At 45.6% G+C, this 288,358-nt stretch overlaps 1 protein-coding gene across 1 annotated transcript; it reads right to left on the bottom strand.

The window, feature by feature from the left end:
- Positions 1-89,458: 89,458 nt before the first annotated feature.
- Positions 89,459-284,538, bottom strand: ASAH1 (N-acylsphingosine amidohydrolase 1). Its single transcript, XM_085641989.1, has 14 exons — positions 284,160-284,538; positions 256,971-257,017; positions 256,694-256,784; positions 253,573-253,659; positions 250,950-251,028; positions 248,730-248,804; positions 236,021-236,066; positions 208,620-208,764; positions 186,692-186,746; positions 186,435-186,516; positions 166,588-166,719; positions 142,158-142,281; positions 123,295-123,351; positions 89,459-90,413 (listed from the first exon to the last, which is right to left on the bottom strand). Exons 1-14 carry the CDS (start codon positions 284,229-284,231, stop codon positions 90,324-90,326), a joined length of 1,182 nt encoding a protein of 393 aa, XP_085498115.1. The 5' UTR covers positions 284,232-284,538; the 3' UTR covers positions 89,459-90,323.
- Between the last annotated feature and the right edge of the window lie 3,820 nt (positions 284,539-288,358).

The raw sequence follows: 288,358 nt of genomic DNA, 5'->3' as shown, positions 1-288,358 counted from the left end.
TAGGCCTGCAAGCTTGCCTGGCCTTGTCTGCCAACAGGCCTGCTTTCATCCACTGCTACCAGAGCAGGTAGCCACAGCTTTAGTAATCTACTGTTTTCTGTGTGCTCTGTTGAATTTAGACATCATTTAGGGCATGGATGGCATTGGATTGAGTTGGGGAAGAGTGTATTTTGGGGTGGCCTTGCTGATGTTGTTGGGGCTCGCCATGTGGCTGGTGGCCATTTTGAGGCCTAGGCCTGCAAGCTTGCCTGGCCTTGTCTGCCAGCAGGCCTGCTTTCATCCACTGCTACCAGAGCAGGTAGCCACAGCTTTAGTAATCTACTGTTTTCTGTGTGCTCTGTTGAATTTAGACATCATTTAGGGCATGGATGGCATTGGATTGAGTTGGGGAAGTGTGTTTTTTGGGGTGGCCTTGCTGATGTTGTTGGGCCTGGCCATGTGGCTGGTGGCCATTTTGAGGCCTAGGCCTGCAAGCTTGCCTGGCCTTGTCTGCCAGCAGGCCTGCTTTCATCCACTGCTACCAGAGCAGGTAGCCACAGCTTTAGTAATCTACTGTTTTCTGTGTGCTCTGTTGAATTTAGACATCATTTAGGGCATGGATGGCATTGGATTGAGTTGGGGAAGAGTGTATTTTGGGGTGGCCTTGCTGATGTTGGGGCTCGCCATGTGGCTGGTGGCCATTTTGAGGCCTAGGCCTGCAAGCTTGCCTGGCCTTGTCTGCCAGCAGGCCTGCTTTCATCCACTGCTACCAGAGCAGGTAGCCACAGCTTTAGTAATCTACTGTTTTCTGTGTGCTCTGTTGAATTTAGACATCATTTAGGGCATGGATGGCATTGGATTGAGTTGGGGAAGTGTGTTTTTTGGGGTGGCCTTGCTGATGTTGTTGGGGCTCGCCATGTGGCTGGTGGCCATTTTGAGGCCTAGGCCTGCAAGCTTGCCTGGCCTTGTCTGCCAACAGGCCTGCTTTCATCCACTGCTACCAGAGCAGGTAGCCACAGCTTTATTGATCAAGTGTTTTCTATGTGATCAGTTGAATTTTTAGACATCACCTTCCTGAGAGTGTAGTGTGGCTGTACACAGTACTAGTAGTATAACATAGCTCTAGTTAAAAAAAATTCATAAATGGCTAGACTATCTTTTGTTTGCACTAGTACAGTACTAAGTAACTGAACCACAAAAACAAATGCAACATTTCACTGATGTTCTTCTCCTGTCTTCTTTGCTTTTAGGTGCACAAAAGACAGAGTAGGAGGTGTCATCGGCATCACCTGGCTACCCGTTGTACTGCCAGCCAGACAGAAGTCCTGCTGCGCATCACGCCCACGTGTGACCAGAACTTGTTGTGCATCTGCCTCCTGCCAGACGTCGGAATAAGATGGCCCCAAAGAAAGGTACCAGGTCCAGTACCAAGAAAGTTGCTGGTGAGAAGAAGGAACAGAAAAAGGAAGTGCCATTAACCACGACTGGTGGTGTGCCGGCCAAGGTTTTTTTTGGCACCAAAGCGTTGTCCGGGAACCAAGCTGGGAGCAGCACAGCGGTCCAGCAACCCCACCAACCTAGGCCCAAGGGCTTTACTGTCGCAGAGGTAGCCAGTCTACTAACGGGCAGCGATGTTGAAGAAATGTCATTACCGCAAAGTAGTACACAATCAAGTTCAACGCAGGCGCAAACTCAGCAGATCAGTGTGCAGCCGCCGCAACAAGAACAGCAGCAGCAGCCGCCGCAACAAGAACAGCAGCAGCAGCCGCCGCAACCAGAACAGCAGCAGCAGCCGCCGCAACCAGAACAGCAGCAGCAGCCGCCGCAACCAGAACAGCAGCAGCAGCCGCCGCAACCAGAACAGCAGCAGCAGCCGCCGCAACCAGAACAGCAGCAGCAGCCGCCGCAACCAGAACAGCAGCCGCCGCAACCAGAACAGCAGCTGCCGCAACCAGAACAGCAGCCGCCGCAACCAGAACAGCAGCAGCAGCCGCCGCAACCAGAACAGCAGCAGCAGCCGCCGCAACCAGAACAGCAGCAGCAGCCGCCGCAACCAGAACAGCAGCAGCCGCCACAACAGCCCACCATAGTAGTTGTTGCTCCTGACGTAGGGGCATTTCAGGAAATCGAGCTTCCTGCAGACAAAGCGGAGCGAAGTCAAACCACTGTTTCAGAACATCTATTGTCTTCCAGACCACCAGCAAGGAAAAGGAGGCTTAGTCCATCATCTTCTTCTTCAAGCCCCGCTTCTGATGATCGTGATGACACTTGGGTCCCACCAGCTCGGTCTGAGAGTGAAGTACGCCACAAGACATTGCTTCTGAAAAGGAAGGTCCCAGAAAAACTTAGAGTTATGGAGGTAGATGTAGAAGAGGGGGGTGATGATGTTGATGAAGACGAGCCAGTCATCACGCACATTACTCCCGCCCCAAAGGGATTGGAGACCGACATTCTAACCCTATCCAGAAAGGCTGCTACTGAGCGGGATGTAGCACGGATCTCACCAACACAGGTTACACCACCACTACCTCCAGCTGCCATATTTTCCAAGGCCCGGCAGGGACCTACATCCAGCTCAACCACCTCAGTAGGAAGTGGTAGTAAAAGTCACAGTGTAGGTGGACAGGGTCACATATTTTCAAGCACCCCCTCAAGTTCATCTGGTGTTGAAAGTGGCACATCCAGCAGTGCCAGAAAGTTCTCCTCCCCAGTTTGGGACTTCTTTTCTGTTAGCGCCAAGGAGGAGAACGTTGCTATATGCGCAATTTGTCGGCAAGGTGTTCGGCGTGGTAAGCTTGGTACAAACTATGGTACCGGAGGACAAGCAAGTCATCTCAGAATACACCACACTATTGTGTGGGAGGATCACCTACTTAAGTTAAAAGAAAGTAGGAAAACTAAACCCTTTGAAGTTGGTCAGGAATCAGGGAGCGATATTATTGTGGTGGCAGGTGAAGAACAGGGAGGCATTTCTAGCCTTGTCTCCAGTAGTGCAGTCACTGCAGTGGTAACGCCCACATCCTCCTCAGTAACATCAGAGTGGCACCGCAGTAAGAGCCATACTCAGAGTGTGGGTGAGACACCAAGGCGACCGGCGAGTACCTCAATGAGACAATCTGTGTCGTTGAGCCTTAGTGGGTTAATGGCACCACTAAGGAAAGTAAGCCAGCCTACCATTGATAGCATGTTTAGGTTGGAGGGGCAGTTACAACACAACCACCCAACGGCACGATTGTACAATGCGAAGCTGGCTAAAATGTTAGCGCTGGACCTTCTTCCTTTTTCATTTGTGGAAGGGGTGGGTTTCCTTGAATTTGTGTCTGCCATCTGCCCGAAATGGAAAGTTCCAAGCCGGTCCTATTTCGCAAGAATTGCTGTTCCGGCACTACATCATGATGTGCTGGAATTGGTTGGACAAGCTTTGCAGAAGAGTGCTGTGCACAATATCCACCTGACAACAGACATGTGGACCAGTTGCCAAGCCACAGATTACATGTGTATCACTGCACACTGGATCTCTTTTGTGGGGGTTAAAGATCAACTATCTGCACGAGGTGTTGTTGACACAGCTGCGATTTTTGAAGGTACTCGGAAACATGCAACTGTAGCCATGTTCGCCATGGAGAAATCTCATACGGCTGAAAACATTTTAGAAGAGTTTCGCACCAAGGTTTTGGAATGGCTGCAGCCCAGAGGGCTTGGTATTGGTTTTGTTGCCACAGACAATGGCAGTAATGTACTTAAGGCCATGGAACTTGGTTCCTATTTCAGGGTTCCGTGTTTGGCACACTGCATAAACATTATAGTGCAAGACTTTCTGAAAAAAGAACCCATAGTAAGCAATTTACTGTCCATCTGCCGAAGAATATGCACTCATTTCAGCCATTCTTTTAAAGCTCGGAAGCAGCTGAGGATCCTCCAACGTGAGCGTAGGGTGCCAGTCAAGGCACTCATCCAGGAGGTGGCAACACGTTGGAACTCAACGTATTACATGCTTGATCGTCTGTACGAACAGCACAGGTCACTCAATGATTATGTCTGGTACAGAAGCAGTGATGCTAGTGTTAAAGGCATGACCCTTCAGAGGGAGCAATGGACCCTAATTCAATGCCTCACTGAGATGCTGTCTCCTTTTGAGGTCTTCACACGTGAAGTCAGCAAGGAGGACTGTACAATGGGCCAAGCTATCCCATTGTTGCAAATGCTAGAGCATGAGCTGAATAATGTGTCTGAATCCTACAAAGGTGTAGAGGACAGAAGGCAAGCCCATGACTTGGTGGAGAGCTTATCCAGGCGCTTATCAGAAAATGTAAGGATACAAAATAAAATTTTGTCACAAGAACATTACATTTGTGCCACAATTCTGGATCCACGTGCAAAATTAGGACTATTCCGTTCTTTTTCCGACACTGATGTTGCCCGCTACAAAAGTTGTATAGCTGAAGCAGCCATCAAGTTTGAAAACGAAGGGCTGCTAATTAAAAGCCCGCCACATCAACCCACAACAAGTACTGATACTGAAGCAGGCCATGCAGAATCAAGTGCAACTTCGTCGGCTGAGGGCAGTGCGGTTGGCTCACAATCGCAACACTCACCATCACCATCGACTACAAAAACAATAACTGGATCATTCTGCCGAGTACAATCATTATCAGATTGGTATGTAAAGATGGGCCTTAAGCACAGTGCTGATGCACAGAAAAAACAGCACAAAAGCTTACCAGCAGCAACCCTGAACATTGAGCGGATGGTCCAGGCCTATCTGGACGACCCAACAGAGGTGTACGTTGATCAAAACCCAGTGCAGTATTGGCATAGGAAAAGGTCTGAATGGCCACAGCTCAGCAGGCTGGCGATAAGCTATCTGGCTTGCCCTGTCGCAAGTGTCTCTTCCGAACGTGTTTTCAGTGCTGCAGGTTCCATTGTAACCTTGAGAAGGACCAGTCTATCTCCCAAAAACGTGGAGAGGTTAACAATGATCAAAATGAATCAGCACTTCATACCACCGAATTACACAATGCATGAATCAACAGAGGAAGATGAGGACAGCGGCTCAGGTGACGGAAGTATTGTGTCAGATGATTACCTACTACTGGAAGATCCCCCAGAGTTTGAGGACGAGCTATACTTCCCTGACAATTAGGCTCGCACTTACTGTCTTCCTCCCTTTTTTCCCCCTTTGTTTGTGTCTGTTGTTCCGGTTATAAACTTGTGAATCGCAACCAATGCATTATCACCGTCTTCTAATCTTCTAATTTAAGATACAAGTTTCAGGTGTCTGCCATTTGACACTACAGTCCTCAGAATCCAGCTCCTCCGCTCGATCATACTGCATCTCCTGGTCAATTCCATTTCCCTCATGAATGATGATTGGATGATGGTAACAACAAATTCAAACTTTCCTCGTCCTTCCAAAACAAGTGGACCATGAATCTGATGACTTCTATAGCTATCCTCCTTCAGAGCCGAGAGAGACTGGCCATTAACTGAAAATAAGATGCAACAGGTAATGATTGATGCCATGCATTGTCCGCAGAAAAGCAGACTGAGTGATGTAGATTTTGTTGTGTGTGTTGCGCATGAATGAATTGATGTAATTGTGCACTGCCACTAATCAACATTCTACAGAACACACTAATTTTCCTCTTCTGGCAAACAAGAAATGTGTACTTCTCCTGCATCTTGGTGATACATTGCTTTTAATTCAATACAGGAAGGGGACTCACTACATCTGCGCAATGCAAATGACTGTGACTTAACAGCACCGTCCATCATGATGATGGCGAAAGAGACGGCCTGCAGCGTTAACGAGATGAGATGCAACAGGTAATGATTGATGCCATGCATTGGCCGCAGAATAGCAGACTGAATGATGTAGATTTTGTGGTGTGTTGCGCATGAATTGATGTAATTGTGCACTGCCACTAATCAACTTTCTACAGAACACACTAGTAATTACTAATTTTCCCCTTCTGGCAAACAAGAAATGTGTACTTCTCTCCTGCATCTTGGTGATACATTGCTTTTAATTCAATACAGGAAGGGGACTCACTCAATCTGCGCAATGCAAATGACTGTGACTTAACAGCACCGTCCATCATGATGATGGCGAAAGAGACGGCCTGCAGCGTTAACGAGATGAGATGCAACAGGTAATGATTGATGCCATGCATTGGCCGCAGAATAGCAGACTGAATGATGTAGATTTTGTGGTGTTGCGCATGAATTGATGTAATTGTGCACTGCCACTAATCAACTTTCTACAGAACACACTAGTAATTACTAGTTTTCCTCTTCTGGCAAACAAGAAATGTGTACTTCTCCTGCATCTTGGTGATACATTGCTTTTAATTCAATACAGGAAGGGGACTCACTCAATCTGCGCAATGCAAATGACTGTGACTTAACAGCACCGTCCGTCATGATGATGGCGAAAGAGACGGCCCGTTAACTTAAGATGAGAAGTAACAGGTAATAAATGATGATAATTAATGGCATGCATTGGACACCTGACTCTGAGCTATTGGTCTTTGTGTTTGCGTTGTTTGTTGTGCACAAAGTGATGTCAAAGTGTACTAGTGTTAATCTATCTTTCTGTACACAATAAAGAATGACTCAAGTCAGTAATATTTATATTTCTACTCTTGTTGTGTTATAAAAATTATACTTGTACTGCAGGCCGATCTTCAGTCAGTAGAAGTATCAGAGCTGATGATGAAGTCAGGAGGATGTTTCATGAGTGGCATAAAACGGAAAAGCCTAAAGGTAAACACGTGAACCACAACCACAGCACACCCAAATGTCTGTGTAGAAGTTGAATAGAGTGTAGCGGTGGGATGACTGCAGTGCATTGATTTTACTAACTTTAACTGTAAAATGCTATGTCTGGAATGGATAATGTGCTTTGCGTTTGTCCAACTCTTTGAGAGAAAAAAAAAAAGGACTCTAAAGTGTTAACGTAGGATGTGCTAATGGTAAGCACTGTGGGCCTGATCTCTCCTGTTACTGTTGAAGGTCTATGCTGGAAACAGACTAAAGTAGAGATGATGCATATGCATACATGCCACCTCGGAAAGTGTTCTTGTTGCACTACACCATCACTTGTGCATTTGTTTTCACTTTCTTTCTGAATATCCCCTTTGGTTTTCAATCTAAAATTACAGGCCGGGCCTTGTCCAAAACTTTGTAAAACATTACAATGCATATTAATTACCTTACCAATCAATCACCTTTTTATTCCAGCCGGGCAGTGGCGAGTGGTGAGGCGACACACCCAAGATTGATGGACGAGAGGAGCAAGAGGAATGCCGAGATGCAAAAAACCAGTCCACATTTTTGACCAGGATAAGACAGTAACAGTATCCACTTTTCACTTCTTTTAAATAATTTGATTAATATCTTGTATACATTCTTTACAACAGTGTGTTCTTGGAGTTGTTGTTATCAATCATCATTACGTTTGCTCTGTGTTTACGATTCTTCACTACCAATATTTTAAATTTCTATTTGCTATCTGTTAAAGTATTAAGGCCGGAACAGAACAAGAAATAGAAGTGTATGTAATCCGGGTCTCATCATGCATGCATTTCCTTTTTTATACCTTAACATATGGAATGGATATGGTATGGTAGTCTTCAATGATTGTCGTTTGTTTGTCTATGTATGCATACTGTTTTTCTATGTCAAACCTTTCCCAAAATCCCCCTTCCCATCCAATCAACGGACCCTAACCCTCTTCCCCCGGGCTGTGTGACTTATTGTCGAGGTGTAACTAAATTAAATGTACACCAATACTTAATCACACACTTGCTGGGGCGGATGTGGTGAAAGCAACACTACTTCAATTTCAATGCAGAGCGATGAACTTCTTCTGCTTGCCCACCCATGAGTAGGATATTTCACAGGTTATTTTATTTAACAAAGGAACATATACCTCAGCATGAATTGCCGGCATTGATTGGATTTGTTTGTTGTCATTCCTCATATACAGCACTAACTGTTAGACTGTAGGTATAGCCAAGTCGACAAAACTATAGTTTGTAACTCTGTCTAGTAGGCTATCCTCATAATAACCAGCATTCAGTTTTTTTGTCAAATATTTGAGCATATAATTGTTGCTCGGTAAATTCTGTGATGTACTTCATTCAACTACTCCTCTAACAGTCTCTCAAAGGCGATTGCTGTCTCCTTTTCTTTTTTGGGAAATGCTGCCACCCTGCCAGTGTATACTACTACTACTATACTACCACCACCACCACCCCAATCATGGCATGTATGAAAAGGGAAACCATCTTCACCATGCAGCCAGTGCTGTGCCACAGTTGGACATAAACATCAAGCACCGGTAAGAGAGAAGTTTGGGGGAGGCAGAATCAATAATGGACATGTTGTCAATGATGTCAGTTTCAAACACCACTCCAAAGAATGCATAGTAGGACCAGTCAATGAGTGAGGTGTGTCGCATCTATCTGTTTGTGTCTTATACAGTCAGCAAATTATTGAAATCAAACACACGCTATGGGCGGCCATGCACCAGCAAAGAAACAGTGTGATGTAAAACAGTTACCCCACCTACAAAACATTAACAACATTGCATGTAACATAGAAAAATATATTTAATTGACCCTAACAAATAAACTAAACCCACAAAAGCTAACCCACCCACCTCCCTAACCCCAACGACTGTCCATAGAAATAGAGAACGCCCAAACGAGTCAAGAACGAACAGGAATTAAAAAAGGGGCAGTGACAGGGACTAACTGGTGGGGCGGGACTGGAGGAGGACACGAATCTGGTCCTCTAAATGGGCGACGCGGCGTCTAAGGCCGCGGCAGTTGCAGCCACAGTGGGGGGGGGGCACCGGAGATGGCACGGTGGCGGCGGGCAGCCGCCAGACGGTGGCGCCGTACCGCTGGAGGGCGGTGGCTGGGGCCCGGGGCACTGGAGGAGGCTTGAATTGCTGCTGCAGTCTCCTCCTCCTCCTCGGCTAGGACCACCAGCCGCCGGTATTCATGCTGGATTGCCTCCAGCTTCCGGCGCCGTGCCTTGGCGGCCAACTCCTTCCGGTTGATTTTTGGAGTAGCTGTGTATCAAAAAGAAAAAGCAAGACAATTGTAAAATATAGTCTTAATAAAACAGTAGGACAAGGTAATTATTTACACACATAGTGGCATGGTAGAGTAGCACTATAAAATAAAGCACAGTAGTACATAACATTTTAAATGTCGCCCGTCCTTCTTCCTTCCACCTGTCTTACACTTTTTAGTTGAACAGTGCACCAGGTGCTCTTCTCCATAAAACTTTCAAAGCGGAGTTGAAATCAGATAGATGAGGCCATTGGTTACTCAATACTCTGGCTCCTAGTCCTATACCAATTAAAGGGAATTCTAGTCTTCTAGTTCACTCTTCAAACGTCCCCAAGAACTCATACTTACTTACGACATCGGATAGCGGGCGGACTTTGTCCGCCCGCCATCCGACTGCTAAAAAAGGGTGGGGGTCCCGTGGGGACAATTAATTAGGATGATGCGCCCGGCACTGTGGCGGGCGCACCCTGTTATTTTAAATTTAAATTCTGGTTGGCTTTGCTGAAAGCAATGCTAAAATGTTGTGCTGCTTTTCCAAGCACAACATGACGGGCCTCGCACGGAGCCTGTCACGTTTTGCTTTGAAAGTCGGGGGGGTACCATAGCATCGGTAGGTACCCTCCATGGGGGCCCCCAAGCATACTCTGCAATGTGTGCATGCCTTTCCGTGGCGGATGGTAATGCCGCCACGCAAAGGCATTCCAAAATGCAGATTATATGGCTGCCGGTGTGGTGAGAGAGACACCACCGCCATATTGAACCCTTTTCCGCCTAGACATGTCTGAATATTTTCTACAGGGATGGCGGGAGGTTTGCCCCTGCTGTGACGGCAGTGAATTCCAGCCAGCCCGGCGGGGGCAATACGCCCACCATCCTAATGGGGCCCTAATTCACAACTTTACAGTATACATATACATACAGTACACCTTTGCAGTGAGTGTGCTGTCAAGTTCAACAATAGTTAAAGATTATGAATCTAACTTACCACCGCCTGCCACTGGTGCTGCCACTCCCCCTCCGTTGCTATCTGCAACTGCCGCATCCTCGCCCTCTGCGTCGCCTTCGCTGGCCCCAGCAATGGTGGTCGGTAGTGCGCCTAGAAAACATTACACATTTATTAGGCAACATATACACCTCCCCCCTATTGATCAGTAGCAAGGTTGAAAAATGAGTTAATACTAACATAAATCACTAGTACAAATCAGGTAGTAGTAGAGTAGACACTAAGTTATATGATCATTGTAGCATTTGCTTGATTAGCCCTAGCCATGCACATGTGACGTTACCTTTACCTTGCAGCTTCTTAAGACACCTTTGAGCCCACATGACCTGCCTCACACTGCTACTGTCTAGTCTACGCGCTGCGTACAGGCGGTCAACAAACATTAACAAGCCACTTTTTTAGGAAGAACTGGTGTACTACTGTTACTGTTAGTCCATATTGCTTATCCATAGATGCTACACTTTTTGGCACGGCTGAGAAATGCTTGCAAGTTGCAATATACTAACGCACACCATTTCTTTTTTCGCATTACAGACGCAAGATTCGCTTCTACGAACCAGAGCTTCTGAACGATGCACCAACTACCAGTACTAGGTTCTTCTGAGGTGAGGGGTCCCTTCACTCACATCTTCATTTATAAATGTATATAAACTAAATTGCTATGGGATGGTGGTGCTGCCTTCCACCACTTCAGTTATCATGATTTAATTCCCAACTGTATAAGTGTAACAATGTATATTGTTTTAATGTTATTGATTTGCCGGTTGGTGCTGCTAAGAAAACAGTGTACAGACCTTCTCAAATCGAAATAAAAATTTGAAACTTACATAGACTTTGTGGTATTTGGTGTGGAGTGGACTAACTTACACGATTGAGCAAATTAAAGTAAGGGTGTGCATGTGAATAGCTTCCACGACAGAGGTTGCGTGTGTTAATGTTCTGGGTTGTCTACTTGTTGGTTATCTTGGGGGGAGGGTTCCGAGACCTAATAGGTATGACAAGACAGTACTATAGTCAAGCAGTGGAATTGTGGTGGGTGCGGAATTTCTGATTGAGGTGTGCAAGGAAGGTCCAACCTACCATCACCAACATCCTATTTTCTGGTGCAAATGTATGTGCAAGATCCCTACAACAGTTGTATGTCCTATAGGGTATCATATCAAAATATGAAGAAATCTGGTAGGGCTGTTGCTGTGAATTTTCAAAGCCTAAACATCAACAAGAGTAAAAAGTAGTACAAGACAACAAGACAACAACCCAACGGATTGTATGAGCTACTGGTGAATATGAGTTTTATATTACAACCTTTCACAAAGAGTGGCACTGGCCAACTGGGCAAGACTAGCTACTACAGTACAGACAGACAGACTGATAGTATGTAGTGGTACTCAGTCATCATAGCGGAGGCAGGGATAAGCTTTTTGAAACCGTACAGATCGAAGGATAATTGGTGGTAAAAGAATAGCATTTGGAAACACACTATAGTTCGGGAGAAATGGGGCAGTAAAAGTTATGGAATAAGAAATATTATTAAAAACAAGAAGACTTACTGGGGCCAGCAGAGGAGCCCTCAGCGGTGTCCTCCTCGTGGTGTTCCTGTCCCGCCGACTGCCCAGTCCCTGCCCGTCTGCCCCTGGGTGCTGATGAACAGGAAAGATATAAGAAAGAGACAAACATTGATGGATGGTGTCAACTTAAGCAAATACAATATTTTTCAACAACGGTCAAAAAACACTTATGTAAACAATTGCAATAACTACATTGACCGATCTCATCTGGTCAACATGTAATATCGGGGGATTCGCAGTTCGACTACTTAAGTTACTATTTATCAACAGTAATCCATTCTTCCATTCTGATTCCAGAAAACTAAGTTACAAGTAAGCCTAAGAATTAGTACAACGTACCACCCAACCTAGCCCACCTATTCCAGGCATGCCAATTGTATATTAAGTATGCATTTCGACTGTATTCCTCAACAATGTGTATGATCCAATCATGGAGGACACATGAACATGACTACATTTTTTGTATACACCAAATTTTGGTTTGATTGATGCTGATCTGCTACTGCTAAGTAACTGCAAAGCCTACCTCCACTCATTGAACAAACTAGAAAGGTTCTAAAGACTGGCGTACTAGCAGCACGTCACGTAACTGAGTGAGGGGGGCATCACGCATACCACTAACCAATTAGAAGCTCATACAAAGTACCTAAACCTATGTATCAATCCGCCCCTATCTATTAGTGACAGGACAAAGTAAGGAGTGGACGTGAGTCACTGTAGCATTACGTAACTTAATTTCTCTAAAATAAACTCGTAAAGAATCACGCTAAGCAAGCGCAAACGGAAAGCTGCAAACAAGTAAGATTAGTAGTAGCGCAGAAGAGCACCTGTGTCATAATCACAGAAGACTTTTAAACGTTATTAACCTGGAATGTATTGCAAGCAGCAACATTCTAGCTGGTTGGAAGGAAAAAAAGATATTCGCAATATATAACATAGAGCAGAAGAACAGACACAAAGTTGTAATAATTAAATAGGTACTCACCAAGCCCCGGGACCTCCACTCCTAGCAGGTCCTGCTCACGGTCCAGGATGTCAGACCACCGGTGCGTCAGCTGTGCCTGGGTGCGCCGGACCCCAGAGATGCGCGACACTGCCCGGCGCACCTTCCCCCACCGCTGCCGACGCTCCCGGAGGCCGTACCCGGACCCAGGCCTGCCACCTGCTGCCAGGGTTGAGGGGAGGTGGCGCTGCACAAAGAAAATTAGTGCAGCCAACTCCGCCTCCCCAAATAAGGCCCGTGCATGCACCCCTTGTGGGCGCCGCCTTCCGCAAGGAAGGCGGTCGCGGCTCTGGCTGCGCCGGCGAACAGCCCTGCCCTTGGACATGGTTCTGGGGACGGGGCGGGAAAGAAAAGGTAAAATAAATAAAGGAGTAAAGGAAATAAATAGCGGGCAATACAAAGAGAAAAAGTAGCTAAAAAACAAAAAAAAAGTACACAAAAACCAAAAATATAGAGGCAGGAAAATAGTTAGAGAAATAATAAGTAATAAAGATCCAAAAAAAGTGGCTAGAAACAAAGGATTGAAAAGATTTAGGGAGGATTGAAAATCAGGCCCCAGAACCATGCAATAGAGTGGAAAACAAGATGGCCGCGCCCGTTGCGACCACGTGCGCAAGTTCGCGCGATATTTTCTCCCTGAGCAAGCAAAAAGCAACGCGATCAAGTAAAAGCGATCGCGAACAGGAAATATCGACCGCGAACATGCATTGCGCGACCCGGAACAGGAAGTAAACAACGCCAGAGGGCGGGACAAGTGAAAACAAGATGGCCGCGCCCGTGAGCGACCGCATGGGTAAGTTGGCGACCCGCGAACACGCAAAAAATACCGCGAACAGGCGGCAAAAAAACTTCTGCATCTTCGCGATATTTCCGGCGTGTTTGCGGAGATTTTCTGCATTCTCGCGATAATTTGCGGAGGTTAATTCCGCAAATTCCGCCCACCCCTACTTTTAGCCAGTCTGTGCAATGGACTACAAGTCCCACAATGCATAAAAACACAAACCCTTCAGTGAACGAGCTACTCATTCTGGAAATGAGAAACCAGCGAGCTCTGTCACTAAAAGACACTTAGCCCGTATTTAACACCCAGACCAGCATTTTTATGTTCATGATCATTGTAAACACTTACCGAAAGTAAATTCTACGAGGAAGCAAGGAAACAGACGGGCATCCTCGTGCAGTCGCCTGCTTTGTAAACATGTAATATCGGCCGAGGTCTTATTCCAGATAACTAACCCAGCACTGGTGTGTAATCACAGGCCCCGCCCCCCACACACGCTCGTCGCGCGTCCTAAACACCTCGGCCCAAGCACAGGTGTGTAAAGTCAGCCTTGTCGAAGTACAAGTGTCTCACGGCAAAGCGTCACGCAGACAGAACTTTCTCGATAAACAGTGGTTGAACGGGCCTATATGCAAGAGCTCGAACAAAGCGGCCATGCAAATTAACATATTGCTCATTAAAGGGCAAAATGTTGGCCTCGTGGTCATAACCACATCTGGTAGAGAAGTTTTAGAGTTTCTGGTTTGGTTGCCTCTTTCGTCTCAATGCATAACTCTCATCTGACCCCATCATGTCACGCGGGTAACCGTCGGCAAATGCCGTTTTTTTCAGTCAGCAGCAGCAGGTTGGTCTGACATGACACATTACGTTTTCACACTACAGTGCTTCTGGCTGAAATCCCAGAATTAATGGGGCCATAGACAGCTTGGCAAATGTGTCCAGAAGTGTGGCCATGGAGTTCAGGAAATGGACAGGGCCCTACCTGCAGTTGCGAGAGACACTACCGTCGCTACCTCTGTACCTGCGCGATGAAAGGTCTGCAAAACACACACATATTGAAGCAACAAGACATTTTGTACCAGCCACTTTGGTGAGAACGAGGTTCACAATCACGGTCTTCGATTATTATCTGCGAAGCTGATGGTTTGCAACACGAAGCAGGACAATTTATGCCACTTGGGTTGTAAAGTTCTGCAGAGTGGAAAAAAATATAGACCTCACCTACCAGAAAGCTTATTGCTGTCTGTAGATGAAAGCCTCTTGCAGACCACACCAGAAACTAATAGTGGACTTAAAGCCCACTCATTGCTTTTGATTGGTTGGCTTCATTGTCACTACCATTTGATTGATGCCTTGTCATTGGATGTATTTTTTTTTTTTAATATCCAAATTTTATTAGTTTGAAAAGTTAATAGCAGCATCCACCAATGATCAAGTACCAACATCACAGCTCGTGTCGGATCATGGAACAGAGTATCAACGGCAGTAAAAAAACAGCAGCATTACATCAGCAGTCCATGGTATGCCCACACCCATCTCATATCTTACTGTGCTTTTGAGGGCAGCCCCTTGCTTCGTAGATCGGCTTCTCCAGGCGCACACACCAGTCTACTCCATCTCTCCAGACTGCCAATGAAGGAGGTCTACCAGCTTCCTCCAGGAGACACAGTAAGGCCATCCGACCCAGAGCAATCTGGCGACCCAGTACCTTTCCTTCCACTTCTTGTGATTGTCCCTTTCCTGGAGTACATATTTCTCACCACCATTTTGATTGGTAGACTTGTATCCTTCCACTGCTCACATTTAGGAAACTACTTTATAACAATTTCATTCAGCACGCCATCAGAGTGCATGTGTTTTTTCTTGCTCTCTCCTTTGTCTAATGCTTCCCCCCTCTCAAATACCCATCTCTCCTAACTTGTCTGTAAAAGAACACCAAAAAGTAATGTTTTAGTGAGGTTATGATTAAAGAGCGGACTTTAAGGGTTGTTTTTGTGTTACCTTCTGCATTCCACATATTGCATAAAAAAACAGGTCTTACCTAATGAAGACTTTTATGGCCAAGTGAAGGGCTGGCTGCGGCACGCACTCAACTAGCATTTGAGGCAGAAGGTGCAATTAACATGGCAGAACAGAAGATTTTGCTTCTCATGTAGCAACATTACTCTGTTCCTGGGCTACTTCAGAGGACTAAATTCTTGGAGCATGTTTAATTTCTGAGTCCTTTGGAAAGTAAACTATGCCTTGACAAGATTTTCCTTTAAACTTTCTTATTCTTTTTAAATTCTGTTCAGAGTTTGCAAAGTGAAAATGATTTGAAAAAGAAATCATGCCATTTATCAAGATTAAAATTGGTGTTCAGTTTTGATGTACCTTATAGTATGTTTATTTTTTCTCTGAGTATTTTGAAATGTTTATCCTTTTAAACAATGGTTCACAAACAACTGGCAAGGCCAATAGCTTGGTACGCTCATCATAAAGAGAAGGCCCATTAGCTTTTCTGATGAGTGTTAACATTCTGCCAACAAGCATTGTCAAAGTCATTAGGTCTGGTTTGTCGTAAATAAAATTACGCACTCATAATTTCTTTATCAATATGATCATGCATAAAGCAAGAGGCTGAGTCTGTGGTATCAGGTTCAAAAAGGGCTTTATTCAAATAACTCGAGTTATAGGGAGAATAGTTCCATCACCACAAGGGATCAGGACCAGGATTCTCAAAATATATTCTCAAACTTTATTCACAGAGTACAGTATATATATGTTTGTAATAATATACGTAAGCAGGAATGCTTCAGGCGGAGCAAGAGAGAATGAGATAGGAGCATGTGGGTGTGTAAGTAGGCGTGAAGGTGGGCGTCCACTTGATGATAATAGGTAAGTGTCATAGGTGGGTGGATGCCTGGAGGGGGTTGCGTGATCAGCTGGAACTTTACTGGAACTTTGCCTTACTTGTGCTCAACTTGAGCATGACGTGTAACTGACGTGTGAAAGGGTTGCTATGCAACCGGGGAGTCTGGAGTCTGGAAATGAGGCCTTCAGTGTCAGGGCGACCAGCACATCTTGTATTATCTGATATCTTAGGTCTGGAGCAGGGACTGATTCGTGACATAGGTTGCCCATCACCAAGGGCCAATGTGGCATTTATTTCTTCATTTACTGCTGAAGCTTTACATGGAGGCTATGGGCTTTTCACTGACGTGAGCTTTGTAATCGCACAAAAAGAGACAGAAAGGCTAGGCTTTCTCCTTTGCAGATGGGTCATGTTTATCCCTCCTTCTCCAGGCAGGAATGTGGTTTCGGTAGGAGTAAGCAGATAACCGTGCTCAATACTGTCTCGGCACCTCGGTCGGGGCCCTTTTGGCTGAGGCCCAAGTGTGCAAGGCCAAGGATACGCAGCTACAGCTTTCAGAGCGTTCTGAGGCCTGAAACCTCTTTTCGGCTCTGGCTGAGCCACAATAATGGAAATGCGGGAAAACATGATGCAAAACGTGTAGGCCTCAGAGCAGATTTGTTGTTTCTCTCATGGGAGACTGGATTATGGCAGGCCACGTTATAGCATAAGCATCATGATAGACAGACCATGGAGGGGAAATACATAGGTTACATGTATGTGCACATGAGTGGTGGGGAACACACGGGGACACATAGGCCTCATGATATTTTATTTTCCTCATTCCCTCCTTGTCCCCTAGTGGACCCTCATGTCATATCTATTCTCATGAGACAGTCAATCTGTTCTTGCAGCATTATTTTACCATTTTCAATGCTCTGTAAATGGGGATGTGGAACACATGCAGCAGCACACAGGCCGCAAATGGCCGGGCCACACTGCAGACATAGGCAACAACTGAATATCATCAGTAGTATTAGTCCACAGACTGTCAACACTTTCCATCCCCATGCTGATATTATTTCCCAGAGCCAACTGGACCAAGTCCACGTGCCTGGGTCTTGGTGTATGCTTTGGGCACTCTTGTGGAGTCTTGTTATTGCTTTGTATACAGACGGTGCGTTATTAGGTATGAAAACGCAACAGCTGGAACCGATGACCCTACAGGCCCCGCCCCTATCCGCTAGGATGACGTCAAGAACAAGACGATTCTGAAGAACGACCATTCTCATAGCAGACTGTTCCTGGGTCAAGTTCCCCAGGGCTGATGCAGTCTCATTAGCAACTGTTTCTAGAATCCTTGTTAGTCTGCGGATAAGTTTACTATTCTGGACGGGACCTATGAAGAAAAAGAATCCTTTGTTGAAATCTGTATATTGCTCCCAAGCTGTTTCAGTCTGGTCAATGCCAGAGGCATCGAGCCCTCGTCTGTGTCTGATAAGTGCTAGTTGGAGATTTTGATGATAGTTCGATGGGGCCAAGAAAACGGGTGGTAAAAGGAATGATATATAGCACGTCCCACCCCAGTCTAAGGGCAGTTGTACATAGGCTGTCTGGCCACAAATAAAATAGGTGTGTCGTGATGCTCTGAAGTAAGACTTTCCTTTGTCTTTAAACACCAGTATAGTGTTACACTCACTATGCCCCAAATGTACAGAGCCTTCTTTTCTGACACACAAGTTCCCTTTTACTGGCAGGACTGTGATTGAGGATGGACCTAAATTGTGTATGGGCTTGACATTCAACACTATAAAGTCGAGGGTCGCATTTCCTTGCAGATACTCTTCATTTTCTAGATCTGTACCTTTCCTTTGGGGAAGACCTTCTTCATCTGGGAAACATGCTTTATTCATGACTTTATTCAAGTTACCCCATACCCAGTCGCCCCTACACTCCTTGTCTTGACATTCTTTGGCATCACCGTTGATGGATGTCATTAAGGCAAACCATGCTCCGCAAGAACCATTATGGGAGAATGGAAATGGGAAAAGAGGCAACACTCCCTTCACCTTCTGATACGGGGGAAGTCGGCCACAGACCCAGCAGTCTGTAGCATTGCTAGTCTGATGTGAATGGTGCAGCATCTGAATAAAGGTATTGTTGCGTAAGGCAAGTCGATATGATAGCTCATGGGATGGCAGATCACTAAATGTGTGCTTTATGGTATCGTTAGTAGAAGAGTGTAAGAGTGAGGCAATAGGAGGAAAAATAGCATGTAGTATTAAGCTGATACATATCATCGTGATGCACAGAAGAAATAAAACAATCAAAGTCACTATACATCTACCACGTAATATTTTACAGTATTTGCTTTTCATCTTGCTCTTTCTCTCATCCGTAGTATCCAAGATCTTATACAAGCCAGAATACATGTTCAACCGCTTCACCACCTAGTGGACTTAATTGATCAAACGGGTTCTGATTTTTTAGATCTAAGTTTAGCTTTGTTCTCCTGCTGGGGAGTCTCCTCTAGTAAAGGAGGCTCAAAGTCTGAAAAGTGTATGTCCTTTTTAAACGAATCGTTATTTCCAAAGTAGCGTTTACAATGATGAAGATGAACCCATCCTTTCCGTCCTTCGACTTTAACAGCGGTCCTCGTGGTCAATAATACCAACTTGGGCGTCTTCCACCTTGGCTCAAGAGGACTCGTTCTATCAAAGTTCCGTATGACTACATAATCCCCAGGAACGAGGGAATGTTCCTTGACCTGGGTGTTGTCAGGGAAGGCGGCAGCAACCTGCGAACGACAAGAGAGTAGTGCAGACATCAAGGAAGCCAGGTAATCTGTCAGCATGTTACTGTCAACATCAGTGATCTTTTTAGGCATTGGAGTGCCCCACATATTCGGTGGTCTACCAAAGATCACTTCATAGGGAGATAAGCCTGTTCTAGAATGGGCTACCATTCGCATGTAAAAGAGGGCAACCGGCAGGGCTACCATCCAATCTACACCTTTGTCTGCACAAATCTTTGCTAGTTTTATCTTTAAGGTCTGATTATGTCTTTCTACAAGGCCTGCTGCCTCAGGATGTCGTAAACAATGGAACTTCCAGGTATACCCTAACAGAAGGGACACCTGTTTCATGAGTTCAGAGGAGAAATCTGACCGTTGTCGGAATATACGACACGCGGTAATCCATAACGTGGGAAAAACTCTCGTACCAATTGTCTGGCGGTAGTTACAGCAGTATAATCAGGGACTGGATAGGCCTCTGTCCATCTTGATAGGGAACATACTACTACTAGGACATATTTGTAACCTCTGCATCTGTCCATTTGGATATAATCCATTTGGAGGACTTCAAAAGGATGGTCAGGTGGATGGAATCCACCTTGTTCCATTGGAATGCCTTTACCTGGATTGAATTGGCAGCAGATCATACATGTTCTGACCTTTTGTTTCGCTGCTGCACGCAGGTGCTTGTTGAACCATATATTCTGTAAGCTGTCTAGCATTGCTTTCTCTCCTAAGTGTGCAGGACTATGTGCGGTATTTATGATCACTTGTAACATCGAATCAGGAAGAAACCATGTTTCTTTGCCCTTAGTCATCCAACCCTGATCAGTCAGTACCCCTCCTTGTTCCGACCATTTCTTTAATTCGTCTAGAGTAGCATGTGTCTGAATGTCTTGTACATCCTTGGAAGGATCCCTGACTGTCATGGCTTTGGTCATTGATGGTACCTGTGATTTTGTCATGTCTAGTGGGGTCTGAGCTGTCTGTTTAGCTGTTCGGTCTGCCAGATCATTGCCTTGAGAAATGGTATCTATGGCTTTAGTATGTGCTTTGCATTTCAGAACCGCTATGGCTGTTGGTAAATGTATAGCATCTAGAAGGGCTTGAATAAGGGGGCCATGCTGTATCTTGGCCCCGTGAGAAGTCAAGAAACCTCTTTCCTTCCATAGTACGCCGAAGTCATGAACTACCCCATATGCGTATTGTGAGTCAGTGTAAATGTTTACTCTCAGGTGCTTAGCTCTTATGCACGCTTGTGTCAGAGCGATGAGCTCTGCTGCTTGTGCTGACAGTATGTCTATTCTTTTAGTCTCTATGATTTCAGTAGCAGTGGTCACTGCATATGCTGCCACTAATTCTCCCGCCCCCGTCCTCATACATGAACCGTCAACATAGAGTGTTAGGTCAGGGTCTGGGAGTGCAACATCTGTCAAGTCTTGTCTTGGTTTAGTCACGGTATGTATTACTTCAACACAGTCATGTGGGGAAACGTTTTCTGTACTGGAGGGCAAAAGAGTAGCAGGATTCAGTATGTTGCATCGTCTGATCTCTATGTGTGGTTGAAATAACGTCAGCTCATAACCTGTCAGTCTCGCTACAGTCAGGTGTTGTGTTTGTGTTCGTTTCAAGAGAACCTCTACTGCGTGTGGTACTTGTACTGTCAGGGGGTGGCCCAGCACTATCGAGTCACTTTGTCTTATGGCTAAGGCTGTTGCTGCAACAGATTTTAGGCACGCAGGCAAAGCCTGTGCTACTGGGTCCAATGTACTAGAAAAATAAGCACAGGGCTTGTGTTTTCCTGCATGTTCTTGTGTTAGGACAGATAGTGCTGTTCCATCCCGCTCTGTCACAAAAAGCATAAAAGATTGTTTGTAATCAGGGATCGCTAAAACTGGTGCTTGACATAGAGCTCTTTTTAATTCTTCAAATGCCACAGTGTGTTCTTGTGTCCAAGGGAGGACTTTAGTAGAAGCTGCCTCCTGTGTCGTCAACTGTATTAGGGGCTTGGCTATGTAAGCATACTGGGGAATCCACTGCCTGCAATATGAAGTGAGGCCAATGAATGCACGTACCTCCTTTTGTGTCTTGGGCCGTGAAAGACCAGAAATCAATTGAATACGTTCTGGTGTCAGTCGCCTACCCTCCTTGGATAGCAAGTGCCCAAGGTACGCCACTTGCTGTTCACAGAATTGCAACTTCGAAGGGGACACTTTGTGCCCCTTGTCAGCCAGTCAATGTAAAACAGTGAGTGATGCATTTTCACAGTCAGTTTCCGATCGTGCAGTAATGAGAATGTCATCTACATACTGTATCAGTGCTGTAGTGGTAGGCATATGAATACTGTCTAGTTGTCTTTTGAGTGCCTGACTGTAGATGCTAGGACTTTCCGTGAAGCCCTGTGGTGCTCTTGTGAATCTGAAGCTGCGGCCTTTTAAACTGAAACCAAAAAGATATTGGCTGTCCGGATGTATTGGGATACTGAAAAGGGCGTTCTTCAGATCGATAACTGTAAAGAACGTAGCCTTCGCATCAATGGCAGTCAATAATGAAGAAATGTCCGGGACCACAGGGTACTGTGGCACCACACATTTGTTTAATTCTCGCAGGTCCACAACTAATCTATAGACAGGTGATGCATTTGGATCAGTTCTTTTAAGAATAGGAAGAACAGGTGAATTGCATATGTTTGAATCTGTCTCTATCACCACCCCTTGTGCGATGAGTTCATCGATAATTTTCAGCAACCCTACTTCAGCTTCAGGTGGAATTTTATATTGTCTAATCCGTGGCAGCACCACTCCTTCCTTGAGGGTGACCTGGTATGGTGTAATGTTCATGAAACCTACGTCAGTCGGGCCTTGTGCCCATAGGTGCTGTGGTACATTTTGAAGCCTGATGTCAATATCTTTCATAACGAAATGTCCCTTGAAATCACGTAAATACAGTCACACTCCTTCTGGCGAGCAACAAATAATTGCCCCCAGTTCCTTTAACGTTTTTATGCCTAGTAAGTTTTCTGGACATGATTTAGTAAGCAGTAAGTCTGTTGTATGTATTAGTGGACCAACTCCTAAAGAGACTGGTTCTGAAACCTCATTGATAATAGGCTTTCCTGAAAAGCCCAGGGATATACTCTTTGAGCCTGAGAGGGGTGCCCCTGGAACCTCGGAATGACTGATGGTAGTTCTACTCGCCCCAGTGTCAATCAAAAACTTTTTATTCTTTCCTAGTAAACGTGCATGCACATAGGGACCCGCTTGGTCCACAGGAACTGGAATAAGGGGCAAGTCGAATTCCCTCTCTGGGCTTCTTCACGAATATGCTTGGTATTCTGGATAGTTAGTCTGAGCGTGCTCATACATTTGTGTTGTGGCGTGTGCTGGTGCAGGTGCATGGACAGGCGGCGGCGGCGGTGGAAATGTATCTGATGTCTGATGTGTGTTATTTTCTTTGGGAGGATAAGGACGTGGCTTTGTTTTACCTATCGCTATATTGTGTTTCAGGACCGCACATTCATTTACGAAGTGGCCTGGCTTCTTGCAATAATTACAGGTCCCATTATTTTGTTTCGTGCTATTCTTGTTCGTGTTTGTGTTTGCCGGGGTCGATTGTGCCACCAGCATCTTCATCTTTGTGTCTCTCATGCGTCTCTTGTCCTGTTCGTGTTCTTCTCTAATTCTGTTCTGGTGGTATTGTAACATCTGTAACATTTGTGAAGGGCTATTTGCTTGCCAAGTACTCTCAACCTTCAGTACCCTATACTTCACTTCTGGTAGGGAATTTTCTACTAGTTTGCTCACGAAAAGATGGGGATATGAATCACTACCGGGCTTAAGACCACTATTGATAGTGAAACATTTCTCAAACCTAGAGTAAAAATCGCTAGTATCCTCGTCTGGTTTCTGTTTACAGGCTGAAATAGCATCCCAGTCTTCTTTCTTGGTAATTAATAATCTGGGCAAAACTTGTACAAGGAGTTCAGGTAGGTCTTTAGCTCGGGGACCCAGACCAACCCCCGGGCCTCTTCCCACTTCCTCTCTTTCCAACAGATCCCAGCTGAGCCTTTTCTCTCCCACCTCCCAGTCCTGTCCTTTCAGCTTCTCGTAAATACCAGCAGGCAAGAGTACTTTTAATAACTTTAGAATGTCAGCATATGTATATTCTCCTAAGCGAAGAATGTCCTTTAGTTCTCGGTGAAAACCCCCCGGGTCTTTATCATGGGATGGTAACATTTTTTTCATTTCCAGTATCTCTAATTTCGACAAGGGGGTGTAGACATACACCCGTTGCAGTTCATTATTTGCATCCTTTACAGGATGAACCTCTCGTAGGGGGTTCAGCTTGTCGTATGACTGTCCCTTAACCTGGGGTGGAGCGGGAAGCAGGGATCTAGTCACGTATACTATATACTTGTGTCGCTGATCCAGAACGACATTAATCAGTTCAGTACCCATGTTCATCCACCTGTCTAGTATTATGTCTTCCAGCAACTTATACAATAGACCAGGACCAGAATATTGACTCTCATATAACGTGATCAAATGTTGGACCATGTAAACACCAGCTATGCGCTGTTCGTTTGGTGGGAGGCTCAAGACCGTTTGGGCTACGATATCATTATTATATATATCATATTGGGATATCCACAGGGTGGCTGATCGTGCTAATTCATTTTCGGTCGGGGTGAGGGGCTGATCGTTACCTAGCCATTTATTCACCGCTTTTTCGGTGATCTGGAACAAACTTTCAAGGGAGTATCTTTCTTTTATGGCAGTTCCCTGTTTACGGTGATTGAGGCCCTTGGGCCTTTCGAATCGCCGGGCACGGCCCACATAATGTATTCTGTCTTTGTCCCCTGCTTCGTCATCAGATGATAACTCAGCTGTTTCGTTCGGGCCTCCTTCGTGTGACGCTATTATTGCCTTTCGGATTTTGGTCAACATGTTGTCTGTCTGGCCTGATTTATCATGCTGACCGGCATCTATGCGATCACTCCAACCAATATAACAACGGTCTACGTCCCCGTCGCCTTCGTCTTTTTCCCTGATCAGACAATTAATTAGGAAGCGAAGGATATAGTTCTTAATAATTACCTTTCTATTTTGTACAGCTTCTGCTATACACTCAGGACCTTCCCCTGTTCTTATGAATGTGTACATTTTCTTTAGATGTTTATCCATATCTGGTAATTTTTCCAAATCTGCGACTGCTCGTCTAAGCCGTAGTGAAAACACGAGCATTCTGCCCTTTCCTGGATCTGGGTCATATATACATTCGGAGATGTCTACTTTTACTGTCGGCCCCCCTCCTGATGTTGCCCCGGATCCTCCCTCCCCGCCGTCCTCGAGCTCCTGGAGTTGTTCTTGCGTTGGGGGTGCAGGGAAAAATCCGTCCACGTATGCTGGTGGGGATTCCTCTAGGTAGGTGTTGATGAACGTTTCGGATGCTGTTTGTTTTATTTTTCGGGGTACTTGCGGTGGCACTCTAACTGGTCTTTCTACTGGGGCCACTTTTGCTAGTTCCTCTGAAAGGACGGGATAAATACCAGCAACGACAGTATTTCTTTCTCTTTCAGCCTGCTCTGTTTTTACCCGCTCCCCTTCCTCCTGTAATTTCTCTTCTTTGGCTTTTTCGGACTCCTGTCTACTTCTCTCTGCTCTGTGGAACTCTTTCTCTGTTCTTCTATGTGACTCCTTACGCCATAACTCAATGGCATCCTTCTGAGCAGGTCTAGATTTTCTCTTCCATATCTCTTCCTCTATCTTCATAATGCATTCCGCATCCCACGTTCCCGTAATGGGCCATTTATACTTTGTCTCTAAATCCTTCGTGTAATCCACCCATAGTTCTAAAAACAACACGGCATCTAAACCATGCTTACAGTACATAAAATGTCCAGGTGTGTCTCTAGGCGGAATGTTAACTGGTTCCTCTAGTACACCTTTCCTGGTACATATCTTACGCAGTTTTGAAAATAACGGCATGTTGGAATGTAACCGAAAACAAAAATCACAATGAACAAAAACCCAAAAATCACAATGAAACAAACTTACACAAAAACCTGACACATTCAAACCTAACTGAACCTTACTAAGACAATAACATTCATACAGTTATATCGGTGCACCTGAAAACTTGGACTTTAATTCTTGAAACATTAATCCTTGAATGCATGCTCTTGAACATACCGGTCTCACAAGTGAGACACGTCTTTACCGTGTTCATTAAATGAACCCGTCATTATTGCAACCCCCATGAGAAACTCACCGGGAAGCAGAACTTGAACTTGAACTTGAAGGCCTCGGACACTTGACGCTGCGCAGGGAATGGCGTATCTTAGGTGGATCTCTAGAAACCTCGGACACAGCTCTCTCGCAGGGTGGGCTCTGGGTCGGGACGATCCGCAATCCTCACCGCCTCGTATGGATGCCTGGTCGCAGTCCGTCTCCTTCGTTGGCCTGAGGGAGTTGGCGGGAAAACCCGCGACGTGTACACTGGAAGTCCGTCACGGCTGTGGAAGGGGGCAAAACTGGACCTTCATCTCCGGCGCATGGGGAAGGAGATTTGTCCCTGTTCGGGCGCCATTAATGTCGTAAATAAAATTACGCACTCATAATTTCTTTATCAATATGATCATGCATAAAGCAAGAGGCTGAGTCTGTGGTATCAGGTTCAAAAAGGGCTTTATTCAAATAACTCGAGTTATAGGGAGAATAGTTCCATCACCACAAGGGATCAGGACCAGGATTCTCAAAATATATTCTCAAACTTTATTCACAGAGTACAGTATATATATGTTTGTAATAATATACGTAAGCAGGAATGCTTCAGGCGGAGCAAGAGAGAATGAGATAAGAGCATGTGGGTGTGTAAGTAGGCGTGAAGGTGGGCGTCCACTTGATGATAATAGGTAAGTGTCATAGGTGGGTGGATGCCTGGAGGGGGTTGCGTGATCAGCTGGAACTTTACTGGAACTTTGCCTTACTTGTGCTCAACTTGAGCATGACGTGTAACTGACGTGTGAAAGGGTTGCTATGCAACCGGGGAGTCTGGAGTCTGGAAATGAGGCCTTCAGTGTCAGGGCGACCAGCACATCTTGTATTATCTGATATCTTAGGTCTGGAGCAGGGACTGATTCGTGACATAGGTTGCCCATCACCAAGGGCCAATGTGGCATTTATTTCTTCATTTACTGCTGAAGCTTTACATGGGGGCTATGGGCTTTTCACTGACGTGAGCTTTGTAATCGCACAAAAAGAGACAGAAAGGCTAGGCTTTCTCCTTTGCAGATGGGTCATGTTTATCCCTCCTTCTCCAGGCAGGAATGTGGTTTCGGTAGGAGTAAGCAGATAACCGTGCTCAATACTGTCTCAGCAACTCGGTCGGGGCCCCTTTGGCTGAGGCCCAAGTGTGCAAGGCCAAGGATACGCAGCTACAGCTTTCAGAGCGTTCTGAGGCCTGAAACCTCTTTTCGGCTCTGGCTGAGCCACAATAATGGAAATGCGGGAAAACATGATGCAAAACGTGTAGGCCTCAGAGCAGATTTGTCGTTTCTCTCATGGGAGACTGGATTATGGCAGGCCACGTTATAGCATAAGCATCATGATAGACAGACCATGGAGGGGAAATACATAGGTTACATGTATGTGCACATGAGTGGTGGGGAACACACGGGGACACATAGGCCTCATGATATTTTATTTTCCTCAGGTTGATAACAAAGTATCTCTTCATTGACTGGTGAGTTTTGCCAATTATCACATGTGCACTCTTCCATTCATCCTTGCAGTCATGTATGCATTCATCCTCCCATAAGCTTATTTTTGTATTCACCACTCAGCCTACCACACACCCAAAAACGAACCTTCCAATGAAATCCCCTATCACAATAAGTTAGATATACAGGCTCTGGAAATGCTTGCTGTAATTACTTTGTTTACAAGCAGAGCAAAGAAGTCATTAAAGCCAAGATTCACACCTACATCTTGGAACTCAGTGAAAAGTAACAAATCAACAAATAAACAATGTCAAAGTTCCAAGAAAACTCCGTTCCCTACTTGCACGCAAGTATGTCATGCTTGAGTGAATTCTTCCCTTTCTTAGATTAACCTTAATCAGCATAAGTGCAGCATATATATGGGCCACCTTTACATATGGTGGAACCTTCTGGTTGAATTTTCTTTTCCTCCCGCTTTGTACCCACAAAGCCCCTTGGAAAGTCTGAAAATAGGCATATGGCTTAACAAAAAACATAATTAGGTCTCGGTATTGACATAAAGTCAATAAGGCCAGACTCCATTTTTTGGCAGGTCTATCTTTAAAGTGGTTGCTGTCAGTCCTTATCTTTCTAAAAACCTGTGAGAGTGTCAAGTCATCCAGACACTGACCGATAAGAACACATGATGCAACACCGGTCTGGGATAAGCTTCTTGTTATTTGTATTACAAGGCAAGCTGACTATAATGAATCCGCGTGCCAGGATGACTCAATTTCGAGTGTTAGAATGCAGAAAAACCCATTGGTTTTTAAGAAGAACCCTCACACACCAACCTAGTTGGTGGCATGCTTCATCATTGGGTTCCCAGCTGGGCTGCCGAATGCAACCCAGCTGTGCTTCAACGCCTGTGTTACACTGGAACGGGGTTTTGATGTTTTCATATGTGAAGTGTGTTCAGAGTGGTGATATTAAAAATGTCTCTGGGACATTTTGTATATAGACATCCAAAAAAAACATTTACTTTCTTCTGATGGTCTTCTGATAGCGAGCATATACTAATACTCATTACTTATTAGCCATTGGACTGATCAGCACTAGTGATCAGCTAGTAAATCGAGGGACGAATAAGTTATGCGGGCCACACTTATTCAAAGACCCTATGATACGTACAAACAGGAATCAATACCCTTTCCCTGTTTGCAACACCATGGCATGTCACATATCTATAGTTATGGTTATGCCCAAATACAAATTACCATCTCTTCAGTGTAATATATTTTTAAACAAGCCGCATATCCAGTGTGACGTTCCGCTCGTTATACTCAGTATATATGCCCTTCTGGTGCGCAGTACCACTGTATGCAGCACACCAAGTGAGACGGTCTAGTGGTCCTGCACATTTCACGTACCCGTAATCACGTGGTTACGTCTTTACATGCGGCCACGCCCCCCAGTTACTGCCGGGAAGCATTTAAAGGACTGCAACCGCCGTTCACGGTCACCCACAGGATCCCGTAGTAGGTAGGATCGGCGAGCGGTCAACCTTGATGAAGTACGTTTTTACAACCAAAACCTAGGCCGTCTATGGCATCACCCGGCCATAATTCCTCCATTATATTCAGGGTTCGTTAAATCGCAAATGCCAAATTTGTTTTACCAGTGTTTGACTACAGGAGTCCGCCCCCTTCCGGGACCCATTAAAGCTACCCAAACCACGTAGCTAATGTAAGATACTGTGGGCAGTTCTCACCCACTTTCTACTTTTTCTTCTGTGACAAAATGATTTTTTTTTTATTTGCATGCCTTTTACAACACGCATGAATTCATGTTAAAATGTAATTAGCTTATGACCTAATACACTGGGCACTTTTAAAGGTAATAGTTACCTAGAATACCATTTACACCACAAATGGAAACCCCAACAATATTTTGCTCAAAACCGTGATCACATAGATATGTGACTACACACTTTTAATTACAAATGTTCACTACAAGACATGCATGCCAGCACCATCCACAAATGCACAAATTTGTATACACTAGGTGTATGTCGCATGTCTAGGTGTGAATGAATGTATATAATGAATCCTTTAAACTGACTCACGGAGTGCACTTGAATACGAAAGTCAGCAGAGGCAAAAGGATAATGAAGCTAGACATGTGTCACAATCAAGCTTCTCTACATGTTGTGTCCGTCCTTAATGTTGTGTTTTTTCAGGTTTTACCGGCCATTGGGTCCGTAAGTACGGCTACACCACAGCATGCACAGCACACCTTAGAGCGTGTGCTGCAAACAATTCACGTGGCTTCCTTGTTGCCACATCACAATTCACTGCACATGATCCTTAAGAAAGCCTCATAATAAGTTTTGGGAAGGCTGAAATATGTTGATCAACACCTAAAGGGATAACAAAGACCACATTTTACCTTCATATTATTCCACACTGTTTTTATTGTGTCCCAGGATCCCAGGAATAAAACTTTTTCAGCAGAGCATCCCAGAGACATTTTTAATATCACCACTCTCAACACACTTCACATGCAAAAACTACAAAAACCCGCTACGCTGTAACACAGGTGTCGAAGCACAGCTGGGTTGCATTCGGCAGCCCAGCTGGTAACCCAATGATGAAGCATGCCACAAACTAGGTTGGTGTGTGAGGGTTCTTCTTAAAAACAATTTTTTTTTGCATTCCATCACTCGGAATTAAGTCATCCTGACACGAGGATTCATTAGTGGGTTCGTCCACGTTGTTCAACTTTTAATTAGGGGAAAAGGACGTCCCCCATTGTCCTTCCTTGCTCGCTTTTTGCTACTTCCAAACTGACTATAATAACATAAACTATGTATTCTGAATTGATGTGTGTTTATCATATTAGTTTATTCTAACAGGTTGTCACAACTGTCTTAGAAATATGCCATATCAGATAAGATCAGTGATCCAAAGTATAAATGGTTCACCAAGCGGCCATTAGAGGGTAAAGGTCCTTTGCACCAAACTATTCCACAAGATACTGCCAGAAGATCCTGACAGAGACTGCGCAGACTGCCTTAGCATTCTGATTTGTGGGGAGAGCTGATACTGAGCCAAGTCTGAGAGGACAGGAGCTGACCTCAGCTGAGGATTGTTTTACCTTTAATTAACACACTCTTTGATACTGATAACTAGAGCTTCTTGCTGCACACAGGTATGAAGTGCACCGATTCCTTCTAGGAAACTCTAGATGCAAGTTCAGCACTCAATGCTCTCATAGTATAGTGCATAGAAGTAGGTTTTAGGGTGTTAAGTTGCCAGATATATTTCCACTACGGTTTATAATATTCAGTGTGGTTATTTTACATGTGCTAAGCAACAGGACACGAATGTTGAAAATAAACACTTTTAACTGTAAAGTGTCTTTTCCCTTAGTGCATAGCTTGTGTGTGAAATTAAAAAGAAAAAAATGGGGTTTGAATTACCTCTGCATCCCTTAACCCTTTGTATGGCACTGTTAGTAACCCAGAAAGCATGGATCCCACCAAATACGCATCGAGTGGAGTTGTGTGTAACACAATAACCTGCTGTGAGGATTGTGGTGTTTTATATGGTATTGTTGTGTGACCTTTCAGTGTAATACACTGATGAGACTGTCTTGTGTCCAGTCAGGTTCATTTGTAAAACCTTTAGATCAACCCTGGGTAGCTGTGACTTCGAGCAGTAAGGCTTAAATAAAGGAATTGGGGTAAAGCATTTAGAAGCAAAAAACAACAAAATAAGAAAGTTATGCAACACAAAAGAAATCATATACCAAATCATATTTTTATTACTTTTAGACACCAAGATGAGCTAAATCCACTAAGGGTTCTGGAGATATAGATTTTCAAAGTAAACATAAATCTCAGCTTTTTAGACCAAATCGCAAATAAGCATTGGTAACCGTAAAGTTTGAAAACTTTGAAAGAGTGTTTGTCTACTCCGGCCTGATTTGGATGACCAATTCCAACAGGGAGCGGGTCACGGGGGACAATGAGGAGTATTTGGACAGCTACCTAGTCACCAAAGTCCTTTTCCACACTTTACATCAAGACCGTCATAGACTTCAATGGAATGGCCCTGATTGTGGGGATACAGGATGCTGAAGGATGCTCGGATGCTGAAGGATGCTCTGGTGCTGTGCGGTTGATGGTGGTGTCTTTGCGGTTATTTCTTGGTCCACAGGTAAGGTGGGGTGAGTTTGGCCACATGAATTGGTGTCCTTCGAAGGCCTCTCTGAGCCAGTAAAAGGCCAGCTGTAGTTGGTCTTTTGATCTCCGTACACAGTGGGTCCAGCGCTTTCTTCTGGTGAAGGCTTGTGTCCATCTTTGGTGACCAATCTGGACTCAGACAACACTCCTGGGACCAGCAGATTCAGGTTCAACTTTAGGCTGTCTAGCATCGGTCGCTTGGGTTTCCCGTAGATGGTCAGCGACAATTCAATGAATGAGGCTACTGACTAGCCAGAATGGACTACTTCAACTTTGATGGCCCTGGTGCTGGTTCCAGCTGGTCAGCTGACTGACTCTTAAAGTCACTTCTTTGGTGTGGGGCTCAAGAATGACTTTTCCATGAGCAGGAGCCAGGAGCCACAGGCACAGTCCTCTCTTAGCTAGCCCAAGGTGTGGCAGGTGCAGTCCAACATTTGTGCAGCCTCTGTTGCCAAGTCCAGGGGTCATCAGGGCAGACAATCTTCGGTCCTCTCTCTAGTTCTGTTGTCATCTGAGGTTCAAGGTGCCATGTTTATGCCCAGAAAGTACCCTGGGGGGATGATGTGATCACTTGCCAATGGGTTACCAGGATGCCTCCCACCCTGTGATGACTTTCCGCTATGTGTGGCATTTTAGCAATTCCAGGGTGCACTAATCTGCCCACTTCCAAGATGTCTGAAATCTTCCTTGGATGTTAGGAGCTTGGTAGCCAAGCCTAGATGTGTGGCACCTGCCCACAGGAAAACCAGTTTGACAGCTGGTGTCCCCTCTCTGTTCCCCTGTCTTCCTGAACAAAGGGGCAACCCTCCACAAGTGTGATCGCCATTTGCCCACCAAAGTCGGCCTCCCTTTTGTAGCTCACCTTTTGGGATACCACCCTGTTTGGCTTCCTGCAAGGATTAGGTGACACCTCCCTCTGTGGCAGGCCTCTATTGTTCCTGAGCCTAAAAGTCATTTACACTATACCCTAGGAGGGCAGAAGTTGTATTGTGGCCAGCAACTGTGCAAGGCCACAGGACGAACTGGGCAACAGAGCGTCAACTTTTTAAAAGTTGCCGTTCTTTAAAAGTGACATTGAATTTGACTTGGGCATCAAGTCTGGTTTAATGTCATGATTAATTTGGCATTTTGAAGTACCCATTTTAGTAGTCCCATGCATTAGTTAGCTCGATTGGGAGGCTAGCTGGGAACTCTGTAGCCAATTAGCCTTAGGGCTCAATAGGTCTTCCTTAGGGGAGACATATATTTTCCAGGAAAGTGATGACTTTGTCATTGGTTTAAATGTCAGAGTTGAACTAGCAGTTTTAAAACTGCTCTTCCAGGCTGAATTGGCAGGTTGCAACCCATTTTGTAGTTTAGGTTTATCACACACAGGGTGATACAATGAGTGCTGTATGTCCTTGGTATCATTAGTACCATATCCTAGGGACTGATAAGCAAGCCTGTTATGTCAATTGGGGGTAGCCAATTCAGCATATATCTTGGGATGGGTTAGAACACTGGCACTAAGGTCTGGTTAGCAGGCGTCAGGGCACTCTTAAAGAGTCGAAAAACCATCAGCTAGTAGTCCAAATGGGGGCAAAAAGTGATGGGGGAACTTGCAAAAAACACGTTTTCCCCACACCTGTATTTTCACATTCAAGTGTTGGTGCACTGAACTAATTTCAGACATCTGTGGGTGTGAAAGCAAGCCTTATAGAAGCTAAGCCAGAGTCTTAGTTTACGCAATACTATGATTACGTGAAAAATTGTGTAAAGGGTCACCAAGCAGAAAAAAACCACATTCATTGCACAATTTCTGCAAGGCACTGCTGCCCATAGCATATCTAGTGGCAGAGTTCAGCTTGACAACAATAGACCTATTTGTTATCCTATGCGATGTGTATTTTTATAGCACATTATCACCCATCCTGGCACTTTGGCAAGTGAGTGAGGCTAGCCTTGGGGTACCTACTCAAATATCCAGGTCTACAGCTTCTTGGAGAATACAAGAAGGGAGGAGGGGGTTCTAACATTGAGTGGAAGGTTGTAGCACGCAGCAAGAGCGATATACAAGAATGCACAACTGCCTGATCTGCTTTTGCATATGGGTGGGACATGTGCTAGTTAGAGTCTGGCTGCGCAGAGGTGCCTGGAGAGTTGGTTGAACTGCATGCAACTGTTCAAGTAGGCCTGGCCTTTGTTGTATAATGCTTTGTATATGTGGGTGAGGCACTTGAATTTTGCACACTTATGTATTGGGAGCCAGCGCAGTTTCCTCCGGTGTGGTGTGACGTTAGACTGGCATGGAAATTTGAAGGCCAGTCTAGCTGCTGCGTTATTGTGAGTTGGTTGGTTGCACCCGCATAAATGGCATTCCCGTAGTTTAGTCTGCTGGTAATTAGGTCTTGGGTGACAGTTTTACTGATATTGTTGGTTAGCCACTTTAATATCTCATTTAGCATCCTCGAGATGTGGAAGCAGGATGTGGCAACTGCACTGACTTCTACAGACATGTCCAACTTGTTGTCAGTAAGGATTCAGAGTTTTTTTGCTTGTGTGCTGGTGGCGGGAGTGGGTTCAGGATCTGTAGCCCACCAGGGGGAATCCCATGGTAAGGGATCTTTTCCAGAGATCACCACTTTGGTCTTGTCCATGTTCAGCTTGAAGCAGTTGGACTTTATTCAGGTGGCCACTTCAATCATGCATGCATTGAAGGTGATCCTGTTGATGGATGTTTTGTCAGAGAGGGACAATATCAGTGTATGTTGTCTGCGTAGGTCATTTTGTCGATGTTGTGTGCACGGATGCCAGTCTCATGGAGTCATCTGTTCAGGATGGGGTGGGAGACTGTGTCAAAGACTGCAGAGAGGTCAAGTAAGATGAGGGCTGCAATTTCCCCTATGTCGAGTATCATCTGCTTATCACCTGTAGATGCGATGAGGGCGGTCTCTGTAGTGTGGTGTGGTCTAAATCCTGATTTTGTGCCGTTGAGGATCTGGTGGTCAGCGAGGCATCTTTTGATGACTTTTTATAAGGCCTTTGCTTGGCATGTGTTACCTTGCACCATTGGCATGGGTCTCCCCTGCATTTTTTGCCTTTGCCTCCTGTGTTTTTGCTGTGTGTTGGACTCCGTTTTGCTGGTCTAGATGCTTTGGGGCCCAAATTTACAAAGGGAGCACTTGCACTTTGGCACTGAACAGCAGTGACAAAGTGCCCAACGTTTGGGCACGTTGTCACTGCTTTTCAGTGCCAAAGTGCAAGTGCTCCCTTTGTAAATTGTTGTTATGGATTAGTGATTCCATGACTGGCATATTTGATTTACTTGTCAGACCCTAGTATAGTGCACTGTGTGTGCCCAGGGCCTGTAAATCAAATGCTGCTAGTGGGCTGCGGCACTGATTGTACCGCACATAGAAGCAGCCTGTAAAATGTAATTCTGGCCTGCCATTGCAGAGCCTGTGTGCAGTCTGGGACTGCCATGTCGACTAGGCAAGTGCACCCACTTGCCAGTCCCTAAACCTTCCCTTTTCTACATATTAGTCACCAATAAGGTAGGTCCAAGGTACCCCTGTGGGCAGGATGCATTGATGAAAGGTAGGACATGCCCTAATGTGTGTGGCATGTCCTGATAGTGAATTACTGCCAATTTCGTTTTTCACTATTGCAGGGCTACCTGTTTCCACAAGATAGAATGGGGAGTTTGTTTATAACATCTTATAAACATAACTACCCCTGGGAACAAGGTAGAAAAATAAAGTTTAGTATGCCTGAACTCAGAAAGTTAAACTGCATCTTTTAGTGAGGGTGATTTTTACATTCTGAGTTTGAAAATACCACTTTTAGAAAGTAGGTATTTTCTTGCTTAGCCATCCAGTAAGGATCTGCCTGGGTTGTATATTGCATGTCTGGCTTTTGGATGACAGGGGCTGGGGAGGTGCAGTGGCTCCAGAAAGCCTGATGATGGGCTGAATAGACCTGGGCTGCATTAGAGTAGGGGGAGGAGATTTCCTTTCACTTGAATGGGCCTGGTCTGCCAAGGACAATGCTGCCTCCACCTCCTGCCAGGCAGCTGCGCCAGAGAGGGCAGAACCGGTATTGACCAAGCACAGGGCTTCTCTGCCACCAGAGAACAAAGGATTTTGTAGTTTAAATATTGGGGCCCAGACCCCAGAATCTTAGATCACTTCTGGGAATCAAGAGGAACCTTTGCCAAGGGGACGAGCCAGAGAAGCTGAGAAGGAATACTGCCCCTGTGCTGTTTGCTGTTTAGAGTTGGCCTGCAGTGGCTACTTGCTGCCAAGGAAAGGAGAAGGGACTTTGCTGTGTCCCCTGCTTGAGGAAGATCTTAAAGGGCTTGAACTGAGCTTGCCCCCTGTTCACAAGGTCTCAGGAACATCAAAGACCTCACCAAACCTCTGGGCACTGCCTCTAGAACCACTGGTTTCAGTTCCCTGGAAAAGAAAAGGGTGACCGACTCCGTCATCGAGTCTGTCGCAGGATTCCGTGTCCTGAAAGCACTGTAGAGAGCACTGCCTCGTTTCGCAACTCAACCCTGGTCTCACCAACTCCGTCAACGAGCCGCTGCTTGCACCATGTCCTGTGGGCATCGCATTCCGCAACGTTTCCCTACACGCTGCCTGGACGTCATCGACTCCATAGCCGCCCGACTCAAAAATCAACCGGCTCCATCGCCGCATCGTGACCTGCGAGCACCGCACGAGCACCGAATTGTTAGACTCTGTCCTATTCAGTATCGTGGTAGCCCTGGATGGAGCTACTGAGTTGGAGGAACTGTATTTTCACGTTTTTCCTGCAATTTAAAGGTTATTTTGCACAGTAACTATTTTTAAGAGTATTGTATGTTGGATTTTTGTCATTTTTGGTCTTGTTGGTTTAGATAAAGTTTACTTATTTTTCTAAACTGGTGTGATGTCCATTTGTAGTGTTTTCACTGTATTACTGTATGTGTTCACAAATGCTTTACACACTGCCACTGAGATAAGCCTGTCTGCTCATGCCAAGCTACCAAGGGGTTGAGCAGGGGTTATTTTAGAAGTGTAGCCCCCTTACCCTGACTAGGAAGATGGGTCTCTGCTTGGACAAAGGTACCTACCTCTGCCAACTAGAAACCCCCATTTCATACAGTGTTTAGTTAGAGAGGTATAGGTTGTCCCTGTGTGTAGGGTCAGTAGAGTATGATTACATACCCTGTGAGAGTTGCCGCCTCTTTTTTTTGATCAATAAAATCCCCCACCTCCAATAAAGCTCCCTGGCGAGTGAGTCTCAAAAGCCACCAGAAATAGCCCTTATAGCGAGAGTACTTTGTAGAGACCAGGCATTGCAGCCAAATGCTAGGGAGTATGATGGAGCCTCCAAGCTGGCTCTGCTGAGCGGGTAGGGAGTAGTAATTTGAGAGTACATGTAGTATTTGTTGAATGGGGATGATAATAAAGGGCATCCGGTGGAAGACACACTATGTGCTGCAGCAGTAGAATTGAACAATAAAGAGCACTCATTTATCCAACTATTCATCTATCCATGAACTCCTTCAACTGTTCATGAATCCATTAAGTCACCCACTCAATCAGCCATTCATGAACACACTTATCCGTCACTCATTAACCTAGTGACCCTTTTTCACAATCACCCATCCACACAATCGTAAACACAAACTTGATAATTAATAGAGAAGCAGTTCACCAAGATAAAAGCAAGCCCAATTGGCTTTGTTAGTGCTTGTTCTGGATATGTTTAATACAGTTCAGAGGTTTCCATATGATCTTTAGCTTTGGCTTGACAGCACAACTGTCTGCTAGACATATTCAGTGGCGGCTGGTGACATTTGAAAGTGGTGAGGGGTAAACGTTGGGCATGACTTATATATAGTGAGCGATGCGAACAAGTTCAATAGACAAACCTGGGGTCCAGGGGTGAGTCCCTCTCCCGAGAAAGAAATGAAAAAAAGATTGGCAAACGGTGCATTTAAAAGCAAATTAATGTAGCGATAAAGCAAGGCTTATAAAGCAGTGGGAATGTATAGTCTTGAAATATTAAACACATAAAAAACTGCCCCATATCTTCCTGCATTATGTTCAACTGTTACTGTAATGTGTAAATTGTAGAGCATGACAACTTTAGCCCTTTTAAAATGTATGCTTGCCCAGTGTCTTGCACTGTATGTAGCATTAACCTTAGAAAAATATGCTCTAACCAGACTTCAAGAAGCACCCCCAGCTGCTGGCTGCAACTAGTCATATAGAAATATGTGTAGACAGGTCTTTAAGTGTGATGACAAAAGTGTGGACTCTATAAAGGAGCATGTCAAATAAATTTAGGTGATTCCCATAGTGTGCCACCTGACCGGTATTTTGGTTTCTCTCTGAGATGTAATTGTATCCAGATAAATGACACAACAACTGACATACACCTACAGCCTGCAAGTATGATTGGCTTTGTCAATGGGTGTTAGCTGTTTAAGACAAATGAGTAACAACAATAATTATTTATAAATAATGAACATTGAAAAGGTTTAAATTCTGAAATAGTGAGTCTGTGAATTAAATAGCATTGAGGCCTGTGGAAGGAGTTTTAGCCTTTAGTTATGTGTGCTTTATGTTAGATATGTATCCTCTTTTTCTCTGCATATCTTGTCCATCTGCACATCTTCAACCACCTCTCTTTTCTCTTCAACGTCCTCTTTTCACTCTTCCCCGAATGCACTTCCTCACATCCCCCAAATGTAAGCACTTTAATTTCTCTTACTTTTGCCTTGCAAATATTTTGACATCTGTGTACCCCCGTGTACCCCCTTTACACCCATATGAAAATAAGTTACTTACGTGTAACTATGGTTGTCCAGTATTGGTATCTATCAAAGATTCACATGCTTGAATCATTCCCGGTCGTCGAAGTGGGAGTCCCACAGTATATTAAAAGCAGTAAGTAATGACCTTAACATTGAAGGTAATGGAGAAAAACATTCACTTTAATATCTCGTCCTAGTCATTAGAAATGGTCCAAAGTCCAGCCAATCAGGCAACAGCACCCTCTAGAACCCTCTCCACAGAGGCTCCAGGCTCTTAGATTTTCGAGCACAAGTGAAATTTAACCGTATTTAGATAGCAATGGGAGCCTCTATGGGCAGGAGGGTGGGTCGCATGTGAATCTATGAAAGATACCAATACTGGAGAACCACAGTTACAGGTAAGTATTGGATCTTGCATAGATACACATGCTTGAATCTGAATAGATATCAGTAATACTGTAGGAATATATACTTATATGAGACATCAAAAACATGCTTAACCATGTAGGTTGTGTGTGTGTATATGTGTGTATATATATATATATATATATCTACTGGCGGTCGCCAGTAGATAGTTATAGTTAGGATCGTGTTTCCATAGGAAATCTCAAAATTCTATTTTGAATAACTTTAGCGCCGGTTGACGAATCCTCGCGAAATTTTCAAAACAAATGGGGCGCTCCGCTCAGCTCCTACCCTGAAAGTCTCGGGGTGATTCGTCAAGCGGGGGCCGAGAAAAAAGGGGGGTCCCAAAACGCGTTTTCCCCATGCATTTTTCCATAGGACCTTTAGTCGAAGGTACAGCCCGAACGGCTGAACAGAATTACTTGAAATTTGGCAGAGAGGTAGTCCTCAGGTCAGGGAAGTGCCTTTTGCAGGTCTGGTGTCAATCTGTTCAGTATTTCCTGAGAAAATAGCATTTAAAAGCATATAAATATCTATACGCGCGCACCGTGCGCGCACCGTGCCGTGCGCGAGCGAAATTCTGATTGGTTGTTAGATGTCGGTAAACATTCGAATTGGTCGAAATCAGGAAGTGTCGTCCGCCATTTTGTCTCTCGCACTGAAAAGGAAAGGGGGGAAAAAAGGTGGAAAACGTGAAAAGGGGGCAGGGAAGAGAGTTCCTGACCCCCTAGCCTTTGTCAAGGGGTCACAGAAGGACCCCCAAGGGGAAATTTTTTTTTTTTTTTTTTTTAAATCGCGAGGTGCGCGCACGGTGAAAAACCTTGAAAAAGAAAAAAAAATTAGAAATACAAAACTTAGCGTTTAAAAAACCATACAAATTCACTTAAAAAACCATAGGTTTCACACACGTTATAGTTAGGAATTAGCATTTAAAAAACCTTGCAAATTCACTTAAAAAACCATAGGTTTCACACAGGTTATAGTTAGGTGGATATTTCACTCGTAAAAAACCAATGAAATTCCCCCGTTATAGTTAGTTCAGATAACTCGCGCGACCGCCACTCTATCACAAGGATGATGTCATCAGTGATGTCATGAGTGATGCCACTGACCATGTCATGAGTGATGTAATATGTGACGTCATCAGCAGTGGATTGCGGTCGCGCGAGTTATAGTTAGCTGAACTAACTATAACGGGGGAATTTCATTGGTTTTTTACGAGTGAAATATCCACCTAACTATAACCTGTGTGAAACCTGTGTGAAACCTATGGTTTTTTAAGTGAATATATATATATATATATATATATATATATATATATATATATATATATATCCCCTACTGGCGGTCGCCAGTAGGTAGTTATAGTTACCTATTTTCCATAGGAAAAGCATTGTTTGTTTTTCTAATAACTTTAGCGCCAGTTGACGATTCTTTGCAAAATTTTCAAAACTAGTGGGGCGCTCCGGTCAGCTCCTGTCTTGAAAGTTTCAGGGTGATTCGCCAAGCCGGGGCTGAGAAAAAAGGGGGGTCCCAAAACGTGTTTTCCCCATGTTATTTGCTACAGCCCGGACTGCTGAACGGAATTACACCAAATTTGGCAAAAAGGTAGCCCTTGGCTCGGAAAGAGTCCTTTTTAGGTCTCGCCTTGCTATCGCATAAGCGATCGCAAAGCGAGACTATTGAAAGGGGGTTTTAAAAGTGCTCCCAAACGCGCACAATCACGCGCATCGTGCCGCCATGCAATCCGTTTGGCATCGCACTTCAAAGGGTCCGCTCCCCCGCCTGGAATGCGCTCCTCCACCCCCAAGCGCGCGCGCGCCACGCTCCGCCGGGCTTGTTTTTCTGGTTTCATTTTCTGCGTGGTTTGTGCTTTGCATTAACTGCAAGAGTGTGTAGTGCGCTGGAACCCGCCTTACAGGCACCAATCATGCTCCAGGAGATAGGGTGCTTGACTACGTAAAAATGCATCAGTTTAAAGGGAGAGGCGAAATGTTTTGTGGGAGGGGCTAGGAGCACACTTAGGCTGCATGGCTTTCTTTTGTATGCATGCGCCCGAATGTAATATTTTGTTTAAGATTAGCGCGGTGCCTGCCTCATGGACACCGTGCTTATTTAAATCATGGCAGCTGCTTCCGGAGACTGCAAAATCCTCACTTCTACATGCGACCCCAGTCTGCCTTGAAGAACAGACACCCACTGGCTCCAGTCTGGCTACATTACCTCACCGTAACGTTTTTTCGGTGCTCCTCAGTCAGGGAACCCCCTCTCTTGCATGTCTCACCACACCACCTCACACCCTCTTCTCAGTCTAACTCTCTCGCCTTAGGACCCCCCACACTTCAGTTCACATTATCATGCAACCTCTGGTGCTGGCCACCCCCTCCTCCCCATCTATGCAGACACCCCCATGCTCCAGTCTGGCCTCCCACCGCAGACGTCTCCTCCCTCACAGTCCACACCACCTCCACTTCACACACTAACATTCGGAGCCTGGTATTGCGTTCACCCCTCTCTGTACTGCACGGTGCCTGCCTTACAGCCACCGCGCTAATTTAAATCATGGCAGCGGTTTCCTTTGCAGTCCCCGGATGTCCTCCTTACGACGCAGGATCCCAAAGTCTCGTGGTTTACGGATACCGGATGTCCTCCATACGACACCGGCTATTAATTGATCATTATCAGCCTTCATTTAAACTACCGGACGCCTTAAATTGTTCTCTTGCTCCACGTGGTCTAATCTCACCAGTGAGTCTTGTTACCCACCAGTGCTCGGCTGCTGCTTATTGCTTGCTGACAATCATTATGATAGGTTCCCTTGTTTGTCTGTGCACTATAATCTGCTGAATTGTGCATGCCTCCCCCACACCCCACTTGTTCCATGACTCACGGACCGCTTTGGAGGCTTCCCGGTTTTGTCTCATTATTACGGCTCCACCATTGGCGTTTTTATATACCCACGTGTATCCCTGTAAATTAGATCACCTCCCTTGCCTAACACCGTCCCTTGCCTCCCACAGATTCGACCCTGGGCACCCTTGCTGGCAGTGCTTCCCCCCTGCCTCTACACACCAATTCCTGGGTGCATTGGTATTACCCTATATTGGAATTCACGTCCATTCGGGTACCTACCTTCTCCTTCAACTAATTTGACCCTGCCGGCTTTCCTACATTATCCTTATTCCATCCTTTCTTATTGGCCCGTGTATAGCTTGTATAAAATTGTAACCTGGTCCCGAAACTAGACCGGAACTGACTACAGCTCAAAACGTCATTGACCATCCAGAGCAACTCTATGGTTCATCAAATGGTCAACCTCCTTCAATCTTTGTAATAAATTACTCTGTATCGAGAAAGCTTTTGGGTAAATATTGCCATTATTGTTTTTCCTGCGCTGTTTTCCACTGTCTCACTTGTGCCGTTTCAAAGGCCGTGGCTTACAAAGACAAGCATTTACAATGCAATAGGTCTCGCATTTACGCGAGTTTGAGCTATTCACATTGCAAATAACAATGCCTTTTATTTGCGTTTTCGTTTTTCAAACATAAATAAAAGGCATCGTCATTTACAATGCCAATAGCTTAAACTCGCGTAAATGCGAGACCTTTTGCATTGCAAATGCTTGTTGTTAAATGGTGTAAATCCGTTCAGTAGTTCCTGAGAAATAAAAAAAAATAGAGGTCGGAAAATCAATTTCCCTTTGAAAGCTTTAGCCAAGGCTACAGTCTGGACTGCTGAACGGAATTATACCAAAAAGGTGGTGCTTGGTTCAGAAAGTGACCTTTTGTTTAATGGTGTAAATCTGTTAAGTAGTTGCTCAGAAAATAAAAGTTTTGATATCTAGGGCAGCGGTGGATTCGCGACCCCTACTAATCACGAGCTTCACTTTGATTGGCTGCCAACTCTGCAAACCAGGAAGTGTTCTTTTACTAATATCCAGTGTCCAAAGAACAACTGCGGTTACGTAAGAAAATGTACATAAAATATTTATCATTACCATTCAACAGATGCCAAAGAACTGCGGCTTTTCTTAGAAAATCGCGTTCACATACATTTCTAGAATATGTCAGACTGACATCGCTTTCTTACACCACATCCACTGATAGATATTGCCCCGGAACAAAAGCTAAAAGTAAACTCGATTGAGTTCCATAAAAGTCTTGGAATATTTGTGGAGGCAGCAAAGTTTCAATGTTTGAATTTGTCCGGCACGTGTAGCACGGGCGAGAATATAAGGGAGCCGGGGAGGGCAGATGGGAGATCCAAGCCACGCTTCCCTGTACATAAATCCCCGGCACTTAAACACGTTGTAATGCACATAATTTATACTTGATGAAATTCAGGAATCGCGGCACAACCCCTGTTGTTACTTCCTTGGCGTGTGACATGTGCTAGAGCATGGGTACTCACAAACTTTCTCTCGGGGGCCAAATTTACAGTGTGGTTTGTGGCCGAGGGCTGCACCGGTGGGGGCAGGGTCAGAGGGGGAGGGGCGTGGCTAAAGCAAAAAAAAAAGTGACCATGAGGTTGAACACAGGTCGCTGCAGCAGACGCCTTCGTCCACTGAGCCACCAGACCGGGCATACACACATCTCTTTCTCTCCCTCGCTCTCTCTCTCCCTCTCCCTCTCCCCCTCCCTCCCTCCCTCTCCCCCTCCTCGCTCCCTCCCCATCTCCCTCCCTCTCCCTCCCTCCCTCTCTCCCCCTGTCTCTCTCTCCCTGTCTCTCGCCCCGTCTCTCTTCCTCCGTTGCCCTCCCTCCGTCGCCCTCCCTCTGCCGCCCTCCTCCCTCTGTCTCCCTCCCTCTGTCTCCCTCCCTCTGTCTCCCTCCCTCTGTCGCCCTCCCTCTGTCGCCCTCCCTCTGTCGCCCTCCCTCTGTCGCCCTCCTCCCTCTGTTGCCCTCTCTCCCTCCCTGTCTGTCTCCCTCCCTCTCCCTCCCTCTTTCTCCCTCCCTCTCCCTCCCTCTCCCTCCCTCTTTCTCCCTCTCCCTCCCTCTTTCTCCCTCCCTCTCCCTCTTTCTCCCTCCCTCTCCCTCCGTCTCTCTCCCTCCCTGTCTCAGTCTCCCTCCCGTGACCATGTCATGAATGAGATAATATGTGACATCATCAGCAGTGCATTGCGGGGGCGCGAGTTATAGTTAGCTGAACTAACTATAACGGCCGAATTTCTCTGGTTTTTTACGAGTGAAATGTCCAACTAACTATAACGTCCCTGAAACCTGTGTTTTTTCAGTGAATCTCTAAGGTTTTTTAAATGCTCATTTCTAACTATAACGTCCCTGAAACCTATGTTTTTTTCCAGTGTGTGTATATATATATATATATATATATATATAAATAAACTGCAAAAAATAAAGGTTACACAGACGTTATAGTTAGGCTGACATTTCACTCTTACAAAACCAGAGAAATTCAGCAGCTATCACACCCCTGCAATGCACTGCTTATGACCTCACATATTACATTGCTCAAGACATGGTCAGTGACATCACTGATGACATCATCCAGTGACTTTGATTGTTTTAAAATGGTTAAGCGTGTTAAATATATATATATATATATATATATATATATATATATATATACATACATACCAAGGTGTATTGATGAATCAGTAAGGGTCTGAGTTAATGGATGATTCAGTAGATGCGGGATTGACACTATAAGTGAGTGATTAGGTGTCTCAGTGAATGTATGGGTTAGTGACTTGTGTGAATGTCTGTATCTGTCTGTTAGTTGGTGTATGAGTGGTTGTTTAGGTGTGTGTGATCTGTTACTGAGTTTCTGTATTGGTGAGTGACTGGTTGGCTATGTATGTGTATGGGTGTCTCAACGTCTGTGTGGGTGGGTGAGGGTGGGTGTAACTGCCTATATGGATGAGTGCGTGGACGAGTCAGTGGCTGTATGGATTAGTGAGTGTGTGTGTGTGTGTGTGTGTGTGTGTGTGTGTGTGTGTGTGTGTGTGTGTGTGTGTGGCTGCATGGGTGAGTGAGTGTGTATGGCTGTGTCAGTGGTATATGAGTGACTACCTGCATATGTGAAAGGCAGTATAGGTGAGTGTTGGAGTATATGAGTGACTATGTGTGACTAAGTGATTGTGAGAGTGGCCGTATGGGTATGTGCTTGTGTCAGCAACTGTACAGGTGAGTATGTGTTAATATCTGTATGAGTGAGTGTGTGTATAAGTGTATAGGTGAGTAAATGGGTGTGTGATTAGATGTGTGAGAAGCTCTGAGTAACTGACTGTGTGTGAGTGTGTGAGTGTTATAAGCATTAATGAGTGGATATATCAGTGGCTGTATTAGCGAGTGAGTTGGTGTATGTGTGACTGTATGGGTGAGTGATTAGATGTGTGTGTAGAACCTATAAATGAGTGAGTGGGTATGTAAGTACTGGTATGGGTGAGGGGGGCTGGGAGCGCCACACATACCGCTGCACGCATATTGTGCACAAGCACAGTTTTGTACATTTTTGGTTACATCCTGTTTCGTTCCAGCCTCATGTAGCAGTTGAAGCAGACATGGCAGCCCCCACTCCCCTTCAGGTAGCAGTATATAAAAAATACATCCGACCTAGGCACTGTTGAGACCCTGAGGTGGGCCTGGGAACGTTTACGTATCAGAGCTGGACTGGAGATACTCTATGCCCATCTGTCCCCCTGCCATATAATCCACAGATCCCGGCCATGTGTGACGGCGGAAATGTGGCACTGGATCATCATTGGGGCTCGAAACATTTCAGATTTGTACCCCGGAGATGAGTTCTGCCCTCCACCAAATGCTGGCACTGAGAACTCAAAGACTTTTTCGTCACTCTTCCTCTATTTTAAAATCAGAGCCCCGTGTAGGCAAATGCATTCCTCATTCCCCAAAACCCCCTGCACAGCTGCCAGCTCTTGACCAATTGATAAACACAGCCAGTTCCCGCAGACTCATAACACAGCTCTATTGTTCTGTACAAACTGCATCACCTGTAATTGCGCCCAAAGCTCATCAAGATTGGAATACAGAACTAGATGGGCAGGTAACAGATGAGAAGTGGGTCTTCTGCTGCAGCCAACTCCAGGTACTCTCACCCAATTATAAATTGCGATTAATACACTTCAAATATTTACATAGATTCTACGGAACCCCTAGTCAGCTTTCCCGCATGGGATTACGAGCAGACTCTAAATGCTGGCGGTGTGGCTACAATCCTGCCACCTTTTTACATATGTCCTGGAACTGTCCGCCCATTGCTGTCTTCTGGACTATCATCTTTAAGAAGATTCACGATATTCTAGGGGCACCCCACGAGCCGTATCCGATAATAGGCCTTCTTGGCTATGTTAAGGACACTAAGGCCGAGCACCGCAAATTGCATGCTTTATTACTCCTGATGGCTAAATGCAGGGTATCTATACACTTGGGGGAACAGAGGGCTTCTACAATAAAAGCTTGGATCACAGACCTCACATTCAGCCACACCAGCCGTCTACCTTCTGGGAGTTGATGCCTGTGGCCTCCAGGCCGAGAGATATATGTGAGCCATAGATACAGTGCCACCAAGGTCGCATTCCGTAGATCATTCAGACTAGTTTGTCTTTAACAGTTTGGCAGGTATGTCTTTACACATGCATATTTTGTAAGTGGTGGGTGGCGAAGCGCAGCCAGCTGCAACTCCTGCTGTTGAATGCTCTGAGGGGGACCTAGCCCGATATTCCTTATATATGGTATGTTGATAGATGTTGTATAGTAAGCCTAGTATCCGTTTATCAATATTGTAGATTGCTGGTTCATTTTTGTGTTTCTTTTTATTTCATGTTTGATTACTCACGTGCTCAGACTTATGGGATATTCATGCCATCCTATTTCAATAACGTGAGCTGTATGTATTTTTGTAAAATGCTAATAAACAAATTTTAAAAAAGTACTGGTATGGGTGTGTCAATGGTTTCGAGAATGGTAGTGTGAAAGTGGGAGTAGGTGTATGAATGGTTACATGGGAGTGTGAGTCACTGTGTCAGAGACTCTGAGGATGATGTCATCAGTGATTTAATTTGAGATGTCATCAGTGATGTCATTTGAGATGTCATCAGTGATGTAACTGACCATGTCATGAGTGATGTAATATGTGAAGTCATAAGCAGTGCACAGCGGGGGTGCGAGTTATAGTTAGATCAGCTAACTACAACTGCTGAATTTCTCTGGTTTTGTATGAGTGAAATGTCAGCCTAACTATAACGTCCCTGTAACTTTGTTTTTCCAGTGAATATCTACGTTTAAAAAAATAAAATCTATTTCCTAACTATAATGTCCCTGTAAGCTTTGTTTTTTTTCAGGGAATTTCTAAGGTTTTTTGAATGCTAATTGTTAACTATGACTAACCTGTGACTTTGTTTTTTTCAGTGAATTTCCATGGCTTTTTAAGTAGCAATGGTCTTTGCAGAATTGTGTGGAAAAGGGGAGGGGCCTCTGCCCAGCTCTCAGAAATCCCACTGAGTAGGACTTATATAAAGTACCAGGAGGGCTTCTTGGTCCCCAAGGTCTTTTAGCATCCAAGACAACTGACTGTGTACAACTTGCTGGAGGTAACAAGAGGGATACTTGGCCCCCAAATACCCTCAATAGCCATGGGGACTTCATCCCCCAACTAGTACTATGACAGGAGGTACGTTTGCAGAGTGAGGCAGAAAGGACTTCCTTGATGATTGCACAGGTAGTCCCTGTATGATGATGGGACTAACATTTGCTTGTACTCACCGGACACACCTTCCTGCTACTATTCCTCGCTGGACCCGCTTCGCGGGTCCCGCTTCGCCGCCTCTGACCCCTGGTTATCTGCTGGACCTCCGTGACTGCGGCTGGGCTTGTCTGCCTCCTGTGCCTCCTACGGATTCGCGGCGGTGCAGCTGGTGACTGCGCACGTACACACAGGATTGCAGGGCTGCGAGCTGACCCGCAGGGACTCAGTGTACCAGGAGTCCCTGCGCGAGGTCCTGACCCGCAACACCTGGGTCGCTCTCCCTGCCTGCCCCGCCCACGCTTCAGACATTAAAAGAGGGCGCTTTGGTGATAACCCCTGGGACTAACATTTGCTTGTACTCACCGGACACACCTTCCTGCTACTATTCCTCGCCGGACCCGCTTCGCGGGTCCCGCTTCGCCGCCTCTGACCCCTGGTTATCTGCTGGACCTCCGTGACTGCGGCTGGGCTTGTCTGCCTCCTGTGCCTCCTACGGATTCGCGGCGGTGCAGCTGGTGACTGCGCACGTACACACAGGATTGCAGGGCTGCGAGCTGACCCGCAGGGACTCAGTGTACCAGGAGTCCCTGCGCGAGGTCCTGACCCGCAACACCTGGGTCGCTCTCCCTGCCTGCCCCGCCCACGCTACAGCCTATAGCCAGTCACTCTCCCCGCTGCGCGGGAGCGCGCGGGAGCGCCCGGGGCTAAGCCCGGGCAAAGGGCGGGCCGTCTGTGGCCATCAGAGGCCAAAGGAGGCCGGGCAGGGCCACCCTCCGAACATTTTTCTTTTACTGATAGACACTCTTTGAGGAATTAATTCGGTTATTAGTCTATTCGAAGATGACCCTAAGATCTGGAAAAAAGAGGCAAGTCCAGGTCTCTACTTCTAATGGCACTTTTACGGGTACAATTGACCAGTTTTTTAAACGCTCTACTGCAATACTGGAGAAAGAAATTGCTATAGTAGAAAAACGCTTATCATTAGATATAATCACAGGTAAACGATCTTCTCTTGGGAAAATTAATGAGGCAGTTTCCCCTATATCGCTTTCCCTTGTAGATACTGTTAGCAATGCTGATAATACTGATCTAGTGCTTGTAACTGTCCCCGAGACCCAAACAGTGGAGTTGTTGGGGGCGGGCCAAGATAGCTCATTCATTACTGCTCATGATAACATGCTAAACAGCGGGACTACCATCCTGTTAGATCAGTCTAGAGAGAAATCAGGTCTCTCGGACTCACCTAATTTAAATCTCAGTAAAGAGCAAGTGATCTCCCCCCCCATTTTACATCTTTCACCTTCACAGAACCCTGGGAAACGTAAAAGGCTAGATTTTCCCGACCTAGATGAATACAACGAGGGGGTGGGAAGCACTATTGACCCTTCTATTCGGTTGCCTAATATTGACACGGCGGGTCAATTTGAAGATCATAATACCACCGTTAGTATTGTAGAAGGCATATTCCTGGCCAAGATAGAGTTATTAATGAAATCCCTGCTCTTACCACTATTAGAAAGGACAAGACTATTAAATGTAAAAATGGATTCCTTGGAAAGGTTGCTTAAAGAGAATATAGCATCTATAAATAGAACGCTAGCTAGTTTAACCCCTAAAGGCGTGCCCCCCACTGCCCTACCACCATTGAAATCCAATCTGGTGAATAAAAAAGTAGGGGTGTCAAGCTTAAAAGCGGGACCCATTATGTTAAAAGCCCCGCAGCCAACATCTGTATCGGCCCCCAAGAAAACAGTTAGCTCTGGGGTCACACCTAGACAGAAGGCCGAAAAACAACTCCAGGCCAAGAAAACACCTAGCAGGCATGAACAAAGCCCCCGACCATACTTCAAACCAATCCCGAGGAAACACTGTGTTAATCTTCCCCCGGAGTCACAGCCTTATACCATCATCTTAACTGGCGTGGCCCCTTTAGTTGAAGGTATAAGAGAAACACATAAGGACCTCCACAATAAGGTAACATTCTGGCTTAACAAAAATCGCCCGCTCCCACCCAATACGTACTCTGAAATTCTTAATGTAAGAAGGGTGGACTGGATAGGTTATGGTAAAAAAGATCTTGAGGGAGACTGTGTGGTGATAAATTTTAGAGAATCTTGGGTGGCCAATTTTATCAGTAGGGAACCTAGATTTGGAAGAGTTGGGGATGTGCAAACTTTATTGTTGAATTACTTCTATCCTGCTTTATGTACAAGAGGTCCTCACACGCCATCCCTACACTCTAGAAGTGACAGGTCAAGAGGGAGATTCCACATTGATACTCCAGCCTATCCTTTGTTTTATCCGCAACTCACAAACCGGTTTGCCCCGCTATCCGGCTTGGAAGGTGTGGATTGACTTGATAATTCAATGTCGACTCCAGGGCTGAGTGAAGTCGTACTGAGTTCTCCTAACCGTACTCCACCTCCCAGGGCTGAGTTTGTAACAGGGGTGAGTGATAATTTACAAGGGGAGGTAGATGGGGTAACTCTTCCTAATCCCATATATAGTCCTCTGGTTCCAGTGGAGACTATGAATCCATCTAACAACTTGCAGAAAGATGCAAGTAATATTCTCACAGTCCTGTCATGGAATATAGCGGGATTAACAGGGAAAATGTCTGAAGACGACTGGGGCTCTTATGTGGATTCTTTTGATGTTATTATGTTTCAGGAAAGCTGGTCAACTGCTGCCACCTTTCGGGTTGGTTATCTTAACTATTACAAACCAGCCTGTAAAGGACCAAAAGGCCGTCCTTCAGGTGGTCTGGTTATTTGGATCAGGCAATCTCTAGCTTTTACAATTAAAGATATTCCTACCTTAAGTAGTGATATTCCTGCTTTGAAACTGTCTGGCAAAAATAAAGAGGTTTTCTCTCTGATTAATATATATGCAAGAGGGCAACCTGGTGGGAAGCCTATGAGAGCAGTCAGTGATTTAGACTGCTTATTAAACAATATTTCCAGCGATATTTGTACAATGGTGGCAGGTGATTTTAACTGTTCTTTTGAACCCTTTCCCAATCTTGACAACGAAGGATATGGGGAAACTGACCAAATCTGGAATATTCCACCATTATCCATCCCTCCTATTAAAAAGGTTACCGAGGCCGCAATGCAGTGGTTAGGCCTCTGTCTTGAATGGGATCTGCGTGCAGCTAACGGTAGAACCAAATCAGATTCGATGGGAAAGGTCACTTTTGACAATTCCAAGTACTCGAGTCGTATTGACTACTTCCTAATAAAGATAGAGTTTTGGAAACTCCTAAAGGATATGGAAGTAGTCCAAAGATCTGAAAGCGACCATAACCCTCTGGCAATTAAATTATTACTGAATGAGGGTTACAGAATGGATTTTGTATCCACCACCGTTACAGCTGAGGCCGTTCTATCGAATGATTGCAGAAGGGTACGCTGGACTAGGCTTATAGACAACCCTACCGTGTTAGAAAGGATTGCGGTGGAGGTCTCAGTAGCCACCAATTTGATGGTAACGATACTCAATGAAGACACCTCCCCGGAAGAAATAGGGTTGATCCACGAGTCCTTGTTCAACAAGATAAAAACTTTTTTTAATGAACCCACAAAAGGTAGGAATAATGGCCCAGAACCCACCAGGACTAAATGGTACGATAAATCTTGTCGTTTTGCCCATAGCACCTTAATAGCTGCTATTAAATCTAAGTCGGCCAATGATATTAGGTTAGCTAGGGTTCACTACAAGAAAATACTCAAAGAGGCAAAATCCAACTGGGATGAACAGCGCTGGTTAGATTTATATCAAGCAAGCATTTCATCTAACCAACAAAAATTCTGGGAGGCTGTGAAATGGGGCGGGACTGGGGACTCGAAAGTACCTGTAAACCACGTGTCTGCAGAACAATGGGTCAAACATTACGCTACGCAGTTTAGTAACACGGTACGGATCTCCCACTTTTGGGAAGATGCCAGTGTTCAGACTGCGGTGCCTTTACTTGACCATATTGTTTTTACAGAATTAGAAACCGTAGCTGCTCTTAAACAAGTCCAGAACGGTAAGGCCCCCGGCATGGACTGTGTCCCTGCGGACCTTTTTAAGTATGATCAGGTGCATTGGGTTCCGTATATAACCACCCTAGCAAATGCGATAGCTAGAGGGATGCGGATCCCATATTCATGGAAAGGGGCAGAGATCCTGCCCGTGTTTAAAAAAGGGGACAAAACTAATGCAGGAAACTACCGTCCAATTAGTCTTATCGATGCCCTTCAAAAGGTAGTGGCTAGAATGCTCTTAGGAAAAATCGACACCTGGATGACCGATGTTGACATTATCTCCCCATTACAAGCTGGTTTTAGGGCTTACATTAGCACTGTAGACCAGATCCTAAGATTTGTTATGATCTATTGGAAAACTGTGTTCCTGAGAGGTGGCATGATATACGCTGCATTTGTGGACCTCAAATCAGCGTTTGATTTGGTCCCCAGAGGAAAGATGTGGGCTGCATTGAGAAAGATGGGTGTTCCTTCTGCGCTCCTAGAACTTACCATCAGGATGCATGAGGGAAACTTTGCTAGAGTTAGGTGGGGCCGCCAGGGCCAGGTCACAGAAACCTTCCCTGTGACTCGTGGGGTGAGACAGGGCTGCGTCCTGGCCCCTACCCTTTTTATACTTTTTATTAATCAAGTGGTTAAGTTTCTCTCAGAAATACCTACTGATGCCCCATCACTGGGTGGGAGAAAATTCCCCCTTTTAATATTTGCGGATGATACGCTCATATTGGCCAAAACACAGAAGGGTTTGCAGGTAGCTATGGATAAATTTGTGGATTTCTGCAAAGAGAACGATCTAGAAATTAACATTACCAAAACCAAGTTTATGGTCTTTACGAAGAAAAAGCCACAGAGGGGCAATGTCATGATGAATGGGTCACGCGTGGAACAGGTTGAAGTTATGACCTATCTTGGTGTTACAATGGACTATAGATTACGCTGGAAAGAGCAAATAGCAGCGCTTAGCTTGAAACTAATGCGCCTGTCCGGCTGTCTGGTGAAGGAGCAGCGGAGCTCTTTGACCAAAAGGGTTTTGCCCGCCCTTAAAATATACAGCGCAAAAATTAGTTCTGCTATATTATATGGGGCGGATATATGGGGTTGTGTGGACCTGGCTGTCCTTGATAGGATACAAAACAAATTCCTCCGAAATTTAGTTAGTCTTCCGCCATCTACACCAGCTCTACCGCTTTTGATGGACATGGGGCTCCACTCATTTAAACACCAAGCCCAGTATAGGTTGGTGGCGTTATGGCGACGAATATGGTCTACACCGGAACTTGCCATGTTCGCCCAAGAGCTTCAGGATGTTAGATCACAACAGGGGGCAGGCGAAATCCCTTGGTTTAAGTCAATTAGAAACACTCTTTTTGGAATGGGCCTCCCCCAGTTGTGGTCTGAGCCGGGCTCTCATATCTTTCCTTCTAAGAAAGATTTTAAATCTCTCTTTTGGTCTATGGTCAAGGATGAACACGTTGCTCTCTCGGAGAAATCGAACCTGACTGGTTTGTTTCTGCAACATAAAATAGTCCCCCATACCGAGTGCTTTTGGGATATAATTGTGAAAACCATAGATAGGAAACTCTACTTTCAGTTCCGTCTAGGTACATTGCCATTACGGGCTTTCACCAGTGGCTGGCAGAAGCCGGTGACCCCATTTTGTCCATGTTGCATTAATCATAAAGAAACAGTAGGTCATTTCTTGTTTGTTTGCAATGCTTATCATGAACCTCGACATAAGTGGCTAAAACCCATATGCCATAGATTAAAGACCAGGTCAAGCAGGGAAGCCCTACTCATCTTAAGAACTAATACCTCTGAATGTCTTTCAATCGGAATGGCCAAATTCCTAGGATGGGCTTGGTTGTTAAGGTCTAAGATAGTTTATAACACACCGTCATGAACAACCTATTTGGTATGTTATCTTCCTAGATTGTGTCTTTGACCAGTATCGTTGCTGTATCTTTTTAACTGAATTTGTATAATAATAATCTTCCTTCATCGTCTTTATGAATACACTGAATTTAATTGAGGTTTTAATTAGGTTTTAATTAATAATTAATTTTTTAAATTGTATATAATGTTATTGACTATGTAATACTGCTATTAATTGTATGTTTGTAAATACTCTGTCTTTTATGAAGAATATTCGAAATAAAGACGTTAAAAACTGAAACTAAACTGATTCTATGAGTGCCACTGCCAAAGCCAGACTGTGACTACCGGGTGTTTTTGAAAAAGTTTAAACACATGTATAGACATATTTGACAAAGTTTCAGTGTAGCTATTTAGTGAGATACTAATATAACTTTCCCCTTTGTAGTCATTTGTTGAAATAACTACATCAAAAATGCATATTTTTTCTTCACAGCAACACCGGAGGTCACAGTGACATTAGTAGTTACGAATACAAATGAAAAAGTGTAAAACAACTATATAGACATATCTTACACAAAGTTTGAGTCCATCTGTTTAGTAACATATTGGTTTAACTTTATTTTAACAACATATTTGTAAAAAAAAACAACAGTCTCAAAAAATAACTTTCAATATCTAAACACATGAACATAACATAATTTCCAAACAAACATCAAACTATCCATTGTTACTCAAGCTTGTTGGGAATCACAGCCTGCTGCAAAATGAGTGCAATGCACAGTGTCAATGCACAATGTCTGTCTCTCTAGAGCATGGTTACTCACAAACTTTCTCTCGGGGGCCAAATTTACAGTGTGGTTTATGGCAGAGGGCCGCACCGGTGGGGGCAGGGGCAGTAGGGTGAGGGGGCGGGGCTAGAGCAAAAAAAAAAACTATGCCCATGAGGTTGAACACAGGCCCCTGCAGCGGACACCTTCGTCCACTGAGCCACCAGACCCGGCATACACACATCTCTCTCTCTATTTATCTCTCTCTCTCGCTCTGTCTCCCTCCCTCTCTCTATCTCTCCCTCCTTCTTTCTATCTCTCCCTCCTTCTCTCTCCGTCTCCCTCCCTCTCTCTATCACTCTCTCTCTCTCTCTCTCCCTCTCTCCCTCCCTCTCTCTCTTTGTCTCTCTCGGTCTCACTCACTCTGCTTGTCTCCCTCTCCCTCCCTCCCTCGGTCTCCCTCCCTCTTTCTCCCTCTTTCTCCCTCTGTCTCCCTCCCTCTGTCTCCCTCAGTCTGTCTCTGTCTCCCTCCCTGTGTCTGTTTCCCTCCCTCTGTCTGTCTGTCACCCTCCCTCTGTCCGTCACCCTCCTCCCTCTGTCTCCCGCTGCCTGTCTCCCTCCCTCTGACTGTCTCCCTCTCTCTGTCTCCCTCCCTCTCCCTCTGTCTCCCTCCCTCTGTCTGTTGCCCTCCTCCCTCTATCTATCTCTCCCTCCCTCTCTCTGTCTCCCTCCCTCTCTCTATCACTTTCTCCCTTCCTCTCTCTCCCTGTGTCTCACTCACTCTGCTTGTCTCCCTCTCTCTCTCTCTGTCTCCCTCTCTCTGTCTCCCTCCTCTCCCTCTCCCTCCCTCCGTCTCGCTCCCTCCGCCTGTCTCCCTCCGTCTGTCTCTGTCTCCGTCTCCCTCTATCTGTCTCCCTCCCTCTGTCTGTCGCCCTCCTCCCTCTGTCTCCCTCCCTCTGTCAGTCTCCCTCTGTACGCCCCCTGTTATCCTCTCTCTGTCTCCCTCCCTCTGTCTGTCTCCCTCCCTCTGTCTGTCGCCCTCCTCCCTCTCTCTACTCCCTCTCTCTATCTCTCCCTCCCTCTCTCTCTCCCTCCCTCTCTCTCTCCGTCTCCCTCCCTCTATCTCCCTCCCTCTCTCTGTCTCCCTCTGGTCTCCCTCTCTCGGTCACCCTCCCTCTCTCTTTCTGTCTCCCTCTCTCCGTCTCCCCCTCTTTCTCCCTCTGTCTCCCTCCGTCTCCCTCCGTCTATTTATCTCCCTCCGTCTGTCTCCCTCCGTCTCCCTCGATCTGTCTCCCTCCCTCTGTCGGTCTCCCTCTCTCTCTGTCTCCCTCTCTCTCTGTCTCCCTCCCTCTCTGTCCCCCTCTCTCTCTGTCTCCCTCCGTCTGTCTCTGTCTCCCCCCCTCTCTCCCTCTGTCTCCCTCCCTCTATTTATCTCCCTCCGTCTGTCTCCCTCCGTCTGTCTCCCTCCGTCTCCCTCGATCTGTCTCCCTCCCTCTGTCTGTCTCTCTCTGTCTCCCTCTCCTTCTGTCTCCCTCCCTCTGTCTCCCTCCCTCTCTCTCTGTCTCCCTCCGTCTGTCTCGGTCTCCCTCCGTCTGTCTCGGTCTCCCTCCGTCTGTCTCGGTCTCCCTCCCTCTGTCTCCCTCCCTCCATCTCCCTCTCTCTGTCCCCATCTGTCTCCCTCCGTCTGTCGCCCTCTGTCACCTCACCCCACGTGTGTCACCCTGGGCTGAGGCTCCTTCCCAGGCACACACACAGCCGCACCCGAGTACTTCACAGGTCTTTAAAAGACCATTCACTTGTTAATGAGGCTTTGTTGTATTTCACCTCTTCTTCGTGCCCCTGCATCTCCACTCAATCAGAGGGGAGATGCAGGGGCGCTAAGAAGAGGTGAAATACAACAAAGCCTCACTAACGAGTAAATGGTCTTTAAAAGAATCGCCCGGCCCCCATAGCTCCGTGCTGCTGCAACCGGCGATGTTTGCTGACAAGCACAGGTACGATGTCTGCAAGGTCCGCGGGCCACCAAGGAAGGCTTGTCGGGCCGCTGGCGGCCTGCGGGCCGTACTATGAGTACCCGTGCTCTAGAGGGACGAACGAAAAATATTCATGTGGGACTACGTCCATGTTATACCATTTAAAAACCTATCATAAAAACCTCTCCAAACGGCGATCAAGCAGAGTGAAGCTGGAGGACCATCTACTGTAGTGTTGTTATAAGTGCTGGTGAGCAGTAGGTTACAGGTATTCACAATGCTGCCAAAAATCATACATGGTATTTCTTTCACCCCTTTATCTTTTTTGCACATTTCATAAGAGGAGTTCAAGTGAGCAGCAAGAAGGCAATGCAAAGCTAAAGGACCCTCGACCTCAATAGCAGCACAACACCAAAGTAGAAAGTCCATTCAAAAGTAAACACTCAAGTTCAAAATTAAGCTCCACAGTTTTCTCCGATGGCATCATACTGCATGGATTGTGGAGTTATAGTCAGTGCTGGAGAGCAGTCCATAACGGCCCTTCGCAATGCTGGAAAGAATAATATATGTTGATTTAATTTTTATTTTTGACCTTTATAGTTGTTCTACATTAGCAGGCATTTTACTATCTTACAAAATGGTCATCTAATATCTATCTGTTGTTCATTTTATTATCTTCTAATTAATTGTAACACTACTTACATATAACTCACCATATACACAGGTCAAACCATCCCTCTACAAATAAATACAAAGCTAACTTTTGCAAGTTATCATAATTTACTTTTTCACTTTTTAAATACAAGTCAACAGTCTGTGTTTAAATCTTCTAGTAAGCGCATCAACATTTACAAACATACTCTGCTTTTTACAGAACACTCTATTAAATGTTGTAATCTCTTTTAAAACTATCAACTGTAATATGTGTCTTGTTCTGCAACTCCTCCTCTTAACAACGCTTCATTTTCCCCAGAATCCTGCTCAGGACCAAAGAAACGAAACTGCACATCATCAGAAATCTTTTCTATGTCTGCCATATTATGATGCAAAGGTGCTCTGCTTATTTCTTCTAAACATAAAGCAGGAGTTTTCACATTATACAGCCTCCTACTTAAAGTTCGCATTGTTGAGTTGTATAACGCTTTTTGTGTTTTAAACTTCGCCTTGGAAAGATATGCATGACTTTTCTTATTGTATCAATGGATTCCTGTCTAATACTAGAAACACTACTACAATTCCATTTGTATACAGTACCCGGACTACACCTTCCTCGTACCTCTTCTGCAATAACTTCTACATTTCTAGGTACCATCACCTCTTTTGCGATAAGACTACCATTCTTCATTTGATAACATCGTCCTCTTTAATCAATAGCATGAAGTAATTTGTTATACTGGATATAGCTTTCTTCATTAAGGAAAGGCTCCGTACAAGAAGTATGTATGTATTATCCACTAAAAACTGTACAACAGTTACTTCTATTCACTAAACTTTTCTTCTGGTTTTATCTCCTCATGCATAAGACTATTTTGTCAAGAGTCTTCATTCTATTTAGAATCTCAATGAAAAGCTTCCTCTTCCAAGCAAAGGCCTTAGCAACTACTCTCACAACTAGTTCTTCCTGTTTTACTACATCTCTGCTTTTTCTACACTTTTTAAAAAATTTAACACTAAATTTACAATGCTGTGACTATGCAATCACTATAACGTTTGTGCGGAACCTATGCAGCCATCTAAAAACCAACTTACAACCCATGCACGCATTGAAATACTGAGGCATACGCATGTACTGATGAAACACTCATGACTTATGTAATTATGTAGACACTACCACTGAAGTAAACCTATCACCCATATTGTCTAAAGACTACATATTCCTCAGTAAAACCTGTAAATACATGGGTTTGTGGTTGAATACATCAATACTCCATGGATGATTGAATGAGTGCACAGATAATGTCTAGGTGATTCCATGAGGAGACAATTAGTGCCTAGATGATTACTTGACTATGTCATCACTCCATGGGTCATTCCATATCTGCAAACTTGCTGTCTGCATGAGTATACCACTAGTATCTGTGTGTTTGTATGACTGCAGGAGTAGAGCCTGAATGATTCAACACGCATGTGACTGATGCTTCAATAAATTAATGCACTCATAGATACTGGTAGGATGATTAAATGAGTGCAACTCTAGTACCTGGATGATTGCAAGAGTGAATAGATAGTATATAGGTCATTTTTGCAATGAATGGATAGTTCATATATGATTGTCTTTTTGGTTGACTGAAAAGGTAGTGCCTGGATGCTTATATAACTACATGGGTAGTTCCTGGAGAATTGAATATGTGCATCAGTAGTGCCTACCTATTAGATGAGTGCATGTCTAGTGTCTGAGTGACTGCATGATTACATTGTTAAAGCTTGAGAGATTAGATGAAAGTAAGTATACTGTTGGGGTGATTGTATTAGTGCAGTGTTTCCCAAACTGGGGTCCGTGGCACATTCCCAGGGGGTCCGCAGGCAGCAGTTTTAAAACCACTGCAAAGTTCCTTGTAAAATGAGCAGTTTTTGATCAACTATAAAAGTGTCAAGAAAATGCCAGTGATTAATGTACCTACTGGAGAGACATGAGAGTTTTGTCCAGTGGCAGCTTTGACTTATCTAATGTGACACAGAGGGTTAATATGCCTACTGCAAAGAACGTGTAGAATGCACTCTAAAAAACAGTATTTTATGTGCATAGGTCAGTGGGTTACTGATTTTGTCACAGAGATTGTTTTGTCACTGTGCAATTCGTAAGGGACAATCGTAATCTAGCACAGTGTCCTATAAACTGTCATCAAAGAGCTGCTTGCAAACTGCATGGTAAAAGTTAGCAACATATGTTTATTTCCAGCCTATCATTATCCTGATGCTGCTAAAAAAGGTTTATTCGGATGGAAATACTTTTTTCTTATTAAAGTCAATGCTAACCACTGTGTTATGTTCCGAATCTTGTCCTGCGAAATAAAACTAATCATTCAAAAGTTAGTCACGGAGATGCAGCACCAACCTTCCCATTGAAAGTTTCAGTTTCTTTGCAAATTCTTTCAATTTAAAATATGAAGGGGTCATTTACAACAGAATTGGCGGAGCGTGTCATTAGCCTCCTTGGTTTAACAACACACTCCGCCACTTCAGAAATGCAGGGCTGAACCATATTTACAAGAATATGGTACAACCATGCATTTCCCCCTGCGCTGGCACTACACTTAGCAGTGTAGTGCCAACACAGGCACCCTTGCACCATAGTGCAGGGGTGTCTGTGTGCAGGGGAAGATTGTTTATGTGCAGGAAGTTCCCACTTCCTGCACATGAACAATTTTGTAATGCCGTTTTGTCACTCCTATGTGTGCTGCCTAATGCAGCTCACATGGAAATTACAAAACGTCATTTTTATTAAAGATTGTTTATGTGAAGGAAGAGTCACCTTCCTGAACATAAACAATCAAAGGTGTTTTGCTTTTTCCGTTGGAAAAAGCAAAAACGAGGAGAAATAAGGCATTTCTCCTCATTCGCAAAGTTAAGACCAGGTTTTTCATGGTCTTAAATTTGGTGCTGTCTCCTATTTAAGCTGCCCTTGTAAATAGAGGGCAGCGTCAAAATCAATGGGTGTTAGGGTGAAACGCCCACTGCCCACCTTTTTCACGCTAAGCATTGCGTGAAAGGGGGCCTTATTTACAAGGCAGCGTTAAACCTCAATAAGTGGCTTAGCGCTGCTTTGTAAATATGGCGCAGCCCCTATTGCCACAGGAACATCGCAAAAAGTGATGTTCCATGGCGATAGGGACTTGTAAATATGCCATATAAATCCTTAGTAATTCAAGTATTTGTTTTGTGTGCACACATGTTTCTTTTTTTCGACTTATTGTTTTAATGTTTGAAATTTAATCCTACAAACGGCTTCCAGTGGTGACTCAATGGGGGTCCTCAGGAGTCAAAAGTTTGGGAACCACTGTATTAGTGCAAAACTATTGACTCAGTAATTAAATGACTGCATAAGATGGGTGATAGGTTTGCTACAATGGTACTCTACATAATTACATGAGTGCATGAGTAGAGCCTTAGTGTTTCATCAGTGCACACATGTGCCTCAGTATTTCAATGACTGCATGGGTTGTAAGTGGATGTTTAGAAGGCTGCATAGGTTCTGCACACGTTATAATGATTGTACAGTTACAGACTTGTTAATTGCATAACTCAATAGATAGTACCTAGGTGATTAGATGAATGTATATGTAGTACCGGCATATTTAAATGACTACATAATTTTTGCCTGCCTGATTGCAAGAGTACATGTAAAGTTTCTAGATAATTGAATAACTCCATGGGTACTGAATCACTGATTTGATGGCTGCCTGCGTAATGGCTGGGTGATTGATTCCATGAGTGCCTGAATACTGCCTGACTGACTGAGAAAGTACCTTCATTGCTGTTAGATACATAACAGTTGTCACTATATCTCTGAATCATTGGTTATCTCCTTCTGTCAGTATCAAATTACCTATTTTACTGTATATAGGCTCTTCTTCTGAGCTATGTGTGAGTGAAATCTAGGTATCACACTTGATATATAACTGCATACGTGGCCCTCTAGAAACATACAGTGCTTTGTTACTGAGTGTGCACATGCATCAGTACGTTTCTAAAACGGAAAACAACATTTTGGAATTTTTCAAAGCACAAAACGTTTTGCAAATTGCATACTTACTTCATTTTTCAAATAAGTCTTCTGATTCTAAAACATATATTCAGCATATCTCAAATAAAAGTTACACTCAAAATGAAGCTAGCACAAGAACTCTCGAGGCATTCTGCACTATTAATCCTTCTCAATTTAAAACAAACCATGTTTAAAGAAAAACACTACTCACACCATATACATGACATTTTCATCAGCCTTACTGAATATAGATCTCCATGTAAACATATATGCATTTTCTTACTAGATGTACACCTTCAAGCAATCTTTCCCAAAATATATACCTCTCTGCATCTTTAAGCAAACTTAAAATTCCCACCGTATATATAGCTATGTGCAAGCACAAAAACAATATCTCACCATTTAGGCATATGCAAATTGGTCATATAAGTTAAAAACCACATTGACAACCACTTCCCAATATATCCCTAACAAGTGTTACTTCTTTCTAATTCATATACACGCAGACAACATGCTCTCATCTTTTATTTCTCACTACACTATTCCTGTTTAATAATGTTACTAAAAGTACTACAATTCCAAGAATGCAAAGGGCAGAAATTTAAAACATTCTTAGTTCCTCATTGCAACTGTCCGCAAAACTATACTGTTACTTTTCAATAAAATATACAAAGTAATAAATAGGCACTAATTCATTTTTCTCTTACTTCCCAAAACATTCACCACTAACCACTTAAACACGTATATTTTTTCGTATCACTGTGATACTCCTTTTAATTAAACTCCCATTTACAACTTCATTTCTAATGTAAATTTTTAAAATAATTACATAGTTATATACATACCACTGAATTCAGTTTGTAGATTATGTTGTTGTTTTATTTCTTTCTGCATAGTTTGGACACTGTTATGATTTGTAAAAACTAATCACAAAAATGGTACACCACTCTCATACAAAGCAAGTCTAAAATGGCAAGCTCTTCAACTTTCCACTCTATCATCATGAGAAAGGCAGCAAATGAAAACACGTCTTTCATTTCAGACTACTGCATCTCCACTTGTGAATGGTTAGCATCGGTTAACCCTTTCCCTATCTTTCAAAACGAGGGAAAAAACAGGAGTTCAAACCGATATCTAGCTTAATTTTTCTGCAATTTAAATACTACATAACAGTTTATTACATAGTCCTGAGTTGGAAATTAAAACTTGCTTTACTTACATTGTCATCACTCCTCAATCCCCCCCCCCAAAATCTGTTTCTTTATCACCCTTCCCTCTAGTACCATCTTAGCTCAGTGTACCTAGCAACCCAGTGGAATCAGTACATCACAAGTTCACTATGGGTTGGGGTACCCCTGTGATTGGCATGACCTCCCCAGTAAGGCCCTAGTACATAATAGGGCAGGGGGAATTAAAATATATATGGCAGTTTAGAGGCCAGCAGCCCTTTTCTGCACTTGCATGTGTGCACTGCTGAGCCTGAGGTCAGTTTAAAAGTAGCCCTGTCTGTGCAGGAAGAGGCAAGAGAGATACAGAAAAAGGCAAGAGATGTGCAGAAAGAGGGAAGGATGCAGAAAGAGGCAAGAGAGGTGCAGAAAGAAGCAAGAGAGGTGCAGAAAGAAGCACAAAAAGTACAGAAAGAAGCAACAGAGGTGCAGAATGAAGGAAGAGGGGTGCAGAAAGAGGCAAGGGAAGTGCAGAAAGAAGCAAGAGAAGTTCAGAAAGAAGCAGCAGAGGTGCAGAAACAGGGAGAAGAGGTGCAGAAAGAGGGAACAGGGGTGCAGAAAGAGGGAACAGGGGTGCAGAAAGAGGGAAGAAGGGTGCAGAAAGAGGCAAGAGGGGTACAGAAATTGGCAAGAGGTGCAGAAAGAATCAAGAGCATTGCAGTAAGAAACAACAGAGGTGCAGAAGGAGGCAAGAGGGTACAGGAAGAAGCAAGAGCAGTGCAGAAAGAAGCAAGAGCAGTGCAGAAAGAACCAACAGAGGTGCAGAAAGCAAGCATAAACTGCGAGTAGAAGACAACTTAGGCTGCGAACATTGCCACTTCTCCTATGACCTTGGTAGGTACACGAATAGTACGGACTACACCATGCACTGCGGACTGCTTAATGTGCGCTCATTAAGGAAACACAAGTTAGATCTACATGATTTACTCACTGAGAGGAATTGGGACCTTGTGTTCCTTACAGAAACGTGGTTAGATAATGAGTCTACATCTGATGCCCTTGAGGCACTTCCAGTAGGTTACACAATACACAGACAGGACAGACCCATAGGCAGAGGAGGGGGCATTGCAATTGTAATCCGAGAAAGCTTGCAATGCCAATTCGACAGCTCTCCCAACCTGGATATTGAGGCAGGGAGTTTCACTATTAAAGTGACTAATAGCTATACGATAAAGGGCATGCTAATCTACAGATCCCCAGGCCCTATAGCCAAGTTTGAGGAAAGTCTGGTTGAAGGCATTATGGAGACTGCTTTATGCAACGATAAATTCTTGGTACTCGGAGACCTTAATTTACATCTCAATAACCCCTTAGACAGCGTCAGTAAGAATTTCAGTCAGGCATTAGGAGCCCTCCAATTGAATCAAATTGTTATCGGTCCAACACATCAGTTGGGTCACCTGCTGGATCCCATATTTGTAAATTGGGGGGAAATAGAAGCCAAAACCCCTATTCCCATCCCTTGGTCGGATCACTATCTAGTCCCTTTCATTATTCGTATTCCTGGAAGTAGACCCCCGCAGCCAACATTATTGTATCACCTTAGGCGGAATTGGGCTACTTTCTCCCAGCCTAAATTCTGCGAGGCACTGACTAAGGGGGGGAGCCCGGGGGGGGATGACACTGACACGGCTAATACTAATCTTTGCAATCGCATCACTGAGGCATTGGACTTTACAGCTCCTCTTCAAAAAGCAAAATCCGGGGGCCGTGTTCAAAAAACCGCCCCATGGTTCAACGAGTAATTAAGAGCCTTGAAAACCGCACCGAAAAGAACCGAAAGAGATTGGCGCAGGACTTTCTCCAAAGAATCTAGAGCCACCTACTTGACAAAGAGGCGACTTTACCATGGCCAAATCAGAAAATCCAAAACAGCATACTATGCGTCTAGAATCAGTGAAGCTGGTAATTCAACGAAAGAGCTGTTTTCGCTCTACAAAACTCTTTCGAGCAGAAAATCAGCCAATGTCCCAGTTGATTGTTCCCCCGAATCGTGCAATAGAATTGCAGACTTCTTTTCAGAAAAAATAGCCAAAATCTACGCAGCGTTTCCAATGCAGCCTATAACTGGGACAGAATTTGTCGAAAGCCCTAGGGAATGGGGAGATAGACACAGACTGACCCACTTTTTCGTCCCGCCCCCAGAAGATCTCCTAAAAATTTGTAGATCCGTGAGGTCGGGTTCTCCACGGGACCCTACCACACCTAAACGTCTAGCGGATAGTATGGTGGTACTAGAACCCTTCATCAGACATCTACTAGACGTGTCTTTTAGTACCATGACAGTACCTAAAGACTGGAAAAAGGCAGTGGTCCTACCTCTAAGGAAGAAACCTACCATTAGTTTTGAGAAACTCGAGAACCTGCGACCAATCTCACTCCTACCATACCTAGCCAAAGTAGCCGAAAAAACGGTCAATCTTCAACTGATGGATTTCGTTGATAAAGCCGCACTATTACATGATTCTCAATTCGGCTTTCGTCCCCGTCACTCTACAGAATCTGCACTACTGACAGCGGTGGAATCCCTACGTCAGGGGGCGGATGAGGGTCACACCATGGCCCTCATCCTATTGGACCTGAGTGCAGCATTCGACACTGTAGCTCATGCCAACTTGCTACAGTGTTTGAATAACGGAGGAATATCTGAAGCTGCACTCCAATGGACCCAATCCTTCCTGACTGGGAGAAGCTTTCAAGTCCGCCTGGGTGATCACTACTCTAGAGACATAGGTCTGGGGCAGGGCGTCCCCCAGGGATCGTCCCTGAGCCCAACTTTATTTAATCTCTATGTCTCTCCAGTGGCCTCAATTGCCGTGACTCATGGATTGAAAATCGTGTCATACGCCGATGACACACAGTTGGTTATATCCCTCTCACGAGTGCCCGGACTTGCTATGGACAGTTTCAGAGCTTGCATGCAAGATCTTGCAACCTGGATGTCCACCAATTGCCTGAAATTAAATGGCAACAAGACCGAGGTACTCGTGGTGGGGGGGGGGGGGGGGGGGGAGTCCTTCCGCTTGGTCGTCGGCATGGTGGCCCCCAGGCCTAGGGCAGGCACCTATGCCTCGTCACGAAGTTAAGAACCTGGGTGTATGGCTTGATGCTGACCTGTCTTTTGGACCCCAAATAAACCGAGTGGCGGGTGTCTGTTTCAGCGTTTTAAAAATCTTACGCAAGGTCCTGGCTCTCCTTCCTATGTCCGCCCGAAGAACGCTGGTACATGCCCTCGTGACATCGCGCCTAGACTATGGCAACCTATTGTACTTGGGAGCCACCTGTAAGGCACTAAACCGCCTCCAGGTATTGCAGAATGCAGCAGCCCGCCTCATCCTTAAAACTCCTAAAAGATCGGATTCGAAAGCTGCCCTTCACACTCTCCACTGGTTGCCAGTTAGAAGCAGAGTGGAATTTAAAGCCCTCTGTACCTGCCATCGCATTCTTGCTCGGAAAGCGCCCACACCACTCCTGAACCTAGTCATCAAGCATGTACCTTCTCGCGCTCTGCGCTCTTCTCACGGAGGTCTACTTGTGGTCCCTAGGGTCAGAAAGGCTCGCATGGGTGGACGCTCTTTTCGCCATTTGGCAGCGAAGCGCTGGAACGCCCTGCCTCTTAATCTCCGCCTAGACCCCTCGGAATCCAGCTTCCGGAAGAACTTAAAAACACACCTTTTTTTAAGATAGTCGAGCCTACTCCTCACTGCTGCTCTGAGTCTTTCAGCTGTAGCGCGGGGACACGCTTCCTAGCGTAACCAAGCGCTTTATAAACCTCCCTAATAATAATAATAAGAAAGAGGCAAGAGGGGTGCAGAAAGAAGCAAGAGTGGTGCAGAAAGAACCAAGAGATGTGCAGGAAAAGGGAAGAAGGATGCAGAAAGTGGCAAGTAAGTTGTAAAAACAGGCAAAAGAGGTGCACAAAGAGGGAATAGGGGTGCACACAGAGGCAAGAGAGGTACAGAAAGGACCAACAGAGATACAGAAAGAGGCAAGAGGGGTGCAGAAATGTGCACGAGAGTAGCAGATAGAAGCAAAAGCAGTGCAGAAAGAACCAACAGAGGTGCAGAAAGAGGCAAGAGAGGAGCAGAAATTTGCAAGAGAGGTGCAAACAGAGGCACAATGGGTGCAGAAAGAAGCAAGATAGCTGCAGAAAGAGGCAAGAGGGATGCAGAAAGAATGAACAGAGGTGCAGAAAGAGGCAAAAGTGGTACAGACAGAGGGAACATAGGTGCATAAAGAGGGAAGAGGGGTGCAGAAAGAGGCAAGAGGGGTGCTGAAAGAGGCAAGACAGGTGCAGAAAGAAACAAGAGCAGTACAGAAACAACCAAGAAGAGGTGCAGAAAGAGGCAAGAGAAGTGCAGAAAGAAGCAACAGAGGTGCAGGAAGAGACAAGAAAACTGTAGAAAGAGGCAAGAGAGTTGCAGAAACAGGCTAGAGATGTGCAGAAAGAGGGAACAGGGGTGCAGAAAGAGGCAAGAGAGGTGCAGAATGAGGGAAGATAGGTGTAGAAAGAGAGAAGAAGGGTGCAGAAGAGGCAAGAGGGGTGCAGGAAGGAGCAACATAAGTGCAGAAAGAAGCAAGAGAGTTGCAGAAACAGACAAAAGAGGTGCAGAAAGAAGCAAGAGCGAACTGGTAGTTTCTCATCGCGAGCGGTCGCGAGCATACACGACCACTCGCAATGAGAAACCAGCATACGCGACCACTCGCAATGAGAAACCTGACCTCCCCGCTTTGAGAATCTCGCCGGGAGGTTTATTTTCCACGCTCGTGATCGGCAACTTGATGTTGCTGATCGCAAACGAGAAAAAAGTCTCGGCGGGATGTTATTTTGCTCACTCGCGGTCACCAACTTGACGTTGAGGGCCATACGCAAGCAAAATTACCGCTACGCATTTTTGCACTGTGCTACGTGCAATTCGCGTAGCGCGTAGTTGCACAAACTATGCGAGCGTAGCGTAGTCCTGTGCCCAGGGTTAGACAACAGAGGTACAGAACGAGGCAAGAGCAGTGCAGAAATAACCAAAAGACGTGCAGGAAAAGGAAAAAAGGGCGCAGAAAGAGGCACCAGAGGTGCAGAAAGAAGGAAGAGGAGTGCAGAAAGAAGCAACAGAGGTGCTGAAAGAGGCATGAAGGGTGCAGAAAGAGGCAAGAGGAGTGCAGAAAGAAGCACGAGAAGTGCAGAAAGAGACACGTGAGATTTAGAAAGAGGCAAGAGAGGTACTGAAAGTGGCAAGACAGGTGCAGAAACTGGAAGAGATGAGCACAAAGAGGCAAAAGAAGTGCATATAAAGAAAGAAAGGTGCAGAAAGAAGCAACAGAAATACAGAAAGAAGCACGAGAGGCGCAGAAAGAAGCAAGAGTGGTTGCACACCATTAGTACCAATTTAATACTCACATTTAGCAATAAGTAACAGGTGATCATTCTAGGTTTGCAAAGGGCCTTCCACCACGCTGTAACCCTTGTCACTGCATTTTTGGTAACGTTAGAGCCGTTTGAGCATGAAACAAGGTTTTTGTGTTCAAATCCGCAGATAATGCAGCAGATAATGGATTATGTGGCAAATGTGGAAAGTGTATAGTTGTGCATAAGTCGGTGCAGCCAAGCAGTCGCTTAATTCCAGTGGCCCGGCTCATAACTCTGACTTGGTCCAGAAGTGCTCCTCAGTGGTTCCTTCTTTTTTTGTCTCATTGAATTTATAGCTTAGCTTCTATGAAAATGAGGAAGGCTAAACCGGAGGTTACCACTCCACAACACAGACTATCATACCACACAATTATTCTCCATAACACATAATCCCACTCTACATAATTCCTATACACTAAATGCCACATACTTTCTATCCACATAATTTTACTGCACAACATACCACATAATTCCACTACAATGCCAATAGCTCTAACTCTCGCAAATGCGAAACCTATTACATTGCAAATGCTTCTTTAACTAGTAGTCGCATTTGAGGCGAGGTGGAGAAAGGGGGCTGGGCCTCCAACCACCGCTCAGGAATTCTGCTGCATAGGACTTACAGGAGGTACCAGGAGGTCTTCTTGGCCCCCTAAGTCCCCCAGGAGAAAAGTGGACTTCATCCCTGTTAGACTTGGCACCATTGGCGTGGGTCTCCCTTCCATTTTTTGCTGTTGCCTCATCTGTTTTTTGCTGGTCTAGATGCTTTGGGCACTTTGCCACTGCTGTTCAGTGCCAAAGTGCAAGTGCTCCCTTTTATAAATTGTTGTATGGATTAGTGATTCCATGATTGGTTATTTGATTTACTTGTCAGACCCTAGTACAGTGCACCATGTGTGCCCAAGGCCTGCAAGTCAAATGCTACTGGTGGGCTTGCAGCACTGATTGTGCCACCCACAGAAGCAGCCTGTAAAATGTGACTCAGGCCTGCCATTGCAGTGCCTGTGTGCAGTCTGGGACTGCCATGTCGACTTGGCAAGTGCACACACTTGCCAGTCCCTAAACCTTCCCTTTTCTGCATGTCAGTCACCCCTAAGGAAGGCCCAAGGTACCCCTGTGGGCAGGGTGCATTGTATGTGAAAGGTAGGACATACCCTGATGTGTGTGGCATGTCCAGTTAGTGAAATACTGCCAATTTCGTTCTTCACTATTGCACGGCTATCTGTTCCCATAGGCCAGAATGGGCAGTTTGCCTATAATATCTTATAAACACAACTGACCCTGGGAACCAGATAGGAAAATAAAGTTTAGTATGCCTAAACTCAGAATGTTAAAGTGCATCTTTTAGTGTGGGTGATATTTACATTCTGTGTTTGAAAATACCACCTTTAGAAAGTAGGTATTTTCTTGCCTAACCATCCAGTGTGCCTCTGCTAGGTTTGTGTATTGTATGTCTGGCTTGTGAGTGACAGGGGCTGGAGGAGGGCAGCGGCTCTGGCAGCCTGTTGAGTCAGGGCAGGGCTGAATGGACCTGGGTTGAATTTAGAGTAGGGAGGAGATTTCCTTTCACCTGCCAGGGCCAGGTCTGCTTTCAACAATGCTGTCTCCACCTCCTGCCAGGAAGCTGCACCAGTGAGGACATAACTGGTTTTGGCGGGGTACAGACACTCTGCCTTCAGAGAACGAAGGATTTGTGTGTATAAAAAGTGGGGCCCAGACCCCAGACTTTTAGATCACTTCTGAGAATCAAGAGGAACCTTGAGAAAGAGAAGAGCCGGAGAAGCTGAGGAGGAATACTGCCCCAGAGCTGTTTGCTGTCTGGGGTTGGCCGGCAGTGGCTGCTTGCTGCCAAGGAAAGCTGTTTGCTTTGTCACCTGCTTGAAGAAAAGATCTCCAAGGGCTTGAAACTGAGCTTGCCTCCTGTTCTGAAGTCTCAGGGACACAAAGACTTCACCACCAACTCCCCCGAATTTCTTTGCTGGGAATTCTAACCTGCCAAGAGGTGCCTGCTGCTGTTTAGGACCTCTAGAGACTGTTTGTCGCTGGGAGCTGGAAGATCGACGCAACGAGTAAGAAGCGTGTCACATCCTCACCGATTCCCGACGCATCACTGAGCCACGGGGAAGAAGCATGCCGCATCCGCACTTAGTTCCGACGCCTCGCCGAGCAACCAGGAAGAAGCGTGCCGCATCCACACCAGGTCCCGAAGCATCGCCGAAAAAACGGCGCAGCACCTGCCGTGCGGCTGCAAAAGATAATGCATCGTACCGGACCGTCGCATCGCATCAAGCCGCCATTTTGTAGCATCGCACCGGATTGTCGCCACGCATCGAGGTGCCATCTTGTCGTATCGTAACCGGAACGCAGTAAGAAACAGACACATCCCCTCCTCTCCGGTACGGAAGAGACGCATCGCCTCCACTGCACGGAAGTAAGGAACAGACGCATCGAAGCAAGGAACTGATGCATCAGCTTCCCTGCGACCCTTTTGTTTGTTTTGCATGACGCATCTAAGGTACTTTGTGAGAAAAGTGTCGCATTTACAACTTGCATTGACCTGAACTATTTCTACCATGTAAGAGCCTTATTTTTGATACTGTGTTGTGGATTTTTGTTGTTTGGTCTTGTGTTAGTTTAGATAAAGATTACTTATTTTTCTAAACTGGGTGGTGTCCATTTGTAGTATTGTCACTGTGTTACGCATGTGTTCACAAATGCTTTACACACTACCTCTGAAATAAGCCTGTCTGCTCGTGCCAAGCTACCAAGGGGGTGAGCAGGGGTTCCCCCTTAACCTGACTAGAAGCAAGGGTCCCTATTTGGACAAAGGTACCTACCTCTGCCAATTGGAGACCCCCATTTCTAACAATCCCCCAGCCCGTAGCGTTCCAGGAGGCGCATTTGCAGAGTTGTGGAGAAAGGCGGGCATGGCCTCCGAAGACCTCTTAGCAATCCCACTGTGTGGGACTTACTGGAGGAATAGTTGGCCCCCAAGGACAACCTTGGGGGCCAACTACCCCTCCTATTACCTCCAGTAAGTCCCACACAGCAGAATTGGTAAGTTCTCATAGCAGGCCACACCCCCTTTGCACACCAGTCTTCAAACGTGCTACCCGGCGCACTCTTGGATGGACAGTGAAGTACCTTTTGCTGCTGGCGGTGGTTAGGGGCCAACTAGCCTACCTGTTACCTCCAGTAAGCCCCACACAGTGGGATTGCTGAGAGGTGGCCACAGGCCACGCCCCCTTTATCCACCACTCTGCAAATGCACCTCCTGGTCCGCTCTTGGTTGAAGAAGGAAGTCCCCCTTAATGCCTGAGGGTCCCTGGGGGCCAACTAGCCCTCCTGTGAGTGGTCCGAGGCCACGGCTCCTTTTTACACCACTCTGCAAATGCGCCGACTGGCCCATTGCTGCTCGGGGGTTAAAGTTCACTTTAGTCCTGAGGTCCTCAGGACACAAGAGGACCTCATCACCCCACCAGCAGTGCCCCAAGAGGCACGTTTGCAGAGTGGTAACATGCAGCTCCCCTTGTCCAAAAGCAATTCTGCTTTGCTTCTTAGAAGCGAGAGCAGATTTCCTGCTCTCGCTTCCAAGAAGCAAAGCAGTGTTTGGTATGACAGGGCGGGAGCCGTGCTCCCTACCTGCCATAGCAAACGGCAATGTCCCGCTGGTGGGCACCCTGTGACATTGCAGGAGCCGGCCCTGGGGGGTGGCGGTCCCCAGGGCCATGTAAGGCTCCACAAGGGGGCCGCACGGCCCCCCTACAACATATTTTTAAATCCCTGGGAGGTGGTGGTCCCCAGGGCTGTGTGGGGGGAGCAGGAGCCACCCCCCCCACACTTTCTTTTTTTACTAAGCCCCGGGGAGGTGGCAGTCCCTGAGGCAGCAGGGGGGAGGCGCATGGCCCCCCCCTGCAATTAAAGTCAAAAGCCCCAGGGCAGCATGGGAGGGAGGAGCCCCCCAGGCATTTCATACACACACAGCCCGGGGAGGTGGCGGTCCCTGGGGCTGCAGGGGGAGCGCATGCCCCCACACATTATAAATAAAGCCCCAGGGGGGTGGCAGGGACCCTGCACCTTTATTACATATTGATCCCGGGACCGGGCCCACCCAGCAGCTTTATGAACACGAAGTGCCACACTTCGTTTAAAAAAAAAAAGATCTTCCAGATTCGCGAACCCAGTGCGACTCCGGCCGAATATGTTAAAAAAATGCTTTTTGGGGATTTTGAACAGGCCAGGGGTTCAGGGTGTTTCTACCCTGCCCCCTTTTCTTTATTTTTAACTTTTTGTCCCTTTTTCTTGTGACTCGGTTGTACCGAGTCACAAGATGGCTGCCAACACTTCCTGGTTTGGAGTGTTGCCAGCCAATCAGTTTGAAGCTCGTGCTCGGGAGGGTTCGCGAATCCTCCCCGATGCTCAGATATTTTTATTTTAAAATGTATCAGGAACTACTGAACGGATTTTCACTATTTAAAGCAAAGAGTGCACTCTGGACCAAGAGCTACCTCTCTGCCAAATTTGGTGTAATTCTGTTCAGCAATCCGGGTTAGAGCAGCGACAAAAGTTCCTATGGAAATGAACATGGAGAAAACACGTTTTGGGACCCCCCCTTTTTTCTTGGCCCCCCGCTTGACGAATCACCCTGAAACTTTCAGGACAGGAGCTGACCGGAGCGCCCCATTAGTTTTGAAAATTTGGGAAAGATTCGTCAAACGGCGCCAAAAATATTTGCAAATTAAAAAACGCTTTTCCTATGGAAACTAGGTCCTAACTATAACTACCTACTGGCGACTTCGGTTATATATAACCATCAACACACAAAATCTTAACTCTGTTGTAACCAACATAGTAAGTATAATAAAAGCATGGGAAGGTGGGAAGTAAAAGAGGCTCACCTTATTGAAAAAGATTATGGAGAAACGCTTGTCCTACAGTTGCATCAGCGTTGCTTGCGTCTTCCAAACAGTAATGATGTGTAAACATGTGTCTGCTGGACCAGGTTGCCGCTCACCAATCTGTTGTATGGTCACACTGGCAAAGAGGGCTGTCGCAGACGAAACAGCTCTCGTTGAGTGGGCTTTCCCTGTAGAAGACAGTGGTTTGCCTGCTTGCTGATGGCATAACTGTATGGCTGCTGATATCCATCGTGCTATAGTCTGCTTAGTAACAGGATATCCTTTCCTGACATTTCCATATGGCTGGTCTGCTTTGCAGATGCTGGCGGTCTTCTGCAAATGGAATTTAATACATCTCTTGAGATCCAAGGAGTGTAATTATCAGTGTTTGTAGATTTGGGACATTTTTTTTAAGATGACTGGTTCATTTAAATGAAAATCCGATGGGACCTTGGGATGAAAGTTGGATTGCTGCAAAGCATTCCAGAGTCCCTTGTAGATTTAAGGAAAGGGTGATGAATAGTGAAAGTTTGTATGTCGCTTACTTGTCTAGCTGATGTAAGAGCCAGCAAGCAGAAGGGATGTTTTTCAAGTGATATATTTTAGCTCCGCTCTATGAATGGGCTCAAACGATCCTTTCATAAGTTAAGCAAGCACAATGTTGGAATGCCAAGGCAGAGGTGGCCGCTTTATTGGTGGGAACATCCCAAACAATCCCTTTAGAAATTGTTTCATGATTCTTGAAGAGCGAAGCGATTGTGAACCATTATGCCGTCGAAATAAGGATATTGCGGCAAGGTAGACTTTTATGGATGAATGAGAAAGACTGGATTTTGCCAACTGTAGGAAAAAAGGAAGTAACTGCTCTGGCTAAACCGGCAAATTCATAGTGTTCAGGAGCCAAGCCGACAATCGAAGAGATGTCGGATCTGGATGACGGACCTGGCTGTTATTCGTCATCAATAGGTTTTGGTATTGGTCGTAACTGAATGGGATTGCACTCTAGGAGAAAAAGTAGCTCCAAGAAACAGAACTGGTGAGGCCACCTGGGTTCTATAAGCAGTTTTCGACAAGGTTCTTTCTTCATTTTCTGGAGTACCCTTGTAATTACCGAATTGAATGAAAAGTGTATGCATATATCTTTGACCAATTGAACAAAAACTCATTTACCCATGATCCTAGTTGGGGTAGCCAGCTGGTGCAGAACTGGCATTTTCTGTTCTGGCTGGTCGTAAATAAATCCAAACTTGGTGTGCCCCACAACTGAAAGAGGCAGTACAATGTTGGGTGGCGCAGTTCCCACTTGTGGCTGACAGAGCTTGCCCTGCTTAGGGACTCTTCAAGAATACTGGCCACTCCTGTAACATGTTCCACTGTTAAGTTTATCTGGTGTTGAATTGCCCATTCTCATATTTGTTGAGCTTGTAGAGACAGCGCCGATCTTGTTCGCTCTGTTTGTTTAGATAGTGCATACTTGCAGTATTGTCCAGCCGGATTAAAACTGATGCTCCGGAGATTTTTTTAAAGAAAGACTTCAGTGCCAGGAAAACAGCCTTGAGTTTGAATAGATTGATATGTAGGGACCGTTGTTGGCTGTCCCATTTGCCCTTAACTGTTAAACCCTGCAGATGTGCTCCCCAACCTTTGAAGGAAGCGTCTGTCGTAATTACATATAGCGGTGACTCTATCAAGAAAGAGCGGCCTGTGGCTATGTTTGGGACGTGAGTCCACAACTGAAGAGCATCCTTCATCTGATGTGTTATCCGAATGATATCCTTGAAGGACCCTGAGATATGTAACCACTGACTATCTAGTTCTTCGTGCAGGGGCCTCATGAACAAGCAGCAGTTGGAAATGAGGGGAATGCAGGACAGCATTCCCAGTAGCGAATTGTTCTTTCGCACTGAAATTGAGTTTTCTACGAGGAGTAGAGCTGCCAGTCTGCGTATCCATTCTTGCCTTTCCTGGGATGCGAAGGCCTTTGCTTGTAGAGTGTCTATAGTTGCTCCTATAAACGTTCTTACTTTTGAGAGAATTAGTTGAGCTTTTGGAACATTGATGGACAGCCCTAGAGACTGGAAAAGAGATAAGCACTCCTGTGTATGTCTGCTTACCACTGTAGAGGAGTTTGCCTTTTAAGGCAATCGACCAGGTAAGGGAAAATCTGAATCCCTGCTTGCTGAAGATGAGCCACAAGTGCTACAACCTTGGCGAACACTTGAGGTGCCGAACGAAGGCCAAAGGGCAAAACCCGGAATTGATAGTCGGTGACGGCCACTCTGAAGCATAAGAGTTTCCTGTGTTTGGAGTGAATGGAGATGTGAAAATAGGCACCTTTAAGGTCCAAGGTAGTGATGTGATCTCCTTGATTCACGAATTAAACCACCTCCTGAAGAGACAAAATATGAAAGGTTTGTTTTTTCAGGAATTTGTTGAGGTGACGGAGGTCCAAGATGGGGCGCCATTTGTAGGCAGGTGGATATCTGACTATGGTTACCCCCAACTTTTTGCCTAGTGTCTAGCTGGTTTTTCAAATTAGTTGGCCTGAGATCCTGCCATGCAGGGTCTCAGGCTGTCTGCTCTCTCTTTAAAATGGACTCCATGTACCCTAGGTACATTCCCAATTGGTAAGAATCACCTTATTGGACCCTGTACAGTGTACCCTAGGTACCCAGGGCATAGGTGTACCCTAGGCCTCCCAGGGGCTGCAGCATGTATTATGCCACCCCTGGTCTGGCCTTCCAATCAGACACAACTGGCTGATCACTCAGCTGGGGCAAGGTCGTGTAATCACCCCTTGCTTAGATATAGTATACCTATATCTACCCTTAAAATAGACACATGTGTACCAATCAGCCACTCCTATGGCAGGCCTTAACAATCCTGGGGGCAGAGTGCTTGGTAACATGTGAGATGGTGCTCTAGCATGAGCTGAGCCGGTCTGCAGCTTTCGGAACCATGTCCTTATAGCTGTTCTATGATATAGCCTACCATATACTCTTAAAGTGCCTTATAATCTTAATCGGTTATGGTAACTATGGTTTGGCTTTATCAAAACATGTCGTGTAAGGTGTCTAATACTTTGAAATAACACCCCCATACCATTTCTGGTGATGAGGATATTATTCCTTCCTTCTAGAGCGAGAGACATGTTAAAATCCTACTTTGCTGTTTAACTCTAACCAAAGCCTCAGCATCACAAAATGGATGCTGCTGCCACAGACACGAGTCTGACCTCCTGCTGCTGGGAGTGATCCCGGCAAGGGAGGCTTGGACAATAGGTTTCCTGCTTGGGGAGGTGCTAGCACCTCCCCAGACAGACTTTAGTGTATTGGGGCAGGGAGGGCTGAAAGGAATGAGACATGCCTGGGGCACACAAGGTGTCCCATGCATAGTCCAGCTCAAACCGGTGCTGGGGCACTCCAGCCCCAGTCCTGGCGCGAAACTGGACAAAGGGAAGGGGGTGTAACCACCCCCCTCTCAGGTCCCACCCATAAGGCGTGACCTAGCAGGTAACCCAGCCCCCCAGATTTGGATAAGAGTGGTAGCTGGGGCCCAGGAGATTAGATTATCCTGAACCTGCAACTTGAACAGAAACTCTGGACCTTCGACATTCGACGAAAGAAGAAGACTGAAGAATCTCCTTTGTGGCCAAGGAGTCGCTACCCTGTGCAAACAGGCACCATCAAGAGACTACCCTTTGCTTTGCTGAAGTTCTACGAGGGACCGACTGCAGAGCCCGACCAGAGCCTTGACTTCCAGACTTCTCGACCCTGATCCATATCCACAGCCGAGCTGAGATCCGTGGAGGCGACGAGAGACGCGGGACCGGCTACCTGGGAAAAGTGGCGAGTACCTTCCAGCGCAGCTTCTGAGGCACCCTCGAAGTTGTGCACCGGGGATTGAGAAGCCCCAACCCCAAGCACCATCTGCACCGAAGATCAGCCCCCCACACTCCACGAGTCCTGCGTGGGGCCCTTCTGCATTTTCCTGCTTGCCGCGTCTGTCCGGTTGCTTGCCCGTTGGCTAGCGGCCTTTGTGACGACACACCTTGAAATCTTCACCGCTGGTTTGGCTCCTCCAGACTGGCTCCCGCTTCTTTGCAAAAGAGAAGCACCCCAGACCTTCCTGGTCTGCACCAGAAGCAAGTCCTCCGTTCTTCGTGGGTTCCGCTTGCCAAGGCTTGGTGAGTCCTAGTTCGACTTCGACACCGCCGACAGCAAGAGCCTTCGTGGGACAGCTCGCCTCCTGGTCGTCCTCGACGTCTCCTGGTACCAGTGGCTGCAGCGACAAGCTTCACCCTTCACCTGCAATCTTCACGACATCGCCTGGTTCCTTCCTGGTTCCACGTGGTCACTGGCTAGTGACCTTGACTCTGTCCCTTCTGCTTGCAGGTACCCTTCCTTCTTGATCCCGGCCTTGGGATCCACCGGACACTCTGCACTGACTGCCTGTCAGCAACTTTCCTTCAGGCATCCATAGAAGTCCACGACGAAACCCGACGCAAGTTCACACCTATGCACCCGCAGCCCGTGGGCTAGGTAACTTGGGTACTTCGGTGCTCACAAAGGTAGTGACTATCCTAGGGTCTAGTTTCCGAGTCTCGACTCTCTAGCTGCTTCAGAAGTGTCCTTAAACTGCTTATTTCAAAACTGTACTATTTCTATCGACTATACGCATTACGCGTGAGTGTTTCCACTCTGCACCTGAATCCCGTGGGCCTCCTACTTCCTAACTGTTGGTAGTGTAGTGTAGCCCCAGCGATTCCCTAGGACTAGGCCTATCCTATTTCCGTGACAGTGGTCCTTATACCACTTCTTTAGTATATGGTTTGCGTGTCCCCTAGGGCCTAACTGTATTACTTACCTGTGTGACTTAATGTATGCTTAAATAAGACTGTGTTGTACTTACCTCTAATCTCATAAAGAGTGCTGAGGGTTTGACTAGAATAAATACACTTTATTTTATATATATATATCTGTTGTGGTGTCCTTTCATTTGGTATTCAAGGGATTATATATGGTATCACAGTTGGCTTCACATGCCATTCAGAGTTTAGCCTAAGACTGCTCTTGTCCATGCTACCACTAGGATAGCTGGTCTATAAGGTTGACTTTACAACCAATCACCATAAGGGTTGTTTGGACTGATATAGGGTGTACACTAGAACTAGTGACATCATACATCAGGCCAACTTCTCACATTGGAGATCAGCGGTTGGGATCTGAGCTTGCTGTTGTAATACCATTGTAATCTTGAGATACTAAATTGAAAGATCACACAGATATTGTTTAGGTACATATAACATAGATTATAATACTTAAGTCCTACTGGACTTAGTTGTTGTAGGTTGAAGGGACTAGCACACCCTGACTGCAACTACTAGAGAGGTTTAGTAGATACAACTAGTGTAGGTAGGTGCACACACCACACCCGCACTAGAATCATGTCCCTGAATGGAGATCACACTGATACTCCCTCAGGAGAGGAGAATCCTAGACAGATTCCCTCTAGATATGATGCATTCACTTTCCAGGAGATGAGACAACTGTGTACCTCCAGGAGATTAAAACAGGGTTCCAACCCTACCCTTAGACAGCTAGTGGAGCTTCTGGAGGCCTATGATGCTGAAAGAGCTGCCAAGTATGGTGCCATAGCTGTAGATAAGGGCCTCCCCTCCACAGAAGAGACCCCTGACTTAACTGATACAGATGAGTTAGAAGAGACCTCAGAGGAAGAGGGAGGTAGCAAGACCCCAGTCAGAAGACTTAGTCAGGCTAATTTAAGCTTGCATGGGAGCTTCCCTTACAGGCCCCCAAGTAATCTTAAAAAGAGAGATAGGAGGGGTAGATCTCCCTCAGGGGACTCTCTCCACTCCTATCACTCAAGAAGCTACAATGCTTCATCCCACAGGGGGATGACTTTCCACCAAAAGAGAGAGCATGAGGCCAGAATGAAGGAAGCCAAACTGAGGATTGAAAGGGAAGAACTTGCCCTTGCCAAAGAGAAGCTTGCTCTGGCCAGAGAGCAAACATTGTGTGGGTCAGAACCCACTGGTGGCAGCAACATTCCTAGAGATAGGGATAGGTCTTATGACCATAGAAACCTAAGCAAGATAGTCCCCCCCCATATCAGAATGGGGATGACATCCACAAGTGGATGACTGCTTTGGAGAGGGCCTGCAAAGTACAGCAGGTACCCCAGAGTCAGTGGGCAGCTATCTTGTGGCTCTCCTTTTCTGACAAAGGTAACAAGCTCCTCACAGTCAGTGATGAGGATGCTAACAATTACAAAGTCCTGAAGAGTGCTTTGATAGATGGGTTTGGCTTAACCACTGAGCAATATAGGTTGTTGTTCAGAGACACCCAGAAGACACAGACACAGGACTGGTCTGATTTTGTGGATTGTGCCACTAAGGCTTTGGAAGGATGGTTAACTGGCAGCAAGGTGCAGGACTATACAGGATTGTACAACTTGATTATGAGGGAGCAGATCCTTAGTAATTGTCAGAACCAGCTTCTCCATCAACACCTGGTAGACTCAGATTTGACCTCTCCCCAAGAATTGGGAAAGAGGGCAGATAAATGGGTCAGGACCAGGATTAGGCCTAACAATCAGGGTGGTGACCAAAAGAAAGATTCCACCAAGCCTCAAGAGAAGGGTGGGGATAAAACAAAAGAGAAATCTTCCTCAGGGCCCCAAAACTCCACACAGGGTGGTGGGTCCCAAGCTCCCTCCTCTACCACAGTTAAAAAGCCTTACTGCCATGAGTGTAAAAGTCCTGGGCATTGGAAAACTGACAGCAGTTGCCCAAAGGCTAAAAACAAAACTGTTCCTCCAACTACTCCTGTCACACCGCCTATTACTGTCAGCAGTAATCCCCCAGGTGGTGGGAGTGCCCCCAAAAATTTGGTTGGGTTTTCTTGGGGAACATAGGGGGATCCTGGCTTAGCCAATTCCCCTACAGCAGCTACTCTTGTCTGTGATGGTGGCATGGGAATTGCCAACTTCACTGCCTGTCCCAACACTTTGGGTAGGTACAGACAGGAACCCTACATCAATGGTAGGAAAGCTGAGGCCTACAGAGACACTGGAGCTAGCATCACTATGGTGGCCCATAGGCTAGTTCCCTCTGAGCAGCTTTTGCCTGGTTTCTCATACCAGGTAACTAACATTGATGGCAAACAGAACAGTCATCCCATGGCAGAGGTATGTCTCAGCTGGGGAGGTGTCACTGGCCCTAAAAGGGTGGCAGTGTCTCCAACCTTGCCTGTGGACTGCTTACTGGGGAATGACTTAGAACTCTCAGCTTGGGCTGGAGTTGAACAAGACACCCATTCTAAAATGGTAGGCCTTTCACAAAAGGGTAGTGGGGTTGTGCCAGTCACAACCACAAGTAGATTTCCTCCCTGAAAAGGTTGGAAGGGCAGTGGTAGCCACAGCCCAGGCAAAGACAGACTTCCCTGTAGAGATTGGCAGAGCTTTGACAGTCACAGCTCAAACCCAAACTGAGTGCCTCCCTGGAAAGGTTGGCAAGGCTGTAATGGTCTCAGCCTATACTCAGACTGACATAGGTGTAGTGAAGCCTGAAACTATGGATCACTCCACACAAACAGAGAGTAGTGGGGAGGAAGAAAAGTCTCCCTCTCCCCAGACATTAGGAAAAGGTCAGCCTCCTCAGGGATCTGACCTCACCCCTTGTGAAGGAACTGCCCCAGAGGTAGCCAGGCCTGGCCTGGCAGAGCCTCTGATGTCAGTGGCCCCTTCCAAGGTGGGACCCAGTCTGGTGCAGGTAGCCTGCCTCTCTCTACCCTGCCTCAGTCAGCCCAGGGCTGCAGAGGTCAGGGAGGCCAGTGGACCCCAAGACGGCCCCTGTCCACAAGAACCCCCCCATCAAAAGAATGAGGATTGCCTGGCTAGTAGCCCTAGCCAGGTGATGGTTAAAAACATTCCTGAGGGATCTCCTTTACAGGTAGTTAGGGACCTCCCCCAGAGGGATGCTGTTGGGCACAGGCAAACATGGGACCTTAGGGCCCCAAACCTGACCTGTCCCTCCAGTAAGCCCACAAAAGGGACCCAGCCTCCAGCTTTAGGGAGCCAGAGGCTGACCCTGAGAGCACAGCGCAACTCAGTGAAAGAAAGAAAGGCATCCATGGTGGAGGATGATTGGAGGAAGCTGAGGCCTCACTTTGAGGACACTCACTTCAGTACTCCATCTCAACACCAGCCTTTTACTTTGCAAAGACACACCAAAGGTAGAGATTCCCTATGGTGGAGACCCTATGATACCTTTAGGGTGAGGGATTGCTTAGTGGACCATGAGACAGGGGGTAACCATGCCAGTGCTGGTTCTTCCTTATATGGCCACTTAGGCAATAGAGGCTTACCTTGTCAAGGCCAGCCTTATCTCCTTTCGTTTGGGGGGGGGGGGGGGTTGTGTAGGAAGGTGGATATCTGACTATGGTTACCCCCAACTTTTGCCTAGTGTCTAGCTGGTTTTTCGACTTAGTTGGCCTGAGATCCTGCCATTCAGGGTCTCAGGCTGTCTGCTCTCTTTAAAATGGACTCCATGTACCCTAGGTACATTCCCAATTGGTAAGGATCACCTTATTGGACCCTGTACAGTGTACCCTAGGTACCCAGGGCATAGGTGTACCCTAGGCCTCCCAGGGGCTGCAGCATGTATTATGCCACCCCTGGTCTGGCCTTCCAATCAGACAACTGGCTGATCACTCAGCTGGGGCAAGGTCGTGTAATCACCCCTTGCTTAGATATAGTATACCTATATCTACCCTTAAAATAGACACATGTGTAACTATCAGCCACTCCTATGGCAGGCCTTAACAATCCTGGGGGCAGAGTGCTTGGTAACATGTGAGATGGTGCTCTAGCATGAGCTGAGCCTGTCTGCAGCTTTCGGAACCATGTCCTTATAGCTGTTCTATGATATAGCCTACCATATACTCTTAAAGTGCCTTATAATCTTAAACGGTTATGGTAACTATGGTTTGGCTTTATCAAAACATGTCGTGTAAGGTGTCTAATACTTTGGAATAATACCCCCATACCATTTCTGGTGATGAGGATATTATTCCTCCCTTCTAGAGGGAGAGACATGTTAAAATCCTACTTTGCTGTTTAACTCTAACCAAAGCCTCAGCATCACAAAATGGATGCTGCTGCCAGACACGAGTCTGACCTCCTGCTGCTGGGAGTGATCCCGGCAAGGGAGGCTTGGACAATAGGTTTCCTGCTTGGGGAGGTGCTAGCACCACCCCAGACAGACTTTAGTGTATTGGGGCAGGGAGGGCTGAAAGGAATGAGACATGCCTGGGGCACACAAGGTGTCCCATGCATAGTCCAGCTCAAACCGGTGCTGGGGCACTCCAGCCCCAGTCCTGGCGCGAAACTGGACTAAGGGAAGTGGGTGTAACCACCCCCCTCCCAGGTCCCACCCATAAGGCATGACCTAGCAGGTAACCCAGCCCCCCAGTTTTGGATAAGAGTGGTAGCTGAGCCCCAGGAGATTAGATTATCCTGAACCTGCAACTTGAACAGAAACTCTGGACCTTCGAAATTCGACGAAAGAAGAAGACTGAAGAATCTCCCTTGTGGCCAAGGAGTGGCTACCCTGTGCAAACAGGCACCATCAAGAGTCTACCCTTTGCTTTGCTGAAGTTCTACGAGGGACCGACTGCAGAGCCCGACCAGAGCCTTGACTTCCAGACTTCTCCGACCCTGATCCACATCCACAGCCGAGCTGAGATCCGTGGAGGTGACGAGAGACGTGGGACCGGCTACCTGGGAAAAGTGGCGAGTATCTTCCAGCGCAGCTTCTGAGGCACCCTCGAAGTTGTGCACCGGGGATTGAGAAGCCCCAACCCCAAGCACCATCTGCACCGAAGATCAGCCCCCCACACTCCACGAGTCCTGCGTGGGGCCCTTCTGCATTTTCCTGCATGCCGCGTCTGTCCGGTTGCTTGCCCGTTGGCTAGCGGCCTTTGTAACGACACACCTTGAAATCTTCACCGCTGGTTTGGCTCCTCCAGACTGGCTCCCGCTTCTTTGCAAAAGAGAAGCACCCCAGACCTTCCTGGTCTGCACCAGAAGCAAGCCCTCCATTCTTCGTGGGTTCCGCTTGCCAAGGCTTGGCGAGTCCTAGTTCGACTTCGACACCGCCGACAGCAAGAGCCTTCGTGGGACAGCTCGCCTCCTGGTCCTGGTCGTCCTCGACGTCTCCTGGTACCCGGGGCTGCAGTGACAAGCTTCACCCTTCACCTGCAATCTTCACGACATCGCCTGGTTCCTTCCTGGTTCCACGTGGTCACTGGCTAGTGACCTTGACTCTGTCCCTTCTGCTTGCAGGTACCCTTCCTTCTTGATCCCGGCCTTGGGATCCACCGGACACTCTGCACTGACTGCCTGTCAGCAACTTTCCTTCAGGCATCCATAGAAGTCCACGACGAAGCCCGACGCAAGTTCACACCTATGCACCCGCAGCCCGTGGGCTAGGTAACTTGGGTACTTCGGTGCTCACAAGGGTAGTGACTATCCTAGGGTCTAGTTTCCGAGTCTCGACTCTCTAGCTGCTTCAGAAGTGTCCTTAAACTGCTTATTTCAAAACTGTACTATTTCTATCGACTATACGCATTACGCGTGAGTGTTTCCACTCTGCACCTGAATCCCGTGGGCCTCCTACTTCCTAACTGTTGGTAGTGTAGTGTAGCCCCAGCGATTCCCTAGGCCTAGGCCTATCCTATTTCCGTGACAGTGGTCTTTATACCACTTCTTTAGTATATGGTTTGAGTGGCCCCTAGGGCCTAACTGTATTACTTACCTGTGTGACTTAATGTATGCTTAAATAAGACTGTGTTGTACTTACCTTTAATCTCATAAAGAGTGCTGAGGGTTTGACTAGAATAAATACACTTTATTTTATATATATATATATCTGTTGTGGTGTCCTTTCATTTGGTATTCAAGGGATTATATAGGGTATCACAGCTGGCTTCACATGCCATTCAGAGTTTAGCCTAAGACTGCTCTTGTCCATGCTACCACTAGGATAGCTGGTCTATAAGGTTGACTTTACAACCAATCACCATAAGGGTTGTTTGGACTGATATAGGGTGTACACTAGAACTAGTGACATCATACATCTGGCCAACTTCTCACACCATTCTCCTGACTTCTTTCCTACGAGGCAGAATCTTGAATAAAAGCCTGTCCCCCATTGTGCACTTGGTACCACTTCGATCACTCCCTTGCGCAACATGATGTTTACCTGATACAGTAGTTCTGTTAGATGCGAAGGCGAAGGTCCCCGAGGTGGACAATTTGGAGGAATCTGTTGAAATTCCAATGTGTGACCATTGGAAACTATATCTAGGACCCATCTGTCCGTTGTTATCATAGACCTTTTGGAGAGGAAACAGGAAATCTTCCCAACAACTTCTAGGGAAGTGGTGTGATTTGCAGTCGACACCAGGGGTTCCTCACTGCTTCTTGAAGGTGTCTCTGCCTCTGAAGGCTGTCTGTCCTCTATAGTGTTTGTAGGAGGCTGCAGGGGTTTGCTTGTATCACTGCTGATGCTGTTGTGCTGATGAGTATTGGGATTGTCCCGGATACGGCTGAAATTGTATTGGTTGTAACCTCCCCGAAAGGAAGAAGAGCCGCAGCCTTGAGCTCCATGAAAAGTCTGTCTTTTGAATTGCAGGGTGCCTAAGGCCTTTGCTGTGTACATATCCTTTTTTATCGCTTGCAGAGCCTCATCAATGTGTTGGCCGCAGGATTCGCCATCAAAACAGCATATGGATGACCTTAGTTTGTACTTTCTGGCAAAAAGAAGTAGCTCTCAGCCATCCCTGTTGTCTTAATACTGCCGCCCCAGCCAACTGACGGAAACCTGTCGACTAAACGTCTACAGCACAATCAATTATCTCCGCTGAGATCCTTTCTCCTTCCTTAAGAATTGTCCTTGCTTCGCCCTCGAGTCCTCAGGCAGCCGATCAATAAATGGACAAATGTCTGACCACATTTGGCAGTCCTATCTACCTAAAATTGCAAGCGAGTTTGCTGCCATAGTGGAGAATTTCTTGCCTATGGTGTCAAGACGTCTCCCGTCCCTGACAGGAGGGGCGGACAGGGGTGAAGTAGGATTCCTGGCACGACGTTGAGCTGCCTGGGAAATCACAGAATCCAGCTTTGGCTGCCCGATGAGGCAGGCAGGCGAGTTGTCAGGTGCCTTCTATTTCTTCTCCAGCTTAGGTAAGACTGCTGGAATGGAAGCCGGTGTCTGCATTACCTTCAGGCCTTCCTTCCATATGAACTCTACTATGGGGATTGAACAAACCTGCCTCTTAGCCTGTTCCTTAAAATCGTATAGGAAACAATCAGACTGTTTGGTGATCATGGAGAGCTGAAATCTCTTCGCCGCCCTTTCTATATGGGTATGAAAAGCCACCTATGTCTTCCGGTGGTGAATCTACCCGAGGCGGTGTTGATGGAGATGGCATCTGTATCTGGCAGTTGTCCCATTCATTGTGAGGGATACTTCCTCCAGTTCTCCTTCCTCTCTTTCGTCGTCAGTAGTGTGATGCTCCTGCACCTGCAATTGCAGTATTGTAGGTGGTGGAGATAGAGGAAGCGACCCTGCAATCAAACATGGTCTTGCAATCGGAGTTTGGGGGACTGATGCCACCGGCTCTGATGGTGGGAATCTGCGGTAGTAATCTTCCACCATGTGTTGCAGATTTGACACTAGGGAAACAGGCATATGAATAGTTTGTTCCCTCTGTCGATCTTGTTTGAGGTCATGAGAATGGTAATAATATTCATCATTATCCTCTTGACATTTTATCTGGATGTCTGAAGTGCTTTGTGCCACACCAAACACGCACTCATCATCAGAGTCACACTCCTCTTTATCCCCATAGTCAAAAAGTTCTTCTGGAGGACTGGGGGATACCTTACTAGGAGAAGTGTGAATAGGCAAAATTATTTCTTGTGAAGCTCTTCGTTTAGACTGGGAAACTGTAGATGAAAAAAAAGTGTCCTTGGCTGCTTGTACCTTCGTCGACTTAGAATCAGACCCATTACCCTGTGCTGCAGGCAAGATCGTCAGCAAAGGGACAGTCGATGGAGTAAACTACAATGGAATAGTCAATGCCAAGCAAACCATTGATGATTGTCGAAGACGGTGCCTTAGTCGACGATTCTTCCGTCGGCGTCTTAGACGTCGATGATGTTTGTCGACGCAAGTCTGTGGACGTAGGCCTTGGGTCCATCGACGGAGCCACCGTCGAAAAAGTTGCAGTTGATGAGAAATTCTTGTTCTTCAGGGCCGCCGACAACCGCAGTGGCGATGATGTAGCCAACAACAAATCTTTCAACAACAGACCTTTTTTCGTCAGTGTCTTCGTAGACTATTTTGTCGTCAACGTAGAAGGCCTAACCTTTACGGAAACTATGGTCGACGTAGACTAAAACATTCGAAGTTTAGTCTGAGGAGATGAGAAGGTCGACGTTGTAGTAGTGGTAGACGTTGTAGTAGTGGTAGTGACGGAACCTTTCGCCGACGAAGGCATCACCGACATCTTCGTCGACAGTGCATCTTTCTGAGGTGATTTGTTTCCAGTAAAGACTTGGAAGCTGTTTTTACCTTAGAGGAGGTAGTAGAAGGCGTAGAGGGCACAGAATGACCCTTGTGAGAGGCAGACTCCCTTCTGGAGGATGAGGGCTCATCATAAGTTTTCAAAGAATGGTGCTTCCTCTTTAGCACTTTTGCAGCCTTTAGGGAGACCATTTCCACATCACTTATCCTCTTTTTTGAGGCAATAGTCTTGAGGGGGAATCACTGTCATGGTCAGACAAAGGATTGTACTTGTTTTTTAACTAAGTAGCCACAGAAGAAGCTGTCCCTCTCTATCTCTCAAAGTTTTTTGAGAGAAAGTCCTGCAAATTTTAGTCTCTGGTGGTACACTTTTTTGTGGGGGTCATCCAAGGGCAGTCTGAGCTTTCACAGGTGTCACAGTGCCTAAATAGACCTTTCAGTCAAAGACATTCTGTTCTGAAGAAAAAACTTGGAGAGGGTTCTAGAGGGTGCTGTTGCCTGATTGGCTGGACTTTAACCCATTCCTTATGATGAGGACGAGATATTAAAGTGAATGTTTTTCTCCATTAACTTCAATGTTAAAGTCATTACTTACTACTTTTATGTACAGTGGGACTGCCGCTTCGACGACAGGGAATAATTTAAGCATGTGAATCTATGAAAGATCTAATGCTGGAGAACCACCGAATTTCAGTTGCAAATGCAATACATAAAGATTGTTCTATGTGCTCTGCAGAGAGGCCAACCCAATGACATGCACTTTGTATGGATTCAACCTTAGCACCTGCGCGCTCAATCAAAGCCCCTCAAAAACACCTGGCATGGCTCAAGCCTCAAAGTATGCACAGAATAAAATACAGATAAATAAACAACATTATAAAATAGCTAACTCTTGGGGAATGCAAGATTAAGTAAATCATGTGGAAGAAGAGAGGAACTAAATCACTGAAATGCATTCCCTTAACGTTTTTACCATTCATTGTTTGTAAGTCAAATCAATCAATGTTTTTGGCATCAATGTTAACTTAGAGGCATGAAGACAGGGCCCGTTTTAATGTCATACATCAGAGCAATGTCCACTGTAGCACATATTCCACAGTAAGCACATACCTCTTGCTTTGGACTTGACTCGGATATTTGGATCAACTTCGCAAGGGATCAAGAACCCAGCTCGTAATTTGGATCCATTTCACGGGGGAACAAATACAGCAGCTCCACTTCTAAAGAAGCGAGCGATCTGCAGCGAGGGGCTGGGCGGTCACAGTGGGGAAGGTTAGAGTGATGAGGGGTCTCAGCACAATATACATAACACAACATTAGCCTACAAACACTTACCATTACCGAGAACTAGGCACCAGATCAGACGTGCTTGCATCCAGTCTCATGTATGACGAAAGGGTGGGATCTAGGACATTGAATGACGGACGTCTGAAACCACACAAGGCTGAAGTCTCTGACGCCAGAAACCGTGACGCTGATTGCACCACTGGCCTACAGAGTGCATACAAACATAGACCACAATGGCAATGAAGGGCTTTAAAACAGAAAGCCCTATGCCGTGCAAACACAGTTTAGAAAGTTTTAATTTTTTTTATTGAAAGCTTGCGTTACAATACAAACACTTCACATGCGAGCCATCAGCGTCGCACTATTGGAATCAATGCAAGCGATTTAGAGTTCACAATGTGCCAACGAAGCACAGTTTAGAAAGTTGATTTACTGCCTGGCTTCCGTCTCCTGCTTCAGAGTGAGGTGGGACAGGCAGCCTGAAACAGACAGCCCAAACTGAAATACATCGATTTATTTAGAGATATGAATAAGATCGTATTTCTTAATAAATCAATCTATTTAATATGTTTTTATGTAAATGTGTAGGAATTTCAGAAATCGCCCTGAACATATTGTTACCAAATATTGAAATATATATATATATATATATATATATATATTACCTATATATAGTTATAGTTAGGACCACGTTTCCATAGGAAATCCGCAACATTCTATTTTGAATAACTTTTGCGCCGGTCGACGAATCCTCGTGAATTTTTCAAAATAGGTGGGGCGCTACGCTCCGCTCCTACCCTGAAAGTCTCGGGGGGATTCGTCAAGCGGGGGCTGAGATAAAAGGGGGGTCCCAAAACGCGTTTTTCCCATGCATTTTTCCATAGGACCTTTAGACACAGCTACAGCCCGAACGGCTGAACAGAATTACTTGAAATTTGGCAGAGAGGTAGTCCTCAGGTCAAGGAAGTGCCTTTTGTAGGTTTGGTGTAAATCTGTTCAGTAGATTCTGAGAAAATAGCCTTTAAATCAATATATATATCTGAGCCAGCTTACGGTGCGCTTACGGTGCGCTTACCGTACGCGTACGGTGGCGTGCGCGAGCGCGATTCTGATTGGCTCTTAGATCTTAGTAAACATTCGAATCGGCCGAAACCAGGAAGCGGCGGCCGCCATTTTCTCTCTCGCACTCAGAGTGGGGCAGCATAAATGAAGCCCAAAAATGTGTAAAGGGGCAGTATATTGAGATAATAATCACCCAGCAGTGATAAACGGGCCCCCAAACAACCCCCAAAGGCAAAAAAAAAAAATGTTTTTTTTTTCGAAAAATCGCCGATTACGCTTACCGTACGCATACGGTAAAAAAAAATTTTTTAAAAAAAAATTATCCACACTTTCCACACCCCATGTGCAAATGGTGCCCTAAGGGCTCCATTTGTGCATGGCATATCAAATAAATGAAAATAATAAACAAAACATTTCACAACGATGCGCATAATATGTCCCCCATGTGCGCACGGTGCGCGAAGCGCATCGTGCGTACATGGCCCATCCCGCATAATGTGGGCACGCGGTACGCGCAGCGCACCGCGTGACCACTGTGCGTGCATGGCACTAACTGCGTAAAGTGGGCGCGCGGTGCGCGAAGCGCACCGCGTGCTCACTGTGCGCGCACGGTGCGCTAAGCGCACCGTGCGCGCACGGAACGAACTGCGTTAACTGGGCGCGCATGCCACGAATGGCGTAAAGTAAGTTAGCATTTAAAAAACCGTACAAATTCACTGAAAAAACCATAGGTTTCACACACTTTATAGTTAGGAATTAGCATTTAAAAAACCTTGCAAATTCACTGAAAAAACCATAGGTTTCACACATGTTATAGTTAGCTGTACATTTTACTGATAAAAAACCAATGAAATTCCCCCGTTATAGTTACTGTAGGCAACTATAACTCACGCGACCGTAATCCTCTGCTGATAACATATGTGTCTTTATGAAAAAAAAATATTTGTAATATATGTATAGCTTAAATTTAATGGAAGAAGACATGGGCAAATAAGTGTCTAAATACAGTATTAGCATCAGCTGAGGATTGCGGTCGCGTGAGTTATAGTTGCCTACAGTAACTATAACGGGGGAATTTCATTGGTTTTTTATCAGTAAAATGTACAGCTAACTATAACATGTGTGAAACCTATGGTTTTTTCAGTGAATATATATATATATATATATAGCTCCACCTAAAGAAGCATTATTCTCTCGCCTCTTGCTATTGGTTAGTTGGTGTATCATACCGCCTTCAATGAAGTGCTTCTGTTGGAATGCATGACCAACTATTTTAAATTTGAAAAGTGCACTCAGTTATCCATTTGTTTTGTCCCATTCAATTCTAGATCTTCTACATACATTCTATACACCAAACAATTATTTATGCTACACTTTACCGCTATTGGCAAAGACAAAAGGACAGACTTTAACAAAATCAAAATAAAACAATTTTGTTTTCCATAAACACAAGTCATGAATGTCTGTGTTTACAAGCTTTACACATTAAAGGCAGACTTATCTGCTTTTGCTAATGCTTTTTCAGGGTTTATGCCGCTAGGTGTGCCCAAGCTGATACAGACAATCACACATTTGAGCTAGATCACTGTAGACAGAGGGAGCTCAATGTTTACAGTTTAAGACAACATTTTTTCTATTATTTTCAAATCGAATATGAATGAGGAAGCTAATATTTTATTCTTTATACATACTACAAAAATAAGCAACATCTGAACTTGGTATAGGTAATATTTTATTTCCCATCCGCTCTCCTGGGAGGAGCAAGAAAAAACATAAAACGTACACGTAATTAAAGGGCAATAATCAATGGAATGCTTTTAATGCATTAAGACTCATTCAAAAACAATCTAGCAACGATTTTCTACATTGGTCTTGCTTTATACATTCATTTTACGATAGTTCTCTTACAGTATTATAGTCAAACTGTGCTACCAACCTAAAGCAACCTCATGACATTTCTGGGCTTGAGAAGGATACCGAATGAGTTCCCTGTCCATGGAAACTATTGACTATAGCAGATCAAAACCATGGTGCTGGGCAGAGGCCTGGACTAGTCTTGCTGATCCTGCTACCTACTAAGGGACTAATGAGATGCATTTGTTAGGGGCACCCCTCACATTTTGCTGCAGACTCAAGCAATTGCCTTAAAAAAGAAAACTGATTCCCAGTAGTTAGGTAGAGGATACCGATTCAACAATATAGTTAATTGTTTACTCATCTTACAAAATAACACCACTTCTTAAATAATGTTTGAAAATCTTACAATAATATATTGCTTTTCAAAACCCTGTAAACGCCCTTGAACTGCATGATTGGCTTAAAGTGATTAGTTATAAAAGAAAAACAACTATGTGGAATTAGATCAGTGATTTAACGAAAAAAAAGCAGCTTTCTTTCGGTCAGTCCAGTAATTCAGTACAAGAAGGTTGTGGGAATTATATTGCCTCGGTTTGCATATCAGAAACCGCAAACAAAGGCATAATTTTAACCCCACAAGAGTACCCTGAGATTTGTGAACGTGTGTTCCTGCAGGTTAGTTGGGGGAAGCAGCCAGCCAGTCTTCCAAACGGGAACTTCTTTTCACCAAGGCATGCAAGGGTCAGGACAGTTCCGCAGATATGCTTCCAGTTTGCCTTCAGAAACTGACATCATTGTCGTATACGTAGTCAGCTAAGAAAGGAAAAAAATATACTTGGTATAACGTGTCAAGGTATTCAGGTACCAAAAGCCAAGTGACTGGCCAAGATCACCAAATACAAACGAAAGGACACTCAAAGACACACAAAGACCGGTATTCATCACTTTATGCTGCAATTCATTTCTAAGTTGGAAAACAAAGCTGCTTAGGCCAGTGGCGTAACGAAACTTGAGGGGCCCCCCATGCAAAGCACATGGAGGGCCCCCACCGGCAGCTCGGCCCCCCACCGGCAGCTCGGCCCACCACCGGCAGCTCGGCCCACCACCGGCAGCTCGGCCCACCACCGGCGGCTCGGCCCACCACCTACCACATTGCCCTACCACCCAGAAATCTAGGCAAGGAGGCAGGTGCTAAAGGACAGAGCCAGGAAAACAGGGGATGGAGCAGTCTTGAATGTATTGTATTGTTATATTTATAGAGGGCCTACTACCTCTATCTGGAGACCTGAAGCGCTTGTGTACATGAGTAGCAAGCTACAATATGTGTAGGGTGTGTGGTTGGAAGGGTGTTGTATTTGTTTTGATGCTATGTTGGAAGTGCCCCCATTCCATGTTGTGCATGAGGACCACTGACTGGGGTGCATGCAGCTTATTGTGCAATAGGATGCAGCTCTTAGCAATGGCTTACAAGGTGAGAGCGATGCACACTATTTTGTTTTTAATCTCTCTGCAGGTCCCTTCATGGTATTTATTTTGTTCGAATCCCACCTTGGTGGTTACTGCACAGAGTCGTCCATTCTGAAAATACTGTGCCTACTGTTTAAAGTTAATGGTCCTGACTAGGCATAGATTAAAGAGTGCAACAGTGAGGGATGCAACTGTGTGAGAGTAGGGTAAGAGGTGTGACTGCAGGGTGAGTGAGGTGACCATATGTAAGTGCAGAGTTGGACGAAAGAATGCATTGTTAGTGATGGGCTTTAGTGAGATTGTAGATTGAGCAGTGAGGGGGGCAGGTGAGTGAAGTGCGACATGAGTGCAGGGTGAGTAATGTGCTCGTGTGACTGCAGGGTGAGGTGCAGGGTGAACAGCAAAAGTCACAAGGGCACTGCGAGTGCAGAGTGATGACTGAATGCAGGGTGAGTGGGTGAATAGATGAGAGCATGGTGGTAGGTGTGAGTGCATTGTGATTGCTGTGAGTGCACGCAGGGTGAGCGTAAAAGTGAAGGGCGAGAATGAGGAGTGAGTTGTCTGAATGCAGGGTGCATTCCCGGACACTTGAAGTAACTCAGCATTTATTTATTTATTTAAGTAGCTTATACAGCGCTCAGCTACCCCCGAAGGGGTGTCCCGGCGCTAAAACAGAAACTCAGAGCAGAAGAGGAGAGTCAAGCCGACAGCCAGACAGGAATTATGATCAGGAGAACAGCCATGTTTTTAATTTACTACGGAAGATAGATTCAGACGGGCAGAACCTGAGGTCGAGTGGGAGACAGTTCCATAGTTTAGCAGTGATTACGCTGAACCCTCTGCCGCCCATTCTGGAGCGTCGAAAGCGAGGTGGAGTCAAGAGGCGTAAGTTGTTAGATCTCAGTGATCTGACAGATTGAGATATTGCCACTCGCCTTTTGAGGTAACCAGGCCCAAGGCCGTTGATAGCACGAAAGGCGAGGGTGAGGATCTTAAATTGAATGCGGCTTGCAATGGGGAGCCAGTGGAGCTCTTTGCAGTAGGAGGCAACCGACTGACGGTAGGGGATATTTCCGATCAGTCTGGCCGCCGCATTCTGCACAGTCTGAAGACGAACGATCAGATATTGAGGGGCACCGGCGTATAGGCTGTTGGCGTAGTCTAGATGAGATGTGATAAGGGCCTGAGTGATCGTTCTGCGGGCGTCTAAGGGAAGGTAGGGAAAGATCTTTTTGATCATGCGAAGGCAGAGGTGACCTTGTTAATTTGCGCTTTGCAAGAGAGTGAGTCATCAAATTGAAAGCCTTGGTTACGTGCTGATTGGACAGGGGTGGGCGCAGGGTTAAGTACTGTAGGCCACCACAGGCTGGGGGATATTGGAGTTTTCTGGTTAAAGAACAGGACTTCTGTCTTGTCAGCATTAAGTCTAAGGTGGTTGATGGTCATCCAGGCACAGATGTTGTCCAGGCATTGGCGGAAGTTGGCAAAGGTGGAGTCCGAGTGGTCTCTAAAAGAGAATATCAGCTGAGTATCATCAGCGTAAGAGACCACTCTGACTCCACAAGACTCCACCACTGCGGCCAAGGGTGCGAGATAAACGTTAAAAAACAGAGGGCTCAGGGCAGAGCCCTGCGGGACACCACACAACAGGGGTTTACCCTCTGATTTGAAAGGCTTGAGCACCACCTTCTGAGTTCTGCCAGTAAGGAAGGACTCAATCCAGGCGAAGGCGGAGCCACCGATTCCGACCTGCTTTAGACGGTTTAATAGGATTTTATGTGAAACCGTATCAAAAGCATGTTATTGACGGCAGCGTAGGGTTTCAGGTATCAGTTAAACTATTGGTATTCTGGCATTGATAGAGGGTGTAGGAAATAATGTGCTGTTCGTGCAACAAACTTCCAGTCTTATGATTAGGGTTGCCAGCTCATTATTTGGATGCCCCTACAGGACAAAAAAAAGCATCACCTAAAGCCGTATTTTCAGCACTTATCTGTGCGTACTTCGAACAGCAAATATAAATAGAAAACACTTTTAACTGTGTTCTAGGGCTACCTGAATGATCCATGACTGATAATTAAAGGGAACAAAGACAGAAAAGTCACATTACAAATGAATACATACATTTTTATTTATAACCCTATTTAGTGTGAAGACGAGGTCTTTCAGTGTCTTTAAACAACACATGGCTGGCATTTTTCTTTTGGCAAACCCTAATTTATATTCCTTTTCATCAAATGCATTCTCACACCACAGCAGTAAATGTCAATTTCAAATGTAAGGAATAGGCAGAGTGGGGGCCCAGCGGGTACTGGAACCAGAAAAAAAACAATGCCTAGGTAGCCAGTTTACAAAGGTATGTAAATATGCAAATGGTCTCTGGCCTTGAGGCATTTGCCTTCAGCCCCCTTGCTTCTGGGCCTGGTACCTTTACACTAATCAACAGCCTTTGATACGGTCTATCATCATACACTACTAATGTGACTAGAGAAGGTGGATCTATAAATAAATGACCACCTTCCACCTCAGCGACAGATGAAGCTTTGTATCTAAATCAATATTTACCTCTGCTGCTCACATCCTGCTTTGCGGCATCCCACAAGCGTCACTCGTTTCACCAGTTTTGTTCAACCTCTATTTTACCTGATCAGATCAATCAACCTCACTTGCTACAACTATGCAGATGACTTGTAGATTATTCTAAAACTAGGAGACCCTACAAAAGTCAATAGTCAGATGTTCTGTTTTTAAGGCACTTTACAGTTCCATAGAGACCTTCAAAGGGAAGGCACACAGTAGCTTCTAGTGAAATTCCAATGATACAGAAAAGGACACTACTGTTGAAACGAGCACCTCAAATCATCGCATCTGCCAATTAAAAAAAGACCACTGGTGGAGCTACATTCTCAGTACAGGTGGAAAACACTCAACCTCCTTGCCAGCAACACGAAATCTACAAGTCCACCTTAATTTCAGGAAGGAAGTAAAAACCTGTTTCTTCCAAAGATGAAAAGCACAATAAATGGGTCCCCTGACTTCAAAACTAATTAACAGAACAGAACACTTCAGTCAAGCATTCCGAAAGTCACAGAAACACCACCATTAGATTGCACGAGGGATGGCTGTACAGGGTACATGAGAATATTGCTCAGGTAGCACTGGAGTCAACACAATTTGATTCTATCACTGCTGAGTGTAATGATAGCAGGCTGGATGCTAATTATACCCTCTCAGTGATGCCAAAATGTCACAGGACTATAACCGTTGCACTGCCAGTTGAAGGCTGAATGGCAACATGGCAAGTATACGGATTGCACATGGTGATAAATCACTTGTAGTCCAGCTAAGTATTACCATAACACATCGGAAGTGCAATTGGACACTGTCTGGAAACCACCACCAATCCACCGGAACCAAACCACTCAATACCAAAGAGGACATGTGCTGACTCAAAGGACATGAATATAATGCAAACCAACCAGGCAGATCTCTTTCTTTGTTGCCTTTTCTTTCTCTTTACTAGACATACATGATTAAACTAGGTTACTGAATTGCAATTAGGCTTTTGTACATTTAAAAATGCCTTTATGCGTGCACAAACGGTTTAAGAGTGCAGAAGACTTAATTGGTGTGCTCAACAGAGGAGGTTGAATGAAAATTGTTTGTAATCACTATATTCTACACATTGGACTTGTAGAGTAAATTGTAGCTGTCAGCTATTTATAACCACAGTTCTGTGACTCACTTATCCTTTCTCTCATCACACTGCAAAGAGCTATGGCTTAAGACACAATAAGGGCATTATTCTGGTCACACACACACAAACAACAAACATGCTGCCCACATAGGCTCACAGAAAGCACATCCTTCCAGCCAAGCACTCCCCTATGGTGTAGTGTGCTACCCATCCGACAATGCAATGTGGCATCCTGAAGAAGGGCACGAAGCACCATATAAATGCAGCTTTGATACAATGCAATACAACACAATGTCTATCCATGTGGCTCAAAGTCCATGCTACATTCATTTATCTTTATCTTTATCTCTCTCTCTCTCTCTCTCTCTCTCTCTCTGTCTCCCTCCCTCTCTCCATGCCAACATTTTGGAACAGGAAAGTGAAGATTTTGAAAATAAAATCATGGTAGCCGATTTTCTCCTCTGACTACTACTGAAGCAGTAGCAATTTTAGGAGGGAGATAGGTGAAATAAAGCCTTTATGGCTTTAAAATCTAGAGTCTCCCGCCTGAATCGGGTCTATTCTGAAGCATGCGTTTAGCAGTTAATTCCATAAATATCTCTTCAGTCGATCGTAACTACCTCTATCGCCCTCCGGCCATGTTCACGCTAGACAAACCACATTAATAAATCACAGAATTCCCCTGTGTATTATCTTAAATTCGTGTAATCTCGAGAGTGTTTTGCTAGTTGCGATTTGCTTTAGAACTTGATGATAAAAACATTTTCGTAAGGATGAAAGGCTGGCTTCTGAGGATGCCGCTCTGCTAATGCAGACTCATACAAACAGGAGGTAGCACTCCTCATTATGTGCTTTGCCAAACACAAAACAAATATCACCTTACTGGTGCAAGTCCAGGGTAACGCATTGCTCAGCCTGTAGAAACTTTGCTCCTCAGACTATAAAAATGGGCCAGATGGATGTCTTCTAATTATGAGTGACCCAGGGCCCTTATCCTCCACTGGCTCCGAATTTTCCCCTATGTGATTGGTCGCGAGTACTCAAACTTTTGGACAGGCCTTATTTGTTGATGTTCCTGGTTTCCACATTGGTCCAGACTCTCTTGGGGCAGGACAGCAGCATTCAGCAGGGCCATCATAGGTAGCGCTCTCACGAAATGGATGATTGACAGCCCTGCTCTGCTGAGTTCGGGAGCTACACAATCATTTGATTGGCGGCGCCGCCGCAGTCTGAATTTTGCGCTCACAAGGCAAAATCAAGCCCAAGTTTCTGCACTCCGCCAGGAGAGGTATTTCCCCGCACAAATGTGAAAAGTATCGCCCATTTGTGCGGGAAATACCCAATCTGGCAACACTGCCAGAGGCCCGGCTGACTGCCGACGCGGCGATGTCCGGGCCTGCGCATCAATGATTAATTAAGAGGCCGGGGCCCGGGCGTGCGCACCAGCACCTTAATTAATGAAGAAATGCCGTGGCTGCTGTGCACGCGGCGCACTGTAATTTCATTAATGAGGAGGCCGCACCATTTAGGCTAGCTGGCTCCGCTGAGAGCGAGGGGGCCACTGGAGCACGGGGGCTGCAGGGGCCTGTGTTACGCCCCTGGCTTAGGCGATCTCAAAAGTCTTGTAAAAAACAGCTTTCTTTCATTACACCTACTATAAAAAAAAGGTGCAGGAAAAGTGTAACATACGAAAACGTCACTCACCTCTAACACCGATCTCCAACATGGATGTTTTCCAAAGATTCAGACTACAAGCTCCTGCCACCCAGCAGTGGTTCTCGGAAAGCAAGAAAACTCGTCTCACGCTTTGTTTTACAGAATACTGAGGGCCAGATGTACGTAGGTAATTGTTTGCGGTGACTAAATAGCGAATTTTTGTGATTCACTCTTTGGTAATCGCAAAAACCTATGTGCAAATGAGTGCATTACATATTGAGCGATTCCCAGTGGGTCGTAAATTGACTGACCTCAAAAATATTAATGAGGTAGGACTCGGTTTACGACCCATTGGGAATCGTGAAAATCACAGGGATGGTGGCCTGCAGGGGTCAGAAGACCACCATGTCTTCGATTGCGTTTCAATAAAGCAGTTTTTTTTAAAAAGCAGCCCATTTTCCTTAAAGGAAAACGGGATGTGTTTCAAAAAGAAAAATTAAACGTTTTATTTTCATTTTAAAGAGTAGGCAGTGGTCTGTGGGACCACTACCTGCTCTCAAAAATGTTTGTTCAAACATTCACAAAGGGTAAGGGTCCATTAGGGACCCCTTACCTTTTGTGAATGGGTTACCACCTTCTTGAAGTTGGTGGCAAAATGCTAATGTTTTCAGACCATATTTCGGTTGCAAAACATTCACACATACCACAGCGATTCGGTATTAGGAAGGGACGCCCTAAACACGACCCTTCCTAACACCAAATTACAAACCCAAATAGTGATTCAGTAATAGGTTACTGAATCGCAAATAGGGATTTGTACATTTCAAATAGCCTTTTGGCATTCGCAAACGGGGAACACAAAAACACTTTGTACATTTGGCCGAGTTTTTAAATTGTTATACATAATAACTGCATATCGGCTAAAAGCAGAGGCAAGCCTCTGAGATGATCATACATACAGTAATTTAAGTAAACTCAAACTACCCTCTGCCTAGACAAGACAGGGATAGATCCAGCGTTGTGCAGAGAAAGAGTTATAAGTAAACTGGGAGTCCTCTAACCATTGCATCAAATCCCCTTTGTATTATTGTACTGTGGTGGATTGGAGTACGGTACTGTACCCCAAAATCCAAAGATCACAGTTCCAGCACTTAAAGAGCTATCGAGATACAAGGCAAAAATCATATGCATTCTGTTTGGGGGAGTATTATATTAACAGAGTGCCACCTGTGGTGAATTTGCGTTCAGGCATACTTGTGTTGTGCATTAGTTACGTCATTGCTATCGCGTGCCACAGTCTATTAAACAACAGGTCAATGGGGGGGGGCCTCTTTCTACTGCTAAAATCAAGCGATAAATTGTTGCGTTGCTCCATGCAGGTATGAAAACAAGACTCTATTATCAGAGTTGCTCCCTCCAGAGCTTCTGGGCATAAGCCCAGAATGGTAATGGCCGGAACAGGGAAAGCCAAAATCTATTTGATATGGCTTATGTTAGACTTGGCGTCTTTGGTGTGGTTCCCCTGACTTTTTTTGCCTCTACCTCCTGTATCTTTGATGCTGTCTTGGATTTCATTTTTGCTGTCTTAGATGCTTTGGGCACTTTGCCACTGCTGATCAGTGCCAAAGTGCAAGTGCTCCCTGTGTAATTTGTGATAACCATCGGTTCCTCCTGATTGGCATATTTGATTTAATGGTAAGCCCCTAGTAAAGTGCACTAAGTTTGCCAGGGTCTGTAAATGAAATGCTATTAGTGGGCCTGCAGCACTGCTTGTGCCATCCACATGAGTAGACTTGAAAAGGTATATCAGACCTGCCATTGCAGTGTCTGTGCGCAGTTTGTTAACTGCCAGGTCGACTTGACAAGTGCACCCACTTGCCAGGCCCTACCCTTCCCTTTTCTTACATGTAAGGCACCCCTATAGTAGGCCCAAGGTACCCCCATGGGCAGGGTGAAGTGTATGTGAAAGGTAGGAAATGTACTGGTGTGTGTGACATGTCCTAATATTGAAATACTGCCAATTTTGTTTTTCACTATTGAAAGGCTATCTTGCCCCATAGGATAGAATGAGAAATGCTTTGTAAAATCTTACAAGTATAACTTCCCATTGGGACAAGGTAGGGAAGGATAACGTTACTTACCTAGCTAAGTGTTTCGAACAGGAAATCCTCCTCAAGGGATTCTTTGTGCAGCTGCACACCATGGTAGTTTGCAGGTCTACCTAACAGCTTTATGTAGCCTACGCTGTCGTCCGGTGGAAAGGGTTTTTTAGGGTAAAGGTCAGGATCGTTTACTATGGGAGAGTTGGTATTGTAATTTCTCCATGGGTCTGGAACTAATGGTACATGGAGGAGATGGAAGAGGAGGAGGAGAAGGAGAAGGATTAGTCCCAACATTCTTCCTCTTCAAAGGAATTTGGTAGGCCTTTTCAGATTCAGGTTTTCCTTTCAGTGACACTTTTGTATAGATATGTCCAGTACTCGGATAGATGTACAACTCTTGTTGTTTCGGATCCGGCTTGCTAAACAGAGCATTGAAAAGTTGCTCCCTAGATGGAACGGGCACATCCAGTTGGTTTGGTGCAGAAATCTTTGGTGCCGGTGGTTTTGGAGCCGGAGTCTTGGATCCTGAGGATTTCTGATCCGAAAGAGTTTTGGGTGTCGAAGGTGGTTGGCTGGAGCCGGTCTTCGATTTTGATCCAGAAGATTTCGGATTGGAGCCCGTTTTCTGTTGGCTCGGGTTGGAGCCGGAAGGCTTGTGGGTGTGTTTCGGTGCTGAGCCAGAAGGCCGGGCGTCAGAAACGTGTTCTCGGTGCCGACTGGTGCCCGGAGGTGGGGGTTTGACCAGAGCCTCCATCTTGGGCTGAGGCGGACTTTGAGGCATGGGGAGTATCTGTACTCACAGTACGCTGCCCTTGCAGGATCTCGTTGTCCCCCTCGGAGCCGTACTCGGAGATGGTGATGGGATCTTGTTCTACCTAGACTCCCATGGCGTCTCTGGCCTCTTGTTCCGAATCTTCTCCGAAGAGGTCCGGAATGAAGCTTGCATGTTGGCTCTGCATGTTGCGACATCGAGCCCGAAGAGACGCGAAGCGTCTCCTTGGAGCGGAAAGCCTTGCACGCGTCGCAGTCCTGTTCTCTGGAGACAAGCACAGGTTGCACACTTTGTGTGAGACGGTGCCCATAAACTTCGCATGGCACTTAGAATTTGAATGTAGTCCATTCCATCGACTGCGAGGCGGACCGATGGACTTCCACAAGCTTCCCGATCGAAAGATGTTTTTTAAAAGAAAATACGATATGGGGAGAAAGGGATACGCGATCGAAAACAATACCGTCGTGGGGGAGTGTATTGCGCACCGAGGGAAAACGAAGAAACGGTGTCGAACCGGAGCACAGCAATTCACGTCCGAACCTGGTGGCGGAAAAACAACTAACAATGGAGTTGATGCCCATGTGCACTATCACCGAAAGGAGGCGTCACCTACCTCATGACTAGAAAAGACTTCTTTGAAGAAAAACAAACTGCAAACATCCGGACCCAACACTAGATGGCAGGAGAAAGCAAAGCATGTGATCTAAAGCTCACATGCCTCGAACATAAACTTTAGGCTCTCTGAACTCAGAATTTGATAACACATGTTTAGTAAAGATGGTTTTTAAATTGTGCGTTTGAAAATGTCACTTTTAGAAAGAAGGCATTTCCTTGTTTACCCATTCTGTGTGCCTCTGCCTGTTTGTGTATTGACTGTCTGGTTTTGGAGTGGCTGGGGCTGTGCATTTACTGTAGACAGCCTCTGGGAGGGAGGAGGGGTTGAGGCGTGCCTGGCTCTTCCTGGATGACTCAGAGCTGAGCTGAGTAGACCTTGGCTAAATTTAGAGTAGTGGGAGGAGATTTCCTTGCACCTGAATAGGACCTGTCTCCCTTGCACAATGCTGCCTCCACCACTTGTGGTCATACTGCACTGGTGAGGACAGAACTGGTTTGGAATGGGCTCAGAGACACTTAGACAAAGAGAACAACAACATTTTGAGGTTTAAGTATTACACCTGAAACCCCAGAGATTTAGATCTCTTCTGGACTCAAGAAGAACCTTTGCCAAGGAGAAGAGCTGGAGAGCTGTGAGGAGGAGTACTGCCTCTTCGCCGTGTGCTGTGTTGGGTTGGCCTGCAGTTGCTGTTTCTGCCAAGGGAAGGACAAAGACTGGAACTTTGCTTTGAACCTGCTTGAAGAAGATCTCCAAGGGCCTGTGTGTGCTGGCCTCTCGCTCTGAAGTCTCAGGGACACAAAGACTTCACCCCCACCTCCCCTGAACTCTGCTGCTGAGAGTTCTGACCTGCAAGGAGGTGCCTGTTCCAGTTCGGAGCCACTAGAGGTTGTTCTTGCTGCTGGGAGCTGGAAAAAACCTGAACTAAGAGAATCGATGCATCGCTCTCCTGGCAGCTGTTTTTCCGACGCAGCACCGCTGTGCGAGAAGAAATCTCCACGTATCGCTGCACCACTGCTGAACCGACGCAGCGCCTGTCACTGCTGCAAAAACCAATGCACCGAGGGATCACAGTTGAAGAAACCAACGCAGCCCCGCTCAAAGCCGCCACATCTTTCACTGACGCATCCCGGATTCCAATGTATTGTAACTGTGTGGCAAATTTCCCGACCCATAACCCGCAGACCAGAACTGTCTTGGATTCGACGCATCACTTCCCCTACAGACGGGATTCGACATATCACTTCCCCTGCGTGCAGCAGAACAGTCGCATCGCCTCCCCATGGTCTCAGGAACTGACGCATCTCTTTGATTCTTGACACTTCCCATCTCTGCAGCCGTTTGGCCTTGTGAATTGTGATGCATCTACAGGTACTTTGTGAGAAAACACGCATCCATAGTTTTCTATGGACCAAGTAGTTAAAACCATTCTAAAGTCATATTCTTATTACATGGTGTTGGATTTTTGTTGTTTTGGTCTTGTTGAGTTTAGATAAAGACACTTTATTTTCTAAACTGGTGTGGTGTCCCTTTTTGGTGTTATTACTGTATTACTGTGTGTTTTGAGTGCAAATACTTTACACTTTGCCTTTGGGATAAGTCTGTCTGCTTGTGCCAAGCTACACAGGGGGTGAGCATGGGTTATCTTAAGTGTGTATTCCCCTTACTCTGACTAGAAGCAAGGGGCCCTATTTGGACAAAGGTACCTACATCTGTCAACTAGAGACCCCCATTTCTAACAGCTTACAACTACATTCCAAAATATCTGGACAGCTGAGCAGGACCATCGCATATGGAGGGAGGGACCCCTGTCCACCAGGATATTGTCTGTGCGATTGGGAAAGATGCAAAAAAAGACATACCGGTCTTTGGATCCAGAGCAGGCATGGAATAGCTTTACAAAGTGGGTCAGGTTCTTAGTGGCTGCTTTTGGCATTTAGGGGAGTAAGGTTCCATATCTCAGTTGGCAGTACTGGAGTCTGTAAGACTGTTGGGTGGCAAATTCCGTTTTGCACAGCGGGAAAGCTTTTACCTTACATTGATGGAATAGGTTGGCTAGCGTTCTAAAATCCACTTTTTTCCCCAATCGCAGAAAGGGGTCATTCTTTGTGGTTGGGACAAAGCCGTGGTTACGGTTGTAGTATATGGAAGGAGGGGCGTCAGATAGGACCGAAACCTTTCTCAGCTATCTGGTCACACACTTCATTCTTACTGGCCTTGTCAGAAATGTTTCTCACTGGCACTGCACCCTTTTCTCTCAAGCCAACTCCAAAATGAGCATTTCACTATTGCCTCGAATATAAAATGTAATTAACTGGGCGTAATTGGAATAGGTGCAGGACCATTGGTATTATGTTAATCTGGAGGAAATTAATATACCCCAACCAATATATGTAAAAGGGGTGCCCACGCCTGAGATAGTCCTATAACTGGTTATGGAGGTCAAGCCAATTAGCTGCTCTTTAGCCTTCTGATCTATTAGTTTATTTTAACTGAGTGTCGATCCCATCTCTAAAGGAAGCGTGTAAGCGGCTCAGTCACAGTTTAATCTAACTGAGTGTGGATTCCAACTCAAAGGGAAGAGCATCAGCAGCTTGGTCATGGAATCCAGTGGGTCTGTTAAACTTTGGATCACTTACTTGCTTCTTACTTTTGAAGCTGGAAACTCTCTAAAAGCAGTCGTTGTTCTGTGGGTAGGGAACTCTGTCTCTCAGAGAAAGCAAGACGTCTTCACAGAAGAGACAACTTGTACTCCTCACTAGTAAATAGGATCTCTTTAATCTCAACTCGGGCCCTAACCTTTATGGTCAATAGCCCCACTACCAAGGCAAATAGGAGGGGCAAGCGGGCAGTCGTGCCTGGCACCTCTCTGGAGGATGAAAGTGGGAGACATGCCTATTTACTCTAATAGGTGCTGTCTGGTCTTTACAAGCTCTGAGAATCTACTCTTTCATCCTGTCCCCAGCCCATTTTTGTCGAGGTAAGCTGCAAGAAACATCCAGCTCACTTAGTCAAATGCTTTCTCCTCATCCAAAGAGAGTAATATTGCTAGATGGCTCTTCCTGACAACATTCTCTGGCAGATGTGGCAGCTTTCTGATGTTATCACTCACCTGCCTGTGCTCTATAGAGGCAACTTGATCTGGATCTATCTAGCATCACATCACCCTGTCGAGCCTGGTTGTCAGACTTTCAGCAAAAACGTTTGTGTTTAGGAGGGCAATAAGTCCTTGGGAGCCACAATCCATGGGGAAATTCCACAGGTTTCAGTAAGAGGGTCATTGCTGCCTCACATGATAGCGGTAAGGCCCCAAGGTGTGTGTAAAACTATTTAAAGAGATCTGCCACTGGTAGGCCAAGATGAAGGAACAAAGCTTTGTAGAGGATACTGGGAAGGCATCTGGTCATGAAGCCTTATTGGGGTGCACAGGTTTCAAGGCTTCCCTTAGTTCTGCCATGGTAAGGGGCTCTTCTAGGGAGTTGTTAACTTCTCCCGTGAGCCAGGTGCATTCTTCCAAGTATGCCTAAATATCTTCCTGGGGTTCCATGTCTCGGATGCAGGTGCTATTTAAAGAAATTTCAGTAGACCTCCTGCTTAACTTATTTCCGAGTCACACAAAAGCCAATGGGTCTCTTAATTGTGGTGATGCACATTCTTGCTTATTGGAAGCACAGTCTTCAAGCAGGATGAGCCCCAACCTTGTCTTCTACATCAGAGGATGTCTGGCCTGACCCCAGGAGGGCAGTCTGATCTCTGCTCAGCCTGTGAAGTCTTAACTGGGCTCTTATCGTAGCTAGGCGTTGCCTGGCCTTTCTTGTTATAACCTCTAGTTCTATGAGCTCCGTTGTGAGCTTCTCCCAAACTAACCTTTGCCTAGTGTCGCCTACTGCCATACTTATAGCTACCCCAGCATACTGTTGCCTTGAATGCGTCCCAGGTAATAGCCAGAGCGACATCTAAAGGCAAATTAGTCTTATAGAATTCTCCTCTCTCTAACCGCTTCAGCCTTGTGGACTGTGTCTCTAAAGCTATTTGCTTGCAACCTTAATTGCTTTTGTCCAGGGGACCTCCCCTCCCCAAAGGGAACCTCTACAGGCCACAATTCTTTAAAAAAAAATATTGGTAGACCTGGAGGTCTAGTAACTACAATTATCATCATGACCATCATGAAATACTCCTGACCCATGTTCTGGACAATATATATTTTTTAACTTATGAAAGCAGGAGAGCCTTATGTATTTTTTTCAAATGTCTGGAGGTCAAATACATTTCACAATGTAGTCGGTCCACAAGACACACAGATCAAAGACTCATTAACCTTTTTTTGAGGAAAGAGCAAAATCTTGGTGATTGTGGCCCTCCAAATCACAGCAGACAGAGCATTTTAGTGGAATGTTTTGTACAAATGACTTAGACTTACACAATGAAAATGATTTCATTAGGATTATACATAGTTTATGACTGGAGATGAAATGCTGGCTTACCTTTCCATAGTCACTTGCCACTGATATACAAATTTAGTCACAAGATGGATGTGTCACAAAAGATATATAAATGGGTGACCCAAGTATTTATTCATTTGAATCTGTGCATAGGGAAACCGTTTCCACCACTAACCAACTTCTCCGCTCCTACCTTCACTCTGACTTTTCCAAGGGCCAGATGCATCAACAATCCATTTTGCGATTTCCTAATTGTGAATTCTTGCGATTTACAATTAGAAAATCACAAAATGGAATGCATGAAAGTGTGTTTAACACTTTCTGCGATTCCTAGGGGATAGCAAATGACCTACCTCATGAATATTAATGAGTTAGGTCGCAATTTGTGACCCCGTAGGAATCGCACAAATCATGGGGATGGTAACTTGCTGGGGTCAGCAGACCACCATGTTTGAGATTGTTTTTAAATAAAGCATTTTTTTTTTTGTAAAGCAGCCCGTTTTCCTTAGCAGAAAACGGGATGCTTTACAAAAGAGAAAATAAAAACTTTTCCTTTCATTTTCTAGGAGCAGGCAGTGGTCTGTGGGACCACTGCCTGCACTTAGAAAATGCATTCACAGACATTCACAAAGGGGAAGGGGTACCTTGGGGACCCCTGCGATTGCAAATTGGTTACCACCTACTTGAACTAGGTGGTAAAATGTGAATGTTTTGTGACCCCATTTCGTTCGCAAAACATTCATGCATACCGATGTGAATCGGTATTAGGAAGGGACGCCCAAACATGCCGCTTTCTAATAGGGAATCGCAAACCTATTTAGCGATTCGGTAACAGGTTACCGAATCGCAAAATAGGGTTTGCTGCATCAGAAAGGCATGTTTGTGCGTTCACGAAGAGCCGTTTACGAAGGCAAACAAAATGCTTGATGCATATGGCCCCAAGTATCCTCAGAGCTCAAACCTCTAGGTGATGGAGAAAGCTAAACTGCTGTGCAGTAGATAAGAGCAGAGGTGCAGACACACGTAGCAGTGACATGAAGAGCTGTTCCCCCTGACAAAACTGAAGGAGCTGATCTGTGAGTCCATGGGGTCACTCGTTAGATAACAATTTTATATAACAGTGCTTTGGATAAAAGTACTATGTGAATAGCAAGTGGCTTATCTCATTGTTGATTCATTTTACCCCTAGATCACGACTGGTTTGTTCCCATTTTAAAAAAAATAATATTATTTTTAAGTGAGTTTTCCTATCACATCGCAATCAATCTGGCAGATCATTGATGTAGGGGACATTAGGCGGATTCTCCCCTTTCCAACAATAGATAACAATTAAAATGTGAATGGTGGGGAGAAAGCCACTCACAGCACACCCCTCCTGTGTGGTTTAGAAACAAAAATAGTGAACCCAGTCAGGGATCGGAGCCGTACAGTGAAAACCTGGGCTAAATGGAAGTAGGAAAGCACCCCTTCACCTTTCCCCAGGCTGTACAGTGTGTTTTAAAAGTGAAAACTTGAAGAATTAGGGATCTCAACAAGGTCGGGACCCCCTACTGCACAAACTAAAGTTCAGTCTCAGCCAGACCCGCCTGAAACTGAGGTTTATCTGGCAGTGGTTGTTACAATGTACACTTTTCACAAGAGGAGCAGCAGCAGGATGGGCAGAGGAATACAGTTCGATCTCCTCACTTATTCACAGTGCCTCACTCAGCCGAGACGCTGTGAGGGAGATCAGCAGAATCCGTGGACTCATCTGCTTGAACTGCACAACAAATGGGCGACAAGATGAAGAATTACCAGGAGGTCAGATGTGTCTGCCGTTGAAGGGTCTGCAGGTGACATCTCATGCAAACCTGGTGGGCATATGCTGTTTTTTTTTTTTCTTTCTTTTAATCGTTGCTGAATGACAGCATGACAATGAATAAGGAAGCGGTAGCCTGTCATCTTTTCACATGGAAGCGGGTTGTGGAAATCGACTGTGAAGTATCACAGTGATTTGCTTAACAGTCTTAGCAGACAGGTGTTGGCGGACCCAGTAAAAGCACTTACAGCACTCGTCTAACGAGACAAGAAAACTGTAACAAAACAAATAAATAGATTTGACATGGACACCTAAGTAAGGAATCAAGAAGTGAAAGTGATATGAATATGTAATTCATACATACATGTAGCATGGGAAGAAACAAAAAGAGTAATGTGGTCTTCAGGGTAGACATATCTCCACTTTCCTAGTAGCCACATGTCCATTAACCCTTCTTCAGTCTCTAAACATAATTCGTGAGGGAGGTTTATAGCTCCTATCTAGTTCAGGACTCCAAGCCAAGTTAAATATCCTTCCACCACCAGATGACCGCCACATTTACAAGTTGCCCCAACATGAGGTCCAGTAGGAAGCGGAGTTGAGGGTATATAGATTCAGGAACATATAAGGCCTGTAGTTCAGCACGAGTTAAACCATGATATAACACCCTCCTTGTTTCTTTTAATCTTAGTCCCCTTTCTTCCTCTGTCCTGTTTACAGAGGACTGACACCCCTGCAATTTTGTGTTGGCGGATGCCTAGAATTAATTTATGTGCTGCAGCAACAAATAATGGATGGAATGCTCAATTAATCGAACATTCACGGCCAGTCAAGAGATCTGGGTTAAATTCATCATTCTTTTGCTCACTACGCCACCCCAGTTTGGACCCAGCCATATGGAAATCAGTCTTGACCTTGTTCCTCTTTACTGGGGGCGAATGTTTGATTCATTCAGCATTCCGTCCATCATTTGTTGCCGCAGCACTAGAATTCATTTAAGACACGTGTAAATGGCCCTGCAGGTGGACCACATCAAGAATGTGTTGTGAATACCAATATAACTTGCGAATTGTTGTCTTTTACTAAGGGGGTTTGATCCCTTCATGTTAAAAGAGAAAGTCTTGAATGATATCCGGTCATGAAAGCCAGGTCTACTTGCTATATAGACTTCTACTCCTGAACCCATACTTATATGACTAATTAGGACCCTCTAAACTAAGGGATAACTTTGCCCAATCCGTATGTCTTTTTAAAGTGTCATAGCCCGTCATTTGAGGATAGGAAGGGAGAATTTTAGGGCAAGGCAGGAGGCTAGCATTATGCATTAACACTTCAAAGTTCCATTAGAAGACCACTGTGTAAACCCAAAGTAAATTAGAACACATGCCATAAAAGTTCCCTGCACTGCATTTTCTTCTGCTTTTGTTTGCTACTTCTGAGCAGAACACACTTTTTATTTTTCATCATTTGTATGTGATATGATTGATGGTGAATGGAAGATTTGAGGCGATAATCCATTTTTTGAGTTGAGATATGAGAACGAGTGTTTTTTAATTGGGTTTATATTTCTAACTATTACAGGAGGTTAATAATTTCGAATATTATTATTTATTTCATTTGAAACAGTTTCAGAATTAAATTTGGTGAAGAGAGACCTAAAGGATCCTTACTTCACACTTCCGATAGATGTGGAGGGTCAGGGTTAGCTTCAGTTGAGATGGGAACAGCAATTATAGCTATAAAGGATGCTAGTTCCACAATTCCAATAGATGTGGAGAGTCGGGGTTATCTTCTGTTCAGATGGGAAGAGCAATTATATGAATTTCAGTGCCTCCAGTTTGGACTTTGGCCCCAGGTGTTTTAAAAAAGTTTTGAAAACTTCATTCAGGTTTTTAAGGGACCGAGGTGTAAGAATGATAATTAATGGACAAGAAATTTGGATCCCGTGGATGATGATGAGATAAAAGTTGCACATTTCTTGACAGAATTTTGGGGGGAAAGGCTTGAGTATAGGACATTAGTTTTTAGAGGTCCGCTATAGCAACAGGACATTTCCTGCTGCAAAGTACATCAATAGGTAAAAGGCCATTGGTATGCAAAGTATGAAAGGAGTTTGGTTGACAAGACCTCCAAAGTCTTCCTTGAGAGTTTTTGGGATGTCAATTTAGCTTTCAAATTATTTGAAGATTGGCCAGTGGCCATAGGAATATACATTAAAAGAGTTAACATGGAATTTAGTTACTATATTTTGATTTCATTTAGAAGGGTATCGGATGTGAAAGTGTTGGACATGAGTGATAGGTTTTATCAAACAGATGGCACGTTTTTTTTAATTTTGGAGAAGGACTAAGAGTAGGTCAGAATCGGAATTTTATCTGAAATTTGAAGTGCTCCCAAAACTCTTGGTGGTAAGATGCATTAAAGAATATGAATTAAGAGTGGAGGAAATTAGTGCAGGTGTAGATTAATTGTTGATTTTGTACATAAAGCTACATGGGGCAGTGTCTGTTGCAACTAATGCAAGATGTGTTAAGTTAGAAAAAAAGGAGACAGGAGTGGATATTAATATGTTTACAGTACATTCTATGAAAATGGCAATGACCTCTAAGTTTGTTTTTGTGCAACGGGTAGATTTGAAGAGCTATTGAAGGCAGCAGATTGGTCGAATGCAGATGTTTCAGAAAATTCGACTTCAAACCAAATAAGCATGTATCGGGGTTTGCATCGAAAGGCTTTGAACATGCATAATCATAGCCTCTTCTTTTGTCAGCCGCAAAATGCAGATTCTCAAAGATATTGTGCATGGAGAATTACGATTTTATTAAAAGAAGGCTAGCATTATAGGTGGGGTAAATAAAAACAAAGGAGGGGGAACAGATTAAATGTTTTTTAGAATATCTCTGAATATAAGTGAAGAAATATTTAAGTTATGGTGATCAGATTGGTATATTACAGAGTGATCCTATTTTAGGGAGAATCAATAGACAACATTAGATGATATGGAATAGGGAAGAAAGCTGGATGAAGAAAAAAGTAGAGCCAAAAATAGGGAGAAAATGGAGTGAAGGGAGCGTTTATGGACTGAGTGTTCTATTTTACTAATGTGTACATAGAGTATTCTTCTTATGAAACTAAGAAGTGTTGCTGTTTGGAGGTGGTGAATAAAAGTTAATGTACAATGCTAGCTACAAATTGTGATTCTCCTATACACAGTAGCTTTGAGAATCAGCATTATCTCCCTGTCAATATGTGGCAAACATAAAGTGCCCAATGTAAAGAGGGCTTTAAGTATATGTAACTTCTACTGATCCTTTTAACCCCACCCCACACATCTGCCAAAACCATCAATCCCTAAGGCACAATTGCACTTGTCGTCATGAGTCTGCACTGCTGGGAGTTCAGGCATTCCATTCTGTTCCATCGCTTCTCCGTTGGCTTCCCCACCTTTTGACTATTTAGTGGTGACCTCCATGTTCTTCAGTATATCAGCACATCTTCCTTTGCTTCAGCCCTGGAGATCTGCTATGGCCACTGTTTGGCAGACAGGATTAATGTCCTTTTCACGAGTGGAGTCATTACCCTACCCCTCTTTACATTATCCTCTTCTTTTAGGCCCAGGAGTTCTCTTGCTTCTGTCTCAGACAGGACCACCTTCAGTTTCCCTTTCCAATGAAACAGTATGCTGAATGGATGGACACAATAATAGGGGAATTTGCTGATTTCTAGAAAAAAAAACAGGTGCAAGTCCCTGCGCTTTTGCAGCGTAACTGTCAAAAGGTTCTGGAATAGCTGTAGTTTTTGTCTTAACCATCAACAATGTCCTTTCACCAACATGTTGCATATTCTGGCCTATAACGTCTTAAAAGTACACTTGCATCATCCAGCACCATGTTTTTGTGGGGGCCCTAGAGTTGTACTCCATGTGGGGCAAAGCCTGGTAAGTGGGGCATCAGGAGGTTTTAGAATGGAGCGCAGAAAATCTTTCAAAATGTCCTGGATATTGACCCCGTCTGCTTCCCTGAAGAGGTCTCTGATCCTTAAACTGTTCTGTCTAAAACAGTCCTTGATGTCCTCTTGCTTGTTCTGCAACAAAATACAGTGTTCTTCCCGAGCTGGGCTTTTGCTTCCGACCTATCACCATCCATTCTTGCTAAGTTGTCAATTCTGCCCTCCCAGTTTCTGGAAGCATGACAAAGTTCATTTGGATCGACACCCACTTCTGATCTAAAATATTAAGAAGTAATCTAGATATTGCCGAGTGATGCTGGATAATATGAAGTTGTGCCTTGGTTCGTCTGGGGAAATCGTCCAGCATTTTCTAGCCTCTGTACTTGGAATCTTTCTTCAAACCAGACTGAGCCTACCTTTATTTGACTGAGGGAGCCCTCATGCATCTGTCTCCTGGTATGCCCCTCAGTGAGGGAGATGTCACTTCTACGTTCTTGAGCACTTCGAAGAATTTCTGAGTTGTGGGAAAGGTGTGAGGGGAGGGCTCTTCAAGTGCCTCTCAATAAAGTGTCTCCTATGAGATTCAGCACACAAGTTCGATTTCTTTCAAAAGTGTGATGAATCCAGTTTCCTTGCTACGACGGCAATACTTTTCCTGGGACAACTAATCCACTCTGGCACTCCTCTGGAGGACCAAGGTACCCAGGTACTGTTAATTACTGTCGGAAACCATCCCCCTCAAAATCGCTGTCCCTCGTCTTGGAAATGTGGTCTTTAGTCCCTAACTGTTCTGTATTGGTTCTCACCCTGCCCTTCTTCTGTCTCAGTGGGCTCCAATAGGGGTTCCACCCTCTGGCATTCTGGCACTCTCTCCATGTAAAGCATGAGTTACCCTCTTGAGCTAACCATTCGCCCCCAGCTCTTGGCCTTCCTCCAGTCACTGCCTCCACCACAAGGGCAGCAGAAACAGCTTCTCTAAAAGTTTGTGGTTTGGGGATCCAGTCCCTGGCTCCTCTGGTACTGGTCTATACGTTTCGGCAGACAGCCACCACTTCAGACACTTTCCCTCTCAGTCGTATCAATCACTCAACTGTTGGTCTCTGTAAGCCCTTCCCCTCCCGGTTTCTGCTTCATTAGGCCCAGTCAAGAGATAGCCTGTAGTTCAAGTGCTCACTTGGCTTCCTCCTATTTCTGTGTGCCACAATCCTCTTCCTTCGCTACTGCCCACCTGAGGCCCTATTCCCACTGCCAGCTACTAGTCCTCTTCTGTAGCCCTGGGGCTCTGAATCCTCTCAAGCCCTTCTTCCCAAAAGATGCACTTGATGGCTCTATCCCACCGGGGGAATACCCACAGTATGTCAACCTCTTTTGTCAGCTAGACCGGCCTCGTCAGCCAGTGCATGACCCTACACACTACCTACAAGGTTCTCACCTCGGTCTGCTGGCCAAAGGACTGGACATTAGCCCCGGGGACCTCTCCTTCATAAGCCCCTTGATGGGGGCTGTCCCACTCTTCAAGCTTGCCATGGTCCCCTCTGTGTTTTCCCATCACTGCCACCAGGCCCAGGATCATCAATGGACCAGAGCCAGGTTGCTTTACTCACTTGGATTTTGGCAATGCCCAGCTCCACTCTCACCGGTTGGCCACAGAAATCCTTCTGGCACCTCCGTGCTCCGCACCGCCAGTGATCTTCTCCAAGAGTGCACACCCGGGAAGACCACTGTGTTGCTGGACCTCGCTAGGGTGCCCAGCTTAGCGTGCCATCCCAACGCTGCACTTGCACCAGCAAAAATGGCACCTGCTCTCTTCTTTAGGCCGTGCCTCCTTCCCACGTTGGCGTCTCACTGCATGGGCCCCTAATACCACTGCCTCCGGGATTCTCAGATGCCTATGCAGTCTTCAGAATTCCCCACGGTTAGAGTTTGCTTGCAGTGCCCGAGAGCTGCTGCAAATGCTTTTTCACAGCCAGACGAGAGTGTAACAACAAGTTTTCACATTCTACTCCGTGCCCCGCCAAGTTATTGCTCTCCTTAAAGTTCGATTATTTTTAATCGGCCATACAATTTATCCATAGCAGGAAAAATAGCACCTAATCCTCCAATTAACACACTATGTGCCCTGCAATGTGGTTAACAAAATAAATGCACTCCTTTGTCTCATTTTCTCCTTTACATTCTATAGCAAAACACCAACTCGAAGAACGCTTCCTACTCGAATCATAGATATGAATGAACTAGGGGAGGGGGGGTAAGAGAAGAGATGAGAAGAAGTGAGAACTTTTAACTCCAAATCAACATGATTTCCATTAGTGATAAGTGATACAACCTCTCTTTATTCTAATTTCAAAACTGGGTCACTGTTCCTCCTGACCTGTGCATAAGGAAAAACTACAGACTGGACCGGATAGATTTCACATTCCATCCAGCAGTGTTTCTTAACGGTGGGTCGAAAAAGTACAGGCAATAATTAAAGGAGCTTTTAAAAATTCTGTATTTACCTTGTCGCATCATTTTCTACACTTCAAATCAGGGGTCAAATGTCAGACTATATCTTCTGACAAATTGTTTCTTATTATTTTAACATTAGGATTGGTGTTTACAAACTCCTCCCACTTTGCAGTCACAGAAAGAAAAGCAATGTGATTTATTTGAAAATCTTGCTCGGGTACAGGAAGAGTGAAAGGAAAGGGTCTAGGATATATTATCTTTAAAATGTGAACTGTACACATTCAGCAGCTAGGAAAGAGAAAATAAAACACATTTTTTGGTAATCCTGAAGAGTGATGGAAACAGATTTTAAATGGATAAAAACAAAGCAAGACTATTTACATGGTGATACACAAATGATAAATATTCACCGAAAGCGCTTTCCCACATTAATATTAGTTTTCCTCCAGATTTTTGTTTTTTGATAATCAAATATATTAGCATTTTGGAAAAACAAAACATTTAAAGAGAGCACAAGCGTGCACAATGCACCTAAGTCCATCACCAGTAGACGACAGGATATTAGGCCTGAGTACAAGGCCTTCGGACAGGCCATCACATGGAGAGGGGCAATGGAGCAAGACAAAAGGGAAAGATGCACGGCAGTCAAAACAACAAGTTTAGCCAGTTGCCCCAAACCTTTTCGAATTTTTCAGGACATCCCAGGCCTCAAAGAGAGGTTCTTCTTGGGCAGCACACGAGTCCACCTCTTGTCGCCACTTGTAGGGGGTTTGGCCTGAGAACAGGCAGCTGCAATATCTCGTTTGGCCACCGCAACCGCAGTGCCCAAGAAGCAGTAGTCGGCTCTAGATCCGTCCAGGCCATCGAATATTCCGAGAAGATGTAAGGGGTCATGGGGGAACAGCCATCCCAAAGTCTGCGTGAGTTCTGTTTCCACACCTGCCCAGAAGGAATCAAGAACACAGCACTGCCAGACCATATGGTAAAAGTCAGACGGGGAGTGGCCGCACCGTGTATAGTCCGGGGAGGAGCGTAGTCTTGTCTTACACAGACGCGCAGGGGTAAGGTATGCCGTGTGAAGATAGAGTTGGATGAGACGCAGTTTGGAGGAGGTCGTCAGAGTTTTGGGAGCCATGAGAACGTCACGCCAGTCTGCTTCTTCTAGAGGACCCAGCCATCCCTCCCAGCGGGAGCGCAGCGAGTCTAGGGTCGCAGGGCCATTGTTCACAAGGGAGCGGTAGATTCGTGACACCCCCCCTCTACCCAAGTTCCCCATCATGACCTGGGCCTCTCGCGGACTGAATTCAGGAAGTGAGGTGACTGGTGGGATGTGGGTAGTGATGGCATGTTGGAGCTGCAAATACTTATAAAATTGGGTGGTATGAAGGGAGTGGCGTTGCTGCAGGTCGGAGAAGGCTCTGATGTGGTCCCCTACCCAAATGTCTCAGAGGGAGTGAAATCCCGATCCGATTCCACTGCCGAAAGCCCTGAAGGGTCGATGTCTCACGTAACCAAGTGCCGTACCACAGTGGTGTGTGTTGAGTAAGCTTCTTATCCCATTTCGTGTAGCGCAGAGCAGAGCGCCAGGCCGTTAGGACTGCTCTAGTGATAGGTGGGATGTTGTGTGGTATGGGGGCACCATACAAGTAGGCTTGGAGATGTGGAAAGTCCATAGTCCCGAGCTCAGTCCGGTAAGCCGAGTCGGACCAGCCGACAGCGAACCAGTCGTGGACGGCAATGAGTCACACCCATGCCACTGTCAAAGGGAGGTATCCAGCAGTGAGCCAAGGCCATACGAGGCATCCCACCCCCCACAAGAACCTAGTGAGTATTCCATCAAACTCGTGGAATCAACCACCCGGGAGATGAAAGGTGCTGTTTTGGAGAATGTATAAAAAACTTGGAGAATCATAATTTTAAAAAGTGCTCCTCTTCCGAGGGGGTTAAGTGGGAGAGATTGCCAATGTTTGAGGTCGGCCTTAGCTTTCGTGACCAGGGGTGTGAGGTTGAGAGCCCATTCCAGCTCCGGGAGCACGGTCACCCAGATCCCCAAGTATTTGAACAATTGTCTTCATAGGGGGGTGGTTGACTGCCAAATGAAGCAGGCCCTCGATGGATGGAGGGGAACCAGAGTGGACTTCGCCGGATTGAGCCGTAAGCCTGAGGCATTCTCAAAGGCACAGAGCATCTCCAGACAGCGTGGGCCGGAGTTCTCCAGGTCAGCTAGGAAAAGGAGAACATCGTCCGCGTAGAGGGCAATTTTATCAACTTGGTGGGGATCCCAAGACCATCTTTCCTCCAGATTTTAAATGGAAACCACTGCACAGCTGTCAAACCTCTACTACTGTTGTAGGACCTCTCTGTGGGGAAGCCTTGATCACTTTTACTCATTCGTGAGGGCACTGACCTCTTTCTCGTAGCAGATATTCAATCTGTGTTTTCCTCCAATGCTTCTTCTAGTGTATAATTCTTTTTTTACTATTCTATATGTATAGTGCCCGGTAAGTATTTTAGTAGGCACAATATTTGAACTGCTCTCCTAGAGACTGGCTGCCATATCTTTTGAGCCTTTGGGAAATGGACCACTGGCTGTCTTTTGGGGCTGGCCCTTCCCTAAATAAAAGTTGGGATGGGGTGACTAAGATGGTGGCTGAGTAGGGGCTCCTCCGCACTAATCAGCATCCTGGGCACGTAAACTTGCAGTACCAGCCGCCACCCATTGCCTGAATTAAAGCAGGGAATCACCCCATGAAAGATAAGAGCCCATACAGGGCTGCCAGCAACAGCAATACACTGCTCCCTTGGTGGCTTAACGCACTACCGGTGCCACAGCCGCACTACCAAGATGGCAGCATAGAGCGCAAACAGCACAGATCAGCCCTGAAATACAGGAAAGAACCGCTGCAGGCTCCAGTACCTCCACCACTCAGGGGAGCATAGCTGAGCTCATCTGAGGCACCAGCAGCCCTGCTACCTAGACTGGGGCCCGCCTCCGAATCCAGCGTGATGCCATAAGTCACAAGAGCCCTGAATCCGACCATAGGCTGAGGAGGAGCGGGCTTCCTCCCTCCCTGACACACCCTGTGAAGACATGGCGGAGGATCGTTGGTTATCCCACCCATCTCCAACACATTATCAGAGCCTTCTGTGAAGAGCCATCGGCCCAGCTGTAGCACTGTATCCTCGGCCTTGCCCTGACATAATAATCCAGGGAAACTCTACAGATTACAATGCCAGGACTGATGATCATCGATGTTCTTTTAACAACCTGGACAATGCAGAGCGCCAGTGCTTGTTATGGAGCTTGTCCCATCACTATACCTGCAGACACAGACCCAACTACAATTGATATAGATCCTAACCCAGGAACTTCCAAGTTGTTTGTTATTACCCTTCTTTGGGACCCAAGTGTCCCATGTACCTCTGTGTGCTATGGCTCATAGCTGCTATGAACACGACAGCCACAGAATGAGATTTACTGTTCCCGGATATCATTAACATTGGAACAACATTGTACATCAACTCAAATGCTTACTATGTGGTGACACATCTGAGGTGGACTTTTGCATATCCCAGGTACCCTCCCCAACCCCATACCCACCATATGCTTCTTCATTCCCTTTGTTGTTCTCCTCACCGAACCCCAACAGTAAAACACAATAAAAATGCCTTTTGAGGGAGATACACCCAACAGGTCCCTTCAACAAAGTCCCGTGCATTCATGGCTCCTTCACTTCTCATGGTTATCCCACACAATTCAACTCGGATCCTTCCCAAGTGAACTGTCTCCACTAGGGACACTGGATCGCTACCATGGAACAGAGGGATCACTATGAAGTTTGCTGCGGCTTGGGCCATCAAATGGATGTCACCTTCTTAAATGCTGCAGATGCCCGATCTCTGGTCCACAAGCCAGAATCTGGAGGAGTTCTGCAAGGGGTGTTATCTCCAGAGAATCTCCACCACCGGTAGCAAGGTTTGCCTCCTCCTCGTAGCGATGTTTCACATGCTTGAGGATAGGGTTGAGTCAAAGGTCCAGTAGGGCACACACATCATGGAGACCCGACAGGCATCAGCTTCCCGCCTCACTCTTTTTAGCCCAATTATTATAATTAGGAGAAATTTCCTAGTAAAGGGCCTTAATGTCATAGAGGAGTTCATACTCTCCCACATCTGCAATATACGCGAACCATTTGGACACAAAAAACTATGTTAACAGAAATTGCATTAATTGAAACAATCAAATGCTCCCCACAACTATCTACACTGAATTCAAATGCCATATCTTAAGTTACAAGCTCACCTCACCTGAATCCTCAAGACCTTGGTCCTGGGATTGCACTCTTCCCGGCAGCTCCGCGGTACTGTGCATCGCCTCTGGTAGCCAGCCCCTCCACTGCAGGGTTCGAGACCACCCTGATTCCAGTCTTCCTAGCGCGTTTCGGACTTTTATTTAAATTGGTGTATTTGTGCCTGCTGCTGTTATCTGTTATTAGTGTGCCTGGTTAAATTTCTTTCATTCGTTTAATTTGTATTTCCCATTGTATTACCCATAGCTGGCGCTCCCCTTTGTCTCCCCTCCGTTTCCCGCCGCCGCGGAACTCTGTTACCCCTCCCCCTACCGCCCGCTCCCGCCTCCTAGCTGCTCGTCCCCCCCTCCCCTACATTATGGTGACCGCTGCAGGGGAGCGCGTGTGAATCCTCAAGACCTCGGTCCTGGGATTGCACTCTCCCCGGCAGCTCCGTGGTACTGTGCATCGCCTCTGGTAACCAGCCCCTCCGCTGCAGGGTTCGAGATAACCCTGATTCCGGTCTTCCTTTAGCGTGTTTGTGACTTTTATTTAAATTGGTGTATTTGTGCCTGCTGCTGTTATCTGTTATTAGTGTGCCTGGTTTCATTTCTTTCATTCGTATTTCTCATTGTATTGCCCATTGCTGGTGCTCTCCTTTGTCTCCCCTCCGTTTCCCGCCGCCGCTGACCTCTGTTATCCCTCCCCCTACCGCCCCACTCCCGCCTCCCAGCTTCTCGTCCCCCCCCCCCCTCCCCTACATTAACGCGACTGCTGCGGGGGAGAGTTGTGTGAATCCTCAAGACCTCTGTCCTGGGATTGCACTCTCCCCGGCAGCTCTGCAGTACTGTGCATCGCCTCTGTTAGCCAGCCCCTCCACTGCAGGGTTCGAGACCACCTTGATTCCGGTCTTCCTTTAGAGCGTTTGTGACTTTTATTTAAATTGGTGTATTTGTGCCTGCTGCTGTTATCTGCCATTAGTGTGCCTGGTTGTATTTCTTTCATTCGTTTCATTTGTATTTCCCATTGTATTGCCCATTGCTGGTGCTCCCCTTCGTCTCCCCTCTGTTTCTCGCCACCACTATAATGCAACCACCCTCCACACACACAACCCCAGAAGACACGCCGACGGCGCAAGATCCTCGCCGAACACCACCCACTGGCAGTTCTCGTGCAGATCCTGCAGCAGATCTTTCACCATCGACAAAACTCCCGCGACCACCAAAGGCACGCCTGAGGCACGCACCACGAAGCCCTGACTTGCATCCTTCTCAATGTGCGCTCCCTGCACCGACACGCTGTAGAGATCTGGGACCTGATCAACACCCTCTCGCCTGATGTCGGTATTTTTCACAGAAACCTGGACCAATGCCACCTCCGGCTCAGACATCACCACGGCCATTCCCCGACGGCTACAAGATCCAGAGAACGGACCGCCCACACCACCCAGGAGGAGGACTCGCATCGCACAGAGGACCCCCCTCCGATTCTCCACATCCAGCATGAGTGACCCCCTCTCCAACACAGAGCACCTCCACTTCCAGATCCAGACTAGCCCCAGGACCACGCTACGCGGCACCCTCATCTACAGACCGCCAGGACCTTGCACTCACCACGCAACCACCATCGCCGAGCTCGCCGCACCCAACGCCATCATGGACTACATTCTACTTAGGGACCTGAATTTCCACCTCGACAACGGCGACAACCCCGACTCCACCACTCTCCTCGACAACCTGGCCAACCTTGGACTGAAGCAGCTCGTCAACACGCCCACCCACACAGCGGGTCACACCCTCGACTCCCATCTTCGCGGGAGGAACTAACATCCGTTTCAACCACACCACCCGGCCCCCCTGGACTGACCACCATTGCGTCCATTTCACCTTCAACACCACCGCCGCACCCAAACATCTCCGCACCCGCCACAACGGAACTGGAGCAAGATCACAGAGGAACATCTCCGCACCATCCTCAGCCAAAACCCCCCCCATCACCACGAACGACACCAACTCCGCAGCCAGGAAATTTCACCGCTGGACCACCCGCTGCGCCGACAAGCTCGCACCCCTCCACCCCCGCCAAACAACGCCCTTAAAAGCCGCCTGGTTCACCACAGAACTTCAAGAAGCCGGACGCTCCTGCAGACGCCTAGAGAAAACCTGGCAAAACCTGAAAACCATCACGGAACAACCACAAGAGCGCATGAGACACCAAACGGACCTTCATAGGAGACAAAGTCCAGACCAACATGACCAACGCCAAGGAATTGTTCAACTTCATACAACAGTTCGCTAAACCTACCTGCGAAGCCACTGACGTCACACCCTCCCATGAACTCTGCGACAAGTTCAGCGCTTTCTTCCATCTAAAGATCAAGGCCCTCTACGACAACTTCATCGAACCAACAAAGAACAAAACCGCCGCCGATAAACCTACCATCACATCCTGGGATCCCGCTACCGTAGAAATCATCACCACGACCGTGAAGAAAATCCACTCGGGAGCCCCAACGGACCCCTGCCCACCGCACATATTCCACAGGGCTGCTGCCGTCATCGCACCCAAACTAGGACGAACCATCAACGCCTCCCTCAGATCAGGCTTCTGCCCAGACGACTGATAGCGGGCAGAGGTAAAACCCCTCCTCAAGAAACCAACAGCCGACACTATGGACCTGAAAAACTAACGGCCCATCTCTCTCCTCCCCTTTGCGGCCAAAGTCACCGAGAGAATCATAAACACCCAGCTGACCTCCTTCATAGAAGAGCACTCCATCCTGGACGCCTCCCAGTCTGGATTCCGCAGCAACCACAGCACCGAGACCGCCCTCCTCGCCGCCACCGATGACATCTGCATGCTACTGGATCAGGGACACACCGCGGCCCTCATCCTTCTAGACCTCTCCGCATCTTTTGACACCGTCTCACATCGCACGCTCGCAGCCAGACTGCACAAAGCGGGAATACAATGAGCCGCACTCGACTGGATTCATTCTTCCTCTCCCAACAGAACCCAGAGGATCCAGCTCCCTCCCTTCCTCTCCAAACCCACAGAAATCAGCTGCGGAGTTCCCCAGGGATCATCACTCAGTCCCACGCTCTACAACATCTACATGGCCGCCATCGTTAGACAGCATGGGCTCAGCATCGTATCCGACGCCGATGACACTCATCCTTCGCTCATGGAGAATCCCGAAGACACCAGACTCTGCTTCCAGGAAGGAATGAAGAACGTGGCAGCCTGGATGAAGGACAGCTGCCTGAAGCTAAACTCAGAAAACTGAGGTCCTCATCCTCGGACCCTGCACCACCACCTGGGACAACACCTGGTGGCCACCCGCCATCGGGAGCCCACGCACTCCTACTGACCATGCCCGGAACCTCGGCATCATCCTCGACTCCTCCCTCTCCATGAACCGCCAGATCAACGCGGTCGCCTCCACCAGTTTCAACTGCCTTCGCATCCTCCATAAGACCTTCAAATGGATCCCGCCAACTGCAGAAGGACCGTCACCCACGCACTCATAACCAGCAGGCTGGACTACGGCAACGCCCTCTACAACGGAATCAACAAAACTCTTCTACACAAACTACAAACCATCCAGAACCCCGCAGCCAGACTTGTCCTCGGGACACCGCGCCACGAGCACATGACCCAACACCTACGAGGCCTCCACTGGCTCCCCATCGAAAAGAGGGTCACCTTCAAACTCCTCACCCACACCTACAAATCCCTCAACAACATCGGACCCAAATACCTCAACGAGAGAGTATCCTTCCACGTACCCAAGAGGAACCTCCGCTCCGCCGACCTCGCACTGGCAGAGGTCCCCCGCATCCGCAGAAACAGAACCAGCGGGAGAGCTTTCTCCTACATCGCAGCGAAAACCTGGAACAAGCTCCCTGTGAACATCAGACGCTCCCCAACCCTGCACTCATTCAGGAGAGATCTCGAGACTTGGCTCTTCGACTGATCCGGAGCTGCCCCCACCAGAGCCTTGAGACCCTTACGGGTGAGTAGCGCGCCATATTGATTGATCTCAAAAGTGTGAAATTGGCAGTAGCTTTTTAGGTCTTGCCTAGAGATAGCTTTAGCTGTCAGTTGTGGAAGTCCTATTGGGAAAAATAGTAGGCTTTGGGTCAGCCACATTCCTTGCTCTTGACTGGTTAGCTTTCTTATCTACCTGAGTTCCCTATTCTAGGTTTTGTACCACCCCTGCAGCATGCCTTTGTGAGTTTACTTTTGTTTTGATGAGTTGCATCTATTACTGCTGAAATGAGGGAACTGCCTTTTTCCTTTTAACACTCCAGGGAAGCACCTGGCTTTCATTGTTCTCTCCCTTATCTGGTCACAGCTTTTGTGCTTGTTCTGATCACAAGTCCTACCAGTACTTTCATTATTATTTGCATGTGCAAGGGATGATGTACAAACAGTTGAGCATTTATATTCTCCTTAAACTCCCTGAACCTCTACCCTGGATCCCTATTGCTCTATCTCTGGATTGTCACCCTCTCATATACCTATGGTAGGTGTTTCCTTCACTTGAAAGCTCATCCTTTCACTCTGCTGTATTAAAAAGCAGAGTGTGATAGAGGGCGTGCAGAAGTAGTGAGGCTTGTGTATTTCATGATGGATGTTGAGAGAAGCAAAGCCAGACTGGTAAAAATCACATGGGCATGTTCAGTGCTTGGCCTTGGGTAAGCAAAACAAGATAGATGATGTGCAGCACAAATATGAAACACATGCTCTGGAGAGGCACGCTGCTATGGGTCTGCAGAGAGCAGGCAAGTGTACATACAGCACACAAACTTGCACAGGTTCATAAAATCTAGCTAAAGATTTGTACAGCATGACTGAAGATATGCAGGGCACTGATGAGCAGGTGCAGAGTAGGCTATGCATAGGCAGCGTATGGTTGAAGGAGTGCCTTGCGTAGAACGGAACTATAGGAGTTTAGTCGATCAAAGGAAGTGATCTGCCTTGAACTTCTAATAATGTAAGATGCAGTACCTTGCCCTTTTAGACAGAGCCTTCCCATTTTAGTTCCATATGTAGAGGATTGTCTTAAGAATGTAGGTCTTGTACCATTGCAAACTGGAAAATAGCCTGCATTTGTCAAATACCTGGCTGACCACTGTAGAGTGCGGCTGGGTGGGGCTACGGGTGGAAAGGTGAAAAATACAGTGAGACTCAAGACCCAAGGCCCCTAGTAATGTGGGCTTCTGAATTATAATTGAGGATACACAATAGATTAGTTTCCAATTCTGTATCCTTCCTGAAACTACTCCTACTACCAAGAACAGCTTTGAGGAGATTAATTTTGCAGATTCATGCTATGAGATTATATTCATACTTGCTCAAGAAAGACAGTAATGGAAAACAAGAATCTGTGGAAAATACAACAGAGAATTTCCGTATCAGGTAAACATCAGTTACTTCCTCATCACTAGGTCCCTCCTATGTTCCTAAGCTTGCATCAAGCATTATTCAGTTTCAAATATGAAAAAAGCCTTTTGTGTAAGAGTTCCCAAAACAAAATAAGTCTAACCACCTGAATGTTCGAAGATTCATCAGAATCCAGACCAATATTCTTCTTAAAGAAGTGCCTAGATCAGCAAGTAGCAGCACTGAATATTTCCAAGACTTTAATGCACTGTGGAACAATCAAGGAGCAGGCGAAAAGCGAATGATAACATAAGTTAAGACACGCATGAATGATCTGAAGTTGCTTAGTTGCTTTCTGAAGAGCAAAGGATCCACCTTTTACCCTCTTGGTATCCCTCCCATGGCAGCCTTCAAACTTTACCTAAACCAGGAATGCTTTGCCACTCTATCCTTCAACTACTCTCATTTATAAATTGAAAATGTCTTCTTTAACATCTGACACTACATTTGTCTATTTTGGGTTATATCCAAATATCATTCCAACTGGATGTCTCCCAATCTTATGCTATTCCTAAGTTTGTAAGTACCGGTGTGAAGGGTCTATCGTAAGCAGTCCTATGGTTCATTTAAAGCAATTGCTGCACAAATTCTGTCTGTATTTAGTGAAACTAAAGTTATTTTCCAAGTCAATTATACACTAATGATTTCAAGTACAATGTTTCATAAATGCAAACGTTTTCAAGAATAGGAGAGAAGATAAAGAACAGAAGTTAGTTGGGTCCAAATACAATTATGGGAACCTTACTTTTGAAAGGCATTAAATTAGCAGTTATTTAATTTAAAATCACAAATGCACTCATTAGTCGGACACCCCTTAAAATCTACAGGGCAAAATGTAGATTGCGGACACAAACGGGGGTGAAGCATAATGGGACAGAATGCTAGGGAAACACCCGCCATGAATCCTTAAAGAGCTGCTTAGTAAGTACATTCTCTGCTGTTTGATAATCCTTGACAAAGCGCACCTGAGCTCTTTCAAGAGAAAACACTGAAAAGCATGTTCTGATAACATACCTTATTGAGAACCGGTTTTGTTGACATAACATCGTAGAGCGTCTTAAATGATATATTCTAGGAGAAAATTAAAAACAAAAGAAAATTAGGTTGTAAGCAGTTACAGAATTCTAATAGTTTCATAACTCATCCTGAGTAACATGGGGAATTATTATTAAATGTGGATTATTATAGAAAACGATACCTTGCATGAATTAGGATTTTTTTTCTGAAAAACTCGTTTTGAAGAAAAACCTTCACGAACTTGGTTTGAGTAGGCCAATTTTCATGGCCATTATATCCAGTTCAGATGTAGTACTTTTGTTCTTACTAACTTTGTCAGGTTAGAGAGATTTAGCAGTATCCCAAAAAGAAATAAATCTCTAGGTACCTTAGACAGACTCTACTGCTTGGTAAAGCATACCAGAGCCTGTATTATTGAAAGGGAGTACTGCCTTAGTCTGTGTAATGGCGCACCTATAAACTGGAACAATGCACCCTATTACAATAAATGTACTGCCACCAGGGCAGCTGCGAATTTGTGCGGCCTCCAGGGCAGCACATTCATGTGAAATACAGAACTGCTGCTTCAAAGCCACTCCTGTCTGCATGGGGATGTCTGGAGGGGGGCCATGATACACTGTGCCTCAGGGGAGCCAAGGGTGTGTGCGCCTGGTTTGCCCGCTCCGCCCATTCCCTCCCCATCTGCCCTCACATCCTCCCCAAACACCCCCCCCTCCCCCCCGGGCACATTGTTATTACAGCTTGAGGGTGCAGAAGCTTGTGTCCCCTTCTGTAATACTGATAGCACTGGTGCACAAGTAGCACCAGTGATCTAATGAAAGGGCAATTTGTCATTCGCATTGGGCTGTGGCCCCAATTAAATGAAGGAATTTCTTTGCCTCTGCCACTGCACCGTATTATAGACACAGATGCAAACAGGCCCTAAGGAGGGGCACTCACACTGCACCACAAAAAGGGGACACACTACTGTCAGTGTGCCTCCTGAAGGCAGCCCTCTGGAGGGATGAAACGGGGTCCCATAGGCCCCCAGATATCCCCCTGCAGACGAGAAGGGTCACTCACTGCACCCGCATGCAGGGGGATCTCCTTTCTTTATATGCAGGTGGCATGAAGCAACCGCTCTTTATTTCACTGAATGGGCTGCCCTGGAGGCAGAGCATTCATTGTAACTGAGGGCACTGTTGCTGTTTCCACAGGTCACACCTGTTAACCCCTTCGCTGCTGCGGACATTCCGCTGCAGCGCTGGGGGGGGCAGGGGGGCAGCGCGGTGGGCCTGTGCTCATGACGGAGCCGCTCCGTCATGAGCCACAGTTGAGCTGTGCTCATGACGGAACGGTTCCGTCATGACTCCGCCCATTTGCGTTGTCCCCTCGCACAGGCGGGGAAACAGCGCCGCGCAGGCGGAGCGGCCGCCAACAGGATTGTCATGACGGAACCGTTCCGTCATGAGCACACGCCAACCGTGGCTCATGACGGAACGGTTCCGTCATGAGCAGGGAAGGGGTTAAAAGGTGTGGGACAGTGCTCAATTTCCATAATAATACCCCAACCTTATTTTTTTTAACTTGTTTTTATTGCATTTTTCCAAAAGTAATTGCCATAACAAATATAGTGCATAGCATGTTGATTAGATATTACCATAAGGAATGACAGTGGCAAATATAATAACAACCATTAAATAACAGTGCAGGTTTGCGCAAGTGTAGAGACAAATACATCTATTTATCATTACAGGCTAGCTAAAAAAGCATCCATCATAGCTGTGAGGGCATTTTAGTCAGTAAGTTCAAGGTGGAGTGGCAAATAGGAGCGGAGGGGCTGCCAAATATTCTTTGGACAGGAGGCAAGGGGCAGCAGCGTTGCATATATATCACTAGTCGTGTCACAGTACATGGGATCCCTCATTCAGGCTTTTACTGTTGGTGGCGCGAGTCCACCCCAGTGTAAGAAAATCTGGCTCTTGGCTAACAGTAGGGCAATAGCAGCAAAGGGTCGAATCCCAGCCCCTAGGGGACGGACATATCCCAGCAGTACAAGCAGTGGGGAGAGGGTCAACTCCGATTCAACCATCAATGCTAGATGTCCAAAAACCACCTCCCAAAACGCCAGGATGGAGGGGGCCGTTCCATGCCAAATGAATAAAATCAGCGTGTGCAGCCGCACACCTCTGGCAGTTGTCAGGCCTAGTTGGGTCCGTTTTGGCAATACATTTGGGGGTGACATTAGCCCTGTGTATGAATTTAAAATAAAGGAGTTTGTGCTTGTAGTTGTTGGAGATAGCGAGTTTGCGCACAGCAGTATGCCCACATCTTATCCGTTAAAAGATGCCCCAAATCTCCCTCCCAAGCCAACCGTGTTCTCCCACCCACCTCCGGGTGGTGCGTCTGGGCAAGGTGATATAGTCGGGAGACTAGATGTGCGCTGTCAGGCGATATAATTGTTGTAGATAGGGGAGGGAATTTCCGCAGCTCCACAGTCGAGGGACATATTGCGACAACCAGTGAGGTTTGCGTCCTGTGGGCAAGAAATGTAGCTAAAATGGATATGTCATGGCCCTCCACTATGTCCGCGACTGAACGCACTAGGCTGTCTCCAAACGCATCTCCCATGGCTCGGAGGTGAAGTTGACTGAGTGCGTGCTGTGTTAGAGTTTCGGTAGTCGGAGGTAACCATGGGTTATTGGGCAGTGACAGGTGTGGGGAATATAGGCAGTCAGCCATCAGGTATCTGCAAAGCCTTTCCCAAGCCCAACATGTGGTCTGTAGTGTATGAATTTCTGTTGGTGTCCTCGCGAGGCCAAGCAGGAGAATGGTGGAGAGAGGACAGGGGATTGACTGTGAATGTTCAGGTTTCAAATACTGTAGCCGTGCGTCTGAGTGGTACCAAAAATAGGCATAGTGCGTCTGTGGTACCAGATAATACAAGTAAAAATCGGATACTCCAAAACCGCCACGCACAAAGGGCATTGTGAGTGTCTGCCACCCTACCCACTGGCCCAAATTAGTTGTGTCAACATGCTCCAGAGATTAGCAAAAAATGTAGTTGTAAGTGGAATGGGAATATTTAAAAATAAGTAGAGAAAGCGGGGCAGAACAACCATCTTAATAATAGCTATCCTACCGGCAATCAAGAGTGGGAGCGATATCCAGCAATCGATCTGTGTCGATAGACGATCTATGGCTGGGCCATAATTGAGGCAGATTACTTCTGATGCTGTACGGTGTAGAACAGATATCTAGGAGGGTCATCACACCACCACAAGGGAAAGTCCAACGTGGAAGGGAGGGTAGTGTCCGTCAAGGGAAAGACCTCAGATTTGGTCCAGTTAATAACGAAACCAGAAAGACTCCAAACCGGCCCACCTCTCTAATTATTCGAAAGAGATTTGTAACATGCTTGTGTACAAATAAGATGTCATCCGCATATAGCAAGGACAGGAGGTGGGGCCCTGATGGAATCTGAGTCCCCGTTGGAGATGGCGCTCTTGAAGATGCCGCAACAGAGGGTCCATCGGAATGATGAATATAAGAGGGGAGAGTGGACTTCCTGCCTGGTGCCACGCAACAAGGGGAATTGATCCAGGAGTTCTCCATTAACACGGAGCTGCGCCACAAGTTTAGTAAAAAAGGAGGCGGACCAGAGCACAGAAATTCCAAAGGAAGCCCAATTTGTTGAGCACTGCCTAGAGGAAAGGCCACTCCAGGAAGTCGAACGCCTTCTTGGCATCCAACAATATCGCCGCTGTGGAAAGGTCAGTGTCAATTTGGTTAATGACTGCAAATATCATGCGCAAATTGACAGAGGTCGATCAATTTGGTACAAAACCTGTCTGAAGGGGGGGATGATTTGCTCAATTATAAGCGATATGCTCGTCGTGAGCACTTTAGCCAATATCATTGTCTTGATTTAACAGAGATAGGGGCATATAGGAGACACACCTATCAGGTGACTTGCTCAGTTTAAGTAGCAGGGATATTATAGCCTTGCACATAGTGGGAGGGAGCACCACCGAGTGAAGTGCTTCCGCATAGACCTCCAGGAGGTGCGGAACTAGTATGGTCTTAAACGTTTTATGAAGTCCCTCTGTGCCGGGGGTGCGGGAGCCATCCAGGTTGTCTATGGCCTGAGATATTTCATTGGCGCTGATGGGCGAGGTCAGAAATTGCTGCTGGCCTCCTTCGATCCACACCATTGCTACCTTTGCTAAGTAGTCGGAAAGGGTAGTGTCGACTGGTGGGGAGCATGTAGTGTATAGGCGAATGTAGTACGACAAAAATGTAGACAGGATATCTGCTCCTTGAGTGACGCGATTGGCGTCGTCTAATTGCAGTTGAGTGATGTACGCGGTCTGCTATCGGGGCCTATGTAGTCTGGGCAGGGTCCGTCACGGGCTCTTTCCCTCCCCATATAATGGAGCGCGTGCATATTTTCCCTGATAAGCGGTCTCACGAGGCAAGCTCTTGGAATTATTCCGGGAGGCTCGCACGCTAATACATTGGAAGGGGTGAGCCGCCCGATAGTGGCGAAGCGTCAAGATCTCATAACGCCTGCTCAGTGGCATCGAGGCCCCGACGTATAGTGTGCAAAACCCCAGCTTGTTTAGTTATGCATATTCCCGAATATATAGGTTTCCCATATAGTGGCATATTGGGGTACTGAGCACGAGTTGATCGCATCTCATATGTCACTTTTGAAGACAGTGTCAAGTAGAGCGTCAGTTGAGAAATGCCAGGGCCTGTATGGGCGCGCTATGAGTCAGTTATAACAGCACCAGTGAGTAGTCCGATAACGTGCGGGGTAAATAGTCCGTTAACTGAATATTAAGCAAGAGATCCGGGGTTAGGTACCAGTGGTCTATACGAGACCACATACCGTAAGATGCTGAATAAAAGGAGAAGCTTGTGTCAGTGGGGTGTAGGTGCCATCAAGAATCATCCAACAGGTGTGTCCGAAGCTTGGCCTCAAGCTCCTCTATGGAGTGTGATTATTTTACGTGTCCTGTGCCTTTAGTGTCGGAAATGGGTTGCAGGGGGGGATTAATATTACCACCTAATATGATGGAGTCAACAGGGATGCCAGAGATGTGTGTGGATAGGTTAGTGAAGAAGCCAGTTGTTTCTATATTAGGGGCGTAGACATTAATTATGATTATCCCCTTTGCTCCCAAACTCTCTGCCACTAATAAATCTCTCTCTTCAGGGTCCTTAATTACTGTGTGGGCTGTAAAGGGTAATGCTTTGTGGATCAGGATACAGACTCCGCTAGAATATGTACTGTAGCTGGCGAAAAATCTATTGGTGCTCCAGGTAGACGCAAAGCAATTGTCGGAGATTGGAGCATAGTGGGTTTCCTGTAGCAGGGCTATATGTATTTTGTGCCTCGCTAAATAGGCTAAGACATGCCTCCCCTTGCGAGGAATCGGCAGACCCCAGACATTCCACGTCATGCATCGCAACTCTAAGGTCCCAGCCCCCCCCCCACTCGATCTCGCTACAGCAGGTGTGATAGCATGTAGATGGAAACATCTACATGTGTGGTGCTAGGAAGTCAGCTAGTGTGTGTTAAAATGTCCTGCATAATACAAACCATAAAACATGAAGAAAAAAAAACACCCCACCACACCCCTCCCACATCGTTTAACCACCAAACCTGTATCCGGTGAATCCAAATGTCCCACAATTAACAAGGGTAGGAGGGGGGTTGGGGGGATGGCAATGCTCAGAGCGGACCACTTAGGTGAAGGTTAGCCATGCCTAAATCAAATGCAACTGCAATTGAATAGAGGAGAACCGATAAGGTTGCACCAATAAAGGTTATTCCATCCCATCAATCACTAAATGGCGATGAGTACAATCATGATGGGGACTTTCGTGTAGTTTTATAGTTCACTGTCCTGTTTTTTTTACATAGTGTTGAAGAGTGAAGAGTTATTTCCCAGGGGGTACGTTTCTGCTCGGTTTGTGGTGGTTTGTGGTGTTTCCAGAAGTCGGCGGCTTCTGTGGGTGTTTTGAAAATGTCGGTTTTACCGTCGACTTGAACTCGAAGACGCGCTGGGTACAGCATGGCATAACGAATGCTTGCTCCTCGCAGAGTTCGCTTAATGTCATGAAATTTGTGCCAGGCCTCCTGATCTACTGGTGTAAAGTCCGGATAGAATGACGATGACATCCCCTGGAACTGCAGATCTGCCATGTCTCTGGCTCTATGTAGTGCAACGTCCCGGTTGCGATAGTTGAGCAGTCGCGCTATAATGAGACATGGAGGGGCTCCTGGGGCCAATCTGGGGGCAAGCCACCTGTGTGCTCGCTCGACCACAATTGCGGAGGAGAAACTGTCCCTTCCGAAGAGTTCCACAAGGAACCGCTCCATGTACGCCTCCATGGGGCCTGTGTTGGTGGACTCAAACACTCCAGCTATCCGGAGGTTATTGAAACGAGATCTTCCCTCGAGGTCTTCTGCCTTGGTTGCCGTCATTTTTAAGAGGTGCTCAATGCTATCTAGGTGCTTGGCCGTGGCCGACTGTGTATCCTCCACGTCAGAGATGCGCCTTTCTGCGGAGTCAATGTGGGCCTAATGTTGTTCCAGGCAGTTGTGCATAGTGTCAAGACGAGCAGCCAGACCATCGAAACGCGTGTCTATGGCCCTGAATCTGGTGCATAGCTACGCCATGATGGCCGCCACGCCCTCCATAGGGCTCTGTTCAAGGTCTGGAGGATCTCCCCACACCGCAACGTCGCCGCCCTCCCACCTGGGACTTTTGGCGACCTCAAAAGATAGCTGCCGTTGCTTGGGGTCTCCGCGCCTCATAATGAGCAGAGGAGGATGAAAAAATGGCCGCTCAACAAGTGGATTGCAGCTGACCAGCGGATTCAGTGGTTGGCAGGCAGGCACGGGGCAATAATGTGGGCACCTGGGGCGTGAGAAGAGCACTGTCTCTTCACTGGCAGGCCAAGAGAGGGAGAATGCAGGTGAAGCTTGCGTGTATCTGTGCCACTGCGCCTTATTCATATGAGGAGTGGGCCAGCCACTCATTAATGGTGGTGTAGGAGCACTCTAATCGTTGCACTGGTCATTCCCCCGGTGAGCAGGACAGCGAGGTATAAGGGTTTGTCGATGACTGCGGCCCCCATCCCTCAATTAGCCCTACATGACGGCTGTGATGAAGATATTGCGCACGGGGCTCGCCATCTAATTAATTATGTACCGGTGCTGACGCCACCTCAGCACAAATTGCCGGGAGCCGGAGGTTGACGCGCTTAGGCTGCCCAGGGATCAAGCAAGTGACTCACTGCAATTAACTGGAGCCAGGGACCGGGAAGGTCAGGCACACCACCACTCGGTGCAAGGCCCCCGGTCCCAGGCCACGATTTGCAGAGGAGCTGCGCGGCTGCAGCCCCGCTCTCAGGCTCGCCTGCGACCCCGGTCGTTGCGGGACTCGGAGGGCCGTGTCAGGCTGCCGCCGTCGCGGGACCCCTCAAAGTCAATGGAACCACTTACAGCCACTCCGCTATGCTCTGATCATGCCACCGAGCTTCTGGTGTCAACGACGGCACTTGGGGTGGGAGGCGGGGGCGATCTCAGTGATGGGACGAACCGAGGCAGTTTTTCAGGTCCGCCCGCTCCGGAGCTCCGAGATCAAGCCACCATCTTGGTGCTTGGTCAGGCCACGCCCCCTCAATAAGCTGCAACCTTTCGTTGTCTTTCTGATTTGTGGAAAAACATTTTGCACACTTTGAGCCTGCACCTAAATAAGAAGTCCTTGTCCATTGCTCCACCCGTTTTCAAACCTTGCAAAGGCTTGACAGCAATGAAATGTAATTTTCGGGGCCCTCCCTCTACCGAATGCCCGCTGGCTTCCCATCACAGGCGAAAAACTAGTGCAATGCACGATGACCAAGTTCTCCATTTTGACAGTGGGTGCCCTGTACCCAGGCGGTCACGTCTTTTCGGCCTCAGAGGACGCCCGCTTCCAAGAAGCCACGTTCATGGACAAATTTGTTCTTAAGCGGCTGCACTCTGCATTATGGGCTACAATCCTAGGTTTCCCTTTAGAGACGGACTCGTTCACTCCTCTATCCCTTCTCTATGAGAATGAGACCGGAGTGCACATTATATCCAAACTCTACAAAGCTTGCGCCGCGGAGATTCCAATCATTGATGACAAGCTCCGTGGGGACTGGGAAGCGTAACTGGGTCATCCGATCATGGACGACCAATGGGCCAAATGTTGTAAAGCCATGAAAGATGTCTCATTGAACAGCCAACATAAACTGTTGCACTATAAGTTACTAAGTAGAATTTACATTACCCCGGCCAAGGCACATAAACTTGATCCCAGTAGACCACATACATGCTGGAAATGCGGTGCTCCTCATGCGGATTTCACCCACCTTCTTTGGACCTGCCCCAACATAAGCTCCTTTTGGGAGCAAGTGCACTCAACACTGGGAGACATGACAGGACTCACCCCGTTCCCACTCCAGGGATACACGGTGAATTTCTCTAAGTCAATACAGAGATTCGCATCCCTTAGCCTATTGTTAGCAAAGAGGGAGATCTCACTACACTGGGGTCGTAGGACTTCGCCCACGCTACAGGGTTGGTTGACCAGCCTAGCCTACTGCAACACTAATAGCGAAGTTTACTACAGCATGTTACCCAGCTCCTCGCGTCCCAAGGATATTTGGGGCCCATACAAAGCATACCTAGCAACCCTTCACAACTCCCCCACATCCCCGACAAGCTCGAGCATAGGTGTGGGTTAGGCAGTCTGATCCCCACACTACGATACCTTCTCAGGTAACTTTACACATTACGGGAGCGTGGCCTTGGGAGCAGTCAGCGTCTGGTGCAACTCTGGACACGGATGGGGCCTCGGAAACTGTACTAACCGAACAATTGTTACACACCAGGCTGATAGTGTTTTTTTAATTTTTTATTTGTTGCCTTTGGGATCGAGATGTGACAGATTATTCGCTGTATTTCAACAAGATGTTTCGTTAATTGATGATTGTATACTACAGTGAGCACCCACGACTTTATCAACTGCTTTCATTTTGATAGTCAATAAAAAGAGTTATAATTGTTTTGTTTTTTTAAATGTAATTTTCGGATACATCCATGTGCCTGATCCCAAAATGATCGACAGAGAATGATTATTATTTATCTTTTTATTTTAGTTTGCGCTGTTCGAGAGGCATTTTATGGCTTTATGATACAGGTCTTTATAAAGCAAATGTGTGTAAAGGTATTTTCAGAGCGAATACAAATGATCTCTCAGTACGGCTAGCATTTTTTGTTAAGAAGGCCGCCCCAAATTTACCGCTAGCACTGTGGAAGAGGATGACAACATTCTTGGGTAACAGTGCTAAAAATGGACGCCTCACATGAACAGAATGACACTACATAATGGGGTAGAGAAATGTAATGGGCAGGATGGAGTGTCTGAGTTTTAAAAGTTATTATTTGAATAGGTGAAATGCATATGGCTGAAGGTAAAAAGTTTGAGATGTTTAATTGCCTTTTTCTATTTCACAGTTTTTATTTAATGTGCTCAATTTAGAATCAAAATAAAATCACCTTTTTTCTAAACTCTATTGAAAAATCACAGAACGCAAAGTTTTAAAAACCAGGTCTGATTAATTGTGTCGGTCCCACAAAAAATATATCCGCTCAGCAGCAATGTTTAATGTTGACTAAATACCTGAACACATGGTCACCAAATTTAGATAGGGCAGAAACTTTCCTTCACCTACGGTCTCTTTTACATACTCAGTAAGTGAGGGGAGAGAAGAGACTTACATTTGTTATAGTATTCAAGTAGAAACTTGCCTGGACAAGGTGTTTTGCCTGGAAGCATATCACTAATTGCCACTTCAACCTGCTCCAACATTATAGGCTGCTCCAAATCTCAAATCTTCCCTGTCTTGGGTGCACAATGTCCTCAAGGGAAGATCCTGATGAATTGGGAAGGGGGCAAGAAGAGTTGCGTGATCGCTCATGGCCAGAAAGTTTGAGTTGAGGGTAAAGTGTTTGGTAGTAAAACGGCAAAGGTGGCTGCAATCCCTACAGATGTTTTTGTCCACATTCCCATCTGAATCACTTATACGTGGAAATCACCTTGGTAACAGCATCTCTAGTGGCCAGCAAGTAAAGCAGTTTCTCAGATTTGTTCCCCACTTCGTAAATTGCCCTGGTCGAGACAATCCAGATCTGCCCAGCTTCGTCCAAGTAAAATTGTCAAAAGGAGGCCCTGTCTGCTGATACTTCGTGCTGAAGTCCCTGCCTGGTGAGGTATTCCCGTTCAAGTGCAAGAACTCTTGTCTTCAGGTCAGATACAAATTGTTTGTTCTCCCACATTAAGAAAGTATGAGTGAAAGTGATCTGCCACAATATGGTACTGTCTGCTACAAAACTGATAATGGCTTCCAGTGTAGCAGTAGTAAATCATGACAAGGCAAACATGCTGTTGTCGGTCATAGATGAAGTGGTCAGATCATGTCACATCTTCAGATAGTACAGGCTTTTAGCTAATAGTGTTGCATACTGGGAGATGTAGTTCTATCATCATTGCACGTGTGGGGGTAGGCTGGCTGTACAAAAACTTGCTGATCTTTACTTTACGTAAAGTTACGTGTGGGGGAGGACTGCTGTTAAAAGTAATTCAGTTATTGTAAAAACCACTCTGACAAATCAGCAAACTAAATAAAAGTCCACTTGCGGCTTTTCTGGTAATTTAGGGGTGGACAATGAAATGTGTGTACAGAACATAAACTTCTGGAGAGTAGGGCATCCCAGACTGTAAGTGAGCAGGCAGGTAGTGGAGAGCAGTGAATTCTGATAAGGGCAAGGAAAATAAACTCAGCTTTGGCAAGCTCCTGCAGCATTCGAGGTGGAGCTTGTCCCATTCTGTCAGCGCCTCCAATCTACCACTCATCAGACTGCTCATGGCCACTCACCATTGATGAATTAAGTAATAATCTTTGCAAAAACTAAAGCAATATCATGTATATATTTGCTCCTATTACAAACGTCCCTGAAATGCCATTGGCTTGAAAAACAGTCCATCCAAACAATGGCAGACATTAATAGCCTCATGAGAGCTGACTCAGAGCGCAACCTACTCTATATTACTACTTATAGCACTAATATTTAAAGTATATTGAGAACATGAGGTCATCCAGTCATCTTCAGCTATATGTAGTTAGACCTGAAGAGAGTACCCTAAAGCTAACAGTGGAAGGATTCAACTAGTGCAGTCTGAACAATGTGAGATCGAAATGCTCATGGGTGGGACAAATGCAAGTAGAGGGAGGAAAGCCATCGAAGCAACTGCAGACACCCGAGTTTGACAGCAAAGCAATCCAATCATGAGCATGGGCCTGACCCAAATACCCATCTAAGTACATGCTATGTATTGGATACGGTAGGTCTGCCTCCAAATAGCTAAAGCTGTCTGTATCAAAGACCCAACAACAGACAAAACCTCCAAGAGCATGATGAGCCTGCAGCACGAGATACAGAAATGTGGTGTCTGTATTCCAGAAGTGACCCATTTTACATCTGCAAGTGACACCATTTAAACATTTCTGTGATGTTTAGTTGCTCTTTCTTTAGTTTGAATGCTGTATATCCATCTGCATTTGTATTCAAATGGGATTTGCCACAAATTAAACGTTTTCAGGAATTTAGCAAATACAGCTGATCCATATCATTCCTCCATCGTGCATACACAAACACATTCAATGCACATCAACCTTAAATAAGACACGTGCAATTTCCATCATAAAAGTCTCTATCACCACCGCTCTTTACATTACCTTTATTAATACACAGTGTGTATACTATCATGTGTCTCCACTATCACAAATAAACTTATTGGTAACAAACCCTCATCACCCCTAAATGCTATCCATGATTGAGTTCCAATTAACTCCACCCCTCCATACCGGATGCTCTACTGTGCTATGATCATCCCCTAACTATGTTGCAGCTCATGACCAGTACTCATGGCCTCACTTTATATCATTAACAGGTAAGAATACATTTCACTTTAATCACCTCCACTGTTCAGAAAACCACATTCTAGATGTTCCAGCAGTGGAGCTCGACCGTAACTTAATATTTACACCAAACTACTGCACACCTACATCAATACCACATTCACAAACTCACATTGCTTCTGTTTATGTCTGCAAATATAAAATATAAGGAAAACTGTGGATTTTCCATATGTAGAAGCAGCAAAATGTTTCATATAAATTTATAGTTTCATTTACAGTAAAGATCTGAAGAGATCTTCTGGTAAGTGAAGAGTTTTGAGAGTTTGGGTATTTCAAAACAGCTTGCTGCACTCTTAATTTTGGAGCACGGTCATGGAAAACTGGGTGCCACACATTGTTTGGTTAGGAAGTTTTGTTAAAAGTATTTGAGTTGATGTCCCCCCAATATCAAGGAGCAGGCAGGAGACGCAGAGTAGGTAGGATGTCAGGAAAAGTTTATTGTACATCTATATGTCAGAGACCTCAGCCACCAAAAGCTAAACCAACTGCCAACACATTGAAGGATAACATTCTCTCACTATGGAAGACATTCTAAATTACATCACAGCCTAGCAACCCTAACAAAAGCAAATTACATAATACAAGGTACAGGTACAGAATACAGGTTGCATGGACCATAGTACATAATACCACATCACCTTCCCCCTTATAGCATAGACACAAAGAAAAATAAATTTAAAAGAATTAAAATTAGCGAACACAATCTTGCAAACGACGAGGTGTGATTCTCATGCGCAAAGAGCACCTCCTCACCGCTTGAGATGTGGGACAAGGAACAGGAACATCAGCACATTCAGAGTCATAGAAAGAATACTTGGCAACCATGCCAAGGTTCCATATCTTATAGTCACTGGTCTTAACTGCATTGTTAAATAACTTAATAATTTGCATGGGTTTACCAAACTTGGTAATACCGACACCCTTCCTTGGTAACTTCACTCTGACCCAGTCACCAACCCCTACAAGTGTTTTTTTAGCTGCCTTTCTCACATCAAACAATTCCTTCCTCCTTTCCATACATCTCAACTCCCTTTCCTTCCACGCACCAGTACATTGAACATTACTGACAACAATATTCCTACTAGAGGCCCCCACAATGGAATAATGTCCGTGATGGCCGCTCTTCCCTTAAATAATCTAAAATGAACCACCCCAGTAGATGAATGAGGTATAAATATGTACTCACAAACTTTCCTTTTGATGGCAGCTTCCCAATCATCACCAGAAGCTACAGCTCACTGGATGGCTTCCTTCAGTACTTTGAAAAATCTTTCCACAACACCATTGCATTCAGGCCTTTTTATGTCTTATGCTCCTTCCTTCCAAACATTTCTGAAAGGAATGAGGTGTAAACTGGACCCCGCTATCGGATAACAAAGAAGAAACCCTTCACGTTCAAAAAGTTCTTCCAAAAATACCATGACAACTTGAGATTCAACAGAATTAACAATCTTTACCTCAGGCCATCTAGAATACAAGTCCACACAAACCAAAATATAGTGGATTTGAGGACCTCAACTTATCAGGCCCCAAGATATCGATGGCAACATCAACCCATGGACCACAGGATTGCTCCCTGATAATCATTGGCTGAGTGCTACACTTCAGCACTTTGTCACTCCCAGCACATTGGGAACAATTGCAAACAATTATCTCTATGTAAACATCCATGGCCGTCCACCAGTAAGCCTCTGATCCTTTCCTTGGTTTTTGCTATTCCCATATGACTCACATGAGCATTGGCCACTAGTTTATCTTTCAAGTTGTCAGGAACCACCAACTTACTTCCACGCATCAAAATGCCATTCACCAAGGTCAATTCATCTTTAACATTCCAAAACCCTTTTGAGATTCTCATCACAATTCTTCTTGTGAGCCCAACCATGTGTACCTTTAACATAACCAGTTTCAAGATATTTTCCTGATTGAAACTTTCCCTCCACACCTCTTCCGAGATGAATCCTTCCGTAATGACACACACATTCACCTCCTCTTCAAATTCTTCTCCAAATAATAACTCACACTCCTCCGACATGTTAGAAATTTCATTTTGACCACATTGTCTTTCCAGGCTATCTCCCAAATATTTTTTGAGCCAGGTAAGTGAGAAACATCAAATTAAAACTCCTGCAAGGCAACCACCCATTTTCTTATTCTGTGAGAAACAAAATCAACACCCTTCTTGCAGAATACACCTTTAAGAGGTTTGTGATCTGAGATTACTTGAAAGGATTTTCCCCACAAGAATTATCTTAGCTTGCGAATGGCCCATAAACACCAAGAGCCTCCTTCTCCACCACTGAGTAATTACACTCCGCCCCTCTCAAAGGCCTAGAAATAAAAAGAATGGTCTTTTCAGAGCCACCGACTTTCAATAGTAAAAAGGCACCCAAACCTTTGGAGCTTGCATCGTCACAAGGTAAGATACTAAAGAAGGATCAAAGCTCGATAAAGAAGGTGCATCATTCAAACAAAGCTTGATGCCATCAAACTCTTCACTGCAAGCATGACTCCACACAAACTTACACCCCTTCTTCAACAGAGTCCGCAGAGCCTCAGTTTTCTGAGCAAAGTTGGGAACAAACTTATTGTAAAGTTCTGCCATCCCGCGGAATTTTACCAACTCTTGTTTATCCTTGGGATAGTCTAAGTTAGAAATAGCTTGTACCAAGGACGGTTTAGGTTTAATGCCCGAACCAGAAATTAAATGACTTAGATACTCCATTTCCCCAACATTGAACTTGCACATCTCAGATTTCAGTGTGAGACCAGCAGCAAGAACTCTTTCTAAGTCCAAAGCCAACCTTTCATTATGTTCTTCAAGATTGGTACCATGAACTAGAATATCATCTTGATAAGACTTTAATGCCAGCAACGCCCTTCAGAACCCTCTCCATCACCTCTGAAACACAGAGGCTGCAGAAATAAGACCAAAGGGCATTCTGAGAAACTTGAAAGTACCAAAAGGTGTTATGAAAGTCATGAGGTCCTGGGAAGCCTGATGGAGTTTGACCTGATGGTACGCAGATGAAAGATACAACGGTGAAAAATGCTTAGCTCCATCCAAGGTGGACAACATTTCCGTGATATTAAGGAGAGGATAATGGTCAACAATAACCTCTTTATTCAACTCCCTCAAGTCAATGCATAGGCGTGCCTCTCTATTGGCCTTGTGAGCTATACACACTGGAGAGATCCACTCAGTTGCCTCTACCTCTAGAATTATCCCATTCTTAACAAGTTTATCCTATTCGTTCTTCGTACAGTCTTTCACTAACTAAGGTACACCTCTGAATTTTGCTACCTTGGGCGTAGCACCTGGCTTCATTTTTATATGATGAATATAATTTTTGAGACAACCCAATTCCTTCTTAAAAACTTCTGGAAATCTCGCAACCCAGATATCAGTACCTTCATTTACTGCTTTAACAGCGGGTAAATCCTTCAAGCACACAGAGGGTGTTTGATTGGGGTCTAAATACACGTAAAGATTGCGCTGGTGAAACCAACTAATTAAAGAGTCCCCTTTCATGGAGACATAAATCTTACCAAGAACAATTTTCCCTTTAAATTCAATAGTGCACCAAAACTACCCCAAGAGAACAATGATTTCCTCACCATAACCTCTGGGTTTGATGTCCGGCTCCACCAGCTTGACTTTGTTCAGAAGTTGTTTATCATAAAAAAACCTTGGGATTTAATGTGATCTTAGCACCAGAATCAAAAAGCATTCTTACTGTTTGATCATTTAAAAACACCTCCTCAAAGGGACCGTCATTGCCTGAACTACTGACCTGGCAAATCTCAACAACCTCACAATCATGATCATGAATGTCAACTTCCCTCACTTTCTTTTGTTCTTTTTTAGACCTACAGCAATGTGAGACTTGTCTCTACTTACCACAATTAGAACACAAGACTTTCCATCCAGGGCAGTCCTTAAAGTTGGCCATGTCACCAGGATTACCATACCTGAAATATTTACCTTGAAACATGTTGTTTCAAGATTTAGTTGACAGAGCAGATTTGTCAGAACTACTCTTAGAAAGGGATTTAGTACGTACTTCTCTGACCACTTCTTTTTTTTCCCATTCTTCTCAACAGCACCATCTTTGGTGCACTCTTTGCGCATGAGTCAACGCATGCTTTAGAATGCTCAGGCATTTTTAAGATGGTGATTACCTCTTGTAAAGAAGGATTATCTTTTTGCTCCAAGCTATCCTTTGTTTTATCAATAAAACATCCAAGCAAAAGTTGATCTCTCAATCTCTCATCCAACGTTGCACTAAAGCATTAAGTGGATTTTATTATCCTCAATGTAGTAATAAATTGCTCTACAGATGTCTCCTGCCTTTGCATTCTCTTCCCAAAATGATAATGCTCTAATACTATACTCACCTTGGGAAGATAATGTATATACATATTTCTTATACATATTTCATAATCATTTAAGAAAGCTTCCTCACTGTCTGGTAGATCGGGAAGGTGCTTATAAACCTCCTGACCCTCTGAACCTAGACAATGCATGAATAAAGAGGCTTTCCTTTCCGCACTTAAGGAACTCCCACAGACCCATGAATAATTGGCAAACACCTTTTTCCATTTCACCCACGGAACTGAAGGATCACCTGGAGCAGATACGAAAAATGGAGCAGCAGTGATGTTTTGCATGTTTGGGAAACAAAATAAATGCTTATTTCTTCTTCTTTTCTTTAATGTTAAGCAAGAGAGTTGGAGAATAAAAAAAAGAATGTAAAAAAATGTAAAGAAGTTGTGAGCATCAGAGTCAAAGATGAAAAAGAGTCCCAGTTAAAGCTGTGCGTATCAGCGTTGAACTAGAAAGCAAATGAACCCAACAATAGCTGTGTTGGTCAGCGCTGAAGAAAAGCAGCATGAAAAGGAGCTGTGCGCGTCAGCGCTAAAGAAAGTGATGCAAAAGAAAAGCTGTGCGCGTCAGCGCTGAAGGGAAGAGTTACAAATAGACAGTTATGAGCGTCAGCGCTGGAGAGATAAATGAACAACAGCTGTGCTCTTACCGTGAGGTCTGGCGTATGTAGAAAGTTGGCACAACAGGCAGCTGTGTGCGTCAGTGCAGAGTAAAGAAAAAAGAAGCACAGCTGTGTCCATCAGTGCTGGAAACCAATGATGAAACCTCACCGTGAGCTTCGGCGTGCGTGGAAGGTCCAAGAGAGATCAGGCACAAAGTCAAAATGGCCGCGTTGTTGCGTAGGATTGGCGAATGAAAGATGGCACCTGCACGCTGTGTGGGGTGACGAAAAGGTCAGACAAGCGGCAGGATATTGAAAGAGAAGGCCCAAGGTGACGTCAGATAAGGAAGACAGGCAGCGTCAGGCAAAATGGAGAGTTGAGTACACGCAAGCATCAGGCGTAACCAGGCAACCCGCAGACAAGGCCAGGCAGCATCAGGCAAGCGGCAGGGTCTTGAAAGTGAAGCCCCAAAGTGACGTCAGGCAGCAGTTCACAGTGGCAAAGTAGGACACAGCAGTCGGTCGGCAGGAGAGAGGGAACCCTACAGTGAAACCTTTAAAACACACCAGAGGAGAGCGAAGGGCACAATGGATGAAGCAGCAGCCAGACTGACTCCTCTAGTTGAATCGATGAAATTTAGAAAGAAGAGGCAGACTGAAGAGCCCCACAGCAAAGAGCAGAACGAGGTAAGAGAAAATTGTGCAGATTCTTCATGATATATCTTGCGCAGGGAAGACAGGCAGCATTGAAGCTCGAGTCGATCAGCACAGCAGCATCAATTGTGTTGAGGTCTCCTCATGAAAAAGAAATGCAGGTTCGCTCGTCGCCAAAATGAGATGATGTCCCCCCCAGATATCAAGGAGCAGGCAGGAGACGCAGAGTAGGTAGGATGTCAGGAGAAGTTTATTGTATATCTAAATGTCAGAGACCTCAGCCACCAACAGCTAAACCAACTGCCAACACACAGAAGGATAATTTTCTCTCACTAAGGAAGACATTCTAAATTACATCACAGCCTAGCAACCCTAACAAAGGCAAGTTACATAATATACGGTACAGGTACAGAATACAGGTTGCATGAACCATAGTACAGAACACAACAGTACTCTATCTGCACGAAGCTCATAATGGGTGTTTGATTTCACACACATTTCAGGTTTGGCTGTAAAGAGTATTATCTATCTCCTGAAGCTTTCCATCCATATATACACCCGCACCAATCATCCAGCTCATCCATGAAGTTCCCTCTTGTGAGCAATGAAACATCCATCAATGCACCCACCCACATCCAACCAATCACAAGTGTGCGCTGTGTATCTGTGTAAGTGTGCTATCTAGGAGAGCATGGGAGCTCCTACGTGTTGGTGTGAATACACACAAGCAAATAAACAAAAACATACATTCAATTCACCTACACTTAAAAGAAGCCAATCACCTTTTCCCAAAAGGACAGTAGTTGATACTCTTTAAACATGTGTTGTCACAGTGATATTATGCTGCATGCAATACTCTTCTAGACAGGCAGCGATTGCAAGTAACGGGATTAAATACTTAAAGTAACTAGCAGGAACATAATATGTAACTGTTAATTTAGAATTACAGATCTGCATTGGAATGCTTGTTTTAATTTATGGTGACAGTACTACAATGGGAATAAGTGTTCCAAGATGGCATGAAAGTAATAGGTGATAAATACATGGGTCAATATGGGCCAGGTACATTGCCAAGAACACTAGGAGACATTCAATCTTAAAAGACAACATATTTTGCCTGAGGAATCAGTTGTTCAGATGACTGAGTATCATTACCTCTTGTGTTGTCCTGTTCATGCACTTCATTGCCGGGGTTCTACGGTCATCAAGAACGAATGGTGCCTTCCAATGATCATAGTTGGTTTCCAAGACATACCATCTACCCTGTTTGATGTCAAGTCTAATAGAAAAACAACAAAGGAGATTTACTATTTTAATCTTAGCATCAACTCTATAACTGCAGTTGTTTTTAGCAGTTATGAGCACAACACCTATTAGGCATGGCCTGTCCTGCAGCGAGTGCTGAAATAGGGTGTGTCTTGGGTCATTCCCTCTAACTATGCCAACTATACCTTTTGGCCATGCTCCATGCCCAGTATACAAGCCTGATGCACCAATAAGGTATCCATGAACCTAGCACCCAAGGTGCGTTTGTCATTCACATCGTGTCCATTATCCATTATCTGCAGAACACGCACAGCTTGCTCTACAGCATGGAATGCTAATTGTGGGCAATAGACAATGGCTTCATGCCCTGTGTCCAGTACCCATGTCTGCAGTAACCAAAGAGAAAAGCATGCGGTTACACACTTACACACTTAACCATGCAAATAACCATACTGAGTTTCAAAGTGTGCATTAAAGATGGCTTTAAATGTTATTTTTATCTTGTTATATTGCTGTGCATACAAAGACAGATATCAAAAGTCAGTCTAATCTTCTGACAAATTGCTGCCTATACTTTTAACATTAAGTCTGGTGTTTACTTTTCTTTCTCTTACTGAAAAGTATGAGGATTTTGCAAAATAAACTGACAATCTTGATGGTGTCAATGGAAAGGCTTTCGTTTTTCCTAGCAAATATTTAAATACCTATAAATGAACTGTACACATATTTCAAAATAAATAAAAAACTTCTTTTATAATTCTGAAGTGTGATGGAAACAAAGATTTTAATAGGATAAAAAAAAAATCCAGCACTTTATTTGGTGATGCGCAATGACAATTATTTGCTTAAACCCGATTTCCACACATTATCACTTGTGCGCTATACAGTTTTATCGGTAAAACTATGTTGGTACAGATTTAGTGGCAATTTCAATACAAATGTGCTGTCTGTAAGTAGGTGTGCTACCACACCATGCTATAGTAATATATTTGTAACAGTGTGCTACTAAATGCAACACCAGCTACATACTACACACCTTACCACTCTCCTGCTGAATGGGCGTGGCTCATTTGCTAAACTTCTTTATATGATGCTTCTATTTTTTACAATCCCAATGAGTTCAGTGAAGTAACATTGATGGCAGGCACCTCTACTCTGAAATTGTTCCAGCACCACTGGTAAAGATTGCAGTCATAAAGTACTACTAGGAATTCCAGCTTAGAATGTATAAAACTTACAAAAAAATTCATCCTAAATGAACACTGACAGTCATATTTCCAAACTTATTTTGTTACAAAACGTATTTTTAATTTTCTTAAAAAACAATCTTTACTGCCTTTATGTGTCTTTCATCAATTTTACAATAATAGCATGGTAATATCAAATTTCACAATACATATCATGATTTCATCTATTTATTCAAAAGATAGTATTAAGAAACTGCAACCCAATTCTTTCTCACATTCACATCACACAACAATAATCACATACATTCAGCCTGCTGGACTTGGCCCTTTTTGGCTTAAGTTCCCTAAACGTTTTGCCTTCCCCCTAGACCTTTTTTCTGACATGGTGTTGCCAACTTAGATGCTTTGGGCACTTTGCCACTGCTAATCAGTCTCAAAGTGCAAGTGCTCCCTGTGTAAAGTGTAATGGTAATTGGTTGTCCATGATTGGTATGTTTGTCTTACTAGTGCAGTGCACTATGTGTGCCAGGGCTAGTAATGCAAATGCTACTAGTGGGCCTGCAGCACTAATTGTGCCACCCACACAAGTAGCCTAAAGAGTGAACTCAGGCCTGCCACTGCAGTGCCTGCGCGCAGTTTGTTAAACTGCGATGTTGTCCTGACAAGTGCACCCACTTGCCAGGCATTACCCTTCCCTTTTTATGTACATCAGACACCCCTAGGGTAGGTCCAAGGTACCCCCTGGGCAGGGTGCAGTGTATGTGAAAGGTAGGACATGTACTAAGGTGTGTACCAAGTCCTAAATACTCTCCATTTCGTTTTTCACTGTTGAAAGGCCAGCTTGCCCATAGGACAGAATGGGGAGGCTGTGTAATACTCGTCCTGTTACCCTGCTCATTTTGGACTTATCCCGACTCCTGATTCTTTCCGAATTGAATGCAATTTGAGGATTGTGAAATAACCCAAGTGACGACATCCTTACAAGTGCCTTTATTGCACACTCCATGAGCCAGTTAATTTCTTCACCTTGATTCATTTCGTCGTTACCATCCTGTGATTTCCTGACGCAACCGTGTCCTGTGGGAATTGGTTCCCTTGCCCCTTCATTACAGAAGTACCTTTGAATCATCGTAACCATAGTCCTGATGATGACCTCAATGAAAAGAGGTTGAAACATCGTCGACTTCACAACGCCAATTGCGGCTCATTAATTAATTAAATGATCGTGTGTATAATTGTAAATGTAACTGTAAATACTCTTGTTTGATCCTTATATACTCTATTTGTTCATTGCCGTTCCACGTTGTTGTCTAAACACTTATGTCACTGCGTTGTTCACTTATCACTTCACCTTCAGTGCACATATGGTTGTTATGGTTACTGTAAATTAGTCTGTACTTGTTGTGCCTCTAATTACAAATAATAACCTTCATCCCCCCTCCTTCTTTGGTCTCCCTTGTCCCTCCTTGTGCTTTTTGATTAATGTTTATATCTAACAGTCCTCTTGCATGATTTTCCAGTTGAGACATTGTTTTTCTATTAGTGTAATATGTTTCCAGCCTATCTTCCCACAGGCTTAAGATGGAGAGGTGAAGTTTAGTGTGCCTGAACTCACAAGTTAATAACACATCTTTTTGCAAAGGTGGTTTTTGCATTGTGTGTTTAGAAACCACTCTTTTATAAGTGGCTGGGTTTTTGTGTTTTAGCATTTCTGTGTGTCTCTGCCTGGTTGTGGATTGACTGTTTGGATTTGAATGTGATAGGCTCTGGGGAATGTCTTGACCCAGGGGAGGAGGTGAGACAGCAACAGGCTGACCTGCATCTGGAGTGTAGTGGAGAGGAGTAGCCCCTGGAGGTGAAGAGGCCTGGGTTGCTGCCATAAAACAATGGCTCCATCTCCTGCTGATTGATTAAGGATCCATACCCCCTCTATCAAAGGAAGAAGGTGTCACTGGCAGGGAAACACCCAGAACTGGTTTGGACAGGGGTCAGTGCCCCCGAACACAAAGACTTCAAAGACATTTAGAGGTATAACTAGGAGAGCTGAAACCCCTAAACGTTGGAATAGAACTTTTCAAGACTGTAAAGGATTGAAACTACTTTGTGGTCAAAAGGATCATCTGCCAAGGAAGAAATAGCTGAAGAGACTGAAGGAAAGGACTGACCCTTATTGTGTGTTCTGGGGCTGGTCTGCAGTTTGCTGATTTACCCAAGGAGAGGCCAAAGGGAATTTTCTGTGTGCTGTGTCCCCCTGCTTGAAAGGACTTTGCTGTGTGCTGTGTACTGAAGTGACTTATCCCCAAGGGCCCGAGGAGAGCGGACTCCCTGTTGTGGAAACTCAGGAACACAAAAGTTTCCAGGTATGTCTCAGCGACGCTGCGTGTGTCTGCTTTTTGCAGCCTGAGACCCTAGTAAGAATTGCCCTGTAATCGTGGGCACCCGGAATCCAAGTGAGTCTCAGCGACACTGTGTGCGTGTGCTTTGTGCAGCATGAGACCTTCATCAGGATTGTCCTGTGATCGGGTGCACCCGGAATCCAAGTGAGTCTCAGCGACGCTGTGTGCGCTTGCTTGGTGCAGCCTGAGACCTTCGTGTGGATTGCCCTGTAACCGTGCACACCCGGAGTCCAAGTGAGTCTCAGCTGTGTGCGTGTGCTTTGTGCAGCCCGAGACCTTCATGGGGATTGCCCTGTGATCGTGTGCACCCGGAACTCAAGTGAGTCTCAGCGACGCTGGGTGCTTGGGCTTCCTGCAGCCTGAGAACTTTGTGAGGATTTACCTGTGATTGTGTGCACCGGGAACTCAAGTGAGTCTCAGCGACGCTGGGTGTGTGTGCTTCGTGCAGCCGGAGACCTTTGTGAGAATTGCCCTGTGAACATGCACACCCGGAGCTCATGTGAATCTCAGCGACGCTGTGTGTGTGTGCCCTATTGCAGCCTGAGAACTTTGTCATTACCATCAACCCGGACAGGCATCCCCAGAGGAGCTGTGCCGCAGGCCCGAGCCTGCCTTTGCCAAGGAGGGACCTTGAACCAAGCTCCTATCGCGGCCCGTACTTACGAGGAGTGACAGTACCGGGGCCAGAGTGTGGAGCTGCACTTTGTTTTCACCATACCCATGTTGGGGGCATATTTTGGCAGAAGCTGACCGCGAGTCAGTAAGAGTGGCATAGAGACCGTCCAGAGCACCGTGATCGGTGCCGGAGTACATTATTGTTGCATTACGCATTGCATTATTTTTGCATTACGAACTGCCTGATTGTTGCATTGCGAGTTGCATTATTTTGGCATTACGAACTGCCCGATTGTTGCATAACAAACTGCATTATTTTTACATTACGAAGTGCCTTATTCTTGCATTACGAACTGCACAGCATTGCATTAGGACTGCATTGGATCAAAATTGCTCATTAATACTGCAAGAACCTACAAGGGTTTAATGGCCTAACAACCAGCAAGGTGAAATATTACAAATACGCATATGTTGGATTTTTATCGTGTGGTCTCATCGTATATCTTTTTATATAAACATATAATTGTTTTATGAAACTCGTGTGGAGTCCATTTGTGGTGTCATCATTGGGTTACTGAGAGAGTGGTTGCAAATACTTTACACATTTGCCTTGGAGATAAGCCTGGCGGCTCACGCCAAGCTGCCGAGGGGGTGAGCAGGGGCTGTCTGAGAAGGTGTCCTTCCTTTTCCTGACTTAGAAGCAAGGGTCTTTATTTGGACTAAGGGGCCTACCTCAGCCAACTAGAGACCCCCAGTTCTAACACAGCCCAAAAGGGACAGTCATATTCACCCCATATTCTTCATAATGAGACCAAATTTCATAGTCTTCCTTCACTGTGTCTCAGCCGGGGGAGGGGGTCCTCAGGTAATGGTCAACACATGTTTCGGTGTGGTAAATCAATATAGACCACCTTCTTTAGGACCTGTGCCCAACTATTTTTCATTCCACAGCAAATCACAGGGGGTTTGCTATGTGTTTTTGTAATGACTCTTCTTTATATTTGCTTACATCTTCTTATACATGTATACCTATGTCCCCCTCAAACCCTACAACGGATTACTGGAGACTGTATTGGATTACTGGAGACTGTACATGATCAATACACCCATATAATGGGGCTTCTGTTCATAGCGACTTTGGTCACAATTCTTCAAAGTACCATATTTCAAGGCACCTCACTTCTGCTGACACTTGCTCTAAAATCAGGAATGGTACAGATGAAGGTCTACTATTGCATTTAGGGGCATAAAGGTTATGGGATGCCATAGCATTATAGAGAGGATACCAAGTTTGTGACCAGGTCTGTGAGTGTTTGCCTGTGCATGCTTATGTGTGCATGTTTGAAGAGTGTGTAGTGCCCACTCTCCACCTGCTGGACTTGGCCCTTTTTGCACGGTCATCCCAGAACTTTTTGCCTTCCTCCTACTATTTTTTCTGACCCGGTGTTGGTGGTTTTAGGGCTCTGGGCACTTTATCACTGCTGTCCCTAGTAAAGTGGTATCTCTTATACCCGGGGCCAGTAAATTAAATGCTACTAGTGGGCTTGCAGAGCTGCTTGCGTCACTCACAAAAAGTAGCCTTTCAAACCTGTCTCAGGCCTCTGCCATTGCAGGGCCTGCGCGTGCAGATTACTGCTGCTGTGACGTGGCACATAAAGTGGTTGCCACGTCTGTGACTCCCCTGTTACTACAAATCAGTCAACCCTAAGGTAGGCCCAAACTAGCCCTATGGACAGGGTGTGGTGTAGGTAAAAGGTAGGACATGTGCCTTAACTGTATGGCATGTCTTAGTAGTGACAAACAGCCTATTTGGTTTCTCGCTACTGTGAGGCTGCCGTTTCATAAGAATGCATTGGGGATTCCCTGATATGTGTTTCAGTGGTAATTCCTGACATGAGAGGAGTAGCGTGATCAAGTTTGGTATGTTTGGAATAGTGGCAATAAATGCTGCGTAATATTGTTCGCAGATTTATTATCACTATTTTAGAAATTCCACTTTTAGAAGTGGGCATTTCTGTGTGTTATGTGTCTTTGTGCCTGCCTGTTGTGTATTGCATGTATGGCTCTGGATGACAGGGGCTGGGGAGGTGGAGTGGCTCCAGAGGGGCTGGGTAAGTCAGCGCTAGGCTGAATAGGCCGATCTGCATTTGAAGTAGTGGGAGGAGTAGCACCGGATCCTGAATAGGACTGTGCTTGCCTTCCGCAATGCTGGCTCTGCCCCCCTGTTGTGTCTCTGGGGCCAAAACCTACACTAACAATGAGGACTGTTGTGCACTTGTTAAGTGCACCCCAGAACTGGTTTGGACTAGGTCCAAGGCCCTGTGCCAGGGCAGAACAAAGACTGTATGTAGTATAAATATTGGGGCTGAGACCCCATGTAAAAGGGCTGTTGTGCTTACTTGGGACTTGTGGCCGGCAGGCTGCTGGACTGCCAGGAGGATCCGCCGTTTGGGACCAAGCTGTCGCCTGCTGGAAGGGCAGGTGGGACTGCCCCTCTGCTTAGGGTCCCGACGTGCTGGCCTGACTGCTATACCTGTGCCTATATCACCCGGGACGCGGGTCAGTGTGCTGGAAACCTGGAAAGGAGAGAGGAGCTCAGGGAGTAACCTCGACGTAGCACCCCTCCCCCCCCCCCCCCCCCCCCCCCCCCGAGTAGAATTTCTCTAAATTTCTGGCATGATTGCAGCTGCACCGCATGACCGCGGGCAACTGCATTCTTATCGCAGCACCAAGGATTCTCCAGTGAGGGAGATCGGGTGAGCTGCACCCCTGGCCCCTTGCTTGTGACACTGGGCAGCAGGACATTCTGTAGCCGCCGCAAGGGAGGCACGTGGTTGCCCACCACCTCGACCGGCTGCATTTATGCCTTAGGATAGGGGTACATGTCAGGTACCTATGAGTTGAGGCAGTTACCTGATGAGGGCTCGATATTTCCTAGTATAGGCAGTGTGATACTTTGGTGCACTGGTACTAAGTCTGTGTAGGCATAAGGTGCTTATGTGCCCTGCGACCAGTGGTTACTATAGGGCACTGGGGCTGTTGGTTTACCTAGTGTGCTATGTGAAATACCATTCCTGTGTTTATGACTAATGCTTTGTGCTAGGAGCCAACCTACCAGTACTTACTGGTCGCCCCAACTATATGTGATGATGATTACCCTGGCCCGATTGGCCTTGTAATGTATGTGATGCCATGACAGGTCGGATTGGCCCTGTGATGTATATAATCCCTGTAAAGTCATACCAAGTGCCAGGTGGCAGAATGTATATATGCGATTACGTTCTAATGTGTTTTATGGATAATACAAAGGCTATTTTTATATAACCTTGTGTGGAGTTTCTTTTGTGGTGTGCCTAAAGTGTCGCTGTTGTGTGAGTGTTGCGCAATCGCTTCACATTGCCTTTGGGAAAAGTCTGAATGCTCTGCCAAGCTACTAGGGGGGTGAGCAGGGGTTATCTTCAGCGTGTAACTCCCTTGTCCTGACTAGAGTGGTGGTTTCTGCCTGGCTTGGGCGCATGCCCTAGCCAATCAGAAATCCAATTTCTAACTCCACCCTTATGAAATGCTGGGCAATATACAATAGTGTTTATTCCTGAAACTTGTGAGCATATATAGGATAATACCTATTGTCCACATTTGGTTAAATGCTGGGCCTGGCAAAATGATGCTAATTATGGCACATTGTAGGCATCCATGAACAAGGGCCAATGCCCACCCTCTGTAATATGCTGCGCACACATAATAGTGGAATTTCTTGGTAACTTGTGGGCAACCATGGTACAATTCCCACCCCTAATAAAATGCTGGACCGGCTTCAGAGGTATTAACTCTTGGCAACTTATGGGCATCGATACATGTTGCTCAATCCTAGTAAAAAGCTGGCACTTGCAGCAGAGTAGTAATACTGGGATACTGCGGGCATACATGGCATAATGGCAGTACTGAGAGCATTGTGGTAACTCATGCCATGTGTAGTGCATCTAATGTACAATGGTAGTGTTTAACATATTCTCGGCATCCGTAGCACTCATAACTGCTATAATGCTGGCCCTGCATTACAGTCGAAATCCATGACACATTATGGGCAGCCATTGCATGATGGTACCAAGGCAGGAATGTACATAATTTTAAATTAAAGTTTTATCTGGATCAGAGAAGAGAGTAACCTGTGCAAGTGAACATAAACAATATGTCCGCTAGCATATATTATCAGCCTACCCTCTCTCCAAAATCTAGAAAGGATGCATCTTTGGCAATGCCAGGGTTTTGAAGAGGGGGCAAAACCTACTGCATTTGTAAATGCTGGCTTGCTCGGTGGAATTTAAAAAGTGAAACTTTTCTGAATTTGCTAGGTGAAATAGAGAAAACACTTGAAGTGATGTATTGGTCTTGAGATGAAAGTCATTTGGTTGGCTTGGGAAAGCTATACTGTTCTGTCTGGTTTGTTTTTTCCTGTTATATTTATTTTTCCTTCAGTGAATTAGACAATCATGAGTCCACGTGAGGCGTTCCATTTTTCTTCGGTGTTCTTCATCAAAGAAGTGCTCTGATAACTAAGATACCAAGTGTGTATTGCTAGTCTCGCTGATGGTGACTATTGTTATCCAACTCACACTATGTAGCGAGTATCTGCAGATTTGTAGTCCAGAGGAACAGGCCTTTTTACATGTACCTCTGTGGGAAGACCGCCTACTGGCTCTCCCTGGTTGAAGATCCGGGAAGTCTCCGTAACTGTGGACATTTTTCTTCATCAAGTGTAGAACATGTGGGGAGATTATAAACATGTGTGGGTCACATGTGGTTGGTCAAATGGTGTAGTATATTGGAGTAGATCTACTAACTGGACAAGACAGTGACTTGCCTTTGGGAAGGGTTTGAAAATCCTTTGCTCATAGTAGACTTCCTTTCCTCTTGCCTGAGAGAAAACCACCCATCTCTCTATACTGGTTGTGTTGCAGTTCTCTAAAAGCATGGTACAAATGCAAAGCTCTTGCAATCCACAAATACACAGACAAGGTCAAACTGGCCTGACCTATGACTTGGCTTCAGAGCAGGAGAAAACTGAACAACAACTCCACGACTTGCACATAAATGGAAAGCCCCTTTGAGCCAATACTTGGTAAACTGTATGACCATTGAGAAGGCCTGTCCACCAATGCTAGGAAAGAAATTTCATCATGGCTAACACTTTTTTCTGGGTTGCTACTTTCCTTACGAAATGGATCCAAGTCTGCATATCCTGTATGACGTCTGCTGCAGCTGTTGTTGCCTGAGAAGAGATGGAGAACTTAATCTGTACAAGTTAGATGATGCCTGCCTGGAGAAGCTGGATCCATCCTAGGAATACTGAATAGGTAATGTCTTAATTGATCAAAGGCAATCCAGGAACAATGGGATCCCAGCAGCTCAGCTGGCCAGAAGAACCAAGGAAGAGCATGATCTGTGTTATGGAGCAGCAACATCACGTCTCAGTTCAAGAGTTGGTAAGCCTGTACAGTCCCAGACCAATACTGTTAGTGTAAGATGCATGTACCCCACTCTCCCAGACCCTCCCCAGTCCCAGAAAGACCAAGAGAAAATCTGCCTCGCACCTCCAGTGTTGTGTCTGCGGCTGTCGGCTTGATGGATAAGTCCTGATTCTTGAACCATCTTTCAACCCATATGGTTCCAAAGATGTAAAGCTTTGAAATCAGGTCCGAGACCTTAAGCCTAAATCCCATTCAGAGTGGGAACTGGTGAAGCCAGTGAACTCAATGGGTGCTCTGAACCCATATGTGCTACTGCCACCAGAAAATCTCAACCAGCAAACCCTGGAACTACATAGTGGGCACTGGCTCACTATTACATTTGCCCACTTGAAAAGAAAGAATCACCTGTCAGCATTAGAAACAAATCAGTTCCTTGACACTGCACCAAGAACTTCAATATGATGATCGGTATATTTTGCGCTTAGACATTTTTTGTGAGACACTATATTGATTGGTGCTCTAAAATCAGAAGTTGATGTTTCAGCCCATTGAGTTGAACAGATTGATAATCAAGGTTAACCGATACACAAACTTGGTAAAGAGTCCCCATATCGGTTTCCATGACCTTCAACCTCTTGCGTAATAAACATCTTCCTAAAATACAAAAAAAGGGAGTGCTCCGAAGGACCAATGTCTAAAATGTTTCAAGTTGTGTCTTAGCCACAGAAGCTTATTTTTTCTGTTACTTTTATCTAATCACAAATATATATATACATATATATAAATGTATATATTAATATATATATATCTATTCACTGAAAAAAACATAGGTTTCAGGGACGTTATAGTTAGTTGGACATTGGACTCATATAAAACCAGAGAAATTCGCCCGTTATAGTTAGTTGAGCTAACTATAACACGTGCGCCCGCAATGCACAGGTGATGACGTCACATATTACATCACTAATGACATGGTCAGTGACATCACTCATGACATCTCAAATGACATCACTGATGACATCATCCAGTGAATGTGTGTTTCTGTAAAGTTTAAATATTTTTCATGTATATCTATGCCAAGGTCTATAGAAGAAAGAGTGGATGTAGAAGTGCCTGAATGGATTATTTAGTAGAAGAATGACTGACTATATAAGTCACTGATTGAACGTATGTTACTGAATGCATGGGTTAGTGACTAAACTGTGTGAATGTCTATATTAGTCTCTCAGTTGGTGTGTAAGCAGGTGCATGGGTTGGTGAGTAGCTACATCAATGTCTGTATGGGTTATTGACTGATTGTATGAGTATCTGTATGGGTGTCTGAGTGTCTATGTGGGTGGGTGGGTGGGGGTGTCTGTGCATACATGCCTGAATGGCTGATTCACTGGTTGTATAGATTCAAAAGTGCATCTCGGAAGGGCTGTATGAGTAGCTGACTGTGTGTACAGGTGTGTTGATTAGTGAATTGATGTCTCAGTTGTATATATGTGAGTAACTATATATGTTTTTAGACAGTATATGTGAGTGTTGGGGTGTATAATTGACTATACGTGAGAGAGTGATTGCAAGAGCGTCTACATACATGAATGTGTACTTGTATTAGTGATTGTATAAGAGAGTAAGTATGTGTTAGCATCTATATAAATAAGGGAAGTGGTGTGTGTATAAATAAGGGAGGTGGTGTGTGTATAAATACGACAGGTGGTGTGTATATATCTGCATACGTGAGTACATGGGTGTGTGATTGATTTTTGGCATGACTGAGTAGATGTGTGAGTAGCACTGTGTGAATGTATGTATAGGTGTATGAGTGGATATTATACTGATGTAATGATAAGTGACAGCATGTATGAGTGACTGTATGAGTGTATGTCTAGCTCACAATATATAGATAGGAATCAGTAGCTGGATATCTAGTATCTGCTATTGTTGTGTCTATGGTTTGGAAAATGGTAGTCTGTATTTTAGAGTACGTGTTTTAAAGGTTAAAGGTGTGAGGAGGTGTGTCAGACTATCACGTGGATGATGTCATCAGTGATGTCATGAGTGATGTCACTGACCATGTCATGAGTGATGTAATATGTGACGTCATCGCCAGTGCATTGCAGGCGCGCGAGTTATAGTTAGCTCAGCTAGCTATAACGGGCAAATTTCTCTGGTTTTATACGAGTCCAATGTCCAACTAACTAGAACGTTCCTGAAACCTATGTTTTTTCCAGTGAATTTCTAAGGTTTTTTAAATGCTAATTTCGAACTATAACGTGCCTGAAACCTATGGTTTTTTCAGTGAATTTCTAAGGTTTTTTAAATGCTAATTTCTAACTATAACGTGCCTGAAACCTATGGTTTTTTCAGTGAATTCCAAAGGTTTTTTAAATACTAATTTCTAATTATAATGTTCATAAAACCTATGTTTTTCTCAGTAATTTTGAAAAAAATGGGATATTTTGTAACTTTAATATCCTAAAAACTGTTTTGGTATTTTTTGTATTTATTATTTAATGTCTTCTTGTTTTTTAAATATTAATCAACTACATACAGTATGAAAGGGAGCCCAGCCCAGAGCCACATCTGAAGACCAACACATGTCATAGACCTACTGATGAAGCAGCTCCGACACCCAAGAACGCCCCACCACCACCCACAGGACCTCCCCCTCTACCACCGAGGCAGCGCAGAACAAGACAGCGAACTTTCTGAAAACGTCATGGCCCCTCAGCCACACAATAGCTGAATATTGGGATAGGTGTGAAAAAACTATATGTGAAGGAAGCAATTCACCCATGAATAACAATGCACACAATGCAAAGTGTAGCGGTGATGTGCTGGACACATCTCAGTATGCAGAACACACACCTCTCCATGTGCACAAATACTACTGGTGCTTGTAGTGTTGTGGACAGTGGACCCAACCATGTTACATCAAATACTAGGGACGATCTCAGTCATGTAGCTGTATCGCCCCCCCCTGTAAGCATAAAGGTAACCGGAGTGGGCTGGTCCGACGTACGCCACTTCAGCGTAGGAGTGTGAATAAATAGGCCGGGGCTCTGGGCGTGGTTCACTTGTGAACTGTGAAGACCAACGACTGTGCCAGAGCGGCGGGCCTCACCCTGCCACGAGGCTGCCGCCATGACCGCAGCTCTCCTCGACACAAGCCCCCTGCGAACCCAGCGGCACAGCATCGCAGACTTATGTCTGTACAGACTACTTTCTTCGATCTACACTGCGGATAGCAGGCCTCACAATTCAGATGGAGTAGCGATTGCAGAGGACGCAGTGCAGTACGCAAGATACATTGGTCCAAGTGCGGCCCTCTTGGACCACGCATCATCGCAGGGTGCGCCCATGCTGAGTACTTCAGATACCACTAACTCAGTGCACCACAAGTCATCGCCACGTGGCCTTACCTGGGCAGAATTCAATAGACAAAAGACACCGGTCCGAGAGCGGCCCCCCCGGACAACGCATCATCGCAGGGTACGTACACGATGAGCGCCAAAGGTACTACTAACTCAGTGCACCATAAGACATCGACACGTCGCCTTACTGAGGCAGAATTTAATAGACAAAAGACATTGGTCCGTTTGCGGCCCTCCCGGACAACGCATCATCGCAGGGTACGTACACGCTGAGCGCCAAAGGTACTACTAAGTCACTGCACCATAAGTCATCGCAAGGAAGAGTGAACAGTTTTATGTCAGCAGTGAGGCATGTTATCACTCGAAAATCACCCAAAAATACTTATAAAAAGAACAGAAAAATCAAAGTACATTAATGAATACAATCGAGTAATTTTGAAGATGTGGAATGCAAATATAGACATACAATATGTTGCAGACAAGTCAATTCCTGTTCCTCGCATAGTATCCAAATAGAAGTCCATACCTGGAAAACATATATCAATATGAAATACTGCAACATTATAGTTTTAGAAAAAATGTTACAGAGAAAATAAATAAAGGGAAATATGCTGTAGTTGGATCTGATGGATGTTTCTTAAAGAATGCCAAAGGAAATTTGATTAATCACAGGAAATTAAGTTGTGATACTGCAGATAAGAGAGTTTTTCTATTTAGCTCTTCTCCAACTCTTCAAACCTTGGAGGACTGACATGGAATTACTTGGAGATTTTGACTGCTATGAAGATTCTTTTAAAGCATGTAAAGACATTGCTACCAGTGAGGCCCGCCCGGACCACGCATCATCGCAGGGTGCGCACACGCTGAGTGCTTCAGGTGCCACTAACTCACTGCACCACAAGTCATCACCACGTGGACGTATTCAGGCAGAATTCAACGCAAGACACAACACATGGTGCCAGTAACCCTGTTCAACACAAGCCGGCGACACGTGGTGCCACTAACCCGTTTCAACACAAGCCAAACCATCCCACATGTGTAACTGTGTCCTGAATGGCAGTGACCCCAAGTCCATGGCAGCGACCACAGCACCAGACTCCCTCCGATTAGTTAGGCATATTTCCATATGCAAGGCCGGCGACACGTGGTGCCACTAACCGTTTTCTACACAAGCCAATCCCACGTGTGTAACTGTGTCCTGAGTACTGAATGGCAGTGACACCAACTCCGTGGCAGCGGCCGAAGCAGCATACTCCCTTTGATCAGTTAGGCATATTTCCATATGCAAGGCCGGCGGCACGAGGTACCACTAACCGTTTTCTACACAAGCCGATCCCACATGTGCAACTGTGTCCTGAGTCCTGAATGGCAGTGACCCAAAGTCCGTGGCAGCGACCACAGCAGCATACTCCCTTTGATCAGTTAGGCATACTTCCATGTGCAAGGCCGGCAGCACGTGGTGCAACTAACCCTGTTCAAAACAAGCCGATCCCACATGTGTAACTGTGTCCTAAGTACTGAATGGCAGTGACCCCAACTCCGTTGCAGCGACCACAGCAGCATACTCCCTTTGATCAGTTAGGCATATTTCCATATGCAAGGCTGGCGACATGCGGTGCCACTAACCCTGTTCAACACAAGCCGATCCCACATGTGGAACTGTGTCCTGAATGGCAGTGACCCCTAGTCCGTGGCAGCGACCACCAACCTATGCATGTGGCTGTGGGTCCTTGCACACCGCTACCTCTGGCCTACACTGCGGTCAGCAGGACTTACAATTCAGATACAGTCACGATTGCAGATGACGCAGTAGGCAAGAGACATAGCTCCCACTGCGGTCCATCCGCACCAAGCAGCATCATAGGCTCATACACTTCGACAGTGTATTCTATACATATTTCATCTTTTCATGATTGGCCTACACTGCAGTCAGTAGGGCTCACAATTAAAATTAAATCTTCATTCATTAATTACAGAGTCCACTAGGCAAGTAACTATCACAGGCCTAAAACCTACATAATATCCTTTTAGTATCCTTGCTTCAAGAACTTTTTTTATATCAGTTATAGCTTTGGTACAATCAACAAATTCATCTTCAAGTGCCAACAAACACTCAATAACACTCTACACTGCGGGCAACAGAGCTCGCAATTAGAATTTTTGTCACGTGGTGCCACTAACCCTGTTCAACACAAGCTGATCCCACATGTGGAACTGTGTCCTGAGTCCTGAATGGCAGTGACCCCAAGTCCGTGGCAGCGACCACAGCAGCATACTCCCTTTGATCAGTCAGGCATATTTCCATATGCAAGGCCGGCGACACGTGGTGCCACTAACCCTGTACAACACAAGGCGCGACACGTGGTGCCACTAACCCTGCTCCATACAAGCCGATCCCACATGTGGAACTGTGTCCTGAGTCCTGAATGACAGTAACCCAACTTCGTGGCAGCCACCACAGCACCAGACTCCCTTCTGTTTTATTTGTTGCTGTTTTGTTTAAATAAAATGTTTTATATGTAAATCTATACAGGACTAAGATTCTTGTTTGTCCAACCGCACAGGGACAATTCTGGGCCCAAGAAGGTTGTTGGGGGTATGTTGGTAATGTGGGAAGAGGGTGCGTTACCTGCAGATATGGGGAGAGGCAGCGTGAAAGGGGTATCTCTCACAGAAAGAACTCCGGTATGTTTTCAGAAATGCCTCGGACAGATGCCAGCTGACGGACTGAATCACAAAATGGCTTTTTAATGTTTATGTAGTGTGACTTATGAACATTTCGCACCCAGGCTCGCAGAGGGACAACTGCGGCATGTTCGATCGACTCACAGACGCAGCACTACAAGCCGTCCGCTCCCAAAGGAACAGCACCATAGTAGTTCGCAGAGGTACAGGCACAGTAGAGTACTGGCTCGCAAAGGCAGAGAGCTACGAGCCAACGGACTGGCTTCTAACGGCATAGCTGCAAAGTGCTGATGTTGGGCAGAGGCAGCGTGAAAGAGTTATCTTGCAGAAACAGAGCTCCGGTATATTAAATTGCCCCGAGACCTTCCTTTTATATTTTCACACGATGCGAGAAAGCCCGCTTTCTGGACCAAGACCTTGCTCCCTGCCAAATTTGGCGTAATTCCGTTCAGCAGTTTAACCTGTAGCCTGGTCTAAAGTTTCCAATGGAAAATCTATTAAGAAAACACGTTTTCACCCCCCCACATAGCTACCTGACGCAGGCGTACTCGCTGTCGGTGTGCAGGTCAGTGCTCTAGTTGTCAACATGTCACGGCCACTCCCTGAGGGCAGGTTTGCACACACACCACACCCATCTGGCACATGCGTCACAGGCCATGTGACCACGCAAATATAATGCATCGACAACGTCACATCCTTTATTGCCGGTGGTGACTGGATGGCGGACGCTCCACGGGTCTGAATCATAAAGAGTCCATGAAGAGTTGTGCAGAGGGTTAGTCGCACCCTGAGCTGCATGGCCGTCAGGGGCCTACTACCACGTGGCGCGGACTTGACTTGCACAGGGTTAGTTCCACCCGAAGCTGATGTGGCTGTCAGGGGCCTACCACCAAGTGGCGCCGACTTGACTTGCACAGGGTTAGTCGCATCCTAAGTTGTATGGGCGTCAGCGGCCTACCACCACGTGGCGCTGACTTGCGTTGCACAGGGTTAGCGGCCCCAAAAGCTGATGTGGTCTCCACCATTGATGACTCAGCGACATGTATGAGATCTGCCGGGCCGCGGAGAAGCTGATGTGGTCTCCGCCATTCATGACTCGGACATCTGTGAGATGTGCCGGGCCACGGAGCTTTGACTGGCACATGGAGTGCCCACTGGTAGATACTCCGGTGGCAGCAGGTAATTATTTGGTCATGGCTGTGCAGGGGTGGCAGTGTCTCTCTCTCTCTCTCGCTTCCCTCTCTCACTCTCTTCCTTCAGTTCCTTCTCTCTCTCTCCCTTCTGCCCTTCGTTCCTTCCCTCTCTTTCTCTCTCTGGCTTTTTTTCCTTCTCTCTTTCTCTGTGTCTCACTCCTCTGATATGCGCATTACACACGTCCTTATTTTGTGCTTTATTTTCCAGGCTGTGTCGTCGACATGGATGGACCCGACAGGAGTCTTCCGCCTTGTTGTTTTGTGTTGAGTTTGTTAAATTTCATTAAAGTTTTAGGTTGATACTTAAGTGCTGTGTCACTCTTTCTCGTTCTTATTACTGTTATTTGGTGGTGTCAAATTTTGAGGCAGTTATCGCGGAAATACTGGTGATGTCTGCAGTTTGCACCAGCTTCTGAATAGTGTGTTAGATTTATCTCAACTTTTGTTGCATTAAAGTGCTGATAATGAGATGCAGAGTAGGCGTTCCCGTGCAAAAACACACGAGGTGCACCTTTGCGATCTATTCTAATTACTAAAATCCTGTATTGAATTCCACTGTGGTAGTGGGTGCATTTACAGTGTACACACAAAATCGATAAAGAAATCTCATTGTATTTATATTGATTGGGAATAATGGGTCAGGTGCTGGATCTTGACGGGATACACTGCCCAGTTCGTTTATTTTTCTGTACACGAAAAAATCACATCACTACTTTCATAATGAAAGCCCAAAAAGTACGAAGCGAAACAAATTCCGCCGATATGCCGCGCTAGCACCAGAGATTTTACACCTGCTTTCTGCTGGTGTTAAGCAGGACGACTACCTGCAGCATGAAAAGGAACACAGACAAGAGCCACACCTGAACACCCACAGGTGCCATAGAGGCAATGAGCATGATACACGGATACCCATGAGGGCCATATCACTCCTCACAACAACCCTAGGACCGCCAACACCCCCGAACCCGCATCTGATCAAGTATGTCTGTGTGGTCATTGTGTTAGCATGATAGGCACCGGCCCTGCAACATCACAGTGTGCAGCGGACGTTACCATGTCACCTCAGCGTTGGCAGTGAGCCTGGAGATGTAGCTACGCACGCATCCTCCTGCATGCACAAGCGGCAAAGGGAACGGGATGTCTCACACATGTCCGTGTGCAAGTAGTAAGGTAAGTGTGTCTCTGTGTTCTGCTGTGGCCGCCACAAGGGCCGCAGCAGTCGATGTTGTAAAGTGGCATGCACCACCTCCAAACTGCAGTGTCATGGTGTGATTGGAATGCCGCAGGACATGCGCCAATAGGCATTACAAAGGTTTGCCGTAGGAGTGCACGGGATACAACAGCGCAGCACACAAAAGTGTGGGGGCTCGTTGGAGGGAGGAGCAGTTGTTTTGCAACATAACACACAGTGAACCCGCCCTTGTGCCACATGCTGGGCATCTCATCCATGATGATCAGGGTCGCAGACATCCCACAACACCCACGACCGGCCTTTGTACACATCCTGTATGAATGCACCTGGAGAAGTTACTGTAAGGATGAAAGGTTCTTTGTCTGAGCTAACTTGCGCTACCACATCTGCTGCTCTGAGAAGGAACTTGCAAGTAGCCAGCCCCCCCGACAGATACGATAATATTTGCAACCGTCTCCCACACTACCCACTGCCCGATTTGAGAACAACGAGTGGACATCCCACACTTAAAAGTCCTTTGTCATAGTTAACGTGCTTGAAATGGCCTTCACACGTACTCCCACCACAACCCTGCCCTGCACCCATTGCACACAGACCCGGCTCATTGCACCAAGCTGTGCCATTTCATCCACAAGACTGGCACACGGCAAGCCAGTACAGCTACAAGCAGAGCCACTGACGCATAGAAGGGCACCCTGAACACATGGTCGACTTCATTAACGTCCACCTATACCTTGCACGTCTGTTGCATGTCCTGGGTGCACTGCCTTTGCAAGTGCTGCGGATCACTTACCAGCACCATATACAAGTTACCGTGTTCCAAACAAAACTTCCTCCTACTACGTATAAAATATTGCTGACTACTTGGATAGGTGTAGCACAGCGCCCAGAGCACATGACTTCACAGCATAGGACACACAGTTTGGGCTCAAGGTTTCATCCCAGAGTCCAGCAGCAGCTCAATTTAGCTGTAGGCAATACCTCACTTATTTTCCGTACTCCGCACTTTCAGACCGGTAGGGGTCAGTAGTTCAGTGCCTTTATCCCAGAGTCCGGCAGCAGCTCAGCTTACGCCCCCAGCGCCATCAGACCCGTACGAGTGAGTAGTTTGCACTTTCCAAATACTGAATTGATTTGATACGCGTGAATTTCCCTTCGCACTCACTGTATAACACCCCCTAAACACCATACACAACTTACAATATTCGAAACAAAAGTTCCTCCGAGTAGGTATAACTACATGGTGATACTACTTGCACAGATGTGGCACAGCAGCCAGAGCACATGACTTCACAGCATATGACACACAGTTTGGACTCACGCTTTCATCCCCGAGTCCGGCAGCAGCTCAGCTTAGCAGCATAACACTCTAGGCAATACCTTTCTGTACCCCAGCACTTTCAGACCAATAGGGGTCAGTAGTTCGTCCTAGTAGGTTTAAACACATGCTGACACTACTTCCACAGGTGTGGTGCAACGGAGATGACACCTGACTTCACAGCATAAGACACAGTTTGGCCTCACGCTTTAATCCCAGAGTCCCGCAGCAGCTCACCTTAGCAGCATCAGACTCTAGGCAATACCTCACTTAATTTCCGTAGCCCAGCACTTTCAGCCCGGTAGGGATGAGTAGTTCGCTTTGCACCCCTGTATAGCACACCCTAAACACCCCACCGAGGTTACAGTGCTCCTACCCTCCTCTTTCCTTCTTTTTTCACCCTTTTTTCCCCTTATTTGCTTCAACGGAATCACAAAATGGCTGCCAACACTTCCTAGTTGCAACCGATCGCAGACAATAAGTAGCATGCTCGTGAAGCCTCAGCCATTCAGATGGCAGAATTCCCAAATATCGATGTCTGTAAATTTCGATATTTCTCCAAAACTACTGAACGGATTTACACCAAATAAACAAAAGCGTGCTTTCTAGACCAAGCCCCTTCTCCCTGCCAAATTTGGGGTTATTCCGTTCACCCTGTAGCCTGGTCTTAATTTTCCTATGGAAATTAACATGGAGAAAACACATTTTGGGGCCCCCCTTGATGAATCACCCTCAAACGTTTAACATAGGAGCTGATATGAACAAAGAATTAGTTTGGAAAATTTCATGAAGATTCATCAAACAACGCCAAAGTTATAAGCAAAACAAAAAATGCTCTTCCTATGGAAACTTGGTCCCAACTAGAACTACCTACTATATATATAGCATTTCTATAGCATGAACCTATCTAAAAGGTAAGGGAGTCAACAAGTTAGAGGAAGCTGGGCTGTGGTCGGTTAGTGCATAGTCAGGTGAGAATTCAATTATTTTCTAAATTGGAGCTGCGGTGGGGTGGTCCTGATGTACACAGGGATGTTGTTTCAGATCCTAGGTGCATAGATGGAAAAACCCTTCTTTCCTTTTTACACTTCTTAGTCTCCAGTATGATGGCACCCTGGCTGCGGGTACCGGAGATATGAAAAGTGATCGAAGGGCATGACCAAAAGCCTCACCCTGTGCCCAGTCAAACTAAAGGTGGGGTAATGGGTACAGGTAGTGGCCAAATGTGCATCAGATTTTGTTGGCAGGAACAATGGGCTCAGGCCAGAGCCTGTTGTTAGGGTCGTAGGAGGGCTTTCCTGGGGCACAGGATGCAGGGCGTTGTCAAATGCACCACTCTGCACCAAGATTGCACTGGGCACAGGTGTGCAGTGGGCTTTGAGTCAGGGACACTTGGAATTTCTGGAGGACACACTATATGCCCAGAGCCCATACATAATTTCAACAAGGAATAAAGTATACCTTTTGTATCCTAAAGTAATCTACTGCATATCTTGTTAAAGATAATCTATGGCTGTTTCCTCACACTGCACCTAACATGCTATAAAAAAGTGAGAAAAGCAGCACATAATCTGCTCTAAAGTCTTTGGCCAAGCCTGAGGCTCAGCTATGACTGGCATTGACAGATATGACTTTTAGCCAATCAGATCAGTCATTCACGTACCACCCTGTCTCTCGAGCCAATGGGCCACCGGTATGAGTAGAGCCAATGTCTCTAGGCCACAGAGCTTTGGGGAAACACATCAGTCATCACCTCACCAGGAACACCATTCACTGGCCACAATTTAGTATGTGTGCTTCTTGGTTCGGACACCAACACAAAATTAATAAGGCATTACCTTGTGCTAAACAGAGGTCAAGAAGCTGGTGAAATGCTTTCCTACAGACGATAATTACATTTAGTGTTTGTTTGAAAAATAAATTGCCACTGATTTGATTGATTATTTCACTTTTGTTTCCTTTTGTTGGTACCAAGCTTCCATGGCCACAGTTTGATAGATTTGTTACATGAGCTCAGCGTAGAAGGAAGGGAAGCTAGACCCCTCCAGGGGTAGACAGCAGCACAGGGACCTCCTACTGATGAGCATGGTTCCTGCTCCACAAGTGGGTGACCATAAGGAGGGAGAAGGGCTAAAGGGACTCACTGAACTCGGGTACAAAACGCCTGCGCTCCCTTTATGAAGGTGGAGAGGGGCTACGGTTACTCTCTTTGTGCATCAAGCAGATCAGATGACTGGAATGCAGAACAGCAAGTGAGGGAGAGAAAGAAATTAGGAGAAAGAAGGAAGAAGGGATGAAAGGTAAGAAGAGACATAGATGGAAGAGGAGAGGAGGTAGGCAAGGAGATCAGGGTGAAGAAAATGGAGTGCAGAGAGAATGAGGAGAGTTAAAGAGAGTGAGAGAGCACTTCTGAGGATAGAGGACTGGGTGGGGGCGACTGGGCCTGTGGAGGGAGCAAAGAAGAGTGTGAAAAAGAGGAAGAGAAAAAGGGAAACAAAGGGTGGTATGGAAGAAGAGAAAAAGACCGAGGCAGGGAGAAAAGTATTGAGAGCAGGATGAGAAGAAGAGGTGAACGAAGGAGAATAGAAGTAGGAGACAGTGAAAAAAGAAAGTTGGCATCTTATGATACCATCTAGGTCAGAGGTCACATGGTTCTTTCTTCTGATCCTTGTTGGACAGCATGTAATGTGATTTCCAGTAATAACTCTAAAGTATGTCACTAGCAACCATCCAGTGATGTAATCATTATGCTAATATGTAGCTAAGTACACAAACTTCCCCACCCTCGAATGTATTTCTCAGGACCTCACACATACCTCACATGATGTCACCATCTCTAGTGACATCACATATCACCTCAACACTGACATCATAGATGACATCACTGAAACTGCAAACAATTGTACGTTAACACATCTGCTCACTAGTAATTACAACCTTATGTATTGAAGCATCTATTAGAAGGGTGGAAATGATGAAAGAACTAAGACAATGGAAATATCCAGCAGGCTATAGAGAAATATGGGCTGATGCTTCTATGATGGAGTCTGGCTTGGGATGGCCAGTCAAGCATGCTGGCACAGTCAGGTGCTCTGTACTTGTACTCCATGTGTTGCATATAAGTGCCTTAACTGTGGTTGACATTAACAGCAGTTTCAGTCCTTCTATCGACATGTAGTCCAAGATTAGGATGGGCTTAATAGCCTTTCTTGGCTGTTCTTTAAAATCATAAACAAATCATAAGCATTGCTGATCTACTATGGCCGGGAGCAGTCAAGTTTATTAGCTGTCCTTTTCGTTAAGACGAGAAACTGGAGGATGTTGCCCCGTGAAGAATCCGGTTGTGGTGATATTTTATCACCTTCTTGGATATTACAAAATACCTCCATTTCTGATCCTCTTCTTCGTTGTCCTGAACTTTACCCTTCTTCTTCCTCCTCCAAATCAGTATCTCTGTCAGTATTCTGCTGATCAGCATATCCCATGTCCCCAGCAGAAAGGGACACAGTGTATGTTGCCTAGGTTGCTCTTGAGATGGTGGGGGTCGAGGTGGAAGGAGAGGTATCAACAAAAAGTGGCGAGGTTCTGGCTTGGAACTAATTCCACAAATATCTTCATCATCCTCTGTGATGATACCTAGGATGGTCATAGTCTCTTCTGCAACGTTCTGGCATAAAGTCATGTGGACGATATTCGTCAATACCTTGTGGGCCATGGAAATGGTCTCCAATGTCTTCTCAGCATGGTGACCTCCCATATTCTTCTTTGTAATACTAGAGAATGTAGTGGACGTCCAGGTGAGTTGGGCTGTGAGCTGTGTCAGAAATTTGCTTTTGGTTACTGAAGTCTGCTTCCTCTTCCAATTCCAGGATGTGGACAGTTGGTGTCTCAACACCTTATGCAGCAACTGTGCATAGGCTACTGGGGCTGTCAATGCTTGCAGAAAAGATGGAATCTGCTGTCAAGGACACAACTGTTGACAATATCGTTGCTAATACCCTGTACAGTAGTGGGGTTGTTATCAGCGTCCTCTGCATCAGTAGGGTCTTTTTGTCTAATGACGGAATGGTAGTTGGTGGTTTGACATGGACAGTGGGGCTCGTAGATGAGATCTTAGGAAAAACCCTTACTTTGCTAAAATACAATCTGTCTACATACGGATAAGATTGTTGAAGCTGTTTCAAGCTACAAGGTGCTCAGTACAGGTAAAATTAGGCAGGGATTGTAATTTGAATGTTCAGGTTTTGTTTACCTTTCATATATAGAATGTTGATTAAACAATAAACAATGGTAAAGCTGTGCAGAGGGGGTTAGGAATGTCATCACGATACAGAACCAGTACCTTGGGTTTTCAACATGTCTGTGTCTTTGTGAAATAGTTTTTATACAATTGCATTTCGTGCACAAAAAAAAAGCACCCAAACATGTAATATACATTCATAAATGTTTATGCCAAGTTAGTTAAAATAAATGCGGCCCCCAAAAATTATTATATAGAAAAAGTGTAGCAATAAACGCAGACTCAGGCATTTATTGCAAAAGTGCACGTATCAGATCCATTCCACTACTATAGATGACGTGACAAGATTCTGGATAATGATACCCTAAATATTCACTCCTGAAAGCATGGGTGTAAGCACTGAGATTGTGCTTTGGGAATGCTTAAAAAATAGCATGGCATAAAACATATAAACAGATGTGCAGAGTCTTAAATGCTAATTATATGCTAATTACCACCAATCTAGAGGGAGAGAAGGTGCAGCAGGCGTTTGTGAGTCATGGGCTTTTCCTACACTCAACAATGAATAGCATTTTACACTTTGCGCATTTATATCATACACACCTCCCCCCATAGACACACACGGACACATACATACATCAAGATAGATAAAATATCACTTACTCTAAAACATCTAGACAAGGCACTCGGGCACGTGTAATAACACATGCTTCACCGGATTGGTTTCCTCCCAAAATAAAGTAAGCAGGAGCCAACAGCTTTGTTTTCATAAGCTGGTTCTTTGCATCTTCATAGCTGTATTTAAAGAAGCATATGTTGTCAGCTTTTTAAATATTGAACATCACAAATGTATAAAGCAAGGAGCTAATAGTTCAACATAATGTACCCTATTTAGGTCAATGCACAGGCCAAAAGATTACCCTAAATGGAAACAAAAAAAGTTCAACAGCTGCAATCCGACAAACTAGAAGGAAACAGCTGCTTGGGCTACAAGAAACTGCACAACAAACAAAATACAGAAGTAGGCTTTTATACTGTGCAACTGATCTGGAACTTTAGAGACCAGGCGTGGATGTTGAAGTAATTAGATATGTTCAAGATTACTCTGACCAATCAATTACAGGTGGACTTATCATGCATAAAAAACATATACACAACCGATGAGGTTTATAGTAGATATTCCTATTTCCCTTTTTATACATACATTCAATCCTCATCCCCAAAATCAATTTTGCTATAATGTATGTTCTGCAATATTTATAGTCAAGACAAATATAAACGATAAAACAGACCATCAAGCCAGCACTGAGAAACAAAATAGCAAACAGATCACCATCATTTGGTAGAGGATAGTGGACCTCCTTCATATGCTGTAATCCTGCCCCTCATTGCACCATGACAGACAGGAGGTGACAGCTGGTCGGAATGTGCTGACCGCTCACGACTACACACATGGGAAGAATGCATATTAGAGGTATTTCCCGGATCCAAAAAGCATAAAGCTACTTCCAGATTTATAGATCTAGGCCTCATATGCGCCGCAAAAAGACTGGTTATCCATAGATAAACAAATAAACATCCTCCCTCACCAGATAGCTGGAAACGATCACTTCTGGTTGGGCCTAGGCAGAAAGCACAACTTTGAACAAAGAAGATGTAGCCGACCTGTGCAAAAACCCCAACACAGTGGTGGTGGCGCTACAGCGCATGGGGCAAGAGCCAGAGGGGCACATACTGCAAGAACGGGTATCAGTGGAGGTGAGAATGCACTTCCTGGATAGTAATAACTGCAACGACAACACCAATGACATAGATGAGCAGTCAGGGAAGGGCCTGAGGGACAGGCAAATCTGAACCAAGGCACGACGACCCAAGCTGAGGGGCCTTTGACGGGAGGGGAGTAGTGCGGTAGGGTTTGCCAGAGTTGCAGAAGTCTGTTTTGATGTGTCGAGTTGTTGTTTGGAACTTTATGCATCGTCAATATCCTACCAATAACAGCAAATACGTACACATGATGCATGATGCTGTAAAGACATAAGAGATGCATGCCAAATGTTGAAATTTAATATGTACAAAATATCCTGTGGTTAATGTACTGGAGTATAATATAAAATGCAAATAAAGAAATTAAATAAATAAAAAAGAATCATTTGGTAGATGATAATCCATGAAAGGGACCCTAAAACCCCTTTACATGGAACCGTCTAAAGAAAGGTACAACTTTCAAGGCGCTCAGGACAGAAGTGGCATTACGTTTTTTAATGGCCAGACTGGAATCCAAGGCCCAAAATGCGCTCCACTGGATCTGCTCCGTGCTGACTGTGGGGTACCGTAAAGATCATCACTTCCCCTGACCTTTTTAAACATATACATGTTCTCTCTAGTAAGCATCATCTGCACCCACAACATTAATGTCCTCCCCGATGCCGAAGACAGACAGCTCATACTACCCTTATCAAACAATACCATCGACACATGGGACAAGTTCAACCCCTGCATGCTCAAAGTTACTGACTGGATGACGATCAACTGTCTCAAACTTAACACAGGCAATGCAAAAAGTTGTCATCTTCGGGAAGAACCCCTCACCATGAAACTCCACCTGGTGGCAGGCTGAACTAGGAACCAAGCAAACACAAGGAGATGATGGACGGAGCGCTGGGGGTGAGCGTTTGAAAAGTTCCAGCACACCGTCCTTCATCTCCTAGTGTTTGCTTTTTTCGCCCTAAGTTGACAGGGTATGCCCAGATGTGTGTCCCTTGCTCACTTTGCCACTGGATTCAAGCTGGCCTGGCTGATGAGGGGTGTTACCCCGAAACAGGTTCCAGGATGCTTGTTTCTGGTACAGGGCAGACATCGGTTGGTAGTTCGGGCTGGACTGTTCCCATGAGGCACTGGGGTGGCGAAGTGAGCTAAAGAACAATGATGGATTCAACCCAAATCTGTGACTGGGGGTGAGTGTTTAAAAAGTTTCAGCACTACATCCTTTATCTCCTTGGGTATGTTTTTTTTGCCCTAAGTTGGCAGGGTATACCCAGACGTGGGTCCCTTGTTCACTTTGCCACTGGATTCAAGCTAGCCTGACTGATGAGGGGTGTTACCCTGAAACCGGTCCCAGGATGCTTGTTTCCGGTCCATGGAAGACATGGCTTGGCAGTTTGGGCTGGACTGTTCCCGTGAGGCACAGGGTCAAGACTGATTCGCATATAGCGGTGTCTGAACTGGGGTGGTGAAGTGAGCTACAGAACGATGATGTATTCAACCCAAATCTGTGACTGGGGGTGAGCGTTTGAAAAGTTTCAGCACTCCGTCCTTTATCTCCTTGTGTTTGTGTTTTTTTGCCAAAAGTTGTCAGGGTATGCCCAGACGGGGGTCCCTTGCTCACTTTGCCACTGGATTCAAGCTTGCCTGGATGATGAGGGGTGTTACCCCGAAACTGGTCCCAGGATGCTTGTTTCCGGTCCAGGGAAGACATGGCTAGGCAGTTCGGGCTGGACTGTTCCCATGAAGCACAGGGCCAAGACTGATTTGCATATAGCTGTGTCTGAACTGGGGTAGCGAAGTGATGGATTCAACCCAGATCTGTGACTGGGGGTGCATGTTTGCAAAGTTTCAGCACTCCATCCTTCATCTCCTTGTGTTCGCTTTGAACTAGGAACCAAATCTACACACACCACCCACGCCAGGAACTTTAGAACCATAATCAACAGCAAACTCAACATGACCACCAAAGTAAACCACGTCACAGCTTCCTGCTTCCACACCCTGAAGATGCTGAGAAAATATTCAAATGGCTCCCCACCAGCACAAGTTACACACGCACTTGTCACCAGGCAGCTGGATTACAGAAATACCCTCTAAAACAGAATCAGAAAACCACTTACCAGACACCTGCAAACCATTCAGAACTCGCCAGCCAGATTCACAATCAGCCTCCCAAATTGAACACACATCACACCCTCCTCAAGAAGCTACACTGGCTCCCCATGCACAAAAGTGAACAGTTCAGACTCCTCACTCACACCTTCAAGGCACTATACAACACTGTTCCAACCTACCTAAATAGCTGGTTCTTCTTTTACATCCATCCAGACACATCAGCTCTTCCAGATTTCTTTTTGCATACATCCCACACATACACAGAAACAGATCCAGCGATTGAGCCTTCTCCTACATCGCTTCTAAAGGATGGAACAATGTGCCATCACACATCAGAGCCTCATCCTCACTTTTTGAGTACTGCAAGAAGCTGAAGACCTGGCGTATCGACTAGCTCCCGGCATGCCTTAGGTGAGGCTTGTCGCACAAATGCTCAGCAGCAGTAATAACCGACACTGCCTGCCAAGTGTACAAACTCTATACATACATAAAACCTCAAATTCAGGGTCTTCCACCTGTTTTCACTTAACCAAAAAAAATACTTTGTTTTTGTCCAGGCACCAAGCTATGGACTGCACTCACGCAAGTCATCCATAAGATTTAAACCACCCTGCCTTGTTCTGAAAGGCCACCTCTGATACAGAGGCTTATTCAGTCAGTGTGCAACCACTCTTGTACTAGTTTGGCTCTGAATGTGTTTATTTAGAACTTCTCTTGCTAAATTTAACCCAACTAATACAGGATTATTCATGCATGCCACGCAACTGCCTGATGCTACTGCAGTTTGTATTTCAGGCGACTCTTTCAAGGAACTCATTCAAGCCATTACGATAGAACATGACAAAGAGGGTTTAGGACAACAAGTCTCCTTCACCCATGACCCTTTAGGTCTTTAACTGGTGCTGGTCAGGTATGGAAGGCCTTACTATTATTGTAAGAACACAATGTTCATGTTTTTTTATGGCAATAAAAAACATTTATTTCTACGTGGCATAATGTACTTATACAAATAAAATATACAATAGTAATAGATCATCAGAAAATCTGATCACACTATCCTGTGACTACACACAAGTACATAATGTGCACAAAAAGTAAAACATTCTTCGTCGCCCTGTTCACTATGGGAACAGTCCAGCCCGAACTGCCAGGCCAGGTTCTCCCTGGACAGGAAAACAAGCATCCTGGGACCGGCTCTGAGGCATCAACCCTTGTCAGCCAGGCTAGCTTGAAACCGGTGGCGTAGCAAGCATGGGACCCACGTCTGGGCACACCCTTACTACTTGGGGTGAAAATGCAACACAAAGATGATGGACAGAATGTTGAACATTGTCAAACATTCACCCCCAGCTCTGGGTTTAATCCATTGTCATTTTGCTCACCACGCCATTCTCGACCCTCATCTTCAGACAAAAACTTATCCACATGTAACTCTCTGGATAATGGACAAAAGTTGGTAATTTCCTTTGTCCAGTCTGCAGCATCTGCTCCTCCTCCTTCTCGAAATCACCTTATTTACCTCTTCTTTTGTACAGCGCTTAGTGGTTTGAAGCTGGGTTAGCATGATATAGATCACATATAGTAAATACATACAAAGGTGATATGTTAATTTCAGAAATGACTTTGGGTTACAATGATTTCAGCCCATTCACATTGGAATACAGGCGTTTTGGAAACTACGAAACAAATGAGCGTTTAAACATACAAATAATTCCTTCCTTATCATTAAACATGCAAAATAACACATTTCAAGCGCAAAAATAGGAAATGCTTTGTTGGAAAGCGAGCCAGTATTTGTGAGGCCAGCACAAACAATATGTCTACATCTGTCCTTCGCTGGGAACCAAACACCCCATTGTAGCGATTGACTCAGAGGGTAGCGTTGCAGAGCAGTCTAAGGCTTACTCAAAGGTGGTGGTTGGGCTAGTAATCGCCATTTACAAGTACGCAGAAATAACACTCAATAATTGATTGGCCAGTCTATACTTTTCTTTATAAAAAGGAAGAGTATATTTATTACACACACACACTACTCAATACTATGCATCAATTTACAAATATACATAAGCTTTTGGACTTACTTTATGACTTTGCATAACATTCCCACCCCTCCCACAGGGAGGGAGGGAAGGTCTAGTACCACCACTACCATGTATGCACATAATCTTGCCCCCAGATGCAGTGGGTGGACCATAACCTGGAGTGAGGACCCTTCCCACTGGCACCATCCCAGTGCCGGCCCACCCCACTATCTCACCAAGCATTTCTAATGGGACCACCTGCCATAGTGAAGCATAACCCTGAGTGAGCATCTCATACTGACCATACAGTATACACCCTTGAATCACAGTGGCGGACAGTCTGGGTTGTTCAACTAACGCTATATCAAGAATACATGTCTAAGCATCCCTTAGAATGACAGGTACTTATCTCTGATAACACGTATAATGAAAAACAATTAAAGCCCCTAAAAGGCATCACAGTTATAATCACAGGATTAAGCATTTACAACCAGGCACCCTAGCAGGAATGCCTAGCAACATAACCCCACATTGTTTATGATTTCACAAATCACATGTGACTTCCAGTCCCCAAAAGAAACAACATCATGTAAATGCACCACTTGTGCAATTGCATCTCTTCACCTCTAACGGATGTCTCTCCAAGGCATCCCAAGTTCAGCCCTTCACACCTTGGTGCAGTCCCAAGCACTCACACCCAGCTGCAGAACAAAAGTTCCAGCCAAAGGTCGGTGTTGAAGCTTGGCTGAACCCTTAAGGGCCTGTTTCCTTTAAGTCCCCAGAGACTTAGGAGGGATTTTTCTCTCTTTTGCAGGGGGAGTCTGCGTTGCTCCTGCAGCTTCCCCTGCACCTTCGCCAACAAATGGTAGTGACCCCGTCCTCCTGGGGCCACCACACGCAAAAACAAGCAGGTTTTCCTCAAGGTATTTTGGGGCACTTCATGCTCAGCGCATGCGTAACTGGGGAGCGGCTCCCACGCTGTCCCAGGGGGAGCAGCGCTGCCTTTGTGGGCAGCCTCACGCCGCATCCGCACTTCCCTGGGGGCCCGGTCCCACCCGGGCACCCCAAATCCAGGTGAGTGTGGAGAGCAGCTCGAAGAGCCCACCCCAGGCTACTCTCGCCGGCTCCCTGACTGGCCAGCACCCTCATGTGCTGCTGCGGGAGCCGACCTTCCATTTTGGTCTGCCCGCTCCTGCGGGCAGACTCGGAGGCTGCAGCCGGTCGGGCGGTGCCTCGGGGGAGTGCAACGGCACTTTCCCCCCCTTCTTCCTGCCACAGGGGAGTGCGGCAACACTCCCCCCTCCTCTTGGCAAACACCCGGGCCCAGAGTTGGACGTCTAGGGCCCCAAGGAGTTCTTCACGGGCAGCGCGGTGGAGCTCCCTGGCTTCATCTTCTCCCGCCGTGGGGAGTGCGACAGCACTCCTCTCCTCCTCACCGCAGACACCGGGCCCGGAGTTGGGTATTTCAGGCCCCAGAGATCTTCACGGGGAGCGCAACTGTGCTCCCCGGCTTCGTCTTCAGCGGGACCCAGAGTTGGGAGTCCTGGGCCCCAGGAACCTCTTGGCGAGGGCGCGACGGCACTCCCCGACCTCCGTTGTCGTCGGGGGCCAGGGTGGGCTCCTGGGATTCCCTCGAGAACCAGTTCACGGGGAGCGCGACAGTGCTAGCTGACTTTACTTCTCGGGGGCCCAGGATGGAAAGCCTGGGTTCCAAAGGCACCTTCATGGGGGGCATGACGGCACTCCCTGACATCATCTTCTGGTGGCACATCCAAGACCGGCGGCGAAGCCCCACACGCTTAGTCTTCGGTCCGATCAGAGGTCAAAGGTTGCCTACCTTCTGGGAGTCATATCTCTGCCCCCAGCCTTCTGGAGCACTTTTCACCACCATCCTTGCCTCCAAGAGAGTAACTCTGCAAGGAGCCGTCTTCACTGGCTTCCTCCGCCAGCATTTTGCTTGGCTCTCCTTCTGGGCCTCTCTCCTTCTTGCACAGAGGCCCAGACTTATCCTCACTAGCCCTGGACTCCCTCAAAGGCGCAGTCCAGAGTCCTGGGACAGACAGGGGGTTCCTCCTTCCAACTGCCCAAGGCGCCAGGCTCCAGCACCAGTCTTCCTCAGCAAGACCACACCCCAGCGAGAGCTCCTCTTCCTGGCAGGAAGGCATTTCTGCTCTATCCTGCAGCGACACATCACCTCTCTGCCCCTGTTCCCTTCTTCCTGCACAGGCCTCTGGGATACTTCAAGACGGCGTCGTCCAGGGGTCTCATACCACAACTTCTCTGAAAAGCCCCCTTCCCCACTGGCTGAATTCATGGCCCCGGCCCGGAGCAGGCCTGGTACCGGGTGACAGCTGCTGATGGATAACCTGCAGCTTCACCCCCATCTCTCCTTCCTGGAAAGAAGACATTCGCCCTTGGAAGGCTTGCAGTGAAGGGCTAGGCCTCTGATGCTACATCTTGGGGAGGAAGTTAATTAATCCAGCCTGGCAGGGCCACACCCATAAGTAGTATAGATATGGCTTTGGACTCGGCAGAATACATTTTTTTTTACACAATTTACAGTGTAATTGGGTGTGTGTCTGGAATTTGTAGGCCCTAGGGAATTGAAACTACCCCATGTGGTCCCTGTCTTTATAGGAGAGTAATGGAGTGTTCCTACAGTGAAAACAGTAAAGCACAATGATTTTCCCTTACATGCGTCTCCCCACCCTAGAAAGCCTATTCCATGTCACCTCCCAACTCTGCATAATTCGTGCCACACCATTCTATCTGTACCCGCTCCTGGGCTGCGCAAGGCAGGAATCTCCCCCACGCAGACCTTACATGGGTGCACACGGGTGTGCACACATGCCTACATGTAACTAGTCCGGTGCCCCTTAACCTGGCTGCAGCGCAGCGGCCTTCTCTCACGAGGCGGACACCGGTTCAATCCACATGCAGTCTGTTTCATCATGAGTTCACTGTGGGTGAGTCCCAGCTTATGAGGCTCTTCCACAGTAAAAGCTAAAAAATTTAGGGTGTTCAAAAAGCGGGAAAAAAATTGCGGCTCAGATGGTCAAAACCACCTCTTAACATGCATTAAGAAACCAATATTAATGCAGTGAATGTTAGACTAGTCCTCTGGAGATTTAGAAGGTAGAAAATGATGTACTACACCCCAACACAGAGGGGGCCTAGTTGCTTTGAGATGCCGTAGTGGACAAAACGTTTCCACTTTGCTGCATTGCATTCATGTGTGGCAGTTCTATGCGTCTCTCACAAGACTGCCATTCATTCCTCTGTAAGGTCTAAAATCTAAGGCCTATGGTGTCAGATGTATAGATTGAGCTTTTTCGGGTCCAGGCGCCTGATTATGTCTTGCTGTTGTGAGACACATTCCGTCCTGACCAGAAGCTTCTCGTGGGGACTGATGGACATTTCTAGTAGCACTGAGTACCAGGGTGGTGACCAAGAGGCCTACTCTTGATAAGCTCTTGGATCGATGCAATATTGCCTCTGGGGCAGTGCTTTGCCTCGGTGTAGGGCTGTTTATGAGGGTCTAGGCTGGTGATAGTGCGCATGGACAATGGGGTATTCTTTCCACCTAGACCCACTAGCATTGACTACGAAGGGTGTACTGTTTCTTCCTTAAAGCTGCTCGAAAAAACTGTCTCAAGACTGGGCTTGTTGGGTGCCACTCTGCTGGAGGGTCACACCTGCCTCTTCCTTGCAGTTGAGGGGATGAAGCCGTCCGAAAATATCTGGAGTGTCGGATAATCACCCACAATATATTTTTAGGTATGTCCAGCGCCTTTCCCTCTGATGCATCTTCTTGCACTGAGATGTGCGACAGAAATTACACATCAACTCCACATGCTCAGGAGAGACACAAGGGGGAAAATATACCTCATGTTGATCAGCCCACTGATACTTAGCATTACAATATGGGCAGAATCGGAAATGAGCGTGCTTCATCTGCTGACATTCTTTGAATCCTAGGTAATCAGAAATGTTCTGTGGGAAAATTTTAAATGCATACTTCATCAGAATCCCTTCACTCACTTTTCAAGTTCTTGATTCAAGATGTGCTACTCAACGCCCTTCCCTCAATTAGAGATTTGCAGGAATGCCATCAAAATCTCAGGTCGTGTATATATATATATATATATATATTTATTTTTATTTTATTTATGCATTTTTGAAAATAAAGGACAACATTCAGATATCCAAATAAGAGCATTGGCACAGTATGGACATATCATAAAACACAGTTCATAAACCATAGTGTTGGAAACAAAAGAGAAATACAAATCCGTAGTACAAGTAAACACAGACATGGCAGTAGTTGAAAGTGCATTGCGCAGCCGTGATAGGCGAAGCCCCTCACAAATATCAGTCTTCAAATGTCAGTTATTGATAGTAGATAGGACGTAAGCGGCCTCCATATATCCCGTGGCTTGGACGCAGTTGGTAATTCCTCCGCGTAGCACGTTAGCTGGTCCAGACAGTAAGCCAGGTCTTGTAACCATAGTTTAGTGGTAGGCACAGTTCTGTTGCCCCAGTAGATGGAGACCCTGTGCTTAGCCAACAGTAGGGCTATGGCCACAAACTTATTGTTAGACACCTTAACCTTAGGGCTAATCCCCAGCAGACAGACTCGTGGGCTACACTCAACATACTTCTCGATCATCAGGTACAAAATTTGTGTGATAGAACTCCAGTAGCCACATACTTTAGAGCACTCCCAGGCTAGATGATAGAAGTCAGCACCTGGCGCGCCACAACTTTTGCAAGTGTCGGTGTCCCGCAGCCCGTATTTATGAAGTTGAACAGAAGTATAGTACAGCTGATGTAGGTATTTAAAATGCACCAACCGTAAATTGCCATTTGCGGTCAGCTGTCCCGTTAGGCGGCAACTATCGAATCAATCATCCTCAGATAGCGGCACAGGCAGTATGGCATTCCACTTAACCAATGCAGATGTGCCCCCAGCTGGTGTATCCCTCAGTGATGCCTGGTAGAGTCTAGTGACTAGTTTGGTTTTGGATGTGGTGGTATATAGGAGTTGTAGCGCTTCAAGCGCCGGTGGCTCTGCAGGGAAGTTTGGATAGAGTGCCCACATAGTGGAGCGGAGCCTAGTGTAGACAAAGGGGTGCATGGCAGAGACGGCACCTCAGGTGCGTATGTTTTCTGAAGCTATGAATTATTCTCCAGGGAATACATCCGCCATTGTTGACAATTCCATATCCTTGAGAGTCCTCAATGTGCCAAGTTCCATAGTGACGGAGAGTTCAGAGTGATGCAATAGTGGCATGCCAGACACATACAACAGCAGTTTTCGTGCTCGCTTGCTGAGGTCGTGCCAGGCCTTGAAAGTGGTTTGCACCGTATCAAATTCCCTCTCTCAAATATCTTGTGTTTGTTTACGATCATGGCCTTGAGCGGTATGGGGTGTACGGCACCCGCCTCCACCGCCATATGTGGAATGTATGCTGGGTCATGCTGCCAGTAGTAGGCGTACTGCGCTTGCGCACAGAGATAATAGAGATGGAAGTCTGGCGCTACGAAGCCCCCCTGGTCGTAAGGAAGGGTGGCCATTTCCCACTTGAGCCGAGGCTTTTTACCTCCCCAACTTAGTGTGATCAAAAGGGAGCGAAGCCGATCAAAAAAATGTTGCGTAAGTTGCACAGGAATGTTCGAAAAAAGATATAAAAAGGGCAGAAGAACACCCATTTTCATCAGCGCTAGGGGATCCGCGAATGATAGGGGTTATTTAATCCAGCGATTCACTTGCTTCTCAAGCCGAGTGATGGCAGTGCCAAAATTGGCCTGCATGACAAACTGCGGTTCCCTGTGGAGGTATATTCCTAAGTATTTTACAGTGTCCATGCACCATGCTAGGGGTATTCCACATCGAACTGACATGTACACTCCGTGAGAGGCAACACAATTGATTTAGACCAGTTGATACCCAGTCCTGAAAAACGCTCAAACCGGACATACTCCTGTATAAGTTGTGCAAGATACCGTGCCGGCTCGCAAACATACAGCACCATGTCATCAGCATACATGGAAATTGCAAGTGGACGCTGGAAAAAGCGCAAGGCCGTTTGAGCATGGCGCTGCCTCAAGATACAAGCCAAGGGCTCGAGTACAAGAGCAAATAATAGAGGTGACAACGGACAACCTTGCCGAGTGCCCTGCCGTATAGGGATTTTCCCATTAACCCTAGCCCGTGCCTCCGGATTGGTATATAACAATTTTATCCAATTAGTAAAAGCAAATGGGATTCTCATGCGATGCAAAATTGCGATCATATATGACCAAGATATCGAATCATATGCTTTCGCAGCATCGAGCAGCACTGCTACAGACTGGAGTGTGAGCTTTAGAACATGCATTGGTGCGAAAATCGTACGCAAATTGTGTGATGTAGATCGGGTTGGGACAAATCCCGATTGGTCAGGGAGCACCATAACGGGAAGGAGTAGCTGCAGCCTGGTTGCCAATACCTTCGCCAACACTTTAACGTCCGTAATGATTAGAGACAGGGGGCGATATGAGTCGCACCTGTCCGGCGGTTTCTCAGGTTTTAAAAATGTGACCATTAGTGCCTCGTGAAGGGTAGGTGGTAAACACTTGGTTTTGTATGCCTCCTCATATAATTGAAGGAGACATGGGGCTAACTGGTCGATATATACTTTGTAAAATTCAGCCGGCAACCCATCGGTGCCCGCAGCTTTCCCATTGGGCAGAGCAAGAATAGCATCTCGTATTTCATCTAACGTGAGCGGATGCATCAAAAACTCATGTTGTCTCCGTGACAGCCACACTAAAGCGACATCTTCCAGATATTGCTCGAGCTCGACCGTATCTGCCGTGGGCCGTTGAGCATACATCTCGGCTTAATACTACATAAATGTGTGCAGAATAGTTGTTGTGTCGTAGTGCGTGCCATCATCTTCAGTGATCGCCTGCACCGTGTATGTCCCAGTATGGGGTTCCAGTATGCGACTAGCCAATGTTCTACCCGGCCTGCCCCCTTCACCATAATAACACGCTTTGCATCGACGCGATAGATGATTAATCGCTTGACCAGCCACTGCATTGTATTCTGTAATTTTCCCTTTGATGAGCGCTAGTGTAGTGGGATCCGCCCGCTCGCCATATTGGCGCTCCAGGGCATGCAATTCACGCTCAAGCGTTGCCATGGTGCGACGTAGAGATTGCAGCACCCCGGCTTGAAGACCTATACATGTACCCCGAATGGTCACCTTGAAGGCCTCCCACAGGGCCTCCATAGTTTGGACAGACCCAGTATTAAATGAAAAATAATCAGATATGGCTTTGTGAACCCCTTCGAGAAAGACCTGGTCCAGCAGTGAGGACGATTGCAGTCGCCACTGAAAGGGAGGGGGGATGTGAGATGGCAGAGTCATGTTAAGAACCACTGGAGAGTGATCCGACAGTGTTCGGGGTAAGTGTTTAATCTGTGTACAGACTTCCTGCGTGCCTAGCCAGTAATCTATTCAGGACCAGGACTGTCGTGCATATGATTGACACGCGCCTTCTTTAGTGTTTGGGTGCTGCAATCTCCAGATATCTGTGAGGCCCAACGACCACATCCCATCTCGCACTGATATAGCAGCTCTCCGGGAAGGGGGGTCTGCCGCAGTCACCTGATCCATTGCAGGATCTAAACCCACATTAAAATCACCCCCACAAACAAGAGCTGAGGAAGGCAATTTGCAGAGCTTACACCACAATTTATAAAAAAATGCGGGGTCATCCACGTTAGGGCCATACAGGTTCACAACAGTCAGCCGTGTATTATAAAGCGTTCCCTGCACTATGACGTATCGCCCCTCCTCATCTTCATCTACATGCTTCGGTACAAATGGGACACCCTTTCGCACAAGAATAATAACTCCCCGGGCATATGAGGAATATGAGGCAGCCAACCGTACCCCCGCCCATCTAGTGGCTATGTGCGAGACCGCCCGCTTGGTAAGATGCGTCTCCTGCAGCAGGGCAATTTCAATATTATGGCGGTCAAGATAAGATAGCACCTGCCGCACTTTCTTAGCATTATTAAGCCGTCTTAGATTCCAACTTATCCAGGAGATGGTAGAACACTGGATTCAGCCATGACTGTAAATTATAGCCATAAATACGGCATTATAGTTTAACCAATGAGAGTCACACCTTGCAGTTACAGTCAACATACCATAACCAATGCCATTATGATAGAAAAGTGTTCCCCAACCACCCCTCCCACCCACTACAGCACTGAAACCATGCGGTGAACAATCCCCCCAGTGAACAGAACAAAGAAAAAGCAACAATATCCACAAATTGCAAAACATGAGAAGAGTTAAAAGAGACAATAACCCCTCAATGGCAACAGAAGGGGCCCTGCCAAAAAACAGAACCCTTTGGGGCATTCCCATACTGTGGATTGCTAGGAGCCCACAGCCCCCCGTAAGAAAAGGGTGGGTCGAGATAAGTAGAGATAGGCTAACCAACCCATGGTCTACTGGCAGCCAACAGAGTTATATAGCAAAGAACCCTATTTAAGGCATGATCTATCATGAAGAACCCCCCTAAGCTAGAAACAATGACAGCTTACAGTTACCCTGCAAACTATTCTTACCAAACTAGAAAGTCTTGAAAGTGTTCATCAAACTGCAGGAGCTACTCTCCAACCAGGAATGTACCAAACATATTATGGGCAATAGTCTAATCAAGCAGGACCGATGTAGCAACCAAGTACAATGATCAGTAAAGTCTCACGTGCTCATACCTCAGAATCGGAGCCCACACCTCTCTCACGCAGCGTCTACTGTCGTTCGATTCGCCGGGCATATTGAAGCGCTTCCTTCGGTGTCGTGAAAATACGTGCCTTCCCATCATGTTGAATCCGCAGCCGGGCAGGGTAAAGCATGGCATATTGAATGTGGAGAGCTTGCAATTTCTTATTGACTGTTTGAAATTCTCGGCGAGCTTGTTGCACTACGACGGTGAAGTCGGGAGAGAGTTCCACTTTCATCCATTGGTATTCCAGTTTTCCCCTTTCCCGAGCCAGACGGAGGGGCGTGTCCCGGTCTCGATAGTTCAAAAGTCTGGCAATGATGGGACGAGGCGGGGCACCAGGGACTGGCCGAGCAGCTAGTGAGCGATGAGCTCTTTCAACTATGTGCACCTTTGAGAAGTGCTCTGCTCCCAGCAGGGTTGTGAGCAGTGTTTCGACGTACGTCTCCATGGGTCCAGTGTTGGTGGTCTCTGAGATTCCAATTATACGGAGGTTGTTTCTGCGTAAGCGGGCTTCGATGTCCTCGTTCTTTGCTCGGATTACCTCCAGCAGTTTCTCCATGCTGGCACACGAGGCGCTGACTACCTCCATACGATCCTCCGTGGTCGAAATGCGCTGCTCCGCCTCCGCGATTTGTGAGCCATGTTTGTTAATTGTCGATGTCATGGTATCCATACGCAAGTTGAGATGATCAATTTTTAGCGTCAATGGTTTGCAAGCTTTGTTGCATAGTCAGCATTATGCGCTCCAGTTTTGTAGTCACACCAGCCTCAGGATCAGGATCAGTATCCGAGGCGTCTGATGGCTGAGATTTAGAGAGCGTCTTGGCCTTGAAGTTCAATCTACTCTGCTGCTTTTCCGTCCTCCCCATGATGTGACGCTATTGATCCTCCTGAGCAGAGAGCGGGGGTGCACCACGGAGAACAGGGCGCAGTGGACGGATCCACCCCAAGGCACGTCAACAACATTACATGTAGCTTTGTTCTAGCGCTATATGCCCGCTCCTGCGTCAGCGAGTGCACAAGACTTGAAGCACAAGGATCAGCCACGTGTTTAATATCAATGCGTTAGTAGCAGAGAGATAATAGTAGTGGGTATTGCTGCTGCAGTGAGGCAATGTTCGTAATCTGTTCGAGTGAGGTATCGAGCAGTGCACACCGCCGCCAAAAACACAGTATAGAGTCCCGCTCTCACAGTCACAAAAATCGTATCAGCAGCGCTTTGAGGACATCAGCGGGCGCTGCGTGAGGGTCACCGCATGCGGAGCAGGGGGAGGATGACAGATGCAGTCGGTGCCGAAAATCACATCAATAACACATGCAGAGCGTAGAGACAGCACTCACCCACTTACGCTGTCAACCAGGGCGCCCTGTTATCATCGCAGCCGAAGAAATGCACAAATGAAAGCGGCGTGAAGGCAGACTCACTGCCGCCACCTCCAGGATGGCCGCGCCGCAGCCATGGGGCCTGTCAGCAGCCGATGCAGAGGCCATGGAGCGGGTGCCGCCAGTCAACGGGCATCCGGGAGCCACAGACCGCATAGAGAGGCAGTCCGATCCCCCGCAAAACCGCAGCTCGCTGGGGCGTGCTGCCGCAGAGCCACCGCCCGCAGACCACCAACGCGGGACACAGCATCACGGCCCCAGCAGCAGGTAGGGACCACACGGCGAGCTCCACACCGCAGCGGTCAGGGTCACGAAATGGCAGTCACCCAGCACGCCGTTAGGCCGGTAAGGTACAATGCAGAGCCGTCCCACAGCTCGCCGAGGGTCAAGTAGCTGGTAGGAAGGGTAGTGTCGCCAGGCGGGTCACCCGGGAAGCAGTCACAGTGCCAGGGGAAGGAGAATAGCAGCCCGCGGGCCCCGGAGCCGCCATCTTATGATAAGCGAGGCTTGTTGGGGTAAAAGCTGGTAGAGGCGGCAGATCTTCAGTTTAATGACCGCAGAGCATTCCTCTGTGCTTCAGAAGTAATCGTAGGTCGCTTTCTGCCATGGATAGCGCCAGATTTAACGGATAGTAGACGGATGATAATCTCGACCAGCAGAGCCACACTAAAGCGCAGCCATCTTGCTCCGGGCTCTCTAGAACCCCCAGGTCATGTATATTTAACATCATCTTGTAAAGCAGTTGTACTATCCCTACTTTTATGCAGCCTCCTTCAGGCACCTTTGCTCTCCTTCTACTACAGTGCCTAGATGTTCTTGAGGTGACAGGGCACTTGTGAAAAGTATTATAACTTAACTAAAATGACATTATATGAAAATACAGTGTACCAGAGGAACAGAGCTCAAGGAAAGAGTGGAGCACATGGCACAAGTAAAAACATGTCCCCAGGACCATGTGGAATATTTGCTGCCATGCCAGTCCTAACATTAAACTTTCCAACCATGAGCAGCATGCCGAAGGCAAAACTCAGTTCCCCTCCCCAATCAAACAAGGTGATGGGAACATGTGCTTGCAGGCCACACATTGTTGATATTGTGAAACGAAAACAGTTCCTCAAAACATATATCATTGCGTGATCCTAGAAACACCACGCGAACCAAGGACTGCAAACTCTGAAGCATTACTAATGTGATGCTGTGCTGATATTAATTACTTCTTCTGGTGACAGTAAAAAGAGGAATGGGAGCTCAAGAAGGCTGTCATAAATAAACTTTCCTGGTTTCCTACGGGAGAATCTAAAATGCAACAGGTCTTCAACAAGGCCATTACTTCTATTTGCAATTTCATGTTTGTTTATGAGCCAGGCATTTTGGATTCAAAGTGACATCTCCCAGGGAGTTTAGGATCTATCATCACAATATCCTCTCACCAATATCAAGAAGACTTAAGGAGCCAGATGTATGTAGCTCTGGGTTAACGATTACCAAATAGAGGATTTTTGCGATTTTCTACTTGGTAATCGTAAACAGCTATGTGCAAATGTGTTTTTTCACATGTTCAGCAATTTCCAGTAGGTCGCAAATAGATCTACCTCATTAATATTCATGAGGTAGGTCTCAGTTTGCGACCCATTCGGAATCATAAAAAATAACAGGGATGGCGGCCTGGTGGGGTCAGCAGACCACCAAGTCTGTGATTGCTTTTAAATAAAGCTAAAACATTTTTTTCAATGCAGCCCATTTTCCTTATAGGAAAACAAGATGTGCTTCAAAATGAAAAAGTCAAGTTATCTTTTCATTTTTTAAGAGTAGGCAGTGGTCTGTGGAACCACTGCCTGTTCTTAAAAAATGTTTTCACCAACATTCACAAAGCCAAGGGGTCTCTTGGAGCAGCCAAGGGGTCTCTTGGAGCCCCTTCCCATTTGCGATTGGGTTACCACCAACTCAGAGTTGGTGGTAAAATGCAAATGTTTTGCGACCAAGTTGCTTTTAGGAAAGGATGTCCTCAACACGCCCCTTCCCAATATCGAATCGGAAAGACAATTTCCAATTCGGTAATAGGTTAACAACTTGCAAACTGGGTCTTTGTACATAAAAATGATTTTGCAGTTGCAAGCAGCCCAATTCTGCGACCTCAAAAAAGCTTCGTACATCCGGCTCCTGGTACTTAAAAGGCAGGGATTATTGAGAGCGTCAACCATGGCACTTTCAATTTTATATTCTCTTGCCTTTCCTCTTTTCATGCATTTTGCAATTTGAACCCTATTGTGAAGTAGGTGATGTCTCCAGCATGGCAGTCGGTATGCCAGCAGGTCAGAGCCTAGCCCTACAAGCTTTGGAGTAGCTTTTCTGATAACTGATGAAGAATATTATCTTATAAGACTGTTAAGCCCCAAAGTTGACTGGGATACGTAGTAGATAGGATATTCAAAGAGAAAGACTTGGTGAGAGATTCCATAGCTCTTGTGCTGAAGCAAAATGAGGTCTGAAGTTAACAAATGCAAGCCTTTGACAGTATTTGTCACTTCAAATGGCCAGAAAGGAAGCAAACGTCTACTCTCAGCATTGCTAGGAAAGACTCTTAGAGCATGGGCGGTGTCCTGATTATTTGCAGAGTGGTTGGCACCAGTCTCTCATAACTCTGTAAAAGAGAATCCCCAGAGATCCCAGTTACTTCTTGGATTCTGAACAGGATGGTTAACCTGACAACCCACAAACAGAACATATAAGATGAAAGAGTGTGAAATAGTTCATGAAATAGGTGCAGACCTTGTATGTGTTTGACACTAACATCTGACACCGGCAGGGCAGCATTCTCGGAACCTTATCAGCACAAAAATTGGTCACAGAGTTACAGCAATGACAATTTAGGGGTGAATTATAGCAACAGTTTCAACAATGTTCACAAAAAATCCCTAAAAAATCTAAACTGTGCAGCCCAAGGTAAAAGTAGGACAGGAGCACAATTCCAGCTCACCCGCTAGCTTTTACATGCTTCCCCGCACTGTCCAAATGTTGCACGACTCAAATGGACAGACCGTGAAGGAGGGTTGAACAAACAAGTGTAGCAGTAACATCAGGACTGCACTGTATGACAGAGCACAGTCCTGCTACAACTACTATTTTAGTTACCACAAGCATGGAGTACAGGAAATGTGGATGCGACCACTTTGCACACTACATCTTTCAGAAAAGAATTGCAACATAGATGCTCTGGACTTTTCCAGACAGTTAATGTCTAGCAAAACTTAAAAGTAGATCATATTTTTTTTTACACAAATCAGAGAGGCAACATATGTGTTTATGTGCATTGACAAACAGTATTAGATATAACTCGTAAATCTTTGTTGTAGGTGTAGTATTTTCTTTATTGTGGTTTTCAAACAGCCAGCCAACACGTTTCACCTTACAAAAGCTTCATCAGGGCAATGAACTCAGAGGCAGCTTCTCTGCTATGGCAGAGGAGCATCGCCACCCCCATCCCCCAACCCAGACAGCACTTAAAAAAATAAAACAACAATAAAAACTAGTTAAAAAACAGTTTTATTTAGCTTGTGCTGGGGGCTTGGGATGGGGCCAGAATTATGATAGGTTGGAGGTGGAGTGGGGGGGCTCTACCTACACTGCGCATGTGGTTTTTGGCCAGCCGTCTCAGTCTGCCCTGAAGCACACATCATCAACGCTCCAGTCACTCCTGAAGCTGCTCTCATGTGAGAGCAGCGTCAGGATTGGCCGCATGGCAGGCTTGGAGCCTGTGCCTGCCTGCAGCAGCGGCGAGGAGCGGAAGAGCATGATGCGATGCTGGAGGGTACCAGGTAAGTTTTATTTTTTATTTTTGTGTCTTTGTTGTCCACCGACCCCCCCCCCCCTCCCTTGTAAAAAAAAGTTTTGCCTCCGTTGTCCCCCCCATTCCCGGGCCCCTTACCCACCCTCCCTCTTATCCCTAATTCGAGCCGCTCCTGAATAAACTCGATCCACCGGTATTATCAAAGATCCTTTTCGAAGAGCACATAAAAACAAGCTCCAACGTAGCAGTTCAGTGATTCAGTAGATAATAGAGCTCCAATCTTCTCAAGATTGAATCCCACTTCAAAACAGATAATCCCTCTTTTTAGACCAGCCTGCATATATCTAGGTTTTCAGATTTTAAATCTTAATACGTTCTGAGCTGCTGTAAATGGGATCGCAAAAATTCCACGACTCTAAAAGGAACTAAGGTGTGAGACGGATGTTGAAGAAGTAGTAAAAGATGGAAAAAAGTATGTTTTTAGTTTTGAGTTCAGTGAGGTAAAGAAGGAGAAAGCACTGGTTTAGATCTCTTACAAGCAATGCAGTGCTAACATCTCATAGGCATTGAATTGATTTAAATTTCAAGGTTTAAACAGTGAATAAAAGAGGCAAAAGATCAGGCCTAACGCCTCCCTTTCCCCTTACCTTGTAGCGTTCTCCAGCACCGATCTGGTTAGGAAGCTCATCCACATGCCATCCCTTTTCCCGACAATCCACTCCAGAATTCCTACAAGCATGACAAAGAAAGGGATCACTTTTACACAGAAGAACCAAATCAATGTTACAATAAACCTAACACTTGTGAGGTACAATAGGTTGCTCTTCCATTTTGTTAATAATTATTATTCTATGTAGGTGGAGGTTTGACTTGTTCAACAAGCAATGATCAACAGTCTACTCACCAATATAACCACCATCAAGGCTGAAACGCTCATTCATCGTGAGAGTGAAAGTCTCCTGTTAACAATGTAAAGAAGATATACATAACTAGTCAATGTAGTTACACTAATATTGCACTAAATGTAAGTCTAGCAGCCCTCTGAAGCATGCACTTTTCTTTGTATGCCCTGCTAAAGGCACATTACACTATCATCATAAGAAATGTGAATATTAAGATTAATTCTACACATTTAGCATTATTGCTGCTTTACGTTAAAGAAAAATATGTTTTAACTTACAGTTATGAAATGTACAAATCATTCTTATTATACCCAGTTTAGAAATGGGTTAAAAGTTCCACCATGAAGGAAACAAGCACTGACAAAGTAAATAAAGGAGGCTGTTATATAGTGCACACACAGATACACAATATACACGCATACCTGCATGGGTGCACGCATACCTGCATGCATACAAGCACCTATAAATATCCATATACACACAAAAAGACTAGTTCATGCATTTAAAGATCAACATACTGTCAGTAACACGTGGGCGCACACCAGCACACATACAACAATCCATCCCCACACAGAGGAGACATAAGCGATCAACAGACATACAGAGAAAACTGTTCAGACAGATACACACACAAATGTGCATTTGTAGCTGAACAAATGTATGGATGTGGTGGGGATCCGTAGATGCATGGTATAGGTGCAAAGCTGAATCAATTAATGCAAGGGTACTGGATGATGGACTGGTAAAGGTGAATGGATGCACAAATGTATGGATACATGGATGGTGATAGATGAAGGCACAGGTGCATAGCTGTGAGTGGATGGATAAATTAATAAAGAATTAGGAGTTTTACATACTGATTTAGAATGACAAGGTAATACAATGACATAATGTAATGTGTGTGAGCATGTTTCCCCTGAATAATATATATTTTTTACTTATAGTCATATGCAGCACAAACATTCAAGCAGTGTTATATTGTAAGAAATAATTTCAACAATCTCGGCGCGGCCGCTTAGCAATGTAACTTTTTCTAGGCACAGACATGATATTATAAAGATATGTTTATACACTGGGAGGTAACTGTTCCGAAGGTCTCAGGAGAGAAGCAACCACATTTTGGTTGGTAAGACGGAATTGTAACCCGTGGTCAGACTCAAAGAAGGTTGGGTTTATAAATAGAGGTGGGGGAATCCCTCCTTTTGGATATAGTGCCCTCACACACCCTTGCGAGTGTCATGCTTCATCATCGGGAGTTGCTCCTCGTGGGGGTGGCACTGCAGTCACCCACGGGCACCGCGAGAGGGCTCTTTAGCGGAGATCTTTAAAGGAGACGCCACAGTTGTGCATGTGGGTGTGTGGGCCCAGGGAGGTGAGTGAGTGGGTGAATTAAAATTACCAAATGGTACCCAGAACCTGTGTTTATTAGGGGGTCCGAGTGATAAGTTAAAAAAAGTGTAAATCCTGGAGCTCCTCTTAAAAACAAATACAGAGGGCGGATGTATGACTAACCGCTGCTCTCAGAATAGGTGCCAGGGTGAATAAATCACACATCAAAATAACTGTATGGTGGGAGAGCACCACTCAACATGTTTCGCGCTATTTGTTGGTCCTTAAGGGATCCTTGGGCGCTTCGTCAGAACCGGAAAGCTGGTGAAAATAAACAAGAAGAGGACAGGTCCCAGGAAAAAGAAAAAATTGTGAACCTGTGATACCTTGTTCTTAAGGTGTGTAAGCGTCCTTTCGCTGATAGGAACTCTCAATGTAGGTACCTATCCCCAACCTGGTAAAACAAAAATGGAGAAAGACACACAAATATGCATAAGGATATTAAAAATGCATTTTACATGTGGGGCAATCATTATTTCTATGTGGTGTGCTTTGCAGCTCTTGCATGCACACGAGGTAAGCATATAATAGTCTTATGCCCGGGTGTTTTAATAACAGTGTAAAAAAAGGGACACGTATCACAGGGTGCAGCTGACAATAGTGCAAAAGGGTGGAGCTTATAGGCTGAATCTATAATTGGATACCCTATAGTTCCCACATGCACACTGCCCGCTGAGAATGGTTCCGGCTTAATGAAACCGGGTGAGGTTTGATGTATATCTTAGAAATCGGTAATCAATGTGGATGGCGGTATGGACCACAAGGCACAAGCCCAAGGTCAAGTGGTCGTGCGGTGCACTGCACTGGAGTGATCATAATAGTGGCTGAGGTCCAGACAGTACGAGGACCGGTGAAACGTGGTGGTAAAAACTGCGCGTAAACATACACACGTCATGCGCTTCCCTGAGTAAAAAGGGTCGCACATACTTCAAACACATATCCGCACACATATACTCCATAATTCCTACCCCTCATTAAGGAAATCGGGCTCCGTCGGCACGCTCTTGGTGAGTGGCTGAGTTTCTGTTAAGCAATAGAGAGGTGTGTGGTTAAAATGCTCCCAAAAGTAAGTGCGCGATCGAGCCCTCGGACTCGGTCAGATGTGCCATCATGATCAAAGCGTGTGGGGGAATTGTTATTCACAGTTGTTCGCCTCTCCTGGGATAACAAACTACCCCTCATAGCAGTGTGCCGTGATCGGAGGGGAATGGTTTGAGTTTGCCCGCTTTTATCCTCCATCATTGTAAACCCAACCGGATAAGGTGGGCGGGTACAGGCATGATGACGTGCTGAGTGGAGGGAGTGGTCAGGGTGAGCTGTGCAGCTCTGTCTAGAATGTGTGAACGCGGCGGCTATCTTAACATGGGGGAATTGAGCAGAAAAATTCATCAGAACACAGCGTGTTTTTTCAACCGTGATAGAGGTCGGAGTGGGGACCCAAATTTGTCACGATTGTGGCTAAGTTAATTCTCAAGGAGGACGAGTGCTGTATGAATATACATATCAAGGTTAACCTCAGTGTGGTAGAGGGTTGGTGTGTGACTAAGGTCTCACATTAAGAGTGATGCAGGAATAGCGGTCGCTCACATGAAAGCACACATTTGGGTTGTGGACAGTTATTATAAAGGAGGAGACCCGGGTGACTGTATGGTGGGAGAGCACCACTCATATGTACGAACTCGTACTTAAAATTAGGGAAACCCCATGGTCAAGGATAAGGCTGATGGACTGTGCCTAATCAATTGGTGGATCAAGTCAATCGCGTTCTGTGTGCGATGAAATCCCGAGCTCCTAAGCGATAACGCCCTAGTCGCATGTACCTGCTGGGTATAGGGGGACAGTTTGGTTCAGTGAGCTCATATTTTTTTCTCCCAACACCAGTCGATACAGTACATTAGAATGTTAATTCTACCCATGGGATCTCATTGTTAAGTCCCTCAGTGTCACATCCTAGTCTATGGACCCAGCACTGTTCTTGTCTAAAGAGGGTTCTGTTGGTCCAGTTGGGGTTAGAGTCAATGATTGTCCACCTTATACTGTCTGCGGTATGCTTTTGTTCCATGAAGTGGGCGAGCAACTTGGTATTAGTTTTGCCACGTCGTATTGTACTTTTGTGCTCGCCAATTCTTATCTTAACCTGCCTGGTGGTCATGCCGATGTATCTCTTGCCACAGAGGCATAGAATGGTATAGACACAGTTCTTGGTGTTGCAGTTGGTGTGTGTTGTTTGTCACCAGGGTGTGGCTAGACAGAGGTCGATCTGTTTCGAAGCTGTGAATGTGTTGACACATTTGAGGGCTTCCGATTTGGGCTTGTCCCTCGCTTCTAGGAGGGTAGCTCTCGGGTTATTTCTTGCTCTTGTGTGTGCCTGCCGTATGATGTTACTGGGGTAGTTACGCCATGTCAGATTGTCTGTTTATGATCTCTGATTGCTTTTCGAACTGGGTGATGGTTTCACAGTTCCTATGAAGGCGTAGGAAGTGTCTGACTGGTAAATTGTTCCTCAGTGCTTTCGGATGGTGGCTGTCTTAAATGAGGAGACTGTTTCTGTCTGTGGACTTCCTATAGTTGGTTGTGTACAGGGAACTGTTATTCAGAGATATGAGCAAGTCTAGGAATGGGATGTTGTCCCGTGACCTCGTGCTCATGAATTTTATGAAGGGCTCCAGGTTTTGATCCATCCGCAGAACGTGATGCACAGTTCCTCTTCCCCTCTCCAGAAGAGGATGATGTCGTCAATATAGCGACGCCACATCAAAATGTTCTGTCGGTACGGGTTGGACTCTCCTAGGATGTGCTTCTCCTTGAAATCTGCCATGTAAAGGCAGGCCAGGCTGGGAGCGAAGGTGCTTCCCATACTGGTGCCTTGTACTTGGTGGTATAGTTGTGACTTGAAGGAAAATACATTTTCTTCAAGTGCTATGGAAGCGCATTCACAAATGAAGGATATCGGTGTTTCATAAGGCCATGGTTCGATGTTCCGCAGGGTTGACTCGAGTACATCCAAGGTAGCATACTGGGGAATGTTCATATACAGAACCTCCACATCTAAAGTGACCAGCAGGTCAATGGTTTCTGGTTCTGAAAAATGTTCTATCAAATTGAGTACCTCTGTAGTCTCCCTTAGATAGGACGGGGTTTTGCTCACCAAGGGACGTAGGTAGAAGTCACAAAACTTGCTGAGTGGTTCTAGGACCGATTCGAAGCTGGACACGATCGGGCGGCTCGGTGGTGGATTAACTCCTTTGTGGATCTTAGGTAGAGTATAGTAGTAAGGGATCTGCGGGTCCTCGTTGGTAAGAAGTCTGCCTCCTGGCGTGAAATCCATCCTTCTGTGGTCGCTTAGTTGACTAAGCTCCTTATTCGGGTGATGAGGCTCGTCGTTGGATCTTCAGTGATGGGCTGGTAATATTTAGTGTCCGTCAGTTGGCGGTTGCATTCGACATCGTAAGTGACAATATCCTGAATGACTAAGGGACCGCCTTTGCCTGCTGGTTTCAGAATAATGTTGGGATCTTCTGTGATATATTTTAGAAGGGTCCTTTTTTCCTTTAAAGAGGTTGTCAAAGGGGCGTTTTTGGTTCATAGCCGCCACGTCCTTGAGGATAGCCTGTTCAAATGTCAGGACTTCATTTGGGGTCATCGCAGCTGTCGGTGTGAATTTGGATTGTTTCTTGAGGCCGGTCTCTGTGGGAGGGATTTCAGGTTTGTTCTGAAAAAAGGCCTTGAGTCTCACTTTCCTGAAGAATTGGTGTTCTTGGCGAAGACGGAATGCATCTTCGGTTGGTGTGGGCACAGAACCCAAACCCTTCTCCAAGAGTTTGGTTTCACCAATTGTCAACTGTCTGGAGGACAAATAGACCACTAAGGTCTCTGCCCCATCGTCTTGCTCCGCAGTGTCATTGGTTCCGGGTCTTGCCACTGGACAGTCTTGGATCCTCCTCTTCTTCTGCCTCTTCCTTTGCCTCTCCCTCTGTTGTAAAAAGGGGGGTTTGGGAATTGGGGTGGTTGTAGTTGGTGTCCCGGCGGTATGTTCCATATCGTGGGGGTCCAATCCATTGTCCTGGGTATACTGGTGGTTGGAATAGTTGCTGCAGGAAATTCTGGAATAGTGGGGGTCAATATTGTCTCTGTGTCCCTCTGGCGCGAGGTGTGTAACTCCTTCCTTCATAGCTGGAGTCACTACCGAAGGATCCTGACCTACTGGACTGGTTACTGCTCCCTTCATCGGAGGAAGTTTTGTAGTTCTGGATCATATAGTCTTCCTTAGTGTAAGGGTATACTTTCTCTTTGTTGAAGCGTTTGACGTCCTTCTGAAGTTTGGTTATTTTCTGTTTTGTGAGGAATTCCTTGTGCTCGTTCAATTCTTCGTTAGTTTCGGCAAGTCGTGATTTATATGCCGTGATTGAGATCCTAGCCTTCAGACCATTTTCAGCTAGTGTGATCTGTATTCCCCATTTTTGTTTTACCAGGTTGGAGATAGGTACCTACATTGAGAGTTCCTATCAGTGCAAGGACACTTACACACCTTAAGAATAAGTTATCGCAGGTTCACAGGATTTTCTTTTTCCTGGGACCTGTCCTCTTCTTGTTTATTTTCACCAGCTTTCCGGTCCTGACGAAGCGCCCAAGGATCCCTTAAGGACCAACTAAGAGCGCGAAACATGTTGACCTTTTTTTGATGTGTGATTTATTCACCCTGGCACCTATTCTGAGAGCAGCGGTTAGTCATACATCGGCCCTCTGTATATGTTTTTAAGAGGAGCTCCAGGATTTACACTTTTTTTTAACTTACCACTTGGACCCCGAATAAACACAGGTTCTGGGTACCGTTTGGTAATTTTAATTCACCCACTCAGCCCACACCCCGACATGCATAACTGCGGCGTCTCCTTAAAAGATCTCCGCTAAAGAGCCCTCTCGCGGGGCCCGTGGGGGACTACAGCGCCACCCCCATGAGGAGCAACACCCGATGATGAAGCATGACACACGCAAGGGTGTGTGAGGGCACTATATCCAAAAGGAGAGATTCCCCACCACTATTTATAAACACAACCTTCTTTGAGTCTGACCATGGGTTACAATTCCCTCTTACCAACCAAAATTTGGTTGCTACTCTCCTGAGACCTTAGGATCAGTTACCCCCAGTGTATAAACGTTATTCTTGGGGAGCAGGGGTACTGGACCTCTGGCATCTCCAAATAGCTCCCAGTCGCCAATTCTTATTGTGTGATGATTATAAAGATATGCACATGTGCTAGGAAGGGGGAACCCTTCGACTGCACTGTTTATGATTTTAATTTTAAAGAATGACAGGAAGCATTTTATATTTACGGTAACAATTCAATTTAGAAGAAAACAGAAATACAAAATACAAATAATAAACAATTGAGGTGGCGTAGCTATATTATGCTTGATATTCTTAATAATAAAGATGTGTGATCACAGGATTACATTTTATCATTTTTTTCTGACTTAATATTTAACTTTGGAAAATACATATAACATGTTAAAAAACATACAAAATAGGTTGGACATATTGCTGGATGATTTTCAGGAGTAGTGCAATGTTTGTTTATTACTCGAAGACAACTGATTACCTTGTTCTAAAAGTGTAATTGTTTGTCAGATGCTGGAATGAAGAGTGGTTAGAAAATATACTGGATAATATCTGGGTAAGAGTACTGCGTCAATTGGATTAAATTAAGTTAGACCATAACGCTTCTAACGTATTGGCAGACAGCATGTATGGAAGGTTTAAATTAATTAAATTGAGAAGATGCCCTGTTTTTTTTTTCTTTTACAGCAGTGGGTGTTATTGGCGCTAGAAACTTTCCTAATAGGATCTGGTGTGCTTCCTGCTGTACCCGACTCTTAAAGCAGCAACTGTTACTGATGCTGTGTTCTTTCCTATATTAGCATTTTTGTTTGATACAGTACGCCATTTCAGTTGAGGGGTGTACATTTTTTCTACCATCTGCAAAAAGTCGGAGACTGCAAAGTAGTTAAACAAAAGGAAATGTTCTTACTCACTCCAGCATCAACATATCAAACCAAGAAAGAACAGAAGGCGAAATCGTGGAGCACATGGAAGCAACAGGAGAGTGGGGAGTGCAACATGGAGGACAGGTGAAAGCAACAAGGGTGTGGGGGATAAATGCAAACGCAGACACAACAATGTGGATGGTGGTGGAAGCAAATGAACAAGGGAAGGCGCAACATGAAGGTAAAGCGCATAGGAGAGTGGCTTGAAGGGTGAAGCTGTATAAAAATGTAGATCAGAGGAGTTCGAAGGGCAAAGTTGTTGAAAGTGACATTTTTATAATGTTATGAAAAGAAATGTAGAACCTGGGAAACGATTGGGACACGTTAGACGTCAGCCATAGTTGCGTCAGTGTAGAGCTATCGAGCCTACTGAATAATATATTCGGAAAAAGTGAACCATCATCGTTTCTATAAGACGTCTCTATTAGATGACGAATAATTATTGCCACAAATACGAGCTAGGGTTTTTAAATTATTGATTGTGCTACCTTCTGGGGCCTACCGACTGAACAGATCAGCGAATGAAGGGAGACCCCATCAGAACACCCAAGAAAGAAATATACCATTACTGCGATATCAGTCGCCTCAAAGTCTAGTTGGCTGTGGCCAGTCTTTGCAATCACGATACGATCCAAGGAATGATCATTAACATTGACTAATGGAGAAAAAGTATTGCTAGTCCTGAAGAAGGTGGTTCCTATGATTCTATACCACCGAAACGCGTCGACGCACTAGCATTTGGTTTAATTTGTTCTGGGACAAGAACTTTAGAAATTAGGGTGAATTATCCCCAGTTCCCTTTTTGTCCACATTGGTCACAAATTAACACTGTCAAGATACAATCTTTGTGTCAGTTGTTGTCTTTCCTTCCACATGATGTTTCAGTGTCATCTATGTATGAGATTTTGAATATTGTTTTAATACTGTACTTGCCTTCTGTACACTGACAAGTATTTTTAATTTTTTTTAAATTTATGATATTATAATTTTTTGTATCATTTATTGTTGTAATGAGATTCTTAATGTGCCAATAAACATGGTGAGATTTTTAATATATGAAAACAAAAATTCTAGGGTAATTTTTTCCACATCTCATCCGTGGTCTGTATTGTATGAGAGTTTGGTATCGGTGAATCTGACTGATTGGTGTAAGTGGGTGAGTTTTGTTAAATCCGCTTAACTAGTCCAAAGGGAGAAATCTTTTTAACTATACAGTTCTTGGTGCTCTGTCTCTTTGGACGTTAATGAGCCCCTCTCCTTGTTTTTCAAGGAACCTGGGAAAACACAGAAAACACATGCAATTTTAAAGTTCCTGAAAAGCAGACACTTGTTGATGGATGAAAGTAGCCAATCAGAGAGATGGTAAACAGGCTATGCTTCACGGGGAGACAAAGACTAGATGGACGGGCGAAAACAAATAAAACCATTGAATATAAAGTAAAAAAATAAATATGAGAGAGACAAAACAAAAAGCCAAAGGAAACAATGGGGGAAGCTGCTTTCCATGTCAGCTGTCAACATGTCGCTGAGAGGTCTTCTGCAACCAGATGTTCAAAAAAAGAAACATCTCCAAAGAAGACACATTTTCTTCCCTAATCACCCTCCCGCCACTATAACCTCTAACAAAATTCATTGGAGACATCAGGCCAGCAAACTTGATAGTAAACTCAAGTCCATATGTGGGGAAGCAAAGACAAAGAAAACAAAATCTTATATATGGCATTGCATTTCACAGTTCTACACTAGACTTACCCTTAGGGCACGAAGGCTACACAATGGAACCAACATACATTGGGATCTAGTCCATGAAAAAAATCAGGGGCTGCAATCTTCGAGGAAAGGAGACTGTCAGGCAGCTTGTGAAAGGTAGGATAGATGGCCTCGTCCGTACAAAATTTTATAGTGGTCAGTGTGTGCCTTTGAGAGCCTTTCCACAGCCAATACTGCCCACCGTCACCGATGCCCTGTGTGTGATGGACAGGGAATCCCTCTCTTCTTTCAGTATGAAGCAAACACAATTTTCGGCACCCCTACACTGTTCCTCATTAAGATGCAGTCAACGTTGGTCTGATATTTTATGAGGGAACTACATAGGCCCTTCAACTCAATGGCGGCATCTGAAGGGAATGGGATATTGGAAGAGATCATTTTCATGGCAACCAGAATTTGTCATAAAGGTCTAATGCAAGGACAGTCCCACCTTATGTGTCTAAAGCCTTCCAATAAGCCACAGTCCCTCCAACGTGGAGCACTAGTTTGTGGAAATAATGTATGCAATGTGGCTGCAGAGAAATCAGCCAATATTGATTTGATCCTGGTACTCCCTCCCCAAGATGATGTTGCAGTTCTGGCATTCTACAGGTGTTTGCATTCTCGATCTCCCAGGTCCCTCATTAATATGTCACCCCATTTTGCTGTACATGGGTGGAGCGTCACAGGTGTTGCTTCCAAAAGTACACCAACAATAGTCACACATTTTCCATTCAGGATTGAGTCTTTGGTAGCAACCTTTCTGACAACTGGGTTAAACACCCAATGTTGTAGTTCTTTATAATGGTAATGCTCAGTTTTATCCAGGTGAAACATCTGTTTGCATGTCTCAAAAGATAACACCTCAATGGCACGGAACATGTCCAATATGGTTAGATGTTCTCTCTTCCTTCATTTATTAAACGTTTCAAGTGCTAATGATAGCTGGTTTGTTATTGATAGGGATGGGTGGCAAGCTGAAAGATGTTTAGTGTAAACGTTTCATGAGAGTGTCCCATATTGTTAATGGGAGTGCCTATTTAAGCACTCAGGGGTTCCATCTAGTTTAGGTTTCTACACTATGTCCCAGATAGTCCCAGATAGTTCTACCCACTATTGTGAGGTCCATGTGCGACCATAGCTTATAAGTCTCTCTAAAGGACCAATCCAAGAGATATCACAGTTATGCAGCTCTGTAGCAGGTGGGGAAGTCTAGAAGCGCCAGACCTCTTGTAAATTAGTTCATTTTTCGGTTCACAAGCCTGTTCTCCGCCCTTTCCAGAAAAACTTCAGTCATCTTCTTGAGTCCCACAAAGTATTTGCTACATACCAGGACACATAGGGTTTGGAATAGATAAAAGAACCCTCGTAGTACATTGATTTTAACTCAATATATCTTGCACAGCCACAAGAGAAAAATGGTTGACCATTTGCAGTACTGGCTGCAGAGGGATTGTAGGAGTTTCCAATAATTAACCCTATGGATTTACGCAGAAACTGAAGTGATATTAACTTGAGGCATGTAACACAGCAGGCCGCCCATCTGAAAGGCATCTGAACATCTTAAGGGATCAAATTAAATTCTGGATTTTTGATTTCAAAAGGTTATTTTGAAACCTGCACTTGTTTTCATAGTGTCACATCCTAGTCTGAAAAACTGGCAAGGAGTGTGCTCAGCTTTATTCAGATAAATAGGATATCATCCACTAACCAGGAAATGTTATGCATGTGCTGTCCAAATGTGATGTCCCATATATCTATGTCTGCTCTAATGCGTACTGCAAAAGGTTCAATGCTCAGAGCAAATAAAAGAGAACATAATTCTCTTTAAAATGGAACTGCATTATATTTTTAAGCTACACTTACTGTACAGTGCAGTTTTCTTGTGCAAAACACTGGAGATGAATCCCATTTTAATGTTAACACTCACCAATAACACAAATTGTTAGAGCGCTCTCCTATATTTGTCACTACTTTGAAGCTTGCTTTAGCTGGGGAGGAGCCACAACCAGATGACCAATAGTTCATGAGTTAGGAGCGAGGCCATTAACCTGGATGCTTACCTTCAGGAAGCAGTTCTTTTCAGAGAATTTACTATTGAAAAACATTAGCAAATGATATTGTTGCCACATTCACTTAACTCCCAGGTCAACTGCCTATGAATAAGCTCAAAAGAACAGTGAAGGGAGGAGTAGAATTGACAGGAGTGGAAGAAAGGTGGGGATAATTCAGCCTCTGTTATAACATGGCCAGCACCAGAGAACTTTAATCACTAAGCAAACCCTACTCTGTGTACGTCTAGAGTGTGTGTAGGTGTAGAGCCAATAATTCCCCATAGGGATGATCCAACCTCATTACCTGGCAGGAGAGAATGTAGGACCCCGTCCTGGTCACGAAGTGGACACCCATGAAGGAGATGTCAGACCGCTGTGTGGTGAAATCTCAGCATGCTAGGACCCTCAGTGTCAGCTGAAGTGCCTCCTCTGCTAATTCTACGAGATGCTTATTACTTATAATAAAAAGCATCCTTACAATGTACGTATAGATTAGCAAGCTTCTGAATATGTAGCTAGCCCTGTCGCCCCGTGGATGAAGATAGAATGACATCACCGCCGACCAGCTCACCACCTCCCTCAGCCTGAACCCTCCCACCATCACGACGGACCCCAACGAAGCTGCCCGCAACCTCGCATAATGGCTCGCCAACTGTGTCGACGAACTCGCACCACTGAAGAAACCACCCAGCAGACCCCACAGCAAGAAAGCCCCGTGGTTCACTGACGACCTCATAAACTCGAAGAAAACCCGCCGCTCCCTGGAGAAAACCTGGCACCAGGATCAGACAACAGAGAACATGACAGCCCTCAAGAACGCCACCCGCAAGCACCCCCAACTGATGCGCACCACCAAGAGAAAAACATACAAACAACGTCTGGACAACAACACCCACAACAGCAAGGAACTCTTCAGCATCGTCGAAGAGCTCTCCAACCCCAGCGCCTGCAACAACGCCATTACACCCTCGCAAGACCTCTGCGACTCACTCGCCTCGTTCTTCCACCGCAAGATTGCCGACATACACAACAGCTTCAGCACTCAGACCACGCACACAACCACCGAACCTGCGCACCCAACCGCCACCCTCTGCGCCTGGACCCCGGTCAGCACCGAAGACGCCGCCCGCACAATGAGCACCATCCACTCCGGCTCCCCTACAGACCCATGCCCACACTACATCTTCAACAAAGCGGACTCCATCATCGCACCCCAACTCCGGGACGTCATCAACAGCTCCTTCACATCCGCCACCTTCCCAGAGAGCTGGAAACACGCCGAGATCAGCGCCCTCCTGAAAAAACCCACCGCGGACCCCACGGACCTCAAGAACTTCCGACCCATCTCGCTCCTCCCTTTTCCTGCCAAAGTCATCGAGAAGACGGTCAACAAACAACTCTCCGCCTTCCTCGAGACAAACGGATCCCTCGACCCGTCACAGTCCGGTTTCCGAGCAAACCACAGCACCGAGACCGCCCTCATCGCAGCTACCGACGACATCAGGTCAATGCTCGACAACGGGGAAACCACCGCCCTCATCCTCCTGGATCTCTCAGCAGCCTTCGACACGGTATGCCACCACGCCCTGATACAACGCCTCAGCGTCACCGGAATCCAAGGCGCGGCCCTGGAGTGGATCATCTCGTTCCTCGCCGGAAGAACCCAGAGAGTCCGCCTCCCCCCGTTCCTGTCCGCGGCTACCGAAGTCATCTGCGGCGTCCCACAAGGATCCTCGCTCAGCCCCACCCTCTTCAACGTCTACATGAGCCCCCTCGCAACCATCGCACGCAAACACATCCTCAACATCATCTCCTACGCCGACGACACACAGCTGATCCTCTCCCTCACCAACGACCCAAACACCGCCAGAACCAGCCTCCAGGAAGGGATGAGAGACGTCGCGGAATGGATGAAGTCCTCATCCTGGGACCATCCCCCTCTGTCTGGGACGACTCCTGGTGGCCACCCGCCCTGGGCACCGCCCCCAAACCCACAGACCACGCACGCAACCTGGGCTTCAACCTGGACTCCTCCCTCACGATGACCAAGCAAGTCAACGCCGTCTCAGCATCCTGCTTCAACACCCTGCGCATGCTCCGAAAAATCTTCCGATGGATCCCCACCGCAACCAGGAAGACGGTCACCCAGGCCCTTGTCACCAGCCGCCTGGACTACGGAGACACCCTCTACGCCGGAACCACAGCCAAGCTCCAGAAAAGACTACAGCGCATACAGAACGCCTCGGCAAGACTCATCCTGGACATCCCCCGCCACAGCCACATCTCTGCCCATCTGAAAGATCTGCACTGGCTCCCCATCAGCAAAAGAATCACATTCCGACTCCTCACCCACGCACACAAGGCTCTCCACAACGCGGGCCCCAGATACCTCAACAACCGACTCGCATTCTACACACCAACCCGCCAGCTCCGCTCCGCCAGCCTCGCCCTTGCCACCATCCCACGAATTCGCAAGGCCACCGCCGGAGGAAGATCTTTCTCCTATCTGGCAGCCAAGACATGGAACTCCCTCCCCAGCCACCTCCGGCTGACCCACGACCATTTCCCCTTCAGGAAACAACTCAAGACCTGGCTGTTCAAGCAGTAGCGACCCCCCCCCCAGCGCCTTGAGACCCTTACGGGCGAGTAGCGCGCTCTACAAATTCCTTGATTGATTGATTGACATTTGTGCGTAAAGGCCTTGAATGTTATGCGTAGCCAGATGTATAGACAGAAGTAGTTTCAGAGAAACTAATCCAACATTGTCACGCACAAAATATGTGTTAAAAGTCATAGCAGTAATGTTATTGTGCAGAGAGAGGACAATGTAAGAAAATGTGCAGCTAAGTTACATGGACCTAACCCGCGCACATAACAATTCTGATCTGCATTAACTGTTGTAACCTAAAATTGGGAGCTGCGAGGACACTTTCTTTATTGCTATGCCATATTCTAATGGTGAAATGGCATAACTCAATTATTCAGTAGTAAAACCTTAATTCTAGGACAACAGACAATGATAAACAAGAATAAAACACATACCAAACCCACATCATCTACGTCTCTCCTATCAAAAGATAATATGAAGTCTGGAAAATAACCAAATCCCTCCAGGGGTGTGGAATTTAATACAATATCTACTTGGCCATGGGGCATGTTGCTTCATAAATCTACATGTCCTATAACAAAATCCACTTGTCCCTTTTTATACCATGTAATGCAGCAACACATTATGCAGCAATCTCATTATATAAGATCTATGATATAGCGTCTCTGATTAAGCCAGAGCTCATTCCATGGTAGGGTTGGAATACTAGCAATTCCCTAATGTTGCCATGTTTCTGCAGATCTACATACTGGGGCTGAAGGTAGTGGTAAGCAGTAGTTCCAGGGTTGGAACATCCCTTTGAGTCTGTATAAACATACTAACTTGCATGTTTTAAGGGTTTTCGCCAACTCTTCTCTAAACTTTTCCCATACGGAGAAAGTTTGGAAATTTTCTCCTGACAATGGCAGACGTAAAACATCTTCCACAGTCGGGAAAATAGTGGTTGGAGTGAAAGTGAACTGGCAAACACTCAGTTATTCTCATGAGCAAATATACACATGCAAATTTGCTCATGCCAAAATGCAGTTCGCAAATATTTTCTAGGAGTACTATTTCTTGGCCTACTTCTGTAAATTCTTGTGACTTCACGAAAGCCATTTGTCTGCACTTAATGCAAGGACATATACCTTGGGTGCACTTTTGAGACTTTCTTTATTGATTGGGCCCTAAAGTAGGTCTGGCGTTAACCATGACCTTTTGCATTCATTAAAATTCTGTCTCTCCATCTCCATCGGCTGGCTTCACTGTGAGTGACAGCATTCTGCTCTTTCACAAGGTGTATATCAGTATACAAAGTAGTTTTGTTCAGTGCCAGGAACTACTGTGGCAATGTGTGCTTGAGACCAAAAACATTTTTTGTTTTTGCAAATGTTTGTTATAATGGTGAGGGCCTGGCAGCTCCCACACCAATAAGGTTTTACAAAAAAACATGCCAAACAAGTCACACATTGACAAAACCAAAAGTTTGACCATCAATTTCAGACTTACTGGCACTTCCAATGCTCGTTTATTTTTGTTTCCCATAATCTTATTGAAACTGGTTGCACTGGTTTTCCATTATTAATATTTTGGGGAAATACTAGCATATATCAACACATTTTACTAAATGATGCTGCAAAGATATGGTACCTATAATGTTACTGTAGTTTAGTGAAATGTTTTCTTTCCTAATTGCATTTTTTGTGAACATTTTATTTTGAAAGCAAAGAATCATTAACCTTGCTTTCAAGCTTCTGCAAATGCTTGCATCTTGCATCTAATCGGAGAGCATTCTGGGAGCATTATACACAGCCTCATATTGCAAAACTTTGAAAACTTGTATACACATTTTATACTGGAACCAGTGTCAGTAGTGCAGTCCGAGCTTGCAACATTTCCTTAGAGTGCTCACCCTAGTAAATAAAGGCTTTGCAATAATGAACCATAAATACAAGTTTGAACAGCATTAACACATGGACACAAACATTACCTTAACTGCAGACGTTGCCCTTCCCTGATCCATAACGTGGTACTGTAAACTGACAACCAAAGGGTTTGTGCTGTAGGGAGTTGGGCCTACTTGTCCCAAGGACAAAATAAACAGGGAAAGTTGTTGCCCTTGACCCCAAACAATATGTCCTGGGTGTCGGGCTATAGGAATTCCACATCCCTGTCTCTCTATAGCCAGGATTAAAACTCATAAATCTGTTTTTGACCACAGGAATCTAGCAGAAAAAGAAAACATTATACTAATAAGACAGACTGAAGGTATGTGTAACACCCCGCACAACAGGCGCACAGTTAGCATTCTGTTTAGGAAAGACAGTACAGGGCGTCAGTTGTGGTTCTCTGATGGTGTATTTTAGTTGAGCTCAAACCTCTTTTTACCTATGACTTTGTGTTGGGCCCTTTTAAGGTCAAACATCAGCGCACATGCGCTGTCTGCAAGACCTGCTGTAACCTCTCTATACAGAGTGTAATCCCGCCTTCTGCTTTAACTGGTTCACTGCTGCGTCAATTGCATCTCCTTGCTTCTTATTGGTGACGCTTCGATACTTCACTTCTGTTTTTTAGTTCAGGAGCACCGGCCAACTACAGTTTCCTTACGCTGTAGTTGTGTATTAGGTTTTTTAGGGCCTACTCGTTTTAAAATCATGCTAATGTTACTGGGTGATTGTTCCCATTGCGCGCCTCTTGAAGATAAGGGGCTCTTTCATTTGCCTGCGTTAGGGTGCATGAGGAGGTGCCAGTGGGCAGCAGCCTGAAGCAATTTCTGTTAAGCTAACTGCTTCAGCATAATCGATTGTACGCTGATTTTAATACTATTGCGGCCGCCATGTTCATAACTTTTATGTGCACGGGCACCATGCACTGAGCACGGAGTCCACTTTTACATTTAGAAAAGCATGGTTTGCATGTGAAGCAATAAGTTTTATTTTTGTTTTTTCCTCAGCAATGTTTTCAGCTCCTTTCCGTTTCCACTCCCCTCAGCGCATTGCGCACACTCCCTGTAACCAGCACTTCTGGCACCACTGTTTTCCCCTGTAATCAAGACTGGTTGTGTATTCTGTGCGTTGGATAATTGCTGATACCTCTTCCTCTCCAGTGAAGGTGATCTCTTTTAATCCCTCTGCCCCGCTCCCTGCACTCTTTCTGTGAATTATTTTCATTCATTCTAGATGCTTGGCTTGCCCTGGGTCTGCCTTCTGCACGATATTTCACTGAGCTGAGGTCAGTGGCTTAATACTTAATTTGCTTGTTATAATGAAGTGACTGGTAGTCTTTGGTACTTTCAAAAGTAGTGAACTGGAAATAAAACAAAAACGTGTAATCTCTGGAACTCTTTTTGGCTTTGGTTACAAACCAGAATAGTTGCAGATCAGTGACATTTACACCAATCTTGAAATGTTGTAGCAGTTGCTCCCTTATACGTTAAACATTCTGGATGCATTGTTAATTTGATTAATGCTCCCAGTTCAACGCCAATGTTATTCTTGCAGTTGTGATTTATTCACTGCCGTATGTGTGGTTTAATGTGGCACTCTATAGTAGATATAATTCAAGCTTCATATCTGCTGAGTACTGCTGTTGCCGACTGGGGAAAATGTCAACCCGTCATCTAAGAATAACAATGACTTTTTACCAACTTCCCCATATTGGAGCCCTAGCCATTATTCCTACGAAGACTCCTCACTATGTTCCTCTCTGTAACTCTTCCTGTTAAAATACAACCACCATGGCTTCAGCCTTGGCAAGAGTTCCAGACCAGTGTCATTGTTTCAAATTTATAGTATTCTGCGAGTACTCCTGTTCTGCAGAAACCACACTTGCGTTCAAAGTAATAGCCACTGGCAGCTGAACTGCTCCGGTAATTAGGCTGTTCGTTTGTGCCATGGGTCAATTCCCCTGTTGGTAATAAGGTTTTAATGTAGTGTATAATATGCAGTGCAGCTTGGCAAAGGTCTCCTTTTCCCCCACAATAATTCCCCATTATTATTTCTGCTAGCAACCGATCATTACGAAAAGTCTCCTAATACCGGTGTATTATCTTAGCCATAGTAGTATCATGTAAAAGACTCACTTTGACAAGTAATCAGCCACTATAACACATTGGCTTTGGTTACGTAGGTCTGATGACCAACTGACTTGCCTCTTACTTCACTAATGCCATTGTTGTTAGGACGGGGAAGGCATAAATGGTGTGAAGTTAATATATATATTTTTTTTTAATATACTTTATTGGCATTTTCAATAAAGAGAACATACATAAATGCAACTATTTCACAAGTATAAGTTGTAGACTTTACAGTTTGCATCTTACTGTTTGTACAATACCACTTGTTAAACCCTATCTTTATCAACAGCCTTCCAGAGCGTTGCTTCATACTGTCAACAATAAACAACAACAACAACTCCCACACCCTCCCCTAGTCGGCAGCCTGTTCATCTACTGAATTCCCTGTCCTCCATATGCGGTCTCTGTGTACTGAGCCACTTGTTCCATTAATCTCCGGTTGTGAGTTCCCCATAGTCTGTGTGCTGTGTGTTTCCGTCTGCGACATCTCTACTCTAGGGGGTGTTAAGTCGGTTATCATCATCGACCATGCCTGTAGGTCGTCCTCTAGTTTTTCGCCTCCGAACATGCGCCATTCGGACTCTCTCGACTATTGCCCATTCATTCATGTCTTTCAGCCACCGGTCTATCAATGGGGACGACGGTTTTTGCCATTCAATGGCAATGCGTCTCTTTGCAAGTATTAGGCCCAAAATCACAAATTTCCTGCTCAAGTTTCAGTTTTTCGGCGTTAGTAAAAGACCCAATATTACTTCCAGCGCATCTCTGAGGACCTACCACCCTGTGGCTATTCTTATTTTTTGTGGAACTTCCACCCAAAACACCTGCACTAACGGGCATGTCCATACCACGTGTAGGAAGTCAGCCCCCGAGGCTTGGATTTTGTGACATGCATCGGAGCGCTCTGGGTAAATCTTACAGAGAGTTTCTAGAGTAAGATAGACCTGATAGATAAAATGATATTGTATTCGTTTAAAGCGGGCATTGGAGCTCCCTTGTTTTACCCCTTCATGGATCCTACCAAAAACTTGGATATTATCTAATAGTAATGTTTTGGAAAATACATGTAGCCCTTCATCCGCATGCGCATCACACTCTACCTATTATGGAGACCATAGTATAAAATTAGGAGTGTTTAGAAGTAGCAGTAGGGTACCTGAACTGCAAATGCATTTCTTAACTTGTAGATGATAATTTTTATGTAGTGCTTCATACTATACGTTCTAAGCGTTATAAAGAACAGTTGGTATTTCTACCCAATATTATTTACTGATCTTTGAATGATGCTTGATTTGGCCTTGCTTGATGGGGCTTAGACTCCTACCCTGCACCTTTCTAAAAGAAGCATGTAACTAACTCAGCTATCCTCACCAGATATCTCATTACTCTTTATTGGTATTTTTATGGGAACTCACCAGCTCCTGGTTTTAGAGTAGAATTGCTGTTGAACATGCCCAAACACACTCGCAGGATTCGTTTTGATGTATTGATGAGGCCAACACAGCTTGTATAAGCACTTGAGCTCTATGTTTAGGCTTATGGCCCTCATGCATCAATTTTAATGCTGACTTGCCCATATAATATCAGTGATCAGAAGCTTCTTATCTCCTGTGCCTCAGTTCCCCCAAAAATGCAGCCTAGCAGCACTTAGAAAAGCCTTCGTTCCCCAAATTCTTCTTTACTTAGGGTACTATCGAAACCCCGTTGCTCCAGTTATGTTTTTTTTCCTCCAAGTAAACTTTTGCACCCTGTGAAAGAGTAACTTCAAATCTATCTTTTCACAAAGTATTTTCTTGATTGCATCTCATTTGTTGGAGTGGATAATATCATGTGCACACAGAATGATATTAAAATGTAATCTGATGGTTTGGGTTTTGATGCTTTGGGCAACTTTAATTATGTTCCATGCTGATAAACAAGTTTCCAATTTTTAGCCTCCCCCCAGTCAACTAATCCGTTCACTCTATTCTGTTTAAAGTCACATGGGCTTTGCCAATTCTTTGTCAGTTTTGTGATTGAGAGTGGGGTTGAGCATTGGACCTAGTACAGCTTCCTGTTTGCGGCGAGTGTCCTTCCACTGGCCATGTGCTCCTGCAGGTTTCTCTTTTTGTTTACTTTTTGCCATCCACTCTTAAGAGTGCATGGCACTCTACAGTCAGTCTTTCTCTCTCATGTTGATTGTACCCCCATCCTCCAGCTGTCTGTTGTTGCTGCTCCCTCCTCCCCTACAATCCCCTTGTGTTATTCCCCCAGCACGTTTTTACTCATAATGCACAGAAGTGCAGGGTGCAGTGTCACGTAACCTAAAAAAGAAAAAAAGGTCCATGACCTGTTCACCGCTGGGCGTGTCATAGTTCTTTTTTTTCTTTACTTTAAGCTGTGTTGCGCAGCAGCCCACTCTGTATTAACTTAAAAAACAAACATTGACAAATCCGATAGATCATGCATAGTAGGCTAAACCTATTGGCTTTGTAATGACCAAACTTGACCATGCCAGTTGCTATGCGGCTGGTAGCCAACTGGCGTAGGTTGTAAACTGTTATGTGTGTAATACCTTCTAGAGCTCCAGTTCCACTGGGTTCTCTAGGACCCACTTATGGTTTACTGGCTAATGGTTTGAAGCTGCTGTTGTGGGAACTAATAAACCACCATATCACTTGCCTGTCGGTGTACAATAAATAAAAGGCCTTTTCATTTACAATGCCAATAGCTCAAACGCTCGCAAATGCGAGACCCATTGCATTGCAAATGCTTGTTCTCATACTGACCTCCCGGTAGGATTGAGGGGTGATTACTAGTGGGAGGGGCCATGGCACGATATTAAAAACTGCAATCAGAGAGAAATCTGTGCTTGACTTTGAGTCTTCAGTCTCCTGCGTCCTCCACCCCTTGCTATTTCCTGAGTCTATGCCTTGGAGGGCGACGGCCTACTTGTTGTTTCTGGTCCGCTTCCCTATTTCTGGATATCCTGTGGTTTCCGCTGCTGTCTCGTTCGCAGCTCGGTGCGGGAATCCTACAGGGCTTTTTAGTCTCGTTTCTTTTTGCTGCCCACCACGAGTGCCTTGCTCTTATGAACTTCCTCTGATTTACTTTGGTACTGGCAGGGTATATCGGCATTGTGTTTTTCAGCCGCACTGCCTAACCGCCACCAGCTCTTAGCCCACTAGGGTGAATCGCAGGTTGCAGTGGAACTTTCCCTTCTCGTGCTGAATATATTTCCTTTCATTGGACCCCTAAATTTCTACGACAGAGAACATGACGGTCAGTGCACTGAAGAATTTAGTCTATGGACCTTGTGGGAGCGCATATGTGACTGTGGGGGTCTTTCTAGCTCTTGGTTTGTGTAGTAACGTTATACTTCTTAGATGAGCCTTATGTTCTCGGATTCCTTTATTTCCCTAATATTGGCAGCTCACCTTTTAGAGAGAGGACGAGTGGGGTTAACTTTCCTCCCAATGATACCTGCTAGAGTCTTTCTAGTTGGTGAGAGAGGGATCTAACACAGAGATAAAGTCAGTGTGGGTGGGTCTCAGCAGGCATACTTGTATATACTAAGTGGCATTTTTTGCTGTTGTCTCTTTATAGATAGTATCTGCCAAAGGGGACTGCCTGAACAACCTTGTGCTAGGTGCGACAGCGTCATCATCCAGTGTGGTTCTCCGATTACCTCCTCCTTTCTCCCTGGGGGGTTACCAGCCACACTTATGTTTTTTCTATAATAGTGGGTTGGAGCCGATTCTCAGGAAGATTGGTTGGGTCATCTTCACTCCAGCAGTTGTGGATACTCAGGTTAGCGTATCCTTGACAGTATGCCTCATAAAAATAGAATATTTTTGATATCAACAGTCACTGCAAATCAAAGACTGTAGCAAAAGGTACTAGTCTTTATAAACCATATGGTATATATTTATTTTTTACTCTTTGCCTCTGTCAGAATATTGTATTAAGAGCCTTGGTAACCTGCATAGTGATACATTCCAGCGGATACAGAGATCAACAGTAGGGTAATATATTGAAAAATAAACACTCACTGGTTTGATTCCAGTTAGCATGCCCACATATCCAGCGAAGTTTGTGGATAAGAAAACAGATTTATTATTCCTCTGGAAATCCAAATTCACTACCATTGGCCTCAGGAGCTCAGTAATTGTCCACGAATTATTTTTGATATCCCATCTGTGTAAATAAAAAGGATTACAGATCAAGGTATGAAAATCTCCCTTCTGAAATTTAGATGTACAATGTATGTATAAAAATTGAATATACTAAGGTGGGAAAGGTAAATGGGTGAGCTATAAACACCACTCAAACATTTTCATAGCAATCTTACTGTTTGGCAATTTGGCAGCAACAATGCTTTAATGACGACTGGAAGTTTGAGGATAAAGTTAATATTTAGGCAGGTATCAGCCTTTGATAACACATGTTTAGGACAACCTCTACGATAGATTAAGACAGAAAGTGACACACAGAACACCAAGAAGTTCAACTCTGTCTACATCATACTCACATGGTAAAGGGACTCAATGAAACAGGCCAAACATAACTAAACACAAGACACAACCCTTGTCATACACTTTCCATTTTTACAAACAACTGTCACAGCTCACATATATCACCACATCATCATCAAAGTAAGCATACATACCCATGCTCATACACCACACCCTAGCTAACAAAATGAAGCACTCATCAGACCAACATGACGAACAGGGACTCGGGTGAAAACAATAGCTGCACACTCCATGCCATCAGAAGATATAGGATCATGGGTGCACACATCTACTCACTAAAAACAAGATTTTACTGTGATTCCAACCAAGTGCATGTAAACAAATGAGACCATGCACACAACAGCAAGATGGAGAGGATTTACAAAGAAACAAACATCCAGCAACCAAACACATACACAGCCAAACATTCTCACACATCTACATATGGCAACACCATCTACCAAATCCATCAGCACAGGGCAAACCTTGCACTATCCCTACTCAAACACCCTCCCAGACACACAAAGTGCACATCATATCCCACTCAAACAGGATAGCAGATAAATATTCCAAGCTACACAGCCTATATCACACACACAGACAACGGTTGCCCAGAACACTTTACAACCACAAAGTCTGTAGAAATCTGTACCATTCTTCTTTGTGGAGAGTTTAATTTCATGACCAACATTTTACTCTCTTGTTTGTGGTGTTGTTTCACTTCGGCTTAGGTTATTTATTCCTTTTTGAAACAGTTAGGAAGCACTGACCCACTACTTCTCATCGGAGGCTTTGCCAGATACTATTGTTATTTGCACCAGTCTTTTCAGAATAAGGGATAGTGGGCATTTAGGGGCAAAGAGGCACAGAATGCCAGAGGCTTAAGTTATGCTGTGTGAAAACTCAAGCAGGTGCATGGTATATTGGAGCCAAAATGAACAGGTGATGGTATTGTACGGGCGGCATGGAGAACTGAAAGTCTGTGGTGAAAACAATTATTCACACGAGGGATACATCTCAATACTTCACCTGAAGTTAACAAAAACTACTTATTGCGGCAGTAATTTAAAAACTTGTAACTGATATAAAATTGCCCACTGCTGCAATCCCTTTAACCTTCCCATCCCAGATCTGAACACCCACACTTCACTAATAAGTTATAAGAACTATAAATTACAGATGGGATGTGGATCCATACCTCACTATGCAGAACCAGTTTGGGGTGTTTTTTTTTCAGCTGCCTTTGCCAGACTGCTCTCCAAACATAGTCTTTGCAGACAGTGATGGCTCTCGTAGCAGGTAGAATTGGGCCTGGCTACAAGCAGGAGTGCTCATAATATGGGCACGTGTGTGATCTTGGCACCTGGCTGTCATCAGTCATCCTGAAGAAGTAAATAGGGACAGACAAAAGGGCAGACCTGGCTCCAAGATTCCTTGCTGAGCAACAGAAACTGCAGTTCCAACCCTCATAATGTTACCAACCATCATGTCAGTGTTCAGGAAATAGTAGTCAGCTGTCCTTTGCTAAAAAAAAGTCTTAATGGAATTTCTAATAACAGCCCTGCCTCCATCCTCAACACTTCATTTTCTGGGTCTCCACCCTCCAACTGCAGGAGTGGACGGCAATACACTGTTATTGTCTGGGGAAATACCTTCATCCTCCATCTTGAACCATGTTAAACCTGGAACATCCAAATGGATCCCACCGGCCTCAGTACACATGGACGTGTAAACCAGGGGTCTCCAACCTTTACTAGTAGAAGAGCTACTTATGTTGAATTAAAATCACCCAGAGCTACTAATATTATTAGAGTTTTAATAGTGACCACATCAGAAAGGTTTGCAAAGTGACTGTAAGAAAGATTGCTAGCCGTAATAAACTCAGAGCATCAGGCAGGGATGCTGCCAGTATTGTAAAAAATGCTTTCTCAATGTGAAATGCCTCTACATGTGTAATACATAACATCTATTTGGGCAATGCTCCAGGCACCAATTTAATTTTATTACTAACAAATCTTCCCAACTCTGTGTGATTTATTAAACAAATATCAGCTTAAAATATATTTTTATATTCAACCGTTTTTCTTCCAAAACAGCTTATGAGTTTCTGGAGAGGTACTCATTTTCATCTCAAATGCACATTTTTCGATTTTGGTGTACATATATTAATTTAACAAATCAAAACCTTCTAATTTTGTAGGTTGGACTGGTCACATGACGGCTACTTACAGAGAGCAGGAGAGCTACCAGTAGCTCACAAGCTACTCGTTGGAGAAGGCTGGTGTATACACATACACCGTCTTGCTACCATAAATGTGTCACATGCTGACAATAGCAGCACACACACATGACATGCACAAAGGATGTTGTTGCCAGATTCTGGGTTTCACATAAATGCTGAAATTTACACAACAGGGGTCTGTAGACCATGTTATCCCTGTCACAAGAAAAAAGGTCCGGCTACACTACAGATTCATGAAACACAATAAGGACCCACCTCTGTTTTATGTGATACACCCAGGAAAGGGCCAGTAGTCCACCGTCTCCCAAGAAGACACACTTGGTGCATCCTTCCAGGTCAACAGATAGGCCCTGAACCTTGCATTTTCAGGTACAGGTCTAGGCCTCCATGCATGCTAGACAGAGTGATGCTACTTCAAAATAATAGTTGGGATGCCAGTTTCACATACAGTTGGGCATTCAGGGTAGGGGGACATCTCCATATACCATGTACAGGACCTTCTTGTCCCAACAGGATGTCACCAAAATAAGGCACTGCCAATGTAGACAAGTCCTCACTTGAGCCCTTATGTGCATCTATAATTGGAGGCCTTCTCAAAGAAACCTTGGTTTGTTCTAGGGAAAACTGTGCTCACTACAGAGAAAATACACTAAAATGTATCTTTAGTGGCAAAATCAGAACTGGTCAGGAGTTGTGTAGACAGACACACTATCTTTCCCTACAACTGATAATTTGGTTGAGGAGGGCACTGAAGCACTGATCACATGGAGATTAAACGATGGCCCCAAGATTAAACACTGGTCTCCTGGGGAAGCTGAGATCAGGTCCAGCTTCTTCCCAAAGATCATTAACTGTTATGAACCTAAGACATTCCCATAAAAGTATACTGCATACTTGATTTTGTAATACAAACTGTGAGCCAAACTTTAAAGGTGACCATCAGAAGACATCCACTCTGTTAGTATTGTTTTCCCTGTATGTTCTTTCATTTTTTTGTTGAAACATTTTTTTATTATTTTTCCAACACATCAATACAGCAATCAATTCTCACCCCCCTCCCATTCAGGAAATACCCACATTTACCAGCATTTCCACTCCACCGTCCCACCCGATCCCTTCCCCCCCCCCCCACCCTCTGTCAGTGTGCCCCCATCTACTACCCCTTTCCCACTCTCGATGCATTCCCTCCCCCTGGTCAAGGCAATACAGGGGCCTCACCTCTCCTAAATCAACAGGACCTTCCCACTAGCCCAGTCCAAAGTATAGGTGGTCAGGGCCCGCCATCCCACCTCAACTACTCCCCACTCCCCACTACCACCTCCCCATCAGACCCATTCCCTCCCTCCCCCAACTCATCCCTGTATGTTCTTTCATATTGTTATTATTACATGGTTGCTACTTCTTACCAGCGTAGTCAAACGCTCTTGATATTGCCCTGCCCCATTATTCCAGCCATTACTTTACACTAACACTCCCTGAACAGATCAGCTGTTCTTGCAGAAGTAAAGGTCTAGAGGTAGTCTAGCAGAGGGACAGACCGTTTACCATTCTCTAGTGTCAACAACATACCTAAAATAGCACTCTCTCATTTGTAAATAACATTGCTTTTCTAGTTACCCACACTCAAATGTAATGCTATCTCAAAAAGCCTCTTCAATATTCCTAAAGCCCTACATGAAAAACTGACCTTGACTTAAAAGGTCTGACTGTTACCTATTCTCGTTTTCTTTAGACTGAGCCTCTACTCGCCAAACTCTGCATGCCTCCTCTCGCAGAGTACAGTCTACTCTAAGTCACTTGCATGTTTTCCTTAATCTTCATTTTTTTATTTCTCTGAAATGCCCACACCTCATTCCATACACAACAGCCTCCACTTCTGTGAAATCATACCTCTGCAAACAATACTAACTCTCCTCCAGCCTATCTGTTAATCCCACCATCCTGTGCCCCAACTAATGATCACACCTAACCCCTTAACCTTCTACAAAGAAAATGGAGCAAATGTGTGGAATATATTTTTTGATAGCAAAAGATTAATCCAAGTAATCAACAACATCAATAAACGCTAGATTAACCACTCACCTTGGGTTCCAGAGAAAAGAAGTGGAAACATTCTCATGTGACTAGTACAGTATGTCAAAGGGCTAGTGTTCCACACCCCGTTGCATCTACACCTAGCAATGTGGTATAACGCTTTGACGGAACCATCGTACATCCCAAAGGTCTGGCTTGCACCTCATGCATACATTATCATAGCAATGAACCATTACTCTTTTCTGGTATATAGAAGTTGTCAAACCCCTTTACAACTTCACACAACTTTCAAATCAGAAGAGACAAACATCTGCTGCAACCTGAAGCTACACTACAAGTTAATGCCCATCTTCTAATATAAATTGGTAAACACCTCAACAATTATACTGAATAATGGTGAATTCAAATTCAAGCAACCTTCCATTGAACATATCTTACATGAAACCTAATTCTCCTAGGCACGTCAAGTGGTAGGGCAGGACAAAATTATATATCCATATTGAGCACAACACCACATCAGGTCACAATCCCAAAATATTTTATCAGTATCTATGAAGTTCATTCAAAAAACACATCAGGTTGCACAGCAGCCATCTAAATCAGCCAGCGGCCTAGGGAACTCCCAGGTAAAACAGCTTTCATTGTTTGTTTGAGGACTGAAACCCTGAGTAGGAACCACTGAACCCAAAATTGTTAGGAAGGAACTGCAGAAAGAGAATATTTAAGTATTCTCCTCCCAGTTTAATGCTTGCATTCCAAACAAAAACAAATGAAATGAGTCAGAATTCAGTTTTCCTGTCCACTGTCGAAAGGAGGACTGAAAAGACTGCCTTTTGTTGCCAAGTGTACTATTTTGTTTGATTACCTTTGTACCACAAACCTTGAACCACAATGGCTGGAACAGAACTGAGATCAGCAGATACACCACAAAGCCAGTACACAGGGAGCGGTCTGTCAGGGCAATTTAAGATTGGGAAGTTCACTTCCTCTCCATAATGCAGCCCTTACAGGTGCTTACTGCATAAATGGCACATGCTACACCCCCAAAAGCAATGAGGTGTGGGACTGCCTCCAACCACAAACACATGCTGCATTTTCTTACAAGAGTTAAAAAATAATATCCCTTTGAGAGCCATTACCCACACACTTTCAAACATGGTAAGGGTTATGTTGGGTCACCAACGTTTACGTAGCCAAAGCATCCTGACAAATCACACTTAGTGAAGTCACTACGATTGACTACAGAGCCTAGCCTATGCACCCTGTACAATGCCGGAAATTCAAAGTGTGCTCTCAAAAACCTTCAGCTGTACAATAAATGGCTCCTTCTAGCACCAGTGTGGTTCTCAATAAGTACTAGTCTCTTAAGCTCCTGCAACAGCCTCTTGGGACACTGATGCGAGAGCTTCAAAGAAAATGGTGTGCTACTCGACACATCATACACGGGTTTGCATCACTGGGCTAGAAGCCTTGACATTAGCAGCGTCATATTGATGTTCCCTTCTCACATACAGCTGCAACTTCTAACATCAGCTTTTCTCCTTACTCCCACCCTCAACTACTGCCTGGTGACTTGCCTGGGATATTGATTTAAGAAGCAATGAAAGCATTATGCTGCTGTCTGGTGCTCCAGGTATTCATTGGCACAGGTGGGAGCCAGATAACTTTGTCATAAGTTGCTTTGACTCTTCATTTGCCCACTTGACTCGCCAGTCTCATTTCACCTCTTGCGTTCTCCCTCCTCACCAATTGTAAAGTTAGTACCTGTACATTGAAATGATTGGAGGATTGTGAATAAAGTCTAAGGCAATTTGTCCTTCAGGTCCTTAGGCAGACATCAGTTTAGGGTACTTGTACAGACCTACCCCTTGCATTATATTGTTGTTTAGCACAGGCCCCATGATGTAGACACCATAATCACAGTGCACATCGAAACAAATAGTGACGTAAGCAAAGTTCTACTGAATACATATGAAACACTGTTCTTCAGTATGGACTGTACTGAAACTCAGACCAACAACTGATTTATTTAGTTTCTTCTTACCCTTAAAAAAGACGATTGTACCCAAAACACTTACTTATAACTGGTCCACTGTTCAGACTCAAATTCAAAACAGAATAATAGTTCTCCAGCACGCTCTTCAGATGTACAACATTAGAAGAGTCTTGCTGTGCTACTAAAAACAGACCTAGCTTTCTTTTTTATTTCCAAACTTAATTTCTTTAATTATTGAGAATACATACAGACACATATGAGCATCCCCCACCCCTCAAGGAAGGAAAAGGGAAATCGACATTACTTCATTTCTTGAAATTCAACACTGAAATTAAAAGGTTAGGTTTTTTTTCTCTTATGAATCTAAGGAACATACTCATTTAAGTGCCACAACAGATTGAGATGTATACGCCTCGTCTGCCAGTCAATAACATCATGTATATAGAAAGAGGGCACAAGTTGACAGTACACACGGGTAGACGGCGTCTAACCACTATTTTCATATGGTGGATGCCGTCTACCCTGCCAAGAGTTTGTGCCCAGGGGGGCGTGTCCAGCCAACAACCAAGATGGCCACTCTGGGGTAGAGCTCCGGTCGGCCACAGGCTAATTCCCCGAATAAATCCGCTACACAGATCCGGATGCCCATAATTATCGAGGTCGGAGTAGTACCTTGAGCTGCTGTCTGTTCGGAGCCTTCCCCGAGGCAAATTGGTGCCCAAACGCCGACGCTAGCGCAAAATATACTCTGCAGCCGTGAGACGGGGACTGCGGCACGGACTGGGAACGCATTGAACGCCAGCGGCCCTGGGAAAACGCCTGCGGCTGTTGGATTGCACCAAGGACGAGAGGCGCGGACTGGGCGCATTTTCCTGCACCGGGAGCTGATGGGTGGTGCTCCGAATTGCCAGTAAGACGTTTGAGCCTGAGATGCCCCAATTAATGCGCTGAGGCCGAATAACGTACACGGAGCATTGTTGCCCCGGTGGCCGGATATGTGGGAGGAAGCTGAGGGACGACCTCTACGATCCTGCGCCCCTGCCTGTTCTGGGAGTTAGCGCAAAGGTCTGTGGATGCTTGGAGGCAGCAAGTCCAATTCTACTGGCTCTGACTCTCTCCCCACCCCCCTTGGCCTTTACCCATTTGAAGATCTTCACCTTCCAGGAGTGGGGGGCACCGTTTGCAGACGGTGAGGGTGACTTTCCTCGAATTCTCACGCCTACGACTGTCAGGGCGGTACTATCCCGGGAGTGAAAAGCTCCATGGGGCCTGGTCTGCACCCAACATAAATCCCGCCGGCTGCCATTTTGAGGCGCGTGTGAACCAATCGCCATAAAAACAGGTGACTGAGGTCCGGTGGCCGGTCTGTGGCCGTTACTACGCGTCTCCTGACGAGTGACCCCTGCCGGTCCTTGCTTGGGGCGGCAGCCTAAGTCACAATGGCCACACCGAGGGGACCCAAACCATCTACGCTTCAAAAACTATCAAAGTATGCCAACTCCAAAGCAGTGGACTCTGAGGTACGACAACTGGATGATGAAACACGACAATCTACTGATGGCGGCCCGACGCTAGCGGACATAATGGAAGCTGTGCAGGGGGTCCACACGGCGCTGGAGCTCAAAATTGACACTGTTTCCATTGATGTCAATTTAATCTGCGCTGACCTCTGGAATATGGGGAACGAGTCAAGGTAAATGAAGGGTCCATCGCTACTCTCACGACCTCCACCACACGCCTGGAGTCGGCGGTCAAGCACTTCCAAGCCCAGGCATCTGATCTTGAGGCCCAGCTGGAGGACTATGAAGGGCACGCAAGAAGGAACGTATTTTAGGTGTTCCTGAAAGGGCGGAGGGGCCGGCTACCGATCTTTTTGTGGAGGTCTTAATCCAAAACCATCTACAACCTAGATCCTGCTCCAATTATTTCTCCGTCGTACGCGTCCTCAGAGTACCTGGGGGCCCTCCGAAGCCGGGCGCTCCCCCGCTTCCTATCCGGGTGCGCATTTTCAATTTTCGAGATCGAGATGTCGTCCTTCAGGCTGCTAGGAATGGAGCACCCCTAAAATGTGAGAACTCCAGTATATCCTTTTTTCCGGACTTCACTCATAAGGTACAATTGAAACGTCGCTCCTTCCTGGAAGTCAAACGCGCTCTTAGGGGACAAAATTTGAAATATTCCATGCTTTTCCCAGCAAAGCTGCGGGTGCAGGCAGGCAGCAAGTCACTATTTTTCAACTCTCCGGAGGAGACCTGGGACTGGTTGGATAGGCGGAGGTCGACTCCGGAGCGAGACGGTGCCCCCAGAGAATGCGCACACGACTCTGAACGTCCTCTAGAGAGACCTGGTTGAACTTATATGGTGTAGGTATCGTAGCATCCACTACATGCTGAGACTTAAGTTTTTTGTATTCTGCGAGTGGTTGAGACACTGCTTAAGTCCCTGGGCCACACTCCTGAACTGTGATGGTCACTAATCGTCTGTTATTCAAATAGTGCCCTAAGTACATATGTCTTTTAATAGCTCTTTTTTATATACTTTTCGTTTATTTGATATTGATTTCTGGGAAGAATAGGAATGTTGAGATATGGTTCATTGTTGCCCTCGGGGTGCTAGACTCCCACTTACAGTTGCCAGCTATTTTGTTTATATTCTGGGCAGATATTTGTCCTTCAGGGGGAAGAGGGTCGAATCTTGGGGTACGTTGGTTAGGTAGCGTTCCCCTCTTATTAGGTTCTTTATGGGTATCCAAGCGCTCTGCAAATTGGGGTGGTGGGCAGTTCTGAGTCCACGTTGCAGGGAGGCAGGGTGGGGTTCTAGGTGTTTTACAATGAGGGTTGTTTGTTTTAGGTTTTATGTTCTAAGCAATCTGTCTAGGTTGACTATGTGCATTTATACGATGATAGCTGATGCCTATAGAGAGTACACCTTTATGTTTTTGCAATGTCTTATTATGTACACTGATTTATCGGGCCCGATGGGATTTGGGGTCCCTGTTTCAAGATTCTAATGGGGGACGCTTCGGTTTTCTCCACACCCCTGGGCCGACTTAAATTGATTACTTGGAATGTTAATGGACTGGGTGACCGGATTAAAAGGGGTTTGGTATTATGATATCTGAAGATACACTACCCAGACCTTGTACTTCTACAAGAGACACACATACCGGGCATGACATATAAGGCGCTGAACGGCTGGGGTTACAAATTACTTGCTCATGCAGGGTACACCAGGGGATCCAGAGGGGTGGGTATCCTTGCAAGATCCTCCTTTCCCTTTCAGGTTGAGAAAACCACACATGATCCTGATGGACGTTTTGTTACAGTGTCCAGAGATTGGGAGGGCCGTTCCCTCAATGTGACCTCTCTATACGTTCCCCCAGGCTTCACTCTTCCACACTGAACGCTTTGGGCACGCACCTGCTAAATTTGCCTGAGGGAGACCTTTTATTGGGGGGTGATTGTAACGCTGCTATAGTCGGAGAAATAGACCGTTTGCCATCCCGACGTCCTGAGTCACAGGGGAAATTGTTATTGGAATTTTTAGAGACCCTTGGGTTGATTGACGTGTGGCATACTCTACACCCTTTAGATCAAAAATACACCTTCCAATCCGGGGCCCATGGGAGTCTGTCCCGTACTGATTACCTTTTTTGCCAGGCCTCTCAACTCTCCATGTTTGGTGACATATCCTTCTTACCTAGGGGCATATCCGACCATTCCCCAAACCTAGCTCATTACGGTGGGGCTTCGCCCCGCCCACCTCGGGAGATGGCCCTTAACGCATGGTATCTCCGAGTTCCAGACGTCCAAGATAAGTTGATAAAGGCCATGTCCGACTATTTTGCAGAAAATGATGGCTCCGTAGACTCCGATGTAACATTGTGGGAGGCGTACAAGGCGGTGATTCGTGGGTGCGGAGTGGCAGCTGTGGCGGGTCATCGAATGAAACAACGTAAACGACTGGAAGATATTGAATTAGAGGTGGCTAATCTCAAACGTGATCTTATCGCAGCTGCCTCCCCAGACACCTAGCATAGGCTTGCAGTGAAGCAGAAGGAATACCTTGACATTGCTAGTGAGGCAGCTCAGGCGCATTATCGCTCTACTCAATATAGGGTTTATGAAATAGGAGATAAAGCAAGTAAAATACTGGCGTGGTTGGATAGACGAGAGGCGGCCAATCGATGGATCGCTGAAATGGTTGCTCCGGACGGAGAGAGGCATAGGGACTGGGGCGGAATTACGGAGATTTTTGCTAATTATTTTGAACGTCTCTATGTCCCCACATCCACTGCAACTCAGGAGGAGGCCGCTGACTTACTTTCCACCCTCCCCCTGCCGCGCTTGTACCCCCAAGATGCGACTGATCTTGATGCACCTCTTGATTCTGAGGCAGTGTCTCAAGCAATAGGGGCACTGCGCTCTGGAAGGGCCACATGTCCTAGTGGTCTCCCAATCGAATTATACAAAGTGACCTCGCAGGTCCTAGCTCCACATCTCCTGCGAATGTATAATGAAAGTGTAGATCATGGGGGCCTGCCCGAGACACAACGCCTGGCACATATTGTAGTTATACATAAAGAAGGAAAACCCCGGGGCAAATGCGGCTCCTATCGACCGATCTCTCTTCTTGAACCGGAGGTCAAAATCCTAGCTACGCTCTTGGCCCTTCGTCTGTCGCCCCACCTACATAAGCTGATCCACCCGGACCAATCCGGTTTTATGCCGACAAAAAACACGGCACTCAATTTCTGTCGCCTCTACAGGGTGCTGGGCAGGGCCTCCACCATACGAGAAGACATGATAAATGTGTCCTTGGATGCTAGGATGGAGTTTGATATGATGGAATGGCCTTTTTTTATTTGCCGCCCTGGAGAGATACGGATTTGGCCCCCCGCTTCCTGGCCTAGACATGTTTATTATATACCAAGCCCTTGGCACGCGTTACAGTTAACGGTGGCAGATCGGCGGTTTTTGAATTGGGGAAGCGAACGAGGCAGGGCTGCCCCCTGTCACTGTTGCTCTTCGCGCTGGCACTAGAGCCATTAGTGGTGTGGATCCGAGGGGATCCGTCTATTCGTGGATTGAATTGGGCTCCGGATTGGTCAGATAGAATATCCCTATATGCCAATGACATTCTCTTATATTTAGCCAAACCCTGGTCCTCGTTGCATTCAGTGCTCTATATCCTGGCCCTTTTTCGGGAAATACTCGGGCTATATTATTGTCAATAATTCCTGTCCTACGAGGGGAGGAAAACGGTAACCAGCGAAAACGGACTACATCTCCCAGGATGCTTAGCGGTTGAGAGGTTATGTAAACAGGAGAGCTGTTACATAACTCAAGGGAAACACGCCCTTATGTAAACAGGAGAGCTGTTACATAACTCAAGGGAAACACGCCCTTATGTAAACAGGAGAGCTGTTACATAACTCAAGGGAAACACGCCCTTATGTAAACAGGAGAGCTGTTACATAACTCAAGGGAAACACGCCCTTATGCAAACAGGAGAGCTGTTACATAACTCAAGGAAAACACGCCCTATAAAGGGAGGAACCGGGAGGTACAAGGCTGTCGGATATTGTGTTTACACCGACGTACCTGCTTCGTGAAGAGCAGTGTTCCGGAGTGGTGCTCCAGTAAGGCAAGAACGGAGGTAGGTCGAGTCGTTACTCCCTGGGCCGTGTCTTGCCCCATCGTCACCTGTGAAGGACCCGGAAGCTCTACCGGTCAACCATTGAGCTTCGCTTTTTGACTCGGCTGAGTCCAAGCGCAGTGGCGCTTTTGCTGGTTGGAGTCGTAACTCCCAGCCCGACCAGAGACACAGGGGCTGCCAGCTGTAACGCACACCAGGAGGTGTTTGCCGCGTTACAGACTCGGAAGTCCACAGGATCAATCGAGCGGCTGCTCTCGGTTCAGTCTTCTTGCTTGTGATTGGGGTATCGGTGACGCATCACCAGGAGGTGACTCCGCGTCCCGGTGCAGTCTGAGGAAGAGGTTGAGCGGCTGCTCCCTTCAGGTAGAGACCCCGGCTGGGTGTTTCCCTGACTCCTCGATTCTCCCCAACACTCTTCGTGCCCCTCACAGCCTACCGATTGGCATTGTCGGCCATTTCATTTCTGCCCTCTGTTGGCATACGCCGGGATCGGCGTATATGCAGAGGACGGTTAGGACCATCCGTGCTGTGGGCTGGTAACGTACTTAGCCTGGAGGATTCCAGTGACTATAACTTTTGTTTGTTCTTTGTATTTTATTTGCCTTCATTAAAAGAACTAACCCTTCACAAGTGGTTGCGTCCTCATTGTCGTGTCTGTTAAACGATCCTGAGACGTTCAGGGCGTTACAATTATCAACTGGGACAAATACTTGATATATGTCCTTAGTGGGGATACTCCACGACTTCCCCGAGATTGTACGGCCGGTGTAGTCACGGTGGGCTTCCGTTACTTGGGTATATACGTTACGAAGGATCAAGATTCATTTCAAAGGAAGAATCTCCTTCCACCTCTATGCCGCCTTCGTGCGGATGTGCAGCATTGGAAGGGGTTGCCTCTCACCGTACTCGGAAGGGCTGCCCTTTTTAAAAGCATGGCACTCCCCTGTTTTTTGTACGCGCTGCAAAATACACCCTACTCAGTCTCGCCACAATATTTCTCAACAATTGACTCTGAGGTCCGTTCCCTGTTATGGAATGGAGGCACTCCCCGGACCGCGTTGGACAAACTCCAGCGTAGCTGGTACGACGGCGGTATCGCACTTCCTGCACTTAAAATGTATTACTGGTCCTCCCAACTGATGGTCCTCAATCACTGGGTGCACCGCCCTCTTGCGGACCCAGCATACAGAATGGACTGCTTTAATATGACAGGGGTAACTATTTGAGGGCACTCTACAGTGGGCCCAAGCATGTACCTTTGTTCCCATCCACCTCCACCACAGTTTCAATCTGGCATGCAGCTACAACCGCGCTGGGATGGAAGGGTAAAATCACACGAGTTACCCCATTGCTAGAATCCGGTCACTTGGGGATGTTGTCAAATCAGCCCGGTTTTGATAAATGGGACCCGATTGGCCTCTCTGAAGTTGATCACATTTACGAGGCCTTTATTTTTGGTGATGTACCCTTCCTGACGATTGCTTTCATTTATGTTGTTGTTTTTGTTGTATTGTCGGATTTAAATTCTATAATAAAAAAGATTTAAAAAAAAAAAAAAAAAAAAAAAGAGTTTGTGCCCAACGCGCAAGTTACTTACCTTCGGTAACGATATATCTGTAAGAAACATTAGTTAGTTAGATTCCTTACCTTAGAATAACCCCAGGCGTCAGGCTGGATCCGGAAAGATTTTTCGTCAGCAATACCCTTGTGCGTCGCTTGGCGTCCTCTGCGGCTCCGCGTCCGTCATCGGCGTCGTGATCACCGGGATGACATCGTCGGAGTACTTAGACAGCGCCCTCGCGCGCTGACGTCAGTTCTGTACATAGCTTTCCGCGCCCGGAACGCAGAACCATGCAAGAAACCAACACTGGTGCCATGAAACTAGGGCCCTGAAAGGGATGACCTTAACCCTAGATATCAGTTCGCAGAACGGGGACGCGCGCTGACGTCAGTTCTGTACATAGCTTTCCGCGCCCGGAACGCAGAACCATGCAAGAAACCAACACTGGTGCCATGAAACTAGGGCCCTGAAAGGGATGACCTTAACCCTAGATATCAGTTCGCAGAACGGGGAGGATGGGTGGGGCGGTAAGGAATTTAACTAATGTTTCTTACAGATATATCGTTACCGAAGGTAAGTAACTTGTGCATCTGAAAGAAACATGTTAGATTCCTTACCTTAGAATAGATACCCCAGCAATACCAACCCCGGTGGTGGGCCTGCGAACCAAGATCACACCAGGAAGTCCCGAAGAACAGAACGGCCAAAGAAGCCGTCTCTCCGGAATTGACTGTCCAGGCAGTAATGCTTGGCAAACGTGTGCAGCGAGGCCACGTTGCTGCCTGACAAATGTCCTGCAGAGGGACTCCTCGTCCCAAGGCAGTAGTAGCCTCTGTGGCCCGAGAGGAATGGGCCCTCAGCCCCACAGGAGGATCCTTCTTAGCCAAGGAAAAACAGGCCTTAATGCACAAAACGACCCACCGAGAGATGGTCCGATTGTGCACTGCCCGCCCCTTCTTAGCGCTCACGTAGCCAATGAAGAGTTGGTCATCCACCCGGAACTGTTTGGTGCGGTCCAGATAGAAGGAGAGCGCACGTTTTGGGTCCAGGCGGTGGAGCCTCTCTTCTTCTTTCGAGGGATGCGGAGGCGGAAAGAAGGTGGGCAAGGTAACTGACTGGCCGATGTGAAAGGCAGTAACAACCTTAGGATGAAAAGAAGGACAAGTCCGTAGAACAACTTTGTCCGGATGGACAGAGAGGAAAGGAGGTTTAGAAGAAAGAGCCTGGAGCTCACTCACTCTTCTGGCAGAGGTGATAGCAACCAGGAAAGCAGCCTTGAGAGTCAGAAGATGAAGAGGACAGTTATGAAGTGGCTCAAAAGGAGCGCACATCAGATAGGTTAACACCAGATTCAAGGCATTACAAAGGGGACAGGAGGAAAGATGTGAGTAACGTCTTTAAAGAATTTATTAACAACAGGGGACTTGAAAAGAGAAGGCTGATCAGGAAGCCGTAAGTAGGCAGAAACAGCAGAAAGATATCTCTGTATGGTGCCCAGAGCAAAGCCCTGCTGGGCCAGGGAAAGAAGAAAGAGGAGAACTTCAAAAAGAGGGGAGGAAAGGGGATCCACACCATGCTACAAATTTGTTCCACCTGCAGGCGTATACCGTTTAAGTGGAGGGACACCAGAATGACATCACAGACTTCAGGAGGCAAGTCAAATGGCATCAAATGCCACCGCTCAATCTCCACGCATGGAGGTGGAGGCTGGACAGGTTCGGGTGGAGGAGCGTCCCGTGCTGCTGCGACAGAAGATCCTCCTGAAGAGGCAGTCGAATCGGGGGATCGATTGACAGACTGAGTAGCTCGGGATACCAGTATCTTCGTGCCCAATCCGGAGCCACAAGGATGACTTGGGCCCGGTCGCGCCTGATCTTCTTCAGCACTCTGGGCAGAAGTGGTATAGGCGGAAAGGCGTATAACAGACCGCAACTCCACTAGTGACGAAAAGCGTCTCCAAGCGAGTGCCGCCTTCCAACGTGCAGAACTGATGACATTGCGCGTTCTCTTCGGTGGCAAATAGATCTAACCAAGGCTCTCCCCATTGCCGAAAGAGGCCTTGTGCCACGTCCGAGTTCAGACGCCATTCGTGATCCATCATGCACCGGCGGCTGAGTTAGTCAGCCCTGGCGTTCAGAGAGCCCGCCAGGTGTTGAACCACCAAGGTGATGCCCTGATGTTCCAGCCATGTCCAGAGGCGCAGAGCCTCTTGACAAAGGGTCCACGACCCCACCCCGCCCTGTTTGTTGCAATACCACATGGCGGTGGTGTTGTCCGTGAACACCTGCAGTACACTTCCCCGGACAGAGGGAAGGAATGCCTTCAGTGCAAGCCGGATCGCCCGCAGCTCCAACAGGTTGGTATGGAGCCGGGACTCCACCGGAGACCAGAGGCCTCTGATCACCACCTCTCCCATGTGGCCTCCCCATCCCTGGAGGGACGCATCAGTCACCACTACATGCTCCGGTTGGGGTAGGGAGAGGGATCTGCCGCAGACCCAATCGCAGCCCGTGAGCCACCACTGCAACTGTCTTGCAGTGCCCTCCAAAATCAGGACGTGGTCGAACAGATTGCCCCGATGTTGAGCCCACTGGAACTTCAGGTCCCACTGCAGAGCCCGCATCCGCCACCTGGCGTGATGTACCAGCAGGATGCAGGAGGCCATCAGACCCAGCAGCCGTAGAGTCAACCTGACTGAAACTCGGGATAAAGGCTGAAAGATCGGAATCAGAGCCTGAATATCCCGAACCCGCTGTTCGGGAGGATAGACCCGAAACTGCGCCGAGTCTAGAACCACTCTGATGAAGAGGAGTTTCTGGGAGGGACTCAGATGTAACTTCGGCACGTTGATGGAGAACCCCAGCGAATGCAGGAGGTCGGCCGTAGTCTGGAGGTGGGAGACGACTGTTCGGGGCGAGCACGCCTTCAACAACCAGTCGTCGAGATAGACTGGAACCCCTAATCTGCGCAGAAGAGCTGTGACCACCGCCATCACTTTCGTGAACACCCGAGGGGCACTGGTGAGGCCGAAGGGGAGCACGGTAAACTGAAAGTGCTCGTGGCCTACCGTGAACCGCAGGTAACGCTGGTGGGCCGGCAGGACGAGGACGTGGAAATAAGCGTCCTGCAAGTCCAATGCCACCATCCAGTCTCCAGGGTCTAGGGCAGTTAGAACCTGAGCTAAAGTCAGCATCTTGAACTTCTCCTTCCGGAGGAAGGCGTTGACGCCCCTGAGGTTCAAGAACGCGCTCGATGGCCCCCTTGGCCAAGAGGGCCGTAACTTCCTCCTGCAGAAGTTGCAAGTGATCGCCCGACATGCGGTGGTACTGCGGTGGCATGGCTGGAGGGGTAGACTCTAAGGGGAGGGAGTGGCCCCTTCGGATGATTTGCAGCACCCACCTGTCCGATGTGATGGTACGCCAGTGGAGCAGGTGATGGCGAACTCTGCCTCCCACTGGCGTGGAAGGGGCCTGAAAGCTCGGACTAGGAAGGCTTTGAGGCAGATGCTACGGGAGCAGATGTGGACTGACCGGCTCTTTGTCCCCCTGCTCCACCACGGCGGAATCCACGTCCGCGACCGTGTTGAGTCTGCGGCCTGTGGCTGGACGAAGGTGCGGGGGCGCCCCTCCCTTGGCCACGAAAGAGGCAAAAAGCGGAAAGTTTGCGGGGGCGGGCCGAGAGGCCCAAGGACTTGGCCGTAGCTTTGGAGTCCTTAAAGTGCTCCAGCACACTATCCGCCTTGTCGCCAGAAAGGCGACGGCCATCGAAGGGCATGTCCATGAGAGTGCTCTGGACATCCCCTGAAAAGTTTGTGGACCTCAGCCAGGCGTGACGACGAATCGCCACAGTCATCACAATCGCTCTACCCAGCGAGTCCGCGGTGTCAATTCTACATCGAATGGAGTATCGTGCTGCATCCCGTCCCTCAGCAAGAGCCTGGGCGAGCCGTGTCCTGGCCTCCTCCGGACACTGGGGCAGCACGTCCGCCACCGTATCCCACAAGGAGTGGGTGTAACGGTCCAAAAGGCACGCGGTATTAAGAGACCGCAAGCCCAAACTGAGGGAGGAGAACAGCTTCTTTCCAAACTGCTCCAACCTTTTGGATTCCCGATCCGAAGGAGCGGACGGGAAGGCGGTCTGGGATGTAGAGGCCTGGGTAACCAGACTCTCAGGGGTGGGGTGTACCAACAGAAAGCTGGGTTCGCCCGGAGCAGGGCGGTGGGGCCGGGCCACGTTCCGATGCACAGGAGTGACTGTGGAGGGCTTAGAACAAGTGCCCATCAGAACATCGGTGAGTGCCTCATTGAACTGCAGTAGAGGCTCCGAAGAGCTTACTGGCGGTTGAAGCACCTCAGTGAGGTTAGGCCTCACGGCCGCTGCAGGGAGCTCCAGGTGTAGGGCCTCGGCAGCCCTGCGCAGCACCACCGAATAAGTTGCACCCTCCTCCGTAGCCACGGAAGGAGGAGAGATGAAGCCAGTGTCAGGCGGAGTGTCGAGACCACTGGCATCTGCTCAGTCCTGACTTAAGTGGCACTGCTGTGCCAGAGGGTCCTCAGACCCCTCCCAGTCCTCCCCTCCATCGTCTCCTGGTATACAGGTAGAAAGGACGGAGCCGGGTGGTAGATGAACTGCTCATCCATCGGCGCCGGAGACGGCGCCGGGCGGCGCCGTTCCGACGCCAGACCCAGACCGGGGATGAAACTAGGGACGGCGTCGTCCGAAGACGGCACCGGGGGCGGCACCATAGGGGTCGGCGCCGGCGGAGGGGTCATAAGGTCAACCGGCGTCTACCGGGATCCAGGCCTGGATCCCACGGAGACCTGCAGAAGGTGGTGGTGGTTATTACGGTAAGGGGAAGCCAGAGTAGCATCTGAATTTATTCATGCACTATCACAGGAAAAATTTGAGTGTCCACGGCGGAGTTGTTTCAGGATGGCAAATGGTGAAATAGTGTCAGAGGTAGACCTCCCAGTCGGACCTGCAGGGCCCGGAGGCGCGCCAGCAGGCCTCGACGGCAGAGCGAGACTCCTCATGGCCACGAGGAAGTCCCGAATCTCACCCGGAGTCGCATTAGGCCCAGGGTCCGGAGGGTATGGGGCCGGACGCGACTCCTAAGCCGAGTCACGCGACAAGCGAGGGGAGTCAGAAGAGCGGTGTCGCTTCTTCGACTTTTTCTTACTGTGCTTCGACTTACCTGAATGTGAGGACTTCGAACCCGACCAGCGGTGATGACTTCGGCTACGCGACCGGTCCCTCGACCGGGACCTCGAGCGGTGCAGAGCCGGCGGCCGGATCTCGAGGAGCTTGCGGGTCCGCTCCCGCCTAGCCTTCGAGATCAAGGCCCGGCAGTCGGGGCACGACTTGTCATCATGGTCGGGCCCAAGGCAGTAGCAACACCGACGGTGGAGGTCGGTAACCGACATCAGTCGGTGACAGGCGTCACACAGCTTGAACCCAGGCATCCCTACTGGCACCAGGAGTCGAGGACGACTCGAAAGAATAGACCAAAAAAGTCCCAAAAGTTAGTCAAAAAGTGACTAAGGGTATGCTCTTCCCGGATCTGCGCTTACTGGCGCGGAAAAAAAGAAGAACGGACGTCAGCGCGCGAGGTCGGCGGCCAGGTACTCCGACGACGTCATTCCGGCGATCACGACGCCGACGATGGACGCGGAGCCGCAGACGACGCCTAGCGGCGCGCAAGGGTATTGCTGACGAAAAATCTTTCCGGATCCAGTCTGACGCCTGGGGATATTCTAAGGTAAGGAATCTAACTAACGGGTTTCTTTCAGATAGAAATATGATAAACTTGTCCCGGTGTAATTTTCAGATGTACAGGATGTGTTGTTGCATAAGGCAGTGAGGGTTACAAGGTGTAGAAGCCACATGTCCTTTATAGTGCACTGTGTTATATAAGAATAACAATGTATGAACTGCAAGTAACAAATAATCTCGTGTTAAAACGAACAACCCACTTACCCATCTACATAAAATTAAAATCCGTCATCCGCGTGTTAACATAATGTGCTTTGCAGGACACCTAATAACCTTCTATGCTGCTTTGATTCGAAACTGTGACTAGCAAAACACAGGTCTCTTCAGCAAATAAGTTATCCTCCAGAATTCTATTACCATTATTACTATTACCTGAGATTTAGCTGCCACACAGAGATCTCTGCAGCAGGTGCATTAACCCAAAATATATTTTAAAATACAGAATATGCAACAAATTATGCAAAACAGATTTACTGCCAGGTTTCTCCTTGTTGCCATGTATAAATTGAATTCAGATTTGAGTCAAGGTTGCATAATTTTTTGGGCACAACCCCAACGTAAAATTATAATTTGTTAAATATTGTAATGCGCTCAAATGTACTCATGATAGACCTACTGAGAATATGTGCGGTCTTAAGATCTGATGTACTACTTGTGATGTGTTGTGATGCCACTTCCTGTGATGTGACGTGTGATGTTGTGTTCAATGATGTCATACACTGTGATGTCACACGACATGATGTCACTAGCATACTAGCAAATCCTTATAGAACACATAGATTGGGTTCTAAATGGACGTCCTAATATCTTTACCAAATGGATTTTTTGCCAGAGTGCTGCTGTTAGGTCGTACATTTTCCATAGTGAACCCTGTGTCCAGCACTCATTGATTTACTTCCTAGATACAATATTCTAAAGCCAGATTCAATCAATCCAGAGACTGCTTGTTAGGAAACAGCTTACCTCCAAATATTCTTTCCTTAATTCACAATACATTTTCTTGGAGTTTCGGAAGACTGATCTTTCTAAATGGCACTAGCAATACTTAGCACAAAGGTTATGCAAGGGTTGCTTATCTTGTGAAAAAGAACATGGCAATAAAATGCATAAAATAACAAGAACATGTTAGATGATGTTCAGTCAGAACTCTAGATGAGCATGAGCAGAAACATTACCAGACATGTTTGTTTTTCTCCAATCCGTAGACCATCAAGGGACAGCATCAGCATCGAAAGATCAACTCCACCAAGTCCCTATAAAGCACCCAGTCAAGGGTGCTACAGAAAGGTCTGCTCACACAGTTCCAAAATGCTAGTACATTTGTGGCAGATAGCAACCAGTCCTTATCCTGGCTTGATAAACCTCTAGCTGAAGCAAATCTGCTTATGTAGAAGAAGGCTCAGTCATTATATTTAAGAAGATCAATACCCGCCTGCCATAAGTGACTAGACAGGACATTAGTAAGTGAGCGGTTGGTTAAGGACATTTATATAGAACCTATTTTGTAACTGAAATGAGGTTTGATATCAATAAAGATGGCCTTGAAATCGAATCTCTAACCATAGATTAAGTACATGCGTTTGGATTATGGCTGATTCCTATGCATAACATGGGAAATCTGATGTCAGGCATATCTCTGGAAAGCGCTGATGAAACAGGACTTCTGGTTATGAGAAAAGGACTCTTGTATCTTAGGTAAAGACTGTGTTGAACAACAAGGGAGATGGGACACCAGGCATCACTGAGATTCTTGTGTGCACACACAAAGAAGAAATCTCCACACATAGAGCAAGACCAGTGGAACATGGTGGAAGGAGGAAGCGATAAAGCCTGCAACTTCGTAGAACTACTGAGCTTTAGACTTGAGAAATTTGTTGCTGTTTCCTGATGAACCAAGATCCTTCAAGGGGGGGGGGCATGCTTTTCCAACTAGTGTGTCAAAGTGAGCCATAAAGAAATGTGTCCAATAAAAGGTACCAAAAATAAGTTATTAGTGCAGCTGATGGACAGGTTGTGGCTAGATTATGAATGAAAAGTGAGTACCTCGAGTTAATAGCACCCTCGTCAGACTACAGAGCCCTTAATAATTATATATTCTCTGGGTGTCCTACTGTGATATGGGAATAGGTATACTGTTTGTTTTCTGGCACAGAGCAAAAATGATTTTGACAGAAGCTCCAATTTTGAAACTCTCAAGCGGTCATCCAATTGATACACACCCAGATTTGTATGGAGTTCTTCAGTGGTGAAGAACACCAAATAAAACTCAAGGATGAACTCCATTAGGGAACTCAATCTCACTTCAGCACCAATAAATTCACCACCTCCAGTAGTGTACAGTGGTAAGAAGCTGGTGGTTACTACGGTAAGGGGAAGCCAGAGTAGCATCTGAATTCATTCATGCACTATCACAGGAAAAATATGAGTGTCCACGGAGGAGTTATTTCAGGATGGCAAATGGTGAAATAGTGTCAGAGGTAATTGTTTACATCTTGGTGGGTTTACCTGCTATTCTAAACAATCATTTTATTTTCTCAATGTTTTCTAGTACTGTCATCAAAAACATCAATTAGCTGATTAATCTGCCAGAATGGCCTATGCCAGAAACTGTGAAACTTTTGCATTAATATATTCCTTTAGGGCAAAGAGGAAGAAGTAAGTGCAGACAATACCTTAGCAGGTGACTTGCCGCTATTATACTGAGTGAGGATTTCATCAGTATCAGTACTGGAGAAAAGGGAATCAGATCTCTCTAGTACAGAGTAGGCCCAATGCCTTCTACTGTGAATCTTGGATAGGCAGGGGTGGATGAGTTAAGCCATTTCTGGGTTCATGAGTGATGAATCCAGCTGACATCTTTAATGTGATAATAGCCCAATCAACAAAGATGTGGAAATTCTATAGTGATTAAGCACTCCCTCTTCTTCACAAGAAACTGTTATCTATCTCAGAGTTTTCATAGGTGTTGAGAATGTTGTCAAGAGGTCTTTGTTGTGAGGCCTGTGAAGGCATATGACTGCAACACTCAGGGTGTGTAATGGCTGAAAATTCATTACGTCATTGCACAGACTGTGGCATGTCACTGTAGGCCAACTAGAGGCAAAAGCCCATTTGAGAGCAGTCTGTGCTTGTAGAATCTGGGATTCAATCATACTGGCTGGTTTTGCCACCTCACCTTCACAGTGTTACTATTGGATTCTCCATATGTGACACACTCCTCATTGCATAGAGAGCGGCAGGTGAAAGATGGTTTACCGATAATTACTGCCGATTTACACCACACATAGATGCTTGAAGGCAGGCTGATGAGAACCAGAAAATCAATAGAGGCAATAGAGTGCAGGGAGGCGGAGTTGGATTTAGAAGCGTATCAGAAGCTGAGGTGTGCGGAGCAGAGTTACAGCACAGCAGAGTGCATGTGGTGCATGACCAGGCCGGAGCCGCCGCTTCAGCAGAGATCAAGGCCTCAGCGGGTCATGAGTAGTTTCCTGCTGCCGGCATTAAGCGGCCGCTGGTGCTGAGGAAGGGCAGAGGAGGAGCAGTGGCGCAATTTGCCTCTCCCCCGCCGGGTATCAGCGCCTGCAGCTCCCTTTACACCATACAGCACCCCAGAGCACAGCCCCCTGCCGGAAGAGGTTCAGGCATCCCAGTGAGTGGGGGGAACCCATGACAGGTGTTTTACGGGAGGGTGTCTGAAGTTGTGGCTTCCCCTCGGGTGAGAGAGGTGGGTTGAGGATGAGCAGGGTCTGTCTGTTTCCATGCGCCTGGGCCAGAAAGTGGTCGGCTGGTGGCCTAATGCAGCTCGCTGAACCAGCAGCATGTCACAAGCAAAGCAAAGTTGAAAGTTGAAGCCGTGGCTCTCAGCGGGATCTGCTATTTCAACTTGTTCACTCCACAAGATCTACGTACGAGTCGAGCCAGGCCCATCTGTATAACAGTGGAATAGTAGCCAGCGGCTATTACTGCTTACAATCACCACCACTTCAAACCAGCAAAATTCAAGAAACACCAGAACTAAATTAAATCGAGGATCCATTCAATTAAAATAGATATCTACAAATGAGATCTGGCAGGAGCAGATCAAACACCCCACTGGCAACAAAACGTAATAAACTACAATAATCAAAACCAGCATAAAAGAGAGTAATAGCGCAAGTAGTGTAAGTGGCATGACAACTAAGGAGATCTTTTTGAGATCAGAACAAAAAGTTATGAAATCCCTGTATAAGATTTTAAATTTCTTTAAAACGCTCCTGTCACAGGAAAGCAAAATTGAAAGCTTTGAAGATAGTAGGGCTACTATAATCACAACAACAACAGACCAGTCAGTGGTAGTAAAGACACTTCATGCTAAGACTAAAGAAGAAGCACTGCGATGGCGAGGGTGAGGACCATGGCTCCAGACAACAGTCAGTCATAAGCCCCAAAATCTCCACAAGAATTGATCTATTATCTTAGATGGAGGCTTTGGTAACTACCAAAGAAATAGAGGCTGAAATAAGTAATTACATCAGGTCATCGATTTCGAGAAAGCAACTGAAAGGCAATAATCATTTAACGGCATCCTTGATTAAGACTGACTATTTCCATTAGCCTAATTTCGAGATCTAACCAAAATGAAACTTTGCCAACCGCGTAGGCAGTTGAAGTACTCCCTGAAACAATAGGTCAATACAGTTACATAAATAAGACCAAGAGGAAAGAGACCCAGTTGGGAAATGTCTCCATCGGCATGCTTAATCTATCAATGCTTCAAGAAGGCAAAGTGGAGACCAGTCCCTTCAGACCAACATACGCAGCACGGCCAGCACTCTTAAAAATACTTACCAATCAATAGTCAATGAGCTTACCTACCACTCGGACAAATTGGATATAGAAGTCGACTTATTGAACAAACTTGCAGTCTATGTGGCAAGAATAGACAATAGACTTAAACAACTTAAAAACTTTGTACTATCTGACACAGCTAGTGAACTGGCCCATTGCACCGGTTCACCAATATTGGATAAACTAAGAACCTGGCTGGAAATTTTAAGACATCTACTGACAGAAGTAAAGTCAAGGCCCATATCACAGATGGCAGCTCAGTCACCTCACAATAATACAGAAATTAACCAAATACTACTAGCAACTAAGGACTGCAATATGGAAAAACAACAATCTCTTCCCTGCCAACTCAAAACACGATCAAATGAAGTTATGGTGGAAGCAGAAGTGCACTAACCGAAGAGAACAAATGATGTAACTAGCCTTCCAGACCCCGATTTAGCAGAGACAGCATGTACTGAAGGTGCAGAGGCAGTTAAGCCAGATAAAAACAAAACGCATAGATATCCATGCTTGGCAAAGTAAGATTGAGGATACACTGTCAATCACAGATAAATTGCCCTTAGAAGAGTTACTAGGTGGGGACAGGGCCGGACTGGCCGTAACGGGCATCGGGCGTTTCCCCGGTAAGCTGCCGCGGTGGGGGCCGGTTTTGGGCCCCTGGCGGGCCGTTTTTGTTACCGGGGATCGGCAATATCAGCCCCCTGAAACAAAATCGGCCGAAACCGGCCCTCACAAACAGCTCGGCTGCACCCCCTCAGGCCCCCCAGGGGGCCGGCCGAGCGTTGCCAGGGCCGGTTTCAGTTCCCAGTCCGGCCCTGGGTGGGGAGCCTATTAAAATTTCAAAAACGGGAGTCCGATAAAGGAAAAGCGGCGCCTCAACAAAAGGTAAAAAAAGGTTGCGCAAAGGCAAAAATGAAAGCTTATTAGGGACAAATGCACACCACGATAAAACAACTTTACCTAATCTTGAACAGCCTTAAATATCGTAAAGAAGGACTTAATTCACCAAAGAAGGAATTACCCATCAACTCACTGCCATCAGTAACAAGTGAAGGCCAGGAATATAACAACCTGGACAATGCAAAGACTGATCAACGCAAAATAGCGTTGGTACATACCACCACTGCTTTTTGTGGTCGCAAAAGGGTTGAATACCCTTTTGTGATTGCAGAACATGGTCATACATCTGGCCCACCGGTTGGAGGCTTGCCAACCCTAGACTTTCTGCCAAAGTGGATTATGCAACCAGCAGCTGCAACCTGTAGATTTTGTAACAAAGAAAGAGAAAAACTTATACATGTTGTATGTTCATGCGCAGTGCTTCTCAGAGAACGCAGGCAGCTTTTGCATAGATATGTAGACAGGCTATTATGGAGGTACTGAACCCGATAATCAAAGTCCTGAATATTAGGCTGGTAAAATTGCTCTCCATACTCCCGGAAAAAACTAGACGCTAAAGAGGTTAAATAGGAAATTATTATGTATAGCACATACGCACTTTATATGGACACAACGAATAGTAGGCTGGAAAAATCACTGTCCATAACCTAGGAAAACAATTTGACGCTTAAGGGGCCCAAAAAACAATACAAACACATTTCTCCTGGACAAAATGTTTTAAAGTATTTTAGTACTGTGATGTTTATGATTAATCTTGGTTAAGTTTGAATCTAAGGATGAAAACATTTCTAGGTAATGTTCTAATATTTTATATTAACTTTCTGTTTTTAATAACTTTTTTTTAGAAGATAATTAATTACACAAATAAAATAAATATGAATTTTGATTCGCCCTACTACCAACTCTAGCAACAAACGCAGCTCGTTTTTTGTAGATGCAACAGAAAAAAACCTAAGACAGGACTTGACCACAGTTGTTGGATTTTCCTGTCCATTTTCAGTGTTTATTTTACCCACTCTATACCTTCTGTAATGCAGATGTTTTTTGCTTTGCGCTCCACTTATGTAACCCGTGTCGAGAACATCTTACACTACTAATACTTTTGCGGACCCCACATCTGCCTGGATACTTAAAAGTCATGCTTTATTAATTTCTCAAAATATCTGCCTTTTTATGAATAGATATAGCCATGAAGATTTTGTTCTAAAATCACTAAAACCATCTATGTATACCTCTTTTAAACAAACCTGGCATAAAAAATGTTCTTATCTTTAATAACTCTCCAGACATTGGCTAAAATAATTGAGAAAATGATAGTGGCACAGTTAGAGCAATGTGAAACCTACATCTCTGTATCTCTCTTGCAGATGGCTTTTTTCCTGGGACAGAGACTGTCCTAGTTTACTTTTGAGAGGACACCGTAAGCCGGTAGTGCAGCTTCCTCAGAATTTAAAAGACTATTGAAAAGCAAACCTCTTCCAAGGTGCAATAATCCCCTATTGGGATTTAAGCCAATTTGAGAGCTGGAGGCACAGAAGGTGGACTGGTTATTTCCCTGTTGTACTAGATTTAATAATAAAGTTGGAGTATACTATTTATTGGTGTGGACATAGCTTTTAATTCGGATGACCATGCAGCCATTCGTAGAGTGTTTGAGATGAAACGGCAAGGTGAATTTAAAACCAGATAAAGAATTTTAAAAGTATGGTTTCATACAATAGGTAGACCAGTCACATAGCAGCACTATACCATCAAATGACGGTGTAATTTAACTCTCGGGCAGGGGAAGTCTAAACGTGCACACTCCTGTACAGATGAGCTGTGAAACCTCATCGGCTGGAACACTATCTCGCAATGATGGATGGCAGTGCATAGTGCCTAGATGAAATAGTACTAGAAATATGCATTGGGAGACGCAAGGGCTACACAGAGAAGTTCATACTCACCCAAGAAATAGCCCAAAGTCAAGGTTTCTTGCATGCAACAACTTGCCTGGTGATAGTGATATAAAAGAAAGACGTATTGGTTAACCATCATATGTATTGACCAACATCTTATATTAAATGGATGTAATGCATTCAAACTAACACGGAACACCTCTTTATTTGCTAATTTTTCAAGTGACTGGTCTAATATGCAAACAAACACTGTGTTGAATAGCGCAATCTACTTTGAAAAGAATATCTCAGAAAGACGTCATTTACAAACATGCACTAAATTACCACAAGCAGATATCTAAGGAGACAGAATACTTTATGCTTTATAAGGTTCCATTTTACAACATGTATTTGTACCTTGTATTACAATATACTTTCCTACACAGCTAAGTAGTTACTTGAAGGTTCATTTTCGTAATTGTCTTTACTAACTGAGAACAAGCGAAGAATCGCACCTGGAAGAGCCCCTGTTCCCTGTAGAGTAAGATGCGTGCCAGAGCTACTGCTCAGTCACCTTTCTTGTGCCACTCCCAGGAAGTGCAGAAGCACTAATTCCCACACCAGCAAAGCAAATCCGTTAAATAGCACAGACCGCCAGCCATGGTGCTGAGTTCCTGCTATGTTCCATGACTGCTGGGTCTGCCCACCCCAGTACAGAGAAAGAATGCCCTTTAAAGCAAAAGCACTGGCGATTCTACAGCTGATGCCCACTAGCCACATGTACCTTTCTTTATAGTTCTCTGGCTTTAAAGATGAACTATCTGCAACACTTGGTAAATCAAACTTCCAGCGAAAACATTCTGCTTCTGTACTGTGCCCGCAGACACCCCCGTTTCTCATTCACAACATTATAATTGCCTTTTGTCCAGAGCTCACCAACTTCTGCAGCTGGAACATTTACAAAGCTTTCATCAGTCACTCTAACCACTAAATCCAAGGGGTTGACAACCACAATCATCTTGGTGCATGAGTATCTTGTTTGGAAAACAGTCTCTCAAACACCTAATTCCCCCCAAACAAGAATGTCTTTTTGGTATACCTTCCTTTTTCCCCTCCTCACAATGATCCTCATCATAATTGACACAAGTCTAACTACAGAGGATGAGAGGCAACTTTCCAAATCAATCAATCAAACGGTATTTGTATACCGCACCACTGTAACCCCTAGGGGTATCTGGGCACTCAGGGTGCCGGGTCTCTGTTGAAGAGCCAGGTCTTGAGTCACTGTGAATGCTGTTCGGAGGAGGAGGGCAGGTCTTGACAGCGATATAGGAGAAGGAGTGCTGCCGCTGTGATGGACACATGGGGTGTGCACAAGGGCGAGTGAGGCAGAGCACAGGTTTCTTGTGGGCAGGTGGAAGATCAGTCAATGATTGATGTACGAAGGTCCTTGGGTGTGTAGAGCCTTGTATGCATGCAGGAGGATCTTAAACGTGCACCTCTTCTGGCTAGGAAGCCAGTGGAGGTCTCAGAGGTGAGGGGTGATGTGGGTCAGTTTGGGGAGGTACAGGATGAGTCTGGCTGAGGAGTTCTGTATGGTTTGGATTCTCTTGAGGAGTTTGATGGAATTCCGGAAGAGAGAGAGTTGCCATAGTCGAGGAGGCAGGTGACGAGGGCCTGTGTGACAGTCTTTCTGGTGTTGATTGGGATGCATCTGAAGATTCTGTAGAGCATGCAAGGGTGTGGAAACATGAGGAGGCAACTGTGTTCACGAGGCGTTTCATGATTAGTTGGTTGTTGAGGACGATCCAGAGGTTGCGTGCATGGTCCGTTGGTGTGGGTGTTGGTCAGAGTTCTGCGGGCCACCAGCTGTGGTCTCACACATAGGTGTCTTTTCTGAAGATCAGTACTTCTGTTTTGTCAGAGTTGAGTTTGAGTCACCTGTTTGTCATCTATTTGGCAACGTCGGTAATGGCGTTGCAGAAGATGGTTTTGAAGTGGAGGGGTCCTAGGTGAGCAAGATGATGAGTTGTGTATTGTCGGCATAGGAGATTATGTTGAGTCCATGGGATCTGACGACGTCTACGAGGAAAAGCATGTAGATGCTGAACAGGGTGGTGCTGAGGAATGATCCTTGGGGCATGCAGCATATGATGTACATGGGAACGGAGATGAAGGGAGGTAGGCAGATGCTCTGCGTACGTCCTGAGAGGTAGGAGGTGATCCACTTGAGGGCATATTGCTGTATGCCGGTGTTGTGGAGTCTGTCAATGACAATACGCATAAATTGGGACCCGTTGAGCAAATTTCAGTTTAGAGGTCATATGGAAAGCCCTGGGGCAGGCAAGCCTCCCACCCTCCACATTTGGGTCTCACTCGTTTAGGATAGGAGTGGCCACGACAGCAGACCAACACAGGCTACCTGAGACCGGCATCAAGGAAGTAGGCAGGTGGTGCTCCAATGCCTTCAAAACATACATATGACCTCAACTGCTATAAATAGGCGGAAGGCAGCCAAAAACTGACAGACTTATTTTTTGAGTTGCCTCGACAGGGACCCAGCCCAGAACATTGTGGGTGGCCGGGTACTGATATATTCACAGGATGCACGTGTGGTGGAACCGCAATAGTGGGTAACAAGCCGGGGACCTGAAAGCCACAGACATCAAATGGTGGAGCTACCCAGGGATGAAATAGGGGGCCAGCTTTCCGCAACACTAGGCTGTGTGCACCATCTGCCAGGCACCAGGGTGTTCTAATCATACACCTGGGAAGGAGAGGGGCGGGAGAGGAAAGGAAGATACTCCTCAGTGGCATCAAGCTGGAAATAACGGAGGTGGCAAGGTCTTTTGGTAGCACCACCATAATCTGGTCGGAAATCATCCCCATGCTTGTGTGGCGTGGGACCGTGTCCAACGGTGCAGTCGACAACTCCAAGAGTAGGCTGAACATCGCAGTTAGCAAATATTGCCTGGAGAGCTGTCCAGCATGGCCTGATCCACCCGAGATGCCTGGAATTGTAGGTCTCAGATGGAGTGCACCAGTCCGAGGATGAAATCGGTGTGTTTTTGTCTTATTCCTAGGCAGCCATGACCTTGGCAGGCTGCATATAAAACACAATTTAAAAGAGAGGAAGCAAACTAAAACAATGGACCACCCCATGGATGACGAAGGGTGAGCCGCCTGGAGACGTGAGCCTCACAGGCGAAAAAAAGGGGGAGCATTTGTTGGTTAAGGTGACTCACCGGTAAGGTGGCATGCCAAACAAAGGCCACTCACCTGGGGATGCCTTAAGACAGAGGGAGCGGGACCGACAGGGGGAGTAAGCGGAGCACAGCACTCGCAGTCCAGACCCACTGGACAGACAGAACAGCAAAAAATGCACAGACATGGTATCAAGTCGGGCCTAAGCAGCAGTAAGACGCTACCCCCCTCACAAGCAGGGTTAAACCAACAGGAAACCTAATGACCCCCAAAGCCGCAAGTATGATTGCCTTACAACAAAAGGTGCCACAAAGGACAAGCAGATGACCGGACAGAATTGAGATACGACAACCCTGATTTATGACCAATGAACGATGTATGATTTATGATCTGTCACTTGCAACTGATTTATGACCCTGCCACAATGATTTATGATGCCTTCGTGATTTATGATAAATATGGAAATGTTTTATGCCATGTCAGCTTGATTTATGACTGGGCTCTGTGATCATGCTTGCTGAATAAATATTGTAAGCATGCTTTTCCACAAACAAAGTACACAGGCCTCGTTTGAATAGTATATTTATTTGGTTTAATGCATTGTGCACATGTGCGGACTGGAGTGGGCCAGGTGCAGGGGTATGACGTCACCTTGTCTCGGTGAGCACAGAGCAGGAAGTAAGGCACATTTGAATCTGATGCCTGGCCAATCACTGGCGTGCCCCTGTAAAAACAATAGAAGATATCATATACACATGTGGTTAGGTCCGAACTTGCTGTTGTCAGTTTGTATATTTTAGTGACGCCGATCCACCACATGGCCCAAAGAAACCGGGCTCCTCTCAAGCCAGTGAAGAAACTAAAGACTAACTAAGTATCAAGCAACTCTTAACATGATGACCATAGTGATGCGACTCCAGGCCCAGCAGGCTGAGAAAAACTGCCTGCAGTTACCTGCTGAGGCAGCAGCAAGGAGAGAAGCGAGCAATAATTGTAGTGCCTCATTGCACAAAGTGAGCATGGGGAGCTGTAATTATGCGTGATTAATGTATTTTAGTGCAGTGATGCGGACAGCAGCACTACAATGCACTATTCTAACTCCTGATGCTCGGTGCATGGAAGGGCCGTTTATTGTGTGTGACGCTGCACTTTATGGTGGAGGAGACAAGTTCCACACCCATGAGCCCTAGCAGGTTAAGGCTATTTCAGTCTAAATGAATGACTTTTCCTGACACTGGACATGATTAAAACATTCTCAGTTTTGGGGGCCTTTGCAGTATTTCTAGAAGGACTATTAAGGGCTGCGATTTGTGACACGTGTCTCCATGTCACCTGTGTTATTGAGAATCAATTTGGGTTTTTTATAAAACACGATACTGCATTTTGTGAATTAAATTTTTACTTGTAATGCTATCAAACTAGAACCAAATACCAGCATGCAAAGTGCTGCGTGCTAAGAAGACAGGACTCGATCAGGGTGTCACACCTGACACAGGAACAACTTCCAGGGGCCGGCCCTAAATCGGATTGACCGGGAAAGCGCCTTGGGCAAAAAGAAAATGTGGTGTTTGTTGAGGGGACGTGAAGACCTTGCGATGTAGTGGCAGGAGGAGTGAGGAAGATGGGAGGAGGTCAGAAAATTTCTGGGGTACTAACAATCACGCTGAGGGACGTTAAGGGCTGATTGCAACCAAGTGAGATGGACGAGCTGCTGTTTGCATAGCATTAGGTCAGGTATCTCCCTGCAGTGCCTTACGGAAAACTGGAGCCCAAGGCCTAGGCCCACCTCACCCATGCCCAAGGCATGCCCTGACAAATTGTATATTACAGGTGGAGCCAAAGGAACAGGAACCCAATCACCAGAAATACCAGCAGCCAATGCAGCAAGAAAATGTGTGGAGGTGGAGAAATTTTACAACTACAGAGATCAGGAGCATATGGATTGAGAGCAAGATGGCAGGTGCCAGGAGGAGGACCGGCAAAGATGACAAGGACTAGAAATAGGAGGACAAGGAGGATCTGGTACTGGTCCACGAGGAACAATAGGAACCAGATGTGGAGGACTTTATACCCCTACGTTGTACAGTAGATGTCAAATCACTGTATACATCGATTCCCCGTCTAGCAGGTATGGAAGCTGTTGAGTGGGCATTGTTACGTCAATCCACCATTAGAGCTGTTAAAAAAATGTTTGCTAGAAATCTTGCATTTTTGCCTGTATCACAGTTATTTTCAATGGGACGAGTACTTTTTTCTGCAGCAGACCGGTACATCCATGGGGTTTGCGGGGGCGCCTGCCTACACAAATACTTTCATGGCTACATTTGAGTCAGACTTTATCTACAGTGATCAAGAATGGAAAGAACACCTATTGTTGTACTGTAGGTACATAGATGACATATTTTTGATGTGGACAAGCAGTCAAGAAGCATTGGAACAAAAAATAGAGCAATTGAACAGGTATTATGACCAAATTCAGTTCACACTACCATATCATTTTTGGATGATGCAATCACCCTAGAGGGATTGGAAATTCATACTGAAGTTTTCCGGAAGGAAACAGATGTGAACAATGCACTGTCATTTCAAAGTTTTCACCCTCAAAATCTCAGAAATAATTTACCTTTTTCACAGTTTTTGCGTATTAAACGGATTTGTTCAAAAGAACTCACCTTGGAAAATAATCTAAGCATTCAACAACAGAAATATTTAGCGAGAGGCTACCCACAAGATATACTGGATAACTCTAGAAAGCGCACTTTGAAATATGATCGTAGTGATTTGTTGAAAAACAAACCCAAGAAAATGACTGAGCGACAAGTGTTTGTTTCAAATTTTTCAACAAGCTCCCAGAAGATCAAGAGCATCATCAATCAGCGCTGGGAAGTGTTACAAATTGAGACAGATTTTAAGGATATCTTCAAGCACAGACCCTTGTTTGCTTACACCTGTTCAAGGAACCTTAAAGAAATTCTGATGGCTCCTTCAAATAAAAGTACAAGGGAATGACAAGGTGTTTAAACTGTGTGCATTGCAACAATGTTATATGTGGAGTTACGCTACAGCATACCCAAACAGGAGAGTCCATTAAATTGTTTCATGTTTCAGATTGCAATACATGTAATTTAATCTACTACATTAAATGCCCTTGTGGCAAGTTATACGTTGGAAAAACAGACCGGAAGTTGAAAACACATATGTCTGAACATAAGAGCACAATCAGGACCCAGAATAAAAACAGTAGCTTGGCTGCTCATTAGCCAGCGGCTCGACACTGTATAGCTCAATTACAATTTGCAGTTATTGAAAGAGTAGCAGAGATTCCTGGTAAGGATCTAACAAGATCCTTACTTCAAAGAGAAACATATTGGATTAGAAGGATAGACACCCAGGATCCAAAGGGCATGAATGAAAAAATTGATTCGTGTTTTTTGTAAATGCCGATAGTGTTGTGATATTAAGCTGTAGTACTGTGGAGAAGTGTGGCTCAATGATTAGAGCGGCAGACCCTGATGCAGAGGTCTAGCCCGGGACCAGGGTTCAATTCCCCGCCTCGGCGGGTCTTGGGCTCAAAAATTCCACAGACCTGATAATTCTTGCCTCGGTGCCATTCCAATCATAGAGTCCCACTCTGCAACTCTGGGCAATAGCTTGCTTAATCTCCACAACGGCCCCCACAACGCTAAGGATGCCTGGTCTCCACCTTGGGGGTGCCCAGGAGTGGACGCCTCACAGGGAAAGCCAGGATGGGTTCCACAGCGGTATTCGTACAAGCGCCTTGAGACCCTTGCGGGTGAGTAGTGCGCTATACAAGTATCAATTTACATTTACATTTTACTGTATAATGTTTGAACATGTAGTCATCTTCCCTGATGAGTTATGGTTCTATTTTCGTTTCTTTTGAGCACACTTTTCTATCTTTATTTTCATTATTTTTCTTCTTCAGCACTGATCATTGTATTGTAGTTTTTCTGCATTCGAGAAGGCTGCTTGTGCACACGAGTGGGTTTGGAACAAAGGGTCTTGCCCACCATGACAATTTGATTTTGTCAGGTGAAGTTGTCCGTCAATTTTTGATTTTCATTGCCTCATTATTCGAAATTGGTTAAGTGCGCCCTGAGAAATAGTCAGACACATTGCAGTTCCTATGTTCAGAAGCATAGCACTGGTGACTTTGGGGAGTATACTTATGATGGCGCCCGCAGGGCATGGCAGTGTGCAAGTCCGTTTTTTACCTTTATCGGTGGTTCCGTTGTAATCCTTGTCTGTCCATCTGAGATAGTGATTGCGGAAAGTGGTAGGATTCAGTCCGTCGTTGGTTACAGTGGCACGAGCAATGGATGTATTTGCGGTTGTTACGAGGTTAAAACTTGCCGGTTAGGGCAACTGAGAATATCGCATGGGAATTTATGGCATCAGCCTCGAAGTAGTTCAGAAGCGTATGCATGAGTGAGCAGCAGGTGAGACCACTGGGTTTATTGGCAGAGGCTGAGTTTTTTGTAAATTGGTCATTGTAACTGAATCACGGATTAGTGTGTTTCTATTGTTTTTCAGAACGCTGGTACATCTTTTTAGTGCGCAAGTCCTGCGGAATTTCGAGTAAGGTGGGTTGTCAGAAGTAATGATGGCAGGTGGAGGGTAGAATAGGTTTGTTGAAGCCGGTTTTACATCTTATGCATTGTTTTGATTTTAGAGCTAGCACTCTGCTAGGGGATTATTCTCTATGTAAGTACAGACCTGTGGGCATATTAGTCAAATTGACTTTGGAGTGACAAGTTTTGGGTGTGTGGGCACCGTTAAAATGGGTTTTTAAGTTTTGAAGTTGATTCTGTGGCACTGAACCTCCAACCTCTATCTTTTGTTTTAAGTGTTCACGTGACTTCTTTAATTTCATTTATTTATTTTCAACCACTATGAAACTTAAGGGAAGAGCTTTCATATATAAACTGTGGAAAGCTGTACTTTCATGTATTTTGTATTAAGATTCTCTTGCACAGAAAGATCATTTCATGTTTTTAATGTCTAAAAATGTTTCCTGTATTTCATGTATTTTATAGATTCAAGGCCCCTGAGGAAGTACCAATGGCCCAAAATGCATTGGACAATTTCGAAAGATTGGAATGAATCAAGCATTTTGTTTTTTAGGATTTTGTATACCATTCATGAAGACATGTGTTAAAGAAGTAAAGCTGATGTGAAAGCTGTTAAGATTGTTTTGTATAAAATTGTTAAAAATAACTGAGTTTAACAATTGGGTTACTAAGAAGGTTGAATTGAATTGAAGATAAGAGAATTTTGGTGGTAATTACTAGAGGCAATTGTGCACAGTGGTCCAGTCCAAGTGACTTGTGTTAGGACTTTATACTTGCCCAGCAAAGCGAGGACGAAAAACACCAAAAGAACTACAATACGAAGGAGCAATAGGAACTGAACTAGAAAGATCAGCACTAAAAGTATGAAGAGCACCATAGGCGGGAGGACCAAGGAGTTGAAGAAAAATGAATGGGAGAGGGGCCTGGGCAGGAGGAAGAACAGAAACAAAAGGACCAAATAAGAGGCCACTAGGAGGTCCATGAACACAAGAAGAAACAGGGCCAAATGATCCATGACTTGAAGAACAAGTAGAAAGAGAAATATAACCAGACGAAGACAAGGAAGACCACAGGCAGGAGGACAGTGTCCAAAGGGATTAGGAGAGCCAGGAGGACCAAAGGCAAGAGGAACAGGATCAAAAGGACCAGGAGCAGGGCCTGGAACAGAAGGAGGTCAGTAGGAGGACTAGAGGGACAAGGACCTGGTCCACCAGATCCACTATGTGGTCCAGGACCACAAAGGGAACAGGAATCAGATACGGGGGACTGGGACCAGAAGATCTGGACATCTACTACAAATATCACAACCATAATGACCATGGTCAGGAGGACCGTAATAGTAACAGAAGAGCCATGACCAGGAGAAATATGGAGGGGGCTGAGTAGGAGAGTATGCCCTGCCACTCTCACAAGGATTCCACTAAATGATAAACCTCCTTTTCTAGCAAGCAAAGTCCTTTGTAGAGGCAACATTATGACTGTAATAATGTGAGTGCCCAAAACCATAAGCACAGTAAACATTGCCCTTAATTTCGAGCTCCATCACACAGAATACATCACTAAAGTGATGTTTTCACATATATTTTTAGGAAGCAGGTGGATCCAACCAGAGACCCAGCTCTTAACTCCATTAGGACAATATACAGACAACAGTGTTGTTGCATTTCTTGTACTGGATCCATCTTCCACATTCAATACAGTTAACCAGCATTCCATTTAACAGAGACTGTAAAAACTTTGCACATAAGTAATCGCTCCGTACTGGATCTTCTTCTATCTGGCAGATAAAGCATCATCTGGCTCTGGCTCACTAATATCACCAACTTTCAGCATCAAGGCACGATTATCACAAGGTCGAACAATTGTCCCTTTTTTATTCAGTGTCTGCCTCAGCCCACTACCAGCTCGAATTACATCCTTCGACTTATCATGCTAAATGTTTGCCAATCACACCTTGATTACCTGAAACCAGAATAACTAAAAGTTCTGGAAAGATTTTGACTACATCTATGTCTCCAAGCCATCGACCAACTGATGCTGACTAACCACCTTAACTTGACTCATCAGAAATACTGATCTTGATACAAAGAGATAAAAAGAACTACCATACCTCATCAATCTAGTCCCAGGAATTTAGAACAGTGCTAACAACACTGACAGAATGGAGAAATTTACGAGTGATGATATACTCCAGCCAATCCTTAACTCCCTGAGTAAACCAAGTCATGAGAAGCATCTTCTACACTATGGGGCTCATTACGATGTCGGGCAGAAGCCTTCGCCCGACAGTCGGAATCATCACAATCGCGTCAGAGCCCTTCTGATTGAATTGGTTGGTTTACAGTACGATCGCCCGATTACAATGTTTGCGGTGGGTATGTAAACCGGGCGGTCATTCTGACTTGGTTACGAGCTACTCGTGGAGTATTCCGGTTGGTCGGAACCGCACCGTAACCTCCTATAAACGGGGTTTACATCGTCAGGATTACAATGTCCGTTTCCAACAGCCTAAATGCTGTCAAAAAGTGACATCGGGGGCCCCTAGCAGGGCCCCCTTACGCCTGCGGCCTACGGTTTGTGGCCGAGGGGGTACCTAAAGTACCCCCCCCGTAAAACCCTGCACTGTGTGGCAGGCCCCATGGGGTGCCTGCCACCAGGGTGCAGGTTTTCCACACACACCCCATTTCTCCATAGGAGCATGTTACGGCCAGTTCTCTGGGGTAACAAGAGCTCCCATAGGAAACAATGGTACTCCGACTGAAAAGTGTTAGGTCGCATCATACTCCAGCTGACGGAACCGCCGACCGCAAGTCGGTCGATCCCAAATTAAAGATGGTGTCGGGCAGAGGCTTTCCGCCCGACATCGTAATGAGCCCCCAAGTGTTTTCTTTAAAAAAAATTCTAAGATTCCCATAGTAGCTCCAGATAACCACCTCCTGTAACATAATTACAGCAATGACTACAGAGAATCCAGAATGCCACTGTAAAACAACTTCTATATATTCACAAGATGGATGAGATCTTACCAGCTTTTGAAGCACTCCATTAGCTACATATTGCCAAGCGTCCACATTTCAAAACCTTGAGCATCAAGGAGAAGACTCAGCTTCCACCCAAGTAAAACTCAAAACATATTAAAAAAAAAAAAAGAATAATTCACTTCTGGCAGGCACCACAGTTGACCATTCCCTTCTTATAAAAAGAAATTAATCTTTCTCTGGTACTAGTGGCTAAAATTGAAACTAAAGTTCAATGACAAGGTTTTCTATTGGCTTTCCATGAATTGTATGACATGTCATAAATGTAGTGAAAGGGCTATGCTCTCTATTGAGAGCAGTGGATCTACACTTTTAGGTCTGGCAATCATACATGTTGGTATTCCACTTAATAGACCTCAAAGCAAAGTTTTACAGTATAGGTATGACCACAGTTAATGTCTTCAACTGGAGACATCATGTAAAAGCTTTCTGTTCCTTCTTAGCTCTTTCTAAATCTCTAAATACTGCTTAGTCTACCTAGATAGCGACCTCATGTTGATGGTTAAAGACTGAAAGATTATTTTAATGCTCATGAAAAGTATTGCAAAGGCTGTATGTATTTTATTTTTATTGTCAACCCCGACAAAGCATCTAGGTCTAGATCTATCGATTGTGAAAAGCTCATGCCAATGTTATAATCCCTGTAAGGTGGGATGGGGGTGAGGGAGAGGGGGGGTATTCTTCTGACCTTCGGGGTTTAGGCCTTCAGGAGTACAAAATGTCATAAAGTAGCTCACAGATGAGGTTTAGGTTTAAGGTGCCTGTGATTAATGTTCAGCGTGGGAGATTTGTATCCTGGTTATTCTGCAAGGCCCTTTTAGGAGGGGGTTCCAGATTATTCATCCCAACGAACTCTTGTATTAGATTTCTAGTATTTGGGCAGTATTTAGTCATGTGTGCGTTAAAGTAATTTTCCTTTTAAAAGTAAAAGCACTCACTGAACATTGATGTATTGAGTATTTCCGTTGTAAGTTATAAAGTACTGAGTTTTCTAGCCCACAGCACATGCCCATCAGCCCTGGACTAATTTGTCACACTATCCTGAGAGTCATGGGGTAAAAGGAGTACTTGGTCCCCAGACTGAGGGTTTGTGATACTGAGTCCCTTGGACAACTGAGGTAGAAAGGCCCAAGTGATATAACTGGAGCCCAGCAACTTCTGATTTCCCTAGGAAACCTCAAACCACATTTTGTTTCACACACTGCTTCACACTAGTGGCAACATGGGTTGAGATTTCTGTGCCATACACACAATATGAAAACACTTTGCACATAGGCTCCTATGCACTCACATGCTCTTTACCCATCCATTCACTGCCTGTCATGCTTAAGCATCATATCCCACACTACTTTTCTCTTTAATCTCCCGCTTAAGCACAGACAAATCACAATAAGAACACTGGGCTCTACATATGACATCAAAACAGGACCCACCTTAGGCACAGGACAAACACTGTTCCGATCATAGCACTCCCATGAAATAACGTGCCATTAGCAAATGTATTTCAGCGCTTCAAGGGTATGCAGGGCTAAATAAATGCAAATACAACACAATGCAATACCTGTTCCTGATGACAGGATGCCCCCAACACATACAGAGGTAATGACAAGGCTTCAGTTTTCCCTGACCCAAGAGCGAGACTCTTCAAACCTTTCAACCCTCATTTACTTTGGTGGTATGCAAACAAAGCAAAACTCCACAAATAAATACTGTCAACTTTACAGCAGTTTTAAATTTCCTTCGTCATCAATATGCAATTTTGCTTCGTCCTATAACTCCTATCTACCCTCATGAGGAAGGCTTCAATCATCCTTGATGCTTTTTACTTTTTAAGAAAGTGAATACCCCATCTGCCAACTCTAATGCTGTGACTGAAGCAACACTGAAAACTGGGCTTGGCAAGTATGTGATGTAAACATATTCAAATAAATAATATGCTTTTACCAGTTTTATCTTCTGCAACAATCGAGGTGCAAACAGTAAACACTTCATAAAAAATGTTAAAAAACATCACTTCCCCTAAAAAGAAAGAAAAACAAAGATATTAAAAATATATTCAGTAAACATACTCAGCCTACTGAAACAAGTATGTGGAGGAGATGGTGGCACTTAAATCATTACTGTACATTTGTGCCATTGCAAGATAAATACACCGCTCATGCAAAATTAAACAAAGCACTTGTCCCAGGCATCCCATTTTGCCGTTATTTGACTGTAAGTGGTATTGTAGATATATCTATTTAAATGATTTACTTAAACCTTTTTAGCTCTGCTAGTGCAGCCTCTGCCTCCTATCTACCATGCTAAACATGAATGCAGGACACTGCCAGCCCTCATAACAGAAGATGGGCCATTTTCGCTTTAGGTCTGATATTCAGCCTTGGAACATGGGTTTTGCACATTTCTGATGAAAAAAAGAGTGTCAACAGAGATCTTTTGAGAACAGATTAAGACAGCTGTTTCAGGGTATGGTGGTGTGGACAGAAAATTGCAAGTCTTCCATTGCTCCATTCTTTAAGTGAATGCAGCACTTATTAGTGGAGAGGTCGATTAGGCATGGGCAAGAAGGGAACTGTGCTAGAGTGGCATCCGCATGCAAGACAAGGCATCTTGAACTTGATCTAGGTTCTAATGGAAACTGATGGATCTCTTGGCACTGGAAAGGGTGGGTCCATTGTCAAGGTGTTCCTGTTTCTGTTCTTGAATAATGACATTGAAGATGTTAGATTAGGCTACTATTACATTAATCACAGTGATGATCACAGGGGAATGGAGTTCAACAGCAATGGACGAGAGGCTTTTCTATAGTGGTCTCAGCTCGATGAAGGCTCTCTTGATCATTGTGCAAATCTAGTTATTGTGTCAATCTGGGAGGCAAGATAGAGTATTTAAGCTCAAACGCCAGGTTTTCCTCAGACTTGTAAAATTGAGGTGAAGGTAAAGGATGGGATCTATGGCAGGTGCCCTCTGTTTTTTGGCAATTAGGTTTTAGGCCACTTTGATTATCCTTTTCTCTTCTGTACTGGGGAATGAAGAACATACTGAAGATTGATCTTAACCACTTCAGTGCCCCGCCCTTTCCCCCTCCTGTGCCGGGCATTGTATTAGCGGGCGGGGTCCATGACGAGATAGTCTCGTCATGGGCACAGCGCAACCGCGCTCCATGACGAGACTATCTCGTCATGGGCATAGAAGAGGTTAAGAGGTAAATAACTGGAAGTAAGTCTACATCTTGTGATAACTTGAAGGGAAGGACAGCAATAAACTACAAAAAGAGGAAATTAAGAGGGCCAGGGGAAACTGGAGATAAGCGGGGTTCAGGACTATCAAAAGAGGTGGTTCCCATATAGTTCCATTGCTATCCACCACTGACGTATACTCAGAAATGTATAATGAACTTGCGGTGACCACTGTAACAGCTTGCAGTCTTCCAAGAAAAATAGGGTAATTAGTAGTGTAGATGTGCCCAAAAGTTTAAAAAGAGGAGTCTACATAGTGAACGTTCAGTTGTATGTCGTGTTAAATAGGAGTCAGAAACCAGAATTGCACTGCACAAAGAGATTGGTACTGGGAGGCTAGCCCTTATACAAGCACCTTTAGGAGCAAGGGGATTGGCAAAATTATGCAAGTGCTTATTTTTAGAAAGGGGTTAAGCAGGCCCTGTTGGCATTAGCATTGACTGGCATGTACATAGGGAAAATGTGGTCTTAAAGATAATGCAATCTGTGTGGTAAGCGAGTGAGACTGAAGCAGGTGAGGGCAGGTAGAGGGGAAAGGCAATACTAGGTTGCAATATGCTTTTGAAACCTTGGACGTTGCTAGCAATGAAAAGGCGTTTGGGATTGAAAGTGTTATACTCAGCAATGTAACGTTAGATTAACTAAATCTTGTGAATCTGAATGGAAGATCTCATCTGAAGAATATTAACCAACATCATCCAAGCCAGCTCCACAAAGAAGCTAAATATCAAGATCAAGACAGTTTCATTTGCAAGACAGGTTTTTGAGGTTTAAATTAAAGAACCGTAACATTCTTTGCTCCTAATCCACATGAAGTAGCAACCCCCACCACAGCCAAAGCCTGTATAATTATAATGAACTATAAGCACACACTTTCAGAAAAAATAAATTTGCTTAACTAGAACTGCTTGAAAATGAGCATTACCTAAGGCAATTCCAGACGCATCAGCAATGCCTTTAATTTCTTCCCCAAAAGGATAAGGGAGGCTGCCTACTAACAGAGGCTGCAAGAAAAGGAAAAATAAGAGAAGCAGACCGTTGTACAAAATTTCGCAATGCTGTTACAAATGTTTTGACCCACAAGTTAGAATACGTAGCAAAGGCTGACTCGGATCACATGACTATTGAGAAACAATTGACCATGCGGAATTTCCAGAATTACTCTTGCCATCAGATGATCACGGAGAAACCGTTAAACCCACAAACATGCATATCATCTTCTTCTTCTGTTAAGACAAAGTAAGCTATATTCTCTCATTAAAAGACGTGTTTCTGTTTTAATGACGCAATAGCACACATGCAGACAAATGAAGGAACACAAAAAAAAAATCAATAGATAAAAATGCTTGAATTACTCATTCCATCATTTTTAGCTTGTCTGCTATTACAAAGGGGTCAACAATATACAAATGTTGGTCCTACTCCAACTGGAGTAGTCCAGCCCAAACTATTATACTGCATCAAATCTGAAGAAAAAACACCTGCAACCCCAGGCATGCTTCCATCTCATGAGAGGAGAAGCTCAAGTCCCTTTGACACAGCAATCTCTGGATTCATATATGGAAATACCCATACTGCTTGAGGTAACTCAGCAAATAATGCACATAATCTGGGTGCAATCCATTTCGTTGCTTTTAACTCTAGTGTGCCAATAAAGGAGGGGATTAACCATATACAAGTCAGTCTTGGTCTTACTAATTATAAGTGCCTGAGATTAATTCAAGGATTTTATTGATCACATTTATGGTTTTCTCAGTGTGGCATTCTTAGTGTGACGAGTATGCCCATATACAGATCTTGCCCTCACTGTCCCACCTCAAGTTGCACCGTAGTGATCAGGTGTAAAAATGACTATGGCAGATTGTGTCCCTGTTGGAGCAGCAGGTAAAGGCTGGTTTGCATATAGTCAGTGGCTGTCTATAATAGCATTGAGGAAAAACACAATGGACTGAAATACAGGCCAGAGCAATTACCAGTGGTTAAAATTAATTCAAGCAATGCAACCATAATTTGTTTGTTTTTCTCAGTGCACCAATAAATTGTTCCACTGTCCTATAGATTACATCGGTATAGAAGTAAAGACTTGAGCCTAAGAATGGTCACTGCTATGAAATGCATCACTATAACTTAATTTATGTGCATTGATAGAATCAGAATAATTATTTTTGGGAAGATTAGTAATTAACACTGAAATATAGTTTCGCTAAAAATAACAGGCAGCTTACACAATACCTATAGAACTGGAATGTTGCTATTGCACTTTTTCTACGATTACAAATGCCTGTCTGAGCCTGGTCACAGGTAGAAATCAAATTATTTGACCAATAATAAAACATTTCTATTGGTTTTCCGGACTCCCCGTCACAGCTCCGTTCGCCTAGGGCATTGGTTCCCAAACTGTGTGCCCTGGCTCCCTGGGGAGCCATCAAACCTAGCCAGGGGAGCCGCACACCAAGCACTTTAATGCATTTAATGTTGAAGGGTCTGTTGGCTTCAGTTAAACTAATTAGACTCAAGCGCATGATGTTAATGATTTGTAAGTGACATGCCTAAAGCTGTAAATGTAGTGGTTATTTGATGACATGTCAATGGAGATGACCTCTATATATCACTGGATCCCCACTTTACAACAATCCCAAAGTAAGCGGAAGATGCCTGAATTGTTTTGTTAGACTCGTTAATAGTTTTGTTTTTTTCCAAATGCATTTTACACCAATGCAAGTTATCAGGAAAGTACAGTTGCCCTGTCTATTAAACACACTAAGTATTATTAAGTATTGACGTTTGTACTTTAATCATAAGTCCTTCCAGTACACATTTCTTTCAGTACACACACATTTCCAAACAGGCCTGCTCTCTCCTTGAGCACTGGGAACGAAAACACCATATACGGCATAATGCCAACATTTGTAAGCAAGAAAGAGGGATGTTTAATAAAAAAAACAATCAGTGGAATTTATTTTACTTGCTTTGATTTAGAGGCAATTTTAGGGAGGAGACAGCAAAGTAAGTGTGGTTTAAAAAAACTGTGAGTCACCCTGCTGAGACAGGTGTGTTGGCACCTATGACATGGGTAGAAATGGAAGTGCATGTAAATATTCTTCAAGCGCAGAAACACTTTGGCAATGGGGCCTACATGCACAGGGGTGCTATTTAGCACTGAAAGTAGGATAAAAAAGTTTGTGAGGGTACTCTAAAAAAGGCATGGGCAAAGAAGTGTAACCCGGAATATTGTATTAGAGGCCCTGCCTTAGTAATACGAAACACCCTGCGTATATGATTATAATACCTTCAGCAGTTTCATCCCAATTATTTTCAGGGAGAAAAATGCAAGTACTCCAGAGGCCGGGCTTACATCCACCCCACCCTCCAAAAAAAGTAATAGTGGGGTGCCACGGGCAATGCCAATGGGTCAAGGGAGCCACGGGTCGAAAAAGTTTGGGAACCACTGGCCTAGGGTACACCCTATATTTTCCACCACAGGTAAGGAGATCCAGAAATGTAGTTAACCACACATATATGAAATAATGAGTTAAATGTCTACTTACAAGATCTTCATCCACTAACTTGATGATCTTTCCACTTGGAACAAAGGCATTTGCCAAATCTTTAATTGCTTGTATTAGATCCACGAGCTGCAGAGATTAAAATATTCATGAAAGTGAAGGTCTGGTTTGAACGCACGCCATTATCACCTTAGTTGTGACAAATAGCAGCACAGCAGTGCCTGTTCCACACAGCATGGAAAACATGCATTTTCTGAGTTATTTCCGACTCAAGTATTTATTTTTAAACTTCTCTTGTTAATATGAATTAACAAAATAATATTTGACTCTTCTCATCTCTTGAAAGCTGCATGTCGAACAAATGAATTGTCCAAGTTGTATCTTCACGTGTAAAAAGGAAAATTATATAGACAAAAGTAACATAGCTGGGCAGATAAATTCCCATGAAAAGATTGTCAGTTTACAGTACTGAAGCGAACCGGGATTCACTTGTTTCCTACTGCATTCTCAGAGATCAGACTCTGGACGGTTATGTTACGAATTTCTTTTTTTACTCTAAGAAGCATGGACCACTCTGGCATTTCGATTCTCATCATTACAGCTCATTTCACATCAGATTGCTGAAGGTCACATTCACAGAACTTTGTAAAAACATTTTAATGAAGAACAAATACTGAAATGACAAAGAAAGAGATGCCTCTTTAAAATCATTTACATACGTAAACACAAAAATTGGTGAAGGTGACTTTTATTCCTGCTGTGAGAGATATACAAGATCTCCTACTCAGTAGGAGAGCTGCAGAGTGGTAACTTTTGGATTGATGAGTTTGAACTACAATCTGCAATGATAGAGATAGGATATATATCCAAGACAACTGTGAGGTACTTCTTGCAACTAAAGAAAGACACATGCCATAAAACCATTATAGACAATCAACAATACAAACAAATGGCAGGTTTGCAGGTAGAGGGAGCAACTTAACATTTGAACACAACACCAGTTTTTTTGTAGATACAAAAACAACCATGTGTCTTTGGGAGGGCCATTTATTTTATTGATCTTGAGTTCATTTTGAACATTTGGTTTTCTTTTTAGGTCTCGCCTGGCGAACGCAGCGCGAAGCGCTGCTGTCGCCAGCGAGATCTATTGTTGCTGACTTGCCTCGGAAGTGGGACAGGAGATGGGCACGCGCAGGCTTTTGGCGGATTGGAGCCTGTGTACGCGCTTACAGCCACGCGTCGTGCACATCTCCTGTCCCCCTTCCCTCGCAAGCCAGCATGAAGTTTCACTTTCGTTTTTTTTTTGTTTTTTAAACTCCGCTCCGCTCAGGAAACAAACCACTGGACGAATGGAGAATCCCCCACTCACCCAGTCTGCGGGGGAATCCTCCTGAACGGCGACTGGCCGCTCTTCACCCGGGCCCCCTCCTGGGACCCGGGACTTCTGCTCCCGCACTTCCTCTTTGGCGCCGGGGCTCCCTCTTCACCACGGGAGCCCCGGAAGGGGACAGGCGCTGTCTTCACAGGCTGCACGCACCGCCACTGGGCACGCGAAAGTGACCGGTTCCGCGCATGCCCTACAGACCAAATGTTAGCACCTGGTCAGCCAGCCAGTTCCCTCCTGCGTAGCACCCACCGAACCGGAGAGTATACAGCTGAGAAAGTGTTCATGCCTAGCAGTAGCTTCACAGCCGATTAGCGTTTAGAAGTTCCACGCACGCACCGGGATTGGCTGAGATGCCGAGAAAGCTCCAATCATAGATCGTTTTACATACTACAACTCTCTCACACTCAAGGGGCGTACAGAATATGTCCAACAATCGGATTTGCTTTCATGCAACCCGGAAACACAGAATATTACGAACCTATATATTTCTTAAAAAGAACAACAAGCAACAGGTCTTGCATTATTAAAGTTTGAGCTATTGGCATTGCTAAATAATGCAACACCAATAGCTCAAACTTTAATAATGCGAGACCTATTGCATTGCAAATGCTTGTTTTTTTTACTAACGTGTGGTTGCTTATAAATTGTTTTAATGCAACATCTTTGTTAGAACATACACTTGGCATAGTGAAATATACACATGGCATAGTGAAATACAACATAAAATAGAACATAAAATCAGCATGGAATCATAATGGTACTCCAACACACACTGTGCCCAGGTTGGGAGGAAAGAAAATATTGTTGAGAATGACAGCCAATCTAAATTCGTGTTTATAAGCCAATTTTTAGAGAGTACATGAAGAAGGGTGGAACTGAGAAAACTGCTCTTGAAAGGCATCACATAAACTTTTATATGCCTCCAAGAGCTGCGAGATTAATAACTGACATTAAACTCATCAGATAGTGGTTCACGTATAACAGATTAAATACTGTTTCTAAGCAAAAGTCATGAATGCCTTGAACATCCTATGATCTGCAGCCAAACAGCCATCACAGACAATAGTGCAAATTATGAAATTGTTGTCCCCTTTACCCAAAATCCTAAAGCAACGCTGTGTTCATACAACAAGAAACCTTAGGCAAGCTTGTCTTGAACCCCAGGACTTGAGTGTGAACTAACCTCTCAGGCTTTAAACTTGAAGGATAGGGTAGGCTACACACACACCTGTGCTCAATTTGTAGATGTGGACGATTCAGCACTTGCTAGGTTTACAATGTGCTTGGTAATCAATCTCGGAAACACTGGTCTACTTGACTGCAAGAATATAGTATTATCTATAAAGTGCTAATGCCTTTAGGAAAGCAAAATTCTGAACAGTTATACTTAGTAAGATTTTCAATGAGAGTAGAATTGCATTGTGCTTAAACATTAGGACGGAGAAGAATGTCGACCACAGCACCGAGCAACAATATGAAATACATTTTAATGAATTCCATGAAAGAAGAAGTCTCCCATAAAAGTGGTGGAAAACAAAACAGGATATTTATCTAGGATGTAGCAGTATTTGCAGAGGTAGCAGGAACACTAGATGGAAATGAGTGAAGATGGGACCAATTATGTTTAGATTCTGCAATGACAGAACAGATAGGTCAGACCACAAAGGGCTACTGCGGCACACATTGACTATCTGATGGTGTCCCATTACCATCTGAAGTGCTGAACCACACTGGCCTAAACTTCTTGCGGATTACAACTCTTTGCTGACTCCTTACCTCTTTTTTCTTGCTGCCAATTAACTGGCTCCATCTCTCCTGTGGAGGTAAATCGAGATTTATGGTATACCATGGCACTTTCCCCAGAAATCTAAAAAAGATAAATATCGAATTAGGCAACAGAAAGCAGCGAGTTCCTTTCATTCCATTTCTCTACACAGTAGCAAACACTCCTAACCAAAACAGAACACGGTCATCATCCGTACTACAATAAATTAGTATTGGAGTAAAGTAAAATAATTTTGAAAAAAGGAGTTTCAATTACTAAATGACTTACGTTGGCCCATTAGGTGGATACGTTCCAGTTCTGCAATCTTCTGTAAACTGTAAAAGTGGAGACAAAGTAAACATGAGAATATGCGTTTTCCAGACTTTAAAGCTACTTTGTTTTTTAACGACTACAAAACAGTGCTAAGAAGAATTACCAAAGAAGTTGGCCTGGTCTTAGCATGTTGGTGTGATGGTTAATAAACATTTAAAAAAGTACAACACTGAAGCATGACAGTGGATGAAAAAAAGAAACAATGCAGACTAAACATGGCAGCTATATTGTTGCAGTAAAAGATTTCACTGTAAAAATAAAATTAAACATCACACATAATTTTAATAGTACAACATGGGCGCTTTCTAGCAGACCAGAGATCTTGAAACTAATACCACAAAACCTTTTTCAGTTGTAATGCACATCACAGGAAATTATTATTCTTAGTGGTGCAAAGAAAAGGTAATATTGGCTTTGAATTATTGTGTCCTGGAGACGTAGTGCAAACACAAAGGCGACTAAAAAATAGACAAGTGTAAAGAATAGAAAAAAACAAAAACATAAGCAAAGTAAAATATTGTCCCACCATCCTTGCCACTAAAGTGCATTCCTTTTTAGGCAGCTATGTACATATGGCCAGACAAAAGTGTTGGCCTTCACAGTGGAAGAGAGCCAATGGCGGTAGCGGGCAGATTCATTACTTCACACAAGATGTAAAGTATGAAAGCAAAACGACCACTGAACACACACATAGATTAATAGGCAAGACCAAATTCCCACTCTATGCATTTTTATATGTATGTATTTTTGATTACATGAGGCTGGCAAACAAGCTAAATCTAACTCTAGGCCAGACCTAAGAACAGAAATGTATTCGACACAACTGAAAACGTTTTAGGCATTCCTCCAACCCATTTCACCCTCCATTGCCAAGTAGCTCTCAAAGAAATAACCAGGAGGTTGAAGTCACATACTATTCTGAGCAGAACTTATAGTGCCACTGCAAGTAAATGTATTCCAATATTGTAGGTTTGGGCTATATTTTTTATTTTACTATCATATTAAATGTGTCACTGTAGCTCTTTAAATAGCCAACAAAGACAAGCTTTGGCATTAGCGCCTCTTGAAAATTTTCAAGCACTTCCTTTAGACGGCAGCTTGAGGATTAGAGATGCACCCCCGCTCAATTTCTTAGAGTGCAATGCTTAATCGACTCGTTTGGTGACCAGTGGGATACCCAGTTCTAAGCGTACATGTCATTCTACGTCTGCTGCCTTCAATTGTGTCTAAATAAGTGACAGCCCGTGAGAAAGGAAAATATAATTCTTAACTTTGATTCGCAAGCTCATGATGTCTACTATTTCAACAGTTCTGCCATGGCTTTGCTTCAAATAAGAGTTTCAGATTTCACAAATGACCTCACAATGCTATAAAGTAAGATGAAAGTTTTCAAGTTGTAAACTACTAACCAGGTATAAAGATCCCTCGCTATTATGTGCAGATTAAGGTCATCAAGCAGAGCGACATATCCAGCACATACGCTATCCACTGAATAACAACGCATTAAATAACAAAAAAACTTCAAACAAGTGCTTCAATATTATTCAGTAAGTAAGCTTTGGTTGCTGTGATGAATCTGTCATCAGCATGTAATTGGTTCAAATTATCCATGTCTGACTCAGACCGTCTGGGATAAATTGCAGGGGCATTACCACCTGATGCCGAGTATAATGCACTGGAAACGTGTTGTGTAAAAATATGTAATTAGCCAATACGTAAGGAAACATTTTAATCTTTGAAGAAAAATGGACAGCTGCATACCATGCTTCTGTATGTTAAATGTTTTTGAATGCAATGATTATGCTAATAAGAGACAATCATTGGCATCCTTATGTACAGTATTCCTGCATATGGATGCAGGCGCCGGAAAATCTGTAGGGGTAAGAGAATACATTACCAACTCTAGAGTTGGAGAAATCCTCTCAGATCTACAGGTGCAGTGCTACTAAAGTTAACAAGCATTGGCTTAGCCAATAGGTAGCGCCTTTGGGACCTTATTAGTGTTTAGCCATGCAACAGTTGATATTGTGGCACCAAGGATATCGTGCTGCATAACGAAAAACTTATAAGACCCCAAAAGTGAGACCTCTTGGCTATGCCGATGCTTGTTAATTAAATGCCAGTACTAGATTATCTCGAGGCGCACATTGTTAAAAGCATGATTGTCTGGTTTTAAGAAACATGTCAGAGGATGAAAATTCATGCACTTTTTCCTGCCGCTAGAAAAAACATTTTCTTGAAACAAAATATAGAAAAACATTGATCACTGCAATAGTTTCATCACTAATTATGTGACCCAAATCACTTCCTGCGACTCCCAACCTGTGCATTCGGTAGTTCTGTGTCCACTGAGGACACGGTGTCACCTGCAAACTCGCAAGTGTTTCATATGAGGTGCTATCAGCTCCATACTCAGATGTCTGCTCAAAATGTCCCCTTTGCCTTCAGAGAGACTTTCAGAAACCAAAGTCACTGCGATGCCAGGCTTATCAGCAAAGTCAGGCTAAGTCAAGTTAGTAGTAGGGTAGGTCGAACTTCCGGCCAGGGCTAGCTTTAGCGCTGGTGGTGCCCAGTGAGACAATGTTTGATGGCGCCCCCCCCATTGACCACTGTCATCACGGATTCCCTCACTACCACCCTTTAACCACGCCCCTCAAGTCTCCATAACCACTCTCTCTCAGGTGCATTTAATTCGTTTTTAAGCGCCACTCATACCAGTGTAGTGTGGATGAGACGAGCATCGGAGATAAACAAAAGTGACATGTGTAATTGCAGGCACACTGCTGCATTATTTACTTACTGACGAGGATGGGGGGTGGTGCAAGAGCTTTACAATGGGGCGGCCGCAATGGTTTTGCTGACAAAGACCCCATTCACCGATCACAAGCGGTATCTGCTGTGACATCCTGCATGCAGGGACATGCATGGCTGCACATGTGACTGCTGTCAGTGTTGTCACTGATGCAACCAATGAAAACGTCTGAAGCAAGGCCGCACAGTAAGTTGCTGGCACCCGGCGGGAGCATGTTAATGGCGTCCAGGCGCTGTACCTTACGCTATGTGCAGCCTCCGACCCTTTCCGTTCGCGTGGCACTGCCGGCACAGCCATTATTTTGAGCATGAAACGTGTTGCTTTCATGCCTTCTCCAGTGAAAGCCTCTAGTCCTAAAGAGGCGGGCAAGTGAATCCACCACCTATCTGTAGTGGCCCAACCCTTCACTGGTAGTTTAAGGTTTGCAGGAGGCTCCTTGTTATCAGGGCAACCCCTTTCAGCCTTCCTTTCGACTAAAGCGGCTGAAAAAGCTTTGTAAAAGCAAAGCTGGGGAAGGACCACCGTGTCCACGATGGCGTGGCCTCATCTTGGTTACCTTAATGCAATAAGACCAGGCGCCCAGATTTCTAATGAGCGAGCTGTGCTGGTGAGCGCTACCGCGAACATGATCGCCTCTATGAGCCCCTCAGAGTACCTGATGTAGAGGGACATAACCAATGTGCCCAGGATCACACAATGTGACTAAGTAAAGCGAGATTAGACCTCGGACCTTCTAGTACGACTGTAGTTAACCCCTTTTCATGCTTCCTGAGAATTAGCAGGAGCCAAATAAACAGGAAACGTTTAGAGAATTCTCAGAGAGCGTGGGAATAATGTTAGTGTAAAAAGCGATTGAGCAGCGTTGTTAGAGATTTTCATATTACAAAACAATTAAACACCACCTTGTTTGTTTTACATGTCCTGGTCTTTACCATTTCAACAAGTACTACGAATACTACGTTGGACAAAAAAAAGTTAAAATAAAATATCTAGGTAAATATCTCTAGATATCAGGGTTTGTTTTTATCCTGACACATGGAGAGCGTTAGATTTCTGGACACAGGTAACCTGTTCAAAGTATGCAACGAGTAAAAATATGTAAACAAGCAACGAACGGGAGGGTGGGTGAAAGCAGTGACGTCGTGATCAGAGACAAACGGTGCCATAAATAACAGCATCCCGCGAGTGGTGTGCGCACTGTAAGGAAGAACAAGCGCGGCTGCCTGCTCGCTTCCGAGACTGAGGTGCGGTTACTTATATGAACTAGGCTACATATAGAGACGGTGGGGTAGAGGCGTTGGAAATATCGATGGAAGTAAAGACACACCGACGTGTCACAGTTAAACGAGTGTTAACAATGGGAGTGTGAGTCCCAGCGACCAAATCTGATGACCTCCTACTTGGCAGGTACGTAAACATCGCCATTACGCGATGCCCCCAGTGAAGACGCTGCCCCCGCCAGGGCCTCCAACCTCAGTGCAGCTTATCAGTGAACATACCTGTTGCAACAATTGCAGGAATGCAGCCCCTGGCTCAAGGCCCAGGCAGCAGCCTGTTAGTACAAAAGAAAGGGAAAAAGAAAAGAAATGTGTCAGAGAGGAAAAAATGTAGCCTGAGGGTATGGAGTCAGGAAGCAACCGTGGAGGGTCCGAATGCAGGATCTGAACGAGAGAGGGGACCAGAGGCTACAGTGTAACACCCAGTATCCCCCTCCAGAGAGAATGTGGTTTAGGAATCATAGCCCCGGGAGCATCAGTGCGCTGTTGGGGGAATTACGCGAACTTTGACCACCAATGAATGCCAAAGCGCGCGCTATGCCTGACTGGCCCAGGCCTCCGCATGCCTAAAACATCCTGTTAATGGCGGCATGAGTGAGTCAGCACATGTATCAACAAACCCGCAGCCTCAAGGGCCCAGTTAAACAAACCCGCGAGTGGTGCACACGTGCCACAGCGAGACATCAGTTTTGAATTATCGCACACATGTCTGGGGACGATAATTCAAAACAGATGGTGCCTGTGTGGGTAACCGCAAGCAATAGGCCACACGCACGAGCGTGTGGTGAGCTTTTTGAAGCCCCCTTACTACAAGTCTCGTCAGAGCAGCGCATGCGCACTACGCTAGGCTCGACCTAAAAAGACAGTTGCTGGGACATAAACCAAAGGGATTATTATGGAACTATATTAGGTCAAGCTCCTGCCATTAAACTAGTGGTCTTTGTTCAACCATTGGGTCAGTTTAGCAATGTCAAACAACCTGAAAAATCCTACTAGCGCACCACATAAATCTGTGAAATGTCTTTACACAAGCACTAAGATTATGTCAATAAATTGGGAAACCGGCACCTTAAGGAGGTGAAATGCTCTCTCATACCTTTTGTTTTGTTTGTCTGGTGGAAAACAGTATAAATAAATCATTTACCATACGGCGAATACCCACGGCTTAGGAGGAATTGCAGCAACTTGGCAGATTTCTGCCACCAATCAGCTGACCTTACCACCAGATAAAATCGCGGATACCCCGAAAGAATCTTGAACAAGAGTTACAAAAGAGTGCAAGGACAACCCCAAAGAAAAGCAAGAAATCACTTGCGTAACCACATACAGTACTGCATCCATCACAGTCAAGAAAGTAATCAACAAACACTGGAGGATTCTCACTAGCAACAACAGGACTTGGGAAAACCCCCTCTTCTCATTCAGAAGGGGCCGCAGCCTTAGGGACTCCCTAGTACACACACGACCCAGGGTCCAACACACTATTGAGACCCCCCTCCGTAGCTACAGCTTGGGGTCTACCAAGAGTAGTGGGCCATTATCCCTGCACTAACTGTAGCGTCTGCCGCTTGACGACGCCCACAAAGACCCTTGACCTTGAACCAGGAAAAACCTGGTCACAACACACCCAGACCAACTGCAACTCCACCAACGTGGTTTATCTGATCACGTGCCCCTGTGGCCTGCGTTATGTAGGGCTGACCACACGGAAAGTAAAACAACGAGTGTGCGAACACAGGAGCAACATCAGCTGTGGGAGGATCACAACCAAACTCAGTGATAATTAAATACAACAGAATCATACCACTAATGACCTAAAGTGGACTGTCATTGAACATGTGAACACTGGTAGAAATATTCAGCAATCCCTATTTGAGAAAGAACAGAGGTGGGTCTACCGTCTAGGCACAGACAAAAATGGGCTCAACGATAACATGCCTTGGGGCACTGTCTTAAGAGGATAGAGACACATCTTCTTTGACCTTAGTATACGCCCTGTATGACCAAACTTAGCACTAAGGCACAGTCCTTTTCCCCATGACTTTGAGATGCTGTCAGCACAATTCCATTTCAGTTCTCCTCACCACCAAGACCCATGGGACAGGCTTTTGACCACCACTCAATTTTTCCAGACCTAGTCCTAATATAATTCTGTGAACCACTTCTACCCTCTATGGGGCACTGTACTAAGTGGACAGGAACACACCCCCGCTGACTTCGACATAAATCAGTTGTGATGATAACCTAACACACCTATGATACTAGATATTGTGAACATACTTTGTAACCCATAAGTCCCTCGCTCCACACTACTAGGGTGCATGTGATGTGGCACATACTACTGCTAAGTCACTCCCAAATCAGCTATATACGCAGTATTCATTGCCAGCGCGCATTGATTTGCAATAATTCCGATTTACAAATCTTTATTATACACGCCTGTCCGGTGAACCCTTTTTTTTCCCCATTCCCATTCACATTCACGGTTCTTCACTAACGATACACCACCAATTGACGATGTATCAGTCCACACAATACCATACATTTGTCAAAAAAACGTTGTTGATGTAATTCAATAAAGCACTATGGAGGTCAGCGTTCTAGTTGAACCATGACGTTTCGTACCACATGACTCCAGTACTCGCCGCCTATTGGCTGGTAACTAACCACATACGGAAATGACTTTGGCCCAGAGACACATCCCCCGCCCATCGGGGATGCGGACACGATCCCGCTAAGCTCCCGTTCAGTTGCCATTAAAGAACCCAGGGACATGACTCCATCATCGATGGGGTCCGGTTACAGAGGGATTGCACAGGAACCGAGCGGATGCCTGGCTTTGCTGGCGTGAGTAGAATCTGGCGACCACACGACAATACAGATAAGTTATTTGCTTTTACAGTGGGATCACCGATGTGACTTCTCACGTTTCTTTTCTTTCCCGTTTCTTCCCTACAGGGTGTGCCTACTGGCCACCACCCCCCTCCCGAGACCCATGGAGTGATTAATGAACACTCCGCATGTAAGAGAGCTTACTTACCCATTCAGGTATATCTCCGTGCTTCCAACGACTTGCCACACTACACAAGGCAAGCTCTTGAGTCAGCGTGTGTGATACTGACGCACCCATACCACTCAACGCCGAGGAGGCGTGCAGGTGTAATAGCGCTATACAAATTTGGTACCATCACATTAAATGTGGAATCTACCACCACCACGACCTTTAATGTGAATACTATGTGCACAACCATATCTCACTATACTACACCATAGCTATGTGAGATTTAGCTACTGTGCACATTGAGAAGAGCATGAGTGCACAAGAAAGTTTGAAACAGCATACGCCTAGTGACTGCATGACTTTTAATATTTGTGTATGTCTTTGTGTGTTTGTTTTCTTCTTTCAAATAACTGCAGGGTTCCTACAAGGAACAGGTTCCCTCAGGAACAGCAGGTTTGAAACCTTTTTCCTGTTTTTTTCACATTCACGACCCCCAGGTAAGGGTGAGCCTTAGCGCACTCATACATCCGGGGTCTATGCACTGGTCCTGAAGAATGCCTAGCTAGTCACAACATACAGGCAGAAACATGTTGACCACCCACAGTGAGACTTGGCTGAGACATCTTTCCAGCATCAAAATAACTCACTCCATTTTTTAACCGTGCCTGGTTGGCCAACGAATAAAACTATTTTTGGACACAACCCAGACACTTTTAAATTCACTTCACCTTCACTAGCACGTAGAAAAACACACAACAACGAACCAGCTCTGCAGTAATTCTGGCATCGAAGCACACCGGGGAGGTATTCGACCTTCCTGGTGGGGCCCAATGATGAAGCATGTCACCAACTAGATTGGGGAGTGAGGGCTTTCTAAAGAATCAAATTTGATTCTTCTTGCTCGCCTTAAGAAGGCACACTCTTTTGTTGTTTTTGACTTTTTCGTTTGGGGGACCAAGAGTGCTCCTTATATACAAAGAATCTCTCCCTCTCACGTTGTTTGATAAATAAATAATTCAACATAATCTCAAGTAGGAAGTTAGATCTGAAATAACACACCAACATTGTGCACTTTTCAGGCAACACATCTTGGTGGCAGAAGCTATTGTATTGTTGACTATTAGGTTCTAACCAAAACAATTTCTGTGGAGAGTGCTTTTGTAAACTGGGTTGTCTCAAAGTGGGACTGCATTACTGCACCGATTAGGATAAACCTCAATGAATTTATTAGATAAACACGCTCGTGATATGGCCCTCGTAGCTGTACAATACTAGATGTATTAACATACTAGGGCATAGGCAATATCTCTTTAAGGTTTGCATGACCCCAGACTCTCTTGGGGCGCTATTTGGCACTTCTGCTCCATGCAGTCAAGTTACCAGAAAAAAGCAGCAATTCCTCTTCATTTCCACCTTGATAACCAAATATTTAATTCTGCAAAAGAGGAAATCCGCCCAGGTTCCCACTTTCGACTCTTGGGTAGGAAAAATAAAGCAGGTTAAGCAACTTGAAAAGTCATGTGCTAAAGAATTGGGGCTCTTACAAAATTCAGGGCAATTTGGTGTGTTGTGTCAGACTAATTGTGGTATTCCGACTAAGGGCATCAGACTATGCTCATGTTATGCAAGAGTACTTTATATACATTCAATGTCAATGCAAGGGAGATACCCCTCCCTGTATAGAATTAGCTTATGGTCAGTATGCTAATTTCTACTACTTTTATTTGCATTGTACAGTGCTTTATTATGCTAATGTTTATGAATTTTGAATCATGGCAACTGTTTTGTAAATAATTTCTACCGGATCAATGAAAAAAAAAAAAACTAACAACATTTTCAGTAGAACTTCCTACATATCCCACCATTATTAAAGCACGGTAAAATTGCTTCAACTGTGAAACACAAATTATAACAATCATACCTCTTAATGGAAGGTGGGGTACAATCCAAAGAAGACCAAGCAATGATGTTTCTGTTTTTAGAGGTGCTGGGATAACTCAGTCAATTTTTTTAAGACCTAGCGCTATCCAAGATCTTAGTGTTTACAAGAATATAGATTACATACTTATATAGATGGCCTTTCAACATGCCCTCTTCATTCATTGGCCTACTTTACTATCATTCACGCTGATTCCGCTCATCCTAACATATATCATTGTGCAATGAGTCATCCCAGTTTAGCCATTGTTACAATATTGGTACATTGCTCAGTTAATGATAGCATTCTGCTGAAGAAAAATCTCGTCACTCACAGAGAAAGTACTCCCCCCCGCCCCCCCCCCCCCAGTGCCAGGGAAATTATGGCAGGTGGGGGCTTTTTTCGTTTTAAAGTTTCTGCGGGCCTGGAAGCTCTCCAAACACTGCTATCGGCCCTCGGCTCCACTTACAGAGTTCTCCATCCTGCCATTTTAATAACTGGCTTGTAATCCACTACAAGGTAACTGTCCTTGAAAACAACTGGTGCGCATTTACTCACATGGGTGGGCATTTTAGCGAATGGGGTTCCAACCCATTTAAAGATGGCCTCCCTATTGTGTGCATGTATGGGCATATGCATGCACAGGTGGCTGCCCTTAATAAGAGCTTCAATCCCTTTTATTCATGGGTTTCCATGCATAGAGCGGCATCTTTGAATGATTTTGCTAAGCTTTCTATAAATATCCATATACTTCTTCGTTTGCCCTCAAGTGCGCACACAGGTTACCATTTTATCAAATGTTTTATGATAATGATTTACAAAAATGTTTAAAAAACAATCACTGGCAAAGCCAATAGGCGGGCAGCCAATGCCAGACCTACTTCCCTTGCTAATGTTGGTTTTCCTTTGAGAGGACGCATGAGAAGCATGAGGGAGGATGGGAAGAAGCACCTGGTTATTCAGGTGTTAGCCACAGTGGAAGAGGGAAGCACCCATAGTGCATCTGTTACTATCACAGGTTTAGAAGCTACACTGATGAAAGCTTCAATGTTTTTTGGGGCACACGAATATCTATGCGAAAGCTATTGGCTTTCTCAATGTCTTTTAGCCATGTTGTACAGCAGCACGGCTGCTGTGCAGCATGGCTGAAATTTAGAAAACAGAGCTATGATGCAGCCTGCGCTGGCCGTGTCATACTGCTTTTTTTTCTGACAGGAGGGGTGGGTGAAGGAACACAACTTGGGAGAGACAGGCAAGCAATACAACACGGGTGGGGGTGGGTTAAGCAACACAAAGCAGGAGGGGCAGGCAAGCAACACAATGTGGGAGGGGGCGGGGGAACACAGAAAGCAACACAATGCGGAGGACAGGGCAAGTAACAAGTGGGTAGGGACTGGGGAAAGCAACAAAATGTAGGAGGGTGGGGGATGGGGCAAGCAACAATGCAGGATGGAATGGGCCCAATACAGACGGCGGGAGGAGGACAAGCAACATGAGGGACAGCAGGAGGAGGGCGGGAGCGGACAAGGAAAAGGAAGAGGATGGACAGAAAGAGGGGAGCAGAGGAAGCAAGCAATACAACAGACAGCAGGAGTCGCAAGTAACATGAAGGGCAGCAGGAGGACAGTAGTAGGGGCAAGGGAGGGAGGAGGGCGAGAGCGGATAAGCACCACACACTCTTACGGAGTATTTCCAGAATAAGACATGCATTGGCAAAGCTAATAGATCTTGCCTATCCAAGAGTTATTGCTTTGCCAATATGTTTTAGCCATATTATACAGCAGCATGGCTAAAAGTAAAGTTTTTAAAAAAGCGATAAGACATGGCCAGCACTGAATGGAATGGGAAATCAAGGATGGGAGTAGAGGTGACACAAAGTTCTTGGAGGCATTTCATTTATTTTTTCTGGTGGGTGAACAGAAGTAAAAAAAAGAAATTTAAAAAAATGGGTAAGCTGATAGATAAATAAGATTACAGTGGTGATGGTGGTTGTTAAATTTGCAGAGACTCTGTTATTTGTTGAGACCTATATATTTTGCGCTGTCCTTGTCAAATACATTACTGCAAATGGCTACGGTAAAGTGTGCCCAGTATAACGAGATTACATAAACACCATGCTGCTTTGCTCATTTCAGCTTCTCTACCTGGTGTATATAATTAGTTAGGATTTTTCTCAAGGGACATGGCAATTACCCATTTTGGTAGGCAACTTTAATTGTACAGGGCACACTACTATTTATTCAAATATTTTGCGTTTTTATAACCAATCGACCATCGGTGTGGTGTATGTTTGAACAGGGAGATTGACAGTATTAGAAGCATGTACAGACAAAATATGTAACACACTAATTCTTCCTTCGCCTATTGTTCTTTGCAAGCCAGCATTTCTTTTCTTTGGTCACATTATAAATATTGTTCAGTTAATGTCCAGAGACTATTGACTTTGTCACGTATGTCACCTACAGATTAGCAATGTTACGGAAAGGCTGCATTCTGTGACTTGTAGTTTCGCTTTAAAAATTGTATTTGGGCTTAAAATCCGTAACACCCATAATGTTGAGAAAAAATGCTTTTAGATTTGCTTTAGTTACATGAATTTGCATCTTTTGAAGCACCGTAAACATTTACATTTCAATGTGGATTACAATGGCCCTAAATGCCTGTTATTTACTGTGGATAGGTTTTGTTCGGTTATGTGTGGTGTAGGGCAGCTAAGCTCTGCCAAATGCAGCATCATGGAGGACGAATTTGATTTAAGATACTAGGGGCCACATGTGCGACCGTTTTTTGCGGTCGCAGAGGGGCATTTTGCCCTTCTGTGACCGCAAAAAAACAGTAGCACAATGTATCAACCCTATTTTGCGAGTTGCTAATGTAATGAGACACGCAAAATAGGGGTAGCGACTCGCTATTGGGAAGGGGCGTTCCAAGGGCGTCCCTTCCTAATAGTGACAATGAACCCTAGGTAAGTATGATTTGCGACCGCATTTGTGGTCGCAAAACACTCGCAGTTTACCACCCTCGTCAAGAGGGTGGTAAACCATTCGCACACTGGAAGGGATCACTGGGGGGCCCCTTCCCCTAAGTGATTGGGTGCGCAAATATTTTTTAAGAGCAGGCTGTGGTCCCAGGGACCTCTACCTGTCCTTAAAAAAATGTTTCATTTCTTTTTTATTTTTAAATGCATCCGGGCTGCATTTTTTTTTTTTAACTGCTTTATTGACAAAGCAGTCCCAGACATGGTGGTCTGCTAACCCCAGCAGGTCAGCAAACCTGGGAGTGCCAGCCATTCCCAATGGGGTCGCAAATTGCGGCAGCCTCATTAATATGCATGATGCAATCCCATTGGGAATCGCAAACAGTGTCTCTGACACTGTTGTACATTGATTTTTGCGACTCGCAATTTAATGCAATTTGCGAGTCACAAACAGCAATGGTTGTACATCTGGCCCCAAATTTAATATCCGCAACTCTATGTAATCAAGAAAAATAAACCTTGAATTCTCTCCTTTTATCCTGTAGGGGTAACCGGCCTCTTCCATTATATCCACTGTCCATTCACATCAACCGTCTCGTGACATTAATGTAGCGCTATGACTTACGGTAAAGTGACGTCACCTGCAATAGTGGGGAATGGATGACGAGGAAAGCTCTGTGGCTCTAGTAATCAGAGTTGTGAAAAATATGAAAATGCTCAAAACCAGTATAAAGTACAACAAAATGAAGCGCAGAAAACCAGGCAAAATAAAATTGAAAACTCTGCATTCTCTTGTCAGTGATTTACACATGCTTACATCCACTTCAAAGTTGTTTCGTTTTCAGAGACTCTGCCCTAAAAATGAGTTTGGCTACACAAGGAGTGGAATAGGAGCACATTTAGCTGGACTTTATGTTAGGATACCCATTGCGGTCTCTGGTACAGGGACAAGGGGGCGGCCAATCAAGCAAATGGGAACAGACCTTGCTGCGATCTAGGTTAGGAAAGCCGATGTGGTCTCAGTGATAGGCAAGCAAGGATGGAGGAAGGGGCTGGGGGTATGTGGGTAAGCAAGAACAGGGTAGGGGGTGGGGGAAGGGAGAGTACATGTAGAAATGGTGGATGGAAGGGGAAAGCAGTAACACGTTACATAACAGTACCTCAACCAAGGACAGAAACACTCACCAAGAGAAATCAATCTGCGGTTCGTCTATGCACCAGAGAAGAACCAGGAAGTGACAACTAGCATGTGCTGGTCAATTAGTGGACGAGAGTCAAACACAAGAAGAGGAAGTCAAGCCAGCACAAACTGACCAAAGAGGAACAAGCAAATGAGAGCGAGGAAGTGGTGAGCAATGTGTGAGCCCCCTCAAAGTAAACCAAAGGTCTGCTATGTGCTGTCTCAGGTGGGACCTAAAAATTGCCTTTATACAAACTACGCCTGCACAACGGAGAATGCGAAAAACAGAGGTCGCAGTGAGTTCCTCCCTTCTAAAAGAAAGAAAAGGAATATGGAGAAAATTACAATAACCACACACCCCTTTGAAAAACATAAGTAACGACTATTAAAACAATCAATAATTCTGTAAATATTGCAGGATCAACACTACCCCAAAAGTCTGCAATACAATGATAAGAATAACACTATAATTCGTCTGCAGGTAGATTATGAATATCAATATGCAGTACTTTGAAATGTCCAACCCAGTACTTCTCTTCACAACTGCAGTACTAGAAATGGAGAGAAAGCCATGTCTTTCTGCATGATTGCAATGCCTGAAATTAGACATTATAGTACTGCCCTACAAGACTGCAAAAGCTGAAATAGAGAAGCACCCGTACTTATCTGCAAAACAGCACTGTTTTGTGGGAGTACTATGCAGGACTGACATTTTTTAAATTACTGAGTACAAGTAAAATGTCAATGGCAGCTGTAACATAATACTGCAGGACTGCAAGTTTTGAATTAGGACAGTGACAGCACTGCTACTTCTGCACTACTTGAGTTCGTTGACTGAGGTAATTCTGATGCTTATCTTCCGAGCTTCAGTGGCTTGAATCACATATTTACACAAATTGTGTGGGGCTCTTAATATTGTTTATGGAACTACACAAGAAGTATGCACGTGCCGTAACATTTTGTGTCTACAAGTTAACCTTGAATTAGTGAGAGGGGGGAGACAAAAGAGAAGGGAAGAAAGTAGCTTGCACTGTTGCCAGGTGTTGAACCTTTCCTGGGTTTGATGTTGCCCTATATCCTGTGCAAGAGAAACCTGCCCTACTATTGGTTGCACTGTACGTTTTCCTTGCATCAGAGGGTTTGCACTGATGTTGTTTATATTATCACGACCTTTGTGTTAGTGAAGTTTGCACATCTGCTTCGTGTGCTGATGGTTTCAAAACACCATGTTAAAGAGGAAGAATATACGTTCAATTCCACTGGTGTGCCGGTTTTATCAAGTCATACTTTTTGCCATACAAGGGAAACGTCAGCTTGAGCTGTCTTTTCAGAACTCTTGAAACGTATACGTAGCAATAAATATTGTAACAGTACAAACACAAGGGGGCTCCGGGTCATTATATATGGGGTAAAATAAATTTTTAGATGTGCTGCCAGATCTCATGAAATTAATATAACAGTACATAAAATAATGATACAGAGACTTAAATATAGAGACTTTGAGACATCCTCTTTCCGCCACTGATCTTTTCCAGTTTAATTCATATTCTGGTTCAGTCCACAGTGATTTGATATCTCTAAAGTGCGCGAATGCCCATGGGTGTCTTGGTGCTAGATATTTGTGTATTCATGAGCATACATAGGGCGATTACTTGGTCACCCCTTTCAGACATAGACTTGATGTCAGTGATATTCACGTCGTTGGGCCATGGGCACAACAGTAATTGGGTATTTGGAGAGGTCATGGATTGTGAGTGACGGCATATCACCCGTTCTTATTTTAGGTCTCGCCTACCAGACAGCTTCTGTAGGCAAAAGCTTCTTGTGGACAATATCAAAAAAGTACAGCGGACATTACTGCTTTCCACAAGCTGTATTTTTTTCACATTCATTTTCATGCTTCTTATTCAATGGCTTTTCTTCGTCGTCATGTGCTTGTCCCTCCTTGGAGCATAGCCTATTTACAAGCCGTTTCAGTGGCTGACTTTTACCCTTCCACTTGATTTAGTGCATATGCACAAAGGTTTACTTTACGATTACTCCTATCCGTATTTAGGTCTACTTTTACTCACTCCTACATATTCTTACTGTCCACTTACTCCTATATTTATTCTTATTCTGCACGTTTATTCCTACTCTTACATTTATTACTCCTATTGAAGTCCTACTCACTCTTACTCCTACACTAATCTCCATTTACACATACATTCTACTCGTACTACAGCCAACTCTCACTCCTACATATGCATCCTGTAACTTCTGATCTTACTTCTAAACACTCCTATGAATGCATACGTATTCCTATTTACATTAATCCACCAATCTCCATATGTCCATCATCCACCCTTACCAAGGCATGTATCCATCCAGCAACAATCAAGCATTCATCTATTACCCAAACTTGTCCCAGCCAGCTATACAAACACACCCTTCCATCTTCGGACTCATCCATTATCATGTGGACGCACAGGCAATCAACTATACCTCTGTACAACCACTCTACTATTAATCTATCTATGCTTCCAATCAACTGTATTTGTACAGAGAAGGAAGCTTGTGGGGAAAGTCTGTACTATTGAGTCCCTCTGCTATACATCTAAGTTATGTTTCAAAAAGGATTGTGTATACCACAGAGAAGTGCATTAAACCTTCTCAATAGAGTAAAAGTATGCGCTAACCCCATATCAATTAAATCTTTGGCCAACATTTTTTATTTGATTGGGTATGTAGCTTAATTTAGCCCAGAAGTGTAACAGAGCATTCACGTAGCACAAGGTTACATGGTGGGGTGTTCCAGTGACATGAGTATTAGAAGTATAGCAAACCTGGGGGGAGCTTGCCTGGCTCCAAGATGGCTGCAAGCTTGAGTCGCTCCACCGATACCGGCCAGCTATTCTCCAGTATCCACATTAAATACCTGCATCCTCGCCACAAAATCAAGGCACTGAGAGGCGTGACGAAGCAGAGGCTTTGGGGCCGGTTGCAAGGTCCCGCGGTTCCCCAAAATAGCTGCAGGCCGCATGGAGGCCTCCGCGCTGCGTGCTCGGCATCACTGGCCAGGTGACTGTGGTGAGCGGCCTGTCAGTGCACTGTGTCCTGGACATCGCCGTGTGTAGGGGGCTGCTCACCTGCTTGGTCCTGCAGCGGCTGCACGCAAATGGATAGCTCCGAAAGTGCCTTTTGGAACATTGCTGGCCTCCGGGCAGCTCCGGGGGATTACGCCGCCTGTCCTGGGCCTGGGTGACTGCTGAAGGAGCAAACACGACTTGGCACTCGAGCGCTGAGTGCGCAACGGGGTGCTGCCCTTCCACGATGCTGCCACAGCGATACAGGTCAGAGCGGTTTTGGCCCCCAGTTAGCCCTTAACAGCTGCAGTCGTTCCTGAGGCCATGGGCACATCCCTCCTCACTGCAGGCTGAAGCGGGGGCCTAATGAAATTGCTTGCTCCCAGTGGGACACAGTGAACTTGCTCATATACTTGGAACAGTATAGCGGCCTAATATTGGGTCTGAAGGAAGGCCCCTACACCGATCACTGCGCCCTATAGCGAGGTGTGCACCTGTCACAACTTACCTGCTTGGTGCCATATGTTGCAGTCCTCAGTTGGGGATTGCCATACCAACTTGTCTACCGCCATCTTGGGAGTCAAATCCTGCATAAACAGTGACAAAATCACAATAGAATCAACACAGAAATTAAAAAAAGAGAGGGAGGAGTGAGTCAGCTCGCATTTAGCCTAATAGAAGATCATGGGGGTGCCTCTGCATTATTGCCGTGCCAGCACTACTAGCAACTGGCGACGAGGAAACATTATGAGGAAATCCGAAAAGTCGCAAACCAAATTACAGTTCGAGACAAGGAAGTCACAGAGGCAAAACGACCAGGAGAAAAATGCCTCTAAGTCGGGCTCGGAGGCTGGCGACCCTCCCCAGGACTCCGACCTAAAGCAAATAATGGCCGCCATGCAGCATAGTCTGAATAAGATAGACAGTAAAATGGATGCATTAACCTTTCAGGTGGACCGGATGTCCGAAAGGCTAGACAAACATGCGAAGCGCCTCGACACTGTTGAAAAACGAGTCTCTGATGCAGAAGACACCCTAAACTGCACATCTCGTTCGCATACCACCATCGAGAAACAATTACAGATTGTCCAGGACAAGGCGGAGGACTTGGAAGCCCGCTCGCGGCGGAATAACCTTCGGATTGTAGGCATTACGGAGTCCACAAACATCTCCAACATGGAGAGCTTTGTAGAGCAGCTACTTAACACATTGCGGGGAAGAGACTGTTTCTCTGCCAACTTCATGGTCGAGAGGGCACACCGAATGCTGGCTCGCAGACCAGTCCTTGAGGCGCCACCGCGCCTGACTATAACCAGGCTTCTCAACTACAGAGATCGAGGAAGCGCTCGGCGCAAAGCCAGAGAATTGCAGGATCTTCAATAGGAGGGGATGACAAGTGTCCCTCTATTCAGATTTTACACAGCACGTGCAATATGCAAAGCATCTCTTTGTGCCAGTCAAGGGGAAACTTTGTGCGCTGCAATTGGACTACAATATCCAACCAAGTTACGAGTTACAGCTGACAGAAAGTCACACATCTTTACAGACCCGTCTCAAGTAATGCAATTAATTAAACATAGAGACACCTGCTGCTCCAAGAACAGCCTTTAGTCAGGCAGTGAGGACGAGACCTCACATGGAAAAGTATAAGGCATCAACGCACTCAGTAGGGTTTGGGATCTCCACGACTTAGATCCCCATGGCAGTCCTGTGGGCCCACCTGCTGCTTTGACGGATCACTCTACTTGGCTGGGGTTGCAGACCAGTTGACAAGACCACCGCTGGTCCCTTACCAACACCTGACTCGATCTGCTTGGACAATGCGTTCCACGCAAAACAATGCATGGTAATTTGCAAGTTATACAGCGCTTTGTACTTTTCCCTTGACATTCACTGCAACAGACCTCCTTGCTATAGATGTTTCTTGGAGAGCGATATGTGCAAGAGGTTGCATCTAAAGTTATGTTTGGCGAGGATACCTATTACAAGTTTTGCTATTCTTATTACAAGAGTCGCTATGCCGGTTGGCTCAAGTGGGGAATTAAGTCGGTTGACATCTGCCCCACAGTGTGCTCCACACGGGGAGCATTGTTGGGTCGCATTTGGTTTAGGTATAGCTCGTAACTTGTTAACCAAAGTACAAGAGCACTCAGGGGGAGGGAAAGGGTGGTTTTCGACTAAGCACAGTTGGGGTTTGCATAGCGTGGGTGGGGGTGGGAGGTTGCTTGTTTGGCGAGACATGCATGATAATTGGAGGCTATGTAATTTTGTTTACACGTTGGGCGAGATCACTATTGGCGGATGCCTCAGCTGGATACCGTTGCGAGCACGGAGTAGCTAGCAGCTTTTTCAGCAATGGGTAGGACAGTACGTGTTTTTAACATTGAATGTAGGGGGATTAAATGATCGCAGAAAGGACAGGAGGGTTGTAGCGTATCTAAAGAGGCATTCGATTGATGTGGCCCAATTACAAGAAACTCACCTGCCAACCGAGAGTAATATATTGTCACAAAAGCTTTTTAGGGAGGGGTCAGTGCAGCGGGGTTTACGTCTCACGCTAGACGTGTACTAGTCTGGGTGAACCCAAGGTCAGGAATACTAACGCATGTAATGGAGACAGACCCAAATGGCAGATATGTTACTGTACGTTGCCAGAAAGATGGGTTAACTGTTAGGCTAGTGAATGTATATGGACCCAACTACGATGACCTGCACTTCTATCATAGACTCAGAGTCAATCTGACGCACAACAGGGATACTCCACTAATACTGGGTGGGGATTTCAACTGTGTCCTAGACCCACTTCGAGATCGCTCCAATGGACCCGCCCGCCGTCGCTCTGCTGCCGCCAGGGCCATCCTAGACCTCATGAATGGCTTAGATCTGGTGGATGTTTGGAGGCAGCATTTCTCGGAGGTTGCAGGTTTCACACACTGCTCCGCTCCCCACGACATACACACTCGAATTGACAATTGGCTTGTGACCAAAAGCCTGTTCCCACAGGTCGGGCGTGCGATCTCCACCCTTGTACTTACTCAGACCACGCTCCTGTACAATTGGACTTGAAATGCCCCATTAAACAGGCCCCGGCATTTCTATGGAGGCTTCCCCCTTACTCACTAATGGACCCTGTATTTACTGCAGAAATCACAGAGGCAATAGAGGTTTTCTTCGGGAAAAAACATAGGGTCTGTAGACAGTTTCGCCACCATTTGGGAGGCATTTACAGTTTATATTTGAGGGATGGTTATTTCTAAACATGCAGGAGAGCTTTGGTCACTAAGGGACCGATTATCTAAATTGGAGAAAGTGATCTCAGCCCTTGAGCAGGCTTTCCAAATGACAGGCGATGTAAACGTTTTGGGTGATATAAAAGTAGCACTTGAGGACTTCCAAGATACGGCAGACAGGGAAGGCAGACAGGGAAGTCAAACACCTTGGGAAATATGCCACGGCTAGGGTCTATGGGGAGGGGGAACGACCAGGTGCCACCTTAGCAGCCTTATTACGTCCCAAGCGGGAAGTAGACACTATCACAGAAATTCTAAATGAAAATGGCCTCCCTCTACATGAAAGACAAGGCATTTCAAATTAATTCCATAGGTACTATTCCCAGCTCTACACCTCCCAGTCCCCCCAGAAGACAACAATATCCAAGATTTTTTGGAGCACATCCAGATGACATGGCTAACAAATACTCACAGAGAACACCTTATGGCCCCACTCACTCCGGGCGAGGTTAAAGCAACGATTAGGCCTATGCGTGCTGGTAATGCCCCAGCAATGGATGGGCTTACAGTCTTATTCTACAGAGCCTTTAAGGACCAACTAGTCCCTCATCTAATGTCATTGCACGAAAGCATGGCTCAGGCCGGAAAAATGCCCCCTCTCGATGAGAGAGGCCTTGATAATCATGCTGTTGAAGCCAGGGGAGCTGCCTGAGACATGTTCCTCTTACAGACCCCTATCATTATTCAACGTTGACGCCAAGATATATGCCAAAATACTAGCCACTCGTTTAGCCCCGCTGGTACCACCTGTGGTCCACCCGGGGCAAGCAGGATTTGTACCTGGTCGCAACCTCACCTTATATTAACGAACAATATTTGGTGCCATTCAAAGACTAGACCCGGAAGCAGTCTTTATGGACGCTGAGAAGGCGTTCGACCTATATCAAACTGGTTACAAGTAGGCCTGGGCTAAATTTCCGTTCCGCTCGTGGAAATTGCGATAATTTGCCATTTTCGCGTTCCGCGGAGAGCGCGAAAAAATGTCAAAATTTCCGCATTCCGTAGCTTAGCAATAATTTGTTTCTTGCTCGCGCTGTAAAATAATACATTCTCGCGCGCGATCGCCTTACCTCAATCCCCGCGTTTGCCGACAAGTTTTCCCGATCCGGTCGCGTTCTCCACGAGATGTTGGATTGTTAGTAGCCATTTGCGCTGTCTCGCAACAGTTCGCACCCGCAGTAATTTCATTGGTCGCGCGATCACGTCTTTCTTCTCGCGATCATGCACCGCGAGAAGAGTGAAAACAAGATGGTCGCGCCCGCGAGCAACCGCATGGGTAAGTTGGCGAGCCGCGACCACGCAGAAAATACCGCGAACGGGCGGGAAAAAAACTTCCGAATCTTCGCGATATTTCCACGTGTTTGCGGAGATTTTTAACATTTTCGCGATAATTTGCGAAAGTCACTTTCGCAAATTCTGCCCACCCCTAGTTACAAGACTGTACACCCTGCCTACGGCTAGGATACGACTGGGAAGGGTGGTCACTGCCACTATAACTATCTCTAGAGGGACTCGCCTGTGTAACTAACTGCATATGTTTATTATAAGAAACATCTAAAATACCACCAGGTAAAGCTTAAAAAAGCTATAGGAAGAATGCACAAATGACTCTCAGCCGCTGGTTACTGTGGTCCACATTCCATTGCATTGTATTCAGCTTGTCTGTGCCAATTCAGACAGGGCACTGAGTGAACATATTAATCAAATGTAGTTGAACTGAGTTTGATTGAATATGAAAAAAAAAATAGGAGGCCAAAATTGAGTGAAAGATACAGCTAGTCTAGATAAAATATTTTTGTAATCTAAGCGGCAAAGCTCTTGGCTCACCACAGTATTATAATTGTACAAAGACTTCGACATTCTGGTCCCGCTTGAAGTTTCCAAGCAAAAAAGCAGATGGGCTGACTGAAGGATCACCTGCTACAGTTGTAGAAATCGTATGCAACCCTCCACAGGACAAGAAGGAACGTGACAAATTCAAAAAGAACTATTGATGGACAGTTCGGGCTGGACTGTTCCCATCGGGCACAGGGTCAAGACTGATTTGCATATGGCTGGGTCCAAACTGGAATGGCATGGTGAGCAAAAAAATGATGGATTTAGGCCAAGATCTCTGTACTAGGGTGAATGTATGACATTGTTCTGCATTCTGTCCATCAATAGTTCTTTTTTGCATTTGTCACCCCGAGTAGGACGGGTATGCTCAGACGTGAGTCCCGTGCTCTCCATACCACTGGAATCAAGCTATCCTGGCTGAAGAGGGGTGAAACCCCAAAACTGGTCCTAGGATGCTGATTTCCAGTCCAGGGAGGACCTGGCCTGGCAGTTCGGGCTGGACTGTTCCCATTGGGCACAGGGTCAAGACTGATTTGCATGTGGCTGGGTCCAAACTGGAATGGCGAGGTGAGCAAAAAAACGATGGATTTAGGCCCAGATCTCTGTACTGGGGTGAATGTATGACATTGTTCTACGTTCTGTCCATCAATAGTTCTTTTGCAATGGGCAAAGGCACTACACCCGGGGTTGGCAGAGAGCCATCAAGCCCGATAAGCGCTGTGCCCCTGGTATACAAGAGGGCGGGTGAGGAGTCTTACACAGCAAAGAACTACCTCCTCTTATAATACACTCACTGTGCGCCATTATCCATGCATTGACAAGCCGATTCCAGAGCTCTAGTCCGATACTAAAAAATAACACTGCATTGAGACCTATGTGCATTATATATTGAGACTTTCATTGTTTTATTAAAAGGCAAGGATAATAATTTAAATTTGCGAAGAATGTTGCCACCAGCCAGATACCGGATTCATTATAACACCACCAAAGACACAGGGCAACCCAAATGCATAAAATAAAATCCCCTGGATGATGGAAACAATCATGTTTAGACTGCAATATTCGGACTTGAATGTGACCCTGAAGCTATATGTTTGTTCACTTTCCACCGCCTACAGCAGATCTGTCCGTCCCACCTGCCATTAAATAGTTCCCATCCACCTCAGAGCCCGCCGTCCACTCCTCTCCTGGGCGCTGGGGCAGCTGAATGTCAAACTGGTGCAGCGCACATTCACAATTTACATTGTGGACTAATCTACTATTTCTAATTGCACCCCACATATTCAGTGCACAATAGACGTGAATGACGTCCCAATTGTAGATGGGTTACAACACCCAAGTTTAAAAAAAAAAAGTTTATGAAAATAAAACGCTGTCTGTGAGAAGTTGGCCTGATATATGATGTCACTAGTTCTAGTGTACACCTTGTATCAGTCCAAACAACCCTTATGGTGATTGGTTGTAAAGTCAACCTTATAGACCAGCTATCCTAGTGGTAGCATGGACAAGAGCAGTCTTAGGCTAAACTCTGAATGGCATGTGAAGCCAGCTGTTATACCATTTGTAATCCCTTGAATACCAATTGAAAGGACACCACAACATATATATATAAAAATAGAATGTATTTATTCTAGTCAAACCCTCAGCACTCTTTATGAGATTCGAGGTAAGTACAACACAGTCTTATTTAAGCATACATTAAGTCACACAGGTAAGTAATACAGTTAGGCCCTAGGGGCCATGCAAACCATATACTAAGTAAGTGGTATAAGAACCACTGTCGCGAACACAGGATAGGCCTAGGCCTAGGGAATCGCTGGGGCTACACTATACTACCAAAGGTTAGCAAGTGGGAGGCCCACGGGATTCAGGTGCAGAGTGGAAACACTCACGCGTAAAAGTCGATAGAAATAGTAGTTATTTGAATTAAACAGTTTTAGGACACTTCTGGAATAGCTAGAAAGTCGAGACTCGGAAACTAGACCCTAGGATAGTCAATACCCTTGTGAGCACCAGAGTACTCAAGTTACCTAGCCCACGGGCTGCGGGTGCATAGGTGTGAACTTGCGTCGGGTTTCGTCGTTGACTCCTATGGATGCCTGAAGGAAAGTTGCTGACAGGCAGTCAGTGAAGAGTGTCCGGTGGATCCCAAGGATGGGATCAAGAAGGAAGGATACCTGCAAGCAAAAGGGACAGAGTCTAGGTCACCAGCCAGGAGCCGTGAAGAAACCAGGAAGGAACCAGGCGATGTCGTGAAGATGCAGGTGAAGAGGTGAAGCTTGTCGCAGCAGCCACGGGTACCAGGAGGTGTCGAGGACGACCAGGACCAGGAGGTGAGCTGTCCCACGGAGGCTCTTGCTGTCGGCGGCGTCGATGTCGAGTCAGGACCCAACAAGCCTTGGCAAGTGGAACCCACGCAGGATGGAGGACTTGCTTCTGGTGCAGACCAGGAAGGTCCGGGGTGCTTCTCTTTCACAGAGGAGCGGGTGCCAGTCTGGAGGAGCCGGACCAGCAAGATGAAACAAAAGGTTCGTCGTCGCAGAGGCTACTAGCCAACGGGTCAGCAACTGGACAACACGTCGAGCAACTCAGGTGCAGAAGGGCCCCACGCAGAACACGTGAAGTGTGGGGAGCTGATCTTCTTTGCAGATGGTGCTCGGGATTGGAGCTTCTCAATTCCCCAAGCACAGCCTCGAGGAAGCCTCAGAAGTCGCGCTAGTCAGTTACTAGCCACTCTTCCCAAGTCGCTGGTCCCACGTCGCCTCCATGGGTCTCAGCTTCGCTGCAGATGTGGATCTGGGTCAGAGGTGTCTGGAAGTCTCGCGCTGGTCAGTCTCTGCAGTCGTCCCTCGTAGGATCAGTCGCAAAGCAAGCAAGGGTCGCTGGATGGTGCCTGGTTGCCCAGGGTGGTCACTCCTTGGCCACAAGGGAGATTTCTTCAGTCTTCTTCCTGAGGTCGAATGTCTAAGGTCCAGAGTTTCTGTTCAAGTTGCAGATTCAGGTTAATCTAATTTGCAGGGCTCAGCTACCTACTGATCTACTGGGCTAGTGGGCTGGGCTACCTGCAAGGTCCCTCCTATGGGTGGGACCAGGAAGGAGAGTGGCTACACCCCCTTTCCTTTGTCCAGTTTTCGCGCCAGAGCTGGGGCTGGTGTGCCCCAGCACCGGTTTGAACTGGACTATGCATGGAGCACCTTGTGTGCCCCAGGCATGTCTCATTCCTTTCAGCCCTCCCTGCCCCAATACACTAAAGTAGGAAACCTAATGCCCAGGCCTCCCTGGCTGGGAGGGCTCCCAGCTGCAGGAGGTCAGACTCGTGTCTGTGGCAGCAGCATCCATTTTGTGATGCTGAGGCTTTGGTCAGAGTTAAACAGCAAAGTAGGATTTTAACATGTCTCTCCCTCTAGAAGGGGGGAATAATATCCTCATCACCAGAAATGGTATGAGGGTATTATTCCAAAGTGTTAGACACCTTACACAACATGTTTTGATAAAGCCAACCCATAGTTACCATAACCGTTTAAGATTATAAGGCACTTTAAGAGTATATGGTAGGCGATATCATAGAACAGCTATAAGGACATGGTTCCGAAAGCTCTAGACAGGCTCAGCTCATGCTAGAGCACCATCTCACATGTTACCAAGCACTCTGCCTCCAGGATTGTTAAGGCCTGCCATAGGAGTGGCTCACAGGTACACATGTGTCTATTTTAAGGGTAGATGCAAGTATACTATATCTAAGCAAGGGGTGATTACACGACCTTGCCCCAGCTGAGTGATCAGCCAGTTGTGTCTGATTGGAAGGCCAGGCCAGGGGTGGCATAATACATGCTGCAGCCCCTGGGAGGCCTAGGGTACACCTATGCCCTGGGTACCTAGGGTACACTGTACAGGGTCCAATAAGGTGATCCTTACCAATTGGGTATGTACCTAGGGTACATGGAGTCCATTTTAAAGAGAGAGCAGACAGCCTGAGACCCTGAATGGCAGGATCTCAGGCCAACTAAGTCGAAAAACCAGCTAGACACTAGGCAAAAAGTTGGGGGGTAACCATAGTCAGATATCCACCTTCCTACACTGTCTGTCTGGGTGAGTACGGCGGCTGTCACAGCAAAGCAGCGAAAGGGAGCATAAGACGGTGCTAGCAACCCCCCATCAGAGAGTGGATTGCACAACATAAAGCAGGTTTTCTCTGCTTTTAAGTTGCAAGTGAACAATTACACTGCAAATAACAAGATGTGAGGGGCAGGAGGTGGTGTTGGGGAATGGCACAGGGAGATTAAGTGAACTGGGAGCAGCGCTGTGCGCCAGCGAGGAGAGAGCAGAAAGAAAAAGTAGTGCATTGAAACTAAAACATATTGTCGATAGTGAAAGGGTCATGTTGAAGGGGCAATCTGCAGGACGGAACAAAACAGCCAAAAGGTGGGACAAACGTATACTAGTCACCAGTGAAACCGAAGGGATTTGAAAAGGCAGATAAAAGATCCAATGGAAAGCGGTGGGGGTGTTCAAAGCCCATAGAAGTGAATACCACGTCTCAAAGACAGGGCATGAACACTGCCTGACCTAAACAGGGCAGTTTTCTTGACCTGAAACTTCTATTAGCTAAGCATGGGATCATGCGTGCCTGGAAGTCAAGGGCCCCCCTCGGCCACTTGCCTGGACCTGATCAGTGGGGGCGACACTGGAGGGAACGGCCCTGCAGTCAGAAGAACTGTGGGGTATCTGGAAGTACCCAATCTCGCAACAATAAGATGCTCTACTCGAGGCCTTCAAATCTAGGACAACTGCCTCCGACACCCCCTAGCCCACCCCCCTTGGAACTCGCCCCCGCTTAGTTCAGAACCCGCTTCCCCGAACAGCACTCTTGAACTGTTTACCGCCGCAGATGCCTCGCCTAGTACATCACCCGCCAGTCCACTGCTATAAGCCTGACCCACTGCCTCCCCCTGATTCTGTCGCTTACCTGCATTATAGGTGCTCTATTAGTATAATCTCTTCTCCTACGACGACAGATGCCCATGTGTGTGTCATGTGGGACCAGCCGCCCTTGTGTGTTAGTCGTTTGCTTTTTTGTTGTTCAGACCCAACGTACCTTTCTCTCCTCTTCCATAACAATGCACATGCATTTACCTGTGCTGCTTAGGTTTCCTCTGGTCATGAAGCATATCGTGAATCCTGTACATTGTTATATCACTGCTATTTCTGAGACAAACTCATGATTTGTACTGTTGCACTGTCGACTATGTCTTAGAAAACTCAATAAAAACAAATATAATTTTTTTTAAAAGGGGGGGAGGACTGACTAGATGAACAGGTATCGTCCTGGTTTTTGCTTATGTGCAGTGCTTCATTGTTCTGGTTGCCGGGTGGCAGTGTTTAACCAACATAACCAGTATTTTAAAGTCAACCCCAGAAAAAACGGTGAAATCACCAAAAGCCTGTATTTTTTCGCATTTATAAATATACTTACAACAGTAAATAAAGGAGTTACGGACTTAAATGCATTTTAGAGCGTTCTGAACTAATAGGAAATCATTATTAAACAAATTAATCGCAATTTTAAGGAAGTTTCTGTACACTCTTATTTATTCAGGACCCAACGCCAGGTGCTTTCATAATCTCAATAAAGCCGGAACAAATAGGAGTTTCTTTGATAAGGAAAACAGTCTGGACTGAGAGGCTACTAAGGCGACCGAGATAAGAGTCTTTTACTGAGGTGCAGATCAAAAAGCGGACATAGCCATGCACTTGGGGGTGCTCTGAACAATCCCATACACTCACTTACCGGGGGCACATCCTGAGCAGCTGTACAGCTGAAGGCGAGGAGAACAAGTGCACACGGCAATAGAAGCTTCATCCCTACAAGCACAGCAAAGCGCTTGGACAGTCAGTGCATAGGAAAGTAACACCGAAACAACCCAGAAAGCTCATGTGACTCACGACTCGCCCCGGAGAGATCACTTGACAGCGCCACTGAAAACACACCAGTGGAGACAGTGTTAAAACACCGACACTGAAAACGGACTACATGCAAGTACAGACAGGCAGAGCCTCTACGCTACGGTATACAAAGAGGCCATGTTGGAAGGCGTATGTTTTATCCTCTATTTACTAAAATGCATCGAGAAAGTATATTTCCAGTAACTAGTCTCAAAATATGGAGTAACGTAAATCTTCGTTTCAGTTTTTTTATATGGCTGTAGTGAGCCACCCACTCACTATACCCGCGCCTCAAACTTTAAATACCCCCGGCCATCGTAATGCAGGCGGTGGATCCGCCCACTATCGTAATGACCCCCCTCCCCCCAGTGTGAATGGATTGGAAAAGTTTTTCGTTTTGTTCTGTTAAAATTAACCTAAACCAAACGTTCGACGAAACGCTTTCCATAATAGAGTCAGCACTTTAATGATTTAAATGTAGCAGTTATTCTTGGAAGTAGTATTCTAGGCGAGACAAAACATGAATGCACATACTTAAAAAACTTTGGGTTTCCTTTCAGAGTTTCAAAACATATTTTCACTTCATATAGTTTCTAATGCTGCGTTTAATGGGAACCAGAACCACCCCCAAGGAGTGTGACATCTCAAGTTGTGCTTATAAGTTGTGTCCATAATGATCATCTTTGATGGGACTCTTAAGCAGAGAAATGCAGAGAACTGCACAAATATTTATGTGTTGGTTCACATTAGTAATGCGTGAATTCTGTTAGTTTTCATGTTAACAATATACTGCTTCCTGGTTAAAATTACAAGTAAAAGCATCCTATAGTTACGTGTTCAGTTTAATTGGTTTAATTGTTTTTTCTTAAACATGTAACAGGTACAAAAGAACTATATTGGAAAAGAGAGGTTGCACCGGGTGAAGTGCCGTTTAACAATAACACTGAAATGGCGCAGCTATAGGCATACAACCATATACTATACAATATAACACACTGGTGCAGATTCCGATCCTTTAAAACCCGGGTACGAATGGTCTTACGGAGCGTATTCTCCGTACGACTCGTACCCGGGAAATCCACTGAACAAACCAGCAAGTACAATTTGTACAGAAATACCATTTCCGTACGATTCGTACAAAACACCGTACGGCTAAAAAATACCTACTATTCTGATCCTGGACAGCGCGTAAGCGACGTCCGTACGGAGTCAGGCAGCGTTTTATGGACCAGCAAGTACGATTCGTACCTACGTCATTCCGCACAGCTATTTTTTTACGGCAGCTAAAAAAAGCCGGAAACCTGAGTCCGCCGCGAATAAGGAGCACCGGTACGCGACGGACAGACATGGACCCCATCCCACGTGTCATCCCGGCCCTCCTAGCCTACGACCTGGTGCACCGAACCCGACGCACATGCCGCAGAAGGTGAAAACAACACCCATGGGTCAAGGGGGGGTGAGGGGCATGAAACATACACCCTACCCAAATTAAACATACAATATGGAGGACATACATTACCTGCAGGGTCTGGTCACTTCGGGGAGCGTGTCCACCAATCCCTGCGTACCGCAACAACGGAAGTGGACGTGTACGCGTACCCCAACGGCACCACTACAATGGTGGTACGGACCGTACCCACGCTCTGAGGGCGTGTGTACGGTCCGTACCACGCGTACCCCTACGTCACCACTACAATGGTGGTACGGACCGTACCCACGCTCTGAGGGCGTGGGTACGGTCCGTACCACGCGTACCCCTACGTCACCACTACAATGGTGGTACGGATCGTACCCACGTTCTGAGGGCGTGTGTACAGTCCGTACCACGCGTACCCCTATGTCACCACTACAATGGTGGTACGGACCGTACCCACACATTCATAGCGTGGGTACGGTCCGTACTACCATAGTAGTGGTGACGTAGGGGTAAGCTTGGTACCGTACACACGCCCTCAGAGCGTGGGTACGGTCCGTACCAACATTGTAGTGGTGACGTAGGGGTATGCGTGGTACGGACCGTACACACCCTATGAATGGGGGGGTACGGTCCGTATCACCCGCACCCCTACGGCACCAGTACATTTTGGATACAAGGCGTACAAACGCCACAAATGTTGGCTTACGGCCTGGTGCAGCATATTACCAGTATATTGGGGGGGGTGTATGTCCAGGACAGCAGTGTACTGCACCAAGGGGGCGGGTGGGTGGCTGCATAGGATTCCCAGCAGTGGACAGACATGTGAGGGGTGGGTGCAGAGGAATACCAGCAGTGGACAGAGACATGGGGGTGGGTGCATATCACTACCAGCAGTGGACAGAGACATGGGGGTGCGTGCCTATCACTCCCAGCAGTGGACAGACACATGGTGGTGGGTGCAGAGGAATACCAGCAGTGGACAGAGATATGGGGGTGGGTGCATATCACTACCAGCAGTGGACAGAGACATGGGGGTGGGTGCCTATCACTCCCAGCAGTGGACAGAGATATGGGGGTGGGTGCATATCACTACCAGCAGTGGATAGAGACATGCCTATCACTCCCAGCAGTGGACAGAGACATGGGGGTGGGTGCCTATCACTCCCAGCAGTGGACAGACACATGGTGGTGGGTGCAGAGGAATACCAGCAGTGGACAGAGATATGTGGGTGGGTGCATATCACTACCAGCAGTGGACAGAGACATGGGGGTGGGTGCCTATCACTCCCAGCAGTGGTCAGAGATATGGGGGTGGGTGCATATCCCTACCAGCAGTGGACAGATACATGGGGGTGGGTGCCTATCACTCCCAGCAGTAGACAGAGACATGGGGGTGGGTGCCTATCACTCCCAGCAGTGGACAGAGACATGGGGTGGGTGCCTATCACTCCCAGCAGTGGACAGAGACATGGGGTGGGTGCCTATCACTCCCAGCAGTGGACAGACACATGGTGGTGGGTGCAGAGGAATTGTCTTATGATATCTCGAAAACGAGTGGGGGTCCAAGGGATAAAGTTTACAGACTCTAATAGTTGTGAAATCCCCAAATCAACATTATAATATACTTAAACAACTATGAGTCTCATACAATTGAAGACCTTGACACAAGAATAAAGGTGATGCTGAAAAATAGTGAAGCTGCGAATTAAAGTATGCATATGTGTGTGTATGCATAGGTGTAAAATTCCCATCATCAACCTCAGGAGGTTAGCTTCATCATCTGGGAATGAAGGACTTAATAGAGTACCATCTTCTACTTGGCAATTTGTAGATCTTGGTCTCTTATGTGTCCCAAACCAGTAGCTGGTATATTGTTGTTGTTGGATGATGGAAAAGTGTGATGGTTGCAGTGCTCGTGAAACGTGATAGTGTATAGGTGCTGGATAAAAATTGTCTAACAAGGCACTAAACACATTTTATTAGATCGCTACCTTGTTGGCAAAATATAAAAACAGTGCTATAACAGTTTCAAAGATATAATAACTGTGATGGAAAAAAAGAGGTCTACATGTTTCTGCTCTCGGGTGAAATTCACCCAAGCATTCGTCAGGACCAATTTAGCTACTGCAAAAATGAATTAATGCTCAAATGAGCAGTGAAGTGATGAATACAACCTGGACCCAATCGAAGGGCCTAGAAGCTCTGTGGGAAGTAATTTTACTTCGCTGACCCAATATGTGATGGGTGTGCACCTCACCTCACCTGGCTACTGCTCAGGTTTGGGGAGGCCCCGCTTTATCCGTCGGTACCTCAGAACGGAGCGTTCTGAGGTACCGACGGATAGAGCGGGGCCTCCCCAAACCTGAGCAGTAGCCAGGTGAGGTGAGGTGCACACCCATCACATATTGGGTCAGCGAAGTAAAATTACTTCCCACAGAGCTTCTAGGCCCTTCGATTGGGTCCAGGTTGTATTCATCACTTCACTGCTCATTTGAGCATTAATTCATTTTTGCAGTAGCTAAATTGGTCCTGACGAATGCTTGGGTGAATTTCACCCGAGAGCAGAAACATGTAGACCTCTTTTTTTCCATCACAGTTATTATATCTTTGAAACTGTTATAGCACTG

This window comes from Triturus cristatus, chromosome 2_2 (assembly GCF_964204655.1).
Source record: "Triturus cristatus chromosome 2_2, aTriCri1.1, whole genome shotgun sequence".
In the NCBI taxonomy this organism is placed as follows: Eukaryota; Metazoa; Chordata; class Amphibia; order Caudata; family Salamandridae; genus Triturus; species Triturus cristatus.
The sequence above is the reverse complement of the archived record's forward strand: the minus strand, read 5'-3'. Positions and strand labels throughout refer to the sequence as shown.

Bases quoted from the DNA above. Each gene is read 5' to 3' on its own strand.
- ASAH1 (XM_085641989.1), bottom strand. From the start codon at position 284,231: ATGAAGCTTCTATTGCCGTGTGCACTTGTTCTCCTCGCCTTCAGCTGT. The intron at 253,660-256,693 runs GTAAGGAGTCAG...TAATCTCTGCAG, and splicing joins TTGGCAGCAAGAAAAAAGAG to CTCGTGGATCTAATACAAGC. The intron at 251,029-253,572 runs GTAAGTAGACAT...CTTTTCTTGCAG, and splicing joins AGTTAGTGGATGAAGATCTT to CCTCTGTTAGTAGGCAGCCT.